Raw genomic sequence first — 288,358 nt, forward strand, 5'->3', positions numbered from 1 at the left:
AGATCACAAAAAAATAAAAAATCTCTGAAACAAATTAAACCAAAAAGTCAGGTTTTGTTTGTTTGTTCTAGGAAGAGCAAATAGACCAGATTTTAAAATTTTGTTCGTGGGTTTTGTTTTTTCTTGTCTTTGCTGTCTTTAAGCCCTACTTGCCTGTGCTATGAAGCAGAGTGACTTTCAGACTGTGGATTTGAGTGGTCATGTGCTTCAGGAGGCCCTACGTCATTTGGAAAGATTTCTAGTTCAACAATTTTATTCTGTGCATCACTGGACCTTGCCCCGCCCCCAGGTGTAGGTTGGGCCAGAATTGTTTGTGAAAATATTATTTTAGGATTCCTTCCACTCTTATCATCTGCTTATTTTCCTTCCTGCATATTTCATAGTGTAGATAGAGATTTCTGATTCAGCAGTTAAAATAGTCTGTGCATTCGTTTTCACTTCCTTGTGACCCATTTTATACACAATTTTTCATTCTGTCATTGAAAGTTTGGGTTTCAAAAAAAAAACCCTGAGACTAAAGTATGTGTCTGTAGAAAAAAAGGAGGGGAAGCAGTATTGACTGAATATCTGTGGGTAGCACTCAAAGGATCCCAACAGTGGGCACCCCAAATCAGCCCAGAGAGTTCCCATCTCATTTACTCACCTGCAAAAGCTCTCAAATTACACCCTCTTCAGTTATTCCACACCCATCACCCCACTTTTTCCACTTCTCCCACTCTCATTTCTTTCCTAAGAAATGCTTCTCTGCATTGTGTTCACCAAACGCTTATGTCTGCTGTGCATGGCAGTGCTAAGTGCACTGGGGAACACAAAGGACCCCTGCTCTTGAGAGGCCTATATGCCAGTGCTGTTTCTCTCCCACTTGAGTGTGCTTCAAGCACCACTAAACGTTTGCGAGACACAGATCCCTGGGCCTCCCCACGACAGAATCTGACTCAGTCAGTCTGCACTTTCAACAGCTCCCCAGAGAATTCTGATTGGGCTCCACAGAGAGGTTGCTTCAAAGCTCCGAGAGGACAGAGGCAGGAGAGACAAAATTGGTCTGAGATTGAGGGAAGGCTTCATGGAAAAGGAACTTTCAAAAAGAGTTGAAACTAGACAAATGGCAGGCACAGCAGGTATTGTCATTGCTGCCACCCAACCCTGAAGGGAAGGGCAAGACATTGGGTCATATTCCTCCCATCGAGGGTCTTTGGAGCATCTGGGGAGAACAGGAGACACTGGGACAAGGAGGTACACTCATCTCTTAGAGGATCCAGATGGATGATGCCTTTTCCTGGGGTACCCTCCTCACACTGAACCCCAGATCCAGACCAACCTGTGAGCAGACAGCCCTGGACAAAGTCCTTCACTTTTCCAGCCTCAGGTGAGGGGTATCGTATCATATGCTTCGTAGGCTTGGTGTAAGAATTTAATGATCCAATGTCTGTAGAACCCTTGGTATACAAGTCAAATTTAATACATGATAGCTAATGTTATTCTTGTCATTCGAGATCTTTCTTTAGGATAAATTCCTAAAAGTGGGGTTACTGGAACAAGGAGTGTGTTACTAAATGGGACACATAGAAACTGTGTGTGCAATTTTTGAGTTATATAAAAGTGCCTCAATTTGACTTCTAGATGTAAAGATGTTCATTCATAGCTATTTCAAGATATTAGCAGTGATCATTCCTGGATGGGAGGGAAAAAAGGTGTTCTCTACCTCCTTTTATTGCTGCATTGATCAATTTACTTTCTCCTCCTTCTCCTTTTTATCCTTCTTCTCTCTTCCTCACATTTTACACACACACATCAGCTTTTTCAATGCCCTTTAAACTAACACTCCTTCCCCCGCAAGAGTCTTCTGTTAAAATGCAAATATGTTACCTGGGAAGAGTACCACATTCAACTCCAGGACCTCATCAGCACATTCTTTCCCCAGGTTATTGATCCATCAGCTGGTCATTTAACACCTGGAGCAGAATAAGTACAGATGGAAGGTCTGGGATAGGACTACTTCCTAGAGGGGCAAGCCCACGATAAATGGTAGCAGTGGGTGTCCTGAGAGCTAGGAGGATATCAAGAACATCAGATGCTCAAGATAAGGAAACCAAAAACCAAAGACGTGGGCAGGTTTCCAGAGGAGTCCTTGAAAGGAAATGGCTGCCCTGCTGTCTGAGGTGGTTTATGTTCAAAGTCTGGAGGCAGAGGAATGAAGGGATAGACGTTTTAATGTCTCCTGGACAAGTCTATGAAAGTCTGATGATTGGGTGAAAAGGGAGAGCACGAGCTTATCTGCACATACCCATTCTTATTGGCGTATATTGTAGGCCAGAGGTTACAGTTTATACAAGTGAATTCCAAAGTACTGATAAGAAAATCACTCCGAAAGCAATGCTAAGCTCTCAGAGTAGAAGCCATGCAGTTTGGAATGATTCATTAAAAATGTTTTCATATGAAAACTTTCCTTTCTTGATTATCTTATTTCATAGCTGTATTACTTTTGACTATAGCATTGGTTTCAGGAAACCCAAATTCTCTCTCATTCCCACCAATACATTTTCATACCATAACTGAGATCTAGTTTTTTTGGAGAAATGCTTTAAGAGATTGATGTTTCTGAAATGCAACTTTGTTGTTTTGGCTCTTTCCAAATTGTCTTAATTTCAATTTGGAACAGAAACACTTTTTCCCTAGAGCTCAGAGCAGTCCCTGCCCAATTCAGTCTAAACTTCACATCAGAATTCACATTTTAAGAAAAAAAGATTTCCAGGGTCTGGGCAGAAGAGAGGCTGCCCAGGTTGTCATTAGGGACAAGCAAAGGCTGACACTGTCTCGTATTTATTATAATGAAAAAAGGTGGGGGGGGAGGGGAGGTGGAAGGTCAGGCAGGCTGTCATCCTCTTATATACATTTCCTCCAACCCTGCCGTCAACTAAAACTGTTCGATCAACTTCTGTATGTTCCTGCTATTGCCAATGAACCCATCTTGAAGGAAATAATATTATATTCCTTCTTCAAAAGAAGAAAGGGTGAAGGGGAGAAAAATACCAATCAAATGTCAGCTATTCAGGCCTGTGAGGTTTCCACAGAGCCCAGTGTTTAGAAATTCAAGTTGAAGGCTCTGTCACACTGCTCCAAGGATACCTAAAGGCTTGTCTGGAGGTGAAAGGAGGTGTGGGAGGAGATTAGCTAGGAAAGGCCTGGCACACACAGGAGGGTGAGCACCCAGTGTCGGGAAGCAAACAGAAACCAAGGCACCCAAAGGTCTCCAAGCTGCACCTTCGCAGCTCTGTCTCTCGCTCTCCTTATTCTCTACAGAACAAAGACTCTCCAGGAGAAAACTCTCCTCTGATCTGGGACACCATGGTCCATGCTTCTTAGCAGTCTTCCAGATCTGGGCTTTCACTGGGCTCTGTCTTTGCAGGGGTGAGGCGTGGGGATGGGGGCGTGGGGATGATACTGGGCCTTCTGTTTCCTGAGTAAGGACCTCAATCCAGATCTGGTTGTGGAGGGAAGCCTTTCTCTCTGTCCCTTTGAATATTTCTGGAGAGAAAGGAAAGCAAGGCCCAGGCGGGCAGGCAAACCTGGGAAGAAAATGGAGAATGGAATGTGTGGGAGAAGTGAGGGACAGGGCCACTACCTGGCCACGCTAGAAAGAGGAACTCACTGGACAGGGTGGTGGTGTGTGCAGGTTTTTCCTGCTTACCAGAGGAGACGGTGAGGGGGTATCTGCAGAGCTGGAAATGGCTGGAGCTTCCTTTTCTCCAACTAAGATGCTGGCCCCAGTCTGTCCTTGGTCCTCTTTTCTACTCTCCCTCAGAGTATCTCACCTCCTTCTACATCTCAATTTGCATCAATGCTGAGGTTTCCCAGATCTCTTCTTTGGGATCTAGGCTCATGTATCCACCCTCTAGCCAGTCATCTCCACCAGGACACCCCACAGTCACCTCAAACCCAGCCTACCTTACCTGAACTCTTTGCCTTTCCGTCTACATATACCCTTCACTTGGATTCTCCTATCTCAGTTAATACGAGGGGGCTCCCATCCACCTACTTACTCAAACCTAAGCCCTGCCCCATCTACCCCCACATCTTGTCAGTTACCAAGTCAGGTTGGTAAACTTCACTCCTAAGCCACTTGACCACCACCTGGGAGGTCAGACCGCCATCACCTCTCACGGGATTGGAGTGACAGTCTCCTCATTGGTCTCCATTTCTCTACTCTTGTCCTCCTCACACACAGTAAGGTCTATTTTTTCTAACAAGCAAATCTGACTCCTGTTTCAAGCCTCTTTCTATGTCCCCCCTCCCACACAATATGTTCAAGACCTAAACTTGGCATTGGGGGCTCACTTTTCTATTCAGAACTGTAGCTTTCTTTAAAGTTCTATTATGAACTATTTTTAAACCCACAAAAAGGCAGAAAGAACAACACACATACCCATCTCCTAACTTTAGAGATAAAACCCTATCTCTAAAACCAGCTGAAGCTCCGTAGGGACTCTCATTCCTCTCCTCTCTCACAAAGGTAACTGCTATCCCGCATGTGTCATTATTCCTATTACTTCTTTGTAATTTTACTTAACATGACCTCCTTATTTTGTTATGACTCATCTTTCTTCCTCATGAGCCTCTCTTGCTGGGTAATTTTAGTGAAGTCCAGGAAACGCTATGGAGAGAGACGATTTAAACAGTTGTCCCTTCAGGCACATTCGCAGGCTCTCCGGTTGTATCTCCTCCCCTTGCTGCTCTCCAAGACGAGTCTGAATAACTCATTGGGTGGGAGGGGTATTGTTCTTGTGACCTCTGAGTGAGGGTTGGGAGGGTGGAAGACCAGGTTCTGGAAGCCATGCCATGTCCTCCAGAACCTCACTTATTTCTGCTGCAGGGTGGCTCCTCCTCTGGACTCTCGGCTTAGTCAGGGCCTCGGTCCTTCTCCCAGGTACACTCAGCCTGCTCAGCTGCCCCTGCCACTCTGACTCCAGGGCTTCTCTGCCAGTCTCCCCTCCAGCTCGTGGCCTAAGAGGCCCACCGAGCCTCTGTTATGGGCTCATTTTGCCCTTCACTGCAGACCCCAGAGTAGGCTCTCTGCTCTCAACCTAACCATTTCCCATGACACTTGGGGACCTCTGAGTCCAGTCCATGTCACGAGGTAACTGAAGGGGGTTCTGGGAAGAAACCAAATTCCAGAACTTCCTCTGCGTAATCACACCACTCTGGCTGTTTTACTCTGATGGGTCAGGGCCGTCTGAGAGGCATTCTCCTTTCAGATCCCAAATATGGAGCAGGGCAGATCCCCTAGGTCTGGCGTTCACATCAACCTACCTGACAAGCAGACAAGGTTGTCCTTTATCTGCGCCCTTCTTACCTCTGTGATGGGTAGTCTGCAAAGATAACCACTGTTAATTCATCTCTCCATGATGATGTGCACACTGATCCTGCCATCAAGAAGTAGAAGCTACTTCCTCTCCCTGACTCAGGGCTGCCCTTGTGACTGGCTTTGATCAACAGAGTGCAGTGGAAGTGATGTTGTGATGTTTCTGAGCCCAGACCTTAAATGCACTGGCAGCTTCCTCTTCCTCTCAATTAGGAGCCATCCACCAGGTAAGGTGTCCAACACCCCTGAGATCACCATGCTAGGAGGAGGCCCTAGCTATCCACATGGAGAGGTGAGGGAAGGAAGGAGGGAAAGGGAGGAGAGAGAGAGAGAGAGAGAGAGAGAGGCACAACCAGCCCCAGCCATCCCATTTATCCCAAACACTCGGGAACTAAGATTTTTCTTGGATGGTCCAACCCCAAGATACCCCATGAACAGAAGAACCATCCAGCTGAATTCAGCTCACACTGCAGAATTCTGAGAACTGCTACAATATAGTTTTAATCCACTGAGGTATGAGGGTAGCTTATCATGCAGCAATAGCTAAATGAAACACCTCTCCAGCTGCATTTCTCACCACTGTCTGCCTTATACTTTAGGCTCCAACAACTCACACCAGCTTGTGGATCTCTGCATATGCTATGCTGTGTCTCCCTTCCACAGCTTTATTCAAACTATAATCCCTTTATCCCACCTCTCCTTTGCCTGGTTAATTTCGGTTCCACTTTTATCTCATTTCCTTTCCCCCCACCCCCAGGCACCCATGATAGCCTATGCAAATCACTCTCATTGCACTAATGACACTATAATTGTTTCTTTGTGTATCTGCCTCCTAAACTGGGCCTGAATTCTTTAAGGGTGGGTAATATGTCTTATTCAGCTTTGAGGCATCACTTTTTTTGGAAATGAGAGCAAGCCCCTTAAACTCCTTCAGCTCACTTCTCCTGTGTCAGTCAATTGTCTGTAACAGAAACCCAACCCCACTGGATTAAATACATAACGGTTTCTTTTTTTCACACAACGAATTTCAAGGTAGCCCTTCCAGGGCAGAATCAGTGGCTTGACAATGTCAGGACTGTCCCAGTTTCCTTCTGTCTTCCTTCTCTACCACCCTTAGAATATGGCTACTCTGCCAACACCTTCATATCCACGTTCCAAGCAGGGAAAAGGAAGGAGCCAGGAGTAAGAGACAATGTCCATATCCGGAAAGCAACACTTGCCCAGAAACCCCTCAGAGGACTTCTACTCAAGCCTCACTGGCCAGAACCAAATCACATGGCCATCGATAGCTGCAGGAGAGGCCAGAGTAATTGCTCAGACAACCCAAACTTTGAACTAGAAGCAATAACTGCTTGGGGTTGTCTCTGTAGGGAACAAGGAAAAAATGGAAGTCACATAGCAACTGGCAGTATTTGCCTCATTCTTCACCTGTGAAACAGGATTAGGTTTAGAGCCTACCTTGTACAGTTGATGAAATTAAGAGAATTGCTATTGTTCTTAGTACCAAGGACGCTTAAGCACTCAGTAAAAGCAATTATCTTCCCACATTTCCAGATGTAACATTTAATTCAAACATCCAAGAGTTTTCCCTGAAGGGACGGAAAATTAGTTGGCTCGAGGCACTTGTCCCACTCTGTTTGCAATTCTTCCGAAGTGAATTTGCTTCTGGTGATTAACCCTTCTTTTCTCAATTGTCTACTCAACTATTAATAAATCCAAACTGGATTATCATTATGACTCCTCACTTACAAGTGTGACCCAGAAAAAAACAAAGCTTGGAGAGACACAAAAGGCAAATGAGCTGTTTTCATTGCATTGTGGCTACAGTGCTGCATAGTTTATTTCTGATTCATGGAAAAACATCCAGCTCACAAGAGTCAGCAAGATTGGTGAGAGGCCTCAGACCAGGAGGTTGAAGAATAAAGTCTCCAGTGTCTAAGTCACTGGGGCCTAGGAAGCAGACCTGGAAAATGTTAGCAACAGGAAAACTCTTTTCTGCTCGCAACCGGCTCTGTGCATCTGCTAACCAATTATCCCCACAATATTTTGTGTTCTTTTGTTTTGGTTTGTATTATTATTATTATTATTATTATTATATTATTATTACTACTATTATTTGTTTATTTTAGCAAACTATTTAAAATTTCTATATTGGCTAGGGCTTTTTTTGTTTACAAGGGAAAAGCCCAAAATGACTTGTTAAAAAGTGAACTTATTGGCTTGAGTGACTAAAAAGCCCAACAATAGTTTCAGGCGTGACTAAATCTAGGTGCTCAGGAAATCATTCCATCTCGTAGGTTCTCCCTCTGTGGTAACAAAATAGGGCCCTTGAAGTTCCCAAATAACAACCCACCGGCTCAGCAAACCGAGCAGAATGAGGATGTCTTTTTCCCAGTGGTTCCAGAAAAAAGGCTCAGGACTGGCCCTACTTAGGTCACATGCCCACCCTTGAACCAATCACTGTGCTAGGGGAATATGGTTCTTTTATTGGCTAGTCTGGGTCACATGCCTAAGCCCAGAGCCAAGGGCAGGGTCAGCGCCATTTAAACCACTGACATTGGGAGTGAGAAAAAGATGGTCCTGCAAAAGATAGTTGGGGTGTCCCTGCCAGCACAGCGGTGTGCTGAGGCCAGGCCTCACAAAAGCGCCAAGTATCCTGCACAGATTCAGATTCATTTAGATATTATTGAATGTTAATACCATAATAATACCAGGGACAATTTTCCATCTGTCAAAATCCTACTCATTTTTGAGGCTCATTTCAAATGTACTACAAACAAATCTCTCTAATGAGATTAATTTTCCATCAGCGCTCTATTTACTTTTTTCTCACGGAATGTGTCATATCTTGCCACGGATTCTGGTGAGTTATACCCATTTTTCTCCACTTTGGTTTGGAAGAAACTTCTGACAGAGCTAGAGCAGGGCACGCCTCCCATTCCCGAAAAGCCCCAGGATGAGGGCTTCTGTCCTAATGTGACCAGTCCTCGGTATGAAAAGAATGCAGCATGGCAAAAAGGGAGCAAGCACATGGTTCCCTCCAGGAAGTAAACGCATCCGTGGTGCAAAATTGCATTTTAGAAACCAGGCTGGCTTTCCTTTTTTAAGTCAGACTGGAACCGTCTTTCTTTACTATGTGTAGTGAAACGTGGAGTGAAGCTGAAAACAGATTCAAACCTTAAGATGGCAGTAGTTTTGGAAATTTCTTGTCCAGAATGAATTAAAGAGAGAGGGAGGGAGGAGGACGACAGGGAGGGAGGAAGGGAGGGAGGGAGGGAGGGAGGGAGGGAGGGAGGGAGGGAGAGAGAGAGAGAGAGAGAGTTTGAGAGAGAGTTGTGAGAAGCCTTCCTCCCTTCAATAAACAAAAATGCAAATACTCCAGATGTCTTTTACGCTCTCCCCAGGGTTCGTAGCTTATTAATAAGTTCGGAACCTTTCCACACTGCTCGTATTTTTCACAAGCCCTCTGTTTCCTCTCCTGTTGTTGGTGGCTTCATTCCAGGGACACACCCTGGAGGAGAGGGAGCCAACATACCAAGATTCTTCTAGTGTCACCCTTGCTTGCAGGCACCTGCAGATTTCCCTTGAATATTTCCTGTTTCATCTCAACAGGTTTTAATTATGTGAACTAATATTTGCTCACTATTAAGGCATGTTTAGCTTCATAACAGGCAACCGTCAAAGGACTGGGATTAGGCAAGCCCAGAAAAATCTCAGTGTTTATGCAAACGTGCTCATGTTTCCTGCCACCTAGCATTTCTGTACTGCTCTATTATTCTGTATTCTGCTTTTTGGACATCTAACTCCTTGGTCATCTCATTTAAAGCAAATGACCACAAGTTCTCTTTTCAATTTCCAACTACCCCTCGTGGAAGCAAGACTAAGTTCTCCTATTGATACCTCACCTTTCTGTGCAAAAATATTCTCTGATGGCTCCTTAGTAAAGACTGAGTGTTGATAACCCTAATGGAACTGTAAGAGTGCTTCCCTTTTTGTGGCTTGTGTGTCATATTTCTGAACAAAAAATTGAAGACTGTCTCAGAAAATCTTCGATATATTGTTTCTCAGTTATTGTCAAGCATATCTCATAGTTTGTTCCATTGCCAAGTTTCTCCCTCATAATTCTGACATGTTTGTCCCAATACACACTCACTTTCCAAAACCAAAAGAGCCTGATGAGGTAGAGCGGACAGACTTTAGAACTCAGGAGATATAAAAACGGAAGCTAGTTACGTGAGACTTCAGTTATTATAATAGCTAACACAAGAGTTCCTAGTGTATCGTCAACCTTGTTAGAGTCCAGTGTCCTCATTTTGAGCTTAGACATAATGAAAGTTCCTTCCCCTCCCCACCCCAAACCAGGCTGCTCACATCATGGGGCATCTTGGAAAAGGAAGCAAGAATCAAGTCGCACATCTATCAAACAATCAGAAGTAAGCTATTTTATCCACAAAGTAGGCTGAAGGAAGAGTATGTAAGTACCCTTTCATCAACAATGGACCCTGGGTACAGATTGCCAGAAATCTGAACCACACCAGAAGCTCTTGGTGTGGCAGATATTTAATAAGGCAAAATGCACTCCCTTCTTCTTCTCTAAACTATTTCCGTGCCAGTGGTAGAGTAAAAGTTTTCAGCTTTCAATACCCATCATCCTGATATAAATAACTGCCTCTGATGGCCTAAACTTGACTTCCTCAAAGCTTAAGTCTTCACTTCCTCCAATGTGTGGTCAAATACACCTGATCTTCTAAAAAATGGTGAATTATTTTCAGATAGTTCTGAGGCAAAGTCCTGTACCTAGTGGATCAGCTGCATTCATGTGCAAGATGCTCCATCGCATTTCTCCAAAGACACTAACCTACAAATCCAGATGTGTGATTCTTGAAATCAAAGAAAATCTGCCATATATGTGTTCTTTAATCACTGCCTCCCTGTAGATATAAACAGGTCAGCTGTAAAACATGCCTGTGCAGACAAGCCCAAGCCCACGTACACTGCACATGCTCACGCGCACACGCACACACACGCGCACACACGCGCACACACACGCACACACATACACACACACGTTCAACGTCATGTATTGCAAACAGTAGAAAATTCCATGCTTTCAGGACAGGCACCAGCCAAATCCCTAAATTGTGAAACTAAGAATGCAAGCAGTAAAATTTGTGATTTCAGGCCACTTTTGATTACATTTCTGGAACTTGGCCAGCAAAGCAATTTCCAAAAAAACCAGCTCAGACAGTTCATAGTTGTACATCAGCTCATCAGCCCTGTCAGTCTAAGGGGAACGTTTCTTCTCCTCACCCCAGTTCAAGCTCCAGTTCTAGAACATGGTAACTAAATCTCAAATGACCGACCGTCCCAAAAATGTGTAAGGAAAAAGGAAAGGAGAGGGGTGAGCAGAACAACACTGCCTCACAGAATGAGCAACTGGAGATTATGCGCATGCGCACAGCAAACAATCCACACTGAGCGCTGCTCACTGCTCGATAGCAGGCAGGACAAGCCAGTGCTCCGTTTCAGACAAAAAGGGAAAATGGACTGAATTCAAACACACTTCTCCCATATGTGACCCAACACCCATCACCTAGCCAGCCAAGAAAATAGTTTCCCTCAAGTGAGCAGCCTTGCCTGTGGAAGTCATGTCTATAACCAAAAGCTGACACTGGGGATTTGCAATAAAGTTTGCACTGGAACTCTGTCTGTACTGGGGATGAACTCCCGGCACATAATCCATTTCAGGGCATCTACTCAGATCGGGAGGAGCGAGGGCCTTAGGAGGAAAGAAGCAGCTGTGGTTTTCCTGACATTGAGCCAGTGTGTAACGAGACTACCTTCAGGATGCCAGAATGGAGTTTTCCTCCTCACTAGACACACAAGTCCGTGAGAACTGCACTTTGAAGTTGTATGCATACATAGTAAATGCATAAATCGTCACTGGCCACTTATATTCACGGCATTTTGGGTGTAACCACCGATTTAGAACATGTGCCCCATTTAGATTCTAACTCAGGCTCAACCTAGGGGAGACTATCCTAATGTAAAACAAACAAACAAACAAATAATATTTGATTGTTTCTTAGCTCTTTGATGTCATCATCTGTCTTGAGATTTTTGAAAAAATAAATATTTAAAAAATCTAGGCAGCAAATGGTATAAATTTTTCATCCCCTAAGCGTTAGATAATAAATTAGCCTCTGTCTCCCACTGTCACAAAATAAATTCCAGACTGATCAAAAAACCTAATGTGAAAATCAAAATAAAGTAAGTGTTAGAAAGGAAACATAAGAAAATATTTATAACCTTGAGATAGGGAAGCACTTTCTCAGCAACATATAAAACCCAGAAACTATAAAGAAAAAGATTTACAGAGTTGACTGCACAAAAAACTTTAAACTTGGGGAAATAAAAGGCAATATAAATAAAGACTAGGAAAAAATATTTACAAAGATATAACACAAATTAACATCCAGAATAAACAGAGTACATACAAATTAATAATAAAATACAAACCACCCAATATTTAATGTGCAAGGAATATTCATAGGAAATTCACAAATATAATTAGCCAGGTTGATAGAGCATTGCTCATAGCCCCCAAATTTTATTCCTAGATATATACCTAACAGAAATGTATACACATATGTACTAAAAGAAGTAAGAATGCTCATAGCAACATTATTTGTTAATAGCTATAAGTTAGAAACAACCTAAATATCCATCAAAAAATAAATTTCAGTATATTCACATAATGGAATATAATAAGCAATGTAAATGAATGTATTACAGCTCCAGGGAAGAACATGAATGACTTGTAAACATAATGTTGAATGAGGGAAGGCAGACCCAACAGTGCCTGTTGCATGATTTCATTTACATGAAGCTCAAAACCAGGCATGACTAATCTATAGGAGTTAGGTGTCAGGATAGTGATCACTTTGGGGGAGCAGGATTAATTCTGATAATATTCTATTTCTTGACCTGGGTGGTGATTACAAGAATTCACCTTGTATTAATTCATTAGGTAGTACACCTTTGTGCACCTGTTCTGTATTTTTATAATTAAAAAAAAAAATCCAAATGGTTAGTAGGCAAAGGAAAAGATGTACAACCTAAGTGGTAAATCGGAGAGATGCAATTTAAAATGACACAGTGTTTTCTGCACATGGTGCTGGTAATTAAAAAAAATTTTTTTTATAATGTCCAGTGTTGATGAGTATGATGGTGGCTATATAAATTAAAACAGAATTTTAGGAGAGAACTTTGGTATTATTTACCAAAAATTAAAGTGTGCATGGTCTTCTGGTCCAGAAATTCTATTTCTAGGAGTACATCCTTCAGATATACTTACACATACGCATACAAATTTGTGTACAAGAATGTTTGCTATAATGTTGTTTGTAAGGCTGAAAAATGGCAAACTACTTATGTGTCCTTCACTAGAAAAGTAGGTAAAGAAACTCTAATACAGCTATACAATCTGGAAGGAAAGTAGCTGTTAAATAAAATTGGGAAAGCCTGTACGGACTGACACAGAAAGCACCAGGGAATGTTGTTAAGTAAAAAGATAAGTCACAGTACAGAACATGTTGTGCAATCTTGTTATGTATAAATGACCAGATTGTAAACTTTAAAAACCACACACAAAAAAAATTAAAACAAGAAAAAACAAAACTAAAATGTGGTGTGGCCCGTTTATCTAAATATCTTACAAATCCTATCACAAAATAAACTTAACTTCTTTCTTGAATTCCCTGAGACTGTCTCTCTGCATCAAACCCCGCAAGGACTGCACCACAATAGGAACTGTTTCTTGTTCCACAGCCTTCTAGAAGAGCCTCAGCGTCTCAGAAATGCCAGCTCCCACACAGTCCTGAGCAACAGCACCGGCAATGTCCCCAGACCTTTGTGCTGCCGAAGCACTTTTCAATAATTAATCCGCCTAAAGGGCAGCTGGGGCGGGGCTCCCTCAGACTCCGAACTCCCTCCCTTCTGCCCCCTGCCCTCTTCTGGAATGCAAAGGCATCTCCTAGAAATGGCTGTTCTTCAACCCCTGATCTACGTCAGCCCCCAAACTGGGGCTTCAAGGTGAGGAGGGTCTTCAAGTCACGGCCCCAGGACAAGACAACTTCCTTTCTGTCTGTTCTCCAAGAGTTAGACTATTCTCTACCCTCCTGGCCCCACCACCACCTCACTCCTCCAGGCCTGAACTGCCTCTCCTGTTAAGGAAACTTTGCAACAGGCAGCAAGAGACATCACATCCCAATACTGTCAATTTCAAGTCTGCCATTTTTTTGCTCAAGGATCCTATGAATAACAGAAAAATGCATAGGTCCTTTCCATTCCTTATTGTGCAAATAAAATAAATAGCGGGAGCAGTCTCTATTACAATAGTTTCAAATGATTGGTGTCTGGAACAGTGTTTCCCAGACTTCGGAATTTAACGAACCATTTCATTTTCAAAAATTTAGGATTGCTCATTTTTGTTTTGCCAAGTACAAACATTTAAAAAATAACCTGAACTATTGTCATCATCATTTAAATTAGTGGGCACCTTAACACCAAACAATGTGGTCACAACAATCTCAGATTTAAAAACAGCACTTTAAATTTAATACACTTAGATCTATGAAAAATACACGCGTATTTCACATAGATTTGTGAACATTTCCTCACAGACTGGCACCAGTCCTCTTTGAAAGAACTGGCAGAGATTAAATCATAAGTTTTCAAACCTAGCTATGCCTGAGAAAGACAGGAAGGAATTAAAAAATAAAATAAAAATACAGGTTCCAGGTTCCCAACCCATTTTTACTGCATCAACCAATCAGCCTCTTCAAAACCAGGGCCCCGGGATGTGTACTTAAACAAATTTTTTTTTTTCACTATGGTAAAATATACATAACAGAAAATTTACCATTTTAACCATTTTTAAGTGTACAATTCAATAGCATTAAGTACATACACAATTTTGTGCCACCATCACCACTATCCATATCCAAACAGAAATTTTGTACCTGTTAAATAATAACTCCCCATTTCCTGCTCCCCAAGCTCCTGGTAACCTCTATTCTACTTTTTATATACCTCATATAAAATATTTTTCCTTTTGTGTTTGGCTTATTTCACATAACATGTTTCAAGGTTTATCTATGTCACAGCATGTATTAGAATTTATTCTTTTTTATGGCTAAATAATATTTCATTATTTGTATATACCACATATTGTTTATCCTTTACCAGTTGGTGGACTGTTGGGTTGTTTCTATCTCTTGACTATTGTGAATACCACTAGGAACACTGGTGTATAAGTATCTATTACAGTCTCTGCTTTCAGTTCATTTGGGAGAAATTGCTGGATCATCTGGTAATTCTATGTTCAATATTTTGAGGAACCACACAATTACACCATTTTACATTCCCACCAGCAATGTACGAGAGTTCCAGTTTCTTCACATCTTTGCCAACACTTCTTATTTTCTGTTTTGTTGTTATGTTGTGATTTTTTTTTTGTAACAGCCATCTAAGGGGTGCAAAGAAATATCTCATTATGGTTTTGATTTGTATTTCCCTAATGACTAATAGCGTTGAGCATCTCTTCATGTGCTTATTGGCCATATGTATATTCTTGGAGAAATATCTATTTAAGTCTTTTGCCCATTTTAAAATTTGTTTTGGTTTCTCGTTTTGGAGTTATAGGAGTTTTTTGTTTTTTTAAAATGAGGTGTACATTTTCTTTTCTTTTTTTTAATTGGGGAAGGGGAACAGGACTTTATTGGGGAACAATGTGTACTTCCAGGATTTCTTCCAAGTCAAGTTGTTGTCCTTTCAATCTTAGTTGTGGAGGGCGCAGCTCAGCTCCAGGTCCAGTTGCCGTTGCTAGTTGCAGGGGGCGCAGCCCACCATCCCTTGTGGGACTCGAGGAATTGAACTGGCAACCTTGTTCTTGAGAGTCCACTGGACCATGTGGGAATCGAACTGGCAGCCTTTGGAGTTAGGAACATGGAGCTCTAACCGCCTGAGCCACCGGGCCAACCCAAGGAGTTTTTAATGTATTCTGGATATTAATCCCAGTCAGATATATGATTTGCAAATATTTTTTCCATTCTGTGGGTTGTATTTTCACTCTCTTGATAGTGACCATGATATACTAAAGCTTTTTATTTTATTGAAGCCCAATTTGTCTATTTTTTCTTTTCTTGCCTGTGCTTTTAATGTTATATCCAAGAAATCAATACCAAATCCAATGTCATGAAAATTTTGTTTTCTGCTAAGAGTTTTATAGTTTAGCTCTTAATTTTAGGTCTTTGTTCCATATTGTGTTGATTTTTGTATATGGTATAAGGTAAGGGTCCAATTTCATTCTTTTGAATATGGATATCCAGGTTTTCCAGTGTTAGCAAAAATCATTTGACCATATATGCAAAGGTTTTCTTCCAGACTCTCTATTGTATCCATTGGTCTATATGTCTGTCCTTATGCCACTATTATTCTGCTTTGATTACTGCAGCTTTATAGAAAATTTTAAAATCAGGAAGTGTGAGGCCAACTTTGTTCTTCTTTAGCAATATTGTTTTTGACTATTCAGAGTCCTTTGAGATTCCATATAAATTTTAGAATGGGCTTTTCTATTCTGCAAAAATAGTGCTGTTGGAATTTTGATAGTGATTACATTGAATATGTAGAGCAATTTGGGTAGTATTGTCATCTTAACCATATGAAGTCTTCCAACATATGAACACAGTATGTCCTTCTGTTTATTTGTTTTCTTTCAGCAGTGTTTTCAGTGTACAAATCTTTAGCCTCCTTGGTTAAAATCTGTTCTTAAGCATTTATTATTTTTGATACCATGGTGAATGGAATTATTTTATTTATTTCCATTTCAGATTTTTCATTGCTAGTGTATAGAAATGTAACTAATTTTGTATCTTGCAACTACTGAATCTGTTTATTAGCTCTAGTTGGGGTGTGCATGTGCATGTGTGGGTGTAATCCTTAGGACTTTCTACATGTAAGATCATGTCATTTGTGAACAGAGATAATTTTACTCATTCCTTTCTAATTTGGATGCCTTTTATTTCTTTTTATTGCTTAACCATGCTGGCTAGAACTTCCAATACTATGTTGAACAGAAGTGGGCTTTTTTGTTTTGTTCCTGATCTTAGGAGAAAAGCTTTCAGTCTTTCATCACTAAGTGTGATGTTAGCTATGGATTCTTCATACATGGCCTTTGTCATGCTGAGGAATTTTCCTTCTATCCCTAGTTTATTGAATGTTGAATTTTGTCAGATGCTTTTTCTGTAGCAATTGAGATGATCATGTGGTTTTTTTTCCCCTTCATTCTATTAATGTGGTGTGTTACATTGATTTTCATGTGTTGAACCATCCTTGCATTGCAGGGATAAATCCCATTTGGTCATGGTATCTAATCCTTTTAATATATTGCTGAATTTTATTTAGTAGTATTGAGGATTTTTAAAAATCTATTCATAATCAACCCTGTCCGTAGTTTTCTTTTCTTATGGTGTCTTTTTCTTTGGTATCAGGGTAATGCTGGCCTCATAGAATGAGTTAGGAAGTGCTCCCTGCCTTGCAATTTTTAAGAAGACTTTAAGGAGACAGATTGGTGTTAATTCTCCTTTAAATTTTTGGTAGAATGCACTAGTAAAGACATCTGGTCCTGGAATGTGTATTTCTAAGTCAACTTGTCTCTCTCCCCCTGCTGCTGTGATTTTGATATACATTTGGGTTTGGGATTATTTACCCAAAATACCCAATTTGCATGGCCTTGGGTATAACTCTTGATAAACTAGTAACATTAACTTTTTTAAAAGATTTAAAAACCTTTGGGTAAGAAATGTAGCCTACCTACCTCGCTCCAGAAGTGCCTACAGGAGGGAAACAGAAGGACACAGAGTTGAGTGAGCCTCTGAGAACGAGGAGAGTGTTGTCAGCTGTGGGAGTGTCAACATAAGAACATTCAAACCTGTAGAAAATCTTTATAAGAATTTATTTGAGCCAAATATAGGATATGCCTGGAAGCAAGAGCTCAACAGACTGAGAGCAATGCTTCTCAGAATGGCAGTTTGCAGCTTCTTGTATGTATTTGGAATTAAGGAGGGACTGTGAGGAAGATTACACAAAGGTGGGAGAGAAGAAGATGGAAATTGGATTGCAGGATATTAACAAGATTATGTGCTCTCTTGAGGGTGGTTACTCTAAAAAGGAGGCATTTCACAAGTATGTTAACCTAGATAGATGCACAGAAACAATGGACAAAGCTTGCTTAAGGCAAAGATAAATCTTTGACTAGAGACGTTATACGCCTGGTATATGATTACCCACTATGACCTGCCCAGTTAAGAATTTATGATCAGATCACCCCGTGAGGTTACTTTCCATAGAACCCCTTTTTCGTCCACAGGAGGACGCAGGGTGCCCTGGTGTGCAGCTTCCACCCTTCACCTGACTGCAGCAGTTTCCATTCAACTAGCTTCTTCTCACAGTCATACCAGGTCTGTGCCAGGAGAGTTTTGTATAAGCCCTTAGTTTGAAAGAGGGTGAAGGGAGGAAGTGTTATGTGCAAAATGTAACTCAGAGGGGCCAGATGATCAGGGGTCAGGTCCCTCTCTGAGCTCTAATGGGCCAACCAGATGGTGCTGCTACGGGAAAGAGGAAGCTTCTTGGCACAAATTAATGTGAGGTTATTCTCACTAAAATATTGTCTTAGTCTATTTATGCACAAAGATCACAGACAATGAAAAAGGGTCATAAAACTGGTAATTAGACAGAAAAGCGATTTCCCGCAGGTTCCTTTGCCTTTAAACTCTGTCCCTCTTCTCCCCACCCCCATCTTTCCTCAGACACTAGTCTATGTTTCCAGTAAAAAACTTGTTTGGCCACTTGTACAGAAAGAGGAATTAATTTAATATTTGAATACTCAACTGACTGGTTCTTCTTGGGAGCAAGTAGCCAAGTAAATCTCCAAGAGAGAACAAAGGAAGGAACAAAATGGCACCAAGCCTGAATGAGAAGTTCCTTAATCATCCTGCAACACCCTGAATATGCACACAGAATGATACCCTCTCTCCTGGTGAGTCACATCTCCCACACCCAGCAGGGTGTAGAAACAATGAGTGAAACCTGAATAAAATAGTAAGAACAAGTCAAGCAGGTAAAACATTCCCCTCCTGTCAATTTGATAAAACGCTCAACCCTGCTTCAAGATAGAAGGAAGACAGGGGAGTGTTTTCAGCCATAGAAAGTTTTATAGAATCCCATAGAAACTAGGGATCTGCAATAAGGCTTGAAGAGTTTTAGTTCCACAGATATTTCCATCTATAAACACAAAAGTGCATGGAAGCTCTGAACACAGAGTTTGTGTTTGTTTTGCATTAAGGGGAGAGGCATTTCTATGGATAGCTAGACCTTAGGTCGATGATAAAAGACAAGGTGAAGCTCTGAGTTTCCTTTTCAAAATCCAAGATATAGGTAAATAAACAAACACATATACTGTTCCTATTTCTACTCCCCCCACCTTCTATCTCATATCCATGAAATGGAGAAGAGGCAGTGATAACAGCCTCCCACCCATTCAGAACTGGCTCAGAGACCAAAGGGCTACTAGAGATTCTAACATTAGCAAGAAATGCTGTGAATAAAAATCCAAAGCTTAAGACCCAGTGCTCAAATAAGCTCCGCTACTGTTACATCAGAAACATTATTTCTCAAGACAGAGAAGGACTCGAAAGAACCTCATGGGCCTGCCAAGGTACACACTTACCTACAAGGCTGCTGTTGCCCAAACTCTGATCTTAATGAACGCAGAGCTTCCTCTGCCTCTTCATATAAATAGAAAATGTCCCAAATAAATGTGCACTAGGTCGCTTCATCATTATCAATGATGGTTATTGTCAATAAACATTTATTAGGCATCCACTTGGCCAGCACTGACCTGACCAGACCTATTTCAGTTTCCCTGCACCATCACTTGGGTGGCGTACATATTCAAGAGGATTGTTTCATCACTGTCTGGAATTATATCCTTTGAAATTTCTACATAGGTATGCGCTGCTTTTGACACAAGCTTCCATTGTAAGTAGACCCTAAAATAGAGGCTTATAATTAGCTCTCTGGGGAGGCAAATGTGTGGTAGAGCAGAGCTCAGCAGGAGGAAAGTCAAGGCAGGTGTGGAAGAAACACTGCATGGGAGCTGTGTGGTACGAAGGTTATTTGAAGTATAGGCAATATCACTGAAGTAGGGGGAAAAAGGGAGTCCTATCACGGCAGACCTCTGTAGTTATGATTTCCATGTGTCAGCATGTGGTTCTGAAGGAGTGCTTGCAATTTATAAAACACCATTCCATCTTGGAAACCTGCAGTGTGCTGGACCGTGAGACACAATCCAGACAGATCACAGCTTCCTGAGGACAGCAGTATGTCCAGTCACGTCTTTGTCTCCAGCCCCATGGCCTCAGCACCTGGCCTCATGATACGGGCTCTCAATTCATGTTTCTTGAGTCACATCTTTCCAGACCTCCCCATCTGTTACTTTCTTAACCTTCTGACATCTAAATCTAAGACTAGACATCACCTTTAAACCGTCATGTCTCTAATTTTCAGCACCCTGCAATGATACACAGAACTGGCCTTGATACAGAAGGAGTAGAAGGATGTTTGCTGACTTCTGCCGTGCCCTGGCTTGAGCCTGGCTTACCTCAGATGACATTCTGGCTGCCTTATTTTCACAATGCTCCTGCCATCCCTGAGAACTCAGACAGGTAACATACAGCACCGGGACTTCGGCACCGGGCCCTGCCACTGGCCACTCTTTGCAACTTTTTTACTCACTTTGTACTGCCTCTTCTTGGTACTCTCCATATATTATTTGGAGACTCTCTCGCCAGTTTACTGTAACTCATAATCTACGAAACTATTTTCTCTGCTCAGGTTATTAAAATTGAAGTTGCAATGGATCTGAGTGTTGGTTAAGCTTTAAGGGTTTTGCCACCCGTTTAGTCTACGGTGATCTAGGTGATCAGTAGAGGTGTTCCCTGGAGTTGCCATCAGCTGCACCAAGAAAATAATATGCTCTATAGGAATGTTTCTTCCCCCCACCAACCCAGATTCATGAGATTGTGTTTGCACTTAGGAATGCAGCAGGGTTTTCAGCCCACAAATCTGATGAGAAGGATGACAAATCTGTCTTTAGAGCAAACTCACAATTCTATTCAGTTCTCCTTGTACCTCATTTCTTCATAGTGAGACAAACCTTAGGCAAATTGTAATAGCTGTGGAGTTTTGGTAATTACACGATGCTTCATACTGCATCAGATAACAGTACGATTTCCAAGTTAGTCTGAGTACAGTATTTTATTCCCTGCAGAACCCAGAAGCAAAGGAAGCATTGATGTGATCCCCAAATTTCTAGCAGGTGATAGTTTGCCTGGCTCTATTCTGTAAAGGCTCTTTTGTAAAATGAGTAAATAAACTAGGAAATATACAATACTCAGAAATAAAATTCAAGAAAACTAAAACCTGCCCAGAGGACTTTATCATATAGATAACAGGTCAAAGTGATTTGTATATTTCTTAATCCAGCTCAGGAGTGGATTGGCAAGAAGGGTGTAAGACCCTTTGACAATGACAGTGCCAGGCAGACGTCACCTGCTGTGGCTGCTCCCTGGAGCCACACATCTCCTGTATTTTGTCATCAGGACGCCCATGCTGAGGAGAGCTCTAAATGGGTTTTATGTAATGCACCCTGAAGAAACCCTGCATTCATCATTGATCCCACCTCCAAAAAAGCCACATTTCTAGTAGCTTGGTGGCAGGAGAGAAAATACTCACCCATTCTTGTCATTCCCAGAAGTAGTGCTGGAGAAGATATGACAATCTGGCGTGACATCACCACACTGAGATGGGCACACCCACAGGTGAAGATTGCACAGCGGGTGTAGGAGGTGAAGGCAGGTTTGTAGGGAAGCATAAATCACAGAACTGTTATACCTTCAGAAACTACCGCATTGTCACTAAAGAGCTGACAATTATGTCAATGAACAGTCTACATTCTTTTTACTACACCCATCTGTTCGCTTACAAAACTAAAACATCTAGGTTTTCTTCTCAAAGGCCAGATATTTCAAATAAAAGCAAAAAATGTTTCACTAAAAAGAAAACACTGGGTTGAAGAAAACATCTTATTTTCATGTTTTTATTAACGTGTCCATTCATCATCTTTATATGAGAGAGATTATCCAGTTAACTATTTTTATAAAACTGAAATGCAATATATAAGAAATTGCAGTAAAGAAAGCAAAACTCCAAATTGTGGTGACAGTAGCTGGTGGAGATGGCAGATTTCAGCCCACAAGAGAAGTCTCTTTTGATTCCTTTTCAGCCAACTTTTATCAAGCACCCTTATGTGCCAAACAAATACCATGCTAGATGCTTTGGGAATACAAGACGGCCGTATAATACATGATGTATGCCCTCAAAGCATTTTTAGTTTAATTGGAAAGAGCAGTGATATGTAGCTACAGACACAAAAATCAGCGATTCTAGGGCATGAGTAGTATAATGGTCTGGAGCAGACGGAGCCAGATGGCCTTGGTTTGAATCCCAGCGCTACCATTCAAGGCCAGGATTAGAGCAAGGCACTCACCTCCAGCACAGAACTCAAGAGGTTGCCAAAAACAACGCAGTAATCAAGATAAATAATATTTTAGTGCAATATTTAAAAGAATTGAATTCATGCAAAAACTCTATGATGCATAAAATAATAAAAGTTGAAGTAAAGACAGGCTCCAACAATACTGGGCCAAGTCATATTGGAATCCAAGGCCAAAGGAAAGATGTGCGCCCCTGTATACATTCAGTGTATGTTTTAATGGTTAATTTTTCCCAGGACACTCATATAGTCGAGAAAATAGTGCAAACTGAAAAGTAAGTACATTAAAACATGAAGGTTAAATATTTTATTTTTATCCAAAAAAACAATTCGTTATAATGTTATTTTTCTGACTTCCATGGACGCAAACTCATCATTTACTAGCTTTGTCACCCTAGGTGAGTCTCTTAACCTCTCTCTGTCTTAGTTTCCTCTTCCATACAAAGGGCGGGGGAAACAGTGCTATCTCACAAGGTCGTTGTGAAGATTAAATGAGTTATTGAATGTTAAGCATTTATCATAGCACTCAGCCCATAGCAAATTCTCTTCAAAGTAAGCCATTTTTATTGCTGTATCTTTATTATATAGACAATGACAGTTTTAGAAAATCAGAGAGACGAGAGAGAGCAATCAGTTTTAGCAGAGATGATTGTCGCTCATTATCTGACACTTCACCCCACAGGAATAACGAGCGCTCTGTGGTCACTAGGACTCTGCTGCCTGCTCACCACTGTATACTCTGCTCTATAATATTAATAGATCAAGTCTCCTAAAAGGCACTTGACACATGTGCCTGTTATGGGACTTGACCTATTATAGAGAAGATAGGATTTGAATTGGTTGTCCTTGAACAAATAAATATTAGGAATAGAAATGGCGATGATGAAGGAAGGCATGATGACATTTTGTGTACTGAGTTTGAATTACTAGCAATATACCTGGTTGGAAATATCTATGAGTCACATGGAAATGTGAGATTAGCACTTGGAGGAGAGACAGAACCAAAGTGTAAATCTAGGCATAATGCATATGAGTGTGATAAAAGCATTACATAAGCAGATGCCCTCTCCAGGGCAGAGGGTGTGTACAGAGAATAGCAAAGAGCAAAGGACCAAGATGTGGAGACAATGACTAGATGAGTGTGAAGAGGAGCTGGGAAAACTATCTAGGAATTCAGGGTGATTCTCAAGAAGTAGGCGCCTCCAAATCATATCACATTTCCCGAGTCTCTGAAATAAGTGAAAATGATCTTGAGTAACAGAGACTCGGATCATTAAGGGACTTCTTCTAAAATATTTTGTTTCTTCTGAAACATGATGAAAATTCAAAAGAAACATTAATCAGTTAGTAGAATATATTTTAATGTCATATATTTACTTCTAATTAAACTCCAGAAAAGAGATGTCTCTAATAAGATTAATAAAAGACAAAGTCACCAACTGCTTTGAAAAGCTGGAGAATCTAACACCCCCACACATGCTTTCCTCTTAATATGGAACACTTTATATGGCCTCTAATTTGTAAATTTATTATTCTTCAAAGATTCATTTTTTAAGCCAGTAATTCAGAAGCATCAGCAATGTGGCTTGGTTCTCAGTCCACCTTTTATTTTATTCTTTTAAATTTTTACTGGGGAATATTGGGGAACAGTGTGTTTTTCTAGGACCCATCAGCTCCAAGTCAAGTCGTTGTTTTCAATCTAGTCGTGGAGGGTACAGCTCACTGGCCCGTGTGGGAATCGAACTGGCAACCTGGGTGTTATGAGCACTGCGCTCTAACCAACTCAGCTTACCAGCCACCCCAAGTCCACCTTTTAAATACTTATTTTCCTCACAGTATCCCTGAACCACATTATCAATAGTTTTCTAACCCCCTACTTATAATGTGGTTTCTATAACAACCATCATACTGGATGGTTTGCGTATTTATTTATTTCCTCTATGAGTTCCTTCAGGGCAGAAGCTGTACTTTAATTACATTTGTATCCTCAACACCTAGCAGCCTGCCAACCTGACATATAGTAAACACTCAATAAATATATATTAAGTGAGTGAATGAATGAATGAATGAATGAATAGAAGAAAAGGTTTCTGAGCTCTCTTCCAGTCTTGTCAGGGGAAGAGGAAATTCTCTCCACTTTCTTAAATAGGGAATTAGAAGGCTGCTCGGGACATGTAGTGGGGATCTGTGATGGGGTGTGGGTTGGATAGAGAAGACACCAGTTAGGATGGTGGCAGTTGGGGTAAACCCCATCCCAGGATAGAGATTCAAGAAACACAGGAGCAGAACTGTATAAAAGACATTTGCAAGCCACTTATAAGCTCGGGGGGTATAAGTAGGCATGATATACCCTGCTGGTTGTCTGTCTAAATCCCTTCCTGCCTTGGGAAAGCAGAGCATTGGTCCCCATGGCCATGAGCTGTGGACAGGGCACCCTGGTTCAAGCCCTGAGGGAGTGGTCTTGACTCAGTTCTAGCCAATGAGACCTGAGAAGAAATCTGCTGGGGTGGAGGCATAGTTCTGGGAGAAATTCTCTTGTTATTAAGAAGAGACAAGCAAGAAGAAACCATTCCTTTCTTCTAACTCTGGAAATCTTGATGCTTGGAAGTGCCTCAGCTGACTTGGGACCATAAAGGGAGGAACCAATGCATAGAGGGTGGCAGAGGGGAACGAAGGATAGAATCTGGGTCTTCTATGTCACTGAGCCTCTGGATTAACCAATCCTAGACCCAACTTACCTCTGGTCTTGTTAAATGGAACATAAATCCCGCTATTGTTTAAGCCCATTTGAATCAGAGTTTCTGTAACTTGAAGTCAATAGTGGTTATGGTTTTATGAGCATCTAACCTTCCCTCTTCTAGTGATTCATCAATTTTACCAGGATCCAGGCTTCATATGTGTAGAATGAACTAGACATGTAAATCCCCAAACTGTGGGTTCTTTGCTTCTTAGAATCAGTATCTATAATGAATAAAAAAATTTAGCATATGCTGCTCGGGGCGGCCGGATGGCTCAGTTGGTTAGAGCGCGAGCTCTCAACAACAAGGTTGCCGGTTCAATTCCCACATGGGATGGTGGGCTGTGCCCCCTGCAACTAAGATTGAAAATGGTGAGTGGACTTGGAGCTGAGCTGCACCCTCCACAACTAGATTGAAGAACAATGACTTGGAGCTGATGGGCCCTGGAGAAACACACTGTTCCCCGATATTCCCCAATTAAAAAAAACCGTTAGCATATGCTCATTATAAATGTATCAGTAAATAACTAGGCTACGTGCTGGCAGAGATACCTCACCTGAGCTACCTTGCTACCCAAGATTGGAAAGTCTATAGTAAGTGGCTTCTATTCAAAGAAGCAGCTGGAACATGGGACTTGGTAAGAAACTTGATTGTGGATTATATGCTATTTCGTTGGTAACACAAATATTTGTTTCTAGCTGGAGTAGAAGTCCCATATTAATTAGAGACAGAAATGCTGACTTGGTTTATAAGAATGTAGACAAGAAACACTCCTCATTCCTGACTCCAAAAAGTTAGGGTGCGAGAGGAGGGAGTGACGTTATTCATACCGAAACAGACTGCATTTCTTGTGACACTTTAAGAAATCACAGAAAATAGTGACATCAAATACAATTAATCTTTCTATCTGGCAGCCAATAGCCTTTCAGCACTTCTATTTTATTTCCCCCCTCATTAATTTTAAATATTATTGACAAGACTTTTTAAAATCTCTTAATTTGTTTTTATTCCCCTCCCACCCCATGTAGTGACCCCTCTCCCTTCTCCCATTTGAGCAGAAAATAGGTTCTGTGTTTCCTTATCTCAAAGGAGTTTTGTGGCAGAGCAGAGAACACAAGTTGCCTGCAAGATACTTTCCTTCTTTACTTTTGTTTTCGGAAGCTAACGCCATTAGTTTATTGGTGTATGTGGTGGGGGAGGGATTGTAAGGGAAACATGAAGAAAATGGAAGGTTCATCAGACTAAAAGATTCCTGGAGATAGGAGGGAGAGACAGAGGTCTACATGTCTGTCAAGCCTTAGAGATGAAGCCTCCATAATAGTATGCTAAGGAGGTGACCAAGTCTTCAAAAGTTTATCTTTGTGGTACACCTAGGGAGGTAAGACTCTAGGCAACAGCTTTGTCAAAGAGCCCCATGCTTAAAGTGCCCTGGGGAATAAAACGAGCCAACAGGTTTGAAGGGATTGCAATGGCCAGGACAATGGGTGTCTCAGTGGTCACCAATACAGTCCAATGACTGGTAACCAGAAGACCTCCCTCGTATATTGGCACTATGAGACCCTAGGCTTCCAAATGACTCTTGGGGTGAGGAGGCTTGGGGGCCCATCAAATATGCCTGGGAATCCATTTCCTTCTTACTATGTAAGAAAAGATGAAGTTGAAATTAAGTGATTTAAATACATTAAAAAAACTCAGTATCTCTTGCCACATAGGTCTGTGACCTGGGAATCATACCTGCAAATATTGACTATTTAGAGCCCATGCTGAATGAAATTTCTCTCTGCATGACTGGTTATGTCCACTTTGGTAACATGCCAGAAACCCTTGACTTTAGATTTGTCTTAAAATCTCTAAGTACAGCTGCTCTCATGTGGAGGGCCATACCATGCTTGCTTCCAGAGCATTCTAAATAGAGACCAACCAGCAAACACCTCTTTAGATTTGAGAACAGGAACATCAGGTGGCCCAATCTAATTCTTGGTTGCAAGCAACAGAAGCCAACCCTAGCTAGCTTTATTTAAGCTGGAATGTATTAGAAGGATATTGAATAGTTCACAGAATGGATGGGAGGGTGGAGAACAAACCTCAGAAAATGGGCTGGAAACCAAGAGAGAATGAATGGGCAATCAGGCTCACAGTCAAGGTCGTGCCACGGGACAATCTGCCCCTGCTTGTACCTCACTGCTGCCCACAGGATGACATCATCTACACAAGTGGCTTCTGAACTGTCCTTGAAACTTTGCTTTACTTCCTTGATAGTCAAAGTCCTAGAGAGATGGGACTGAGTTTGGGACCTGTACCCATCCCTGGGTGTCTGGTGTAGGGAGAGTGTAGAGCCCTGCGCCTCCCCAACACCATGCAATGGAGAAGTCCCTCCAGATGAAAGGGGATGCTGAGCAGAACACAAACAAACTAGACAAATATCTACCATGTTCCCAACCACTTAGGGAGAACAAAAGGGTGTTAAAGTTCTGATAGCTCCAGCTTTAAATGAACTACCTTGGAAATGTATTTGCCTTGCTTCTTGGAATCAAGCCCTGTAAAAGCTTTATGCAAGCTCATAATTTCACTCCCAGATCGATTTGTAAGCCGTGACCCTGATTCCTGCTGTGTACTTTGCCCTGCTCCCCGGCCCTGGGTTGCTTCTTCTGTTGATTTTAGATTGCTACAGCAGTTCCCTGAGCTCAGGGACTGAAACGCTTGCGAGGCACCTAAGTTCAGAACAACCTTCTCTCTCCGTTTCTCACCTCTTCCCTCCACCCTGGTGCACATGCGTCCTGCTGACTTCCTGGTCAAGTCAGGAGGGAAGATAAACTTAAGGACCATAGATTGAGAAGGCCATTTTTGTCTCCTTACTTACAGGCAGAACGAAATCCTCAGAAAAACAGGAATATGGCCTGTTTTTTAAGCTCTTCAGAAGCGGGAAAACACTATCCTTGATATATCCAACAGTAAATAAGACACAAAGTGTGTTGGAAGATTCAGTAGAAAACAAAGAACACTTGATAAAAACAGGAAAAAGGATACCTGTAGACTGTCTCCAAATCCAGTCACGTGCACAGGAGGAAGATGTCCAAGGGGTCATGACAATGGCCAGGGACATATCATTCCCACACCTGTGATAGCTCCTTGCTGCTTCTGCAGCTTTGAGCGATGGGCATAGCAAGGAGACAAAGCGTGTGCTCCTTTTGAGGCAGGAAAGGAGCCCTCTTACCTCTGGCAACATTGAATGGAAAAAGCCTCAGGATCTGTATCTGACAAAAGAATCTCCATTTTTTTCTAGCAGTTCATCAGGATCCAGGACATGATAGAGACATATGCTTTGGAAAAGGAAAAACGAGGTGGGTTCTAAGGTCACCTACAGCTATGCAACAGTGAGGGCTACCAACTCTTAGAAATTATTTATAAGCTACAAATGACCAATGCTTAATAAATGTTTATTAGCTCATGTTCTTTTAAAAAGAAAAGTTTGAGAAATTTTGTGTAAAGGCAAAATCTTTCCAATGCTTCTGGTTCTAATTTTCCTTAACTTAAATACAGAGCAAAATATAGTTTGCTCTGTATTTAAGGGTCTTGTGTTGTTAGTTTAGCAAAAGGAAGGGCAAAGTCCCTCCAAGGCTGTCTGTCCACTGTCCTCAACACGTGTGTGACTAAATGTGCCAAACATCAGGACCTTGAAAGCCACAGCACTAGTGGCCTCAAAATTGGCCACGGGCCAAGCAAACAGGTTCTGGCCAGCCACACCTGAGGTTTTGAAAGCTACTTTGTACCCAACCCTGAGGTTCAGTGTGAAGCCTGGGCAAGCACAGGCAAGCTTCTGCTGAGTTCCGTAGATGTGTGGAGTATGCCTCCTCTGGGCTTGCTTCAAGTTAGGCTCTGAAATGGGAAACCTGGGGCAAAGGGAAGAAGTCCCAAAGGAAAACAGAGCAACTCTTAAGTTTCTAAGGGCTCCACTAAGATGCAGAATCCTGTATCTCCTCCCTTTGTTCCTTCTCTCATAGCTGGTCAATCTGGTAAAGAAGGACTTTCTGCCTCACGTAGCAGCAAGCATGTTAAAAGAGAGGAAGAAAGTTAAACTTCATATTTGTCTCATTTTTCACCAGAAGTGAAACTAAAGTATACCGTATTTATAAGCATTCTGTAAAATATAAATAAACTATACAATATTGAAGTTCCTCACATTTTTCTAAATGTGATTGACAACGACTAAAGGTCATGGAATGAGGACTTTGTATGACTCACATTTCTTAGCTGTCACACTTACCCCATAATAAAAGGCTTTCCAGACTATTATTACTTCAGGAACACTAGCATTTCTCAGGGGACCTCCCTACCCCAAGGAGTTTTTATTCTGTCTCTAAAGAAGATATTCTCAAAGAGTGAGTCAATTTATCATGTTAGTTAAGGCATACATTACTCAGCCATCAATCTTTACACCTATCAGATCTGCTTAGATTTGCTGTATTAGATAAAGTTACACATCTGAAGGCAAGCATTCAGCTGGTCAGAAATTGCCAGGGTGAGTTTTACAAGCAGTGGTGGAGGCCCTCCTACTTCCACGGCTTTTAGTATACATTGTTGGCTCTTGAGCGTGATGTTTTAAGGTTCAGAAGGAAGTAACAAATGACTTAGATTCCAAAATGAAAGTGTTATCTATGAGTTCCACAAAATTCAGGTGCGTTATATATTTTAATTTATATAATTTAATTTAAAGACACGCCCAAACTCCACCAATGCTCCTTTCATACCCAGCAGATGACCTAGCCTCCTGCTTCATTGAGCAGGGAAAAGGCCTCAGGACTGATCATTTCTCTCCTTCCTACTTCTTCACTTATAGTTGCACTCACCTCCTTCCTTCCAGCTGAAGGAATGTGTGCCCTCCTCCAAGACTCACCATGGGGTTCCCGATACTTCCCCCTCACCACCCTGAAACCTCAAGCCATCAATAGGCCCCATTCTTTTCTTTCTGCTATTTCTCCCTTGCTACTAATCCCCCCTTTTCATCTTCTCCCTAAGAAACACGGTCACCACTCCCCTGAAACCTCTCGGTTCTACTCCCCTTCTCACTTGCCAGTCTCCTTGAAAGCACTGTCCTTCTCTCGCTTCCCTGGGCATGCAGGCCTCACCTGACAGCCTTTAACCTAACCTTTTTTCAACGTATGCTTTCTCCTTTGGCTGTTTACATCGATTCTCATGGTTTCACATATTACTTATGAACTGATAATTACAAAGACCAATCTTTAGCCCTGAATTATCTTCTACGTGCATATTGGCCGTATCCACCTGGCTGTACCAGAAGCACCTAAATGAACAAGTCTAAATCCAAATTGATTCACTGGCTCATCTCTTCTCAAACCCACACCCTCAGAAAATGCCTGCATTTATCCACCTCAAAGTTATTTTCAAATATCAGAAATTCTATAAACAAAAAAAGACTGCATTTACATTAAGTAACCCCAAAGATACATACAGAGGAATATGGGGGAAATCTGTGACACTCATAAAAACAAACAAGCAAAAATACCAAAGAATAACCTAAAAGATTATTGAGTTAGAGAAACTCCAAAGGAGTATAGAAAAATATATTAAAATAGTGAATTAAAGTAGTGTCTTAGAGACCCTGGTGAAGATCAGACATGTCTAACAATTAAGAAGTCATTAACTGGTGGTACTTGCTTGGATTTAATTTGCTTAGACCTACCATTTCCAACTGAAAGGATCAAAGGACATCCTTACCTGGACTGTGGAGTTACTGTGGGCCCGGTGGATTTGCCTGTTGGATCTGCCCAACACAGCAGGAAAGGCTGCTTCCAGAAGAAGAGCAAATGTGATTTGCAGCTTCCCATATTCAGTTGTGGTAAGAGCAGACGCCACAGTAATCAAGCCTTAGAAATACCAAGGGAAAAAGCCAGGAGGAAAGATGGATGTTAAAAATTTTCACTTATTCCACGTGCTGAACAAAATTATACACATCACAAATTAAAGTTACAAGTGACTCTGAGATCTAAGAGAACTGTATTTCATCAATATTTGTCAGTTCCCATCTCTAATGTGTGTATTATTCAGTGACCTTAGACGAATGACTTAAATTTTCTGAGACAACTTCCAGATCTAAAAAAAAAGACTGTCTCACAATTAAATATCACTTGACAAAATCAAGCTCAAGCCCAAGAGAGACAGTTAAATGTTCGAAATTCCCAGTCTTGCCAAGTGACTTGTAGAATGTTCAAATATAACTTTCTAGTTGCCAAAAAATGGAATAATGTTAGCTTACATTTCTAGGAAATGTTATATGAGGCAATTTGGAAAATCCACCTGCTGTGCCTAAGCCTGAATCTAAAACAGTAAATGGTCCATTTTTCTCCGGAAGTTGAGTTCTACTGAATTAATCTTGTTACAAGACGAAAGCCTGAAAGTAAATATGATGAATCACTCCTCCTACCATGCGTGCTTATTGCAGGGCTAGCAGCCGTTCTCCGCTTTCTTTGCAACACAGCTCTAGTAAGGAGCCAAACATCTGAAGCAAATTGTGATCAACAGATGCTTGTTTCCATAATTGGCATGCTTCCAATAGCCAACTCCACATTTAATTAGCCACTTATCTGAAGCTGAAAAGGATTTCTAAGCATTCTAGTAATCTGTGCTCATTCTTTCCACTGGTCCATGCTCCAGCCCCACGTGCCTCCTCACCCAGAAGTCTTTGAAGCATGCATATTGAACACAGGATGTGTGCTAATTCTTACTGGAAATGAACAGTTCTGTAAAAATGTTCATAAGATTTTTCTGCTAGGGATAAAGAGTAGTATTCCATTGAACTGAAGGCCACATATGGTACGTGGGAATGGCACTGGAAATGAAGCCGCACATGTGACTCAGGACTAGCGGGTCTGTGTTTTCCCTGGGTTAACTCACAACTCTTCTGCTGTGACCTATCCAGCCCTGGGCTCCAACCTGCAGCCAGATCACAGCTGGTCCCAGGGGCTGCATTAATTTAATCCTGCTTGAGCAATACCCCCACTCCACTCTTTGCTCTGCTGACTGTGTATTCAATGAATTCTGTCATAGCTCCAAAATCCTTGGAACAAAGGAACGGTCTACATTTAGTCCTCTTGACAACTATCTGCTATAAGATGGGGTTTCTAGGAACTGACGTGATCACATGACTCTGCAATCACCTCAGGGGGGTTTGTTGGCTCAGGGGGCCGGTGTCAAGCTGAAACAGAAGCTACATATGCCCATGGGTTATTGGCAGATGGTGTGGGAGGTCAGGCAGAGCACTCTCTGCTGTGGACGTGTTCCTTTTGCCTGCCCAGCGTCCTCTGCCCTGTGTGCTGGGACCAGAACTCCTCTGGTGGTGCTGAACCCATCCACATGGTTAAGTCAGCTGACCCTCCCCAGCGCACCCCAATTCCTCCAAGGTCAGTGACTGGGAGAAAGTTGGATGTACGATCCAGATTCAGACCTCTTTGAAATTTGGTTTTTCAGAAAAGCCTGTCTCCATGGTCACTGAACTAAAACATGTGAGTCTTGCTCACCACTTGGCAAGAATCTGTCTACCAGGTGGAGGAGGGGCCTTCCCATGCCACCCCGTTTGAGCCCTGGATCCAGCCCTGTTGGAGCCAAGACTAGCCTGGATCTCACTTCCATGAGCTAATCAAGTCCCATTTTTACTTAAGCTACACAGGATGCAGTTCTTTCCCAGAAAGCTTCCTTACTAATAAACACCTAACCTCATCCTCTCCCTAGCTTCTGTCTAATTTATTTAGATGATTATCTTCCTACTTTTTGTTGTCTTTGCCTAAAATTCTCCATATCCTCCCCTCTGACCCTTTAAATTCCGGTCAAGGACCCAGTAACCCCACTTCTGGATATTTATCCAAAGAAATCCAAAACACTAGTTCAAAGGGACATGTGGATCAATATGTTCAATGCAACATTATTCACAATGGCCGAGATATGGAGGCAGCCTGGGTGTTCATTAGTGGATGAATGGATAAAGAAGAGGTGGTACATATATACAATGGAATATTACTCTGCCATAAAAAAAAATGAAATCTTGTCATCTGCAACAACATGGGTGGACCTAGAGGGTATTGTGCTGAGTGGAGTAAGTCAGACAGAAATGGACAAATATCATATGATATCACTTACATGTGGAATCTAGAGAACAGAATAAACAAACAAACAAAACAGAAAGAAGCTCAGAGATACAGATAGCATTTTGATGGTTGCCTGATTGGGAGGGCTGGAGGGATGGGTGAAGTGGGGAAGGGGATTAAGAGGTACAAATTGGTAGTTACAAAATAGTCATGGGGATGTAGAGTATAATATGGGGAATACGATCAGTAGTATTATAATAACTATGTGTGGTGTCAGATGGGTGGTGACAACTTTGTAAGTTATATAAATGTCTAATCACGAATATAATACTGTGTGTCAACTGTAATTGAAAATATATTTTTAAAAAATAAAAGAAAAAGCTTGAAAAACTGTTAAAGGAAGACACAGGAACTCTAAATGTGCCCAGAGTCCACCTTCCCAATGCCCTTCCTTTCCTGACACAGAGAGCCCTCAAGGCAAGGAGCCCTCCTCTGTGGGCTCTGAAGGACAGCATCATCCATGAAGTGAGTCCTCCAGGGCACTGGGGCAGCACAGAGTCCTGTAGAGTTGACATATGTGTGAACCTCCTAAAAAGCTTACACAGGGATTAAGTAGGTATTCTTTTTGTGAATACACAATCATGAAACTGTCTTCACAAATATCTAAATTCATCTTGGCTCTTCACTAGGTGGTAGTTTTGAGGCCAGAAATCACATCCAATAAGTCTAACTTCATAATGTGTCATATTAGCTCTTGATGCTCAAATGTCTTTAGTACATAGATAATAAATTGTATTTTTCGATCCTTATTTTAAACACTGTCCAATTTGTAAATGTTTTTAGACATCATTCCCGAGAAAGCATTCCCTGAAACTTAAATGTTTTACTCAGAGAAGGACGCCTCAGTTCCCTCATCAGCACCCTGTACTTTTATTTGCCCACAAATTCAGGTAGACTAGAATGTGAATAAGAAGAGTGGGGAGAGCATTTTAGAAACAGACACACTGACAGGGATAAGCAGTGAGAAAAAGTGGAGAAGAGAGAAAATTTATATCAAAAGTAAGCATAACAAAAGAATCGGCTAAAAGTTGAAAATGTTTATCTCAGGAGAGGAAGAAATCTCCTCACATATTCTCCTAGCCCCATCTCTACTCCACAGTGTAAAAGAGTGATTTTTTTTTCTTTTTTAAAGATTGTATTGGGGAAGAGGAACAGGACTTTATTGTGGAACAGTATGTACTTTCAGGACTTTTTCCAAGTCAAGTTGTTGTCCTTTCAATCTTAGTTGTGGAGGGTGCAGCTCAGCTCCAGCCCAGTGGCTGTTGTTAGTTGTAGGGGACGCAGACCACCATCCCTTGTGGGAGTCGAACATGGCAACCTTGTGGTTGAGAGCCCACTGTCCATGTGGGAATCGAACTGGCAGCCTTCGGAGTTAGGATCATGGAGCTCCAACTGCCTGAGCCACCGTGCGGGCCCCTTTTTTTCTTTTTCTTAAAGTTTATTGAAGTGACAATTGTTAGTAAAGTTACATAGTTTTCAAGTGTACAATTCTATAATACATCATCTATATATCATGCTGTGTGTTCACCACCCAGAGTCAGTTCTCCTTCCATCACCATATATTTGATCCCCTTTACCCTCATCTACCATCCCCTTACCCCCTTACCGTCTGGTAACCACTAAAGTATTATCTGTGTCTATGAGTTTTTGTTTCTTCATTTGTTTGTCTTGTTCCTTTGTTGTTTTCAGTTTTATATACCACATATCAGATTTTTTTTTTTTGTATCAAGCCTTGTAGAATTCCGGTAGTCAGTTTTCAAGGTAACCCTGATGATCCTTGGCTGGTGGTATTCACACTCCTGTATAGTCCCCTCCCACAATGAATAGAGCTGACTCGTATAACCAATAGGATGTTGTGGAAATGATGGAATGTGACTTCTGAGGCTAGGTCATAAAAGACATTGTAGCTTCCTTTTCTCTTTTGGATCAGTTGATCTGAGGGAGGGCAGCTAGCATGCCATGAAGACACACAAGCAGCCCTGTGGAGAAGCCCACATGGTGAGAAACTGAGGCCTCCTGCCAACACACAGGACCCACTTACCAACCATGAGAATGATCCACTTTGGAAGTGGATCCTCCACCCCAACTCAAGCTTTCAGATGTCTGCAGCCCCAGCCAACGTCTTGACTGCAATCTCATGAAAGACATGGGAAAGCCCAGAACTACCCAGCTAAGCTTGTCCCAAATTCTTGGTCCACAAACTATGAGATAATAAATATTTATTATTGTTTTAAGTCATTGAATCTTAGAGTAATTTGTTAGGCAACAATAGATAACCAATACAAAAACTATTTAACTCTATACTATATGCTCATGTAACTTTGATTTTAAAAATTATAATCTATTGTATGATATTTATACATATTTTCTGGGATCCTTAACCAATACCAAAATTCAAGATTATGGACAAAATGATGGGTTGTAAGGCCAGCTTGTATATATAAGAACCAATCCTCCTTAGACCTTTTTCTGACATATCAGTACTTAAATTTCAAGAGAACAATGAAACGAGGACCCTTTCTTTCAGTCCTACAGTCCTATATTTAATGTTTTAGTTTAGCTTAAACCTAGCCAAGAATGCATCTGTAAAAGGGTGTATGTATATTGGGGTGGTGGGGGGAGACACATACATACTTGTACTTCCATGATTGGAGGGAAAAGATCAGGGTTTAAAAGTATAAAAGTAATAAGTTCATTAAAGAAAATTAAAACATATGTAGGTAGAAAAAAAATTACTTGAAGTACAGGTGCTACTAGAACTGCAGTTCACATTGTTGCTTACTTCCTTCACACTTTTTTTGCTTACTTGTTTGCTTGCTCATTTTGTATGGCACTAGTTGTTGACAAAGGGTGAATCAATGTTGAAGCCTAGCCTTGACAATCCTAGCAAAAGCTTTGCTTGATTACATTTTTTCAAGATTCATTCTCAAAAGTACAGAAATGAGTAATAAAAATGTATGTGTGTATAAAGTGCACTTTAGTAAAATACTTAACAAGCATTTTTCAGCACTTCCTGTGTACGCCACACCAGAGCAGCTGTTTCCGGAAATCCTAAAGAAGACAGTTTCCGCCCTTAAAGTCTAAATCTTACTTTATACCACTACTCAGCTAGCTCCAAAACTCATTTGTTTCATTGTGAGCTGTATTGTTCTGATCATTTGATACAATAGAATTTTTGTAAAAATTTAGATCCTTCATTATTCTATAATGCCTAGAGACCTTGAATAGAATCTTTTTGTATAAAAGAAACAAAACAAAACAAAACAAAACAAACAAAAAATCGTATTTCTAGTTTTCACCTCACTGCTGGAGACAGGAAGTACCAAGCTGGCTTCAGTAGAATCAGGTCAGATGCTTCTGTCTTCAGTTAATATAGAGGAAAAACACTATTAGTTAAAGGCCTACTTTGTACCTAGCATTTTACATAGACTATCTTTAGTCCTTACAACAGCATCAGAAGGTAAGTAAACTGCCTAAAATCATCCAGTTTGTCAGTCCTGGAGCCTGGATTGGAAGTTCGGTCTGGAACTCCAGAGCCTTTGCTCTTTTCATAGCACCACCGACCTATTAAATGGGGCTCTTATTTTCCATCTGATCCCCAGTCCTCCTACTACTTGTACCAACATAGCTTTACAGGTCTTTGTCCTCCTGTAAGAAACTGAAGTGTCTCATGAGGAATAATGAGCTGAGTTCTGTGGGAGACGTGGGGGATATGGAGAGGGTCTACATGCAAGACTGCCATTCCTCAGCCTTTTCCCCACAGACAGAAGTGGGAGTGAAACACCTTGCCCAGAACCCTTCATTGTTAAAAATGTGTAAGTCCTTTCTGAACAAGAAGGGGAAAGTTTTACTGACAAGAGTTAAAATATTCACAGAACAGACCAGATACGGTAACTTAATCTTATCATTTAATCTCTTTCATTTTTTCTGATGCTTATTTCCTGGGCCAGCAATTTTCATTTGCTTGAAGAGTTACAAGCTGATTTCTTTCTATTAGAAACGATCCCTTCCTTGGTGTTGGAAGGAAGGGTTTAAACATTCCCACCTTGAAATAATGCCATTAACTATTCAGATTCCACTGACAGCTACAGAACACCCATGTGCCAGACACTGTTCTTGGAGATTTTAGGTGCTTTAGCTCGTGAATGCAACTTCCTGTCTGGAAATGTTGAGGCGAGGGTATCCCTTCCTGCACATACAACTTCTCTACTCAATGACTTATTTCAACAGTGATTTCTGAACACCTACTAATCACTTGGCTAGTAATTATCTGTAGATAGTCAGTAGCTGCTCTCTGCTGCTTTGGCTGCAGGTCCAGAGAGTAAATGAAGAAAATAAGTAATGCTTGTCATGAGAGCTAACGCTCATGCAGGGCTTACGGTGGGCCACGCACAGTTCAAAGTGCTTTACACGCATTAACCCATTTCATCCAACCCCAACTCTCATTTTACGGATGAAGAAACTGAGGTGCAGAAGGGTTAAGAAACTTGCCCGAGCTCACACAGCCTGTAGAGCCAAGATCTGAACCCAGGCAACTGGGCTCCAAGTCCATATTCATAGACTGTGCAACATCGGTTCTCACATGATTAGCTTAATGGTAGCTCGGGAAAGTTGTTATTCAAAATGCAGACAAATGTTTTCCCCAAATGCCAACCCTGGCAAAAATCATTTATGTGACAATATTGTACCTCTTATAGTCCTGAGCAAAGAAATGGTTAAAATGAGCTTTTTCATGTGTCCTGAGCAGTTCTGCATGTTGAGTGTATCCTCTACTTAGCCGCATGCAATTGCTGACTCTGCCGTTCAGAAGAATCACATTGAAGCTGAAGTGGTAATAATTCAAAATTGACAAGCTTAGAAAGACTTGAAAAGTCAGGCCTGTCATTAGCATTTAATGGAATCAAGTATTTAGTAGACTATAGTAGAAAGTATTACAAGAATAAGTCTCAATAAATCAGCAGATTCCAGGAATATTTTGAGATAAAGAATTTTTAAAGTATTCTATGTATAAGAAGTGGTGGTTATTCCTGGAAATGAACCCCTTAAGCTGACAGAACAATTTTAGATTAAAATATTTAGAAAGGTTCAACTAGAGCAAAAATAACTGAAACCTTAAAAAAAATTTTCAACAGTACATGGTTCTAAAGATACAACACATTACAAAATAGTCACGGGGATGTAAAGAACAGCATAGGGAATATAGTCAATAATATTGTAATAACTACGAATGGTGCCAGGTGGGTACTAGACTTACTGGGGGGATCACTTCATAAACTATATAAATGTGTAACAACTATGCTGTACACATGAAACTAATATAAAATAATATTGAATGTCAACTGTAATTGAAAAAAATAAACATTTTTCTCATACTGATTTTTCCTCTTCTTTTTCAAATGTGACATGAACATAATTGAACAAAATACATCATAAAGACAATTTCCTAATTCTTTAATGACATATTTTCAAATTCTAAGTTCAATATCATTATACATTGTTCATTTAAAGTCACTTTTGATAGTAATAGAAGCTACCTATGAATGTAAACTATGAATGTAAAGACCAGAATACTGTGTACAAGTTATTTTATCTGAAAGAAAATCTTATATTTAAAGCCAAAAGCTATGCATGCTGTACTGTATTTTAGTGTTGATCTCGCTTGCTTTTTCCTCATCAAATATTTTTGTCTTTAAAAATATATATACAACAGACTTGTTAATACTGAGAAAAAAATATTGACTTCCTAGCTGTCATACAATTAAAGTATGACCCTGTTATATAAAAGTAAAACATAATCACAATTGCATACAAGCTCAATATAACCCTTATAAAAGATTTTTAAGTCTTGATATAAGTAAATTCTATTAGTTCCTACCTATGACATGTTAATCTGAGACTTAGATACTAGAAGATTATTTTATTGAATTAAGCACTAAACGTAGTGTAAATTCCTTTCTTGTTCAGTTCAGTGTGTCAGTGACCCCTGAAGAATGAGTGAGACCCAAGTAATTTTAGTTTGAAGAAGTCACATAAAATTGGCATTTCCATCATTTCTCAGAAACCACCCAACAACAACAACAAAAGGAAATGAGACAGGAATAAAAATCCCATCTTCAACAAAAAATTTAAGACTGGTGAGGTTCCTAACCACAAAATAGGTGGAAGGGGTGTCAAAAGCAGTGGCGTTTGAGCATGAAAGGCGCTGAGAGAGGGCACCCAAGGCTACATATCTCACAAAGAGTTTAATAGTTCAGCCAATGAGATGTGTATACTGAGGTGAAAAATCAATAGCTCCATTTGTACAACAATGGAATATGAGTTGAGTTGTTTCCCCCACAGAAGACATGTTGAAGTCCTAACTCCTGGTAACTGTGAATGTGACTTTATTTGGAAATTGAGTTTCCAGATACAATCAAAGTAAGATAATATCATAATGGATTAGGGTGGGCCCTAATCCAATGACTGGTGTCTTTATAAGAAGACAGAAATTTAGACACAGAGGAGTATGCCATGTGAAGATGGGGACAGAGATTTAAGTGATGCATTTACTGGCCAAACCAGGGTTGTCACCAGGAGCTAGGGGTCAAAAATTAAGACAAATGTACAAAATGAAATGTAAATAAAAACAAAAATGTTCAGAGAGAAACTTATAAATATGAAAACAGGAGTAAGAAATTAAGCATTCACAAAATAAGAGGACCTGAAGAAGATAACATGAATAATGGAAGAGAGTAAACATTTAAAAATATATTTCAAGAAAACTTTCCTGGAATCAAAGAAGACTTGAACTTACAAATTGAAATGGCATACCATGTCCCACAAAAATCTTGACCTAGAATAGTCATAAGTTTACTAAACTTTGAATAAGAGCTTATTTTAAAATAAAGGATTCTCTGAGCAGCCAAGGTGGAAGGAGGTGAGGGAAGGGAGGAAGCAAGATATTTATAAGGGAGAGAAATCAGATTAGCCTCAGATTTCTCCATGATAACATTCAATATTAGAGAGTGTAGCAATATCTAGAAAATTCTCCCAGAAAGAAAGTATATATTTCAATCTGTCAAAGAAATAAACAATTTTGAACATGCAAACACTCAGGAAATAATTGTTCCTGTGAACTCGTTCTGAAGAAATTATCAGAGGACAAATTTCAATCCTCAAGACATAAATATCAGAGAACTGTGAGCACTGAATCTATTTAATTGTGAGACTAGAACTAAAACAAAAGTGAGAATTGTGGTTACAGAACTAAATGAAAATGCTATAAACAATGAGAAAGTGAAAACAATTTGAATTAGAAAGTTCAAAGGGAGATGAGGAAATGGTAGGCTACTGATTTCTCTGTTCTTTATTTTATTTTTTATTTTTTATAGCTGGGGGCCAAAATATTTCTTTAAACTGAAAAATCAATTAATGAGAATATAGGCATAATTGCCACTTACTAAAAAAGATTAATTTTAAAAAAAATGATATATAGAGATAATAGATAATATAACTAAAATTAGGTGGTAAAAGAAAGGCAAGGGAGGTAAAGAGGAAATATGATCTCATTATTGTTCATAGTAGAGAATTTATAGGTATTGGCTAAAGAAATAGAAGATTGAAGATAGTATCAACTATCCTTAATAGATGACTCTTGGATTAGAGGAAATAAACATTGACATTTCAGAATATCTAAAATATATAATAGCAACAATGAAAACACTACAAATCAGACCTTAGGGATACAACAAAAAGAGTGGTCCCAGGGTATCTTGTAGCCGTAGATAAGAGTTATGTCTAAACAGGAAAGAAAAAAATGAAAACTTTAAGCTCTGATCACTCAATATGTTAGGCTTATTTTTCTTGTTTCTTTGCTAAGGAAAACAGAATAAAGTAATGAAGATAAAAATAGAGATCAATGAATTAAGAAACAGAGAAAGGGTATAAATAAATTCCAACAGATGATGCTTTAAAAACAAAAACAAAAAAAGGCAAATGAAATCTTATCTAACAAATCAAGGGAGGAAAAAGAAATCTTGAATACACAAAATAAATATAACAGGGAAACAGTCACAGATACAGAAGAAATTAAAACATTCATAAAAGTTGACTTTGCTCAACCTCTCAAATATATTTGCAAATCTTGATGATATGAATACTTATCTAAAAAAGCATAATTTAGCTCCACTTCCTAAGAAGAGACAGAAAATCTGAACAGACCAACTACAGAGAAGAAACAGAGAAGTGGTCAAACAGCTCTCCATTCAAGCACATGACCCAGATGCTTTTACACGGGGAGTTCTCCTACACTGATGGTTCTCAGCTTGGTCTACACTTTGCTTACAAGCACCTGGGGAGCCTCTGAAAAATCAAGGAGCCCAGGCTGAGCCCCAGACCAATTAAATCAGCACCTCTGGGAGGTATCAGTAGTTTTTAAGCTCCCCAGGTGAGTTAGTATGCAGCCAAGGCTGAGAACCACATTATCAAACTGCTAAAGACATTTACAATGCTATTTAAGCTGCTCTCTTGCATACAAAAAAAAAAAAAAGAAATTATTAATAATTTACAAACTAAATTCTTACTTTGTAATATATTAATAGTATTACTTTGCATATTAATTTATAATAGAATTATATTACATATAATTAATAATTAATTTATAATAATGTTTTTAGTAATAGTGTTACTTTGTAATATCAATGAATAGAACAGGCACTAAAATATGACAAGGTAGCACACACACAGAAAAAAAAAACTACAGACAAGTATCACTAATGATTATTAATGCTAACTAGCCTAAATTGAGTGTCAGCAGAATCCAGCAGCACATTAAAATAATAACACAACAGGTTTCCTTCTAGGAAAGCAGGTTTAATTTAATATTAGAAAGTCTATTAATATAACTTACTATATTAATAAATTTAGGGAGAAAAATCATCTCTATGTATGCTATAAAAGGATTTGATAAAATGTAATATCACCTCTAGATTTAAAATTCACTAAAATAAAAATATTAGGTGGATACTTCTTTAATGTGACCAAAATTCTCTCTCTCGCAATCCCAAAGCTGGACTCCTGCATAATGGCCCATGCTGGCTCTTCTCCCCTCTCAGGGTCTTCACACTAGCTGTGTCCTCATTAAATACTTTACTCCCAGATCTCCCCAAGACTGATTCCTTCTCCATGACGTTTGGGTCTCAGTTCAAATGGTACCTTCTCTGAAAGGCCTCCCATGATCATTCAATGGAAGCATCTCACTGCTCCAAAATATCCATTTATTCATTTCCTTGTTTACTGTCTTCCCTCATTAGATTACAAAATCCAGATGAGCAGGATTTTGTCTGTTTTGGCACCACCACATTCCCAGCTCCTTGATCAGTGTCTGGCTTATAGGAGGCACTCAGTAGAGGAGAGAGAGAGAGAGAGAGGGAGGGAGGGAGGGAGGGAGGGAGGGAGAGAGAGAGAATATGAGAATGAGAATCCTTCTGGAATACTTTTGGAATAAACCTAAAGCACAGGCAGGTTAGTGGTGAGCAATACAAAGACCTATTTATGAAAAATAAAATACTTGTGGTTTGTGAGGTTTTTTTAAAAAAAAGTACTTAGAACCAGACAATGCGATATCTGCAACTTAAAGCATTTCTTTATTACACATTACATCTCCATCACTCAGGGGTTTCTTTTTGTGGCTAAGTCCACCTGCTTTGAACCATATGATTTTTATCAGCTACTTTTCTTTTTCTTGGAAGTAGCCATAAGAGGAGTTTAAATTTGATACAGAGAAGAATCTGCTTTACACCATCTTATCAGCTGGTTTCTCCACCCTCCATTTCCTCCAAGACCCAATCAGTAGACACCTCAGCCATCCCAACTGACTGACCTTCCTCTGCCGACTTTGGCAGTCATCATGTGCTCAATCAACACAAAACCTTGGATAGGGACCAACTAGAATAGTCCTGCCATAACTTGGCCTTTTCTGGGATAAAGATGTCCCACAACCCACTCTCTTGGTCTATTAGGCTATTGAGTTCCAAACTAGCTAAATGAAAAGAGGGCAAGCTAGATGGTGAGATGTGTTTTGACACCTCTCAAAGTATTATTGATGCATCAAGTCTTCTGCTAACATAACAGGAACTTTTATCAAGCTTTTTAAAAAGCTGCTAAGGCTGAGTTCCTTTCAAGATCATAAGAGATATGGAAAATCCTGAATCCTGGGAAGGGCACACATCTGGCTCCATTGGCGATATCCCTGGGAATATCCCACCATGAACACAGTATAGCAAGGCAAAAATGTACCAAAATATGTCACCATTTGCCTAACATTCAAAGTGAGTTATATCGAGATTAAGGCCCACTAAACCTGTGAAATAGTTTAAATTAGACATTCTATAAATAGAGATGTGTGATACAAGTTCCCCATGAGAGAAAACAATTGAACATTTATGTGAGATATTAACAGTAAAGGATACATCCAGCCAAAGCAAATTAAAGAAAGTTTAAGGGCATTTCCCACAATATCTTGTGAAAAATACAGCCAAGTTGATAGAATTTTGTGATGAATATGTATGCACCAACTGCTTCCACTCAACCAATTCCATTTTATTATACTTGCTTTATTACTCTAGCCATCCTTCTATCAATTCATTTTAATTTTTGATACATTTTAAAGAAAATGCCAGACATCAGTACACTTTCCCTTACATACTTCCTGGCTATTATTAACTAGAATTCAATATTCATTTATATGTTTTATGTAAAATTTATATACAATGAATACATACTTTAAAGTTTGTGGAGTTTGGGCAAATGCAAATATTTACTGTTTTAACAAATGCATATACATGTGTAACCCAAACCCCAATCAAAATATAGAACATTATCATTTCTATAAAGTTCACTTATGCCCCTTCCCAGTTGATGCACTTTCAGGCCCTTAGAAGCTGTCATGCTTCTGATTCTTTTCTACTATAGATTAGTTTTACTTGTTCTAGAATTTCATATACATGGAACAGTAAACTATGTACTCTCTTGTGTTAGGTTTCTCTTTTTTTGTTTGTTTTATTTTATTATTATTATTTTTTAAGATTTGATTGGGGAAGGGGAACAGGACTTTATTAGGGAACACTGTGTACTTCCAGGACTTTTTTTCCAAGTCAAGTCCTTTTTTTTTTTTTAATTAAATTTATTGGGGTGACAATTGTTAGTAAAATTACATAGATTTCAGGTGTACAATTCTGTATTACATCAAGGTCCTTTCAATCTTAGTTGTGGAGGGTGCTGTTCAGCTTCAAGTTGTTGTCCTTTCAGTCTTAGTTGTGGTGGGCGCAGCTCTGCTCCAAGTCCAGTTGCCGTTGCTAGTTGCAGGGGTCACAGCCCACCATCCCTTGCGGGAGTCGAACCAGCAACCTTGTGGTTGAGAGGACACGCTCCAACCAACTGAGCTCAGCGGCAGCTCAGCGGCAGCTCAGCTCAAGGTGCTGTGTTCAATCTTAGTTGCAGGGGGCAGAGACCACCATCCCTTGAGGGACTCGAGGAATCGAACTGGCAACCTTGTGATTGAGAGCCCACTGGCCCATGTGGGAATCGAAATAGCAGCCTTCGGAGGTAGGAGCATGGAGCTCTATCCGCCTGAGCCACCGGGTTGGCGTCTCTGTAAGGTTTCTCTTGCTCAGCATAATGTTTTTGAGATTGATCCATGTCGTTTTATTGTATCAGTAATTTGTTAATTTTTATTACCCAGTTGGATTCTGCTATACCACATATTTATCCATTTCATATTGATGGATGCATAGGCTATTTCAGCTTTTGTGATTAACGGTGCTGATAATAACAGATGTTGGTAGTAAGCTAGGTAGAAAGGAGAAGCAGTTTGGTGAGGCTCTGACTTGAAAATTGGGTTAGGAAATAATTGAACATATATGGCACAAACCCAAAAGGAATAGAGTTTATAGAGTCCTCGGAGTCAAGGCCAGTAGGAAATAAAAAATGAAACAGAACAGAATATATGAGCACAGTGATCACCTAAATAACAGGGGGATGAAAAGACTAATGTAAACACTCTATGCAGGTTGTGGTGTAGTATGCATGTTTGGGTCAGTCGATAGGCCACAAAATCATACACACACAAAAATCAAGGATTTTCTTTTTACATATAGTGGAGTGTAAGCATTTGATTATAAACAATTGGAAATTAATATTTAGAGCATAATTGTTGGTAGTTTTGCCTCTGGTTAGATTTTATATGATAATGTCACTTCTCAGGTCGCTGATCGTAAGAAGGGAGTGGTACTCACTTTCACTTTCTGGGAGCTGAGTGTAGTCAAGCAACCAACCAATGGTGACCGTGGGCAATAACATCTCCTGAAAGTGTGTGTGATTTCAAAACATGACGAAGGAGCTTTGTCAGCTTGATGAGGGCCTAGGAAGGAACTTACCCCTAGGATGTTTAGATTCAGACATTTTCTGTCTGTATGTCTCCTCACCAAATTAAAATTAATTTGTACTTCAGTACAAAAACCTATACATTGAGTTCCTTTAAGAAAATATGACAGTACTTATAAGAATTGTTTTGAAAGCAAAGAATTGTTTACAAAGCCAAGTAAGGTATGTGGACTGGCTGTAACCTGGAGACAAAGCTAAGCCAAACAAACATATCATTATCAGCAGACTTCCTTACACCCAGTACAGTACACTGTAACATGGTAAATGAACGATTCTTGCCTAAGCTCATTGATTGATCCTCTGTTGTTTTTTTCTCCATCCTCTAAGTATTCCCTTTGGATCACTCTTTGCTCCCCTGTCCTAGTCTTTCTTCTGGAGACAACTTAACCACATTCATGGCAATGCGTGTAACAAATATGGGCCCCAGCTATGAAGCAGGCAGTATACTAGACACCAGGGCACACCAAGGACACATTGTCCATGAGCCAGAGAAAAACACTTGAGTAGCAACAATAGAATGAGATGAATGCTCTTTAAAGGAGAATGTGAATTACCATGGGAGCAGAAACAAGGGTGGGATTGACATCTGAAAAGTCTTCACAGAAGGAGCTATTGCTAAAAGACAACCAAAATGTTCAAACGTGCACATGACAATTTCAGGCTAAGGGAGCAATAAGTGCAAAAACATGAAATTAGGACAGCATCACATGTTTGGAAAAGGACGAGAAGATGATGTGGAGGAAGTTACGGGAGCTCAAGGAGGCATAAGGAAGTGAGGCTGGAGATAAAGTGAGTGCTGTGGAGAGCTCTTCTAAGCCCTGGCAGTAAGTTTTGACTTTATTCATTATGCATTAAAAGCCATTAAAGGGACTAAGCAAGAAAGAGACAAGGTCATATTTATATTTTAAAATGATCCCTTTAGTAGCAGTTTGGATGTTTCCCTGCTAAGACCTAAGCAAGTAAAGGCAATTCAGTCACCCAGGTGAGACGTGATGGGAGCCCAAACTAAGAGAGTGGCAGTGAGAGGAAGGATGGAGTCAAGAGGCAGAATAGATCAGCCCTATGAGCAAAAGGATGCAGGGAGTAAGGAGAGGGCGCAAGACGAGTTCAAAGTGTTTAGCATAGTCAGCTAGTTGGATGTTCGTATCCCTACACGAGACAAACACTATGAGGCAAGTATGAGAGAGACGATGCAAAGGGAAAAAAGAAAAATGACATCCTCTTTGACATGACGAGTTGGAAGAATCTACGGGCATATCTGAGGGTAGATGTCCTGTGAGCCATTGAATATGAATGTGGAATTCAGAAATAAATGTGGGGGTTAAACCATCAGCAAGTGACAGATTCAGCGTAGAAAGAAAATGAAATCATCCAGGAAATATAGGATGAAAAGTATCTACTTTTATGTAGACATTCAAATTTTTCTCTAATACTATATTCTCAGAAAGTCTGTATCCTTTGTCTTCCTTTACTTACCTGACTTTTTCACTGAACATCCTACCATCGCCTCAAACACGAAGGAATCTAATGATATTATAGGTCAAAAATGGTTGAATATTGGAATTACATGTGGTTTAACCTTTATTGGCATTTCATAACTGCATTATCATAGTAGTTTCCTGGTTTCCTTAACTCTCAGCTCAGCTCCTTGCACTTAATATTGCCACGTATTTCTCATCCCTTTCTTCGTATATTATTCCCCTGCTCCAAACCCTTTAGGGGTGCCCTATTAATGACTAAGCCAAGCTAAGCCCCACACTCAATTTCCATCACTTGTCAACATTATTCTCCACCTAATAGGGCTCGGCTCCTCCAGGTCTTGTGAACCAACCCAGTGTTCGTTCCCTCCTTGGTTCATGTTGTACTCCTAACCTTTAATTTCCTCCTCTCAGTTTATCCAAATCCTGTTGAATGTTTAAAGTAGTATTTCTCAACTTTTTGACCATGATTCCTTGTAATAAAGCTAACTCTAAACCCATTCTCAACGCCTTTCATCCTTGTTCTCTTCCACCAGAGACTGGAAAAGGTCAGTGCTTGTTTTCTGAGCCCCCTTTGGCACTAGGAGAGGCCACGTGACACAGTTCTGGCCAGTGGTGCTGCTCCCCTCTCCTTCCTGCCTTACAAGTGGGTACAGGTACCGAGAACTGCAGCAGCCATCACGGGATCATAAAGTCACAAGTCAGCACACTACGGATTGCAGTGCATAAAACAGATTGCTGGGTCCTTGATGACATCCGAGGCCCCACCAGGCCAGGACTGCCTACCTCTGGACTTATACTATGGGAGAAAAGAAGCCCCTCATTGTTTAGGCTCCAGTTGACTGTCTCTTTGTTTGTTTGTTGTTTTTTGCTGAAGAAAAAAATTCCAAATTGATATACTTGGCATGCTCGCATTACATATTTTTCAAACAATCACATACCCTTTAGTCAATAAAGTCACATAAGTCTTAACATTCACTTGATAATTCAAACACATATCTAATAAAAAGCCAGTGAAGATTATATATATATATATATATATATATATATATATATATATATATATATCACCAATTATGGCTTTTTGTAGCAGCTACTCTCTCGGAAGGACACAGAGCCTAGGAGAGCCAACAATTAAAATGCTTAGCTTGTATCAAAGGGAGAGTTTCAGTTCTTCAGTAGCAATATGTTTACGTTATTCTATAAGCATTTAGTCCTCCTTTACTGCAACAAAAAGGAGAGTTCTAAGTTGTCAGTGTTTATAAAATAACCTTTTGCTTTTCCTCTCAAGAGAGATAGCAACCCCTCCGAGCAGAGTACTGAAGTATCCTCCATCCTGATTTGGTCGGATGCCATCCCATGCTATGACAGCCATCCTAAGATGGCCCCCAGTGGTCCCCTCCTCTCTGTATTTACAGCCCTGTTTAATCTGCTCCTAGAGTGTGGGCCGGATTTAGTTGCCCAGTCATATGATATAAGAACTCTATGTTGACCATTTTGAGGAACTGCCAAACTGTTGTTTTTTTTAAGTAGCTGCAGCATTTTACAATCTGGATAAACTACTTTTTATCTATGGAACAAGATGCAAATTATTTAACCTGAGTTTTCCATTATTTATAAAACGGGATAATTTCAAAAATAAAGACTCATATTTATTGAGCATGTACATGCACCAGCACTGTCCTAGGGAATTTCTAAGCTTTTACTAACTTAATTCTGTGGTAGGGTTGTCAGATAAAATAAAGGACACTCAGTTAAATTTAAATTTCACATTTAAAAAAACGAATACTTTTTAGTATAATTATGTCCTCTGAAATCCTTGCCCAAGGTCTCGTAGTCGTATATGTTATTATGTGCCGGGATGGGAACCTAGGTGGTCCGACTCTGGAACAACTGCTGTTCATTTCAAGTACCTTCAAATAGTTCTTTCAAGACAAATACAGTGCATAAAAGGACTTGGTACCCACAATAGTTCCCTTCCAGGTATCTTCCTTCCCTGTGCTCTTTCTTTCCTCACCATACCCCAACCTCATTAGAAGTAAAACAACCCTTTGGGTGCTCACAGCTCTTTTCTTATACCTCTTTTATAGTAATATTCTACAGGTGGGTGTCATTGTTGAATGACCATAATTCTTGAATGAAGACTTCAATGAAAAGTTACTTAAATATCAGTTTACTATACCAGGTAATGGTAAGATACCAACATCCTCAGAGAAAGCTTTAAGAAATAAATAATTACTTTATAAATGTAGAGCAGGAAAGTAAAAATCCCTGTTCTTGCTAACTTGACACTTGACTTCTAATTTTGTTCTTTAAAAATAACTCTTTAATTAATGATCAGAAACATCGACCTCGATTGAAATACTAAGTACATTAATAATATTCGTATGGGGTACTATAAATGCCAATTGTTTAAATATATCAACAGCAGTTTTTTTCCCCAGGAACGTTTCTCAAATACATTAGTCTCTAGTATGCACCCCAACAAGATTTGCAAGGATTTTTAAAAAGTAGATCTTTCGCTTTTTACAGTGATCAATGTGTCTTTAATCAATCATTAAACACAAGAAAGTCATACTTTTTTCCTTCTACATATCAACGCTGTATAGAACAGCCATATCCCTATGGGGAAGTGATCCACATTTCGTTGCTTTCTGGAATTTTTTCAGTTATGTTGCAACTTAGTATACATTCATTCTTAGACAATTAACATAGTTCAGAAGAGGAAACACTGGTACCTCTCCATTATTATCCTGAGATAACAGAGAAAGTGTCTGTATATAAAGCTGGTTCCAGTGTCACAGTAGTCATTTTGGTTACTGTGTTTCTTGGCCCAATTGCTCTCTTTTTCCAGCTGAAAATTATGTTGGCTGGGAGCCATGCCACAGAACCTCCACCCTGAGGAGTGACTCAGATAATTAGACAAACGCATTTAAACCTCTTCAGGATTTTTTCAGGCTTCCCTCTTGACATTCCTTCCTCTTAGTCAAAGAACTAGTGACTACACATTTTGTGTGGTTGAAGGGGAAAAACTACCACCATTCATAAATCAATAATGACTGTTCTCAATCATCATGTTTAAAAAGGTACAGCACATAGTTGGTTCCTCATTTCCTTGAGAAAGTATTTGTTCACTGGATATTTGTGTGTGTGTGGAGGGCATGATTTTTAAACTTTTTATTATGGATAATTTCAAACATACAAATGATGAACACCCACGCAACTTCAACAATTACCAACTCATGGTCAATATTGTTTCATCTATAAGCCTACTCCCCACTCCCAGATTATTTTAATACAAATCTAGTCATATAATTTCTTTTCTCTTTTTTTTTTTTTTTTAATTTTTAAGAGTTTATTTGAGCCAAACTAACAACATATGCCAGGAAGCAAGATTTCAAATGCTCCCTATAATTTCATCTTTAAATATTTCAATGATACTAACCACAAATATTGAGTTTTATTTCTGCTTTCTTTTTTTTTTTCTTTTTTTAAATTATTAAGCTACAGGGGAGACGGAAAATAAAACTAACTTTTATTGAGTGCTTATCATGCCAGATGTTATGTTAGAGACTTTCTCCTAAGTTACTACTTTTAGTGATAAAACCATGCTTGGGTGTACATTACCATTCCCATTTTTAGAAAGAGAAACAGATGATGAGACAAATTTTCCAATATCACTTAACTATTGAGTTCGCAGGGCTGGGATTCAAACCTAGGTCTATCTGACTCAAAACCCTACGTTCTTTCCCCAAATCAATACTGGTAGGCAGGGAACTAAAAATGCCTGTGAAAAGGTAGGAGGTATCTTATATGACCTATTCAAAGAAAAGGGGATCTCTTCCATCTTCAGGCCTCCCTCCATGCTATGAATGACATTCACAACATCATACAAGATGTTTCCAGATCCTAATTTCATTAGTATTTCTGACACTGTAATCCAGAGTCCAAAAGTCATACAGTTTCCTAAGTCACAGTTTTGATGCTCAGCAAAACAACTGTGGACTCTGAGATGTACCAGTAGGCGACATACTTTAGGTTTCATTAGGGTAGAAAATGCAGCAAGAAACAAAACAAAACAAAACAAAAAAAACAGCCTGAAACTCACCAAAGGAGAAAAATTAACATGTCTAAGCTTATGGAAACAATAGCCTTGCCAACCATACTAACCAGAAGGTTAGTTACCTAGGAAATAATTTCAAAAATTTGTCATGCAAGTCTAAAATATAGCTTCTATTAAATGAGATATCCAACAAATAATAAGAGTACCTATTAGCATTTATTTAAAATATTTCTCCAAGATACCACTACCATATTATTATACTAAGTAAAAAAAATAAAATAAACATTTAATGTTTTGTTCTATAATTCAAGTTTGTCTCTGAGTATAGGACATAAGATTCCTCAAGTCAGTTTCCAAATATTCAGTTCTTGTGTGAAATGCACTCACTATCTTAAATCAAGTATTACTCATGAATTGGAGAGAATAAAAAATGCTATCCAATCTGATAAAAAGAGTTAAAATCATAAAGATAAGCAATCAGCCACAAAAGGCTGAGAATTTTCCATATAATGTGCTAGTGTTTACTTTGAGATACCTGCCTATTTTTACCCTCAAACCTGATAGTTACAGTTCAGATTTTTAAAGTTTTAAAAATAAGTCATAATGCAAGGTATTCATTTCAGTTAAGGGTTCAAGGTTCCTAAGAAACTATTCATGGCTTAGGAAAAAACTCAAGTATATCACATAGAAATATGATTTGTCATTAGCTACCAGCACTTCAGGTTTGTCCTAAGTACATAAACAGTCATCAGTTATTAATCTCAAAGGTCTTACTTTACAAGCTGATTAAGAATCACTATGGGTTACTTAAAGCTAAATACATACATACAAAGATACATGCCTTATTACCAAATCATCACATATATTTTTAGTTTGAAGTATATAACTACTATTTTAATATCCCTGTATTTCTACTAAATATTTGTTGAAAGAATGAATTACTATTAAAAGATTTCTAAAAACATAACTCTAGTTTTAACTTACTGATAGCAAACAAGAAGATTTTTTAAATAATTCAACATTAAGCTCTCAAAGTCAAAGCCTCAGAAAAAGGAAAGTTTTGGTTCATAGCCACTGACTCATTTCCTTAGATGATTCAACCGCCTGGCTTTAATGCTGCCTTGCCTTCCCCTCCCCCTTCCAATTTTAATTCAGTTCAAGGGGAAAATAAACCGCTGATACTGTAGAGCTAGCTTTCCTGTGCTACCACATCATAATCTTTTAAATAAACTAAGTCTTTCTTCAAGCTTGTATACACTTTTGATATTAAAATCCTATTATATAATTCAGTTAGCAGGAGATCAAACTCCAACATGCTACATGGATTTTTCTAAAAGTTATTGAGAAAATTCAGGGATGTTTTTCCCATCTCTTTATAAATGAATAGTCAAATTGTCACTGCCACAAAGATGATTTCATTAAAATGTGTATTTTTCTGCCACCCTGCACCAACCTTTGAAAATGTCTGTGCTTCATCTTGTTTTTCCATGAATTCTTTAAATATTTATATTGTCTCAACTGTTGAATTCCTGATGAATAAGTTCATGAGCTTTCCTAACACAAAGTCCAGACCCACAAAAATAGATGAAGAGAATTAAACACGAATACACTGAGGGCACGTCTACACAAGCCCAGAACTCCTGGCCAAATGCAGAACAGACACAGAATACTTCTGGCTCTTCCTCGCCCAGCAAAGGCAAGAAGGGATCTAGCAGCTAAAAAGAGTTCAGAAATCATGTGTACTGACTCTGCTGTGGAAAAAGAGCAACTTGCAAACCATAACCTAATCAAAGACATAACAGAATTATAGTTCTAACTAAGTTGATGTCATCTTACCTACCGTGAAATGGGAGAGGAATGCCCGTTCCTCCTCACTGTCTGTTACACCCACCACCAAAGCCTTTCTCTTCAACCAGGCCCTCAGGTGCTAGTGGATGTATAAAGAATGTTTGGGAGTTACTTAAAATTGCCAACACTTTCACTCACTGGAGGAAAGCGCCTTCCTCACATACATCAAATAAGTCCTTGGCCCTCCAAATTGTTGCTTTGCCTCCAGGAGCACAAGCACCTGGTAAACTGGATTGATGACAGACAGAGCTGCTGGATCACAGCCACCATGTCTTACTGGATTTGATGTTAAAAAAAAATACACTGCAGTTTGTTAGAACCACCCCCTTCTTAAAGTTATTGCTTTGGGGTCAACAAGACTTGGGTTTGAATATAGGCTATCCCATTTATTAGCTGTGGTATCATGGACAAATTATTTAAATTTTAGCGCATTAAGTTTCCTATCTGTAAAATGGGAGATAATACCACCTATTTTGCTAGTCTGTTGTGAGGATTACATTTAAAGCCTATAGCACATTGGCAGGCACACAATAATTATTCAATAGCATGGACTGTTATTTAATTCTATATTCCATTTTATATCCTATAGATTTTTTCCCTTTAACTCCTAAATCATTGTGGAAGAAAATATAGTTGAACAATATAGGTTTGAATGGCACAGTTCCACTTATATGAGGATTTTTTATAACTTACGGAATCAATAAATACATACAGTACTGTAAATGTATTTTCTCTTTATTACAATTTTAATAACATTTTTTCTCTAGCTTACTTTATTATAAGAATACTTTATTGTAAGAATACATAGAAAATACCGGTATGTGTTAATCGACTGTTTATGTTATTAGTAAGGCTTCTGGTCAACAGGAGGCTATTAGTAAAGGCTTGGGGGAGTCAAAGTTATACACGGATTTTCCACTGTGCCGTGGTAGGCAGGGGTGCATCCCTAACACTCCATTGTTCAAGGGTCAACTGTATCCTAAAATTCAGAACTGATGCTGACAGAAAGTATTAAACCTCAGTCTGCAAATCTTAAGAGAATTTTCATAGTAAATTGGTAAGTCCATGTTTTAGTTAAATAGGAATTCAGTTAATCAGCATGATGCCTACTACATATTAGAAATCCTTTTAAATTCCACTCCAGGGCTATATGAGTGATAAATACAAATAAATTTTGAGTCTAGTCTCTGCTATATTATTAACTGTTGTGATTTACTGAACAAGTGATAGCCACGATGTAATTATAGTGGGACTAGAATTTACTTAGGGATGGTCATTATAGGCATTTCCTATAGTAGAGCACTAACAAAGGGGGAAAAAGCATCTTAAAGGAATTGAGATTAACATTTTTTTATTAGTATTTTATTTGTATTTTTGGAGAAGATTTGCAGTTTCACAAGAAACACTGATTTTTTTTTTCTCAAACAATATAAAAAAGGTTAAAAAAAAAGAACACTCTCTTAAAAGAATAAAACAAGTCTCTTCATCAAGCATTGGGCCAATTCTTTTTTATTTGTTTTTAAAGATTTTTTTTTTATTGGGGAAGGGGAACAGGACTTTATTGGGGAACAGTGTGTACTTCCAGGACTTTTTTCCAAGTCAAGTTGTCCTTTCAATCTTAGTTGTGGAGGGTTCCATTCAGCTTCAAGTTGTCCTTTCAGTTAGTTGTGGAGGGTGCAGCTCAGTTCCAGGTCCAGTTGCCATTGTTAGTTGCAGGGGGCGCAGCTCACCATCCCTTGCGGGAGTTGAGTCGAACCGGCAACCTTGTGGTTGAGAGGATGCGCTCCAACTAACTGAGCCATCCAAGAAGAGCACAGTGGCAGCTCAGCTCATGGTGTGTGTTCAATCTTAGTTGCAGGGGACGGAGCCCACTATCCCTTGCGGGACTTGAGGAATTGAACTGGCAACCTTGTGGTTGAGAGCACACTGGCCCATGTGGGAATCGAACCGGCAGCCTTCGGAGTTAGGAGCTTGGAGCTCTAACCGCCTGAGCCACTGGGCCGGCCCCAAGGGCCAATTCTGATTGGAAGAACCAGTGAACCAAAAGTTACATACAGGAAGTTCAGATGTATCCAGTTTTAGGAATAACACAAATGTCTTCTTGTTTAGTTCTGTAAGGCTCCAAATGGGCCATCTCAGCTTAAAACTGGTAGCTCACAGACAAAGCCTCCAGGGTCCAGCTCCTTTGAACACTCGGCTCACTCACCAGGAGGCTGCATCTGTTTACAGAACTCATCAAACTGCTGCTGCTCTAATTCAGTCATGACTCGGTTGAGGGCATAGATCTCTGCCCTTTGTCTTTGCTTCAGCTCCTGCCGGGCTGATTTCTGTTGGCCTTCTCAACTCTGCTGACAGGTTCTTTAACTTTGGATTTTTCTTTACGTGCAGGTGGATCCATGACTTGGCTTCTGAATACTTCTTAGTCAACTCTGACCTCCTGGCCTGCAGTCCCGAGCCGTTGCCTAACATTTTTAAAATAGATTCTTTCCATTTTCCTTTACCTCTAGGACTGGCGATGAGGAGCACATATTCCTCATTCCCCACTCCACCCTCAACAATCAATACCTACAGCACTTATGTGAACAATGTTTTGAAAATTAAATGATGCTCGTATATTACAGTGTTTTTTATAAACTTTCACATGCACCTCCCTCTATCACACCCTTAACATCTATTATCATTCCTTCATCGCCGGCTCTTTGGAACACTTCTGTTAGCAGCTTCTCTATTGCCTCCTGTCTCTCTCATTTCAAACTAGTTTCTGGTCACTTCACTCAAACTTATCTAAAGAAGGTCCAAATGTGAATTCCATAGAATTCATTTTGAAATTCAACCTTCTTGATCTCCCTGTAGGATATGCTATTCTTTCCCATTTCTTCTGTTTTCCCTGTTAATACCCTCTTCTTCTACCTACCCACGAAACATCGGGTTTCCATCCTCTGCCCTTAATTCTTCTCACTCCCAGGAAATCTCATGAGCATCTATGATTTCAAAAGCCATTTACAAACTAACTCCTAAACGTCTGTCTGTAGACTAGATGTCTCCTGATCTACCTACGGGATAACTCCCTGTAGATGTCCTAGGCGCATAAAACCCACTGTCAAAACTGGGCATGTAATCTCCTTCTGCCTCTTAAACTTGCTCTGTTCCCTCTAATTTATATCTTTAGAATTGTAACCTTCATTAGCAGTTACTCATGTAGACTTTTCCCCATGTTTTGTCTCATTCCGTTGGCCAAAACTTCTCGACTCTGCCTCTAAAATAGGTCTTCCCAAACTATAGTCCTTAGACCCCTTGTTCCATAGGATGGTGATGGGTGTTTAAAAAAATAAAAATAAAAATTAGGGTTCTGTGATCAAGTTTGGGAAATGCTGGATTAAAGTAGGACTTCTAAGAACATTCAAATACTGCTAAAGTGCTTTTGAATCCCAAGTGCAGGTTAAATATGGAGCGTTGGCCAAAAAGCACGGAAGCCTCTTGTGGGGACAGAGCCCCAGAGAGTAGTTTCCAGGCTCTCAGCCTCACATAGAAAGGTGCTGGCTCGGGTAGTAGATGGTCATCAGCTGTGACTAGTTGGCCATCAGCTGTTACTGGTTAGCCATTAGCCACTGATGTAACTGCCATGGCTAAGCTAGCAAAGCGGGGGTGTAGTGGCGTGGCGTGGTGGAGTGTGGACTACAGATTGCAGAGAGGCGGTTTGCAGCTAGCAAGTGAGGTTGGTTGGCAGAGACAAGTAGACGGCAGGTTACGGATCGTGCGGCTCCTGCCTCCTGTGTCTCCAATCCAGCTGCCAGTGAGACTATAGTGGTATGACTCCCCCATCTATGGCTCCGTGGGTGTTCCTTTTTGGCCTCACCATATCCTGCGTTCTTATGTGGGGAGCGGGACTAGTGACCCTGCCTGCAACCCTGCATGACACCTCTCTTCCAAGGATTATCTTTTGTGATCAGTGTTCTCCAGAACACACTTTGCAAAACGCCATTCAAGTATTTTTCAAATGTGTTCTCCCCTCTGCACCGCCATAGCCGTTGCTTCAATTAGGGAATTCTCCCTCACCTAGTCTACAATAGGTTTCCTGCCTAGGACCTTTACTCATGATTTACACAGCAGTCTGTAAGCGCCCTAAAATGTAAACCTCATGCAGTTTCATGCTTAAAAATTCCAGTTTTCCTAGTGCCCAAATTATAAACTCCAAAGTTCCTTAAAACACCAAAGGCAGCCCCTGACCATCTTTCCTTCATCTCACACCAGTCCCCCTATGCTCCAGGCATAAGAGAGCTGTCAATCCCTGATGTTGTTATGCAAACACCTGGCTTTTACTCTTAAGGGTACACCGCCTAAAATGTCATCTACTTCTCGTTTATCTGAGTAATTCCTACTCATGCTTTAAACTTCACCACAGATAGACCCCTTCTCCTGAAGCCCTTGTGTTATTCTATCTCCCATCCCCCAGTCAGAGGAAGGTGCTTGACTGGTGTGCATCAATGCATCATTGTATCTTTGTAATTACCTGTGTATACATCTCTATTTTTCAACTAGACTGTCAACTTCTTGAAGATTAAGGACATTTATTTAGTCCTGCTTTTGGGGCCTAGTACAGTGCCTGAAACCTGGTAAATAAATGCTTAGTGAATAAATGAATTAATATATGCATTATCTTTTAACCATTTCATTATGATTTCTTTCTGAAAACTCATTTAAATGTATAAAGTGTTTTACTCCTGAAACTTTAGTTTGGGTCCTTGAATGGTGTCGGCAAACTTCTATAAAGGGCCAGATAGTAAATGTGTTAGGCTTTGTGGGCCATGTGATCTCTATCATAATTACTTAACTCTGCTTTTGCTGTACAAAAGCAGCCATAGACACACAAATAAATGACCATGGTTAGATTCCAATAATACTTTATTAATAAAAGCAGGCAGTGAGCCAGATTTGGCCCATAGATCATAGTTTTCCAAGCCCTGGCCTAGAAAGTTCATCATATTTCAATGATTTTAACTGGTACCTTTAGTACAGTTACGGAAAGTGTAGGCATGCTGTTAGGAAGAAATAATCACCCTCTAAAAATGAACTGTCCAATATAATAGCCTCTAACCACATGTGGCTGTTGAGTGCTGGAATGTGGCTAGTCCGAATTGAAATGTGCTTTCAGTATAAAATATACACTTGGATTTTGAAGATTTTTTTATGAAATAAAAAATGTAAAATATCTCAATAATTATATTCTGGTGACATTGAAAAATGTACTTTATACATTGGGTTAAATAAAACATTAAATTGATTTCATCTGTTTTCACTTTTTAAAACGTTACTACTAAAATATCTAAAATTACATATGTGGCTTGCATTATATTTATATTGGACAGCACTGCTCTGAGACAGAATAGTTATAGAAGACAATATGCCTAACAGATTCAACCTCTTTACAAGATTGCAAATGAGAGACTTTACTCAGTTATCAAAGTGTCTCTATTCAAATCTGCTGTGTATTCTGGTTTCTTTGTATCAATGGTGCTATCACTATCTTTTACATAAGAATTAAGGATCAAAATCTTTCATCTTTCTCCCTCCAGCAAATAATTCATGTCCACCAATTAATTTTATCTCACTTCTCATTTTCTCTATGTTATACTTAGTCATTTTCTCACCTAAATTATTACCAGTTTTTTGAAAGGACTTCTTTTTTCTAGACTTGATCCATGACCCTGATACATGGATTCTATACAAAGTTTCTAGATTAATATTCCTAAACAGTGTGACTCTCCCTTGCTATATAAATATTTTTAAAATTCATTGGCTCCCATTACATACAAAACAATATCCAAAATACTTGGTTTGGCTCTTAAGGCCTTCTAAAAGTCTCATTTTCAACTTACATTTTGAACCTTACCTTCTCTCCTACCACTCAAGTCAGATATAGGATTGCAGATAAAATATAAGACACCCGGTATTTGAAATTTGAATTTCAGATAAACTATTTTTAGTATATAATTTCGGTATATTGCTTGGGATATACTTGTACTCAAAATTACTGTTTACATGAAATTGAAATTGATCTGGGCACCCTGTATATTTATTTGCTAAATCTGGCAAGCCTAGTCAGACAAGTCTTTTCTCTATTTCCCAAATACTATGTGTAGATTTCCATCCCTGTACCTTTGCACACATATTTTAAATGACATAACACATGTAATGCAGTTAAGACAGTGGCTAGTACACAATGAGCATGCAATTGACAGTAATACTATAATTCCTCTGACTGTGGATCCAACTCAGTCCCCACTGGTCTCCCAGCCAACTGCAGCCCACAACATAATCTCTCTCCTCTTTCTATTTAATAGAGCACTTGATTACTTACTTTGAACATGTCAAGTGTACGTTTTACCTAACCTTAAATTTCTATGTCATATAGAAATTACTAACAAATAATAGATTCTTTAAGGCATTCTGCATTTTTACCAAAATGATCAACTTTTACTCCTAAATTCCAGCTTAAACTCCGAAGTACAAGTTTAAAGCACTCTAGCTTACCCTAGACGCTAGGCTCTTGCTGACAGGATATAGTATTAAGTAAACCTTACTATCATGAGCTATCATGGGATCTAAAAAGCAAGAAATTCACTTTTTAAATAATACCTAAAATGTCTGTAGTTATGAATTTATCAGGTAGAGATGCAATATAAATTGCGCACTGTAAATTTTCTAAAATAGTTTTCTTGAATCAAAAGAAGCCTATATATAAATAAGCATGCAAAGACTCAGATCAGTTAAAACTTTAACTTTTCCTATTTTTCATAATGATCTGTAAAATTCAATCTATCAGTCACATGTGATTTTTACAGACAAAAGTTTCTCAAGCAGAATCTAATACCATGTTCTCCATTATACAGATGACTCAAATTATACAAGGACTCAAATCTGTCAATGATCAAATAAGAAAATTATGGATTATTCAAAGTAAGCTTTTTATATGCAAACACACACACACACACACACAATTAAGTACATTATTAACCACAGTTCTCCTCAGTCACATTCATAGTATAGTCCAAAGTTTGGCTCTGCTACTTATTAACGTATACCTCTCTGAGCCTCAGTGTTCTCAACTATAAAATGGGAACCCTTTCCCCAAGGTTGTGAGGATTAATTACTACACATGAAATGCTTAGGACAATGCCTGGCACATGGCAAACAAAAAATGCTTTTACTATTCTTAGAATGTTTTCCAATTTGATCTCTTTAGGCCTAGCTCCAACTTAGGACTTATTCACAAAACTGACTTTTAGAAATAAAAAGATACAGAGAAAGCACTTTGATTTGCCACATTAGAGTGAACTTTAAAGATCCAAATCCCTGCTTCTGTAACTCCCATAACAAATTTGATTTTTTTCCCCTCTCATGACCTTGTATGCTATGACCTTCTCAGGCCATTCTACTCAGCTGTAATGCGAAACAGCTTTTATGATCATGAATAACCAATTTCACATAGGCCTTTCTATGTATGAACTATGTGTTTTTATTTGTTAAAGCCCATTTGTAAACGTCCTCTATGAAACTTGCTTCCATAACTCTTGTAAATTATTTTGTTTAGTTTCTCTTTTAAGATAGATTCCTACATCCTACTATGTAAGTGGTACACAACTCTAGGCGAGAAATAATTCATGTCTGAAGTAAATTATTTTTCCTAGTTTATATAGGTTAGAGGAATACTAGAAGAAACCAAATATCATGCAACATATTAGTTTCCAAGTCAATAAACATTTCCTTACAAAGTTTCATAATATAAAATACTGGACTCAGGACTTGATTACAGTAATACCAAGTGAATAAAAGCCACAGTTCAATGATGTTATCTGAACCTATTTCAAACTAATCTAGGTTATCTGGAGGAAAGGGCACTTTAACAGAGAAGCACATTTAAATTATACTCATAGACCAGTAAAATCACTATAAAAGAAAAAAAATTTTAATGAAATGATTCATATTTTAGAGAATGTTAAAATTGAAACTGAAAAACTACTGATTTCACATTTAAACTTATTTAGGGGAAAAATAATCCAGGTTAGACTACTCAGTAATAAGTCGTAAGGATCACTAAAATGTTTAAATGTGGTACATTATATGTGCCACTGTTTCCTAAACTTTTGATTAGATTCATTCATTGAACAATGGACTTTTAAATTGTTGGATGTCCTATGTTTCCTATTAATTTCCTATATATATGTTTAAAAATTGGGCTTTAGATCTTGTATCAACCAATGTTTTTCATAAAGGGCCAGATAGTGAATATTTCAGGCTTTCAGGCTAAATACTGTCTGCTGCATACCACGTTTTTGTAGTCTTTAAAAATCCTTTAAACATGTAAAAAACATTCTTAGCTCAGTCCCTATAAAAATAGGCTGCAGCCAGATTTGCCCTTGGCCAGTTTCCCCATCCCTGCTTTACAACTATATATATTATCTTTTTGTTATTATGTCAATTCCACTGGTATTTTTTCTTCCTTCAAATATTTGTTCAAATGTCATCTTCTCAATGAAGCCTTATCTGAACACATTCCCACCTGTCCCCCTATATATGTAACATAGTATATAATACAGTGTATCACCTAATGTATTTTTATTTATCATCTGATTTTATCTCCCCACCCCCACCCCTGCCCACCGCCACCAAGATCAGTCCCATGAAGGCAATTTTTTTCACTGATGTGTCTGTCTCCTGTCCCTAGAACAGTGTCAGGCATATCAGTAGGTGCTTAATAAATAAATTTACCCTCATGCTCATAAATACTATGAAAGAAATATATAGTATCCAAATGAAATAATTTAACAAGTGAAAAGATATTCAAGGACCAAATTGACTTTCATTTTAAATTAGTGTCAAGTAGTCATAAAACATTTTAAAGGGAAAAAAGTTTCAAAATTAAAAGCACATGCATACTGTCCCACAAAGTGAAGTTATATATTAATTCCCTGGAAGTTATCATTCTTAGTTTAATAACAAATTTCAATTGTCATTCCTAAACTCCTCCACAGACCTGTTCTGCCTCTTTGATCTCATCTGTATGTATTCTCTGCCCATTCAACTCACTAATCCAGTCTGGCAACTTTGAAGTTTAGCAAAGCAGGTAAAATTTACCTGGCCTCTTCTGTGGCTCCATCTCCCAATATACCCTTTTAATAAACTTCCTAATATCGCAAACTTTCCTACTTTGTCTTTAACATTCAATATAAACAAAGCAAAAAGCTAGTTTCTATTGAATGTTACACTCCAAATACATTATGCTCAGTGATTAGTTAGACTTAAAAAGTTATTTTTAATTGCTACATGTGAGTTTACAATTTTTATCTATAAACAGAGACAAGATTTGCCTTACCATAACCTTGATATACACTTGGCCAGGTATTGAGCAAATAACTGGGAATTTTGTAAGTGCCACCTCCATTCAGATTATGGCTACTGTATTTCTAAATTTATATTAAAACATAAAAACCCACTAACGATTAAAAGTTTCTACTGCTATCACTGATAAATTGATATTTGATAGCCATTAGTAAATCACAATACTAAATATATTAACATTAACGTGGGGGTTAAATCATACTAGTGATCACACTAAGACATTTTAAAATCAAACTACAAAAACTACTAATACAAGAGGAAATGCTCACAAAAAAGGAAATGTGTTTAAAAATCCCTTTTATCCAACAAGTTATTCATCTACTATTTTACTTTCTAAATGTCTACAATTCTGCCATTTTTATCAGATAAGCAACTTTGGCTTCTAAAAGTCTAACTTGAACATCCAAGTCAATTGCCAAGGGGCAAGATGATTCTATAGGCCAATTCTTTATAGACAAAATTCTGAACTGAAAATTCTGAGGTTGTGATTTTGCACACACACACACACACACACAAAACTAGAATAAAAACTGCTATAGAACCTTAATTTTTAAAAATTATTTTCAACTGTCTTAATGTACTAGATTATCATATTGTCTGGTGGAACTAAATCAGGGCAAAACCTTTTAGAGCCAGCATTACAAGAACCAAACTGATTCTTTTTATCCTTATAAAAGGTAGGTGACGTTCAAATTATGCCACTTTATACAATACATCCCTGGAGAATATGGCCCAACACACCACATGTCCCACTTAATCTAGTTCAAACGAGTAATATAACGTGAGAAACTGCACTGTGTAATTCCTTTATTTTCTTCATATTAGTTCTTTACCAACACTACAACCATTAAGAGCACAATTCCAAGTACTGTACTTTTTAGTTTGGGGCAATCACAGTCTACAGACTCATTTACTTATATTAGACAAGATTAACCTCATTCAAAACTTACTGCAGTTTATAAATTCACATAAATACAGAAATTGATGCAATTAAACAAAAACTTCAGGATCTCACGTTTAAAATTCTTAGACTGTAACTTTTTCAGCAGGCTGTAATTACCTGCCCCATGATCATCAACGGCTGTGGTTCAATTTAACTACATCAATTATCAGCTTTTTATATCCTTGAAGAGAACGTTAAGTGAAAATTACAATTTCTTACCAAAAGTTTTAGGGTATTCCAAATTTCAATGTTTCCCCCCGTCTCCCCCTTTCAGTCAAGACATTTCAAACCAACTAATAACCACATCTCACCTGCAACATTCAATAGCAATCACTTGATGTATAAAATTTTAATTATGCCCCGTTATTAAGACACAAAAAAAGGCTGCCTATCAATCTGTCACAAGTTAGAAATACTACATTTAAGAATTAACACGAGGGTTTCAAGTTTCCTCCAGTTTAGGCATTTATACCTTTGTGCTTGTCTTGTTTCAGGATGTTATTATAGCATTGATAATATTTGTATTACCCATGTATGTACCTTAAAATGTAAAACACTAAAAATTTATAATGGAACTATGGGAATTTTAAAAGCAACTAAAATGTTCTTAAGATGTGTCTGTCAACTTCATTTCTAGAGATACATCTACTAAAGTGAAACAGAGACCTTTATACTTTAGTTGCATTTTTAATTCAAAAATCTCTCTATACCATCAGGAGCCTATATCATAGCACCTTTGCTCATCTGCTTTAAGTAAAATGTCGAATTTTACTTTGAATAGTTAATTTTTTTTATCACCTTGTTTCCCACACATCTTTGGTAAAAGCTCCATTACACAATATGGCCAAAGCATGAAGGACCAATACTGTCCAACTATATACCATGATTTCCCGCTCAATTTTAGTTGTCAGACACCCTCATAAAACCCACATCTTTTCCTGTATACTGCCTTTACATTTCTGAAATTCCCTAAGTTTAATTCCTTGAGGATCTCTAAAATTAATCCTTAAGGCTACATAAGAACCAGATGCTGCTTCACAATTTTCTATCAGGCATTAACATTTGGTTCAAAGTATTATTTATCATAGTGGTCTCAATAATCTAGTTACTGGTCCTAACCAGTTAAGCAAGTAATCTTGTTCGGATCTGGTATCAGTGAGCACACTGCTTATCCTTGAAGAAAAATAAGTTTACATTCACTGTCATCTGTAGGTTCTTTTTCTTCATCCAATGTCCCCTTTGTCATTCCTCAAGTCTACACACATTCATTCATCACATTTCCTTCCTTAAAGGAGATAGTATATTACTGAACCAACAGGATATCTGACTTACTATTTGCATGAGTTAATTCTACAATCAAACAGAATTAAATACTTTTATAAAACTTTTCCAGTGTTCTAATTCATGGAGGTGTGGATCACTAAACTATAAAAAGAAAGATTTTATCTTCAATCAGTTGCTGTAATGTGAAAACAGGAATGTATATTTTTCCTAGTAGGTAAAAGGTGCATATAAAATTTGAATTGTTAAATGTTTTATTAATGAACTAAACATTCTAGTAATTTAAAAACTATTGGTCTTAGACATTGAAACATGGTAAAAGTATATATTCCAGTTTTGCCCAAGTCACTTAAAGTATCTACAAATATTTTGACTGCGTGTGGGTGGATACACCATTATTGCTCCATTTTCTGGAAAGTCTTTTTAAAGTTAAAAAAGAGGGAAAACACAGCAAAATTGCTAACTCTGCAGTGACAAAAATCTGTGTCCTTAGACGGGTTACAATTGTATATTTTTATGCAGTGTTAAGTTAGCTATGTAATGGGGAACTTGAGTTTTATCCCTACTCATGCATGATGTATGTTTCAGAATTTAATAGCTGACATTTCAAAGAACTTCTTATATTACCTGTTTAACACACTGATGTGCAACTGGAACATATTACAATATTACTCACTTGCCACTGTGGGCTAAGTTTACCATACTGGTCTTAGATTTAAAAGGTCACATTTGAAATTACTAAGTTAAAGTTAGAACTCATAAGGGAGGGGGAAAAGGCCTTCAATATAAAAGACAAACGGCAGTTTGATTAAGCAATAATTTTCAGTTTACTAGATGAAACAGACTTGCAACATAGTCTGCATGAATGCAAAATAAGCCATCTACAGCAAGTGATAAGGAAACTGGGCAAAAAGGAAAAAAGCATACATTGGAAGGAAAGATTCTGTCAAAATAAAAAAATCATACCATTATTATAAAGGACTTTACCAAGAACTGCTATATTTCCCCCATCCCATTTGCTGGAAGTCAACAACAGCATCTAGCACTTTGTATTCATGTCAAATATCAGATCAGAGCATCCTAAACCAAAGCAAAACAAAGGAAAAAGAAACAAACAAAAAGGAAATCCCTAATCCCCCCCAAACCATAGAACAGCAACTCCAGAGTTCAAATTCAAAAGAAGAGAAAGTGGCAATTGAAAGAGGTGATGGTGGCGATAATCCTATGAATGGGTTTTTGATTTCTCTCCTTCCGGGGGATGGGTGGAGAATACTCATTAAGATTTGTAGTTAGAGGTTAACCATGTGAGCCCCTCATAGAGTCCATCCCCTGAGGTGGCACAGGAGGGCTGCACATACCAGTTCCTGTCCCGAATCCGGGTCAGGCCCAGTTTCTCCTGGATCTCGTGGGGTTTCATGGCATCAGGCAGGTCCTGCTTGTTGGCGAAGATGAGGATTATGGCGTCCCTCATCTCCCGGTCATTGATAATGCGGTGCAGCTCCTGGCGGGCCTCGTCGATGCGGTCGCGGTCGGCGCAGTCCACCACGAAGATCAGACCCTGGGTCCCGGTGTAGTAATGCCGCCAGAGCGGCCGGATCTTGTCCTGGCCGCCCACATCCCACACGTTGAACTTGACGTTTTTGTAAGTCACCGTCTCCACGTTGAAACCCACGGTGGGGATGGTGGTCACTGACTGGCCCAGCTTCAACTTGTACAGGATTGTTGTCTTGCCGGCCGCGTCCAGGCCCAACATGAGGATCCGCATTTCCTTGTTCCCGAAGATCTTGGATAGCACCTTCCCCATCGCGTCGGAGGAGCCGGGGCCGGGGGCATTCAGGTGTCCCAAGTCCCCTCTGCCAACAACGCCGCCGCCGCCGCGAAACCGAAACGAAGCCTCCCAGCCGCGAGGGCGCCCGTGAGGCCTGCGTGGGAGTTGCCTCCTCGGGACAGAGGCCCGGGCCCACCGCTCACTCGGGCATCACCGACCACACAACTTGATTCCTCCAGTCGCCGCTGCCGCCGGAGCCCTGAGTCTACGCGGGGAGAGCCGCCGCCCTGCTGAGGCGAGGCGCGGCCCGGCCCGGAACTGCCCTTCCCCCCGCGAGCGCCGCGCGAGCGCCGCTGCGATTCCCGCTCCTCCGCCTTCTCCTCACTCAGCCGCGGGAGACTGCGACCCTCTGGCCCGCCCGCCGGTCCGCGAACGCCGGGCTCACCACCGACCCAGGCCACCCAGGCAGCGAGGCTCCGGCGCCTCGTCAGGTCATTGATCCTCGCGGGAACTCGGTGCGCTGCCTGCAGAGACACAGAGAGGGAAAAGGGAATTACAGCCGGAGCTCCGGAGGGGAGCGGTGGTCGACGTGGCCTGCCTTTCCAGCTCGGCCCGGGAGGTTACCTCCAGCCGCCGCCCCGAGCGCGGGCTCCCTCCGGCCTCCACCGCCTCCTCCCAGCTCTGCCGCCGCCGCCACCGGAAAAGGCGCCGAGGAAACCGCCTCACTTCCCCTCCCGACCACGCAGGCGCAGCACAGGCCGACCGTTCGGACAAGAGCGACCTCTGTAAGGAGAGCGGCCCGCGCGCCAAGCGTCATTGGCGCCACGAACAGAGGGGCGGGGCTACGGCGGCTCGGGAGGGCCTGCAGGTGCGGCCGGGCCCCCCCGACCCGCGAATCTCGCTCGGACTCTGACTCCTGTCCGCTAGTTGCTATTCTGGCGTCTCCTCCCATTTTTGCTGTCTTCCGCGCTTTCTCCTCCAACACCTCTCGAACGAGGGAAGCAAAAACACCAGGGAGCTGCACAGGGCGCGGCCCGCGGGCATCCCGCTCGCACGACGAACGCCTCCCTCATGCTGCTTCCAGGTGTCTTCCCAGAACTCGTTGCCCGCCAGATCCGCTGAGAATTCCCTCCATCCCGTCCCAAACTTCGCGCTCACTCGGGCTACCAGGGAAGCCCTCTCCGCTGCTTTTACCTTCCCCCACCTCTCCTTGGCTTCCTTTATTCCTCGTGCTCTGGGGGTTTCCTGAAAGACACGTGGGAGACAACTGTTTCGTATGGAATCTGCCAGTCAATGCGGTGCTTTTACTGGTTTGGTTTTGCTCTGAAGCCCTTCTTTGAGTATTTGAGCCCTTATACATCTCGTCAGGACGAGCCCACATTTCTTAAAAATTATAGTATCATCAAGAGTTCCTGTACCTTGCCGCACTTTAAACTTTGTAGAAGGTGATAACTTTTCGTATGTAAATATCTCCTCCTTTTAGTGTATTAGTAGCTCCTCATCCACCCACCCATTCTTTAACATGCATAGACGATATAATCTTAGCATACGATTTAGAATCAGGTAGAGAATACTTCTATGGCCTGGATCTAGGCATTTAACCTTGCTAAGTTTGTTATGTGTAAACAGTGTAATACTGGCTTTGCTCTCTGCACCCCATTTGAGGGTTAAATAATATTTGTGGAAGACTTTAGGAAACCTTTTTATATCATAGTGATAAAGAGGCTTAAAATGAGGTGAAAGCTTAAAATAAATGAACCAAGGGGAGGAAAAACAGGAAATTTTTTTAAAGGATGATGGTAAAACGGCATATGGTAACATACTTTTTATTTAAGAAAATATTTATAATTTAAGTATTTAACATAATTTAATAAAATTTGATAATGGGAGATCATGCCTGAAATAAACTTAGTGTGTTTATTTCCGGCAGTTATTACCACGTTTCCCCTAAAATAAGACCTAACCAGACAATTAGCTCTAATGAGTCTTTTGGAGCAAAAATTAATATAAGACCCAGTCTGATTTTACTTAAAAGACCGGGTCTATATAATATAATACCATACCCGATTTTATGATAAGACCGGGTCTTATATTAATTTTCGCTCCAAAAGATGCATTAGAGCTGATTGTCGGGCTAGATCTTATTTTCGGGGAAACAGTAATATTCAGACAATGATTTAATATACTTTCTCTGTTAATATGGTCGCTTTACTCTTGAGTAAACTGGGCTTTCCAAGAGACTAAATGGCTTTCCCAAGGCCTTACAGCAACTGACTGATTGTGAGGCAGCTAGATTCAGAGTCCTGTGCTATAGAGCCCAAGCCACAGAGCTATACTTCTCTGGGAAGAGAACCCCTAGCAAGGAGCCTCCCATTCCCGCCATATCCTTGTGGATGGTCCTCCTGGACGTTTGCCCTGGGGATTTTGCTCTCCGCTGAGGCAAACAGGAAGACCAAACCCTGCCTTTCTCCTGTGTCCTAGCATCCAGAATGGTCAAATGGACGCTTGCTTGGGGATGGAAATATTACCTATGTGTCTGTCGCCCCCACCTGCCCCAAAGGAGAACTTCACAGGACCACAGCCCTTGGAGAGCACCCCAACCCTAGTGCCTGCAGGAAAAGAGGATCAGGAGCAGTACTTCCCAAAGCATCCACGAACAAAGAACAGAGTGTCATTATTTGTTTTAACTTCCAATCTGTGGGGGACTAATTCTTTTCGTAAAATGCAATAAAAATGAATTAGTAAAAAAAAATGAAATGCTGCTCTAATGATGTGACCATGTCAAATTGCCATAAAAGCTTACTCTCAATCTCTCAGTAAGTACTTCCTGTACCCATCTTCATATGGACAGGCAACCAATACATGGGTCCAGGGACTGCACTTGGAATGGCACTGGTCCAAACGGCCACTGGGCAAAAGACTGGCCTGAGGTCACATTCCCTGGGGCATGGCCTCAGGAGAGGGCAAGGACTTCTATGCCATTCTGAGACTTGGGTCCTGCTGCTGACTTGGGGTGCAGCTCTGGGCGTCCAGCTGGAGCAGGGGGTAAATTAGGCCGCAGAGACAGTGTCCAGAAGTCAGGCTCTGGCCTCTGCCCTCCCAGTCTGTGAGACAGAGCAGCAGGAAGGCTGATGCTATCCAAGCCAAGGAGGCCTCTGGATACACAGCTTCTTCCCCTGACAAGCTGGGAAGTAGGGGGCAGGGGCTTGTAACCTGATGTGGAGGCAAGGATGAAGGACACCCTGGGTGTGATTCCAAAATTGGACAGCCACATCTCCTCCCCACTCTGAGTTTCCTCTTCCACAAATGTAAAAAAGGAGAGTGTTGTATGCTCTCTGAGTCCCTTGTAAATATAACACGCTGGGCTTGTCCAGGAAGATAGATCCACTGCCTGCCCTTACGGGGGGGAAGCAAGGCTAATGCACTGCCAAGAGGACAAATCAGACTGAGAACAATGGAAATGGGCATTAGTTGTGCATTGTAGGCTGCCCTCAGGGCTTCTTCAGGGATAAGGAAAATCCAGGGCTAGAGAGACTGGAAAAGGAGGAGAGAGCAAATATCCATTTGGGTCAATTTAATTGCTGAGATTGGACATCAAGCCTAGCACTGTTTCTCAGCAACTAAGGCAGAGAAGCAAGTGTGTTAAGTCACAGAGAACCTGTTATTATAAAAGAGGCATGGCTACCAATTCCCCAGAGGATATAAACTTTCTCCTGGCCCTAAATTTTAAGAGTTTTTCACAGGCCACCTTATTTAGGGGACAGTAAGGACATAGCAGTAAGGACAAAGCACAAGTAGTTTTTATGTGGCTGTTTCTTCCAACAACCTTGGAGGAAAGCCAAGGGCACACCAGATATAGCACAGTGGCTCAGCAACGTTCTTCTTAGTTTTTAGACAAGAAGTGAACTTGAGCATATCAGAAGTCAAATGTGCTAAGTAAATTACACAGAAGACAAGACTATATTAAAGTGCACTTGGTTTCCTCTTGGCTGGGTTCCTGGTGAACACAAAAACATGCCTTGCCTTTCCCGGGTGTGGACTGACTCGCTTACCTCTGGGCTAACAGTGGATACCCACGCCTGCCTGATTCCCCCACCCTGGTTCAGGGGCACTCTTATATGAAAAAGCCAATTTAGCCATTCCTATGATTAGCCACTGTAGGGCAGCACCAAACAAGAATCCGGAACACTTAAAAATTCCCTTTGTAAGCAAAGCCATCCGCACGTATATGCAATTCTACCAATCTACTAATTCTAAAATTCAATATCCAGCTGCTTCCACAAGTATTTAAAAGGTGTAAAAATAAAAATGCTACTTCAATAATAGGAATTATTTCTCAGATTCTGTTTAATTTTTTTAAGTGTCAATCTTATGAGAGAAAAGAAATGCTAACAGTTTTTGAAAAGAAACTGTGCTAAATGTTTTACATGTACCATTTCATTTAATCTTACAAGAACTCTGTAAGGTAGCGTCATTATCCCCACCATGCATATAAAGAAACACGCAACTCAAGTGCTTTGCCTAAGGTCACACAGCCCTATTTAGTGGCAGAGTGGGATTTGAATGAACCCAGGCATTCTGACACAGAGCACTTAACCTTGCATCCCAAAAGACATTTAGGGTCTCACGGCTGCAAGAGGTCTCTGGTTCACACTCTTTCTGAAGCAGACATTATCTTCCCCATCCTAGCCTCAGCCCGATGCCCAGCAAAGCTTTCCCTTGCTTTCCTTACTTTGAGCTACAACTGTCTCAAAGTTGACCAGAGTTCTTCCCTCCAGAGCTACGTGGAATAAGTTGAGTTTCTCTTCCATATAAAGCCCCTCCAATTTTTGAAAAATTAACAATAGTGTTAATTGTTGCTCTCCACCCCTATTGCAGGAACGGGGTCATTATTCCAATTTACAAATATGTTCCATCCCTTTCCTACTGGTTAATGAAAATGCTAGAATCTTCTGACATAGAAGTTTCACAACAGATCAGTGACCTTAATCCACTAACCAGCACCTGAGACCACGATGCCATTACTAAACCAGACTTAAGAGCTATTGAAAGTAATATGTGATCATGGTTTTTAAAAATCCAAGCAATATGGAAAAGGATACATTGAAATGGAAAAAAATCTCTCTCCCATCCTGACTAACCCCTCGCCTCAGAGGTAATCACTGTTGCTACTGTTGCATCCTTCCTGAATTTTTCTTTACACAGATAAACATATGCAGGTGAATCTTTTAGGATCATATTATGTATACTAGTCTGCAACTTGCCTTTTGCACTTAGCAAGTTATCCCAGATATCTTTCAGTAGTAGCATTCCTGTTAATGGCTACATGAAAGCCTTCTCTCATGCTCATTTTTTTGCCTCTTACAAATAATGCTTCAGTAAAATCGTACATATATTTTCGGATGGAATCCTATAAGTGAAATTTCAGGGTGGAAAGTAAGAGCATTTAACATTCTAAGATAGAACCCAATTACACTTCTTAAAAAGTTGTAGTAATTTACACTCACAGCAACAGTCCATTTTCCAAGTGTTGTCAACGTGGCTTATTATCCAATCGTTAAATCTTCCTTCAGTACTTGAAGACAGTTCTTCAGTCATTCAATGTTTAGTATGCACCTTCTACTTGTCAAGCACTGTGGGAAGAGCTAGGTTTGCTCAAATCCAGTAATTCCCAGCCCTAACCATCACACTCTTCAGGAGTTTGTTAAATTGCAGATTGCCAGCCAGCCACCTCCCGGGAGGTGCTGGTTCAGTGGCCTGTGGAGGAGCCCAGGAAGTTGTTTTGTTACAGTTTGTGTCATTCCTTTTTTTTCTCTCTATCAGATTCGTAGGTGACTGAGCTAGATGATAAGCAGCCAAAAGTACAGAAAATATTTTCACTTCTTCCTCTGGGCAAAAATGCTTTCTGGAAATGAAGGTCTTAGGAACAGTCTGGATCCACTTCTCCTGTTGTCACACAGCAGCCTAGCAGACTTGTCCCCCCATGTCTTCTTTCCTTAAGGAAAGAATAGTCTGTGAGACTGAATCTCTGGGACTGTATATTTCTCTCTATTTAGTCTCCAAAAGAAGGTTTGAGGCCAATGATGAGTAAGATTCCCCACCGGGGCGGCGGGTGGGGGGGGACAACTCAAGCCAGGCAGAACCCCATGGAGACCCCCGATGAGCTCCCTTAAACAGATTTGGGAAGGGGCCTTGTCTCCCCTTCCCCCTGCCTGGGAAAAGCGGCTGCTGGCTCTGACTTTTCCCTCTTACCTAATTGGGAGAAAAGTCTTGAGAGTGATAAGATTAAGCTCTCTGCTCAGCTCTGTGAAACAATTTCAACATATGATATATGTCCCTTAAAAGAGTTGCATACCTCACCTCAGGACTTTCTGCTTCGGCTGTTTGAAGATCAACATAATTGGTTTGGGTTGTTTCTATAACGTGATAAGTGACTTTTACAGACCATGCCAAAAACACAGCTACTCCCTTGTATACTTATCAATAAAAACCTCCAGTCGGCTTTATTCTGGGTTCCAGTCTTTCAGAACTGTGAGACCCCTGGCCTTCTGAGATTTAACTGCATTAAGTCTCTGTATGTTTCTTTCTTAAAACTTAAACCTAAGCTGCCCCTTCTGGTACCCTCACTGCCCGTGTTGCGCTGGATGCGACATTCTCCAAAGCAAAATATAAGGGAACTAATTGGCGTGACCTTAACTACTAATATCCCCACCCTCTCAAAAAAATAGTGCTGTGGCGGGAACGGATCATTATTCCCAATTTACAAATATGCCCCATCCCATTTCTGCTGGTTAACGAAAGTGCTGGAATCTCCTGATATAGAGGTTTCACAAGAGATTAGTTGCCTTAATCCACTAACCTGCACCCACCTCGCCGCCTCTAAACCTGGCTTGAAAAGCTACTACTAGCCGGACAGATACTAATGGGCATGCGCAAAGAAGCCCAAAGGGCCCTCGAAAGCCCCCAGTGGTCTCAGTGCAGTTGAGAAGTTCGGCGTCCCTCAGCCACTCCACTTCTAGCCCCGCCTCTCGTCCCGCCCCTTCCTCTCAGCGCGACCGTTGATTGGCGAGTGGCGGGCTAGAAGAATTTAAGCGCGGGCTCACGAGTCATGCACCTGTGCTAGTTGAAATGCTTGGTTATTCGTGAATGAAGGGCTGAGGTGGGCTGAGAACCCTTCATGCAGCCACCTGGCCTCGGTCTCCGAGCTTTCCTGCATCATCTCCCTCATCCTAGGCGATGTGGACGTGACGGGGGAAGTGACAGGTCACTGTGTCCAGAAGGAAATTTGTGGGCTAGGGCACCGCGCCTAGGTTCTACTATCCTACATGCTGAGAATTCCTCGTTCATCAATAAGGCTTGGTTCTGGCATCACTTAAGGGAATCCCCCCACACGACACCCTCGCCTTACGTCTGCGGAGCCAGGTCCTGCGGGTTTAGGATTAAGGAACGTGTAAGGCCAGAACCTGTAGCAGCGTTTTGGCTTTCCGTCCTCATCTGGGTCCCTGAGTTTCCATCTGAGGACCTGAACACCCACATCTGTACCTGGCAACCTGGAAAATGCGTACTAAATGCGAATTAGATGAATGAATGAGGCCTGCGGTGGTGGGCAGGGCAGGTTTTATGCTGCTGTGCGGTGTACTACAGCGTAAAGAGCATTTGCTGGTCTGGGTACCTGGGTTCCAGTTCTGGTCCTGCTAATCATCGCTGCTGAACAAGTTCCTCTTCTTGTCCGGGCCATGATTTCCTTACAGGTAAAGGAGAAGCTGCACTCTGATTAAGTATATATTAAATGCCAAGAATGAGTCAGGCATTGTGATAAGTACTGGGGATACAGGTGAGCAAAACAGACAGCCTCGATTCCCAAACTTACTGTGTGGAGAGGGAGTAAGATATTGAACAATCTATCGTAGACACATAATTACAAATCTACTTTTAAGAAGCAGCAGTACAAGGAACTTAAGAGCAGAGATTTAATATAGCCCGGTGGGCTTCCTAAGGCTGGAAAGAGTAGAATTAACTGGGGTAAGCCATGTTAACATTTAAGTCTTGCTACAGTGAACATTTGCAATTGCATTGTTTGGATAACTGTATTTAGTATTTATAATATACCAATTTGCTGCTTAATTTTCAGCTGTTCTAGATGCTGTGCTTTCCTTTATCTTAACTTTCTCTAACCCATTCAAAATATTCCCTCTGTAAAGTGAAGTGTTAGTATTTCCTCCTTCTGACACTTGAGTGCTAAGTGTAGAGAATTCCTGTTATCTCAGAACTAAAGTAGCTACAATCACAGATTAGGGAGGGGAGAAAGGAGCAAGAGCACGGCGAGTGATGCTGTTTAGAGAACTAGCTTTGGAGGCAGAGCCTGCTTTTAACCCTTCCATCCACTAGTCTGTAACCTCAAGTATGCTAAACTCTGAGCTTCCACTTAGCCATCTGTGACATGGGGTCTCAGCATGGGATTGCTGTGCAGAATGACATGGCACACTTGGGTTAGCAGTGCTGGCCCTCAGTAAGTTAGCTGATGGATGAGGAAGGGAAGGAGGAAAGGTGATCAGGGTGGGTGTGGATCAGTGATCTTTGTTACACTACATACATTCCTCATTGCTTCACAATAGCTCTTTTCTAATGCCTGAAAACTCCAAAATTTGAACAGTAATATCTATGTACTTCTCTTTATTGTACCCTGCCCCTTACTCAAGGCCCTAAATTGTTTACCATGTCTTTTTTATACCATCAGATATATGATGATATATCTGACAATTTTGGGAACTTGTTGCAACAATGTTGCTTTTTTGGTATCAGAGGGATTATTCATTATGAATATGTACCAACTGGACAGTTAACAAGTTTACTATTTGGAAATGCTGAAACGGCTGTGTGAAAAAGACAAAAACAACCTGAACTTTTCGCCAACAACTTATGGCTGTTTCACAATGCACCAGCTCACTCAGCACTGTCTGTGAGGGGGTTTTTAGCCAGTAAACAAATAACTGTATTGGAACACCCTCCCTACTTATCTCATCTGGCCCCCAATGACTTCTTTACCCGAAGATAAAGGAAATAGTGAAAGGAAGACATTTAGGTGACATTCAGGTCATGAGGGTAATACAACAGCTCTGATGGCCATTCCAGAAAGTTCCAAAATGGCTTTGAAGGGTGGACTAGGCGCTGGCGTTGGTGCATCGCTTCCCAAGGGGTGTACTTCGAAGGTGACCATAGTGATGTTCAGCAGAGGTATACACTTTTTCTAGGATGAGTTCGCGAACTTATTTGTCAAACCTTGTTTATCTACTCCCTTATTTTGGAACTTTATGGAAAGGGTGATGTTCTGTAATTTACAGGGTGGTTTTTAATGTAACCTATTAGTAAGAATTCCTTTTTTCACTGCTGACAATTTAAAACCATGTTTTCATTGACGAGCCTGTGAGTTTTGCTATTTTTAAGTGCTGCTTTGGACAGTCCCAGAGATGCATCTTGATGTCCCTATGTAGTTTATTTTTGGTAATACCTAGAAATGGATGTGCGGGTTTTGTTCAGTTTTACAAGATACACCAGCCATTTGTCCAAGTGGTTGCAGTAACTTACACAAGTGATCCTCTACAGCGGAGTGAGTAGGGCTGGAAAAGTTGTACTTTTCAATTCTGGACTCTTTTGCCTCATTAGAGATAGAAAGGGCAAGATGTTCCAAGTGCCAGGATCACAGGTACTCCGAATATACCATAATCATGTTTTATATATCCAAGCCCTATAGTGCCTTAGCATTTTAAAAGTGAACCAATTTCCACTTCACATCATTGTTCAGTTGCATCCCCTCAAAAGCTAGTTCATTAGTTTTTCAAACAGGTTTGGATTCTAATTTTATCCACTTTGTGTAACTGGGGACTTAAACGGAATGTTCTCTACTTCTTCAGTATTATTGATGAAACCCAGGGATGTAGTATTAATATTCTACCTCAGATGGTTCATCATAGCTCAAATTTTTACCCCGTTTTGTTTGGGGAATGTGACATCTGGGTCACCCCTCGCCCCATTACTCTTATGCCTAGGGGACAAATCCTGTAACCATTAAATTACATAGGTAATCTGGACAAGGCATCTGCTCTGATCCCCTCTCCACCCCACATTCATTTCTCAGTGCTGCAAAATTAGGTGCATTCTCAGCACAGTGTCTAGCTTGTGTATTACTTCCCACCACAAGATGGCGGCAGAGGAAAAAACCCCATCTTGTGTTATAGCAGAAAAGACTCAAATCCAGCGTTATAAAAGTGAGATCATCTTCACGTAGCACACCTCTAGGCAATCAGCAAGACCAACAGCAGCAGAGTTCAGCTTTTTATTGAACATGTTACAAGAGGTTTAGTCAAAAAGACCAAAGCCCATGTCATCATCAGACTCCTCAGATTCTTCTTTCTTTGCTTCCACTTTCTTCTCCTCAGCTTAAAAAAAAAAAAAAGTCAATTACACATCTCAATATTTTAAACTTCAAAGAGCTCCAGAACCTTCAACTTACATAATCAAAATACCCTAAGGTGCCCCTTATCAAACAAAGCCTCTGGTTTTAGGATTTCTATACACCTACTCTTAGCACATCAAGGGCAATTCTGCCTATAATAAATTTTAATCTCCACTCCTCCCTCCAATACAAAGTTTCCTACCTGGCGCAGCAGTGGTGGAGGGGGCAGGACCTCCTGCTGGTGCAGCACCAGCTGCTGGGGCAGGTCCACCAGCCCCTACATTGCAGATGAGGCTCCCGATGTTGACATTGGCCAGAGCCTACAACACAAGTACATACATATGTAAACTCTCAGTTGTGTCCTTTTATAGGACGCTCCCAGAAAAAAGTTCCTTTTTTAACTTAATGATCAATTCCCATCACTATACATATATATATTAACATCTTCCTTCTCCTTTGCTGGAGTCTGCCATCGACAGTTTGTCTGCAACTTAGATTCCCTAAAATTTAAACTAAGGTGACCCACACAGCTGTATTAAAAACAAGCAATCACAAAAAAACCCTCAAGCTTTAAATCTCATACTCGCATTGCTATATTTTAGTAAGATACAACTAACTGAATTCATTTTACATGACAAAACTGGCCCCAAAATGCTAGCTTAGCTTGTTAAAAAAGTTTCCTTAAGTACTTAGACCCAGGATTCTTCCCACAGTTCCACCTCCTTTTAACAGTGAATTCAATTTTTCAGACTGCTAATTCTAGGCCTTTTCCCGAGGGAATTCATTCTATTATATATGTACAATGTTTTCGATCTTTCAAAGCTCTTTGCAAGACACAAGGTTAAGTTGAGGCTATGAGCTTCACTTGCCAGAGACTAAGTAACCTGTACAATGAGAGGTAACCATGACCCTTTTTAAGGAATGACCTGCTTAATTCAGTTAACCATGGTTTCAGAACAGAAGAAAAACCAGAGTGAGATCAATAAAAGACACAACGATGAGACAAACTGAAGCCTTAATTAGCTACTACAGATGTGAGGAAATATCACTTGGAGTCGGTCCAGTGGACTATTGGGCCTTCTGGCACTTCTGGATGTTGGCATGAACCCCTGACTTCTTAATTAGGTCTTCCCAAATTTACTTCTCCAATACCACCATTACCTTACCTTTGCAAACAAGCCTGGCCAGAAAGGTTCAACATTTACACCGGCTGCTTTAATGAGGGCATTGATCTTATCCTCCTAGAACAAATAAAATGCCAATTCATCAGAGATCAAAGTGTAGTTTTCTTAAATTTTGTCTCCAAAATACTGCAAATGAAAGTAAACCACTCAAAACGTATACAAAACCACGTTTATCTAGTTCAAATACTTTACCTGTATTTTACGTATGTTTATTTAAGACGACCATTTCTTATTACTCTATCTTTTCAGCTGTCACGAGCAAACTAAACGCATCTGCTCCTTTGTGCCTGGCACCTTACAAGGCGGTGAGTTCATCGCTGCCATTTCACAGGCTTGGGATTTGCCCAAGTCATGTAACTATTTTAAGTTAGAAGTCAAGTCCGAGAGGTAGAGCAGGGTTTATGTGCTCTACTAAGAGGACCAAAGGAATTCAAGAACATCATACCAAAAAGACATAAAGTGCCCCGGAACACAACTAAGCGTGGATTAGTATGCTCATGCGCTGCACAAGTTTCTGTAAATAAATTTCTCAAAGGCAGAGCGCGCAGCCGCAAATGTAATCCAGTCCCTCTCGGGGCCAGCACGTGGCCTAGGCCCCTGGCCAACCCGCACAGGGGTCCACCTTTATGGTCGCTCAGCCCGAAGACCCCGCGGGGGTGTCGGTGGCCCGGGCTGCGAACGGAAGGGCCTGACTGGGAGGAGGGAGAAAATGCCGCCCGCAGGCCTCCCCAACGCCGGCCCGGGCTCGCACTCACCGTGACTGTCACCTCATCGTCGTGCAGGATGAGGGCCGAGTAGATGCAGGCTAGCTCTGAGACGGAGGCCATGCTTCAGGCGAGTGCTGCCGGGCGCGGTGCTAGTCGCCGGATGAAGTGAGGGCCTCACCCCAACGCGGCCTTAGCTTCCTCGGAAGGACCGAGCACCTTACCGGCAGCTGAGGAAAAGGACTGGCGAGCCTGCGCAGCATCTTATACCAGCCGCACGGACCAATCCGTGCCCACGCCTGGCGGAAGAGGCGGAGCCAGAGGCGCCTGCGCACAAGGCTTGACTCGCTCGTTTGCGAGTTCAGTTGCTAGGCACCCTTAAGTGCTAATTAATTATCTTGGTTTGGATGAAGCTTAGGGCTTACAGTAAAAATATTTTTAGGAAAGTTAGCTAGGTAAATGGACGTCATCCTATGTACTGTAGCTTGTATGACACTATTTATACAATCATTTAATGACGTCCCAGCTTCCCCTTCCCCCCAAGCAGGTGACCACATGGAGGCAGGAGCTACTTTACAGCCTGGAGGCCCACTTGCTTAGTACGACGTCTCAGGTAAAGTAAGTGAATATAGGAGTAAACGAGAAACTTGCGTTACGACAGTAGCAGCATTTGAGCGCCCACTATGTCCCAGGCACTGAGCCACATGGATACATTTAATGCTCACACAGTATAAGAGGTAAGTACTAGTATCTCCATTTCATAGATGGCAAAACTAAAGTAGACCGGGTAACTAGCCCAGGGTGACACAGCCCACGGTGGAGCCTGGACTTGGAATCTGGAATCCTAAGTGCCTCCTGCTTGTGTGTGGAGAGGGATGGGGATTATGAGTAAATTTTGTTTTTTCCTGCCCCTCCCAAAGTAAAAACAATATACTAAGAATGTTGGGGATCTTTTCCACTTCAACTTGTTTTTATAACTGAGGCACCTGGTGATTTGAATGGAAATGGCTTATCGAGTTACTCCCTCTCCTCTGCCTCCAAACTGGTCTCTATCCCATCGGATGGCATGCCTGGTTCTCCCACCACGTTGGCTGGTCGCGGGCGCGGTGCTAGTCCACAAATTCTCCATCTCCCTTGTGTTTCCACCGTTTTGCACTCTCCCATTTCATTTCCCCCCCATCACTGCAAGTGGGGGTGGGGCAGGCTCACTGACTCCCTTGGATCCAAAAGCGTCCTCTGAGTTCCAATGTACCCACTTTCTGAAGCACATGTGGGTAGAAATCTTAGATGTTCTAGTGTAATGTGCACAGACACTTTTGTTCAGTTATGAATGACCAATTAATTTTAAGTAAAAGGGGAGAGAAAAAATAAAAAAGGATTTATGCTGCCAGGATGTTGACCTCACTTTTTATATATGGATTTAAGTTAGGTATAATATCAAGAATTAAAAGTTTTCATACCTGGAAATTTATGAATGCTGCTCTTGAAACCCTGCAAAGTCAATTGAATTAAGTAAAAAAAAAAAAGGGAAGATTCCAAGTCAAACACTGTATTAAGGTTTATTCACTGGTCCATGGTACTCCAGCAGGTTATACATGTGGGGTGGGGTAAGATTCCTGGTTCTCAGCAGGGGAAATACCTTTTCGAAGTTATTCCTGTGTGCTAAAACAAGGAGCCCCAATGTGAGAGAAACCTCTAGTACTTTCTTTTAATTTATTCCACAAATGAGTGCCAGCTAAATGCAAGGCACAATGCTAGCTACCCGTAATATGTTTTGACTACCACAAAACTTTATATTTCTTAGTGCTTTTTATTTCAATTCTTTTGGCAGAAAATGAATATGTACATACAAAATTCAAAACAATTTCCTAAAATGGTTTTAGTATTCGCCAGTCATTGACATCTTTATTTTGAAAGTTTGAATTGTCGAATATGTCTAAAGTGCATTCTTGCAGCTAATCAATAGCAGCATTTGTTTTGTTTATAAAATCTTAAGAAACATTCAGACAAGAGTTGGAAATGTCACGATAAAAAATAAAGCGTGATCAGATATATTCTTCCTTAATCACCCAAGACAAACACTTGCATGAATTAGTTTATAAGTATACAAGAAATATACAAAAAATAGCATTAAAAAAGTTCACACGGCAATGAAAAAAGGGGGGTGTCTTTCTCTGCTATTCATATTAAATATGGCAAGTCATATAATGTAAAAAGGTTGCTGAATCCTAGCTGTCTTTGGAACCATAGAGAAATCTTTGATCTAGGCTAGTGTTATGACGTAGCTGAGGTCTGTGATAGTCAACAAGTTGGACTTCTAAAAGATGACTCAGACGACTCCTGGCATGGTTTTGGGAAAATCACCAACAAAATGAAAATGTTCTTTCATTAGTGAGACTGTTCATGGCTTCTTGCGCCTAAAATGTGAAAACCAGCAGTTAGTGTTGAATTTTGCAATCAGTAACACATCCAGAGTAATTTAATCTCTAGGAAGGCTTTAAGAGAATTCCTGGTTTTATTATGGGAAAAAGTTTAAGTCCTTGAGAGAGAAAGCAAATAATTTACAAAATATGCTTATCCAATATTAAACTTTAAAAAAGGACTTCTCATCTTTATTTATCGTGTTGCAATGATTTTCCAAATTGCCTAAGGAATACATATGTTAAAAATGGACACATGGACTTGTGTACGTAGATATTTGAAAAGTTTTTACTAATTATGGAAAAAGAATTGGCCAGACTCTTGGGTATGTGTTTAATAGAAGAGGGAAAGTCTGATTCCTTTCCCAACCATAAATCCCACCATTGTTTTACTTCACTGAATACTTAATTGCTGTAACAAGACCGAGAGGCAAGTTAGGAAAGGATGAATTACAGGAAGAGCTGCCATCCCTGACGAAAGCCTTTAGCCTCCCCTCCTTATAGGGGATAGAGCCCAATAGTGATCTCAATTCAGCCTCTGAAAGCTATGAACATTGGCAAAGTATGAACAAGAGCGAGCCAAATCTTTCATCACCTCCTGTTCTTGCAGCTCTAATTGCTCTTATCAAACTTTCCAAGGTTCTCAGAATTGCTGCTGCCCTACTGCAGTCGGCCAGTAGGGCCCAGATGTTCTAAGCGGTAAACAAAAACCACATTTGTTCTCTTAAAAGAAAGTGGATGGTAGGGAGAAGGGAAGGTAGTGGAAGTACTAGAGGAGGGGAAATATATACAGAAAGGCCCCAATTGGGCAGTACTCACTTGGGTTGTGCGTGATGCTGATATCCAGGTCCCAGTTGAGATCCTGCTCTCATCTCTACAGCCACAGAACACTGATAAGAAAATTACAGAAAAGCTCAGTTCCTCTCAGCAGTCTATAAAACACAATTCTGCCAGATTCAACCAAGGCAAAAATCCATTATTGCTTTCTAGTTCAGCACAAGCACCTATGTTAAAATACCGGTCAGCTACTTTACAGATCATCCAGGTAAACTTCCTCATTTTAGATAAGGAAGAGTTCTTGAGAAAGTGGCCATGGCCAGCACCAGCTGGGCCTCTCAGGCCCCACCTTCCCATGCTCTTTCCACAAGAGGCTCTTATCAGGAATAAGTTCCACAGGGAGGTTCTGAGAGAGTCCCATCAATTTGATGTGAATTCTTGCCTAAGGTGATGCTCTCTGACTTGATTCTTGGGCTCTATCCTTCCATGCTGAAAACGGGCTTTGAGCCAAAGAGCTCCAGTAAGACCAGACCTAAAGAAATACAAATACCCTCACAGGTTTGCTAGGGCAGGTCTACAGGCTGCACTGGCAATGTGAGATCAGACCTCGGCTACTTCAAAGAGCATGAAAAGCTACAACTGTGGGGCTTGTTGAAATATGACATCTCTAATTTTTATTAAGCAGACAGATATTTAATTTTCACCCCTACCCTTGTTTCTACATCGGTCCATTCAGACTCTGCACCTTCTGGTTGGGCAGGTGCTACTGTGGAAGATCTTCGTTTTCGGCTACGGAAAAAGGGGAAACATGATGTAACAATTATTTTTGCATCTAACAACAGGAAAAATATTAGAAATAGGGAAATATTACTACACTTCTTCAGAGAATTAATGATACATTTTACAGGCTATTCTGTTCCTCAGGAATGAGCAGGTGAGAAAATGATAGTTCTCTTAAAGAGATACTTACCCAGTTGGTGATTCTTGTTTCAAAGTCTCAATGTCAGTAAACTGAACAGATTGTCCACCACCCCTTGTTTTAAAAACATCACCCTAGAGCCAAAAGAAAAGGTCGCCATTACACTTTGATACATCCAAATAATAAACATACATATATATATTCCAAATTGAACCTCAGACTACTGTTTTAAGGCAACTCCTATCCACAAAACCAGGTGGTGCTTGGGAGTGCTGGGTCTGTGCTATTAAAATACTGTAGACAGTTGAGTACACATCTCTCACTAAACAAAAGAAGTCCAATGCAATATAATCAGTAACATTTTTAATTGCAGGAAATAATATTCATTTTTGTCTAACCTTTAATATAAAAACTATGCTTAGGAACTTGACATCTACTGTAAATTTCTTAATGTTCTAAGGCATTATACTTTCCTCTCTGGATGTGCCACTCTCCTCGTATTCAAAAGACAGTACAGTCTTATTTGAAACTATAGTTATAAGAACTGTCCTCTAAATTAAATTTGAAATGAAAAACTTCCCCTCTCCCCTGCCCCAAGTCTTGTCTTTTACTTCCCTGATTATTCACTGACTCTATGATCAGGAGAAAACTCTTCTACAGATAGAAGGGAAAGGGCTTTGGGTAGCTCAATACTTAGTAATTTTGATAGGTCAAATTTTAATGTGGGCTTTTTATCTTGAACTGACAGAGAGCAAAGACAATTCTTTAAGTTTACTTTTTTAAAAGTAGGAGCTAAAATTAAATATACATTAATTAAAAGTACGAAATAGATCTGTAGTTCCTCTAACAAACCTGAGAATCTAAACGTCATTCAATAGAAAGCAAATTTAGTCCCAGTTTAATAGATTCACAACCTAAGCAGTTACTTTAGTTTTCCAACAAAGAGGATATATACAATATCCATTGATGTTCCAGTTGACACTGCCTGTGTGTCATCAAAGAAATAGACAAGGAAATGGATTTTTGTTAAGTTTTGTATATTTTTTTCTCCTTTGTAAATTTGTTTTTACCTTAATTAGTTTAGTTTCAATCTCCCCATCCGAGGCTAGTTCCTGGTGGGTCAGCATGTACTTCTCACACTTAGCTAGTGCCTTTTCATTTGCAACAGATACTGTGATGGCATGAGGGACATGTGGCTGCATGACTGTTTCAGTTTGCACATTAGAGGCAGGCTTATGATCTACCCATCTGTCTCCTGCAGAGCGTGATCGTCTGTGTCGGAGACGAAGTGGTGGCACATTCTGATCAGGTTGAAAGGAATCGAGAAACAAGCATAACCCAGAATTAATTTAAGGGTATTATTAGAAGTGCAGCAGGTTTGGCTACAGTAGTTGGTGCCAATATCAAAACAAACACATGAACCTTTTCAAAAGCTAAATGTTATTCAAGTAATTTAAATGTTCTCTTTGTATTTAAACACAAAACCAACAACATCTTTTAACACCAGCTTGTATATTATATAATCTACCAGGGAGCTTCCCTTTCAACAAAAAACAAGGACAAATTCTGGTAATGCTGCTAGTCTTTCCTATATAAGTGTTATTTAAGACAAATGATGCACTTTGCATTCTTGATCCAAAACCATTATTTGTGCCTGCTATTTTGAGGTAATCTGTTAGGCCCACAACCATGTTAAAAGCTTCAATAAGATCAGTAAAAGCCTAAACATGTCATAGGCTTCTAAACAAGAGAAAAGTACACTTTACTCAAAGACAGGAAAATAAAAATAAAAGCTGAAGGGGCTGGATAGTACAAAATACTAAAGAACATAAGGTATAATAAAAACTCTATGTATAAAATGATTAAAAGAATGTAAATAAAGTACTTCTGAAATTTTAAAATCTCTAAACAACATCATGGAAAATTCAAACACAACAATGGGTTTACCAACTATTTTTTTCACCAAACAGTTCATAAAGCTTCCAAGAACTAGATAAAGAATATAGTGTCAAATTAATCTATATCATACAATAAAAAACTAGTTGCTTACACTCAAATGTCATGTAAATTTGGGAAAGTTAAATTTAGCACATTTAACCTAATAAAAAATATTTCATATACAGGGCATAGTTAACTTTGAAGCAATTCCAAAATCTTTAGAATTTTTCAAACATTTCTGTATGAAACAGTTTGTCACAGGCCAAAGCCTTTGAAGATCCCAATTTCAAATGCATATCTGGAGATCTAAAGCATTTTCCCTATATAATTATACGAAACAAATGAAGCACCAGTGACAAATCAGGATAGTATAAAACATGGGCAATATAGTTTGCCCCTAAAGATGCCCAAGCTTCACAGCAAGCAGGAAACGTTCCATTCTTAAAATAGCTTAATAAATATTGAACAAAAGTCTGGCTGTCATGATCTACCATTTAGCAAAAGTGATCGTTTTCTTGAACACATTATATTAGTAATAAACAGATTCTAAAACAAGCTTCAGAAAGATAGACCTTACAACCTACTACCATTTATTAAATACGTGAGACTTAAAATTTCTTCACTGAAGTATTATTTCTTCACTTGACATAATTTTTGACCAACAAACCTAGATGTATAGATACTAGCCTAAACTTTTCTGCTGCACTTCTAAGAGATTTTGATTTTAAGTGAGAAGATCTCTAGTAAATCCTCTTAAATCTCATAGCCAAATTAGGTATTACATTAATGTTGAAGGCAGGCCTTGAATAGTTTTGTCTATAAAGCTTTCATGAAATCAAGAGACTTATTAGAGTTGATCAGAAAGACCAGTCACCATAGTTTGCTCCCTAAAAAGGTTTAAAGTGATATCTGCAAAGTAAAGAACTTAAGAGACTTTAAGATTTCTATTGCCTTTGTAAATACATTGGAATTCATCACCATTCCTTAATAATCAGGAATGTAGGCCACTTGAGTGAAATTTTTCTGCACCCTAAATTATACAAGAAATCTAAAGCAAATATTTACCATAAAATTAATTTGTTTAGAAGAAAAGTTCTAAGAGCTATATTAAGATTTTACTAAATGTTAAGTTCACAATAATAACTTGGTTCATTTATTCAGATTCAAGGAGAAACTTTAATCCTTAAAAAGAAAATATAAATGTAAATTTGTTTAAACACCCTTGAATGAGGCAGAGCCCTTGTTAATTGAAATAAAGGTTTTGAGATTAAAAGCAATTTATTGGGCATGTAAACTTTCAGTAGTTACAAAACAACTGGCCTGGATTCTTCAAAACACAGTTTCATGAAAATCAAAAAGAGGGGGGGATCGTTTTGTATTAAAAGAGATTTAAAGAAACAAAATATCCACACCCAAAGCATTCACCTTGATAGCATCATGGATTGAAAAAAGATGTTACTGGGGAAATGTAAATATGAACTATATATTAGAGGATATTTATTCAGAATTAATGTTAACTTTTGTAGGTGTTATAAAGATTGTGGTTATATAAGATAATATCCTTATTCTTAGAGGTGAAGTGCCATGAAGTCTGACTTACTTTCAAAGGTTCAAGGAAAAAATGTTTACATATCTATATAAAGTTAACAATTGGTAAATCTAGAAAAGGGGAAAAAGCCAATACTGTACCATTCTTTCAACTTTTCTTTGGGTTTGACATTTTTCAAAATAAAAGTTTGAGAAAACAGTTTTCAAAGGTTCAAATACAACAAAAAAATCTAATTTGGGGAAGAAAAACCAAAAGAAAAAATTGGAAAATGTGCTGTAAGACACTCATATTCACATGCTCATTAGCTATGCAACTGAAAAGCAGATTACTGGGGTGTGTGCCACACTGACCTGTGTTCACTGAACACGAGGCTTCATTTCTGTTGCCAAATATGTGTACATTTTTTCAGCTGAAGAGCTAGGCCTCAATTTTGGGGTGATTTGATCTTTGAAATTAATAACATAAAAATTAGACTTTGTTTATATTGGAGCTCACCCATCTTTGTTTTGAACTTTCTGAACCAAGTTATAAAAACACAAGATTAAAATCTATTGCTATAATGCTTTATAAAATAATACTGGCACTGACCCTGCAGCAACGATCCTCTTCTATTTCTATCTCATTTCTGAATGTAGGAACCACCTCCCTGCCTTCAGTCCAGTACATCCCTTGCCTTCTGTCTGACACGACACAAGTTTTACTTTGTCCTGGCTCCTGCTGCCTACGCCTTGCAATGGATGTGACATTGAGAGGTGTGTTGTACGATGGAATTTTCTGCTCCCATTCCGAAATACAGGAAGCTACAGAAATGCTGCTGCAAGAGTTAGAGCGCCTATGTAGCTGTGGCTGGCTCATGAGTTGCTGGCCGTTGGAAATCTGAGCAATATAGTTACTAGGAAGCTAAAAAAATTGAAGAGAAATTAATGAACAAGATGGGAAAACTAAGAAACAATTCATCACTTTTCTATAATTTTAACACATGAACATAATTATACTAAATTTTTCTACTAAATTTGTACTAAACTTGTGTTTATACAAAATTAAAAAAATTTATAAATAGAAGTTTGAGAAATATAAAATAAAACAAAAACCTGATTTTTTATATAAACGGTCCCTAATCTGAACAAATTTTCTCTAGTCCTGAATTACTACACAACAACAAATAACTTACAGGCACTGGTGGTGGAGAAACAGTTCTTTGAGGAGCTTTTTCTCGATCCCGCTCCCGAGAGGGTCTTTCTGGCTTTTCAGTTTTGGGTTCAGTAACAATAGCCTTCAGTTGTTTCAGTTTTTCATCTTTCACCCAGAGTTTATTTTGCATTTCCAGCTGTTTAGCTGCCACTCGACGCTCCTACAGATTATCAATGGCAGCATGTATTCTAATTGAGTTATACCAAACAAGTACACCAAGTTACTGAAACACTTTATTTCCTAAAAGTAACAGTTCTCCAATTCTTCCTGAGTTAACTAGGCTTCATAATGCTAATTAATTTGTCATGAATTTTCAGGGCAGAGAAAGGAAACAGAATGAACTGAACAGGCAACTATTATTGCCACCACCCCCAAATCCTACCCCAAGTGCGGCAATTCAGCAGTACATCTGAAACAAACCACTGGTCTCTGCGATAAACACTATAGGACTAACACTCACGCATTCTTTCTCCCACTTCATTGTTGTTTCTGTCACCATGCCTTGCAACCTGGCTTCGAGTCTGCGTTTGTCAGAAAACTGTCGCTGAAGTTTCTGATTCTGGGTTTCAAGTTCCTGTTGCAGATTGCGCTTATCTTCTTCATAGATAGAAGTTGTTTTCTCTAAAATTTCAATCTGGAAGGCAGACCATTATGTTTAGTATTTGGTATGTAAATATTTCATGTATCTCTAAAATAATAGGGCCTGCTGGGTAGCTCGAGCTCTGTGCTCCTGGCGCCGGTTCGATTCCCATGTGGACCAGTGAGCTGTACCCTCTGCAGCCAAGACTGTGAATGACAGCTTTCCCTGGAGCTGGGCTGCCATGAGCGGTCGGAGGTCGGCGTGAGCTGCCTTGGGCTACACTGTGCTGCTGTGAGTGGCTGGCAGCCAACCTGAGCGGCCGGCAGCTGGCGAGAGTTGCTGTGAACTGCTGACTGACCAGCGACTGACTGCCTCAGCCTGGGGGAGTGTAAGGCTTATAATACCAGCATCGGCCTGGGAGCTGTGTCCTACACAACTAGACTGGGAAACAACGGCTTCAACTGGAGTTGGGGTGGGGGGCAGGTGGAAGAAGAGGGGGAAAAATAGAATAAAATAATCCCTTTCATAATTTGTTTATATAAGCCGAACTGTGAAAGAAAAATCATGGAGAAAGGATTTTCCTCTAACATTTCATCTGAATTCCTACCTCCATTCCTAGAAATGAGAACTTTTAAACAAGTTCCTCAGTGAAAAGACTAAGTTATAATTGACTTCAGGTGAAAAATTACCAAAATTCAGGCCTAAAATGTCATTCTTAAGGCTATTTTTGGAATAGAGAACACTCACTATATTGGTTGAGACTAGCTTCTGTCTAGAATGAATGTGTACCCCTCAAATGATCCTTTGTAAAGGAGAAAACAAACATATATTACCCAGTAATAAGTTAAAAAACCAAGCTATGAATATCACCAAAGCTAAACTCGAGAGAGCTCACTTGTTTAGGCCAGAGAATATTCTCTTCAACTGCTAAAATCTAACTCAAAGTTAAAGAGTATAACATCCCTTTTATGTTTTTCATTCACATGTCCCTTTTGGGGGTGGGATGAATATTAGTAAATGGCGATGGGATAACTCCCGGGAAGCAGCGGGTACAGGCTTGTCCAGCACAATGGCTCAGTCAGAGACCAGGGGTAAACAGCCAGCACATCCTTTATACTAACGCCCAAACCAACCTTATATTCTAAAGTTTTGTTTTTCTTCTCCAGTCGTTCTATTTCCAATTTCTGTCCTGAGATCATCTTTTCTTTTTCATTTAGTTTTCCTTGAATGTAGTTTTCTTTATTTAAAACGCCATTGTCAAATTCTTGCAACATAGCTTTAAAAGTAATAGCTGAAACAAAACATGCAGGTTTTTGTTTACTCCAATTCCAAAATAACCAATGAAATCAACTTTAATTAGCCGATACTATATAAAAAATATAACTATTCAGCAAATAAATCTCTCTTAAAGAATTAGTCTATAATCAGAAAACAAGGAAATCAAGAGTTTGATTCTCAAATCTACAAAAGACATTCATAGAAGCTTTCTATTATTGAAAAATATTAAGTCTTTCATTTTGCACTATGGCATCTCCTTACCAACCTTTATGGGTAAATAATATGCTTCAGGACAACAAATGCAAAAACAGAAATAACACTAGATTAATTTTAGGAACAGTTAGATTCAAGTTGAAATCCCTAGTATACCACTGACCATACCAGTTATATATGACTTAGGCAAGTTATTTTTCCAAGCATGCTTCCTCATTTCAAAATGGAATTTAAATACCACTTTCTTGTGAACATTAAAAGGAATTGATGATGATAAAAATAGTAGAGACATTTACTGAGCACTGACCATGTACCAGGCTGTTCACTCTTCTACATGGTTTTCATACATTATCTCATTTATCCTCACAACACCCTCTGAGGTAGGAATAATTATAATCCCCATTTTGCAGACTTGGAAACTAAGAAATAGAGGATCAAGTAATTTGCTCAAAGGCACAGTTATTAAGATGTAATTATGTCAAGTGCCTTGTAAATAAGTAACTAGTAGAAACTACAAACAAATCAGCTATTATTTCTTTGTGTCCATCACTATTAATTTTAAAAAGGGAGAGACTATACATCAACTTTTTTCTTTTGCTTTCATTTTCTTGGAATATAAAAAAGAGCTGTGGGAAAAGTTCCTTGTTAGTCTAACTCAACAATGCCCCGAGCACTACAAAGTGCAGAGACAAAATAACTCTATTCCACCATAGAACTCAGATTAATTGCAAATTTCTGGAGTTAAAAAATGATCACAGCTTTTGCCCTTACCTTGTTTGTTAAATTCATCAGTCATCATTTGTCGTAGCTGATGGCGTTTCTCTAATGCTTCAATCAGCCTGGGGAGAGTCTGCTCATCATTGATATCCAAAATTTCACAAGATGGCAAAGGTGGAAAACTCTGTAAAACCATTTCTGTAACCAGCAGTTCTGTATGGAATTATACAAAATTATAAAGTTACACATAAGAGAGAAAGAACTTATTTAAATAAGTTTAACACTGTCATTATAGCCCCAATCCAATTAACTGTGTACTTCTTGAGTTATCATAATCATACTTCCTTAAAAAATTAGCTATATAAAAGGAAAAGTTAAAAAAAAGTTATAGTATGTAACAAAAGAAATCTCATTTATACATGGGTTCAGATTTTTTTTGCACTTGGTTCTTGAGAAGTAAACAGTTCTCTTGTGTGAAATAGATTGGGGGGGGGAGGGAAGAGAGAGACAGACACACACTAATCAATGGGCAAATGACCAAACACCAAATCATACCTTCTCCAACTAGACCTGCCCGAGGGTGGTGTCTGTACCGCCGTCCAGGCGTTAAGCCACATATTGCCTTGTCTACTGGTCTTGCGACTTCAACTTCTTGGGTCATTTCCGCAAATCTCATGACTTGCTAAGATACAAAACAAACAAATGGAGTTTTGGGGTTTCTTTGTTTTACAAATAAACATACCCAAACCCTTCAGAAATTACTAAATGAAATAATAAATTGTTCATCAGTTCATTTCTGTAACTGATGGTTCTGTAGCACTTTAAAAAAATGTTCAAAATATCATTCTTCACACCCAAATAGTTGTTTCCTCTGCAGAAACTCTACGACTGTATTATGTAGGATAAATACATTAAAATTACCAAGCTTTCTTCATAATCTTCAGCTTTTGGGTTCACACATACGATCATGCGTACTTTTCCTTCCCCGTCGAAGTAGTTCTTGAACAGATGGGTTAACTTTGAATCTCGATATGGAACCATCTATAAATACATTCAAATCCAAATAAATACATAAGGTAAAAAGGTACCCAAAACTATACAAATGATGAAAGGCTGTTGCTTACCTTGTTAGTTCCATACATTTGGTTCTCTCTCAGGACTTCCATACATGTTCTTAGTGTCATTAGTGACTGGTTAATGTTACCTGACAGAAAATGTACACAGAAGACATTTAAAAATAATACATAGCTAGAGTGTGGTCTGTTTGCCTATAAAATCCTTACTTTATAGAAGGTAGATGGAAATTACAAATAACAGATTTTAGTGGCTCATTTAAAGAGCTGTCCATGCATGGTCTGGCAGTATTTCAGGAGTATTCTAACAGCAGTGTTTCATGACAGCTTAAATACTATGCTTCAGGGATTCTATCAAAAGGGCTCTACTGAATGCAACACTGTACTTCATGACGCACAAAGTTTCTTCCCAATCTTAAATTCTTTTAAAGCATATATTAGATGCAGATGTTTAATTTCCTCATATTAAAATATTATCTCTAAAGCATGACCCATTTTAGGCTATAGTTGGCTTCATCGACATGAAGTCTCCCCTGCACCCAGAGGGGCTCCAGTCAAGTGTATTAGGATCCAGCTAACTCTCCCCTGTACATCTACACAAGGATTTCTTAGGTGGCACACTTCCGTGTTTCCCTGAAAATAAGACCTAGCCGGACCATCAGCTCTAATGCTTCTTTTGGAGCAAAAATGAATATAAAACCCGGTCTTATTTTATATTATTACATTATATTATATTAAAGACCCAGTCTTATAGTAAAATAAGAGCGGGTCTTATATTCATTTTTGCTCCAAAAGACGCATTCGACCTGATAGTCCGGCCAGGTCTTATTTTCAGGGAAACACAGTTTGAACATGTCCAACACAAAACTCATTAACTGCCCACACCTACGCCTCAAACCGCTTCTCCTCAATCAGGATCATCATCTTTACTCTCCACATCCAGGTAGGCGGAGCTACTTCCTAATTAGCTCTCAGTTTTGTCTGATCTTTGCTTCCAGGTCACATGACTTTTCATGTGAATTACTGTAAAATGCTCCTAACTGCTTTTCATCTCTAGACTTGTCCCTGGTAAATTAATTCTCTACACTGGAAAAATGATCTTTCTAAAAGACTAATCCTTCACTGACTTTAAGGGGAGGCTGTATAACAGTAGAAAGACAAGTTTTGAGAGTCTAACTAACCTGAGTTTGAACCCAGGCTCCAATCTGGGAAAAATTACTTCTCCCAACCCATTTCCTCATCTGAAAGATGGGTATGATACAATCCTGAAAAGTCAGAATCAAAAATCAAGCCCATGTATAGTAGAAACTACGAGACACCAGTCTCTTAATAACAGGTAGCCACCATTATTCCCTCAAGATAAAATTCAGATTTCTTCATATGCCTCAGGTGTCACGGTTCACCACCCATATCCTCCATTGCAGCTACCCTGACCCTGCCATATTCTCTCAAGACTGGTCTGTTTATAGGTGGCTGCCTCCTCTGTCAGGGATGATGCCTTTAATCCTATCTTAGTCATAGAGCCCACTCCCCAATTGAAGTGTCAACTCCATGAATTCTTCCCCACCCCCAGAACCCGCCTTTCACCCCAGGCTGGATGGAGCAGCTGTACTCTACTCCCACAGTACCTTGTGTCACTTCCATCATACTCTACTGAAACGGCCTTGTTAACTGCCTATCACCTGCACCAGGCTGGACACTCTAGGGGGCAGGGCCCTATCCTTTATATCTGTGTTCCATTGGCACACAGTAGGTACTCCATAAATGTTATTAACATAAAACAACTTGAATGGCTATACAAAATGAAACATTGAAAAAAAAATATAGATTTCCTTTCACTTGGCTCTTGTGTTCAAAGAGCTTTGCCACCTCCAGAAGCTGATTTTTTACCACGACGAATGTTGGAGTAACTGTTAATTTCACTTTAAGGACCCAGTCCCAACAATACCAGCAATAATATAACAGGCACTTTCACTATGAATGTAACTTATATTTATGTTAGCTATTTTTCCACGTTTTTAAAGAAATAAGTATATTATAATAGAGTGATACCAAACCAGCAAAACTGAAGGAACAACATTGATCATTAAACTTAGCCTCTAAATTATGAAATTGACAATTATGCTTAAACCTCATCAATAAGCAGATGATAAACTGGCATTGCAAGTTTCTGAAAGTTGTAGCAATAAATAAGTACTGTGCTTCACTCACCAGCTTCTCGTAATCTGTTCCCTTCTGCTTTTGTCCGGTTAGTTCTTTCACTTCCAGCAAGATCTACCAAGGACAGCTGGCTTATAGTGATTTGTTCTTTTTCCTGATCATAATGCCAATAACATAACATGAGCTACTGGTATAACTAGTTTACAATGTTCTTTAAATATTTAGATCAACAAATTACTGTATTATGAATAGAATATTTGCACAATACAAAATGTACCAGTTGGAGCAAAGGGTACATGATTTGGGAGAAGAGTTTGCTAAAAGCATATGATAAATATACTCATGACATTAACGATTACTTGCACACTGGTCTTCTACATTATACTGTTAAGTTCCATAGAGCTGAAAGTCTGCCTTTTAATGATTTTATCTCCAGCACCTTACGCAAGGCCTAACACTCAGCAGGAGCTCAATAAATAGCTGCTAAATAGTCTAGAACAGGGCTATCCTAAATTTTCCTAGAATCAGATATTTAATAATTTCATAATATGCTAATAATGTTATTAAGAAATAAAAATCAAGAGGTATGATATTGTAATAGTAAATGTGATTCAAAGGAAATCAAGTGTATGTGGAAGCCTGACTTACAAGCATTTCCTAGCTAACAGTTATCAAGTGCTGACTAAATATAAGCCAAACACTGGACTCAACTTGACAGGTACTACCTCCATTAATCTTCTCTGCATTATGAGGAGTTTAGTAGTTAGGTCAGATAGTAAATTAATCAGAATTTGATTGCTGGTGGTCTTCAATACCATGATGTACCCTATCTTTCTGCCATCTGGAAACCTTCATGATACCACACTTCATAATACGGTTTGAATGAATTACACTTTAATAGCTTCAAGTTATTAAATGATTCATATTTGGGCTCAAATGCTGTCACTAATTGATGTAAGCCTTATAGCGCGACAGGCCCAATAGTAAATGGTGATCAACAGGGGGCCCTACTGGCCTATCAGCCAAGAGAAGAACAATTTAGAATTGGCCATCTCCTGAACTGTACCCACCCTGGAAAGTTAATTACTGACATTTAAAAACCATTAACTGAATTCCCACACACAAAATGAGTCCTCAGAGATAAAACAATGAATCACACATTCTTCTATTTTATCTCCTCTATTAAAGAGATTTATAAAGATTTGTAAATCTTTTTCACAGCAAAATTCCAGGTTCTAAGATTCAACAGCCAGTTTCCCAAAACTACACCATCTAATGGAACAATTAAAGTCATTACCTACACATATATTAATCTAGAGCAATCTTCATTGCAATGAAACCTTCCTTATTTAACTCTAATTCCAAGAATTAGGGATTCAGTTAGAACAAGAAAAATTCCACACACAACAACTTTACCTGTAAGACACTGTCTCCATCTGCATCCAGTGGAGCTTGAACTAATTTAATGTTGAACACACTGTGGGAACGGCTGGACTCACGATTCAAATGTGTGTTAGCAATACGTCTCTTTTTCTGGCCTATGATGACAGAAAAATCATTGATCAAATTTGAACTCAGTTATTTCAATGTATATGCTTTCTACTAAACCAAAAAGTACTGCTGTCAAATATATTTATCGTTTTACAGTTTTCCGATTTTAACTCTAACCTCTCCAGAAAACTTCAAAAGCCTCCTCAGTAGATTTCACTTCTACTTCTGTACATCCTGCAACATACATGTTATGGTTCTTATCTTCACGAAGCAATTTAGATTGTGGAGGTCTATGGGAAAGAAAAAAAACCCATTAGTTTCCTAAATTACGAGTTACTAATATCTCAAGACTAGGACTAAAATTCCAGGCAACATGACATCCATTCTTATAAATGGAACAAGCTTAAGCAAGATCTCAGAAAAACACTAAACAGACAACTGTAAGGATATATAGTCAATATTAGTTACATAATAAGATAACAGGAACCTGTTTTGTTTTAAAACTTTTGCTCTAATTTGTTTTGGCAAAGCATACGAAACAACACTTACTAAACAATTAGAGATCAAAGTAGTATAGCAACATCACATGCACAGGTTAAGCATCAAAAGCTAGCATTTTCCTAATTTTAAAAGATCACCAGATAGAGCTGGTTCTGACCTCAGTGTCACCAAAAAAAAAAAAAATTCAGAAAGAGTTTGGTATATATTAGGATTGGCAATCCTTCCAACGTGGCTGGTCAAGTTTTAGTCTATATGGTAAGGTAAGGATGGGAAAGGGTGCTTGCCTGTTTGGCCTCAGTCCTGTAAATGGTGGGGGCAGAAACATTTACCATGCACCATCAGTCAGTAAATGACAGATTTTTCAGGAAGCAAGGAGGGGCTCATAGGCAGCAGTCAGCCCAGTACCAATGAAAAATCACCTACATGCAAACATGCCACAGATGCCAAATACTAGTATAACTACACCCCTCTCCTTAAGAAAAGAGCCCCATCACATACACAAAGTCTGTGTTCCTCATGGGCGTGCTGCAACTGTTCCACCTACCAAAGGAATAAGGTATAAGTTACGAGTTACTGTTTCTACAGCAGCCATCTCTCAGCAACATGCTCAGGCCAGAGTATGTGACAGTCACAATGAGTCTTATCTTAAAAACCCTCCACTTGTAATATTTCTTCATTGTATTAAAAAAACATGTTAATCATAAATGTTAATCAGCTCAAAAAAGGCAGGCTATACACCACTGTAACAAATGAAACCTGAACTCCGTGCCAAATAAACACCCTGTGAGTTCAAACTTACCAGAAAGGTTACAAGGCACACAAGTCAGTCCTTTTGTGCGACTAAATAAATCAAAATAATAGGCTCCTCTGAAAATAATCTCATTTAGAACAAACCAAACAGAAAATTGGTACATGTGCAGACATGAAACTGACTGGTGGCAGTGAATGACATCACACAAGTTTAGGAAAATGGGTACACAGAACGGACACTTTGAAACAAATGGGAAAGTAGTCCATACACTTTAATGTAAATAAAACTGGATATACTGACATCTGTTCAGTCTAATGGTTTCCTAAATCCAGCTGTTTCTCCAATAATGTTGGATTAGACATATACACGAAAGTTTAACGTAAATTACAGGTCTTTATAGCATTTATGTCCTGAGAGGCCCTAACGAAGAGGGCACTGCAGATGAGCATTTAGCTTAAGAAGAAAACCATCAACTCAGGAACAAGACATTAACATTAGACATGAGATTACAGAGTAAGTTCTGGCAAAAATGCAGGTTTATTGTTTGTGATGCCAGGTTGTAATTGGTTTTCATTCTCAGCAGGGCAAGACCCAAAGAAATCTAAGGAGTAGGCTTTTAACTCTGGCAGAATGACAATATACCACTTCATATTAACTAATGAGGGAAGGTCTGTGAGTATTAGTTGTACAGACAGCAGCTTTAGGCTCCATTCTGTAGAGATCACTAAGACACAGATGGTTAAAATGGCTACAAATTCCCAACATTAAAGGTCAGGTTCTTGAAAGGTAGCCCCAAGGCACATCCTTATACAATTAAGGTTTTCTTAAAATATAGCCCAGGGTCAAGAGTTATCAACAGTAATGTCTAAGATGAATATTCAGGTCTTTCTTCTCCTTTGATGTCTTAACCCACGATGTCCCTAATATACCTGCATATCTAGTTAATAATAAAACGACTCATTGAGTACCAACTGCATTAATACACAAGTTATATTTCATTTTGAGTGCAAAAGAAAGCATTATCACCATTTATAGATGAAGAAACTAAGGCTCACTGAGGTGAAGTGCCTTCCCCAAGATTAAGCAGCTAAGGGCTCTCTTCACTACTTACTTGGGCTTTATGGGATCAAACGGCACCTCTTCCAGTAGATCATATATGTAATTATTATATATTTCAATATAAGAGACAAATACACCATAGACACTATCTTCATCAACCTGTTCTGCTTTGCAAAATTCTTGTACAGTTATCATATCTGCAAACTCTGGATCTACTTGTCGTCTGAAAAAAAGAGGGAAAAAAAGCCAAAAAGTCTGATCTTATACATTGTGAGTCATTATCAACAGTAAATGATCCCGAGGGAAAACTAAAAGATATAACATAGATGACCTGCCATTACAAGCAGAAATGCACAAAGCAACTTTATTCACACTCACAGTTGGCCAACAATACTCCCATGTCCTCCCAGATACACAGCACAGGCTTTTATACCCTCTCCCACCCAGAGTGGCACCATCTGTAAGCAGTGATTCAAAAGCAGTGTGCTCAAAAAACAAAAACGAAAAACAAAACATCAAAACACAAAACATCTGAGCAAAAAAAACTTACTCAAGAACATTCCTCATCTTGGGTCTCACTAAAGTCAACTGTCAGATCACCTTCTCCACTTGTGTTCACCATTTCTTATGCCTGAGGAAACTCTGGGACCGGATTTCCCTTAGGCTAGTGTTGCATACATATGTAACCACTTACTTGCCAGAGGGGGTCTTTGGATTGGGCATGGCTTCTCTTTTCTGCCGTTCTAATAAGGCATCAACTTCACACTGTATATCCATGCTATTCCTATCATTAGATTTAAAAACCTGAATTGGGGGCAAAAATCAGACCATGATTTTGAGAATTTGACTTAAATAGTAAGACACACATATTTAACAAATAAGAAATATTTATTATTTAAATATATTTAAGGTTTCAAAATGTATACAATGCTAATATTTCCAATTCGTTCTCCCTTAATGCTACTGTATCCACAGGTATCTTGGTCCCTATGTCCTCAAGTGAAACAGTTACAACACAAAAAGAATTACACTTACATATCGTTTAGCTTGAAATGACCCTATACTGTTAAAGATCATGTCCAAACAACGAGGAAGCAGCCCTCCTTCCCCTGGAGAACCAGTCATGGTGTGGGTTTTTCCACTTCCTGTCACACCATATGTAAAAAGGAGACCTACAACAGAGCAAGTCACACTGGATTATATCTTAAGTCCTCCACTTATGATATTTCTTCACACACTTAAAATTAACCAGCTCAAAAAAGTAGGTTTAACATCACCCTAACAAATCTGAATTCAAGGATGACTATAAACCAAATATATAAGTATCAAAAAAGTTTATGAGGAGAAAAAGAAAAATCCAACAAAACTGCAAGAATCATACCATTTTTGCCACGAATAAGGTCATCTACCAAGGGATTAGCCACAACATCAAAGAGTTCCTTCTGGGTGGTATGAGTACCAAATACTTGTTTAAATGAATACTGAGTCTGTGGGGAAGAATAAAAAGTGCATAAATGGATTCCACTATAGGCTAGAAACACAGTTGTTTAAACTTATTCAGATGTTCCTTTATGAACATTTAAGATCTAGATGCACACAGAAAAAAGTACAAATGCTCTTTAAACTTGGAACCCTTAAAAAAGTCATGACATACTTAATAATACCAATTATATATTGGTAAATATTTATAGTTATAACTACTGAAGAGAATGTAGAAAAATCTTAAGTCCACTAATACTTCATAAACTAAGGCTGATTGTTTTAATTAAATGACTAAGAAGATCAAAAGGTATCATGATTCAGACTTGTGAAAATCCTCCAGTAATACTCCATTTACTGCTTTCTATTTTTTCTTATAAAGTTGTCATTTAAAATGGCATAGCAGCATAAAACCAAGTATTTTGATGTACTAGTTTTTTAAAACCAGCAATGAATTGTAAATATAAACTCATCTGAGTTCTTATATGAAATAAATTTTAAATAAATTGTGACCTTTAAGAAAGCAATACTTCAATTATCAAATCACTTTCAAAATATAAAGTATAACCATATTATCAAAAATATTTCCAAACTCTTACTTTAAAAATTAGATTGGAGATCAGGGTATAAATTACGTAAATTACAATGTCCTAATTGTCCATGGGCTTGAGTTCTATTATTTCTACTTTTGCTATTTTCTAGTTTTATTGGATTGCAGACATTGCAATTGTTTCTTCAGGTTTCCTGAATTTCTTGCTGTTTTTGCGTCATGAATGTCAGTGCTAAGTTATTTGGTACCTGAGTTATTTGGTACCTAAGTTATTTGGTAGAATTTATTATGGATTATAGCCTTTATCAAATGGCTCCCTTTTTTCTGTTTTACACCCTTTACCTTAAATTCAACCTGCTCATATATCAATATCATGACCCTTATGTTTTTAAAATGAGCAATTTTGTCCCCCAAAAGGAGACATGTATAGATTAGTACACAACAGTAGACACTTAGCACTGACCATGTCCCAAGCACTGCCTTATCTTGGTAGTAAATCGTTTCACTCTTACAACCTCCAATGGAGGTACTATTAATTATTCTGCTCATTTTATAATTTGTTAAAGCTCACACACCAACTTCAGCTAGGCCAACTCTCACCCTTGTGGAAGTTTTATTTCCTAATCCAGTGAAAAAGCTTTAGAATTGACAAAAAGAACAAAGAATCTTAGAACTGAAAGGATATACACAAGATAGTGCTGACAGGTTAGTCAGACGACCTCCAAGTCCTCATGAACAAATCCCTCCTTTCCAGGTAAAGAAAACTGAGGCAAAGGAGGAACTGCCCCAAGCGTACGGAGCTAACTAGTGTCAAAACCATTTCCAGCCCAACACTGTTTCTATTATTCAGTGTGGCCTTCTGTCACAAGGCAGAACTTTTAATCCCCACCAAACCTCTTTGTAGTGTTCACATATACTTAAAATGAACTCTAATAAGTAAAACTCAGTCAGTCATTTTTCAACTATTTGACATTCTCAAAGGCCTACTCCTCCATGAAGCCTTCCTAGACCACTCATTCATGCTTAATCCACATTTATTGAGTGTTTGGCAGACACTAAAAAAAAAGAGAAGGTACTTATCCCTTGAAGCTGATATTATTACAGGAAAAAGAGACAATACACAAGTAAATAAATCTATAGATTGTGGTAAGTTCTATCGAGGAAGTTTATAGAGTGCAGATCACGTGAGAAGGTGGGAAAGGTGCTACTTCTGGATATACTCTGAGTAGGTGACATTTAAGATAAAACATAAGGATGAAGAGCCATCCATACTAAGAGCCAAGGAAAAAGAGATCTAGGCCAAGGGAATAGCCCTGAGCAGAATTCTGGCTTATCTAAGGAATCCAGGATTGGATGAGTACTAAGAGATAAGGTGGCCAGACAGACAGGAAGCAGATTAAGCAGGATTTTGCCTTTTTAAAAACTACTGTGGGCCGTGGGCCCGCCTGGTGGCTCAGGTGGTTGGAGCGGCGTGCTCTTAACACCGAGGTCGCTGGTTTGATTCCCACATGGGCCAGTGAGCTACGTGCTCTATGGCTAAGATTGTGAACAACAACTCTCCCTGGAGCTCGGCTACCGTGAGCAGCCGGAGGTGTGAGCTGCCGAGGGCTGCTATGTGCTGCTGTGAGTTACTGTGTGCTGCCATGAGTGGCCGGTGGCCAGTGTGAGCTGCTGTGAGCGGCTGACTGACTGCCTCAGCCAGGGGGAGCACAAGGCTCATAATACCAGCATGGGCCAGGGAGCTGTGTCCTACACAGCTAGACTGGGAAATCAACAGCTTGAACCGGAGTGGCGGGGGAGAGAGGCAGAAGGAGGAAAAAACCCCAAAACTACCGTGTTAACACAAAAATAAGACCTAGCCGGACCATCAGCTCTAATGTGTCTTTTGGAGCAAAGATTAATATGACCCGGTATTATATTTATATATTATATTATATTTTATTAGATTATGTTATATTATACCTGGTCTTATACTATAGTAAAATAAGACCGGGTCTTACATTAATTTTTGCTCCAAAAACTGCATTAGAACTGATGGTCCGGCTAGGTCTTATTTTCGGGGAAACATGGCATATTCCTTGGAAGCTTTTAAACAGGAAAATGGTGAGATCTGCTTTATGCTTTAAAAGATCACTCTGGCTGCTCTGTGGAAAATGGATTAGAGAAGATTTGGAGTGGAAGCAGGCAGTCCAGTTAGGCCTCAACGTGGTTTTATCACTGCTACTCAGAGTGAGGTCAGTAAACCAGTGCCTTCTGAGAACTGTTTGTTTCCAGTCTAACAGAAGATTAACTGCAGAAATTGACAGTAAATGTTTAGAAACTTTTGTAGCCATTTGACATGGCTGCAACATCCCAGGATGCGATCAATGGGTTTATCTCACTAAACAGATTATAAACCCGTTCTAGTGTCTAACTGACATGGTTAGTTCCATGTGGCAAAGCTGCACAAAAGTATCAGTCACAATGCATTGAAAAAAGCTGTTCCTTCACCAGAGTTTGAGAACCACTGGTCTCTGTGACAGGGCTCACATGAAGGTGGTGGCAGTGGAGACAGAAATGAAAGGACAATTTCAAGATATACATTGGAGGAGAAGTGGTAGGACCTACTGATGAACCGGATATGAGAGGCACCAGGGAAAAGTAGGAACTAAGTTTCTGGCTTGAGCAAAACGGCACATGGTGGTAAAGGGGAAGCTAAAGGAGGAAGTGATTTAGAGGGGGGAAAAACCGAGAGTTCCTTTGGAGATGTAAAATCTGAGGTGCTTGTGTGACATCCACACAGTGGATGTTTGAGTTTAGAGCTCGGGAAAAGATTTAAGCTGGAGATAAAAATTTCAGTATTATTACCTATAATCAACATTTAAAGCCATGGAAAAGTATAGATAGATAAGAGAGCTGTGGATGTAGCCGAACTTGGTATTTAGAGGTTAGAAAAGGAGGAGGAGCCTGCAGAGTGGCCAATGAAAGACAAAACATGGAGAGTTGGAGGTGGGACAGGAGAGTGCGTCAGGAAGGAGGGTGCTCCTGAGAAGGTTATAATGACAACAAAGAGGCGTCCAACAAGTTTAGCAGCAAAGAAGCCACTGGTGGGCTTTTGATGAGCAATTTCACTGGAGTAATGTGCATAAAAGAATAAATGGGTTCTGCCCTTCTGCGGCCATCGCTGAAGGGCCAGTGGCCAAAATGAAGTTCAACCCCTTTGTGACTTCTGACCGGAACAAGAACCGTACAAGACATTTCAGTGCACCTTCCCACATTCGCAGGAAGATTATGTCTTCTTCTCTTTCCAAAGAGCTGAGACAGAAGTACAATGTTCGATCCATGCCCATCCGAAAGGATGATGAGGTTCAGGTTGTCCAAAGACACTACAAAGGGCAGCAAATTGGCAAAGTGGTCCAGGTTTACAGGAAGAAATGTGTCGTCTACATTGAACGAGTGCAGTGGGAGAAGGCGAAGGGCACGGCAGTTCATGTGGCCGTTCACCCCAGCAAGGTGGTTATCACTAGACTGAAGCTGGACAAAGACCACAAAAAGATCCTTGAACGGAAAGCCAACTCTCGCCAAGTAGGAAAGGAAAAGGGCAAATATAAGGAAGAAACAATTGAGAAGATGCAGGAATAAGCTAATCTTATATACAGCTTTCATTAAAAACTGTTAAAATGAAAGAAAAAAAAAGAGTAAATGGCAGCTTGAAAGTAGACACCACTGCCTGAATTAATCCTTTCTTTTGCATTCTAATAGTCATCTCTTTTAGCACGCCGGTGTTTCTATCTTACCTGTATGAGGGTTATTTACTTCCATCTATAGTTACTTCCCCAACTATAATCTCCATAAAGGCAAGAACTGTGTCTCACTCATTTTTAAATATCTCCTTCCACCCTCCAGCTTAGCACGTTTGTTGAACTCAATTGAATTCACTTTGCTCAACATTTTAGTAAAAATAAAAATACTTCATAAGAGGTAGATACAAGTATACAATGCCTATTAAATGTTATTTTAATCTCCACACTTGAAATTCTGTGTGTGTATATAAAAACTTCGTAGCACGATCATATACATCATTCCACATTAAACTATCCCTGACATACGTTCTAAGAAGCAGTAGATACCCAGCATTAAGAAATTATCCTCTAAAAGTAATCTTCTAATTCCAGAATACCACAGGTATGTCTGTGTATCCCAGGGATTAAAAACACTTTAGATTTAGATATGGTGGTTACAGTAAAGAAATGTCTTTCAAAAAAGTGGAAACACATAAATTTTGTTAAATTTGAAAAATGGAAAAGCCATTCAGGAAAGAACATATCAAGGAAAAACAGCTTGGTTCAGATAAGAAGTACCTCCTTATAGTCTCCATTTCGGTTGAGTCTGTAACCCTCAGGAGTATGAAGCTGAACGGTTGTATTATTGATCACTTCTATGCAACACTCTTGATCAAGAAAGCTCAGTGGGCGCACCCTACAGTATACCTGAAAGCACAGGAAAGTGTGACTTTTTACCTGACTTACCATTTAAGCTTTCCATTTATTCATTCAACAAATATTTGGTCTCTTAATTTAAGAGATCAATATAAACTTAGAGCTATGAAAACCAAAGCCTGCTACCTGATACTGTCAAATACAAACAGATTTTAGAGATAATACGAGATGTTAAATGCACATAAAATGAAAATAAATTTTGATAACAAAAGCATCAAATCCACAGCTTCTCTTCACTATTTTATCAGCACTGGTTTAATAAAGTTATACTACTACTAACATAAAAATCTCTCGAAAAATCAATAACATATCACACAATGAGAATTATTTGAAAATCTGTTAGAATTTTCTGGAACTGGATGTCAGTTAAAACTTGTCAGCTTAACACAATATACGAATAAATAGGTACAAAAACTGAAATGTGGTTTTCTTGGTCAGTGACAGGATTGATGAAAAAACTGTTCAGCTGTATGTGCAAAGCATCTGGTTCCCTCAACTCAGACCAAGAGACTCACTCCAGTGCCAGTGAAAGGGAGATTTAAAATACCCCAGAGCAAACCAACCTTCTTGTGTTTGCCATTTCCTTTTAAAGCAAATTCCCAAGCCTGAACCTAGTGAGGTACAAGCAATTATGAGTAGTCATTAGACTGAAGTAACAGTTCTACATCAAAGTCTTAATGAAACTTGGTCCCCAAAAGCATGGAGTTTGGGGCTTTCCTCATGAAGTATGCCATCAGGTAGGGCTTAATAGTCCTAAAGATGGGAGAGGATGCTCATCCAAGCAGAAAGTTTTCCCCTGTCTCAGAGAGTACGAAGAATTCTCTGGGACAGTTGAAGATTTTTCATTATCTCACTTTTCAAATTATAATTAATTATAGGAAGTATGCAATCAACAACCAAAAACTTCATTTTACTGGACTAATGAATCCTACATAGAAACAAAATTTCAAAGCTCGAAGTAGCCTTAAGCAATTTAGTACAATCTTTTTAACTAAATGTTCTTTGACTTCACTTCCACATCTCCATCCCTTCTGAGCATACACATAAGACATAAAAGGAATGAAGAGAAAATACACACACATAGATTTACAGGGAGACCTTACCCCAACTGGATCTTTAAGGCTCGTTTGGGATCCTTTTTTCACTACAAGTTTCCTGGGCGTCTTAGTCCTCCTAGACATAGATTAAAAACAAAAAAATTTCACTTCAACACTAACATACAAAAACTTCACCTATAATTTACACAGAGACAAATTCCTGGGCTTTATAAAATTATTCCTTAGCAGTTCCAAAACACTAAACCCTAAATAACTAACACGAATAAGACTAAATTGCATTAGTATAAGAGTGTCTGTGGCATGTATAATCCAAAAGTAATTAAAATTTGGTTTAGGAGACCTTTATGGTACTCACTTACTCTAAATTTGCTCTTTTTAGATTTTTTTTTGGGGGGGCGGGGGAAGGGGAACAGGACTTTATTGGGGAACAGTGTGTACTTCCAGGGCTTTTTCCAAGTTAACTTGTGGTCCTTTCAATCTTAGTTGTGGAGGGCGCAGCTCAGCTCCAGGTCCAGTTGCCACTGTTAATTGCAGGGGGCAGAGCCCACCATCCCTTGCTGGAGTTGAACCTGCAACTTTGTGGTTGAGAGCCCACTGGCCCATGTGGGAATGAACTGGCAGCCTTCGGAGTTAGGAGCACAGAGCTCCAATTCCCAAGCCACCAGGCCGCCCTGGTACCCACTTATTCTATATTAAAATAGCTTGGATATTTTCTTGAGCAACAATTTTACACAGGCACTACAAGTTTGAAAAATCTACAGATAATCGACCACATTTATCTTGGAAGACATTTACGTGTGTGTACAAATACACACACTGCACCAACAGCCATTGCCAAGGTAGACTGACAAGTGATTAACTTCAATAAATTATAAAGAATGCAGATGGATGAGTCCATTCTTTTATCAAGATTTACATCTATTCTTTCAAGGAACTGGTTATTGAATTCTCAAAACCTACCATCCTACCCCAAACAAAATGTGGTCCCTAAACTGCAATTTCTTGCTCTCTTAAGTAGTGTTAAAAAAATAAAAAGGGAACAGGCCCCAAATGGAGTCACTGTCTAAGCCCACATCACCAAAACAAGGTTTAATACCTAATCTAATTGCAGTTTCAGTCTCTCCCAGCAATGTAATCTCAGTCAGTCGGTATGGAATTTCCTGGTTAGCACCAATGAGGTAATCCACCTCATAGACCCCTGTGGTCCGCCATAGGAAGGTACCCTTGCCTGAAACAATGGGCTCTTTTCTTGTTCCTGCCCCCTTCTGCCTATAAAAGTCTCCCCTTTTGTACAGCAACTCAGATCTTTCTAGTTGCTAAATAGGATGCTGCCCGATTTATGAATTGTTGAATAAAGGCAATAAGATTTTTAAAATTTACTCAGTTGAATTTTATTTTTTATCAGTAGGTACAGTAGAAGATTGTTGTGATTTATTTCCCCATTTCTCTAGCATGCTTCCCCACCCCGACCCCAATTTACCTATAGGCTGGATGAACATTTAACACTAAAATTAAGTGAAATTATTGGCTTGGACGATAGATTATTAAAATAGTTTCTCAACATTTTCCCATGAAACAGAAGCAAATTAGTGTTTTAAGTGCAAAATATTATGATAGGTTTATTTCAATTCAACACTTTAAAAAAAAAGAAAGATTTTGACTTTGGCCTCTTAAGAAAACAAGTAGCCTTTGGAAACGAGTAGCTACAAGATGATTATAATTACAGTCAACCCTCTTCTGTGCAATACTATTTCTTTACGCAGTAGCGGTCAAGGAATTATGCTTCGCGGAAAATGTACTGTATTTAGTAAGGAATTAGTAAGGAATGTGGGCGGCCAAAGAATAGGGCAAAAGTAATCAGCCTATACAATGGGATGGTCTCGGCCTCCAGGCCACGGAGTGAACTAAAAAACACACGCAATGCTCACGACTGCCAGGGCTCTCCAGGGCCTGAGACCACCTAACCAACCCCAATACCAGACCCCAACACTCCGCCCCGCCTGCGACACGACCTCGCACTAACTCGGCAAAGCGCAACCAGGAGCGCGGGCGGCCAACAGGGAAAGGGAGAACTTAAGAAAAGGTTGCCGGAGGCGCCAAGAAGCCAGCTGAATGGCGAGCGAGCCGAATGGCAACCCAGCTAACGGGAACCGGGGTGTGGCACAAACCTCCCCCGACTTCGGGCCAACCTCTCCAGGCCGCGCGAGAGCCCAGAGCGGAGCGGCAGGCGCCGGGCTCGGGGGCGGGGATCGACCCGGATGGGTCTCGGCGCCGTGGCTCCCCCTGAGCGGTCCACGTGGGGACTCCTACTTTGGGGGCTGCGGCCGGGGCAGCGCCGGGCTCCGCGCAGACAGCTCGGCCCCCTGCGGGGGGCGGCTAGAAGAGACGCCCGCCCCAGCACCGAGGCCCGGCGGGGCTCCGCCGCCCCGTACTCACGCTGGCTTCATGGCAGCAGGCTCTGCGCTGCTCAGACACGCGCGCGGGACGCCGGGCTAGTTGAGGAGGGCTGGCGAGGACGGCGGGTCGCAGAGAGGAGCAGTGGGAACCGGCACACTGAGGGACGGCGCTCAAACACTGCGGTGCGGAGACAAGACCAGGTGCGCTCGCGCCCGGCGCATTTCAAACAGGCCAATCAGCGCACGCCCGGGGAAGGGGCGGGGCCTCCGAAGAAGTGACTGTTCTGCCGGAAGTGGCGTTCGTCTCCTAGGCGACCGACGCGGAAAAGGCGCGGAGAGTCTGGGTGTCGTTGCTGCCGGGCTGTAACCCAGACTTCAATATGAAATACAACGCTTTCCATTTCCGATGAGGAAATGGAGGGTTAATTTCCCCACAACACAAGAAGTCCAATGGAGTACCAGGTCCAGAATTGATTCATAAGTCAACGCTATCGTTCTAGCCCATGCGTGTCCTATTCTTGTGCTGTGTGATGCTCAGTCTCAGATTCCCTCTCTGGCTTCCAAATCATATCATCTTGGCTTCCTTTCTCTCGCTCTTCTTCACATTTCCCGGGTTTTCCCTTTCTGGTTTCTTCAGCTCTTGCCCGTAGATTCATTGTTTTATCAGATTCTTAGCAATGTTTAATCCTGGGCATACAGACACGAATAAAATTTGGTCTTTGCCTTGGTCATCACTCTTTTCTAAGATGAACTGATTCTGTCTCACATTGAACTTTGCCCCTAAATTGATGATTATCAAATAATGCATCTGCATCTGTGGTCTCATGGAACTCTAGTCACAGCTCCTCAACTTCCTCTGGACCAAACACCAGTAAGCATAGACATACTTTATTTATTTATTTATTTATTTATTTATTTATTTATTTATTTATTTTAAAGATTTTATTGGGGCAGGGGAAACAGGACTTTATTGGGGAACAGTGTGTACTTCCAGGATATTTTTCCAAGTAAAGTTGTTGTCCTTTCAATCTTAGTTGTGGAGGGCACAGTTCAGCTCCAGGTCCAGTTGCCACTGTTAATTGCAGAGGGCGCAACCCACTATCCCTTGCAGGACTCGAGGAGTTGAACCGGCAACCTTGTGGTTGAGAGCCCACTGGCGCATGTGGGAATTGAACCGGCAGCCTTCCCCCACTGGGCCGGCCCTCGACATACTTTAATATCCTTAGTTTGACATAAAGATGGTTCCAATATTTGCTATTATATAGTTACAGTGAATAAGCTTGGAATTAATCATTTTGTACAATGCAAGTAAATCTGGATGATGAATTCCTAGAAGCATAATTGCTGAGTCAGAGTATTTGCATTCATGTTTCACAGATATTGCCAAATTGTCCTCTATACAGGTTGTCCAAATGTAAAATCCCACCAGCCATGTGTGAGAGTACCTGTTTCGCCGCAATTCTCAGACAACAAAGTTGATCTAATAGGTGAAAAAAAATCACAATGTGGTTTAAATAATCTTTTATAATGAATGAAGTTGGGTGTCTGTTCATATATTAAAGAGCCATTTGTGTTTCCTTCTCTATGAACTATGCCTTTGCCTTCTTGTTCTATTGAGTTGTTCATTTTTCTTATTGATTTATAAAAGCTCTTCATATATTAAGAAAATTGGTCCTCATCCAATATGAGTTCAAATATTTTTATAGCTCATAATTTGGTTTTTACTTTATGTTGTTTTGTGACAGCTTAACCAAATTTATGTCTTTTATGTTTTGTTTTGTATCACACTAAGAAGTCTTCCCCACTCTGAGATAATTTTTAAAAAATATCTCATATTTTATAGTGCTCTTATTCCTTTGTTTTTATGTTTAAGTCTTTGAACCATTAGAATTTTATTTGTTAAGTAGGTGGGATCTGTATCACTTAGGAATTGGGCTTGGCTGCTCGCTACTTAATACTTAACTCTTAGTTACTCTTCAGTCTGGCTTTGGCCTCAGTCTCTCCATTGGAGCTCTTCTCACCAAGATCACCACCTTCTTGATGCCAAATCTAATTGACCCTTGCACACCCTTATTATCCAACTGCCTTCTGGAGTCTCCACTTGGGTGTCCCACAGGCACCTCACACCTAACACATCTTAATCTCTTCCCCTGAGCCTGCTCCCTGCCAGTGGATGGCATCACCATCTACCCAGCCACCCAAACCAGAGTCCAAGGTACCATGTTTGACTTTTGCCGCCCCTTCTCCTCCAACATTCAATCACCAAATCTTGACAGTACTATAGCCTTCAAACCTCTCCACTTCTCTCCATCCCCTTGGTCACTACTATTTCTCATCTGGATGACTGCAACAGTATCCTAACAAGCCTCTCTGCTGCTACCCTCCAATCCAGGCTCCATTTTGCAGTCAGCTCACCTCTAAATCACATATCTGATAATGTCACACCCCTGCTTATAACACTGCAGTAGCTTTCCATTGCTGGAAACCCTCACAAGGTCCCAAGTTTCTTCCTCTCCAAGCTCATCACCTATCATTAACTCCTGCAGCTCCCCTTTCCCCCAGCCAAATTGACCTTCAGTGCCCTGCACACAGTGGGCTGACACTCACACACCATTCCCTCTGCTGTCAAGCTCTCCTCCCTCCGTCAGACAATGCCTCCTTATCCTCAGTTCTTAGCAGCTCTTCTGCCACCAACCCTGCTCTGGATGCTGGTCCCCTGCTCTATATCCACAGTCCCCTGCACTCCCCCAGTCACTGCACCTGTTGATTTGCTGTAAAGCTCACATCTCAATTTGCAGTGTCCTCTCCAGCTTGTGCCCACAACCTCACTAGATGGCACTATTGCATCCCCAGTGCCCAACAGTGGAAGTACTATATAAATGTTTAGAAGGAATGAATGAATCCATCCCTTCAGAGAACACCCCAGTCAAGGACCCAGTTACATCGCAACAACCCCAGCGTTTGTTCAGGCCCGTTTCTTCTTTCTCCCTCACTTCTGTGCATATTAAGCTCCCTGGCTTATTAATTTTCTTTAAAATGCCAATTCATTATATCATTTTTCTGGCTGCCTCACAGGCACTTCACACCTAATACATTCTAAACTCTCCCCCCACCCCAAAGGCTCCCCACAACCAGTAAAAGATTGCTTTTCCCATTAAAAGTAGAGACCCAGACTAGAGGTAAGAGTAGGAGAGAGAAAGAGTAGAACTGGGAGGCTTGTTTAAAAAACAACAAAAAAATAGCTTTATTGAGGTATAATTTTATTGAGTAAAATTAACCATTTAGTTGTACCGTCTATGTATTTGACAAACATACACCATCCTGTAACCACCGCCACAATCAAATGCATAATATTCCCATCACACAAAAATTCTTGTGTGCTGCCCCCTTTGTAGTCAACCACCGTCCTCTACTCCCAGCCCTTGGCAACCACTTTTCTGACTTCTTTTGAGTTTTGTCTTTTCCAGAACGTCTCTTATTTGACTCAGCATAATAGTTTTGAGATTTATCCATGTGTTGCGTGAACCAGTAATGTGTTCCCTTTTTTATTGCTTAGTAGTTTTCTATTGTATGACTGACTGCATGACAATTTATCCATTCATTAGTTGATGGAGTTTAGGTTGTTTCCACTTTTTGGTGATTATGCGTGAAACTGGTATAATTATTTGTATAAAGGTCTTTATGTAAAGACCTTTTGAAAGGTTTTTGTTTCTCTTGGGTGGGATTGCTGGTATTGTGCTAAGTGTAAGTTCAGCTTTATAAGAAAATGCCAAACTGGACTGTGAAGGTCTTATGTAAATCACTGAGAAGTTGCTAACACTACATAGATTTGAAACCATTATTAATTCAAGCACCTAACTAAGCAAGTCCAGCTATGGAAACCAAAATAAACACCAATGACCAGAACTTACCGAAGCCCAGAATGTTTGAGGGAAGGTGGTAAATTGGAGACAGGACTGCTATGGGAGCTGGGACACCCAACACACTCAACACCCAGGGAGAGAGGTCTCTCCCTGGCCCTGCTGTTCACTCAGTGGCCTTGGAAACATCATCTCACGTTCCCAGGCTATTTGTAAAATGAATGATTGGATGTTAATGTTTTATATTAAAAAATGAATAAAATCAACAAGCTTGGGGGCAAACTGTAAAATTGATACAAAAAGAAACAAACGATCTGAACCTTATTTCAAATGAATAACATACTGACACAGAAAGGAGGCTATAACTAACCCAAGTAATTAAAACTATTTAGATAGACTATGTGCCCTCAAGCTCAAGACAAAAAGAACGGAAACATATATTGAATTCTAATTAGTAGGCCTTTTTCAGACATGGGTTAGTGATTTTGAAATAACATTGTATACATCCTAGGATTGAGCAAATAAGTAAATACATTGTGGATAATGAAGCCAAGTTTTTCCCTGTTAGAGAACAGGTATATAAATATTGAAATGGGGAAGGATAAAAAGTATCTGAGGATTCCTTGTACTATTTAGGGCAACATTTTTGTAAGTTTGAAATTACATTTTAAAAAAAGGTTGGACTATATCAGCACTTCTTAAATTCCTGTATATTAAAAATCACCTAGGCTTTTGATAGAAATTCAAAATTCCAAGGAATGCTCCCGCCTCCATATTCTGCATCTTTTCATTTGTGAAGTCCTGAGAATGTGGATTTTACATCATCAAACACATTTTTTTTTTAAGTGTGTTTTTCCAAGACCCATCAAGTAGTTGTTTCAATCTAGTTGTGGAGGGCTCAGCTCACAGTGGCCCATGTGGGGATCAAACCGGCAACCTTGTTAAGAGCACTGCGCTCTAACCAACTGAGCTAACTGGCTGCCCCCATCAAGCACATTTTTGAAAGGCTAGATTAAATTAACTTTGAGGTCCCTTGTTCTGTAACCTGGAGGAGGCAAAAATTAAGCCAGTTTTAGAAATCTGTTGTTGAGATGAAGAGAATGGATGTGACCACTCTCTATTTGTCTGAATTACGTTTATTACAGAGTTGAAGCATTCATACAGGTACCAAGGGGGCATAGGAAAGCCCCTTGACAATCTCCTGGGAAGAACATTCAGGAGAAACTCCATAATTCTCCAAAAGTTAAGTCATCAGGGGTGGATGGGTGGCTTAGTTGGTTAGAGCATAATCCTCATAACTTCAAGGTTGCCGGTTCGATTTCCACATGGGCCAGTGAGCTGCACCCTCCACAACTAGATTGAAAAACAACAACAACAACAACAACCCCTAGACTTGGAGTTGATGGGGCCTGGAAAAATACACCATTCCCCAATATTCCCCAATAAAAATTTAAAAAAAAGTCAAGTCATGTGGCCAGATTTCTGTACTTCCAACAGGACAGGACAAGTACCTACTGTTGGGACCTTTGCACTTACTGCTACCTTGACCTGAAACACTTCCCCCTACATGCTGGCACAGCTAGCTCCTTTCTGCCCATCCAGTCTCTCCTCAAATGTCAGTTTATCACAGTGGCCATCCACTCTCACCTGCCCTACCCCACCCTTCCCTGTTCCTTCACCAGGCTTATTTTCTTTATAGCACTTACCATTATCTGAATTTATCTATATATCTTGCCTGACTGACCGATTAGAACATCAGCTCCATGAGGGAAGGAAAGCATAGGTTTTATTCACTTCTGGATCCCTAGTTCCTAGGACAATGTTTGTTCTATATACACCAGGCACTAAGTAAATAGTCATCAAATTATTTAGCAATGCACACACATCCAGGAATCGATTTCTCATGATGAATGAACATGTTTACAGTGTGGTAGGTGAAATATGACCAAACCAAGTGAGTGAGAAACAAGACTACTGTATTATAATAAATACATTTTATTTATTTCTCCCACACAGTTTAAGAAAACCAGGCATTGAAAGAACATCTCTGCGTTTGGAAATGGATCTTTGCGTTTTCATCCATAATGGGTTATTGACTAGAAAAGCAGAGGCTGGCATTCAACTAATATGTCATAAATTGTTATACAGGATTAATAGGTGTTTCATATAAGAAGGGTATCATGGCCAAAACAAATTTGGGACACAGTCGATACAGATGAAGTATTTCTCCAACATATCTGACAATACCATTCTACTCCACCTGCCTTCCTCAGAACCTCTCAGATGAGCAGCGTTCTACAAAAAACACTTTGAGAAAGATTGCAGGAGACCAAATATTTAAATCACTTTGTACTCAAAAGGCTTAGAAACTTCCCACTTCTAATTCTAATCAACAATGACAAATTCATATCTTTAGAAAGGTGGAGAGTTAGTCTCTGAAAACTGAGCAATGGAAAACTCTACAATGAGTAAAGGGAGATACAGTTGACTAAATGGCCTCACTCAAACACATTCAAATTTTATCACAACTATAATATCAAACTTCCCACTTCTAATTCTAATCAACAATGACAAATTCGTATCTTTAGAAAGGTGGAGAGTTAGTCTCTGAAAACTGAGCAATGGAAAACTCTACAATGAGTAAAGGGAGATACAGTTGACTAAATGGCCTCACTCAAACACATTCAAATTTTATCACAACTATAATATCTGGTAAATTTTAGAGTAGTGTTTCTCAAGCAGGCGGAGTGATATTTCATTAGGAGTCTACTGTCCCTACATAGTCCCATTTGAGACAGTGCCAGGGTGACCAATTGCCACCAATAGGAATATGGCACATCTCTAAAGTGTATTGAGACATTGACATTTTTTTGAGAACTACATTGAAAATCTTCAACTGACTCCCTGCCAACCTTTTTGACTTTCTGGAATGACTTAGGCAAAACTATCTCCACATCAGACTTAATATTTAATGATAATCGATATATTAGAACCTATTTTCACTCCACATTAGAAGTTTCCCAATCAGTGTACTGCACACTCTTATAAAATTTTAATTTGTAATACTGTCCAAAAGCATACAATGGGACTAAGTTTACCAACCTTATAAAAACACTATGAAACACTTGGTCTTATTTTGTTGGCTCAACATTTTATTTTCCTCATTAAGCATGATGAATAAGCAACATAACCAAAGATTAAATAATCTAAAAGTCTTTCAAATTAATCACCCATTATCTTCCAATTATTTCTGAGCTGATCGAAGAATACAATTTTGTTATAAACAAGAGTATTTATTTGAAAGGCTTCATGCCTTTGGCGTTACTAAAATAGTGTATTTAAACATTGTACCTTTTTTCACTATAAAATTGAAGTTACAGTAAGATAAAATGGAAGCTCACAGACCCTGCTGGAGTACAATTCCACTAATGACATCAGATTGTTGCTAAAGAACAAATTTTGTCATGTAGCTTAATTTGGTAATTAATGTACTACTGTGTCCTACATTTGGTAATTAATATACCAAACATTTATGAACCCACATAATTTTATCAGTCTACCTTCCCCAGAGGAAGTAAACAGATAACAAAACGAATGAAATCTTATTTCTTGATCACTCTCATCCAATATAAATTGTTACTTGTCCTCAGAGGATTGGACGATGAGCTATGTGTAAGGCCATTCAAGAGGGTGGGCCAGTTAACCACAGAAGCAGTATTCTAAGATATGGGAGTATTCCTGAGTCAGCAAAGAGGATACTGCCTCGTGAATGGCCCCTTAAGTCATTAGCAAGTACAGATCAGGGGTTGACGGGCCTCTGTTAAAAACTGTTTTGCATCAGTGTTTCTGTACGCTCTGAAAACACCATGAAACACTAAACTTTCATTAGTAATGCAACAGATAGAAAACGCTCAGTGTTTTAGTACTATGCAGAATGGAAAGCCAGGGACACATCCTTAGGTGGTGAGTTGCTGAAAATTACATCAATGAAAACAAAGCTGGGAAGCCCAGTGCCTTCTGGAATTCCTGACACCAGCGTTTCTTCAAGTTTGGCCTGTGGCGCTTCTGCATTCGAGGCACCTGGGGCCTTGCTGCAGTGCAGATTTCCTCTAGGAAACCTACATTTTTATACTAGTAAAGCACAATGTCCTGGTTTCTCTGGGAATCTGTCACAAGCTCACCAAGTGTTTCTGATTCACAGTAAAGCTGGAAAAACCACTACATTTGACCAATCCTTTGGCAAAGTCTTTAACATCCTCGGCACTTGAATACTCAAATTCGCAGCATATTTGCAATGCTGAAGCAACAGCAAAAGTATGACATCCCTAAAAGCAGTGCTGTCATTGATTTAAAGGTAACAACTTAGCACAACCAACAGGGATTAATTAAGCAAACTCCCACAGTGTAACACATTTTTCCTGCCCTGAATAATACTTCCCATCATCACACTGGCAACAAGAAGAGAAAGCAAAATAGAACAAATTGTACCCAGCCATAGGCTGTGGACGTTTAAGAAAATCCAAATCCAAATCCCAAAGACGTGGCAATTTGCACTTTGAAGCAGAATGGACTTGTGGAAAAAGAGGACTCTTTATATTCATTTCCTTTACTAGGTGGTAAAAGAAACACAACCTCTGCCCAAACCAGGTCTCTTCATTCTGGAGAGCGTTCCCAGTCCCCAGGGCTCCCAGAGACCCAACTTCCTCTTTCTCAGGTCCCCCCACTGACCTTTCTGGCTCATTCTCCTTCCACTGTGGGAACTCTTGGAAGAAGCTTTGCTACATGAAACTCACTGAATGAAGCAAATTCCATTTTTAAAGAGTAATACTACAAGGGTAGTAAAGCTTAATCCAACTCTTTAAATAGAATTAAAAACCTCATTTTAAATAAATTTAAAACTTAATAGTAATGATTTACCTGAACGAGGACATACTTGAACCCACGCTCCCCTTTTAAAATCACACGTACAGAATCAGTGCACATCTAGAGAATTTTCCCCAGTTAAATACCTTATTGATATGAACCCACTCAAAAATGTCAGGCACTAATCATTCTGAACATTTTAGGCCACTCTGCACGAGTCCCACGCCACCCGCTTACGATGAGGAGGATGTTACAGCTTCATGTTGACGTCTGGCACAAAAAGCTTATGGTCTGAATCATGTTTCTTTTTTATGTAATTCTGGCTCGGGAATCCGATACAGAGCAGCTGAGAAATAAATTATGTTGCTGAGGCTGAAGATGAGACACAGAAGGATGGCTCCGGCTATCTGAGGGAAAGACAGGGTCCTGGAGTTGGCCAGGATCCATTCCTTCCTCAGATTCTTGTCCAGAAGTATGGCTTCCATCTGCAAGTGCGTGGCCAGGATCACACACACATGGAACAGCTGGTGACTGTGACCTACAGCAAGCACACAAAAGGCCACCAAGATCAGCAAGAAGAAAGGGATAACCATTGACACAGGCTACGGCATGTGTGCTGTAAACATCATGCTGAGTGAAAGACGCCAGACACAAGAGACACATGCTGTATAATTTCATTCATCTCGTACGTCCAGAAGAGGCAAAGCTATAGAGGCAAAACGTAGATTAGCGGTTGCCTTGGGCAGGGGGTGAGAAAGGAGATGAATAGTACATGGGCACGAGGGATCTTACTGAGGTGATAAAAATGTTCTACACCTCATTTATGATGAACGTTGTACAACTTGGTAAACCTACTAAAAATACCATTAAATTATATCATTGAAATTAGGGAATTATGTGATATGTAAAATATGCTTCAATAAATTTATTTTTAAAATATAATGTGCGAAAAATTAAAAGACCATCAGAGCAAACCAAATCCACCAGTCCTGTTTTTCCCGTGAAAAAGTTAGGCGTCATGTGCGACCAAAGGTCATCTCTTAAGAGCCAGCGCTGATGAGCTCAGATTCTGACTTCAGTGCCAAAGGAGAAGCCAGACAAAGTCTCTGTTGGCCACTTACAAGGGGGTCCTCTCTCTACTGCTAGTTAATTCCAGACATGACCAGGAGCTCTTCCTCCCTACGACGGGCAGGATGCTAGCTCATGGGTACACATCCACAGAGGGTGGGGGCTCAGAGGAGGGTGCTGGAACTGGGCAGGTATATTCTCATTTGCTGGTTGGAGAGAAAAGGAGGCCGTTGCCCAGGGCCAGGGACTGGTTTGGGGGGCAACCCTCAGAAACCAGGAGTAAGATGAGAAAACCACATGTGTCATGGGCTGAACTGTGTCTCCTCTTCCAAATTTATATGCTGAAGTCCTAATCCCTATACCTCAGAATGTGACCATATTTGGCGATGGGGTCTTTGAGGGACGATTAAATTAAAATGAGGTCACTACGGTGGGGCCCATATGATCGGTGTCCTTATAAGAAGAGTAGATCAGGACGCGGACATGTACATACACAGAGGGAAGACCACGTGATAAGAGACGGGGAAGACGTCTGTCTGCAAGCCAAGGAGAGAGGACTCAGACGAAACCAACCCTACTGGCACCTGGATTTCAGACCTCCAGCCTCCAGAACTGTGAGAAAATACATTTCTGTTGTTTAAGCCATCCAGTCTGTGGTTCTTTGTTATGGCAGCCCTAGCAGACTAATACAACACAAGAGTTAAATAAGGATTCTCCTTCAGTAAAAAACAAAACAAACAAAAAAGAGTTCAGTGTTGTACCCGAGGACTTATCCCAGTAAGTATTCAGTAAATGTATCCCAGAAAGGAACCAGCCTGGCCACCTGCACAGCCGGGCATGAGCAGAGTAGGGGATGAGAGTGTAGGAATGGTGGGGCTTCTCGAATGGGTGGCCGATGAGTTCCTGAGGGCAGGGAACGGCCGGCACCCCAGTCTGGGTCCTCCCAGGAAGAAGGCGTCCTTCAAGCTGTCACCTCTGCCTCAGACCATACTAATGGGCTGTGTACTATTTCCAAATCTGTGTGTGATGCAGCGAAGGGGCATCTGACCCAGCAGAGAGCTGCGCTCTCCAAGGACACAGGGCCAAACAGAGAGAGATGACTACGCTCTCACCAAAGGAGGCTCAAACCTGTCTCCATTAGGACAGGAGATAAAAAGACATTAGAGCATGAGTACTGGACATGTGCTCTGAAATGTGGCTGCAGCAGGAAGCGTGGTTTCCACAATCCCGCCTGACAGGAACAGGGAGGAGCTTCCTGTGGGCCAACGTTAACCAAATCCGTCCAGCACTTCCCACTCAGGCTGCTGGGGAGGGAGTCCTACATCTGGCAGACTCCGTGATTTAAGGACAGAGAACTCTCCCAACCTCTTCTTAATGGCCTGTCATTAACTGCTGTCTGGCAAATTTCCACTCAGAGGGGTGTGTTTCTGCTCTGTATCTCCAGGCCCAAGAGGATAGGATAGAGGTCAAAAAATAAAATGTTATCATTAAGAAGCCAGGGAGTTGGTATTTTTCCTGTAGCCCTCAGACTTCATCCACAATCACCTCTGTTTCATCTGTCTGGGGCTGGGGAGATGGATGTGGTCGGCGGGTTCCTGTAGGCAGGTACCATTTCCCTGGCCCTCTTGTCTCTCTCCTCTGCCCTCTAAGCATTTTGCTTGTAATCCCTCCAGCAGGAGACAATAAGTAAAGGAGACGAAACTGTAATCAGAATGAACAAAGCAAATCGCCACACAACGTAGGCGGGAGGAGATAGAAAAGCATGAACAAAATGGGCATGAGGAGAACCAAGGCTCTGCCCACCACGTGGGGGCTGGATGGCCCCTTGAACCACTATGATAGCTTATCTGAGGGGCTCTCATCCCAAGCACATACCAGCCTCACCAGAAGTGACCCACGGGTCCCTCCTCCAGCCAGTCCCAGAGCCAGCGTGGGGGAGACACATTTTGCAGGGCCTGCCCCACTTCCTTAGACTAAAAGGGAAGGTGCCCTCTCTACCAGCAGGTGTAAACCCTGAGGCTCTGACACCAACTCTACACATCACTTCTCTAACCTTAGTGATCTCAGGCTCACCTGTTGAATCACACAGCCTCTAAGTGAGTGCTGGGCCCCACCCCGCAAGTTTCTGGTCTGGGATGTCTGAGGTGGGGCCCAAGAATCTGCCTATTCCCAGGTAATGCTGAAGCTGCTGGTCTGAAGACCATACATGAAAACCACTGCTGTCCCATGGCTCCCGGCCCCACTACACCCACCTGAACAAGACAAAGGCAGACACGGTCCCCTGCTCTGCTCATCCCTGCCACGGGGTACCCTCAGAGCCATGTGCACCCTCTCCAGGGCTGCCCTCAAAGGTCATTTAGTAATGGGATTTCATGTTCCAGGTAATAATGGCACTCCCCTGGTCCCACACCTCATACCCCACGGTAATGCTTTAGAATCCTAGGCCTCCTGCTCTCCATCGTCCCCCACCCTCCCTGGCTACATCCATCTGCTGTGTGAACTCACTCACCTTGGCCTGCTCTGGAGAACTTCCTGAAAAACTGCTTCTCCCCCTGCCACTGCCTCTCCTCTCCAACTGCATCTCTGGCATCAGGGATGGGAGCCCTCCCCAGGTGGGCAGCCAAGGGCAGCAGGGCCGCTGCACACTCACCAATGTAGTCGAAGCATCCAGGGGCCAGGCGCTCCGGCAGGTGCGCAGAGTAGAAGAAAGAGGCCAGGAGAGTCATGAGCATGTGCTTCTGGTGGTACAAGGAGGCTTCGTTCTGTGCACTCTCCCCTGGGAACAGGAAGAGCTGTGGGTGTTTAAAAGAAACATCAGGTGTTGAGAGGAGGCCTTCTTCCTTGTCATTACCTGCAGACGTCTTGGCACACATGTGGAGTCTCCGCCAGCCAAGGCCCCCACCTCCTCAGGGCTGTGGCTTGGAAAGGGGAGATTCGGGGACCGTGTGAGCAGAATTCCTACTTTGAGTGGAATCAATTGAGACCAAAAGCAATTGTATTTTAATCCCCCAGATGCTCATGAGAGGCTTTTGGGTTATTTAATTACAAAAAAAAAAAAAAAAAAAGAAGAAGAAAAAGGAGGAGGAAAGGAAGGAAGGAAGGAAGGAAGGAAGGAAGGAAGGAAGGAAGGAAGGAAGGAAAGAAAGGAAGGGAAGGAAAACAAAAGAAGTGAAGAGGAAAGGAAAAGAAAAATCCTATTAGATACATTCCTACTCTTTTTTCTGGAGGTAAAGTGTAAGGATAGTGAAAAGTGATCCTTTCATACTTGAACTCATTTCTAACCAGCACATCTCCTGAATTGATGCTCCTAATTAAGGTTTTAAGGCCCAGAAATCCCTCGAAGGCCTTCTGAATCATCAAAAAGTATTAATTACGGCCATGATACAGTCTGCTTCAGAGGTAATAGTTTTTGTGTTATTGTTATAAATAATACCTGCAAAATTTCCCCATTTTGCAGGTATTGATATAAATACCATCTTGAGAGGGCACAAGGCCAAGCCTTTTATTTGCATCATTTCATAGGCACCTTTATAATTTCCCCATTTTGCAGATGAGAGAGCTGGGCCGGAAGGTGACCTGCAAACCACTAATTAGAAGTGAACTCAGAATCTGGGTCCAGGCCGGCTGATTACAGAACGTGTGCACTCATCACCACTCCATTTAGGGTTAGCTCTCCCTCCCCACTGCCCACTGCCCTCATTATAACACAGAACCTGTGCTGTATGGTTTCGTAGCACGTGGGACTAGTTTGTCCTCTCTGCTCTGTGTCCTTGAGGAAGGAGTGGTGAGAATGGGCTGCACCCCCATCTTTGGGTCTCCCTCTGGGCCCCCACAAGGGCAGAGCACAGAGCATGTGCTCAGTGCCCCACTGGGGAAGCCAGCTCCGCCTCTCCCTATCTCTGCTTTCTGCATCAGACCCATAGGCTGCCTCTGGGGGGAGATGCCACTCGCTGGGCACTGGCCATGTGCCAGGCATCGCTGAGCCTGGCAGATGTGTTGTTTTGATTAATCCCCTCTTCTCTGAAGGAAGGGACGTTAGTCGCATTTACAGATGAGGAAACCGAGACTCAGAGAGGTTATGTGTATTGCCTAAGGCCACACAGCCAGTGAGCAGTGGTACTAGGATTTGAACTCAGGCCTATCAGATTTGGGAGTACATGGACTTTCCTGCTTCCTGTCTTTCCTCCTACATCCTCTTCCTTCATGTATTCCATCTAATTCCCATCACTCTTTTAAGAACTTCAGTCATACTTTTTCCTTCCCTACTAATAAAATGTTAATTGATGGTAATATTTAATAATGCATTTTTTGGACTCTTGCCACCAGTACTTTACACATTATCTCATGTGAAATACTCCCAGAGCCTGATGAAAGGAGGTGTTATTATCATGCCCATTTTACACATGAGGAAAATCAAGGCACCGTGATGATAGATAACTTGCCCAAAGGCTTGTAGTGAGTAAATATTAGAGTCTGCTTCAGAGCCTGCTCTCCTAGTCACTCTACTAAACCCCAGGCTGCCTCCCCTGCTCAGTCCTCTATGATTGCTCCTGAGCCCCCAGTCAGCACTGGCAGCTGGCACATCTCCAATGGCTTGTCAAGGCCTCTGTGTCATGCTATCTCCTATCTACTCTGCAAATGTCAGTAAGGGGGCACCTGGGTCTCTACTTCCATATGTCCTGTGGTGACCAGTGTGGTGCTCTGGCCCCCAGGAGCTCAGGAAACAGCTGACTACCTGGTGTTGCCAACAGGCAGAGGAGATGGAGCTGGGCCCTTACCCTGTAGAAGATGGGGAGGGAGTCCCAGGTGTAGGGATAAGCAAACGCGAGGACCCGGAGAGTCTTACAGAGTCTGGGCCTCTGGAGTTCCAGAAACCTGAAACAGGAAGGGAAGAGGGGTGGTAGAAATGGGAATGAAAGATGTGTCAGTAAAGTACACACACACATATACAAATTAAAAATAACTGAGGTCAAGCAGTCAACAGCAGGCAAGTATTTTTGCACAACCTCCTCCAGCAGTTTCTCCATCAGACTTTTCCATCCTACCCCCGCCCATGGGGGAGTGGCTCAACCTCAGATGTGAAAACATCTCGGGGGAAAACCATCTCCTGGTTTCCAGATGAAGCCAGGAGGAGCTCTGGGCAGAAGTCCTTCAAGCACCACGTAACCTATCTGCCAAAGAGCCTTTTAGAAGTACAGTGACCACCAGGACAGGGGCACAGGCCCCTGGGGTGAGCACATCTGCAAAGGCTGAGATGCCTAACTAGTCAGATCCACCCCAGTGATGTCTGTGCGAAAGCCCTAGTTCAAGGAGGTGTTTAATTACTCTGAGGGATTTCTAGATTTTTAATAGGACACATGGAGATGTTGGCCTGGGGAAACTAAATAAACATGGTCTTTCCTTCTCTGCTTGTCACCATCCCCACCTGCCTCCAATCCAAAGACAAGTGAGGCCAACATTAACACAAGTGGTACTATCACAGACAGGCAGGTCCTCCAGGATGGGACACGAAGGGGCCTCCAGTGGCTTGGTCCCAGCCTGGGGAGCGGGCAGAGCGGAGGGTGTGGGGAGGGGCCAAGCAGAATGTCTACACAAAACCAGTCCTGAATCGCGACTCTGGTAAAGGAATGCTCACGCAGGTGGTGAGGCAGGGGCTTGCTTCCACACCGCAGTGTGCCACAGTGGGCTGGGTCCTTCTTTGGTGCCCACAGGGATGCATGGGTGGTGTGCAGAGCCAGGGTGCCGAGGCTTGTGGGGTGGCTGTCCTGGTGTGGTCTGTAGGACAATGGAGGCACTCAGGCCCTCTCAGCCTTCCCCACAGTTCTGCCCTCACCGTGCTCTCCTGCAGGGGTGGGGTCTGTGTCCCACCACCACTCCTCACCCCTGCTCCCTGACTCCCTAGCCCAGCCCACAAGCCTGCCCCTTCTCCCCAAAATGTATCTGCTGCTCCCCCCAACACAGGCCCATTTTCCCTGGCAGGGTGTGCATGTCCCCTGTGAGCCAGTGCAGTCGCCTGACCACAGACCCCACTATTGCCTGTATCCTGGGGCATGGGACATGGCAGAGACTTGCACATCTGCCTCCTGGGTGGTCGGGAACCTTCTCGAGGGCTGGAGCTATGTCCGTTCAGGTCTGGGTCCCCTGCATCTAGCTCAGAAGCACATCTAAGGACATGAACATCCCGAGGTTATGTGTTCTGCCAGTCCTCAGGGCTGCTGAGCACGGGGAGCCCTGTTTGGGGGTAGGAGGCCGCCCTATGTGCCCCGAGAAGTCCCAGGCCCTCCAAGGACAAGCTCCAAACTTCACTCAAGCTCACAGGCACGTCTCTCCTTCTTTCTCAAGCCTGCCCGTAAATCAGAGCAGTATGAGGTGGGCATAGGGTGGAGAAGGAAAGGGAGCTCAAGGGGAAGGAGGAAGAGAATTAAGGGACCTCATTTCATCATCCCCCCAAACAAGAACCCCAGCCTTGGAGTAAAGCACAAACCCCGGGATAGGTGAGGCAGCACTGAGCCGTGATGGCACATGCAGTGTTTGACCTGAGCACCCGGGGTTTGAACCTGCCTCTGCCTTTTGTGACTGTGTGACCCTGCAGGTCACATAACCTGTGCGCAGCTCAGAAGCCTGGCCTGTAACACTGCAACAACGGTGTCCCTTCATGGACCTGCTGCAAGGGTTTGATGAAATGATGCTCACGAGGAACTTATAACTATGCACAGCACAGACTAACACTCACTAAACAGCAGCTTTTACAAAAACGTGTGTCATAGGACACATTCTACCCTCCCGCCTCCCCATCTTGTAGCCACATTGTACCAGAAAATAGAAACAGGAGGGAACAGACAGGTTCTGGGTGATTTGTCTAAAGCCAGATGCCGAATAAGAGGCAAAGCTAGGATTTAAACCCAGGGCTGTGTGGCTCCCGTTTCACACGCCCACCCTCCAGCAGGCTGAGCAGGCCTCAGACCACTACCCAGCCTTTGTCTGTATCTACGTCCCTCTGCTCCAGGGGGCAAACTGAACACACTCCCACTGCCCCAGGAACCAGGGTGTCTCAACAGCTTCCAGTCTCCCCTGGCAGATCCAGTCGGACCATGGCAAGTCTGCTCCCTCCTGCCCCATGCACTGCCACTGCCTAACATTTCTGGGTTAAAAGAGGCTCGCTGTGAAAGCATGCTCTTTCTGTGACCACTTACACAGGAAGAAAGCTGGATCAGGCTGGTGAGGGCCATCACCCAAACCATGGATTTCCTGTGACTTGAGACAACATTTCGACCGGCCTGATAAAGTGCTTCCCCAGGGGCAAACGAATCAGCCTCTCCAGCTGCAAAGCCGAGTCTACGGGGGAAAAAAAAGGAGAAAAAGCAGAGCAGAAGAGAGACAGCAACAGAGAATAAAAGGCAGAAGGGCCAGCAGGCACTAAGAAGGGCCTTCTACTACCAAAGTGCAATTCCAGATTACGCCACAGGGCGTCGCCACAGTCAGAGATTCTGAGAGGGAGGGGCGGGAGCCTCAGAATTCTGCGAAGTACATCAGACCTCAAAGCTCGGCCTGATATGGCAATCCCTGTACCCCAGAGGTGAGGGGCCAATTTACAGGGAGGCACGCCTCCTTTGTCTAGAACCAGGTTGGCAGGAAACACCGGATTTTGGGAGAAGCCTCCATCAATACCAGTCTGTTCTAAAAATTGATCAATCTGGTTGCAACAAAGCTGGAAGGATTTGCAAGGGAATTCTGGAACTAGTGCTTGAAACTATTGGGCCTTTGCAAACATGATTCTATTGCAGAGGGGTGCGTGTATGTGTGTGTGTCTATGGGGGGGGAGGGTTATGGCTGTTTTGTTTTTGCCTGGGTGACATTGCAGGGATGTGGACATTTGCATGTGCTGGCCCCTGGCCCTAGCAGCATTTTGCTATCTGGCTGAGCCCTCTGAGCTCCAGATGTGTCTGAGAACCACTGTCTGCTGAGCCTCCTGTCTCCAGCTCTGACCTCCAAACCCCCTTCTAGGCCTGCTCCATGCTGCTCTGCCCTGCCACAGCACCAGCCACAGCGTGGCTCTCATAGCACAGCTCACGTTCCCCCAGTGATGACAATTCTTTTCTCTCCCTCACAGCACTGACCACAAGGCATTTCACTGAGCAAGTATTTGGGTGCTGTGGATGGATGAACAAAAAAGTCCCTACAGTGACTCGTGATGCATACCAAACACCATGTAATTAATTAAACTAAGGGAGTGATGTCTTCTTGGGCTTTTGGGTGGTTGGCAGGTATGAGTGGGACAGGTCTCCATCATCTCACCTGGCTCTAAGAGCCACAGAGAGGTCACACAGTCTCTCATTACCCCTCTCAAGTGCTACAGAAGGAAGCCATTTTCTGGAATATTATTCTGCCATAAGAAAAGATGAAATAGTGCCATTTGCAGCAACATGAATGGATCATGAGATTATTATGCTGAATGAAATAAGTCAGACAGAAAGAAAAAGGCGAGAACCATATGATTTCATTGATATGTGGTATATAAAACTGTAAACAACAAGATAACAAGACAAACAAATGAAGAAACAAAAACTCATAGACACAGACAATATTTTAGTGGTTACCAGAAGGTAAGGGGGCAAAGGGGTGGTAGATGAGGGTAAAGGTGATCCAATATATGGTGACGGAAGAACTGACTCTAGGTGGTGAACACACAATGTGATATATAGATGATGTAATACAGAATTGTACACCTGAAATCTAACTTTACTAACAATTGTCACCCCAATGAACATTAATTAAAAACAAACAAACATAAAACCCACAGCTAATAGATACATGTTTACATGTGTGTTAAGCACTTCAGAGTTATTTAAAGGTAAATTAAAAGCCTAGACTAGCTTCTGTTATATCAGGTATCTCTTTCTGTCAGTGTGGTCAAGGAATTCAGCATTACTATTGGTCTGAAGAAACCTATCGAGAAAGTAACTAGAGCAAAGATACCACTATGCCAGGGCCGATTACAAATGAAATGTGGACTTTCTGTGCCATTGTTCCTTTCTTATTAGCTAAATACATTATTGTCCACACATAAATATTATTTATTGGCTTGCTAATTGTTTAGTAAGAGAATCTATGTCTGCCTTTCTCTACCTGGACTCAATGTCATGCCTGTGAAGAAAAATGTCTGAGTATGAAAGCACGAGCTCATCTCTATCTTCAGAACAATTTTTATCTTGGAAATAATAATCAGCTGTTAGAAGATGATGTTCCCTGGGCCTTTGTTCTTACCAGGCAGCTAGAAGCTCAGAAAGACAACTGCTAACAACAATGAAGCCAACTTTTTAATAGACAAGTCAGCATCATTGGTTTTATTAGCTCCTGAATTTTTCTCCTGCATGTGTGCAAACTGAAATAAATTGTGTGTTCAACTCCACCCCACCCCCAAAAAAGTAAGCAGTTTTCTCGACCATGTTCTGAACTAAATTCCATGATAATAAGGACTAAAAACAAGGCAGGGGAGTCTACAGTTCGCGATGTGGGATTTACCTTGAGGACGTGTACTGTAATGGAGTGAATGCCATTTAGATCATGATAGTCTGGCGAGCATGGGAATAAGGAGAAAGCTGCTAATGAGGTTCCTGGTCTCCTGCCGAGCCCAGAGAAGGAGAAGGTGGTTCTCTGCCACTCCTGGCCATACCGTGGACTCACGGAACAGGAGGGAGAAACAGGAGAGAAATCTTAGAACAGACACTGGAATTGTAGAATGTCCAAACCAGAAAGAACTCACAGGACATCTCCTCAGATGCCCTTGTTTACGGTGTGGACACTGAAGCCCAGAGGGGCAGTGACTGGCCCGAGGCCACACCACAGATCTGTGAAATGCGGGACTCCAGAGGGCCCTGGCCTCCTGTCCACCTGCTTCTCCTCTTTGCCCAGGAGTCATCTCCCTCACTCCTCAGACACTGGAGACAATGAAGATAGGGCATGATGACATGGCCTTGTCCTCATGGAAAGGCTAGAGAACAAGGTGAGGAGAAAACGTCAGGGCCCTCAGAATAGGACGTGCTTCTCCACCTCTGGCTCTGAGAACGTGGTGTTTGCCGCCTTCCTTCCCTTCTGTTCCAGCACAGCACCCATGCCAGTGGTTGTTAACACACCTGGAAGCCCCTTCGGGCATGGAGGCTGAGTCCACGGAATTGTCTCCTGGGGACGATCCCTGTTTGTCACGAGCACCAGGCCAGTGCTCAGCAGGACACAAGGGGCTGCAAATCCCCAGCGGCCTGGCCTTCGGAGCCCCTCTCAGCTGCTCTCCCCCTTGCAGCTGGGCTCCCCTTCTGGAAACCCTGAAGCTCCTTGCTGCCTCCCAACAGTCTCATTTTCTCCGGCCCCCTCAGCTTTGTCCAGGCTATTTGCTCTGTCCAAAGTGCCTTCTCTCCTTTCCAGCTAAAGTATTCAACCTCGCTCAATACTCACTCCTAATGCCACTTTGCAGAACCCTGGGGATCTAGGCAGCTGTCATTTTGTATTATCATTATTTGTTTCCATTCCCTTCCATAATGCTACACGCTAAAGGCCATTTGCCCTGGCCTTCTGAGGAAATGATGACCCCCCCACCTGGACTTTTGGGGGGTCTGCAATCTCTCTCTCTCCTAGTGCTGGGTGCTCTCTGAGGGCAAGGACTGTGCCTCACTCCTCCTGGCATTCCCATATCTTAACATGATGCCTGGAGCATGGCAGGCATTTAAGGACTACTGAGTGGTTGGTTGGATGGATGGGTGAACAGATGGACAGACAGACGGATGGATGGACAGACGGATGGGTGGACAGATGGATGGATGGAATAGACACAGATGTGCCCCATAAATAAACAGAAATCATCCATTTCACTGACAAGAGAAAAGCGCCCAAACACAGGCATTCAAGACATTTCTGGCCAACCTGCCCTGCCAAACAAGTTTGTCCAAAGGTACTAGGTGGGCGTGCCACATGCAAAAGACCTATTCATTGTGCCTGAACAATGGGGGGGGGGGGACTCCTGGCTAGAAGGAAATAATCTACCCTGGTGGCTTATAGGTAACTCGGGAAGCTGGAAAAAAAAACAAAAAACTCAGCAAATGTTCCAAGAATTTGCATTGGGAATTCATGAGAAAGCAGTCCTGGATCCTGAACCCTGGGATTGCTTCTTCCACACCCACGAAGCCTTCCCAGCCCTCTCAGCCCAGAGTGCTCACCTCCCTCTGATCCTAAATCCCAGCCACCAGAGCTATATAGCCCTTCAGGAGCTGACCAGACAGGACAGTGACTCGTCCAATGACCAGACACAGGTGTGTTCGGGTCCCTGGACCATGCCACCATCCGTGAGCCCACACATCCAGGCACAGTGACTCCCAGGCACGCTTCACCTCTCTCGGGCAGTTTTTAGCATCCTTGTTCCTTTCCTATGTGTTACTCCTTGTCTCACCCAAAGCAGGGACTTAACTCTCCATCATCGGTGCAGCCCTCCCAGGCAGCCCTCTGTGCTGGCCTGGGACGGCTGCGCTTCAGAAAGGGCTTTTCATCCCCCAGAGTCCTTGAGGAATTGGGGGAGAAGGGAATAATCACCCTATGACATCTGATTTTATTTTCTACCCTGTGGGCAGATCCTATCTCCTCACAGATTTAGGGGAGCTCTGTGATTTCCAGGAATAGGGAAGAGAGACTTCACTGCCCCCACCCCATGCCCAGGCTTTTCCACGGGACAAAGTAACACAAAACCCGGGTTTGACACTGTGCCTAGAAAAGAGCCTCAAGTCCACGAAAGCAACTGCACGCTCCAACCTGTCCCAGGACAGGTGAGTGGAGGGCAAATTGGGGCAAGCACTTCTGATGCTGCTTAAAAATCTATCCTTCCATTCTTACAGAAAACCAGTTTGTCAAGTTTGTGAAACTTGCCTACCTCTCTGTCCCATAAAACCTGTCACCCAAAGAAAGCTGGAAGTTACAGAAGCATGCCTCTCCCTCCCTCGTTTTCTCCTGGGCAGAGGGAGAGTGGACGGCTGCAGGTAATAGTAATTCTTTGAAGCCTGCAGCCATTTACTAGGAAGACTCAAACTGGCTCACTGGAATTGTGGTTGAGAGGAGGGATGGTTGGGTGCCAACTGCCAGCCTACCTTGGAGCCACCAAAGGCCCCCAGCCTGGGAAGAACCCAGCACCCTGGCACCATCTAGAAATGCTGTTGCCCTGACACCACCATTTGAGAGGTTTCCTAAGTAATTTAGGGAACTGGAACTTTGGGCAGTCACTTTTACAAAGAGCTGAATAAACTACTGTAGTTATCCTCAAAACAATGTCTCTTGCACTCACTCCAATAAGCTTTCTTGAGTGAAAGGAAAAAAAATAGAGGGACTTAGAGCCGGTGAGCTGGGCGTGACTCATGGCCATGGGCTTCCCCTGGAGGGAAGTGTCCAACATGGGAATCTCATCCGTCACCCATCACTCGTATCTAGAGGCAGGCCCAGTCATGAGTAGCAGACTTCCCGTTTACGGGGTGCTCCCGCTGACAGGATCATATCATATGGGGACCAGGCTTGTGCTAGGCATTCTGGGTACATATGTTACTTGTAATCCTTACATCGATTTCAGAAGGTAGATGTGTTGGTCCCATTTTACAGGTGAGCAAACTGAAGGTTAAGGAGGATAAGTGATTGTCTAGTAACAGGACCAGCTACATAAATTGCAGGGCCCAGTGCAAAGTGAAAGTGTAGGACCCTCTTTTCAAAAATCGTTAAGAATGTCAGGACAGTAATAGCAGAGCCTTAAACCAAGTATGGAGTCCTTCTGATCCCGGGGCCCTGAGCAATTGCACAGGCTATGTGTGCCCGTGAAACTGGTCCCACTCAGCCACAGGAAGTCTATGTGGAACTGAATGCCAGGCTCCTGAGTGCCTCTTCTGCTGTCCCTTCCCACAGTCCACGGAGCTGCATGCGAGGTTCCCGTCCCCATGAGGGAATCCCCCCTGAGACACAGTGGCCATGTACCTGGAGTAGCAGGAGAGGCCGGTGCTGACGATGGTGTTCAGCACAGCCAGGGTCACGTAGAAGTCACGGAAGGTGGTACACACCAGCACATCAGGGAACGCATAGGCAGAGTAGGCGATGGCTGAACCTGGGGAAGAAAAACCAGCCTTGCGCAAGAAGCCACGACTTGACTTGGCACTGTCTGGACTCCTTGGGAAGCCCAATCCCTGCGTCTGGCTGAGCCTCACTGTCCCCACAGACCACGAGCAGTTCTGCCACTACACCCTTGCTGGGGCCACCACCCCTGCCCAGATGTCCTCCTTTCTCTTCTCTGCCTACCCAGATCCTATCCTGAGAACTTACATTGCTCCACAAGCTTTACATATATTAACTTACATAATCTTTACAACCATCATCCTGCACTAATCCTCCTTTTACAGATGCCGAGACGGAGGTGCAGAGCGGTTGAATAACTCACCCAGGGGCACACAGTGAGAAAGCAGCGAAGCCAAGCTGCAAGCGCAGGCAGTTCAGCGACAACCCCTGCTTTTAATTACATGCCGTGGTCCATGATGACACCCCAGCGTGCTCAGCTTTGCTCTGCGTGTGACATTTTGCCTGTCCGATGGCATGGGGTGTTCCTTGTGGAAAAGTCAAGGTTGTAGGAGGGAGGACCCTTGCTGAGGTGAGGTGAATCATATCAGCGGGCCCCCAGACTGGCCTCCTGAAAGGCTAGGTGTAAGAGGCTAGCTCAGTGATTTGCTTTGTTTTAGGTTTTGGTTCGTGAGAGAAGGGTTAACGAAGGACTTTCACAAGGCCTGTCTGCTGCAGCTTTCATTTGAAAGTACAGGGGAGACCACTGTCCTTTTCAAAGTGGCCGGGGGTGTCCGGGGGCCTGGACTAATGGCCTCTTCAGGTCCCCTCACCTGCTGAGGTCTGTTCTGGGAGAGCCGCTGCAGGCCATTCAGCCCAGGGTCTATGTGTTTGTTATTCCAAACACATAGAAACTTGGCATTCTAGCTTAAGGTTGAAACATGACTCAGGCCACACAACCTTTGCTTCTGACCCATTTGACAGATGGAGTCTAATGAAGCCAGGTAATGTTCCTAGGGTCACACAGGCCTAGAATTGCCACCTCCCAGATACAGTGCTTCCCCCATTCCAGCAGTCCGCCTGTGAGATTTTAGCTGGGAACTGCCTCCAGGCGGACAAACTCTTCCCTCAGCCTGATACCATGGGGAAGTTCCCATCTGGAGCAGGATATATTTGCTCTGTGTATGTTGACTAGGGCCTAGGTGCCAAGCTCCGTGGGCGATACAAGAGTGAGGCACCTCAGAGCCTGCCAGAAACTGCAGTGGGAAGCAAAACTGATCAGCGCCTCCAGAGAGGTTGCAGAGTGAGACAGGCATTCAGGATGGGCGGGCATCCAGCAAACAGGCTGACCTGGGAAGCCTCCTTAGGAGGTGGGGGGGTATCTGAAAGAGGCCTGAGGGCAGGAAAGGCTTTCCAGGGAGCAGAATGGGAGATGGCATTGGATACCAGACTAAGGAAAATGAACTTCCTCTTTCAGGCAATAGGAACCAACTGGAAGGTTTCTGAGTGGGGGATTATGGTGACTCAAACCTACAGGGTGACCTAGAAAGAGGAACAGCTGGATATCAGGGGGTAGCTGGAGCAAAGCCACCCTCCAAGAATTGAGGGTTTCTGCAGGGTCGGAGGAATGAGAGGGGAGCAGAGGGGTTGCAGACAGAAGCTAGGCGTCCCGGTGGAATCCAGGGGTTCTCGCAACCACTAGACCTTCCTTCCCTGTTTACTGAATACCCCACATCAGGCACTGGGCTATGGGCTGGGAAGCCAAATGTGAAAGATACATGTCTGTATTCAGGGAGGTGCAGAGATGAAGGGACCACTGACAAGGCTGGGAACCAGAGCCACATGGAAATGGATCCACGCCTGGGGGTTTGGAGGAAGCCATAGGCAGGGGCCCCTCAGACTCCTGGGGCCCTGGCTCTGCCATTGACAAGCTGTGTGACCTGAGTCACTGCCCTTCACTGTGCCTCATTATTCTCACCTATGGCGTGGGTATAATGATGGTCCTTACCTGAGGGCACTGCTCTCAGGGTAACTACCTCATCGTGGTGCTGGCTGCCCTCCCACGCTTACTAAGCGCCAGGCACTGCCGGATGTGCTTCACTTACAAAACACATGTAATCTTCATAATGAGAAAGGTATTACTCCTATGAGAAAGGTATTACGCCAATTTTGTGGATAATAGGATTGAGGCTTGACGAGGTTAAGAACCTTGCTCAATAGCATATAACTATGAGGGGTGGTGGCAGCCAGGCCACCAATACCATGTTACACTACCCCTTGCTGACGTGTGTCAGTGCCCAGCGTAGAGCCTCCAACAGGCTTGCTCTTGTCATCATGAGTCTGGGCAGAGGACTGAGGGCTGTGGATGCTGCCAGGCTAAGGAGTTTGGATTTCCTCCCAAGAAACTGGGAACCCTGAAAGGTTTAAGTGGGAAGGGTGCCATGGTCAGAAGGTGTACAAACCTCCCAGCACAGCTGGAAATGGGAGTTTGGGGGAAGTGCAGGGAAGAAGCATTGGGGTCTGAGCCAAGCCGGGGGGCAGAGCCGATTTGAAACATACAGAGAAGAGACGCAACTGAACGTGCTGATTAGAGAGGATGGTGGAGGTGGGATGAGTGGGAGTGAGAGGGAGAGGGATTACTTATAGATTTCTTATAGGATTGAGGATTACAGGATTACTTATAGATTTCTGACTTGAAGGGCAGGGGCAGGGTAATGTGGAACGTCTGTCACAAGGCTTGATGTGGTGTGGACCTCAGGTAAGCAGTTGAACCTAGAGATGGGGGTTTGGGAGCGCCTCCCCCAGAGGTGTTAGTGGATAGGTGAGCACAGAGATCACCCAGGGAGCTGGGCCATATCCGAGCAGGGCCCAGGGACTGGTTCTGAGCTCAGCCATACACAGAGGAGAGCAGAGGAAGGGGACCCATCAAAGGAGACGGAGAAAGGAAGGGAGTGAGGCGACAGGGGCCAGAGAAAGACAGGGGGTTTGAGGAGCACAGAGGGGCCCCTGCATCAAAGGCTGGCGAGAAAGCCTGTGCAGCTGCACGGATCCCGAGAGTCAGGAGGAGGCTGGGGCCTTGGCAACCAGCTTCAGTGAATGGTGGGACTGAATAGCAGAGCATTGAGGAGTGGGAGGTGAGGCAGTAAAGCATGCGTGTGCGTGCGTGCGTGCGTGTGTGTGTGTGTGTGTGTGTGCATGTGTGTGTGTAACATGAAGGAAGAAAGAAGGGCAAATGGGACGGAGGTGGAGGTGGGTTCCTCTTGGACACCCTCCTGGGCAAGGGAAAATGATGCCTTTGCTTTCACACCTAGAGCAGGATCAGGAGGAAGAAGAGGCGAGAACTGGGATACCAGGGGACAGACGGACGCCCACGGGTGGGGAGAGGAGAGGAGACAGGAGGGGACATCACAGTTAAAGGACAAAAGGAGGTGGCAGTGTCCACACCCACTCTCACCAGCTCTGGGTGAGCCCCTGTTCCTGTGGTATTGGGAGCAGATCGCGAACTCTGCGAACTCCCCTGGACCAATGGGGTGTGTGACCCCCTCCCTTCTCTGCCAAGCATGACAGAGACCAGCGCTGATGGGTATACCTGCCTCTCCCTGGCCTGTGGGAGCAGATTGTTCGTTTCAAAGAACTTACGAACTGATTGTTAAACATAGCCATCATTACAAATTAAATGACATAAACTTACAATTAAAATGAATCATAATAACAAAAATAATAACTATTCAATTAACATATCTACTGTATCCATATGGAGGAATTACTATGTACTGTGTGCCTCTCCCCATGCCTGGGCTCAGTGAGGTCATGGTGGGAGCTTGAAGTTGGCCACAGCGGAAGTATTGACACCACACGCCAACGACCACCACAGGTCAGGGCTGTTGTCCTCAGAGAACCAGCTGTTAAGTCCTGCCAGCACACCTTTGCACAAGTCGCTTAGAAAACACTCACTGGGAACCTGGACAGGGCACTGCATCCCCATGACTCTTCTGCAAACCCATCAAAGCCTTATGGTGACACTAGGTCTCAGGGGAAGGGGCAGGTAACTCAGTCCCAGGGGAGGGCAGCGGAGAGCAGGGCCTCACATACCCAGGCTGAAGAGGTTGACGGCACCATAGTCCAGGAAGTAGCAGATGTGCCGGACGTTTTTGGACATGGAGCTGAAGGTGTGTGCACAGCTGGACACAAGGGGATACACGCAGCTGGTGCTCATGTACACGAGTAGAGGCCAGGAGTAGTTGTCATTCTCAACATCTGTCACATACAGAGTGGTCACAAACCTCCACGTGAAGAACCTGGAACACAGTGTGACCCACTCAATGACGGGGGCTGGGGCTCCTTGTATACTCTCCACTTGACTATCTTCTGTCTTCTGTTCCCCGCAGATGGCCCATCCCTACGTGTTCTCACTTTGGTGAAATGCCACGGGAGGGTGAGTGGGGTCCTTTTTTGGTTGGGAATAGGCAAGAGGGGCAAAAAGACAGCTTTTTGCCCAGTCCCCTCCTCCTGCTTATGGTGACATCCCTCTTACAGCATCTTGCCCAAGTGATTCTCCAGCCTCAACTTGCACGCTTTCAGGGATGGGAAGCTCACCGGCTCACAAGGCAGCTCTGAGTATTGGAAAGTTCTTCACTGAGCTGCCATCTGTCTCCCTGGAATCTATCTTCATTTGATCAGCCCTAGTTCTCCCTGACAGGACCATAGAAACAAACCCATCAAACATCTTCAAGCAGTCTTTATAACCCCTCCCTACCCCTTCGAACTTCACACTAAATAATTCCAGTGCATTGAACCATTCCTCATAAGACCCAAATTTGGCCTGGTCACCATCCCTGTGGTTTATCTATGTCCCCTTACAGAAGGCTCCTCAAACAGAAGCCAGCCCCCAGGTGGGGCCTTGAAAGTCTGGAAGAGAACAGGATGTTTTTCTCCCTCTTCTTTAACACTAGTCCTCCACTGACCTCACAATCACGTTTCTGAGTGGCTGAGGCCCACACTGACCCTCAGCTGAGCCTGGGTCTCTGGGCTCCATCTCTACACAGAGATATTGCACAGTTCTGTGTCAGACCTACCTAACCTATAACCCAGTCAAGGGGCTCCTGCTTCCAGGGCTGCCCACTTCCACATACTGCTTGAGAGCCAGCCCCCTTCCCTGGAGCTCTCCCAGGGAAGGAAACGACAAAGCTTTTCACGCAGGAACCCCTGGAGCACCACTAAATCCTCTGGCTGTACTTGTGATCTTTTCCCTCATGTCCCAGCAGAAACAAAGCATAAGCTATTTGCTGTTTCTCAAAAAATATCCTTTGATCATCTGGAGATTATTCCCTAGTCCCATTTCCTTAGGGCATTTCACTCCTGGCTCTCCCCAGCCCTCCTGATACTCTGCGTTGCTCAGTTGGGCCTGGCAGGGTAGCGGGTATGTATGCAATGGGGCGCCTCAGCCAGCGCGGTTCAGCTGTCAAAGAGCTAAGAAGTCATCACACAGGATCTGCGCATGCGGCTCAGGCCCCACAAACAAGGATGTTTGGCCAGCACTCTTTGTAGCGGTACTAACTTCAAAACTGCCTAAGTCACCTGTGGTTCATCTATAAAATGGACACCACGCAGCTGTTCCAAAGCCTGAGAGGCTGTGGGCCAGACAGAGCTCACTGAGGGGGCAGGGGAAGAGCAGTGCGGGAAAGACCTAGGTGCCGGACACACACACACACACACACACACACACACACACACACACACACGTCACAGATGTTCTGACTGTAGAAGAGCTCTGGGAGCAGGTCACCTGGAGGCTCGAGGGAGAAGAAGGGCCAGGGGAGATGCCGACTCTATTCCCTTCTGCAAGTTCCTATTTGTTAGCATTTAGATTTTTAAAGTTCACTCAGGCTTACTTGCATTTAAAATGACAAACAGCCTCCTTGGGCAGGATTTTGCTGCCACCCTGACCAGTTGGCGGGCCGTAGGCTTCTTTACAGGGCCTAGTCCACCACAAGCCTAAACGCTGTCTCTTCCCCTGTGGAGATTTCTGGCACCTTCCTCTGAGTTGTGGCTCTGGGTCTGTCTCTGGCTTCTGATGGAGCACACTGCCTTCCTTGGGCCCATCTCCACCTGCATACACTTTCGGTCCCTCCTACTCTCTTGACTTGACATGACTGAGTCCAGAGACCAGCCTGTGACAGAACTTGCTGTGTAATGTAAGCAAGTCAGCCCCTTCTCAGGGCCACAACTTTGTCTGTCAGTGGTGGTCTGAGTGAGATGGTGGCCACGATGACCACTGAGGGCCTTCCAGCTCTGATATCCTATGACTCGGCCTCTGACTCATCTCCTCTTGTCATACACAGGCATGAGGTGTGTCAAGGTACTGTTAGCCCCTCCCCACTCTCCCTTTCTCAGTAAGGTCTCTCTTCACCTTCCTGGCAACTCCAATGTGTGCATACACATTCATGCTAGAGCTTTGCTCTCAGCTGCTCCATTAAACTGCTGCCTGAGCAAGTGCCTACAGCTGCTGTGTGGCTCTGGAACGATGATGGGGCACCCACAGCTCTGTGCCCAATGCCTTTTCCAATGTCTTCTCCCATAATGCTCACAGCAACCCTGGGGGAGGTGCAGACTACCCTCCTGCTTTGCAGATGGGAAAGTGTGAGGCTCAGATAGGCTGGTTAAGTGACTTGCTCAAGCTCATGACTTTTTAACCAGGGCTTCTGGAAGACTGAAGATCAAATCAGGCCCTGGAGCAGGGAAGACTGGGGAGCCCCAAAAATCCTACCACAATCCATGCCCTAAAGCTCACCTCAACTCCACACCCATACACCATGGGGAGTCCCCCAAATCCCAGCGTGGCATCTCAGCCCTCCCATTCCCAGCCAGGTTTTAAAGAAGCCCCAGTTCCTAGGGATCCCGAATGAGACGGCTGGTCAAAGGGGCTGGAAGGTACCAGAAGGGCAGCAAATGAGTCCAGATGTTGAGGGTCTCATTAGTCATTTGGAAAAGGCTGAGGATACAGGCAGTGGCAGAACTCTGTGGATGTCGGTAGCCAAAGAGGATGCCCTGTTCATGGAAAACCTGTAGGGGAAGAAAACAGGCACTGAGGTGAGACAAGAGGGTAACAGGAAGGTCTCGGGAGGAACATCTCCAGTAGTAAACGGTTTCCTCCCAAGCTGTGCACCTGAACACTTGAGCCTGGAACACTTGACCCCAAGCCCCTTGCCTGTCAAGCTGCTCCCTTCCCTCCACTCCCTCTATAGCTTCTAAAATCCCATGTCCTTCAAGAAGCCTGCAGCCAGCTGGAGGAGAGAATTCAAGGCCATGGCTCCCTTTGGGAATCTAGCCTGTCTTCCATTCTCAGACACACTTACTCATGTCATGAGCATGGCCTTGGAATTGGCTTTGGCACCCTCTGCCTGGGGCCTACAGCCCGGTCCTTAGCCATCTTCGTGGATGACTGACATATATGCTGTCGTACAAGCTGACATGTCCCAGATGTCGGGGGCTGGTGGAAAGATCTCTGCAGAAGATCCCTCCACTGTCAGGGTATATTCACCAAGGCACTTCATAAAGGCCTTTTGATGATAAAGACTATGACGACGTCAGCCTGGGCTTAGGGAGAGGAAGAGGCCAAAAGCACTCCCACCCCACGCAGCCCAGGGGGCAAGTCTCTCAGCAACCACCTCCATGAGAGACTTGGACGGGTGAGGTAAAATATGGGCTATCAACCCACCTGGACGACTGCATGACCTCCGTTAAAAGTGATCATTGTGAAGATGACACAACAAGAGGGACAAAAGCTCAGGAGGCAATATTAAGTGAAAAAAAGCAGAATGTAAACTGTGTCCCAGCCCTGATTATAAGGGCTATAGAAATGTCAGTACATGTGGCGGGGCAGAAGCTGGGAGGAAACAGGAAAGTGAAGAGTTTCATTTGTTGAGGTGGGAGGATTTGCAGGAGATTTTTTCTCCCTTTGTGTTGATTTAGACTAGGGTTTCTCAATCTTCACACTATTGACATTTTTGGCCAGCTAATTCTTTGTTGTATGGGGTGGGGGCTGTCCTAGGCATTACTTAGCAGTATCTATGCCTCTCCCTGATGGATGCCAGTAGCCCACACGGTGCCCCCCTCCCAAGTTGTGACAACCAAAAATGTCTCCAGATATTGCCAATGTCCCCTGGGGGGTAAAATCTTCCCCATGAAGAACCACTGATTTAGATGAATGATGTTATAACCTTTGTAAGGTAAAATTTAAATGTGTAGATTAATTGAGGCAACTAATAATAACATCAGTAGTCATAATACAAATTAAGTCACCATTTCCAATCTTTTCCTTTGGTTTTCCAGGGCTGTGGGAGGAAAGGAAGGCTGAGAGAATTCCAACTTAGACCCTGTCTCTCACTTGGGTTGCCAACTTCTTAGTTTAAGAAAGGATCCTGATTCAAAGACACACACTGCAGAACATAACTGTACTATCTCCTGAGGTTCTGAGTCAAGAGGTCATATGAAATAGTGGAGAATGTAAGGGGTTATCAGAGTAAAGAGTCAAATGTGGGCCACTGATGTGCCATGTGACCTCGTGCTGGGTCACCCCTCTCAGGGCCTCAGAGTCCTCACCTATGAAACAGGAAGCATTAGCTAGCTGGATGGTCAGTACGTTCCCTTCTTAGTTCAATTCTGGGTTAAACTGGTCAACTGGGGGAGGAGGATAATGAAGTTGGTTCATGGTCCAGTGAAGAAATACTATTTGAATTAGATTCGGGTCTTAACTAATTAAAACAATTTGTTCCAGTTTTAGATTCACCATTCAATTCTGCTGACGCCCCGGCTTACAGTGGACAGGCTTCCCTAATGGGCAGCAGGAATCTTGGCTCGCAGCTGCCCACCCCACCAGGGCTGCCGGCAAGGAGGCAAGTGGGCCAACGGCCTTCAGCCATCTACCCACGTGAGGAGGGTCCACACACGTGAGGAGGGCGTGGGTTTGGCGCACACTCAGGAGACTCTCCAGCAAAACTATGGGTCTCTCATTCTACCTCTTACTTTTCTTTTTCTTCCTTTTTATTTTTCATTAAAACATTGGCTGCTTGTTAAAATGCAAAGAGTCCAGAAAGGAGCAATTGTTACTATTCACTCCTTCCCATGAATGAGTTTAGCAGATCCTGTGTTGCAGGAGACCTCATAACAAGGGTCCGGCAGAGCACTGGGCATGCAGGCGTGGTGGCCAGAGGGAGCAAGCAGGGTGGGGCTGCAGGACATCTCGGACATAGTGGACCACAAGTAGGCAGTGGACGGACAGGAGCCAGAGAGGAAGACCACCTACATTTTGCCCAGGGTGAGTCAGGATGTGACAACTGTCCTTCTCTTTGAGTCCCGCATTTTGGGAGTCAAGAGCGGATGCTGATAGTCAAAAGCCAGAAAACAGAGGGACTGAGAAATCCACAGACTGGACGTCTTGACCACACTTAAAAATCTGGCCCAGACCTGGGGAGGATAACTTACCACTAACGCCAGTGTTGGGTCCAGATTGGAAGAGCCTGCTTCCCTCTGAGCTGCTCTCCGGACGCCAGACATGAGAGGGAAGCCAGCTTGAACCATGCCACAGGGGGAGAATTTAAAACACCCCTCCCCCAAGAAGGACAGATGGATAAAGGATGGACGAAAGACAGGGAGTCCCTCTGTCCCAGTACAGTGATGTTCTGACCTGTCCCTCCCCTGCCGCACTTGAACCTCGGTTTATTTAGGCCACATTGCCAGGCTGAGCCCCTCTGAGTACAGGAAGACTCGTTCTCCCGTCTTCTTGCTCTAGCCTTAGCAAAGAACTTTGCATTGAGTTGATCTCAACAGCGCGCATGCTACATAAATCTAAACAAACGAAACATTTGAAAACAATTTCTATTCACACCCAGTTTGACCCCAAAAGGAAAATTGCAATCATTGCCGTAATGCTCTGTAGCTGGGCCTCACTCCTGAGCACCCCCAGGTTAGTAAGCACTGGCTTATTTGCACAGCGGAATTGATTTGTAGGCTTCCGCCTTGCATCCCTGCTTGCAGGCTGGGCAATTTAGAGTGAAATGAAATCAAATTGTGCACAGCCTATTATGTATAAGTGAGAACCCCCAGGCACCGGGGTAGAAGGGCACGTCAGCAGGTTTTCCTTTTAGTGCCTGCCATGGGCTTAGCTTCCATGAAAGACCCTGTGCACCTGCCAGCTGATGCCTGAAATTCCACCGCAACTATTTTAAACCCTTGGTTTTCCTAGCTATTAAACTGCAAATCACCTGGGGAAAATAATCGGGCATTCTGCTTGGTGACAAATAAGTGGATTTTGAATGAAGACGAAAGGGAGAGACAGAGTGAGGTAAGGAGGCCACAAGCACCCTCAGTATGGAAATCTGCATTTCCTGTCCAAATCTCATGGCATCCTCACAACCTTGTGAGGGAGAGCCTTCTATTGTCCCCATTTCATGGAAAAGGAAACTAAGGCCTGAGGAGGTTAAGGCATGTCTCCAAGATCCCAGAAATAGTGGGAGCAAAGCTAAAATCTAAGTGCAAACATCAGACTCGATTGCCCTAGCCTCTTGCATTATCATTGCCATCATTCAGAAGAGCTCTGCTGGAGATGAAACTCTCATCTCTTGGCCTGCAGGGTGATTTGGGATTGTCACATACTTCTCTGAGCCTCAGTTTCTTCTTTAAATTGGTGTTATGGGCTGAACTGTGTACCCCACAAAATTCACATGTTGAAGCCCTAATCTCCAGCACATCAGAATGTAACCATATTTGGAGATGGGGTCTTTAAAGTGGTGATTAAGTTAAAATGAAGCCACTAGGTGGGTCATGATCTAATCTGAATGGTGTCTCTCATAAGAAGAGGGAATTTGGATATTCAAGACACCAGGGCACGTGTGCCCAGACAGATGACCACATGAAGAAGCAAGAATGCAGCTGTCTGCAAGCCAAGGAGGTGACTTCATGAGAACCAACCTTGTCCGCACCTTGACCTTGAACTTCCAGATTCCAGAATGAGAGAAAATAAAGTCTGTTATTTAAGCCAGCCAGTATGAGGAATTTCGTTATGGCCGCCAGAGCTGACTAACGCACAAGTGGTGAGGTGAGGTTGGGTGACAAAGTTTCTAAGCCAGTACCTCTCAGACTTTCGCCTATAGATCACCTGGGGGTCTTACTGCAGTTGGGTGGGGCTGGGGTGAGAGCCTGCATTTCTGACAAGCTCCCAGGGCGTGTGGATGCTGCAGCCGTCTCTGGCTTCACAACTGAGGCTCCTGCCTCAGCATCGTGCCGCCCCCTCCCTAGAATCCAGTTCATCACAGAAGAGGAGGTTCCCTTTAGAAAAGAGGAACAAGATGAATCCAAAGACATGGGCATGGAAAGCCAGCACCGGAGCTAGAGACCAGCAAGGAGTCTAGTGAAACGCTGGGGGCGGAAGGCACGGAGAGAATGGGGAGGGAAGAGTGCAGTTCATGAACTGCTACATCGAGTTTTTTGTTTTTGTTTTTGTTTTTAGCAATAGAAAGTAAGCATATTTAATCTATGTGGGAACCCTGCCATACATGAGAGAGAGACCCCACATGCACGAGAGGTTCAGAGATAGAAAGGGGCATTGAGGCATATAAGACATCCTGAGCTAGGGATCGCTGCATCAATTTTAACCTGTCACTTAGTGAGTGTCTGCAGTGTGCCTGGCATTGGGTTGGATACTACGCCACTATCTCATGCAGGACCACGCTTAGTCCTGCTTAGTAGGAGAAAACACGTAGGTCCTCAGTTAAAAGAACATAACACATCACTTGCACACAACCTCCATGCAATTACTAGAACTGTAAATACACTGAATTAATAGCCAACCAGTCTTGGTATTAAGCAATTATAGGTAAATGCTAACTTAGAACATTGGTGTGATACTCTTTTAAAAATGACTGTCCACTATTCAGTCAAACATAAGGCTCCTTTTTGTACACGCAGCACAATATTTATAGAAAATGATGATAAATTTCTTCTGGCAAAACATATAAGATGGATAAAAAGTAATGAAACAAATTATCACTATCTAGGATGGAGGACTCCAAGCGTAGTCATCATTTAATGAACAATAAAGTGGGAAAAAAGATGTGAAGTGTCTTTAAAAAGTAAAGGTAGGGGGTACCAGAGTGAAAAGTCCCACTGAATGACCAGCACCATCCAGAGTGATGACCTACAGAAGAAGAAAGTGAGGAAGGTGAAACCATGGAGCATTCCATTAGTTTTACATTTGTTGTAAAAATGCAGTCTTTGATTTAAGGACTAGGAAAATGATTTCCCATTATAGGCACTGATTTAAAAATCTGTTGTGGGCAAGCATGTGGTAATAGTATCTATAACATGATTAGAAAGTCTGTGGTAGGCAGAATAATGGCCCCTAAAAATGTCCCCGTCCTAATTGCCAGAACCTGTGACTACATTAGGTTACACAGCACAAGGGAATTAGGGTCACATGTGAAATTAAAGTTGCTAATCAGCTAACCTTAAAATAGGGAGATTGTCTGTATTATCCAGATGGGCTCAATTAATCACAAGGGTCCTTACAAGTGGGAGGGGGAGGCAGAAGTAGAGAGGCAAAGGGAGATGTGACTATGGAAGAATGGTCAAGAGATGCAACATTGCTGGTTTTGAAGATGGATGCAGGGGCCAGGAGCCAAGGAATGCAGGTGGTCTCTGGAAGCCCGAAAAGGCAAAGAAACATCCACCCCTAGAGCCTCCACCAAGTTGATTTTAGCCTAGTGAGACCCATGTCAGACTCCTAACCTACAGAGTTGTAGGATAATAAACTTATCTTCTTTTGTAAGGCACCAAGTTTGTAGTAATTTGTTAAGGTAACAATGGAAAACTACTACAAGGTCAGGATGTGACAAAAACCCAAAAGCAGTCTTCAAGCTGGAAATGGCAGCACAGGATTTCAATTTCTTACTAGAGAAATCGATGACTTCCTTTTGGAACAATTCAAAGATTATGCAGGATAGTCTCTGAATCTTCTCCAATATGGGACATCTTGTTAAAATGCATAACAAATCTGACCATAAACTGTTCTTATTCACACAATGGGAATATCAAACAAACATTAAACACTTAGGTTTAATTTAGACAAGAGACAAGATGACTGGCAGAAATCAGTCAAACAAAGAGAAGGTCCTCGAATAGAGAGCAAATCCCATCTTTAGTGAAAAATGACATTGATTTTGAATCTGTTATGGGATGTTGTAAGCAAAAGCCTACAAAAAAAATCTAGGTTTGGCTATTTCACTTTTAAAGGGATTAAAAATACATATTACTTTAAGTGTGTGCAGGATTTCTAAACCAAAGGAGCCACATGTGAAATATGCAACAAAAATGACATTTGGATAAAATAAAATTAAAAAAAAAGTCTATGGACAATGAAAGAAAACATTCATGTACAAATAATCCTGAAGTTAATTTCTGTACAGATTATTGTTCTGGACATTGTAGAGACTGAGGTATAATTTTGACTAAGCAAAATACCACTATTTTCAATTTTCTTTATAATATCTTTTTTCCCTAAAGAAAAATAAATAAAACCAGTACTGTATGGATCTATTATTGTTTTGAGAGAGTGAAAACAGCTATATAAAAGATGGTGATTCATATGAAATTAAAATATTTTAATTTTCTTCTAAATTATAATTCTCATGCAACTTCATTACAATGTTTGAACTTGATATGTAAAATTTATAGTTCATTTCTCATTCTAAATGTAGCTTTAAGAATAGTTTTGATAATTCCACTTGCTGTGCCTCAGCAGAACTGAAAAGAAGCTCAGCAAAAGTTTTTTGCAATGAAATTCGTGAAAAAAAACAAGACTCAATGACTCAAGAATAGTGGTATAATCTGGCATCACTGTTAATAGAACACAAATTATGTGATAATGTTCATTACAACAATATAACTCATGATTTTGCTGAAATGAAGGCAAGAAAAATAAACTTTATGGAATAAACATGTAATAATTTATAAATGGTTTTTATTTTGCTACTTATCCAAACATCACTAATCCATCAACATTACATCCAGACATGTGCAATAATAATGAAATTTAGTTGTCTTTGATATTTTGCCAACTCTAGCCATATAAAATCAGAGCTTGACATATTGTTTTTGTTATTATGAAGGGATATTGTCAGTGTAAAATACCCATTTTATATAACTGTTTGCTAGCTTCATTTGTAACTTTTACATATTTAGTCATATGGTCTGTGGCCTCTATTTATTCTCCTGATTGAGACCCAACACATGTTAGGGGCAGACCTTGTTTCTCTTGATCATCAGGAGAGTTCTGCAACATAGGAACTGTCAAGCCCATTTTACAGATGAAGAAATTGAAACTCAGTGAGATGATGTTTCCAAGGCCATAATTAACAGCTGAACCAAGACGCAGCCCTGAGTCTGTGGGCTTGCAAAGCCATGCATGCCTCACTGCACCTGGCCTAGTGGAACTAGGGATTGCTACAAACATTTTATGAAAATGTTAAGTGTTATCAAAGTTGTCAGAATGAAGAGATCACTGGACTCAGTGATCAAGGAAGGACCTGGAAGAATAGCTAAGGGACTTCTGGACCTGGCAAAATGATGGTCTATTAGATGTCATACAGGAGGCTTCTGACTAAAACAATTAAAATGCTAGAAGTCTGCATCATATACTGGATAAATGTGTCAGCAAGATAGCACAAAAGCAAGGAAGTCACAAAGCCTCCAAACATAGGAAAGCCAGAAACCCTGTGAGGTAAGTTGCTTTCATCATCAGAGTTTCTGCTGGCAGACTTTGTAAATAAGAGATGAAACCCAAGGCCCATCAAAGGCAGAGAATCTAACAGGAGACCAATTAGAAGACCTAGCCTCACCAATAAGGCTAGGATTCTAAAGATAAGTGAATGTGGAAAAAATCCCACCAGGTAGAAGCAGACAATGAGGAAAGTTGTCTCTCTGAAAAAAATCTCTCCCAAGAATCCAGAATCAACAGCTCATTTTCATATAGGTTTATGATCCAAATCTACACTGTCTATGTGGTCCAAGAAATCTCAAGTGGAAAAATAAAGTGGTTACAAATAGAGGTCAAAGTTTTGTAGCGTCCTTATGTAAGTAACAAAAACAAATGCATATCCTCTCTGAAGGATTTCTACTTCAATACAAGCATGCATACACCTGGAAACAAAACACCATGAATAAGAAACAGCAAAAACAGTACATGGCAGAAAGCGAGCTCAAAGAACAGATAATGAAATATAAAATAAGTTGCACAATATGTTTAAAGAAAAAGCTTAAAAATATTAACAAGAGACACAGATTTGAAAAGAACCTAATATAACTTTGAGAAATTAAAATAATTGAAATAAAAAGTAATTGAAAGGATAAATAGCAAACTAGACCTAGCTAAAGAGAAAATTAGTCAACTAAAAGAAAATCCCCCCAAAAGTATCCAGAATGCAGTCCAGGGAGATTAAGAGATAGAAAACATAAAAATCAAGTAAGAGACACGGAGAACATTTCTCCAGAAGGAGAAAACACAATGGTCTTCACGTGATATTTGAAGTGATAACTGATAAGCTTCCAGAATTGTTGAAAGTCACCAGTTCTCAGATCCAAAAAGTTAAGTTGGATAGTGTAGAGGCAGTTGGTGCTCACTAAATATTCCATGTGCTTTCCTGAATTTCTCAGACGTTCTTGCAGTTAGGTTGGGGCCATGTGTCTCTTTCTGGTTAATGTTCCTCCTAGGTCAGGGGAGTTAAAAGCAGTATGCCTTTTTGTAGTAGATATCACAATGCACTTAGGAGGGAAATCTTCCCTCCTTCAGAACTAAGCCACTCATCCCTCTATGGGAATTGCTTTTTGGTCACAGGCTACTACCTTGACCACGTTATACTCTCTGCCCAGGGGCAGCACACATCCACTGATGATGGATACAAACTCCTGGCCTTCTTTTCTCATTCAGGACAACTCTGATGGGCTAGTCCCATTCCAGAGCACTCTGTGTGATTGGTTGAGGCCTCTGATGCAACTTCTCCTTCTACCCAATCCTGCTTCCCTCATTTCCTTACAGGTGTTGTTCCTGAGAATTCACCCTGATAAACTTCCTGCAAACAAATCTTTGGTTCAGACTCTGTTTCTGGGGAACCCAATCTAAGACATGGCTCTTTCTTCCCCTTCTGTGGCAAACCAGGAGGCCATATATTTCCCTTGGTGCAGCTACAAGATGGTAGATCTTCCATTTGCCTGGGTGCCTCACAGTTTCCCACTGAGCATTTAGCTATGTAATGTGAGTGTGAAATAAACCGTTTCTATGTTAAGTCATTGAGCTATCCGGAGGAATTTTAAAGCCTAACGTTTTTTGCCTAGTACAGTTATTCATGTTAAAATAGCTGGAATAGCCACTAAACTAATAACTATAGGTCACATTTCTATATATTAAATATAGGTCATAATTATAAAATAAATGGAGGGTAAAATAAAATATTAAAAGAAAAATAGAAAACAAGAATGTAAAACTCAATCCAATGAAAGCAAGAAAGGACAGCACAACTAAACAGAGAAAACAGGACAAATGGAAAGCATATAAGATGATCAAAATAAATGCAAACATATCAATAATCATTATAAATATAAACAGTTGAAACTGTCCAGTTAAATAACAAATATTGTTAAACTAGATAAAATCCAACTGTGTGCCATTTACATGAGACACAGTTAAAATATAAAGACAGGGAGGGATTAAAAGTCAAAGAAAGGAAATAAACAAACCAGATAAATAAGAAAAACAGCAAAGCTGGAGTGCCTATATGACTAATAGACATAGTCTAAGACAAAAAGAATTCCTAAATATAAATAGAATCACTACAATATCACAATAAGTTTACTTCACCGGGAAGATATAACAATTATAAACTTGAATATACCTAAAAAAAACATACGCTCTAATACACAAAGCAAAAATTTATTTATTTATAAGGAGTAATCACAAATCTGCCATCATGGTGGGAGATTTTTACATCTCAATTATGGTAGATTAAGCAGAACAAAATTAGTAATAATATAAAAATATTTGTTTTTATGGGACATATATGGAATACTGCCACCAATAATTGGAGATTATACATCATTTTCAGGTACACTCAGAAGATTTATCAAAATTGATCATGAGCTACGTCACAAAGCTAGTCTGAACGAATTTCAAGGATTGAAATAATACAGAGGACATTCTCAGATCACAGTCAATTAACTTAAGTCAATAACATAAAATAGTACAGTGGTTCCTCAAACACTTAAAAATAGAAATACCAAATGATCCAGCAATTCCACTTGTGGATATATACCCAAAAGAATTGAAAGAAGGGTCTCAAAGATATATTTGCACACCATGTTCATAGCAGTATTAGTCACGATAGCTAAAACACAGAGGCAACCCAGTGTCCATCGATAGAGGAACAGATAAACAAAATGTGGTCTATACATATAATGGAATATCATTCAGCCTCAAAAAGGGAGTAAATTCTGACATATGCTACAACATGAATGAAACTTGAGGACATTATGCTAAGTGAAATAAATAAGCCAATCACAAAAGGACAAATACTGTTTGATTCCACTTATATGAGGTACTAGAGTAGTCAAAAATCATAAACACAGAAGTATCATGGTGGTGGTCAGAGACTGAGGAGAAGGGGAAATGGGGAGTTATTGTTTAATGGAGAGTTTCAGTTTTTCAAAACAAAAAGAATTATAGAGATGAATGGTGGTGATGGTTGCAGAACAATGTGAATATATTTAATACCACTGAACTGTGTACTTAAAAATGATTTAGATGGTAAATTTTACATTAAGTATGTTTTACCACAATTAAAAAAAAAAAGTTAAGCATAGAGTTACCACATGACCCAACAATTCCGCTCCTAGGTGTGTACCTAAGTGAACTGAAAATATGTCCACATAAAAACTTGTACACATATGTATATAGAAGCATCATTCATAATATCCAAAAAATTGAATCAACTCATGTGTCCATCAACTGATGAATGAATAAACAAACTATGATATATCTATACAACGCAATATTATTCAACCATAAAAAATGCAGCAGTAATACATGCTATAGAATAGATGAACCTTGAAAACATTTTGCTAAGCAAAAGAAGGCATTCACAAAGGCCACCTATTGTATGATCTGGTTAGTATAAAATATCCCAAATAGGCAAATATATAGAGACAGAAAGTAAATTAGTGGTTGCTATAGGCCTGGGAGCACAGGGAGTGGGAAATGTCTGCCAATTGGTACCGTTTCTTTCTAAGATTGTAAAAATGTTCTAAAACTGATTGTGGGGATAGTTTCGTGCAATGTACTTTGTGTATGTAAACATATTAAAACCTACTGAACTGTATACTTCTAAAGGGTGGATTTTATGGTATGTGAATTATATCTCAACAAAGCTGTTATAAAAAAATTTTCCACAAAGAAAATTCAGCTGTAGGATTGAGTGATTCCCTGCACAATTTCACATGTGCCATTCATGTAGACGAAAGGGTAAATGGTGCTCCGTGAGAGTGGGCAATGTGGTGGCCCTGCTCAGACATTTTACAGGTAAATTCTACCAAACGTTCAGTACCAAATATACTTCTAATTGTATACAAATTTTTCCGTAGAATAAATAGGCAACACTCTCCAACTCATTTGTGGTTGGCATAATCTTAATCCCAAATCCAGGCAAGGGCAGTATAAGAAGGAAAAATTAGAGGCCAACTCATTAAATAGATTTAAGGACCTAAACAAATATTAGCTAATGGATTCCAGGAATAGATTAAAAAGATATTACATCATGACCAAGTTGTACTAAAATGTAAGGTTGGTATAACATTTGTAATCCATCAATGTAATTCACCACATTAATAATTTAAATGAATCCTGTACGACCACCTCAAAGATATATTGATAGAAAAAAAAAGTTCTGTACAATTCATTCCTAATTAAAGCAAAAAAAAAAAAAAAAAATCCTAGGAAACTAGGGATAGAGAAAATATCCTTAACCTGATAAAGATTATTTACAAATACACACACACACACACACACACACACACACACACACATTTTCTCTCTGTCTCTCTGTCTCTGCCTCTCTCTGCTCACACCCATACACACAGGGAGAGCTAATATTATACTAAATGATGAAATGTTGCAAGTATTCCTTTTGATTAAAATCTAGAACAATACCAGTATCACCACTGCTATTGCATGTTAATAAGCTTCCAGTTGATTCTGATGGTGGGGATCTAAGCACCCGCTTTGAGAAATCCTGGGCTGGAGAAACCATTTTCCTGTTGAGATGGCTCCTGGTTCCCTAGCACCCAAACCCACCTACTCAACACCACTCCCAGCCATTTATCAGGTTATGCTTCTTTTCCTTCATAATAATCCCACTATTCTATTTCATTTTTCTTGAATCTTCACAATAGCCCTGTGAGACTGGTCTACCAGATATCATATACATTTTACAGGTAAGGAAACTGAGGCTTAGAGAGTTACGAGTGCTGTCTGAATTCCCCCAGTAAGTGGCACAGCTGCAGTGCAAGGCGGGGAAATGCACCTCGGGGATCCTCCTGCCAGTACCCCTGAACTAAGGTGGCCAGGACAATGTCATATGTTTACCTGTGGGCCAAGGCTGTGGTTAATAAAAGATTCTCAGTTTGACACAAAATGCCTTTGTTTCCTGGCAAAGTGTCATGCCATGTTCCACACAAACTTGTTGTCTAGACATCTCTTTTGTTGCTAAACTGGGTCTGTGTAGGAATCAACACCTAGATATTTATTCCATTCCTCGAGTTGTTTGTTCAAATTTTGAATAACTCGCTAACATTCCCAGCCAGGCCTATTTTTAGGCCCAAAGGAGACTAGAAATTACGAGGCATATACCCAAGTCCCACCTTCTAAGGGAAGGGAGAAACTACCCTTTCCTGTGAGTAATCTATCAGCTAGGAATGTGCCAGAACCGTAACCCTGACAATGCCAGGAGGAAGTGCTCCCCCGCCTCCTGCCCCATTGGGTGAGACTCAGACAGGGTGGGGAAGTGGCCCAGGCCACACAGCTGGTTGATATAAAAGGGAGAGGCAGCTGTACAGGGCAGCCTGCAGAAGCTCTAACCAACAGCTGAAGGGGCTCAGGGAAGGGAGAGGACACCTGCAGCATGATAAAGAAGGAAGCTGGAGAGGGAACGGGGTGGAGGGTGGGTGGGAAAGCCTTCTGCAAAGAGAGATCGAGAAGTGAATGTCCAAGCTGGCAGGGAGACTAAAGAGATCACCCATGGTGTGGCTAGAGAAGAGGATCTATGGATGAGAAATGGTGGAGGAGGAGGTAGAAGTCAGGCCTGCAAATACCAGGCTAGAGAGTTCCCAGGCCCAGGAGTCCATGAAACAGAAGGGCTAAGGCCCACTCAACAACCCTCCTCATGGCCTGGACCTCCACCTGGCCTGGGCCTCCCGAAAGTGATGGGGACAACTGCAAAGCAAGACCTGAGGTGACTTCACTTCTGGCCAGCTTTCAAGCACCCATGGGAGGGTCCTAAAAAAATTCTACCCAGTTAGGTGCTGCTGGCTTCATCTCCTCAGCTTGAGTCTGTATTCTTGGTAATGTCTTTGCTTCAGGATAAAATACAGATGTCACAGGGAAGGGCTACATAAACGGTTTTGGGAGCACTTCCGTTTCCAGGTTCGGTGTCGGTGGGGGAAAAGGAGGCTCTTATCCCCAGGAGTCTGGGGGGGACTCCTTGAAGAGAGTAAGCCTGCACAGAGCAGACTGGTTGAAGACAGAGCAGTCACGCTGTTGCAGAGGCCACACCCTTGTCATGGCTGGATGTCAACCACTGGAGTGAAAGCACATACCTGTGGCATCTGGTCTATGCTGAACAGCCTGGGGAGCTTCACGCTCAGCATCTTGAAGGTGAGTTGGGAAGGCCAGTGGGTGGCAGCTGCTTCCTGACACCAGGCCCCACTCAAAGTTCTGACATGGTCTGGGGTACCTGTGGCCAGTTGGTGCCCGGGCTGCTTCCCTGAAAGAGGACGGCATGAAGAAATCCAGTCAGTCTCAGCCAAACTCCAGCTGAATCAAGACTGTCAGATTGTTTATGGAACATACACTTACTTGTGATGGCAAAATAACAGCCAAATTATCAGACAGCTGAGTCACTCCAAAAGTGCTGGCGGGAGGTAATTAAATCAGAATATGCACAATCATAAAGTTGTAGAGCTGGAAAGAGCCATAGAAGTCACCCAGGTCCCTCCTGTTGCACCTGAGGGTCAGAGGGCTAGAGTAACTTCCCCAAGGTTGCACAGCTAGCGGGGAGCTGGGGCTGCTCACTGTCCCTGGCTCCATATGCTGGGTCTGGGCAGATGGTGTGATTCCAAATCTGCATCCTGGCGGGCAGAAGAGCACTGAGAGCCATGCTTCAGATCACCCAAAGAGAAGCAGCTCTTCCAGAAGGCTGACCGGAGTGTGGCTGCCCTGAGACACACAAAAGAACCAGACTAGGCAAATCCATCGCGCTTGTTGGAGACAGAACAACTCGCAGTAACAAGGTTGTTTAAATGCAGGCTCAAGACTGCTTAACAGTTGTGATTAATGTGTACTAGAGAAAACAGGCCCAAGAAACAGAAAAATACATGCTAGGTTTAGCGAAGAAAGAGCAGAGCTTGGAAAGTACCATAGTTGACGCCTCTTTTACACCCATTATCGCCAGGCCAAAATCTGCTGCCTCTTAGAGCACCCACAGAGGGTTCTGTCCCTGCCTCTGAGGCTCGAAGCCCCTGCCTGTACCTCTCCTGTAGCATCAGTCACAATTACCTGTGGGCAAAGGCAGCTGCCTAGGCTTCATTCCCTGATCATTGTGGGGGACCCTCTGGGATGCTTGGAAACTCAGGGTGTGTGCCGGGCTCATCCTGGGCCTTCATCAAATACTTATTTAATCCTGTTTATTAAAGCAATAATGTTCATCCTCGGAACTTAAAGTATGTTTTGGTTTTGTGGTTTGTTTATATTATACTTTTGCTTCTTATTACAGTTCTTCACGTTCTATATGTTATTACTTGGAATGATGTAGAAAAATCCGATGTATTTATGTGTCATTGTCATAAATTTGCTTCTTTCTTTTCTTTCTTAAAAAACACTGAGGTAAGCATTATTCACAACATCAAAAGGTGGAAACAACCCACGTGTCCATCAGCCGATGAATGAATACACAAAAGAACAAATAAAATGTGGTCTACACATACAATGGAATATTATTCAGTCTTCAGAAGGAATGACAGCATAGCTGAAACTTGAAAACGTTATACTCAGGGAAATAAGCCAGCCACAAAAGGACAAATGTTGTATGATTCCATTTATAAGAGGTATCTAGAACAGGCAAATTCACCGCAAGTAGAATAGAGGCGGGGTGGAGGGAAGAATGGGGAGTTGTTGTTTGATTGGTACAGAGTTTCTGTTTGGGATGATGGAAAGTTCTGGAAATGGGAAGTAGTGATGATTGTACAACATTGTGAATATGTCAATGAATTGCACACTTAACATGGGAAAAATGGTAAATTTGATGTTGTGCCTATTTTACCACAATTTAAAAGATAGGTATACTTCTAAATTACAGAATAATAAAGAGAAAAATTTAAAGCACATGTACATTTTACACAGGTTAACAAATAAAAGTTAATACTTTGCAAACAAACAACACTGATGTGAGTGGGCCATGGCACACCTTGGTTTTCCAGGTCTAAATTACCAAGCTGGAAGCACCACGAAATCACCCAGTGCAGGACACAGGGTGAAGGTGCTGGAAGAATCACAAGCACAGCAGGAAAACCTCAAACGGTAACGGGATCACGGCTAGGTCTTTACAGACATGCCCACTTTGGTCCTCTGGTTCTCCCTGGAGTCGACTCAGTGTCGTGGGCAGAATAAAAAGAAAGAAACAGTCCCTACTCTCAGAGCACCTACCATCCAGGTAGGCTGACCAGATTAAACATCAAAAGTGAGGAGTAATAAAAGTAATATGTGATCCATTCCTTCATTCAGTCACTGTTCACTGCATTTTTATCATGTGGTGAGTAGGGGTGAGGGCTAATGTATAGTTGCTTATTCTTGATGGGCTGCTGCAGCTTGAAGGAAAAAGCGAGAATTCAATGGATATCAAAACTGTAGAGGTTTGAGACACACAGAATAGAGGGAAGTGGACATCTTCCATACCATTCTATTCCTTCCTTGCACAGGAAAAAATGATTAATAAGACAATTACTGTCCCCAAGAAATGTATGTATAAAGAAAGAGATGAGACAGATGTGCATCAAGTAACTAGCACAAGTCACCCTGAGAAGAAGGCAGACTCTCATCCACTTTGCACCAAGCCTGTGTGGGTCACCCTGCCACTTGCCTTATCTCATTTACCCATAGCACGCTATCTCAGGAAGCTGGCAGAGCAGTCAAGAACCTGGGTGTTGGATTCAAGACATGTGGATTCAAGGAACTTAACTCCCCAGGCCTCAGTTTCTCCATCTGTAAAATGGGAATAACAGTAGTACTTTCTTCATAGGGTTGTTATGATTAAAGACAGAGAACCCACATAAATAGCCTGCCATAAAGTAAGTGTCCAACAAACATTTGTTATTATTATTTTCAGATAGAAAATTAATTTTATCTTTTATAGGCAGGAAAACTGAGGTATCAAAAGGTTAGGAGGCTTGTCCAAGATTACACCGCTAATAGGTGGTAGAGCTAGGATTTTATTTCTGGTTTCATAAGTTTCCCTTTAAAAGAGAATTGACTTTGATTAAAAGGAATTAAGACCTAGCATACAGCAGTAGGACTTATTTCTCTTTGCTACTGAAAGAAGATGGGAAATACAGAGTATTTACAATGATATTTATATTCTAGATGCTAAACAATGACGCTCTTTGCCAATTAATCAAGTTGAAACAAACTTAGGTAAGACCAAACTTGACCTTGCTGTTTCAAAAATGGGAGATTTCTTATGTCATGTTTTCCCCCACTATTCAAAGAAATAAGGACACTCACATTAATACATTGTTACTTTGCATCTAAAATGCAAAGCTTTTATCTTTGTCAAAACTGTGAAACACCCATGGATGATCATGGGAAGTCATAAGCATGGCCGATGATATATGTGCGGTGCCTACTGTTAATCATTTCAGATAGATATTCACCCCTCAGTATGTGCGGGAGATTTGGTACAGCACAGACCCCAAAATCGGGGGAGGCTTAAGTCCCTCAGATAAAGTGACCTGGTATTTGCATATAAACTATGCACATCCTCTCGTATACTTTAAATCATCTCTGGATTACTTACAACATTTAATACAATGTAAATAGTTGTTATACTGTATTGTTTAGGGAATAATGACAAGAAAGAAATGTCTGTACACGCTCAGTACAGATGCAAACATTGGACTGTGTACTATGAACTAGGCCTAACTATACACTAGTGGAATTAGCAACAATGTAACTCCCCCCCCCCCAATATTTTCGATTATGCAGAACCCAACAACATGGAGGACCAACTGTAATTGAACATAAAATGAACTCACCGAAAGTAAAATTAAAACCACAATAAGATAGCACCTCACACTTGTCAGATGGCTATCATCAATAAATCAACTGACAATAACTGTTGGCCAGAATCGGGAGAAAAGGGAACCCTCGTGCACTGTTGGTGAGATTGCAAATTGGTGTACCCATTATGGAAAACAGTATGGTGGCTCCTCAAAAAATTAAAAATAGAACTACCTTATGACCCAACAATTCCACTTGTGGGTATTTATCCAAAGAAATCCAAAACACTAATTCAAAAAGATATATGTATCCTTATGTTCCTGCAGCTCTATTTACAATAGCCAAGATAAGGAAGCAACCTAAATGTCGATCAATAGACAACTGGATAAAGAAGATGTCATACCTATATACAATGGAATATTACTCGGCCATAAAAAATGAAATCTTACCATTTGCGATAACGTGGATGGACCTAGAGTGTTTTATGTTAAACGAAATAAATCAGACTGAGAAAAACAAATATCATATGATCTCACTTATATGTGAAATCTAAAGAACAAAATAAATGAACAAACAAAACAGAAACAGACTCATAGATACAGAGAACAAACTTGTATTTGCCAGAGGGGAAGTGGGTTAGGGAGCTGGATGGAAAAAGTGAAGAGATTATGAAATACAAATTGGTAGCTAAAAAATAGTCACAGGATGTAAAGTACAGCATAGAGAATATACTCAATATGTTGCAACAACTATGTATAGTGCCAGGTGGGTACTAGACTAACCAGGGGATCACTTTGTAAGTTATATAAATGTCTAACCACTATGTTGTACACCTGAAACTAATATAAAATAATATTCAATGTCAATTGTAATTGAAACATAAAAAAAATGACAAATGAACTCACTGGTCTTTTTACCCTCTTTCCATCACAAGCCAAGCTCTTAATTTCACCAAGACCATAAAAAACCAGAGTGTAATTTCCAGTATTTCAAACAGCAGTTTGGTTTGTTGTCTCTTTTTGCAGAGATCTAGAGATAAGATCGAATAAAACGAAAACGCTTTTGTGTGTCCTGAAATCAAAACACAATGTGAACCTTTGCTAATATTTCAATAGTATATTGGTGCTCCATAAAAGGTTTCATTTAAAAGAGGGTTCCACAGCTTAAACATATGTATTAAAATAGCTAAAAAGGGGAAATGGGCTGTAATACATTCTCAAGGACCTGCTGAGTCCTCCTGAAATAGTCCTTAAAAAAAAAGGCAAATCATAACAACAAAACCACCATCAGGAGGTTTCAGGCTAGTCCTTTCAGGTCTAAAACCATGAATGAAGAAGAGGTGCATTTTGCACCTGACTACCTCACTCCTGGAGGGCCCTCCCAGTAAACTTTAGCCTACACACTGTGTATCCTAGGCCTTGAAGGACGCAACCAGCAAACCTTATACCCTCCTAATACGTTTCCATATAAGGTGGCTGAATATAAGCTCATGGGCTACTTTCCCAACAAGAGGGGCCAAAAAACGTGTAACTTCTAGGAATGCAAATGAACTAGCACACAGTCTTTTTATAACATTAATCTATTCATTTAGTTAGACATATTTAGAATCCCTTGCCATATCCAACACATTAATTTTAAACCATTGTTTTCCCACTCATATTTCATAGAAATAAGTGTATTTGAAAGCATTATATGCATCTTCAGCAACAGTATCTTTCTTCATAACTACAGCCACTTTTTGGAGTCACCTAACACAGTTTAAGTAAAAACTATTCTCAATTTAATCTAAGTTATTTGAAAGCTGCACTTTTTGAAGCTGTGTTCAATGCTGTTGCTAAAAAATGTATCCCAAGTCCTAAGTATTCATTTGCTATTATTTTACTATACTGTTTGCAATTTGCTTTCAAACACTCCACACAGTGTGATATGAAAATGTTAGTTTTAACCCACGCCCCTGGGGTGGTGGCTAATTAACACTGGAAAGACTGACCATAAACTCACACTCCAGAGGCCACAACTTTGGTTCAGTTGGGGTTATTTTTGATCAACACAAGAGGGTTTGCTAACTAGCACAGTGGATGCTGTTACATTGGAGAAATGAATGGAAGCAGAAATATATGAACTGGTGAGAAGTGGTGCCAGGTGTGCTCCTTTTGCATGAGCAGGGACAGTGACGGGATGTCCAGAGTGGTTGGCCCTCTGAATGAGCCTAGATGAGCCCTTTAGGGAGTATCTGGGGACTGAACCAATGAGAAGTTCAGCTAACGCTCACCACTACAACTGTTGCATCAGTCTCAGGTAAACTTTCAAGAAAGGTGTGCGTAAGAGTCCCTAAAAGGGCAGCTTGCTGGGCCTTCACCTGTCTACAGAACAGATCATCAAACCACCTTTGTGCCTGATTGCTGAAAAATATTTGTACAGCAGAACTCAGCCTGAGCTTCTCACTGTGCTGTGTCAGTTGGTGGTGAAGTTCTGGGGGTTCTCTAGCTCTCACGACCTCTAAATACTGATAGAGCCTAAGACTGTATTTCAATGAACTTCCCTCTCAGCTGGAAGTCACACCACTATTTTGAGAAGCACTAAGACCAAAAAAAGTTGCCAATTATAATCAGGAGACTTTACTGATTGGAAATGAATCCTGATTGCAGAGCTGTTAAAATGTTTTTTGTTTTTTTAAGTACACGTAGGAATTGACGAAATACAGTAATTGTAAATGAGTGATTGGCTTAGATCTCGCCATACTACTCTGCTTCTTGCAGGAATTATTAAAAGCTCCTTTACAACAAAACTAGTACTTGCAACTGGGAGACCAGTACTTGCATTTGCAAAACCATATTTCTAGGAATAAATCTCAATCTGTATTGCATTTTTTGCCCCTCTCTCTTTAAATTGATTTTGTGCTTCAGGTGCCTTCCAAAAGGACCTGATGAGGAGAGTTTCAGCTTCCCGCGTCTTCCCCAAACAGCACATACAGCCCATTGTTCAAAACAAAGGCACAGAGTGACCCTGACTATGAAAAGATCTGGATGGACCCAACTACAATGCCACTTCCTGTTTTCTGAAAAATATTACATTGGGAAACAAACACCTCATGGTCAGGCATATAGAGCAAAGGCAAACAACGCTGTTTGGTAGGGTATCTCTCCATTGCCAGCTTTTGGAATGCTAGAAACATGACATCATGGAGCTCCTGAGGTCACCTAGTCCAAATGACCACTGGGGTCGTGAATGTTACCGACGGCATTTCAGATGAGAGGTCAGACGTTTGCCCCAAAGAAGCAAGGTTAACAGAGGGAGGTGAGGTTCCGTGAGAAGCCAGTGGCGAGATGACTGGAGAAGGAACCACCTCATCTCTCTGCCCATACTTGTCGGCCAGTCACAGGGGGCTGGATGCTGACGGGTCCCGATCAGGCCTCCTGAGGGCGGCAGAAGGCTACTGGCTACCGAGCAGCTTCTGGTGAGGCTCGGGGTGTGAGCTGGCAGAGAACAGAGCTGTGCTCCTCTCCCTCCGCTGCAGCTCCTGTCTAGATCTCCTTCACATGAAGCAGAAAACAGCACAGAGCCCAGGTGGCGACTGGGGCTGAGTTTCCATTTCATCACTGTACCAGAAGGTCCCTCCCAGATGATCACCAAGGGATCCACCGTAGAGGGCTGACCTTGTACTTGGTAGGGGAGGTACAGTCTAGGAGCAGCCCCAAGCCACCTTTAGACTCCTGTTTTACTTTAAAATACATGTGACTATTAACATCTGTGCATCAAAGGATACTGTCAAGAGAGTGTAAGGCAGCCCACAGCATGGAAGAAAATATTGCAAATATTTTCTCGACTATATAAAGAACTACAACTCAACAACAAAACCAAACAACCCAATTCAAAATTGGGCAAAGGACTTGAACAGACATTTCTCCAAAGAAAACATACAAATGGCCAATAAGCACATGAAAAGGTGCTCAGCATCACTAGTCACTAAAGAAATGCAAGTCACAAGCACAGTGAGATGCCACTTCATACCCACTAGGATGGGTATTAGAGCATTGCTGGTAGGATTGTAAAATGGTGTGACCGCTGTGGGAGACAGTATGGTGGTCCCTCAAAAAGTCAAACATAGAATTACCATATGGTCTAACAATTCCACTTCTGGATATACCCACCAAATTGGGACAAAACTGACACTTGTACCACGATGTTCAGAGTAGCATTACTCACAATAGCCAAAAGGGGTAAACAACCCAAATGCCAATCAGCAGATGAACGGATAAACAAAACATGGTCTACACGTACAATGGAATATTTTTCACCCTTAAAAAAGAAGTTCTGATACATGTTATACCATGGATGTACCTTGCAAACATTATGCTAAGTTAAATAAGCCAGACACAACAGGAAAAATATTGTATGATTCCATTTATAGGAAAATGCAGAGAGACAGAAAGTGGAACCCAGGTTACCTGGGGCTGGAAGGTGTGGGGAATGGGGAGTAATTGTTGTAATGGGTACAGAATTTCTGTTTGAATGATAAGAAAAAGTTTTAGAAATGGATCGTGATGATGGGTGCACAACATTACGAATGTACATGATACTACCGAATTGTATGGTTAAAATGGGAAATTTTATGTTATGTGTATTTACTACAATTAGAAAGTATCTTTAAAAAAGTATCTGAGTTTTGTGGGCTGCTCCATAACTTAGCTATTTTGTATTAATATAAAACTTTATTTCCTCCAAATCTTCCAGGAAAACACACACACACACACACACACACACACACACACACACACACAGATTTAGTCCATTCAGGCTGCTATAACAAAATATCACAGACTGGGCAGCTTATAAACAACAAACATTTATTTCTCACTATTGGAGGCTGGGAAGTCCAAGATCAGGGTGCCAGCATGGCTGGGTTCTGGGGAGGCCTCTTCCGGGTGGCACACTGCTGACTTCTTGCAGTCCTCACAGGGTGGAGGGGCTAGGGAGTTCTCTCGGGCCTCTTTGATAAGGGCACTTTCCCATTCACGAGGGTTCTACCCTGATGACCTAATCCCCTCCTAAATGCCCCACCTCCTAATCCCATCACCTTGAGCATTAGGATTTCCACACATGAATTTGGGGGATGCAAACATTCAGACCATAACACGCATATACACACATACATACAGTACACAGAAATCATGTACAATTTATTGCTGTAAAACCCCTTTTGTGAGAGGCACAGACTAGTTCAACCCACCCTTCTTCTTCTGTAGGTGAGAACCCCAGGTAAGAGATGACTTGTCTGAGGTCACTCAGTGGGGGTCTGGCTTAAGGTCAGGATTAAATGAGGTCTGTAATGAACGGTGGGAACATGTGCACAGATGTGTAACAGGACTTGAAAGACCAGCAGCCCCACCCTGCCAGGGCGGTTCCTAAATCCACCACAGGGAGAGAGGAACCAAAGCCCAGGAGAGTGAGCTGAGGTGGCTACAGTCACTCCGTGACCGGATGACTTGCGTCTGAACTCCAGCCTGGCCGCGCCGCCGGAGTCAAATGCCCACCTCAGCAAAATTACAAACAACTTCCAAATAGCTCACTATTAATTAAAACCGCAATTATTGTGCCTGTTAATGCAGTGTTTTCAAACTACAGGTCACAACCTGTCAGTAGATCATAAAATCGATTTAGTGGGTCATGACTAGCATTTAAAAATAGAACAGTATGGAAAATAATAGAACAAAATATCTGTGTATTGCATAAAGATAAGCATTGCTCTGTGATATTGCTGTTTTTTTATGTATGTTTATATATATATATATGTTTGTTTGTTATGTTATATAAGAAAATATGTATGTACTGGGATATGACATAAAAGGTATTTCTTACTGAAAGTCAGTTAAAAAGTTTGAAAAGGTGGACTAATGTTACAGATCACCTGTACTGATTTTGGGGAGCTATGGCTTTTTTTTTTCATCGAGAGTCACATACACCATGATGCGTCTATGGAGTTTGGGGGACCAAGGCTTCCATGTATCTAGAAAGAAGAGTGGCGGGGCAAGAAGATTCTCCTAATATTCCTTGGTATTGTTGTAACAGCACCCTGACCACCTGAGCTTGGGGCATGTTCTAAGGGTGGGACCCCAGCTCCTCAGGAACCTTCTGATGAAGTGTAACAGGAGGGAGGTACTGGGGTTTGGGACTTAAGGTAACCAAGGTCAGGTCTCCCCTCTGCCATCTCCTAGATATGGCCTCGGCTGGGCTGAGTAATTCTCCCCGACTCATTGCTGTCATCTGTGAAATAAGGATATTAATATCTATCTGGCCAGAGCTGTGGGGAGCTAAGATGAGATAATGGATGTGAACATACTTCTTACTACAAGTTCTAAATAAATACCAGTAGTGTTACTACCCCTATTAGCAGTAGTGCTGCGACTATTATTATGAATAACAACACACTCAGGAATGTGGACCATCAGCTAAAACAACTCCTAGGATGGGGGTTTGTGACCTGAGGCACATGGAAATTTAACCTGAGGTTAATAAAATTATAGGTAAAATGGCGTGCTTGCGTGTAGGGGCGCATGTGTGTACATGAACATAACATGTATGTATATGCACCTGGGGACGGGGACCATAGCTTTCAGTGGAGTTTCAGTGAGCTAGGAAAGTTTAGAACCACCAGCTCCACACAGTGCCTGGTGATCAGAAGTAAAGCCACACCCCAGATAACTTGGAGCCCAGACAAAATCCCCCTTGTAGGCCAGGAGTTGCTAGGCTGAGTGGTGGGAAACATTGGACCCTCTGGGTCGTGTCTACCAGTCTATGAATGAGGGCAGTGTTCCTTTGCAGAAACCTGTTCTTGCCCCTGCAGCCCTACCCTGGAAGCTGGCTCCCCTGCGTGGAAGAGGCGTACCCTCAGCAGGTGTGCTCTAGAGAGAATCAAACCTGCAGGCTGCACTGGCCTTGCCTCTGACACTGGAATGTCCTCACCCACAGCGACCATACCAGCCTCGTCCCACCCCACAGGGGCAATGGAGCGTGAAAATAAAGTTGTATGGAAGCCTGTGGGTGGGGGTACAGTCAGATTTGGGGGGAAGCAAGGGAGGGTTACAGCTTTACAGAAGAGAGGTGACATTTGTGTGGAGGGTAAGAGAGCAGAAAGAATCTGTCAGTTTGGAGAGGGCACAGCTGGCAGAAGGCACAAAGGCATGTTACGGAAACAGTAAGTCACCCCTTTGGGCTCCTGTAGCAGAGTGGAAGGTATTAGATCCTCTGGCTAATTGGGGGCAGAGTTGGGGAGTGTGTGCTTGTGGTGGTAGGAGGCAACCGAGGGCCCAGGGTTGCCACGAGGCGGGGCTGGGAGGCGGGGGTCAGCCCCACCAGGGAGGAGCTTTTATTTTCCTTCTCAAATGTTTTCCCATGCTTGCTTGATCGCCCACTTTCCTACAGGAAGCTGTCGCCCAGACTGGAGGGAAGAGAAAGGTGGCGCATAGGGACATTTTATCAGGGTAGCTCCTTCCCTTTGCCCTGGAGACCTCCACTGGCTCCAAAGCTTTGTCCTCCACTCTGCCCGCTCTAAAACTGTACTTGCTGGGATGCCTGCTCACTCCTCTCTGCAGCCACTGAAACTTGAGATTTGCCCAGGTCTCTGGTCCTTGCCACAGGTTCTCTCCTGGTTGTCAGCTGCACCCAGCAGCCGTGCAGGCATTTACTCAATACACAGTGAATCCTCAAAGCACTCAAGCCCTAGGCACTGGGGAGACCTAGCTTCTAGATTTCTCTGAGCGTCTCCAGGAGCTCACGTCTGGTAGAGACATGAGATCAGAAACTATCCATGTGCAGGCACCAGAAACTCCAAGAAGCACAGAGAGGTGAGGAGCACCAAAGACCGAGTGCAGTACAGACAACAAAAAAGAGAGGCAGCGTGGGATGAAAGAGTGTGCAAAGCACAGAGTTTGGGCTTCTAAAGTGTTTTAAAAATAATAGGATGATACTGTCACGGTGGCTACATGACCTTGTTATGCTTTTGTCAAAGCCCATCCAATGTGCAACACAAAGGGTGAACCCTAATGCAAACTATGGACATTGGTTAACGATAGTGTATGAGCATTGGTTCATCAATAGTAACACAATGCACCGCACTAATGCAAGATTATTAATAATAAAGGAAACTTTGGGGATGGGGGAAGGGGACATATGGGAGCTCTCTGTACCTGCTGCAAAATTTTTCTATAAACCTAAAACTGCTCTAAAAAATAAAGTCGATTAAGAAAAAAAAATCTAGGCCATCATGAAAAAAATCAAGGGACCTCACATAAAAACCTGGATTCCAGATTTGTCCTGTTTCTCTTGACAAATCTGAAGACCTACAGCCCTGGGCTGAATTCACACATGGAGACAAGTGGCTGCTCCTTGCCTTTGAGCAGCCCCCACACTCCTGCCAGGATCAGCTGGGAGCTCTGCATTTGGGACCCCAGTGGTAAAGGAGAGAGCTGGGGTCTCTGAGCGCCATCTCCCAGGGGCGGGGAAATGATGACACCCATGAAAGAAGGGAGGAAGACCGGGGCAGTTTTCAGACAAGTTGAATTTGATTTGCACAGATTTTGATTTTAAAAATATGTGACCACATCTTGGAGGTGAAGTAGAGGCTACAGATCGATTTAGGAGTCAGACAGAGGTGACTTTCCGAGCACTGAGCGTTCCCTCAGGGAAAGGAGCAAGACAGAGGACCCAAAGGATGAGAACGATTCTGGTTCCTGGGACAGACAGGGCAAAACTGACAAAGGTGAGGCAGGGGAAGAGGGGTGATATAAAGGATCTGCCCAGTACCTCGGTTTCCCTAGTAGGGAAAGAATAGGAATTGTGGTGAGAGGCAGGGAAGCAGGCAGTGGCTGCTGGTGGGCAGCGCGCTCATGCAACCTGCTTGGGCTGAAGCAGTCCCTGTGTCTCCAGGCCCTGGGGATGGGAGCAGGCAGGAAGTGTGGACAGCAACATGCTCTGTCATTTACTCATTCACAGCATACCTTCCTGAATACCTACTATGTGTCCATGGCTACGGCAGGATTTGGGGATGGAGAAGTGGATAGAGAGTCCTATCCCATAAGAGAGCACCCTCTTCTAGGGTAGGAGATTGGCACTAATAATGGATGACAAGCACATCTGGTTAGTAGTTAGAACCAGATGCTTCTAAGGGAACACTGAGGCAGGACATCACACTAAGGAGTCAAGGAAGACTTCTTGAAGAAATGAAACTTGAGCTGAGTCTTGAAGAATACACAGAAGCACAGCAGCCGGAGGAGAGAGGGTATTCTAAGCGGAGGGTGCAGCAGGAGCCAGGGCATGGGGGTAGGAAGAATACACAACCTGGGGAGCTGTCTGCAGTTTAGCACGGAGGTGATGGAGGGTGTAGATTGGCAGGTAGCTAGGGTGGTCCTGGAGAAGTGCCCAGGTGAAGACTCGGTATGCACCCCATTTGAATGTAGTGGGAATTCATGCACTAGGGGGCTGGGGAGTCCGGACTGGAGGTCTCAGGGATAGTGATGGGACAGAGGGTGGTGACCCTACCTCGGATAAGGAGAATTCTGAGGAGTGGATGCTGTTCAATTTCAAATCCTGGCTCCATCATTTACTGTGTACCTCTGGCAAATTACCTGTCTCTTAAACTTGAATGTTCTTATCAGTTAAATGAGGATAATGAAAGTATCGATAGCTCTTGTGAGGATGAAAAACCATGGGATCTATCAGATAACAAGCACTCAGTAAATGATGGCTATTATCACCACTGCACCCCAAACCGTCTGAATTCTACATTAATGCTCCCTCATGCTCCTTCTGCCCTTGGTTTATAACTCTGCATGAAAACAGACTGTTTCCCTTTGGCTCTGACCCACCTCCCTGGCTGGAGCTGTGACTAATGGGTGCTCCACGTGCTGCGGAGAGGAGTTGCCATAGCGACCTTCCAACTTGGCTTTTGGACTCAGTGAGTGACCTGAACTTTTCTTTGTTCCAGCTATCCCAGCTATTCCAGATATTTACTGCCAGGCGATTTTCGCTCATCTGAAAAAGGCTGCACAATATTCTTGAGCACGTTGTACAGAAAAATTGGAAACAATCCAAATTTCTGGCAATAGCGAGCTGGCTGGGTAAGTTATGGTACATCCATGCAAAATCGTACTGTGTGGTTATTAAAAATGTTACCGATCTGTGGTTACTGACAGGAAATGGTGTCATGATATGTTGTTAAATGAAACAAGCAGGTTATGGAATAGCATAAGTCTTGTAACACCATCTATATAAAAACGTGTTACATTTAACAGCTTGCATTTATGGACAGAAAAGTGTTTGGAAAGATGTTCCCCAAAGTTGTGTGCAATGGCTTTCTCGAGATGGTAGTGGTTCGCTCTAGGGATTTGCTTTACTTTCTTCTTTCTACTTTTCTATAATACTAGAGTTTTTCCACAACGAGCATGTGTTGTTCTTGTTATTATTTAGCAAAGCAGCAATACTATTAAAAGGAAATGAATGAATGAGTCCCTCAACCCTTGGCTAATCTTAAAGAAATTAGCTATGTGGGCCAAACAATGGCAAATTTGTACTGCAAATATTTGCAAAGCCATTGCAAACAGTGGCATTTCCTTACACACCTACTACAAAATCTTACATCTGAACCTCCCTCCATGTGTCCCTGTCCTGCCTGCTGGCCCAGGGGCAACCCTGGCCTTGACGGCCTCCATTCAGTGTAAGTGGTGTCCAGGTCCTCAAGTCAAATAACTGACGTATTTTGGAAAAGCCACCACCTTTCCAAGCCGAAGGCCTAAGAGGGCTCCCTCTTTCATAACCACGGTGAAGGTGGAGATGGGTAATAGATGTCAACAGATACATTTTGAGCACTTTCTGTGTGCCAGGCACCATGCTAGCCCTGGAGATATATGGAAATGGAGGCAGACAGAGGCCTGCCTTCACAGGACTCGTGGTCTAGTAGATGTAGGGCTCCAGGAAGAGCTTGGAAATCCAAACAACTCAGAGTTCCTGCAAGGTTCTGCTCTCCTGAGTCATGGTCTGTACTTTATGCTCCTACTACAAAATCGTGGGGTTCCCTCCAGAAGGTCCTAGAAGACCCCACTCCTTAGCATATCCTCAAGGCCCCCACAGCCTACCCGACCCCAGCCGCACCTCCCCCCCTACCCCACCGCAATATGCCCTATGCACCTCGCTGGTCTCTGTCCTCAAACACATCAGGGGTTTTCACACCTTCATGCTTTTGCACTTGCTGTTTCTTTGGGTGAGACACCTCTTCTACCACTTCCTCTTCTTGACAAAATTCTACCCATTCTTCAAGTCAAAACTCAAGTATCACTTGAAAGGGTCTATATCATCCCACCTGAGAACTTCACTGTGAAATACCAGTGCCCTGGCTTCCCTCAGGTCAAGACTGGCAGAGGCTGTCTGGTTTGCTGCTGTGGGCACGGTGTTACTGTTGAATGAATGCATGTCTGCTGAACAACTGAATGACTTCTGCTGCCCGTTGCACTCTGAATGCTAGAGGCAGGGTCTGGTCCATTTCTCTAGAACCTTCCACACAGTGGTTGCCATGCTGTATTCATGAATCCTGCACTTCAGTGCCAAAATCAGGTATTCTGCTTGGTCCTAAATGTTTATTTCAGAATTTTTAAGATCTGAAATCTCAAACCAACTATAAAAACCAACTATGAGACAATTGGGGAAATCTGAACACTGGATATTTTAAGATAATAAGAAGTGACCAGTTCTTAAGGTACAAGAGTACTATGGTTATGTTTTTAAAGTGCCTTTTCATTTAGAGGTGTGAACTGAAGTAATTACAGATGAAATGATATGAGGTCTTGGACCTGCTTCAATAGAATCCGGTTGGGAGTAAGGGTGGTGGTGGGTAAGGATAGAGATGAAAGAAAATTGGCCATAAATAGATGATTGTTAAAGCCAGGCATGGAATTTCATTATAGTAATCTCTCCATTTTTGGATATGATTGGAAAAAGAGACAATCACAATTGTCAAAAGAAACAACCAACACTGAAATGTGAAATATGCCTTGAGTTCTTCTTAGGCGTTGCATGGCAGTAGACAAAGCAAAAGTCTGTTGCATGAATAATTATTACTATAGTCACAGACTTTCCTAACATATGGAAAATCAACATGACAGTTTGAAACTGATACAGGAAACATTGCATCAGAATCGCCATCTGAACAAGATAAAACTAAAGAACTCAAGGACAAACCAGAAATGCTTCAGAAACAAAAGCTATGACTCCTGATAAATAAAAGACTCCAGTTCCAAAAAAAAAAAAAAAAAAGCCAAAAGTCCTTGTCAGCAGAAAATATTTGAAGATATCTCACAAATATATCTTCTCACCGTTCCACAGCTAGGCTAGAGTCAGGAAAAGCTTTTTCTAGAAAATTTATAGGAAAAAACATACTTATGACATAATGATACTGCCAACATCCTTTGAATTTAAGATTCCGCTTTAAAAGGGATCAAATAATATTTCACCTTCAATTTTTCATGATTAGATTTGTTTTGGAAGTGTGTAGATTTAATGTTTTGAATATTTCATTTTTGTTTATCTGCTAATATAGACCAGAATTATCATCTATTTTTATAAATTTACATTTACTTGATAGCCTAAACGGTTATACATTTTCGTACTTAAAATGATTAAATATTTGGCTTCAAATTTTTATTAAATACTTGATTTAAATTTTTAAATACCTTTTTATAAAATGCAAAGATTTACTCTGGTACCCTATGATATGCAGAGTAAAACGGCCCTGGTTATTTTACGCCAACAGAACTATTTCTACACGTTGTCAGCACTGGACAGGTGGGTGCTGGGCATCTAGCCCAGGGTTCTCAACTCCTGAAACTCAGTATCACCCGGGAGCTTTAAAAGACAACTGATTCCCCAGGCCGACTACCTGTCAGGTAAGCTAGGCTCCCCAAAGGCCAGAGAGGGAGGAGGAGCCCAGGGGACTGTAAATCACAGCCAGAGTTGACATTGCTGGGCGCCTCTGGCAAAGGTGAGAGCAGAGCCGGCCCAGAGGTGCTCTGCCACTGAGCCCTGCAGTGGGGGGCCTGTGCTATGGCTGGCTGCCCCCCCGGGGTGGCTGCAGGTCCCTCCCCTCGGGCTGGGCAGAATGGGAGTCCAGGGATAGGTACCAAAGGAGGTGAGTTTTAGATGCAATTCCACACCTCCTCAGTGACCACGTGCTCCATGCTCAGGCCCTTGATCAATATAAGAAACCACTGCCTCCCCGAAGGGGAAGCCTTGATTTCTGAGGAGACAGATACATTTAGCAAGAAAATCGTGAACGAGCAAGAGGAGAGAAGGAGACAGACTTCTCTGAGAGGCCACCTGCCTCCTGGACACCCCCACTTGGGCACGTCATGGGTGCCTCACATGCTGCACACCCACAGCTGAATCCTTATCTCATCCCTGAATCACGCCTTTGCACACGCTGCTCCCTCTGCTTCCAGATGCCCTGACCCTCATTCCTTGTATGCCTGGAAAATTCCACCTCATCCTGCAGGGTTCCACCTCATCAGACTCCAGTGCCCCTCGCCTTCCATCAGCCCTCGGGTGACTGGGGCCTCCTGTGCTGACCCAAAGGAGCACGCCTATCCCCCTCCTGGACTGCAGGCTGGGATCCCGCTTACGACCAAGCACAGCACCCGATGTGCTGGGGAGGCTCAGAAAATCCTGCCCAATGATCCTAGAGAAGTTCAGAGAAGGGCCCCGGAGCAAAGATGTTGGAGCAGTTAGAGAAGACCCCTGGAGGAAGCCGCACTTGAGGTGCGTCACAAAAGGTGAGGAGGACTTGCTTTGGCAGAGGGAATGGTGTCCCCAGGGAGAGGAACGTTAGTGCAAAAGCCCAGAGCAGGGAAGTGGGCTGGCAGAGGGTGAGCAGGGAGGCGTGCTGGTGCTGAGTTCAGAGAGACAAGAGATGGGAGGACAGCAAGGCAACGGGGTCACAGGGAGCAGGCGGAGAAAGGCGCCTCCAGATGTACCCGTCCTTCCGGCCAGGGGGTTCAGAGCAACCTGCCTCCTCAGAGAAGCCACATTCCTGAGAAGCTTTCCTTGGCAATCATTAACCCTGAGCTTCGTCCACCAGGACTGGGGGGCTTGTTAACTGATGGAACTGCTGGGTGAGCCATTTCACATAATGATTACCCAAGCACACACCCCGCAGGTGATGGGGAAGTGGTCAGGGCAGCCATAGCCCCAGGACAGTGTGAACTCGCAGAAGGAAGACGGTCACGTGGACGGGGCATGGGACCAGCATGGGCCCAAACTCTCAGCAGAGACTAGAGGACATTAGGGGTCGGAGAAGGACATAGGGCCCAGTTGGGAAAGGATGAGACTTGCAAATGGCCCCACAGCCCCTGAGGACCTCTGACAGGCGGGACCTCCATAAATGCAATTATTCCCGTTAGTGATGTGTGACTCTGGGCCTTGGAGTCAGGTCTCTTCAGGCCTCACTTTCCTCCGCTGTAACATGGGGACGATAGTGTTGATTTGAAATCCCATTTATTGAGGACTTAGTCTATTCCACGCCCCACACAGGCATTTTACACTCCACTGAATTTTCACAAGATGCTTCTGGGTGGGCATGTTTATAATCCCCAGCGTGACTACCTCTCTGGTCTGTTTCAAGCATTAACAAGAGCCTGTGTGTGAGGGCTGGGGGCACAGCAGGTGTCCAGCGGGTCACCTGCCTTTATTATGATGTTGCTAAGATGGGGGACCCTTCTTTTGGGGCTTGCCACAGGCTACAAGGTAGACGACAAACTAATTGTGCTTCTTCCTCGCTAGGATGGTATTTTTCCTGCTAACCTAATGTCACAAGCAACACATTTCACATCTGAACTCAGTGGTGGGTTAAGAGCCCCAGTGGCTGAAACGTGACACAAAGTCATTATTAAGCACAGGCTTTTGAAAAGGGCTGAGGCAAACGCATTATTCAAAAACCCATGAAGAATGGGAACAATGGGTCCTTCCGAATCAGTTCCCAAGAACGTGCAGCCAGAGCTCAGGAAGGAGGACATGGTAACCCCTGCCTTCCCTGAGCCTCAGCTACCAGACCGCCCCTCAGCCTCCAGGCTGGCCTTGCACCCCTGCTCTGAGGTCCGCCCAGAACCCAAGAGTGCCCCCAGAGGCAGCAGCGTGGGAGCAGCTGTCCTAGTCACCCCTGCCTGCCCCTCAAAGCCCCAACAGCCACTGGTTATTGTGGAAAATGATTAACCTTGCCCAGGGAAGGAAAGGCAGGCTTCCATGTGAAAAGAGAAGGAAAAACTCATTTTCATGCTTAAAACGCCTGTCCTCGCAGCGTCCCACAGAGCACTGTGAAGCAGAAGTACTATGGAGGTGGAAGCACTCCTGGATACACGTCTCTGTGTCTCTTGGCCCAGGAATGTCAGACTGGGCTTGGCATCTGTGTAAGGAAGTGGAACAGTGGTGACCTTAGCAGTATAAATCAGGGGCCACCCCCCCACTCTGAGGCTGGAAATTTCACCATTATAGATGCATTTCTTTGGGCCTTCAAGGAAGGGCCTCAGGAACATACTGACACTTCGGTGAGAAGGGAGGTGTCTTGGTGATTAGCTGAATTAGAGGAAATTTTTTCCCCTCTCCCTTTTCATACAGAGACCAAGATCCTTCTCCCTGAGCAAAGTGAATTCATTTCCACCATAACTGGAGCAGTTGGCACTTCAGGGGGTAAATCAGAGCAGGAGGGGTGGAGCAGAAGGGCAGGAACCCAGCTGTGTTAGGGCCCATCATAAACCGTTTGAGGGAGGAGAGCACTGGGCAAGGAGTCCAGAGACCTGGTTCAGGTCTTACTGAGCTGTCCCTGAGAGGCCCAAGTGACTGCACAAACTGCATGACCGTCCCGTGCCTCAGTTTCCCCACCCCAACATCAGAAAATGGAGATGGCAATACCTGCCTGGCACCCCCCAGGTGCTCAGTGAGCAATGCTGAAGGCATGACTGGGCACAACCAGATGCGTGAAACCCTTTGGCTCACCCAGAGCAGGACTCATTTAACCTCCCAGAGCCGGGGTCAGCCTCCATCCTCCTCACACCAATACAACACTGGAACTAAAACTGGGAGTCTAGACAAAGCCATCTTTAATGGAACAAAGCCCACTTTATCAGGAGAGTCGCTTTCTCTTTGAAAGTGAAAGCTGAGGCGTTGAGACATTGAGGCATGCTCAGAGCACCCAGGCAGGGGGCAGAGGCCCCACCGGAGGCTTTGCCCCTCCTCAGCCCCGGCCAGTGAGAGCTCGACCACTGGAACTGACTTCCTCAGACTCCTCTTCTGCTCTTTCCAGACTCTCAAGGAAATCTTGAGGATGACAAGCAAAGACTTGATCATGAGAAGGAAACTAGGCAACTAAATGACAAAAGCGATGCTTCCAGAACAGAAGCCAGGTGTGAAACCCATTCCAGAGACGTTGGGAGGCTTGCTCAGGATCACAGGGTAAGCCCTGAAGCCTCCAGTCTTGAAAAGCAACATTCCATTAGCTGGACAGCTGTGGGGCTTAAAGGAACCATCCCTGGGAGGATGGTGAACATGGAACCAAACCAGACGAGGAAGGAAGGAGGTGGGAGGAGGGCAGGAGACCAAGCCACTTTCCTTTCTTCCCACCTCATATCCTCAGCCTAGCGGTTAAGCCATATGTTTCATCCTCCTTCACACAATTCCTTCTTTTTTTTTTTATCACTTACAATTTGTTTAAATCATCAGTCAGGTTCCAGAGAGGATGTGTACCAAAAACATTCAAGAAATAAACTACCTACGTCCCATATTTCAGAAATGGACGCCGTCCCCTCTTGGTGGCCTTCCTGTACCTGCTGTTCCCACCTCCACCTTTCATAAGAAGGACTTCCTGAGAGAAGCATTACTGAGCCCTGATCTGGAGAAACACTTGTTTCCTGCCCTGGGGGCAACAGAAGGATCCTTCAGGAGGCAACAAACCCCCACTGGAAGTTTTCAAAGCCTCACAGTCTCTCAGAGAAATGCAAGGTCATTGAGTCCAACCTCTCCCATCTAGCTCACGGTCCCCGTAGGGCTCTCCTAGCCAGCATAGAGGCTTCATCAGATAACAGCTACCCCACTGTGACAGAGCTGGCAGGGACCCTTGCCTCCTGTCCCTTCCCATCCTAGCAGCTAACCTGTTGCCCCAGGGTGGCCATTACCATCCTCCTGCCACCTGGAGGCCTGATCCTCAACCTCCCCAAGGGACACATGGCCAGTGGAATGCCAGAAACAAGGGCATTCGTTTCCCCTTCCTTCCTCTTAGCCACCCTTTCCAGACCCACTGTCTGCTCGAGCTCTTCCTCTTTGAAGAAGTCTTTCTTGCCAACCACAGCCCAGCTGGCTTTCCTTTATTCTCTGGACTGGCAACGGGCTGTAGAGCATATTGGGGAATCACTACATGGTGTCTTTCCTGTCACAAACCTGTGAGACCTATAGCACCCAGACCAGTTCAGAGTTCAAAGAATAGGTAAGCAATGGCTAAATGTGAGATTATTTTCCAAAAAATTCCACTCTCAAGAGGTAAATAACTCTCTAGGTAACAATAAAGGAGAAATCACAAGATGGCATGAGTCACCGCCAATCGTGTGCATACATTTATGAACTTCTGGTGGATTTATTGACTTATAACACACAGGCCTGGGATCTGGGCCAACATTATTAGAACAGGCAAATTCTCACCCACCCCCCACAAAGATTCTGTGTGAGCTGTGGCAGTGTGGACCAGAGCCCCCAGCTCCGATACAGCCATGCCTCTGCCAACCATTCCATCATGATTGCTCTCTTCTCCATGTCTTGAAGACTTTTTGGTCTTCAAGAACTCTTTTCTCAATTCAAAGGCTACTGGAAGGTCAGGGCAAGTCAACAGTTATGGGCCTCTAACCCCAGGGCAGGGAGGCTTTGGGAGAAAGGAGGGGGTTTGGGTGAGGAGGTAGGAGGCACCAAGATGGCAGAGACAAGAGGGGCATGGCCTCTGCTGTGTAACAGGCAGACGTAAGGGCAGAAGTGGGTGCCAGGGCCAGGGGTTGGTGGTAGCAAGTTGAGGGAGCGAAGGCAGGTAGTTGAGTTCATCCAGGGATGGGTTTATGTTCAAGTGATATCAAAACAGTGTGTGTGTGGGGAGGGGGAGGGGTGGAGGGAAGGGAGTTTATTGTCTTAGCCAGAGTTGAGTTGGACCTCACGCAGTGTTGGACCACAAGTTATTGCTTAGGTCTTTCATCAAAAGCAGCTTCACTTCCCCACCCTGAACCCCCAGAGGGAGTTAACACAAAGCAAATTATTCCTGGGAATTAAAAAACTGTTTCAAAAAGCATCCACAGGACCCAGCCTTCATCTTGGACTATTGCCCCCTCCTTCCTCATACACAGTCAGATTTACCTTCTCATTGTATATTTTTCTCCAGTCTCTCAGTTCTGATCACTGCCTCCACACACACACACACACACACACACACACACACACACACACACGCACACACACACTGGGCCTCCCAGTCTGTGCTCCTGTATTCCCACCAGGAGGCCTCGCTTCATCTCCAGCCCACTTCCTCCAGGAAGTCTGCCTTGAGAGCTTGCTTATTCAACCACTCACACTGTGATAGTACTGCAGCCTTGTTGGGACCTGCGGTTTACTGACCCTCATACTCTGTCCCTGTCCAAGGATCCCTGATGTCTCAATTGTACCTGTAGGATTTTAATTCACGGAGGTGACTGAATGGCTCCTGGGGAGGTCAATGCCATCGAAAGAAAAACTTCTTACTTACATTTTCCAAGAGAAGGGGGTACATGAAACCACAAGGGGAACACTAGGTTTTGGTCAAGAAGCAGGAGTGAGGGGAAGGCCTCGGCCAGAGCCATTATTGGAGTTGCCATGAGAAAGGCAGGGCAAGGCAGGTAAACAGCTTAGGGTTGGCTTGTTTGAATAATTCCAGTGGGCTTTGGAGCATAGGGGCTGTCCCTTGTTGTCTGGTACCTATGCTGATTTAGGGCAGGAGAAATATTGGCTTGGCATGTGAGAATGAGATAAGGAGGTGCTTCAGGGTACAGACTCTGGATAGCAGGGGAGACGTAAACAACTTTGGCCGTTAGCTTGGCCCTTAGTGATTCATGGGTGCCAGACAGACATATAGAACGGAAGCAAACACAGAGCACACATCCACTCACTTCCCCTCACCTAGCTCAGCTTCCAGGGTTCATGAAGACAATCACTCTCTTGCTAATATAGTAATTCTCCTGCCCCCTCAAACTTTCTGGTACCTCCTTAACACAACCCTGTCCCCGGATGAACTCAACTATCTGCCTTCACTCCCTCGACCGGTGGCCACTAAACCCTGGCACCAGCACCTTGCTCCCTCAGCCCTACCTGTGACAAGAGCAGAGGTGTCTCCCAGCCTTCCCAATCTGGAATGCACCCCAATGCCTCCTCGGCGACCCTTGTGCCAGGGACCACCCCTCGCTAGGGAATCTCTCCCCTCAGCATTCATAATTCCTAAAAAATAGTAGCAACAGCAAAAATCTCCTTGATCAACTGGGGGAAAAAACAGTTATAATTTATATTCTAAACAAAAGACAAGTTTTCCAAATACATGAAGATCACCTCCCATGTCATAAGAAAAAGGCCAACAACCTGATAGAAAATGGGCAAAACATAGGCATAGATAATTCATAGAAAAGGAAATAGACATGGCCCATATGTATGTGAAAACATGTTCAACTTGATTCCCAGCAAGAAAAATGCAAATTAAAACTCTATGGAGAAACTATTTTTGTCTTTCAGTGTGGCAAATATCAGTAAGTCTGGTAATTCTGTATGTTGTCGGATGGTGTGGAAAAACGAGCATCCCCATGCATTGCTGGTAGGAGTATAGACTCTTGTCAATTCTGTGGGCAGCGATCTGCTGATATCTTTCAAAATACAAACTCACATACCTTCTACCCATCAACTCTACTTCCGGGGCCTTATCCCATATGCACCTGCCTACACTGCAAAATAACTAAAGCACAAGGTGATGGGACATTGTTTGTAATGTCCAAAAAATAGAAGATTAGCTCAATTATATGACATCTATGTAGTAGTAGAATATTATAAAGCTGTAAACAAGAATGAAGACTATATACCAATCTGGAAGCATCTCACAATAGCTAACTGGGAAAAGAATGAGTCAGGGGCAGAAGACTGCGTACAGTGTGCTACCATTTTGGGGGAAAGACGCTACATATGTGTTAACTGATTCATGCACTGGGCATCTCTGGCAGAATTTGTAAGAAATTGGGGAAGTTGCCTCGGAGGAGGGGAGGAAACTGGGAAGCCAAGAAAGATGGGGGTGAAGACTTTTTGTGAAATCTTCAGTTTTTGAATTCTGAACTATGTACATTTATTTTCTAAGGGGGGGAAAATGTGTGTATGTGGGAGGGGGCAAAACACACAAGATTAAATAAACAAAACAAAACCCTTCCTAATCCACTTCCCTTTCGGCATCTACACTTTGTCTCCTCACCTCTGCTGACACATTTTTGGAAAAGCTGTATGCTGCTGTCTCCCTTCCCTCCTGCCCCATTCCTCAGCTACCTCACTCTGACCTCCCCCAGGGCGTTTATGGGTCTCTAAGCCCAGTGGCTGTTTCTCTGGCGCCACAGACTTCCCAGCAGGCCAGGCCCCTCCGTGAACACACGTCCAGGGCGCCACACAACCCACGGTTCCTCTGCTCCCTCTCTGGGAACTCCTACAGTCTCTGCAGGCTCTTCCTCACTCTCTAAATGCTGGCGCTGCCAGAGCTCACATCTAGGCCTTCTCTTTGCTCTTCTCTTCTTGGTCCACACATGTTCCCTGGCTCATTCACCTCAGGGCTTCACTCACCTTCTATATGCATGTAACTCCCAAATCCATAGCTCCAGCCAGACCTAGCTTTTGAGCTCAGCACCCCACCTGGGTGTCTCCCAGGGATCTCCAACCCAACAAGCTGAAAATGTAACTCAGCAGCATCCAGTGACTTTCGTCCTCCACCTCCAGGGAGTGTCCCTAGTCCATCCCGTCCCCCACTGCCCACTGACTGGGCGGCTCTTCATTGGCTCCACCAGCCTCCTGTTGGTCTGTTTTATGCTCTTTCCTCTCTCAGGGCCTTTGCACACACCTGTGCCCTGAACACTCTCCTCCACTCTCCACACCTGCTTTATCTTGATTCATTCTTATCTGTCCTCTAGAACTCAGATTACCATCATTTCCTCAAGAAGCTTTCCTGACCCCTAGACCAATGGATCTCAGTTGAGGATGACTGTGCCCCCAGGGGACATTTGGCAATATCTGGAGGCATTTTTGGTTGTCACAGTTGGGGTGGGGGTGTGTGTGGCATAGGGGCAGCAGCCAGGGATGCTGCTAAACACCCTACAATGCACAGGACAGCCCCTTGGCAAAGAATTTTGTGGCTAAAAATGTCCATAGTGCAGAGGTGAGAAACCCTGCCTTAGACTAAATCATGTCCCCACAACACGTGCCATTTCTCTTGCATATCACTTCTCACAATCGTGATTAAATATTTAACTGTACAAAGGTATTAGCCAAGTTCCATTTTCTAAGCTCTATGGAGTGCATAAATGAATTAAAATCACTGTCTTATGTTTAGCTCTCTATGTTCACCCCCAGTGGCCAGCCTCAAACACAGAACTTTGAGCTTGGCAGTGAACGTGTGTGGATGTGAAATGCTCAGGGCCGAGACTGACCTGCACTGAGCAGAGGCTACACTCTGTCTTGGCCTCCAACTCCACGGGGTCCTCTGTGCCGCACAACAGCAGTCCTTCCCCTGCCCTTGCCCAGCTCCCGTCCCCAACTGCAGCACCTACCTCTGCGCGGCTCTGGACACCCCTCAAGCCCTTGTCTCCACCCATGTGGTTCCAGGGGCTCCTCCAAGCCAAGTAGGCCCAAGCTTATCGCCTCATCATCTTGTCAAACCGGCTGCTCCTCCTGTAAGCTTACCCACCATTCACCAAGTTGCCAAACCAGAAAGCTGGGCACCCCCGTGCAGTACATGCACCCTTCAGACCTGCTCCCTCCACCCACTCCAATGATGTGCCTTTAGTGTTACCCAGTTTTCTTCCACTTGGTTCTTGCCTTAACCTTCTCTCTCTCCCAGTCTATCTGTGACATCACTCCCAGCTATGTCCTTCTAAGGTGACAATTGGCCTGTATCACTTCCTGATTAGAAACCCCTTCAATGCTTCTCACGGCCTCCAGTGTGGAGGCCAAGTTCCCTGGCCTGGCCCAAGGCCCTTCACGCTACCCCTCCAAGGCCTCAGCACCAGCCACACCTGCTTCAGTGCCACGCACAAACGCCACTGTGCCACTAGTTTCATGCCACATTTTAGGCTCTCTGCTTCCTTCCTCTCCCTTAATCTCCCCTCTCCTTTCTCTTCCCTTCCTCTTCCTCTACTTTGATGCCTGGAGATTTCATGTTCATCCTTAACGTCTAGTTCAAATACTTCTTCCTCAAAAGCATGGCAGTTCCTCAAAAAAAATAAACATAAATTACCATAGGATCTAGAGTTTCTATTTCTGAGTATATGCCTAAAAGAAGTAAAAGCAGGGACTCAAATAGATACCTGTACACCCATGTTCACGGCAGCACTACTCACAATAGCCAAAAGGAGGCAGCAACCCAAGTGTCTGTGGACCGAAGAATGGATAAACAAAGTATGGTCTACCCATGGAAGGGAATATTATTCAGCCGTCAAAAGGATGGACGTTCTGGAGCACACTACAACACAGATGAAACGTAAAATATGACGCTAAGTGAAAGAAGTCAGACACAAAAGGTCCCAGGCTGTATGAGGCTACTTACACGAGGTACCTAAAATAGTCAAATTCATGGAGACAGAAACAAGCATGGTGGTTACAGGGGCTGTGGGGAGAGGGGAATGAGGAGTTAGTGTCTAACGGGTACAGAGTGTCAGTTTTGTAAAGTGAAGAGTTCCAAGGTTAGATGGTGGTGATCGTTGTACAACAATGTGACTAGATTTAATGACACTGAAATACATACTTTAAAATAATAAAAACAGTAAATTTTATGTATATTTTACCACAATAAAAAAGGCGAAAAGAAAACCCAAACCCACTTCTTTGTGTTGAAACCCTCTGTACACTACCACCACCTCCCCAAACCCCATCCACGCACCCCCAATTCCCTACAACATGCCCTGGGTGAGGTGGACCAGACCTTCTGCTGCGTAGGCTTGCACATAGTCAGAGCACACTGCAATTACAGACTGATAGCTTGTCCTCCCTGACTGAAAGCTTCTGCACGCAGGGACTAAGTCTAACTCACTGCTCCTTCCCCAGCATCTAGCCTGCAGTCTAGAGCAATCTACAGTCCTTTAATGAGGACTGTGAGAATAAATAACCCAAACCAATTATTTTAGGTTAATACTACCCCAAATCTCGTAGCCTGTTGTCCCCAGAACAGTGATTTCCTTCCAAGATTCATCGATAAATCCTTCTCACCTCTGGAGAAGATAAATCTTCGCCCTTCCATTAAGCAACAAGGTCAGAAGGGACTTGCGTGGACAAAGATAATAAACAGCAAACTGAGAGGAATAAACAAAATAAAACTAGGGCTGGTCGGGGGCAGGCATGCGTAGCCTTGTGTCTGATACCATCATGCTCTGTGCTCTCCCTCCTCTGTGCAGGAGGCAGGCTGATCTACTTCCTGTGTCCTCTCCCAGGGCAGCAAGAGAGGGGACCATGGAGAAGCCAAGTCCTTAGAGCACGTAGAGCCGATTAGTCACTGGCTAGAAGCCTGTTGACCTTAGTGCGTGGGCCGACCACAGGCCTGCCTCCCCTGCCCCCCACCTTTTTATGTAACTCAAGGTCTAGAAGACAAAAAGAACTTGGCCTTGGCTCTCAGCAAGGGGCCCAGCAGACTGAGAGCCTTCCCTTTTCTCATAGCTCACATTGTACCCTATAAGCCCTTGGAGCCCCCACCCACGGACTCCTGGTTCACACACAGTCCACATTTACAAAATAGGGGCTGGAAAGAGAAAACTTTCTCCTAGGTTCTGAGGGTAATCCTTGGGAGGGTCTTCAGAGATAATATAACCCAGTGGTTCTCAACCAGAGACAGTGTTGTCTCAGGGGCCACTTGGCAATGTCTGGAGACAATTTTGGTTGTAAAGATGGAAGTGAGAGTGGTGCTGACATCTGGTGGGTGGAGGCCAGGGATGCCGCTGAATACCCTACAGTGCACAGGGCGGCCACGCAACAAAGTATCTAGTCCAGTACGTCAAGAGTCCCTGATCTAAGCTGAGCTATCTCTTCTACAGATGGGGAAACCGAGACCCAGAAAGGGACAGGGCCAAAGTCAACAGGGAGTTAGTGTCAGAATTAGAATCCAGGGCTCCCCACCAGCACACCAGGCACACCAGCCTTCAGTGCCCTAGAGCGCCGTGACCAACTCAAAGGCCAGTGACAAGCTAGTAGACTGGCTGACTCTGGGACCATGGGATCTAGAAGCCCGTGATGCCTGGGCTGTGTGCCCCTGGCAGGCTCCAGATGAACCCCAGCAAGGTCAGCCTGGCCATGGTCTTAAAGGGCTATGGTGTCCAGGCAAAATGCCTGTTTGAATTTTAGGCAAAATTTGCCACTTAAGTCCCCACAGAGCTTGCTGGGGGTGGCCCCGATCTGGTGACAAGGCCAGAAGTGAGCACAACTCACCAAGATAGACCCTGGCTTAGAGAACAGGTGGGAATTACACTTTGGACCACTGCCTTGGGAGACACTGTCTTTTTTCCTAGATGCCAAAAATGACTGTATCCCTTGTGCCTATTGGCTCCTCACTGCCATCCTGCATAATTTCAAAATAACACCTAGGTACCTTGTCTTTCTCCAGCAGGAGCCAACACCATGTCTCCAACCACGGGCCAGACACAGGGTGCAGGACCAAGCATCAGAGCTGATGGTGCAACACCATTATTAATGAAGGGCTGACTCACATCATGTCAGAGCAGGAGTACTTTTCCATCCACTGTTGCTGAAAGCCACCAAACTTGTAGTGATGGTGGCGATAAAGAGGCCAGGGGACAGAAATGCCTGACTTGTGCCTCAGGTCAAGGCCTCATTCTCTTTAGAGGAAGGGAGACCATAGGGAGTGGTTGGGGGACCAGGACTTGGGGGGAACCTACAGTGGCTTCAGACACAGGAGGGGTCACCATTATGAATTCATTTCTTCAGGCAGGCAAAGCATTATCATTGTTCCCTCCACCTGCCCTGTCCCAGTTCCTCTCCAATTTTTCCAACAAGCTGGTAAACTCCTACACATCCTGTAAGGCCCAACTTCTAGAATCCCTCCCCCAACACCAAGGCTCAGGTGCATTTCAGATCTTAACTGAGCAAACCACAATAACAATAGGAAAGGATTTGGGGTTCAATAGCAGGGCTTGGGGGGAAAGCCAAAGCTCCCCATGGATCTAATGTTTGCACAGGAGCTGCTTCCTATGTGAGGGGTACGCCGACCCCCTTGTCCTCCAGGCTCTCTGTCCCACCTGTGTGGCCTCCTTGGTTGATCAAGGCAGCATGGCATGGGGGCTAAGGCTGCAGGGTCTGCAGCCAGACTGTCCAGGCTAATTCTGGGGCCCCCTCTCCCTACAAGTGTCATCTTGAGCAAAGTTGTGCTACCTTTCTGAAGCTCAGTTTCCCCATCAGTAAAAATGGAGATGATATAGTTTCAACCTCATGAGGTTATTGTAATACATGTAAAGTACTTAGAACAGGGCCTGGCATCCAGCTAACAGTTACTGAATGTTTATTACTACTATTAAAAACACAGCCCTCCTCCCTCCAAGCAATCAGGAAAGAAGGCAGGGTTCTATACTTCCCGGATGTGAGGAGAAGGGATGCTTCCAGGGACCCCGTCTCCCATCTAAGTTCCTGCAATAGCTTCCTCAGGAGGTCTCCTTACCACCCATCTCTTCCCTTCCAATCAACTCCACAGGGCCCCAGAGTTTTGCCTAAGAACACAGATCATATTCCTTTGCTGAAATAATGGTGGCTGGCAGAATGATGAGGGAAGGGAGGCTGAAGTTGCTTGGTGGGTGTGGATGCGTCTCCCATATTTCCTATCCCATAGAAAGTTCCAGCTTCTACTGAGACATAGTTCTTGGATTTCAACCCCCACACTCCACACTTGAGCTTCTGCATCCTGCTTGTCCCTACACACAGTGTCTCAGAAATTCAAGCTCCTGGGTCCCCCAAGGGAACCACCCTTATCAGATTCCTAAGTGAGGCCTCGGAGCCCCAAGCCCTCCCCTGGCCTTGGGCAGAATAATGTCCTCCCTCTTCCTGGCCCACACGTCTGGTTGCACCTTCTCAGACCGGTTTGTTATCCTTGGCCAAGGTGACCTGAAGCTCCACCCCTCTCCCCAGGGTTGCTGGGACCTGGCTTTGGTCCTCGGTTCTCCGGTTCTCCGGTGCCCTGAGGAACTTGAAAAGGCTGCACAGTTCTCACCTCTAACAGAGGAACTGCCCACCTTTGGAGGGCAGCATTGGGAGGGTTCTTTTCAGGATGGGGATCTGAAGGGGGGCCCTCCTCCCCGGCTCTCTCAGATCTGTCTGTGTGGCCATCTGTTCAGCCTAGTAGCTGGCCCTCTGGGTGACTGGAGGCAGCTGGCCTGAAGCAGCCCTAGCAACCTGGTGCAGGGGACAGAGACTCAGCTTTGAAGTAGCTTGAGTCCAATCAGGGAAAGCTCCAGTTCTGCCTCCAACAGGTCACTCTTCTCTGGGCCTCAGTCTCCCTATCTGTACTATGAGGAAGGGCGGGCTGGACGTACCAGTTCTGCAACTCTTCTTAACCCAGCGCCCACTACACACTAGGCACTGCTCTGATCCCTGGTGATAAAGCAGCAAATAAAACAGACAGGTAGCCCTGCCCTCAAGTAGCTGATAGTCTAACAGGGACAACAGATAGATGATAAACAAGATGAAAAAAGCAAAATGTACAGGATGTTAGATAGTGATAAGTGTTATGGAAAATTAGGCTGAGAAGGGGTACAGAGATATGATCTCTAAGGCTGATTTCAGCTGAGAAATTCTGGGTCTAAAGCTCTGGTTAAGACGCAGGAACTGGCAGTAGGGAGCTGGGCAGGGCCCTAAGTGTGCAGGGAGAAGTGGGGGCGGCGTGTTGGTGCAGGGCCTTAAATCCCAGCTATGCTCTCAGGGAGCAGAACTGACCACCTCTGGGTGTCCTGGTTTGTCCTTGGGCCAAAGCAGATGCTGGGGTCTGCTGAAGAGTCCAGCGGTTATGGGTCCCTGGCAGGACCTCAGTCTTTAGGGTACTGCCTTGGAAAGTCTTCTAGGGCCCTCGCTATGCCTTCCCACTTGACTCTGGCCTTGGATGAACAAGAGACTGATCACTTCCACCTCCAGGGGCTCTCACACCACTTCCGTCCTTCCTCCTGGACCCTCCCCTGTATGGGAGCATGTCCCCTCTCCTTACATAGGGAGAAGGAAGAGGGATTAAAAACTCTCCCTTTTCCCACCAATTTTAACAATTTCTCTTCCTGTAGAGATTGCTTTTAAATAATAAATACTTCCTGTGAACCTCCTGTGTACTCAGGATGAGATCAGGTCTCTGAGGGATTCCAAGACGCATGGTTACTTCCCAGAGAAATTTACAGCCCACCTGGGCAGGTGAGGTTGACATACGAGGTGTGACAATTAAGTTTGCGAACTTGTTGCAACGATGTTACTAACCTTTTTTGATATCAGAGGGATTATTCATTATGAATTCGTATCAACTGGACAAACAGTTAACCAAGTTTACTATTTGGAAGTGCTAAAGAGGCTGCATGAAAAAGTTAGATGATCTGAACTTTTCACCAACAATTGATGGCTCTTGTATCACGACAATGCACCAGCTCACACAGCACTGTCTGTGAGGGAGTTTTTAGCCAGTAAACAAATAACTATATTCCAACACCCTGATCTGGCTCCCAATGACTTCTTTTTTTACCCTAAGATATAGGAAACACTGAAAGGAAGACATTTTGTTGACATTCAGGACATCAGGGATAATAATGACAGCTCTGATGACCATTCCAGAGAAAGAGTTCCACAACTGCTTTGAAGGGTGGAATAGGCGCTGGCGTCGGTGCATAGCTTCCCAAGGGGAGTATTTCGAAGGTGACCGTAGTGATTGATATTCAGCAATGAGGTAGGTAGCACTTTTTCTAGGCTGAGTTCGCGAGCGCAATTGTCTGATCTCGTACACACATACACATGAGAAAATAACTACAGTTTGCTCTGAAGCTTACAAAGACCTTTGGGCCAATCACTCTCTCTGTGGTCCCCATTTTATAATGAAATTGAGGCCCAGAAAAGCAAGTTCTCTTTCCTCTGTCTACAGTTGCCCCATGAAGTGGTAAGGAGAGGGAGGGGGAAAAGAAAAGTAACGTTTCCAAATAAAATGTTCTGGAGGTATGGGCAAGACTTCGGCGTAGGTGAGACAAAGGGCCTCTGCCTCCAACCCAGGGCAGGTGGAGCTGGGCATATAACCCATCCCTCTGCTTCTCCTGGGCCTGACAAGAAGTGGACTGAGGGTAAAACGAAAGCACGTTTTGGGATTGTGGATGTGCTCACTGGTTTAAAAAATGCTAAATTGCCCCAAGTGGGCAAGAATGGCAAAAGCCCTTGGTGGTGGTGGTGGTGGTGGTGGTGGTGGGCACCTTTCTGGTCCAGCTTTTCAGAGCGCCCTTTCTTTGCTCACCAAAGACAGAGAGCCATCAGCTGGAAAAGGTTCTCTGCTGTTTCAGGTTAATTCATTCAATTCTTATTCCAGGTACTCTGGCTACAGCTGTGAACAAAACAGGCCCTGCCCTCCCGCAGTTCTTACTTAGCCAGGAGCAGGCTCTCTTTTGGAGTAGCTTCCTGACCAGATTTTATTTCTTCTTGGAGGTGCCTTCTCCTGGCCTACCCCTTTCAGGGGAGGAACCTCAGGGATGGGGGGAAGAAACAAAGCCCTGCCCAGTCAGGGCCCCAGCAAAAATGGAGAAGCAACCATCTGGCTCTAGGAGACTGTGGTTTGAGGTCCAGGCCCACACTGTTCACAAGCAAATGACCTAACATCTTTGAGCCTTTTTTTCCCCCTCATGTGCCAATGGAATAAGACCTAGGAGGGCCCTGGTTTATTATGGGGCTAAAAGAAAATCAGATATGTCCATGTTATCGCCTCTCTGATCCACTGACCTCCCCCAGCCTGTTCTCTCTAGTTCTGCGTGGGAAATTCCCATCCCCACCCCAAGCTGAGCCCTCCTCACAGCCTAGGCTGGAGGAAGCCCGTTCTGCTCAAATCAGCAAGGGTTATTGCTGTGCTGCCGGCCAGCCTCTCTCCTGCGCTCATCTTAACTGGGGTTTGGGAAGTGCTGGGGAGCCAAGGATGGCCAGCCTGGGCTGTGGCCTGTCGTGAGACAGGACAGAAGCCAGGACTCGCCCATGGCTGGGCACCCACTTCAACAGCACCCAGACGTAACCCCTGGGCCAAGGGCTGCCGCCTCACCCGCACCCCGTCTCGCTCAACCCGGGGGCCTAGCGTGTATGTGGCCCGAAGAGGCGGGAAGCACAAGTGTAAACATCCCTCAAGAAATCGCCAACTCTGCAATACCCATCCAAGGATTTTTTTTTTTTAAGGGATTAGGGGGCGGGGTACGGGGGAGGGACGCAAAGGCTCAGAAGAGTGAGAGATGGGAAAAGTGAGCAGGCAAAACTCAACCGATTTCAGCGGAGACCCTGTGCACACGCGGCTGCCGCCCCACTGTGGTCCGAGCTCCCCGCGGCAGGAGGCGGGAGGAGGGGATGCGGAGAACCGGGCTATGTTTTATCGCCGCCCACTGCCTGGCGCGAACTTTCCAAGACCCGCCCTCGGAGCGGCCGGCGGGCCCCAGGGGAGCTTGCGGGCGGCCGCCGAGCAGGGTGCGCACCGACTAGGAGGCGGAGAGGGCGTGCACGCTGGGACCCCTGGCGGCACCGGAGAGAAGTCCCGCCCTCGGTTACCTGGGTTCAGAGGGTCGCGGACGTCCAGCTGAGAGGGCGCGGGGACGCAGTCCAGGCAGTCCAGAGACCTGGACGCTCCTCGGGGCGCAGCGGTCCACAGACACGCGGGCGCTGCACCTGGCCAGGCTGGTAGGCGCGCCTACCCTGCCGGTCCCGCCCGCGATCCCCCTCCCGCGCGGGGCGGGGCGGGAGGGGCGGGGAGGCCGGAGGAGGAGCCGCGGACAGGGGGCCCCCTCCCCTCTGGGGGCCCGCACCTAACAACTGACCAGCCACCAACACTGGACTCCGTGACCTCCAAAGGATCGCCCACCACCGCTCTCCAGGCTGCGGTACGACCAAAACCAAGCGCCCAAGTGGAGTCGTGGGGGGACGCAGAGGCACCCTCACCCCATAGCCCTCCATGCCGTTCACGCCACCCCCACTCCCAGGTGCTGAGGGCTGGGAGCCCGAGGCCTTCCTGAGGGCCGTGCCCCTGAGCATGCCCTTCAGAAGAATGCATGGGGTGGAGCACAGGGAGGGAAAAAAACAACTGGGTACCCGCAGCCGCACCCCACACGTCGTCTTCCCGGGTGGTAGAGACTCGTGGCTGTTGTGGCCCTGTTGTCAGTTCTACCTGGCTCTCCCAAGTGGGGGAAAAGTCGGGTGGATGTGGGGCGGGGGTGAGAGGGGTGTTGCTTTGCCACCCCTCACCCTTTCCCCCAGGTTTCCATTTCCCAGGTCTGGAAGGTGCTGGTCCTGGACCTGTGCCACTCAGTGGACAGTGATAAGAGCTGAAGGGACAAAGACACATTTGGTCCCTGGAACCCAGACTTTGTGTCTACTCCCAGGTGCTGAAGGAATAGGTTGCAGCTACTTCCTGCTCCCACCCTTCACCCTCCCAGAGGAACTCTGGAAAATCCACCCCTTGGACAAAACTCCCAGACGGAACTGGATGGTCGTCCCTCTTTGCAGCCTCAGACTCCCTGAGCTCCTTCTGTTCCCTGCTTGGCCTTGTTTGCTAAGGGCACCAACCGTGGAAGGAGCACTGGACCCAGAGTCCAGAGGCCTCCGTTTAGCTCTGTGACTTTGGACAAGTCTCTGTGCCTCTCTGGGCCTCATTTTCTCCATCATTTGCAGTGAGTGGGTTGCAGCTGATTATCTTTAAGACCCTTCTTACAGATCCTGAATTGTGCAATTGGGCATCTTGCTTTATAAGGTTTTCTGTGACTACACATCTTGAGAAGGGGGGGTGTATGTGTCTCTCTCAGTCTAGATTAGCTTGTCCTCCCAGATTTAAGTTCTTGAAGGAAAAATGACTGAGGGCGTACAAACAGGTAGGCAGTCTCCCTGAACAAAGCAGACCTTGACAAGAATGGCTGGCAAAGGGGAATGGATCCTGCTCCCAGCTTATGCTGAACTCAGAGTGGACTCAGACAAGTCCCTCATTACTAATCCTTACTTTGCCTTCCCAGGGGCGTTGGGAGGCTAAATGAGATATTAGACATGAAGCCCTTTGAATGGGGAAGGCAAGAGGTGTGCTTTCTGATGCCATCTTTTGATGCCCCTGACATTGATGGATGTTGGAGGCAGAATAGGGCTTGAAATGTTCAAAGCCGAGCGCTGGCCTCGTTTCCACCCTACAGAAGCTGCAGCATTCACAGCCAGGCATGGACCCCCCCATCACCCCCAGCAAAGTGAACAGAGATGCACAATACCCCACCAGACTCTGGCCCACGGCAAGTCATTTGTGTGCACCGTGGGAAACTAAAGCAGGAAGATGAAGAGGCTCCCAACCTAAAGGGAGGTGGTCCGTGGATAAGCAGTGAACAGATCAGCATGTCTTAGCTGAACACCTGGTTGGCAGGTGCCACAGATATCCACCTCTGATCTCAGGGAGATTAACATCTAGCTGAATGGTTAAACAGGAACACTTTGGAGAAAGATGTGGAGTGAGGAAAGGCTGTTGTGGATGGTGCGCACCCAGAGAGGGCAGAGCAGGGGAACCGGGTTGGGGCTTCCCATGCAGCCCAAGAAACTTGAAGCACAGGATGAACTGGGAGGAGCATTCTCATGGGAGAAGGAGCTGAGCCAAGGTGCAAGGGGGGGACAGAGCGGAGTGGAGGGTGCGGGAGTCCCAGGGAGGGTCTGGAAAGCCAGGCTGAGAACTATAGGCCTCAGAGGATTTTTGAGACCACACCAGTTGGGGAGATATGGGCACCGGATGCTCCTGGAGAGGCCCAGGCCCCAAATTACCCAACGAGGCAGCAGATGACATGTCAAGAAGGCAGGGAGGTGACAGGGCAAGAGCAGCAGGACTCAGGCAACCTGTATTCAAAGGGCTTTGAGCAGTTGCTTCTCTTCTCTGTCGGTTTCTTTATCTCTAAGTAGGCATCCTAGCCTCTTTCCTTTTAGGGTTATCATGAGGACCACAGCACGCATTTGGAAGTGCTCTGTAAACGGCACAATGCTGAGTGCATTTAACATTTGGGGTTTTGTTGTTTTTTTCTAGGGCCTCTGTAAACATTTGTGGAAATGACCCACATTAGGTTGGTCCCTGCATGTCTCTTCGTGGCAATGGGTGGGTGGACCACACAAGGGGAGCGGGGTGCAAGCAGTCAGAGGGAGCCAAGGAGGGTAGGAACAAAGGAGAGTGGCAGTCATAAATGTCACATCTACTTTGGACACCTTTACAACATAACAATACCCTTTGGGGGAGAATAGTCCGGCCCCATCTATATGACTGGGAATCTCCCATCTCTGCCTCTGCCTCTCGTGGCACCTGGGCGTTTAGGGTGCACAGTATCAGAAGTTACTTTCCCATCCGGGTGCTTATTCCTCAGGAGGCTCACCAGCTCCTCCCTGGTGGGCCCAGACTGTCTGTCCTCTTTGTTCAAAATACCTTGTGTGACAGCAGAAACAGTGCAAAAGGGACAGTCATCCCCACTTAACAGCAGGATTCAGGGCGCTCACACATTCTCAGCCTTCTAGCACCCAATCCTAACTTAACCCATAAGTCCGCTCCCTCTTTTTATCTCCTCTGTAATGGAATCACTAGGGCAGGGTTTACTGCTCCACTTTGCAGATGAGAAAACTGAGGCCGGGAGAGGTGCCAGGACTTGCTTGCAGTGCCAGATCTAAAACAGCCACCTCCCTCACACCGTTGGAGCTGCCCTGCTGCAAGGCCCTATTTCCAGCCATCTTTTCATCAGGGCTGGGACTATTATCCTCGTTGTACAGAGGAGGACGTGGCTGCTCAGAAACAGTACATGGTTGACAGGAACTTCTCAAAGAGCTTTCTTTTCAGCCACTGTGTTCAGACAAGCGGTCAGTGCTGTAATTAGTTTTCTAGGGCTGCCGTAACAAATTACCACAAATGGAATGGTTTAAAACAACAGAAACTTCCTCTCTCACAATCCTGGAGAAAGTCCCAAATCCAGGTGTCAGCAGGGCCAGACTCCCTCTAAAGTTTCCGTAGGAGAATGTGTTCTTGTCTCTTCCAGCTTCTGGTGGCCCCACGAGTTTCCTAGATTGTGGCAGCATGACTCCAATCTCTGCCTGTCTTCCCGTGGCCTTCTCCTCTGTGTCTCTGTGTCCTCTCCTGTTTGTATAAGGACGCCAGTCATTGGGTTCAGGATGATCTCATTTTGAGATCCTTAATTACATCTGCAAAGACCTTTTTCCCAAATAAAGTCACAGTCACAGGGACTGGAGGTTAGGACGTGAACTTATCTTTTGGGGGGCTACTGTTCCACCCAAAGTGGTGTCTTTCCTCCTACTGGCAGCCACTGGTGATATCTGGAAGTCAGTCTCCTCTTCTTCTTCCTTCCATTTCTCACCTCATCTCAGCTACAGCATCTTCTTCCATCTGGTGGTGTTATGGAGGAGAAAGGAGACAAGCCATATCAGGACCTTGCTGGGGGCATTGAGTTGGGGGAATCACCTCCCTTCTACTTCCTCTCTCACTGCCTCACAGTCTGACCATGGCCCTTTCAATAGCATGCTTTGCACCTCTTCCTCTAACCTCTTTCCATCATGGAGTACCTATGGGAGATATCTTGCCCCTTTTGGAGAATGTGCTTACCCCACCCTGTGTCCCAGCCCCTCCTCTGATGCCCAGGTGCTGACAACCCTTTGCCAGGAAGAATAAAGCTTTGCCTTCCATGAAGAGAGCACAGACTCCCGGGCAAACCCCCTGGGGTGGAGAGCATAGTCCCTCCCCAGGTGGAGATCCTGTCCTCAGAGCAGGATTGAGGGAGGCAGAGCATGAAATGCTGGCCCTTGAAGAATGTGTGCAGGGAAGGAAGATGCTAGAAGGGAAGGAGAGTGACTTACCTTGTCTGGGACTCCCCTTGGCCAGGGCCGGGCCAAATGGCTGAACTTAGGCTTGGGCCCCTGCCTCCCCAGGAAGAGACAACGAGGACCCGACATCTCGGGTGTCTGAGGGAAGACCCAGGCCTGCCCCTTGCCAGGCAGGTTCCTCAGGGTCAATATCCATCAAGAACCAGAGAATCCAAAGGGTCATTTGACCTCAGCAGTAAAGACGCTCAGAAAGAAGCAGAGATACCATGAGAGCAACCAGCAGACCTGTGGTGTCAGGGCTGCTTCTGTCTCAGATCCCAGCTTCCCAGGCCCAAGGCAGTAATTTTACAGCAGCCAAAGGCCCACAACCCTCTATACAACGGGTTTGGGCAGCTGCCTGCTTGCAAGGGGAGAACTAGGAGACTGGTCTTGAAGCTCCATGAGCAAAGAAGCGCACTGCTTTATTTGGGTGGAGGGTTTATTTGGGTGGCTAGGGAAAAGGCCCACATAGAGATTATGAAGGAGGTTTAGCCCACCTTCCCCTACAAGTACCATCGTTACCCGACTATAACCGCCGTTTTCTCCTACTAGCCTCAGAGGGTCTCTGTGCCTGATCCCAAAATGCTGTAGCAAGAAAACGTAATAATCAGTCCAGTGGTTCTCAGTCCTGGCGGATGTCAGTATCAGCCACCAATTCAATCCGAATCTCTGGGGGTGGGACCAGGTCTTCCCCAGGTGATTCTCATGTGCAGCCAGTGTGCAGACCCCCAGGTAGTCCAACCCCCTCAGCTGCCGGACTCTTGGGGCGCCTAGAGCCAAGGTCCCATCTGGGTCCTCATCATCCAGCTCCATCTACAGTGCCCTGGGTTAGACTCACCACACAGCAAACATACTATTTATACAAAGAGAAGCGTGCAGAACATGGGGTGCCTGCCATGACCACTCCAGCTTACACATAGCGATGGTGGTGGATTTCCCGAGCAGCAAGAACAATTGCACTTCCTGCCTGAATTCTTGACCGTCCAGGGCATGGGGTTCCCCACTTCCCTGAGTCTCTCCCTCTGCCAGCCAGCTGAGCCCTCACGGCACTGGCGCGGACACGGCACATGCTGGAGGAGTGGCAAGGTGGGCAGCCTCTGGCATCTGCTCTCAGCCTAAGGCTGCTGCGTCGCCTCCAGGGCTAACAGCCTCTCAGGATTGCCCCACAAATGCGTGACTGCTCCGGTGAACCCAGAGACGCCCTCCCTGACCCCAGCTCTCTCTCGGTCCCTAGGTACCAGCTGTCTGCAAGCCGGAAGCAAAACCTGGACTCCGCTTTCCTTCAAGAACCACACAAATATTCATCACCTTTAACCCAGCATTCCCACACCTAAGAATGTATCCTAAGGGAATAATCCTCACACAATGAAAAAGCTCTTTGAACAAAATTCCAGCATTATATCTAACAGCGGGGGAACTTGAAGCAACCTAAATTCAGCTCTAGAGCACTGGTAAGCAGCAGCCCGCCCACTTTAAAGCAAATTGTGAAGACTGTTGCAGCGTGAGAACACGCTGATGATATGGTGTAGAATACAAAACTGCGTTGGGCACAAGTCCAGCTGTGAAAAGTTGTATATGTGCCTGTCCAAGGGCTGGAGGGGAATTGGGGAAAGAAGAAAACCCGTATTCCCGTTTACTAGCTTTAGGATTATGAGTCTTTTTCTGATTTCTGGTATTGTGGCAATAGTGTGTGTGCAATAAATGCATAGTTGTCGGAGTATATGAAAGTAATTATTAGTAGTCTTGCATTAAGGGATGTCTCTTGAACACACCTATTCAAGCTCAGGTGTAAATGAGCACAGGTCCTCTGTGGGCTGTCTCTGTGGAATATTTGCATTTGAAAGAAGCTAGCGTTTCAGACAAACTGGCATTTAGGCCAGCGTGGCAGAGCTATCTTACAGGTGGGTAAGGCCCCAAAGTCCCCACCTGTAGATGAGCCCCCTTCTCCATGCTCCCACCTACTCGGACCTCCGCCCTCTGTGTACCCAGTTTGTGGAGCAGCAGCGGGAGAAGTTACAGGTAACAGCCTCTGAGCATCACCTGCTCTGCACATTATTTTATTCATTAACAAGACAATCTGTGGGGTCAGACAGGAACACTGACCAAGTAAGAAAGGTGCAGAGGGTCCACAGACAGCACAGGGCAAGGTTGAAATCTGAACCCTGGTGGGGTTCAGTGAGGATAAGGGCTTCTACTGTCTGTTTTTGGGTCCTCCCCCCGGAGGTGGAGGGGCGACCTCCTCAGCGGCAGCCTGGATGGGCAAGGACACTTCTAGAAATAGGGCTGGGACAGAGCGCTGACCCTAGGAAGGAGAGGGGCTGGCGCTGGGCCCCAGGCTTTCTTAAAGTCTGGGAGTGGACCTTTTGAAGTTGTGTTCTCAGGAAAGGCCAGAGGAAGCTTTGCTGTGCTCTGGCCACACCCAGCTCAGGAGCTGTGGGAGACAGAAGTACTGCCTTTCTGCTCTCCTGGGGCCAGGCTGGCTGGGCAGGGCAGCTCTGGACCCAGATAAATCCTAAGACAGAGCCAGTCTACTTAAGGCGTGGAAGTCCCGAGTCACACAAAACATTTAGCCAAGCAGAACGCTTTGCTTTGACAAGAGGATTTAAAGTGATCATTGTAACCAGTGTTTACCAAGCTCTTAACAGACCAGACATGATATCTCATTTGATGCTCCCTAAATCCCACGTCTAATATTATGCCTGTTCCCTAGATTGGAAAGTTGAGGTCATGACTTGTATAAGGTCACACAGCTAGGGCTTAACTCAGGACTGGTTCAAACTTTGTGCTCTCAATTGCTGAACAATTCTGCCTTTCTTGGTAATCAGAGGGTATATTTCAATGTCTAAAAATTAAATATATATACAATTTTTCCTGGAACATGTCTACTCTGAGGTTCACGAAAACATACATCCTACAGCTAATGTTCAAAATATGACTCCTGTGCACATTAACCAGCCAATCTTGAGGCTTTCACAAGATCAAGCCTTTGAGAAATCGTCCACTTATGGGAAATATGGAGTACTTGTAGTCAATTTCGTACATTAGCATACACGGAGGTAGAGATATCTATTAGCTATTCCAGGAACAGTAAGATCCTGAAAGGGCAAGTGACTTGCCTGAGGTCACCATGAATTAAAGGCTGAATTTGCATTAGGTTGCCATCTGGGCTTTCTTTCTCCTCAAAGGTTGTTGTGCAGCTATTTTCAGGGTGGTTTCTGATATGTATACTAGAAAGTCCCTTTGGATCCAGCCTGTGTCACATCAGCCTACATGGTTTATTTAGTTTTCCTTTTAAAGATCTAAGGGTGATGTCTTCCTTCCAACATGCAGATCTGAGCGAGCCCAGCGGGTTGTCCTGGCCTCCGAGGAAAGCCACAGTGGCTGGGAATCTGCTAAGAGCCGCGATCACAGTGCCCCTCATTATCGAGTCACATTCTGACCAGAGCCGGCTTTGAGAGTACTCCTGAAATCCCTGCTAAATGTTTTAGCGTGGGCAGGGAGTTGCTAAAGAGAGGCAGAAGATAGTAGAAGGCTGCGTAAATATTTAATGTAGCCCCAAGTTGGTCTCCTGAATCACAAAACACTAATGTCTTTATCACAGTCTAACAAACAGCCCTTTCTCGGGCTCACATCAAACCCCGGGTCAGAAGACTCCAGATAGGGACTCTTTCTATTACTCAAACGCTCTGTTCCCACCATCCTTCCAGCCCACACCCATGTTACCCTTCACCTCCCTAGCATGTCCTCATTACCAAGGGCCAAGGGAGAGGTGGGACAGATTGCATCATCCCTGCTTACAGAGAAGGAAACTAAAGCTTAAAGGGTCAGGGAAGCTGGTAAGTGCTGAGCTCAGGTTTCATCACCTAGATCCTGAACATTTCCTGCCCTACCTTGGGGTCAACACAGGGAGGCCCCCAGGACCATGGGACCCCTGTGATTTCTCCCTTCCCAGACTTCAGTTCTCCTGTAATAAAGGACGAAAGGGAGTCAGCAAATTACACAGAGACAAAGGGCCATGTAAGACCTAAAGCCGAATTCACTCCCAGGACTGTCAGCGCTGGGGGCCAGGGGGCTCAGGGCAGGGGCTAGTCCCCGAGTCAGGTCAGCCCCTGCCCCACGCTGCCAGCCCAGGCCCTGGCTCCAACCCCCCATTTCACCTCTTCATCAGTAGTAGCAGCATCCCTGCCCTCATCCACCACCTCAGAGTCAGGTATTTCATGACTTCTCTGTAGTTCTCCTGACAACCTGGTGAGGCAGATGTGGTCCCTGAGTTGGCACAGAATGGTTAAGTGGCTTGGACAAGCTCATGCACTTGGCAAATGGCTGAGTCAGGACTTGAACCCAAGGGCATGTTTTCTTGGTGACTCTAGACACCAAGCTCGCCATCTGGCACCCCAGTATTCCCCTCACAGCTGACCTTCGGATCACTGGTTTGACAGCCCCAGCTCTGTCCTGGCTGGTACAGCTTCAATTTTAAGGCTCACCCTCCCAACGCACAAGGCATCTGTCCACTTGAATTGCAGGACCAGTGCGCCAAGGAGCACGGTGGGGTCTCATCACCCCGGGACCAGGTCAGAAGCTCACAGGTGGGCCAGGGCTCACAGGGTGCAGGGAGGAGGCTTCATTTGGGCCATGATTTCTGTGACAGATGCTGTGGCAGGCTGAAGAACGTCCCCTTAAAGATGTCCACGTCCTGATCCCAGATCCCATGAATATATTACCTTACATGGTGAACGGGATTTTGCAGATGTGATAAAGTTAAGGATCTTGAGATGGGACAATTATGCTGGATTATCAGAGCGGGACCCTTGTAGTCATAAGAGCTCTTGTAAGAGAAAGGCAGGAGGGTTAGAGGCCAGAGAAGAAGTGCGATGATAGAAGCAGAGGTCAGAGTGATGCAGCCAGGAGCCAATGATTGTGAGCAGCCTCTCGAAGCTGGAAAAGGCAGGAAATGGATTCTCCCCGAGAGCCTCCAGAACGAAACACGGCTATGTCAACACCAACACCTTGATTTTAGCCCACTGAAGACTGATGTTGGAGTTCTGATCTCCGGAACTGTAAAATAAAAGATGTGTGCTGTTTTAAGCCACAGTGTTTGTGGTAATTTGTTAGAGCCATAGGAAACTAAAACTAATAGAGGTAACCAAGATAAAAGGGATGTGGTCCCTCATCTGGAGGAGCCTTTAAGGGGCCATGCAGGATCCCCCAGAGGGCTTGTTAAACACAGATCCTGGGCTCCACCCACAGACTTTCCGATTCAGTAGGTCTGGGCTGAGAATTTGCTTTGTAACAAGCTCCCCAGAGACACTGGCTAGGGATCACACTTTGAGAACTGCTGGTGTAGAGCAGAGGTTTTCAAATTTTAATATGCATTCAATGTCCCGGGGATCTTATTCACAGGCAGGTTCTGCAGTTAATTTGTTCATTTATTTGTTGCTGTGCTTATTGCCAGAACCCTCTGCTAGAATGTCAGGGCTGTGAAAGCATCACCTTTGCTGTCGCTGCCAGAGCAGCACCTGGCAATAGATTCCCAGTGAACATCTGCTGAATGGACGGGTGAATGAGCAAGGCTTTGGAGCTTGCAGGAGCTGTTTATGCCTGACATGGTGATGTGGGTGCCCTTGCTGATGCCATGGAGTGAATGAAATCCCACAGGGACAGCATGACGCTCAGGAACGAAAAGGGAATGGAGAGGGGCAGCAGGAGCAGCCACAAAACAGGAGGAGAGGGGAGAGTGAGGAGACTGCCAGGGGAGGGGGCTTCCCGGAAGGAAGGGAAGACAGCAGCGCCAGGAGCAGAGCGCCAAAGGGGTCTCAGAGGGAGGGACACCTTAAACCTCCAACTCCCGTTGTTGGGAGCTGGGTGGCATCACCTGTGAAGGACTGAACAAGTAGGGAGGGCTGAGGGGCTCAGACATGCATCCATTCTTTTCTCTCTTAATTAGACAATTTATGAAAGCAATACATATATGTTGGGAAATATTTTGGAGAATTCTGAAAAATATAAGGAAGAAAAATGAAATCTCCTATAACTGCCATACCCAGAAATGAGCCCTATTTATATTTTTACGTACTTTAGTCTTTAATACATGTATCTAACATGCACAATTTTCCTTCAAGTTGGGGTAATACTGTTTATATCTTTAAATCCTGTTTCTTTTACTTAAATATTTTTTATGTTAATTTTGAAGAACAAAATATAATTTTTGAAGGGTGAATAATATACTTTTGCACAAATGTACCATAATTTCACTATACCTTTACAGTAGTCCCCCCTTATCTGCTCTTTTGCTCTCCGCAGTTTCAGTTACTTATGATCAGCCTCAGTCCAAAAATATTAAAAGGTAGATTCCAGAAATAAACAATTCATAAGTTTTAAATTACATGCCTTTAAGTACATGATGAAATCTAGTTATGTGAATCCTCCCTTTGTCCAGCACGTCCACTCTGTGTGTGGACAGCATGTCCACCTGTCACTTAGTAGCCATCTTGGTTATTATGTATTTATTTGCCTTATTTCTTCTTTGGTGAAGTGTCTATTGAAATCCTCTGCTTATTTTATTTTTTTTTTTAAGGAGGGCACAGCTTATTGGCCCATGTGGGAATCGAACCGGCAACCTTGGTATTATGAGCACTGCGCTCTAACCAACTGAGCAAACCGGCCACCCCTGCAGACTCCTTTACATAATCTGAAGGTAATCCTTTGTCGGAGATATAATTTGTAAAACTTTTCTCCCAGTCTGTTTTCATTTTCAGTGTATTTTGCAGAGCAAGTTTTTAATGCTGATGACATCCATTTATTATTACTTTTTTCTTTTACCGATTATGCTTTTGGTATCTAAGAACTCTTTGCCTAACCCAAAGTGACAAATATTTTCTCCTGTGGAAGTTTTATAGGTTTGCATTTTACATTTAGGACTATGATTCATTTTTTAGTTAATTTTTGTATAAGATGTGGGGTACGTGAGATGTTTAGTTTTGTTTGTCTTGCAAATACTCATAGATGTCCAATTGTCCCGGTCATTCATGCATTTGTGCAAAGCACATGTGTGTGCACCCGGGGGCTGGATGCTCATGTGGGCACAACTCCATTTACTCTCCAAATGGACACAGGAATTTGACTTTGCACCACACTCCTTTCCCACAAGGGGAGACAGTGCTTGGTGAGAAGTGCCCTAGGCTTGGGATCATATTTCTGCTGTTTCCAGCCTGTCCCTGACTCTCTAGAAGAAGTCATGCCATCTGCTCAGGCCACAGTTTCATTATCTGAAAAAACAGCAACAACAACCCTGATCTCACTGGGTTGTTGTGAGAGCTGTGGAGATGTAATCTGGTAGCTGGATTCTAGACACACACACCTACAAACTGGGGAGCTTTTCCAAGGCAAGGAGATGGGCCTGAGCAAGAGCTGTGGGTGAAGGGACCCACAGCTTGACTGGCACAGGAACTCCTGATGCATTTCCACGGAGCTATATTTCTGGAAACTCTAGCAAGCAGCTTCAAAGACTGCTCTAGTCTCTGTTTCTTTTCAGTGAAAGGGCTTCCATTGCAGTTTGAGGGATTGAAGTTAGACATTAGGAAGAACTTTCCCTTTGCCAGAGGAAGAAGTGAAAAGGGATAACCGAGTTGATGGTAGGGAGAGTAGCGTGGGTATTTCCTGGTTGCACTAGTCCAGACTTCCTTCCTTCCCGCGCGATCCTCCCTGGGCCTAAACCAGCCGGCCTCATTAGGGTCGTTCTCGCTCTGATACAAGCGGGCTTGCTTGGTAAGGGCCCTTGCAGCCCTGCAGGTGGCGCCCTCGTGCTGGTTCAGGAGGCAGCGCAGACTTGGTCTGCAGCAGCTGTGACCTGTGGCCAAGGCCCGGTCCCCACCGTAGGCCACAGAGAGCCTCAAGCTATGGGCTGCAGGACCCCAGGCCTCAGGCCTGCAGGAGCCAGAGTTAGCTGCTGTGGCACCTGTGTGAGACAGAAAAAACCCTGGCTTTGTGGACCGCCCACCTGTCCCAAACCGTTCAAGGGCCTTGTCCTGTGGGCTTTTCCTAGGGTGCCACTCAGTGTGTGGTGAGTCAAAAAAACCCGGTTCAAAACCTGGTGCTGCCCCTCACTGCCTGAGGACACCAGACAAGTCCTTAATTTCTCTGTTTTCCTACCTGAAAAGTGTGAACAATCCTTCCTGTCTTATAGGGCTGTCAAAACACACAATAAGCACTTAAAAATGTCAATCAGGAAAGGTTATATTGCCAACTAGATGGATAGTGAAGGCTAGAATCACAAGTGGTTTTATTTTTATAAACTAATTAAGGTAATTATAATTTCAAAAAATTAAATAGAAAATTCCAGGTTTAAGTAATTTTGGTTTTACATTTTGATATACATTACTTATAATTTGTATTTGGCCTTTCCAATTTAATAGATACTTTTTTAATATTTTAGAAAAAATAAAATTATTTTTCACATACCTTTTCAAAAGTTAATTTTTACAGTTGATTTAATTTACATTGCTACCGTGTTTCCCTGAAAATATGACCTAGCCAGACAATCAGCTCTAATGTGTCTTTTGGAGCAAAAATTAATATAAGACCCAGTCTTATTTTACTATAATATAAGACTGGGTCTTTATAATATAATATAATTAATATAATATAATATAATATAATATAATATAATATAATATAATATAATGCCGGGTCTTACATTAATTTTTGCTCCAAAAGATGCATTAGAGCTGATTGTCCGGCTAGGTCTTATTTTCGGGGAAACATGGTATGATGAAAATATATTAAAATTTTATAGTCTTGATGTAATTCATTTTATTTTTCATCCCATGGATCATTGAGAATGAGTGCAAATAAAAATAATGATAGAAAGAGCAATTATGAAAGTGGGGCTCCAACAAAAAGAGGCAAAAAGAAACAGAAAATCATGAAAGTGACAGTCTGCTTAACACTTTTAAAACTGCCAACAACAAAAGTGAGCAGATTTTATTTACCTGTACCGCTAAAAAACTCTCCTACAATCACTAAAAATGGAAAAAGGAGCTGAATAAACAGCTAACTGTGGACGGTCTTAAATAAAAATTAGTAAACACCAACAGGGAACATCGATGGGATGTTTTTAAAGAACACAAGGATATGCCCACTATTCAGCCGGACAGAATGCTGTGTTTGGGGAGGGGAGAGGCACTAATGACACGGTATATATACAGAAAATAAGAAAACCTAGATTAGAAATGACTTTAAATTTTGATGCTAAAATATGCAAATACATAAGACAGAGTTTTAAAAAATGAAACAAATAATTATCTAGGGTGTAGAATTCAAAATGAGATTATTAGTTTGGAGGGTAAACAGTGACAGAAGAAATTAAACAATATAATTTTTAAAAAACAAATATTATTCAGATCAATTAGATTGCATCCGAGACAGAAGCAACATCGGATGACTAATATTTATTGTACAAGATTTGGACTACAGAAAAAGAAAACAAATTAAGGAGTATTTCATTCGTTTTATGCCTTTTATAAAGAGTATAACTTTCGATTAAAGTGACAAACAAAATAACAGCTTTCAATTATAGGCATTGCTTTTAAAACCTTGTCAAGGGTAAATCTCTGATGATACCACCAATATGATCACGAAGGAAAAAGCATATGAGCCAGAATTTTGACAAAAAATGCGGAAGCATTCTCTGTGCTGTGTACTGCTCATGGTTTCAGTTCATACTAGAAGATGTGGTTTCAACTGTGCCAATTCAATGGCATTATTTGGACAATTCAGTGATTATATATGATATTTTCTGGATCTGTTCCAAGATAGAACATCTTGATGAAACGCATATCAAATTTGACCTTAGAACCACTCACAGATACTTGATGGGAAGGGCAGCAAAACGCTCTTAAAGGAATCAGAAGTAATTTGGACAAGATACAATATGATTTGAGGAGTTCAGTGAAACAACAAAAGGTCCTCAAATAAAGTGCAAATCATGGTGCTTGACAGAAAGTGAAATATTTTTAAAAATTGTGCGACCCATAATTATTTGGTATGAACTCTTGCTTGTCATAAATAATGTTAGCAAAAGGTTGTTTTAAAAAACAGATCTAAATTGTCTGTGTCATTTTTTAGAGAACTGAAAATACTTTTAAATCTTTTTAAAGGTTATTTTTTATAAATAGATCAAAACTTCATGTATAATATATAATAAAACTGATACACGGTATGACAATTAAGTTCGCGAACTTGTAATGATGTTGCTAACCTTTTTTAAAAAAAATATATCAGAGGGATTATTCATTATGAATTTGCACCAACTGGACAAACAGTTAACCAAGTTTACTATTTAGAAAGGCTGAAAAGGCTGCATGAAAAAGTTAGATGACCTGAACTTTTCACCAACAATTGATGGCTCTTGCATCACGAAAATGCAACAGCTCACACGGCACTGTCTGTGAGGGAGTTTTCAGCCAGTAAACAAATAACTGTATTGGAACACCCTCCCTACTCACCTGATCTGCCCCCCAATGACTTCTTTCTTTACCCGAAGATAAAGGAAATATTGAAAGGAAGACATTTTGATGACATTCAGGACATCAAGGGTAATACGATGACAGCTCTGATGGCCATCCAAAAAAAAAGCGTTCCAAAATTGCTTTAAAGGGTGGGCTGGGTACTGGCTTCAGTGCATAGCTTCCCAAGGGGAGTATTTCGAAGGTGACCATAGTGATGTTCAGCAATAAGGTATGTAGTACTTTTTCTACGATGAGTTTGCAAACTTAATTGTCCGACCTCGTATATCAATAAAATATAAGGAAATTAGAAAATAGAAATAAAATGCTCAGATGACTATAAAGGAGAAGATTCACATTCAAATAGTCAAATAGAGACTATATTCTGGCCTTTGTAGACTAAAGCAGAGTCTAACTGAGGAGAGATTTGAACAAATGAGCAAAGTACTGGTATTTTTGGTTTTCTTTAGAATATCCCACTGTTGAAAAATGTGAAAGAACTTAAGAAATGCCACATGGATTCTTGACGCTAATTAAGGAATGTAAATCAACACACTGCTTCCTTCATCAAGAAAGTCTTGCTATGAAACAACACCAGCTGAATTAAAGCGTGTGCCTAGGGACACAATCTTTCACAACCTCCCCGTCGTCTCATCACAGACCAGCAACCAATATTTCATGGCCTGGCATTCTGAGTAGTACCAAGCTAGATACTGCTTCGGGAGATGTGGAAATCTATAAATGATAGCAATTTATATGGGAAAATTAGCATATTATGTAATGTTTCCTGTAATAATAAGTTACCACAGATAACTTCACTACAGTGTTTGAACCTGATATGTAAAATGTATGGTTCACTTCTGAATCTAAGTACTGCTTTATGGGATATGTTTATAATTCTAGTTGCTATTGTCTCAGAAAACTGAAGTTTCTCCCTCTCGAACTTAAAGCAAAACTGTCTAAGAACTCAAGAATGGTTGTCTAATTTGGCATTTCTGCCAACGGAACAAAAACTTTTGTAAAAATCCTTGTTATAACAACATACATAGTAATTTTGTTGAAATAAAAAGAGAAAAATTTTATGGACTAAAGAAATAATATATAACTTACATGTGTTTTTATTTTATTATTCTTTCAAACCTCACTGGCTTATCGACAGAACACTACCGAGGAATCATTTACCTACTAATGATTAAATGCTGTCATCTTTGATATTTCACATTCAGCCATAGAAAAACCAGTTTTCAGTCATATGAAAAACACTATTTTTCAGTTTTGTCATTATTAAGGTATATTTGTCAAGGTAGCAGGAGAAAGAATGTTCTTTTCAGGGCTCGTGAGCCTGATTAATAACTTTTAAGTATTTAGTCACATGGTTGGGGGGAGGCCTCCGTTTGTACTCCTGCTCCAGGCCTCAGGAATATTGGGATCCGGCATGAAGACCTCTGCCAACTGGAACATGACGGGCACGTGCCTCGTGCGCCTTCTTTTGAGAGGCTGTGAGGCATAATGGGGAAAACCTGGGTCTGAAACAAGAGGACCCACCTCACTCGCCTTATTTTCCTTTGTCATCTATAAATCAAAGGTGATACTGCCTGCCTCACAGTGATGTTTAGAACTCATGTGAAATAGTATACGTGGAAGTGCTTCATCACATGGATAGAACTGTCCAGATGGAAACTATTCTGCCCATGGTTCCATGCCTTATCTCCTTCCAAAGGAATAATGGCTTGCCCCAGGTGTTGACTCAGTGGCCACTGTCATATTTTATACCACACGCTTCCTCTCACTCTGTGGGCCCAAGAATAGTCAAGTGACCTATGAAATAAAAGTAGACAAAGATAAACTAGAACAGGGAAAAATATTTTGATCCTCCCACTGATTCCCCATCCCCCCCAGGACATCCTGACCTCCGGCCTGCACTTCTCTCTTCTTTACTCTGCCTCCACTCCTGCATCACCCTTTCTCTCCATCTCATAAATGTAGTCACAGTTTTCTTGTGGCTTAAGCGAAGAAATATTAGTCACGAACTCAAGTCTTTTATCCAATGCATAGAAATCTGAGATGGCTCAATTAGGTTGTTATCTAACTAGAATTCATGAAAGAATCAAATGTTCTTGACTACATTTAGAATGAAAATTGAGCCCAGAAAATGGATTTGGTAGAAATAAAGGTCACAAAATAAAACCTGCCGTGACAGAAGCTATCATCAGTGAAATTTGATATTGACAAAAATTTGATCTATGAACCAAATTTCTGATATAAAAAGTGCAAAAGAATTAGTCCCAATGAAAATACTTTTCAGTCAACTGAAAATGAAAAAGCGAAAAAATTGGAAATAGCTTATCTGAGGTTTATAGAAAATTGATCAAGGAATTAAATTGACTTAATGGAGTCTATTCCGGAAAACCCTTTCCTAAGGAAAATTCATTAAAGTCAGCATACTTCCTAGTTACATGTTTGTATTCAAAATGTTGCCAGTGGATTCTCTGTGGAATTTTCATTAAGAAACAAGGGACAGTGGTCACGGTGGGAGTTGCAGCTGAGAGGTCACAGTGCAGAAGGGCTGGGAGGGTGTGACGGGCAGTACTTTTGGGGGGGGGGCTCTCCATAAAAATATATAGTACTAAATGTAATACAACTGAGTTGGTATAAAGATGAATATAATCCAGACTAGATTCATTATTTTATATTCATTATTATTCTTTTGTTCTTCTGATTTTAAAAGAAATTAAAGTTAAAACATTTTCATGGGCCCTAGGCACTTTGGCTAACATAATTTGGCCCTGTTAGGAGCTTAGGTCAAGGGTAAAAAGGAAAGTCTAGATGGACCTGGTGGTGGGATGGTGCAGGATGGAGAGAAGAGACATGGCTTTTTCTGCATCTTCTTAATGGAAGGTGCCAGAGTGATGGCTCCCAACCTAGACTCCCCTTGGCTGCTCTGCTTTTCCCAAGGCCTGGGTTTCCCTTTACTCTCTCTTCACCATGAGATGTTCTACCTCTCAGGGAGCCCTGGGTGTATTCTGTCCTTGCCACCTAAAGAGCCCAACTGAAAAAACCATTCTAATGCCCCCTCCCCAAACTCATGAAGCCCCCCTCAGCAAATTCACTTCATGGTTGTCAGCCTTGGTGAAGTTGTCTGTGTGGAGGAGAGCCAATGTAGACGGGGGCGAGGCCGCCACCTTCCTGACTCAACTGTGTGCTATTTGGGGCTGAGATGGGATCTTTCTATTTAGACCCACTCCTAGCCATTCCACCTCCTCAACAGGCCCAAGCTGAGTGCCTACTGTGTGCCGGACCCTGTGTCACAGGCCTTGGGAGCATAGCATCATCCACGACACTGCCCTGCCCTCAAGGAGCTCATTCAGGGCCCACTCACAACAGTGTTTCTCACCCTGGGTACTACCGACATGTGGGCAGGATAACTGTTTGTTGTGGGGGCTGTCCTGCGCATTGTAGGACGTTTGACAACGTCCTTAGCTTCTACCCACTAGATACCAGATGTACCCCTCCCCCAAAGTGTGGCCATCCATAAAAGATGTCTCCAGATGTTACCAAATGTCCCCTGTGGAGCAGTCGCCCGTGGCTGCTAACTGGCTTAGGGAATGGGTGGTGACAACTGAGTCACAGAGGGCTCAGGAAGCTCTGTACTCTGGCTGTCAGGATGCTTCTGGCTGAGGTGCTGTTTAACTTGGGCTTTGGAGCTGAGCAGAGCTCTGGAAGAACTGGCAACAGCATGGAGGAAAAGAATTGAGAGATCTCTTACCAGATAAGACTTAGGAGAAATAAGCTTAAGCTCTAGAGGGAATGCTTAGGGCTAGATCATGGATAGGTCTCATTATCAGTTGGGGGGGGGGGGGGAGCAGGTATAAATACCTAGAAAATCCTAAGACAATATATAGGTTACCCAGGAGTTAAATCTAGTCTTAAGATCATTTTGTTTGGTCCATCTAGTAATAGTTTAATTTTTGAATATTTTTCCTTTCTTTTTTCTTTTTTTAAAGAGGGCGTAGTTCACAGTGGCCAATGTAGGGATCGAACCAGCAACCTTGGTGTTATCAGCACCACGCTCTAACCAACTGAGCTAACCAGCCACACCTAATGATTAATTTTAGCCACAATCCCCACCATTCCTTATCATCCACTGACCCAGTTATTCATTTATAATGTTTTGTTTCTGAAGGCTTGTGAATTATTATATTTTTAAAGATAAACAAATATAGAGATTTTTCACTTGGGGATTCATGGACCATCTGCAGATCTTTGGATAAAACTCAGGGCACTGGGAAGCTCCACAGTTGTGAGCAGGGACCATGAGGTCTGAAATGTATCTAAGATTTTCTGAGCATTTTTTCTGATGAGACAGACCCTGGCTTTCATCGAGTTCTCCAAAAGGTCTCCCTCTCTCTCCTGAAAGAGGCCTAGCTAGGTGGGGAGGGGTCTCTGCTGGTCCCTGGAGAAATTTTGTGCAATTAGCAAAGGAGAGATCCAGGGCTGAGTTCCGCTCACCTTTTCCTCTCAGTCTATTTTAATTCGGTTGGTAATTAAGAATATTAATGTGCTGTGAGATCTGCTTAGAGCACAGGCAGGTACTGTGGCTGTCACCAGAGGGCTAGGCGCATTGATTTAAGGCAGCCGGGCAAAGTGAGTGACTTTGTGAACCAGAGAGAAAGCCTTCACTTAACGATTTCCTCCACCCATTAAGAGGCCGCTTTGATGGAGACAGGGAGCCAGAGAGGGAGACAAGTACTGCAGCTTGGAGGGGGCAGTCAGCCATGGGGGACACGGCCTGGGTGGGGAGCGCCTCACCACATCTCCCTCACCCTCCTGGCTGTGCTGCCGTCTCAGCAACCCTCTCTCAGAAAAGGATCTGCTTACTCCATTTACACCAATGTCTAAATGATGAAAACAGCTTACAGTTTATTCTGCATTTTGACTGGAATCATAGTTCAGCCCCAGGGCTGGGTCTGATTTCCAGGGTGGCTTTCTGGGGTGAGGTAAGTGTGGAGGGCAGCTTTGTGGGGGCGCCTGTGAGGTGGGCTTGGGGTTGGGGCAGGAGGCAGGTTCTCAGACCTAACTTCCCTTTTCTTCGTCCGAGAATTGGAATTGTTGAGACCCAGGGGCATCCTGGCATTTCCTCTGGGTGGGTCCAGCATGGGCACAGTTTCTCCTCTCCACCCAAAAGACTGCAGCTGGCTGATTTTCCTGACTTCTCTTGGTTTTTTGTTCATCCTGCCTCCTTGCAGCTTTTGCCCAGAGGATCTACTGGGCAGAACTCTGGATTCCCTGAGGTGGTGGGCAGGCTGCCCACTGTGTGTGTGTGTGTGTGTGTGTGCGCGCGCGCGCGCGCGTGCGTGCACGGGTACATGTATTCACACATGGGTCTGGGGTTGCCTTGTCCCTGACCCACCTCCCCAGCTGAGCACCCTCCAGAGAGCTCTGTGCTGAGAATTCTGGAGAACGGGCTTGTTTGGGGGAATAGAGAAAATGAGAAGCTTCAGGGAGGTCCCTGTCTGACCAGGGTTCAGCCCCACCTTGGTGATGCCCCAGTCTGACAGGGGAGTCACAGTCCTCCCTTCAGAAAGCTCCTTGAAGAGGAGGAAAGTAAGGCCCAGAGCACCTTAGGAACTAAGAGAAGGACACCTGGCTATAACCGAGAAGGCAAACGCGCGCCTTGCGGATGGCTGAGCCTGACGGGGAGGCAGTCACACATCTCCCTTCTTCATCCACCCATCCAGCCTTACCCTGACCATTCCTGCAGCTTTGCTCTCTGCTTCCCAACAGGGAAGAACACTGAACACCATCTCGTTCTCCACCTTAGCTGCACATTACAATCAGCTGCGTAGTCCCGGCCACACCAAGACATAGGAGATCAGATTCTCTGCAGGGACGGGCCCAGGCATCAGTGTTTTATGTAACTCCCCAGGTAATTCTAATGTGCAGGAAGCCTGACAATCAGCGCACGAGGAAGTGCACCCCAGTTACTTGGGGATACGGGTACAGCACTGACTGATTCAGTAGGTTTGGGATGGATCCTGAGATTCATTTCCAGGAAGTTTCTGGCTGAGGCTCATGCTCACCCTGCAGGTGTGAAGCACTCTGACAGAGTGCTGTGAGGAGAAAGCTAGGTCCCAGGCCCCCTCTCTTTGGAAGGAAGCATTCATTCATTCATTCATTCATTCATTCATTCATTCATTCATTCACACACCCCCACACCCACCCACACACCATCTATTGAGCTCATTCTACGGACCGAGCTCTGTCTAGGTGCCAGGAATAAAGCAGAGATGAGAGTCAAGCTCCTGCTCTCAGGGAGGTTGCATTCTGTGGGGCAAGCGGGGCTATGCACACGTAAACCGACACGTGAACAAGTCCATTTCTGTTGGGAAGAAAGGCTATGAAAACATGTAAAGCAAGGTACTGTGATCAGGGGCCCCGTGGCTGCTGCCTGAGTGGTCAAGGAGCTGACACGAGCTGAGGACTGAGCGAGGAGAAGCCAGCCTCAGGAAGAATCAGGAAACGAGAGTCTCAGGCAGAGGGAATGGCAGCCAAAGGCCCGAAGCTGGCCGTTCAAGAAGACTTCAGTGTGTGACAGGCTGAAAATGAGGCCCAGGCAGGGTGGACATAGGGGCAGCTCGCTGTGGGCTTCCCAGACCTGGTGAGGAATCGGGATCTGTTTTTGCGCAGTCTGTTTTTGGGGAGCCACTGCAGTTTCAAGCATCTGATTTTTAATCTAAAACAGTTGTCTCTGCTGGCTATGTGGACACAGGATTAGAGGAAGGCTGGAGTGAAATCCCATTGGACACACACACACACACACACACACACCCTAAATCCTCTTCCCTCTTCATACTTTCAAATACCCTTGGAAGAGGCCCTGCCTTTAGGCCCAGGAGGAGACTCAGTCTTTAGAATACCGCTGTGAGAATATCCAGACTTCCCATCTCGGCCGGCGGTCCTTCTGCCATCAGTTCCTAGGAGTTGCCCCTTGATTCCTTCCCTGTTATCCCTCATCCTGCCGGCCCGCCCACCAGCTCTGCTATCTCTCCTTACTCCAATCACATCTCACCACCACCCCTCAGTCCCAGCCACCCTCCCTTTTCACTGGTGCTTCTGCAATGATCACTCTGCTTTCACTCCTGCCCCTGCAACTGTGTCCACACAGCCGGGGGAGTCGCTGAGGTGTGGAGAGGCGAAGTAACGAACTTGCTCCACCTCCCACAGCTCGTGAGCAGTGGGTCAGTCACCTCCGATGTGATGCAGCCCTTCTCATGGCCTCATGAAAATGAAAGGCTGGGGAGCGAGCTCCTCAGTGGTGTAAGATTCCCCTTGGGTTTTCCTTGGGAACAAAATAAAATTATTTCTGAAAGTTTATGAAGTAATTGGCACCTTAAGATAGAGTATGTTTTCTCTTTAAAATGTATTTTCTTTAGATAAAATCCCAACTTTAAACAAGGTGACGGGGCAACATGTAGGCAGACCTTTGGGTAGTTTTCTGGGTCACTCGCTTCTGTGCTGTCAGGACAGCTTAGATGTGATGAGACAGAGAACTGATAACCGATAACCAAAGGGAAAGAGAAACCAAGAGAGAAGTGCCCCCTCACCTTTCATGACGAGCTGAGGGCCAAGGTAGATCTGGGGAAACAGTGTTTCCCCAGGCCCTGCCCGGGTCCACAGCAGGCAATGCCCACTCTGGGGGCTCCTCTCTACACTCCCATCTAGGCTGCGAAGGCTTAAACTGCAAGTCCAGAGACCCAGGTTTCTATTCCGTGCTTGTCACCAGTACACTGACCTTGGAAAGTCACCACACACCCACGCCTCTGCTCCTCCACGAAAGGAGACACCCATTCTACTGGTTCCCTAGGACCACGCAGAGGACAAACTAATGAAAGGACTCTTTCACGTCATTCATTCAAACCCTAATTTGGACCTGGTAATATTTTAAACATGTTTTTTCACAGCCAAGAATACAAAATGTGTGCCTCCTAATCTGTTACTTCTCGGACTTACTGAGGGCAGGCGGTCTTACTCATCGTTGCATCCCCAGCAGGATGCCTGGTAACTGCTGTGAATACTTCCAGACATTTTCTGTGCATTTACATATGTATGTGCGCCTTTGCACATACACAAGCACACTCAACTTGCACCTTACTCAGTAATATATATATAGCTTTTGCAAGTCCATTAGGGGAGACAGTAAACAGCAGGAGGGTGTTGGACAGGCTACAGAGCAGCTGTGATGCTGGGTCGTCCAAAACCGAACGTAAACAGCGGGTCCAGGGATGCTGAAGCAATGGGGCACATGCCAAGGAGACTTGTTCGCTGATAAACCTCCTATTTCTAGGCTCCTCTAATCATTTAGTGGGGCAGGTACCAACGTGAGCAGATCCGATTCAGAGTCCGCAGATGAAACGAGCTCATTTTCTCATCTGGTGGATGAGGGAGGGTGCTGGGGCCGAGCCCTGCATCCCTGGTTCAGTGCACCATGTGGAACCCCTGGCGTGGAGTCAGGAGATTGTGGATCATGCTAGTATGTGGGGACGATGGTTCAGAACATGGAATTTGGGGGCAGATATACCTGGCTTCCAGATGTTGGCTTGTCAAACAACTGAACGACCTCTGGCAAGTTAACTTCTTCAAGTTTGTTCTTTCCTCTGTCAAGTTCACATCGTATTTCCAGAATTAGAAAGAATACATGTGGTGTCCTTTTGCAAGAGCTCGACTGGGGGCACTCAGCCACTTTAGCTGGATTAACACCATTGCTTGGTCCTTGATTTTGGAAAGGGAAGGCTACCCAACGCCTACCACAGGCTGTGACTCGGGGTATGAGAGGGATCCCCTCAACTTTTCTGTCTTGGCAGGTAGCACATGATTGGTAGAAAGGTGTTCAGTAAGTATTTAGTGAAAAGAGTTGCATGACCTGGAGCAAGTTAGTTAAACAGTGTTTCCTCATCTACCAGCAGAGCCGGGTTTGAAGTCCTGGTGAGTTGCAAATGGGGTTTAGCGTGGGGAGCTGCTACAATGGTGATTGTTCCCTCTCCCTGTTCCTAAACAGGTTATCAAAAAGCACCAATCCAGACCATAGTTTGCTGTGCCCAGACCCTAAGAACTCTGAATATTTATTCAAGCTCCTAAGAAGTTGCCCGGGGTAATATCTCATGGGGTGTATTTCCAGATGAAGCGAGTGCCTCTAGGTTGCCTGCAAGAGTTGCGAAGATACACTCTCCTCCTGATTACCTTGCCATGCCATTGATGGGATTTGAGAATTAGTCCGGGGCCTCCCACTCCATATTCAGTTGAATTGCACAGATTTAATTCCACCAGTGCTTAAAAGGAAAAACAGAATAACAGGCATTAACATAAGGTCATGCACTTTTGCCAAGACCCCCCATCCCCACCTCCACACTGGGATTTCCTTCCTTCTCTAGTCCTCAAATCGATTAACACTCTATACTAGGTTTTCCAAACTGAAACGGGGCAGCCATTTTTAGCTCAATGGTTTCACCAGGAGCTGAGAACAGCACAAAGTCCCGGGAAGGCATCAGCTCTTCCATATGCTGAGCTTGGATGCAGTGAGCTTGGGGTTGCCTAGTAAGATCAGATCTAATCTGCGTTTACCATCAGTGCGTGGGTTGCTCTATTTCTGATCCTTCACAGGGGCTTTGTTTCTTCCCCTTTTGCTGTTCTCTTCGCCACTGCTCCTCAGTGGTTTGTTTTGCAGTCCTGTCATTTCACAAAATCCTTCTACTCCTGGAAAAGGATGAGCAAAATTAGTGTTGCTGCTACTTAACACTCAGGAAATGCATCACACACACACACACGCGTCATCAATCACGCTTACCAGATGGTAAATGTATCTTGTTTCATCAGAAAGTGAGCAGCAAACATTCAAATTCATCACCAATACAACACTTAAATTCACATCCATTTTCAGTGTGACATCCTTAATGAGTTAGTATAATGAAAATCAATATTTTATCCTTATATTGTTAACTCTAACAGTTATAATAATGCAGACTTGAGTTTTAAAAGTTGTCATTAAACAAATCTCACCACCACTTGCTATTTTGATATAGTCTGTATCTCTAGTATGTATTTTTTCACTACCTCAGAGTTCTATATTCAGAAAGGGCCAATGGAAATGGCACATGGGAGGAAGAATAGAAATCTAGCAACTGATGTTGGTGTCTGTAATTTTTTAAACACCACTGCTTAATTATAGTGGTGACTTTTGTTTATTAAACCTTTAAGATCAATTAGTTCTCGCTTATTGGACTGTATGATGAGGCAACGGAGGCCAATGGGATGGAGAAAGCTCCTGATGCAACAGGGGGAGAGCCAGGGGGCCCTGTCTCCTGAGTCCTAAGTCTGGATTTCTGCACACCTAATGGTCCCCAAAGATCTCTGAGTTTTGCCCTTAACTGGTTATCAACAAATTGAATGGCAACCCTGGCCAGTTCAGCTTCTGTGCACTTAAGAGTGAAGAGTGGTCTGAATTGAGCCCCCATCCCAGCCAAACCCATGTTGAAGCTCTGACTCCTAGGATCTCAGGTCGTGACTGTATGTAGAGGTAGGACCTTTCAAGAGGTCATTAAAATGAGGGCATGCAAATAGGCCTGAATTCAGTATGACTGATGTCCTTAGAAGAAGAGATTAGGACACAGACAACCCTCAGAGGGCACAGGAAGAAGGCGGCCATCTGTAACCCAAGGGGAGGCCTTGGAAACCAACCCTGATGACACCTTGATTTCGGCCTTCAGCCTCTGGAATTATGAGAAAATAAATTTCTGTTGTTTAAGCCACTCAGTCTGTGGTATTTTGTTATGGCAGCCCTAGCAAATAGTGGTCCAGATTAGAGGAAAATGTAGAATTTACATTATATTTTTCTCTGCAATGGAGGCACTATGTTATAAATGAGGGCTCATTAGTTACAAGTACCAGAAATCAAATCCAGCCAACTTCACACACAGAGAAATTTATCTTAAGGGTACGGTGGTATCTCATGGAACCAGAACGGAGTGCAGCTGGCCTCAGAAATGCCTTGGATCCAGGATCTGGAGCAGTGTCAAGATTTTGTTTTCATCTCTGATTTTTTACTTTCTCTGCTTCAGTTTTTCTTTCTACTCTTCTTCTTTTTTTGTCCATCTGCATTTCGATTCCTGGGGAAGAGACTGATTGACCCAGCTTGACTGAGGGACTTACCTGGTTTAATAGTCACGGCCAGAGGAGGCAGGGTCACGTGGCACACAGTGGCTGTCAGAGACCTTGGATATGAAGAAGGCGTCCTCAGGAAAGGAGAGCTCAGCAGACTGTGGAGGAAGTCCTCTGTGGCATGGAGGGTCTGTCCCCTCTCAAGGGCAATGGGGAGACATATGTAATATTCAGTGTGCGACAGCAGAATAACTAATATATTAACAGTTCGGCTACAAACAGCAAAATCAAAGCAAGATCAGCATGAGACCTCATCCAGACCAAGAACTGCTTGCCCTCTCATGGCTGTTTTCCAACTGAGGATGACAGAGAAGGAAGAGTGTCCAAGAATGTTGATTAGCAGCCTGTCAAAATATGTGCCCCCATCAGCTGGAAAAAGCTGATTGGTGATCAATGGAAATTCCATTATACAAATGCTGCAGAATGTTTATAACCCCCAAAATAATGTGCAATGAAACATAATATGAAACCAGACTGGTCTCTGGTTTTCTGTGTATTTGGGAGCCTAAATTATTACTCTCTGAGAAGAAGCGGGGAAAAGATTAAATGATGCGTATTGTTCCGGAGAAGAGGCAAGTGTAGGATATACAGGAAGGACCAATTTTCAAATAAATCTAAATCAGATAAAAGTAGTTACATCCGAATCAGCATGGGAGGAGGTTATCACAGCTGGCATGACACAGTTTTTGCTCATGTCACCTCCTCTTCTTCCTTCCTCCTGGGACCCAGGCCTGAAGCCCCTGCTCACACCGTCTCCTCCATAGCACCTCAGCTGACTGGCCACACAATTCAGCATTTTATTTTTCTGAAACTGTTTTGTGGACATTGTGTTCTCCCCTACAGACTAAACCTCCTAGGGTTAAGGCCCATGGAACATACTCCGACGCTGTCTTAAAAGGGCCTGATATACCTTTTAATGAACATCTGTTGCCTGACTAGTTGTCACAGGCTGAACAGGAAATGATGGTCAGAAATCCGCTTGCTGGAGTCAAACGATGTCAGAATAATTAGAAAAGAAAGAGAAATATCCAGGTATATTCTTTTTAAGATAAAAACTTTATTTTACAATTTTATAAAGCAGCTTTACATTAAGCACAAACAACCCATTTACTTTGTATAGAAACAAAATACCTTTCCATCTGCAAAAAACCCAGTTTTGCTGTGTATAAAACTAACATGTGCACATTGTGCTTAAACTGCAAAGTCTGTACAGCTTTACAAAGGACTACCCTTCAGAAGGGCATCCAGTAAACATTTTATTGCATATTTAACACATGGTATATAACCCACATGTACAATGGAGGAAAAACAAGAAAAGCAATTACAAGAAGGATGAAAATAGCAGCTTTCAGTGAAAGTTTGCACATTGACAAAGAAAAAGGATTGCCACATCTGGAGTTGTGCTTGTGTGTCACTTTTGTATTTGCTCACAGACACTGGATGGTTTTTGGATGAAGCCTTTATGTACAGTAACTGCTAAAGGGTCAAACTCGACCTTTATCTGGAAACTTTTGGCTGGTTTTAAAACTGAAGTGGCAATAGACTTAATTTAACATCAAAGCTAACTCAAGCTAAGTGTAAAAAACTAATACCTATAATCTTGAAACAAAGAAAAATTTAAAGAAACAAAATAAAAACTTTCAAATACCTTCCCCATTCTCTCTAAGCTCAGCATAAGTAAACATTTTACATGATTTCAAACCCTAGAAAACTCCATAGGTGTTTAGGAACAAAAATGTAATGGATGGTCTTGGGCAGTGTTCCTCCACGCATGCGCCCAGCTCACCTGCGTCAGAATCACCTGAACGCTTGGGAACATGCAGATCACTGTGGTTCACAGGCAGATTTACTGAATACCTGGAATCTGTATTTCAATAAGCTCCCAGGAGGTTCTGAGTCATCCTAAAAATCTGAGAACCACTAGTTTGTACTGATGGTGCTGCTACAGGTTCAACTCACTGTCTTAGGAAATTCTGGGATCACAAGAAAAATCAAGTTGCTGTTGCAATGTGGAAGGCAGTGTGAAACCAACAGCAATGAAATAGCAATGCCATTTCTAGATCAAAATGTCTTTCCTTTTTCAGTGGAAAAGGACAGACACGTTGTTAAGGCACTGATATTTGTCACAGAAGCAGTACCCTACTGTTTTTATTGACTCCGTAATCTGAAGTACCAGTACGCAAACACAAGGCAGAAGTCTGGACCGTTCTAAAATAATAACAAACAATATGAAGTAAGAAGGGTTCCCAGATTGGAGAAAGTTTATTTTTGAGTGCTGAAAATAGAAATGAAGGCATCTAGATATTCTTGTTGGGACGTCTAATGTATAAGAATTATGAAGGTCAAAAGCTAGGGGGAACCTAATAATCCACGACTGTTTTGTTGTGGGCAAAAAAGAGTTTTGATGTGCATTTAATATAGGTCATAGACAAACTGCACTGTGGGGTCTCATATTTCCAATCTGTATCAGTTATAATATTAATTTAGTGTACGGTCATACACTAAAAGAAAAGAGCAAAATCAACCTCTCGGTTCTGACCTAATGCATGAAGCCCTACAGCAGACACTGCCCAGGTTATGTGGGCTAGGAAACCTATAGGTGTAGTGGGGTATAGTGAGGTATAAAAGCCAAATAAAGGTCTGATTACACATACATAGCAAATGCAGTAGCATCACTTCTGTCCAATAGCTGAAATAACTAAACATTAAAATTGCAAAGGAAAATATATAATGCGTGGAGTCAATGGTTTGGAGAGTTGAAGACCAAGAATGATCTAAGTAGGAAAAAAAACCTGGTATGATTCTAGTATGTAATATTTGATCTAATATTTTTCTTTAAGAGGGGGAAAAAATCTTGAAAAAGTAGTGGCGGTGGACTTATCAAAATTACTAGCTCCTTCCCAAATTTAGGTTTATAATCAAGTTTCCCAAAAATATCCTAAAAATGTTCCCCCCACATAGACAAAACTCTTGAGTGTCGTCTGAAATGAAATACAAAATTCTAGATAGTGACAAAAGAAACTATCACAATGGCGATAGGGGAGGGACAGACTGATTATCAAACCTTTAGTGATTGTAGATCAAGTTTCATAACAGATAACATTTTTGTAATTTCTTGTGCAGTCAACATGTTTCATTTTAGTTGTGCTTACATCACATAACTGTGAAGCCTGAACACTGACTGTGTTTTTAATTTACACATCAAGAAAACTATAAACTCAAAATATTCTCCATATAGAACAAATTGAACAAATGCAACAAATGCTCATTTGCCCCCAAGAAGTTAATCTATAGAACAAACAAACAAACATCATTTTAAAAAGTTGCACACAGTTCACTATTCAGGCTACAAGTAAATATTTACTGTATTACAGCACATTTTTTAAAAGTCTGCTTTCAACATAAACACAAATAATCACATTTTAAAAGCACCCCATACTAAGCTTTCAGGTATGTGCTCGACAGTTGGCCAGTACGTTACTTACCATTCGCTTTCCAAGCCGAGAGGGACTTGGCTACCTGCGGAGCTGTACAGGGAGATAAGCAAGGCAGAGCTAAACGTCGTTGTTCCGCCCACTGGCTAAACACTTTCCTGCTCTAAATGCCATCTACGTTTCTAAACAGCCAACCCGTGGAATGCAGTTATCTCTGAAGGCTGGTTTGAAGGATCATTTATCCTCTGATGACATCCGCAAAAGCCTGGTCTACGACCTTTGAACATGTGCCTATGTTATGCTGGGACGGGGCCCAGAGTTCTGGTGCACAGCAGAGGCTGAAATCTGGTTTTGGTTGTGAGCTCTAGTTGTGCTTTGCCCTGCTGCCTTTCAGGTAGCTTTTCCACCTCTTGACAAACTCTTTGAAGATTGGGGACTCATCAATGGTGCTGAGGAGTTGCAGCTGATTGATGTGGGTGGTGTGATAGTCCCAGCGGGCCAGGTTGGGGGCGATGCCCAGCATGAAGTGCCGGAGGTCATAGATGGTTCCCGAGCCCGTGTCGTACAAGGGCAGCATGGCTTTCAGGGATTCCATGCCACGCTCATACAGCAACCTCGCTTCTTTCCCGAGTTTTTCCCCTGCAGTTTCTTTTAAGTCATACAGCCCAATTAAAGAATACATAAAGCCATTTAAAACAAAAGAGCTAGGTGTGGTTGGATATTCTTCGTACCAGTCATGTTTGTTCATAAACACAGCTTTAACTCCATGCTGCTCTGATAGAAACTTGTAAGGGGCTGTTGCCCTTAAAGCTGAATTGAGGAATATGTGGTCTTTTGTTAACAGATAGGCCCTGACTAAGGTAGAGATGGCTTGCCCTTGGGCCATGGCAGAGTACCACCCTGGCTCTAAAGACTTGAACCCTTCCCCTAACTTACGGGTCACCATAATTGGCCAGCCACCTTTCTCGTCTTGGTTCCTTACCAGCCAATCACTGGCAGCGAAGAATGCGGCCATGTGGGCTGTGGTGGAGATGGTAACGTTGTCGAGGAATCCTTTCCCTTTTGCAATCAGCCTAACCACCTTCTTGGGCATTATTTTGGTTGGCTTGACAGCTTTTGTGTTGGAAAGGCCCACTCCTTTCCTGAGGTCAGTGACCAGGTCCCTGGTAACTGTGCTCCATGAAGTTCTGGGCCCGATGCCATAGTATATGTCTCTTTCTTTAAAAGCAATTAGCTGGGTATTGGAGACATAATGTACAGTGAAGAGCTGATTCTTTTCTGTGGTCTCTAGAACCACGGACACACTTCCATTTGTCAAGAACTTGAGGTCGAATGAAATAATAAAATCTTTTGTGTTCCCCAGTTGCAAAGATACACCATCACTGGTTTCTGTAGGGGATAAAATGTATCCACAAAGACTGGTTAGAATAAAAGCTCTTTGTATTTAAAAGTTAACTATAATTCATCCTTGACAAGAACTGGTCATACAACATTAACACTTCAATGTTTTGTGTCATATTATTAGTATTATGTTTACTACATCACCACACACCATAGAATTGGTAATTCCATGATGGGTTGTGAGCATCAGGCCAAAGCTCTTACCTTTAGGCCTGACTGGTTTACATTGGAGGGTGAAGAGCAAATGGCTAAGGGATTGTTTTCCAGATCAAATGCTGGTGATCAATAATCAATGACTATTCAACTATACTCATTCTGCAAAGAGAAAAAAATAGTCAAAAGCTGGCTCAGCACATAATTTTGCAAGGGAGAGACTAGAAGGAAAGAATGGCTACCCATGAATGTAAAATTTTAAATTTAATTAACATTTAATAAGTATTTACTATGTTCTAAGTGCTTTATACATATAACTCACTTAATCTTCATACAAATTACAAGAGTAAGTGCGATCATTACTCTCACTTTACAGATGAGGAACTTAGACACGGAGGTTACACAACTTGCCTCAGGTACCAAGAGTTGAACCCACGTTGTCTAATCTGGCTCCACAATACATACTCTTAATCATGACTTGACATGAGAAATGACAGGTTTGTTTTCAGATATTTGCTGAAATTGTGAATAAAATTTCTGGAAATTAAGGAATAGGCTCATGTAGTCAACAAAAAGTGAGGGATACTGGGGGACGTGGAGGAAGAAGCACAGGCTTTGGAGGTTAAAAGAAAAACACCACCTTGTTTGAATTCTTACGCTACCACTTACTAGCTTTGAGATGTTCAATAAATATAACTCTTTGCATCTCAATTTTTTCACATGTTAAATAGAGATAATATTATTCTGCAAGGTAATTGTGAGGATTTAAAAAAAAGATAGTGGCTGGCAACATATTAAAAAATTACAGTGATTATCACTATTTTCCTGAAGCCATTGGCTTCAGAGGCTGGTAAAATAGTGAAAGTTATTTATCCAGTAAATTGTCAAATAGGAAATTTCTCCTGGGTATCTACAGTGCAATGATGGCTGACTCTCAGGAAGATGACTTTCTGAATACTGCTGGGCTAGGACTACCGAGAAAAGAAACCGAGCACAGTAAACCAGACAGCAGCAGCAGCAGCAAGAACAAGAACAAAAAATATATGTCATACAAATTTTAAAGATAAATATGAATATCTCAATCTTTATAGAGCTTAAAATTTCAAAACACATGTACCGTGTTTCCCCAAAAATAAGACCTAGCTGGACAATTAGCTCTAATACGTCTTTTGGAGCAAAAATTAATATAAGACTGAGTCTTATATTATATAATTATGATTATATTACATAAGACCCAATCTTATATTGTATTACATTATATAAGACTGGGTTTATATATTATATTATTATGTTATATGATATATGATATGATATGATATGATATTATAGACCTGGTCTTATATTACAGTAAAATAAGACTAGGTCTTATATTAATTTTTGCTCCAAAAGACGCATTAGAGCTGATTGTCCGGTCTTATTTTTGGAGAAACATGGTATTATCTCACTTGACCCTTACAATAATCTGTTGAGGCTGGTGGAGCAGGAATTACCACTTCCCTTTTAGAGATGAAGATATGGAGGCTTTGCAAGGTTAAAAGGTTTACCCAAAGCCAAATGCTAATTATTGGTGGAGTAGGGACTAGAAACCAGGATTCCCAGACCCAGGTTCAAAGACAGTGAAAAAACAAATTATATTGGAAACAGCATCTCGTGAGAATAATCAGTGGAAGAGTTATGTCTCTTAAATACAGCCATAGAATCAGATCTGCTTTGAGGAGTCCTTGAGGAAATTTTCAGTGTGTCACCAGGAGCAAAGATTAGAAATGTGAACTGACAATAGCATATACAGTGTGACTAGTTTGGAGAGTATCCTCATGCTGAGTTGATCACTTAACTCTCCTAACATTGGACTTGACCAGTGTGGAGATAATTGACCCCAGGCTATTAATTACTTCATTTGATGGGACAATTATGGAAATTGTAGCAAGAATGAGAAAATCTTGATAGACTTATGCATAAAATGATGCTTTGAGAGGTTTTTTAAAAAAGTGATTTCAGAAGTATGGTTTTAACAGTAAAAATCCATTCAATCTGGAAAAACGTGAACATGCACTCTCCCTCTTCACTAGCATTTTTCTGCATCTATAGTCAAATGGAATCTGATGCTCAGTACAACATCCCTGAAACACTGCAAGATTCCACTGTCTTATGAATCACTCAAAATTAAATTATATTCAGCAGAGCAGACTATCTTGAGTGCTGCTTATTTTTTCATTCTTAGGGTAATGCCTCATTAATCAGACAATAGTATTAACTATGACATCCATTCTTACCAAACGGGGTAACAATGACCCATCTTTAGAAGTCCAAATGGGAGGAAGCTGAAAAAATACCCATCATTTTTCTTCCAGAATTCCATTCTGATTTTTACTTTATGTATATAAATCCAATGAAATGATATGGTTCAATCAATTACCTAATGTCTCAGTATAACAGATTCGATCAAAGAACTCAGTAATGAATGATGTCATAGGACGTAACCTTTTAAAAAACCACTATTAATTTCCCTAAAACCTACCACCACCAGAGGGGATTACTGAGCCACATAGGAGAAGTGACAGAGAAGTCACAATTCCCCATTTAAATCAATCTACCAACAATTATAATTTTCACAACGATTTTATGATAGTTCTTTTAGTTCGCATTTTATAATTGTCAACATCACTCAGAAGGATCTGAATGGCATCAAATGAAATGTGACTTTGGTTGTGGCAACCACTATGGAAGCACATTAGGCAAGGCTCTCAGCTCTATTGGCGGTCTTACGCTACCTGGAGACCCCTGCTTTAAATCTACCAATAGAAAATTGAATTTCCTAATTGTTTGAAATCCATGACCCCTCCTCTCTCTGAGTAGGTGTTTCCAGGAGTCACTACAAGTATCTATTTTTCCGATATGTGTACACGTACTTTAGGCAACAAAGAATGATAAACATGTAAGAGCAGTCTTTAATTCAATGTTTTCACATACAACACAAACTGTCATCACTCATTCATTTAATCAACAGGTTTACTATGTGCAATGAGAAGAGGCCCTGCTTAGAACCTCCAGGAACAGTGAGAAATAAGGGTCAGTAGAGGAAGAGAAGCTCACAAGGAGCCTGAGAAAGAATGGCTACAGCGAGAGGAGAAAATGAGGTCACGGAGATGAAGTGAAGAGAGTGCTCTGGAAAAGGGAGAGTTCATTTAATTTAATAGAGTAGGACACGTATAAGGTTTCAATTCATTGAAAATTCAGTTCCATTTTAAAATTAGGAAGAGGAACAAACCATTATTCAACAAATAAATAAAAAATATGCTGCAGACCCATGCTATGATTCTTTCCTCTAGATGATTTCGTCCCTTTGAGGGAAAAAAACAATTCAAGGCCAAGAAGGAAAGACTAGGAGGCCAGCGGCATTTAGGCCCCGGTCCTCCAGGGCCTCACCTCACTTAGGCCCATGCTTTTAGGTACAAGTCCTCATTTCTTCTCCACAGTGATTCTCTCAATGTCTCCCATGGGCTGACAGCCTCCAAAAAGCCTCATCTCCCATACCCAGGCCTTAACAAAACAGACTCACTCTGAGACTTCTTTCTCCTGCTCTGAGCAACAACTTCCATGTGACTCCAACGTACACCCCTCATACACCTGTATTGAATGCAATGCCAGGTACACCTGCTATCAAAACAAGCACCCCAGTCCCAGCTCGCACGCTCCCACCAACAGGGAGTTCCAACTGTGAGTAGTTTGTGTTTCACTGGCAGAGTGACTGACTGTCACAGACTTCTCTCCTCCATAGGCTAAAAACCACCTTAGGCAGTAGCCAGGGCATCCAAAAGTGCACCATGAAATCTATTGCTCTAAATAGGATAGGGTTCAAAAGATTGTTCTAGAAAACTTCCCAACACTTGAGGAGATCAAGATGAGGACTGCTGTTTTCTACCCTAACCCAGACATTATTAATTAGTGCAAACATAAGCGCCTTGGGTGCACCCCCAACCCAATGGCCTTTTGCTTAGTCTCATCGTTTCCTGCTGCAATAACCTCAGGTATTACAAGCTAAATATTCTTAAACATGTCCATGTACTTCCTCACCCGGCCACGTCTGTTGTTTCACAATAAGTAAAGATGCTCTATGCACTGGAATATCACAGAATGCCGTAGGAGAAAGGAAGTTCTAGTGACAGAATAAAAACGAAAGGTCACCCATTATTTGCACTGCATTAAGCACTCATAAATCCCTTACTTAAGGCCATCCAGAAGGAGTAGATTTGTATTGTGGCTTTCAAGGTCTGTGAATTATGCAGTCATCAATAAAGGACAAGGAGAGAATACAGAAGAGGTCTTATAACCTTTCTCTCTTTTTATTTACCGACTGCAAGGTTGGCGGGATGGGGGTGGGGATGAGTTCTGTTCTTGACAACATTTCCCGATAGAGAATTTAAGCCTGAGGTGCTAACCAAAATTATTTCATTGTCTTTTTAAATAATGGACTCATTCATTCTCACGGATATTGATTAGTGGAGAAAAATGCATTACATCCTAATTAATGAGACTGTCTTACTAAAAGGGGAAATGTTGCATAAAGTTAATTTGATTTTATAAATGATTTTATTAATGAAATGGTTGTATATGAAGTTTGAGACAATCTAGTACATTAACAAAATTTAATATGGGAAGCAGGCCTAGTTGGTTATGCTGTATTATCTTGAAAAAGTTATAAGCTACTGGTAAAAAATAGGCAAAGAAAAGGATGGTTCTTTCCATGAACAAAAATTTCTACCTTAATGCAAAATAAAGATAGAATTTAAAAATTAAAGAATACTGTACTGAAATAGTAAAATAAACCGAGGAACTTCATTCCTGTGGGCTACAGATCCCTGGAAGGAGATACACACGATGCGGTCACCTGGACCTTAGTATTCAATCTATGGCTTGGCTCTTCACAGAGTATAAATATGCCTTTTATAACCCTGACTTTTTAGCTGTTCCTTTTTTAGGGATTTCGCTTGGGTGACACCATTTGTTTATATACGTAATATAAAGTGTCTGCTAATGTGTTTTTTTAAAACCATAAAAACAATTTTAAGGGAGTGTCAGATGCCATAAATCAACATAAAATTACCAGACACATATAATACATCACATACCTGGGGCTATGAACTGTTTAACATTGGTAAATCTAGACTTATCAGCCACACTAGCCACAGAGCAGCCCTTTGGCACGGTCCAGTCACTGGGCTTGCTGAGTTTGTCCCTGTCTTCCGCTGTTTCATACACCTCTATGTGAGGGGGTTTCTCAGTGAGATTCTTGCTGTAATGACTTAACCCATACTGTGCGATTTGGATTGGGTAGAAATAGCCTTGAGGTCCCCACTGCGTAGATAAAGGTACACCTATAAAATAGAGAAACAAAATAAATAACCATGTCCAGATATTTACAAGCTTGTTCTGAACACCACTCTTCACTGCGTTACTTTTGGAGATATTATAAGGTTATCAGCAAATTTTAAGCTTCCTTATTATACGATTTTCATAATTATGAAAAATAATATTAAATTAACCAGATATGAAAAACAAAATTAAGTGTTCATTCACTTTCATTCACTATTTGTTTACAGATAGCAATGTAATATTGTAGATTATCTTTCAAGGACTGACTTTTTATGTGTTAATTTTGCCCACAGTTACAGAGGTCATATTTTATAATCGTTTCATACATTCAAGTTTTGCACAATTTAAATACATGTAGATAATGCTACCACAGCTTTATTCTCGAATGTCAATCCTGAAATTTTCTTAAATATTTGTACTTAACAATCAAGTTAACTAGTTACTCATCTTTCCCTCCAATGTCAAGATGTGGTCTAATAAGTGTATAACCTGAGAGTTAACGTATTTCTTTAAGAAGTCAGTTGTGACTAGACAACTTAAAGTATAAACATAGCTTATGACTCTTTTTCATATCCTTCATGTCAAAATGTAATTCTTGACAACAAGGAGGAGTTTTAAAAATGAATTAAAGTTGTATATTTAAACATAGATTCTTGAAATAATTCATTAATGGGTCACCTCTTGTAAAGTTCTAAGGAAAACCTTTAAACGTTTGGTGTCAGTGTTTATTTTAGTAATTGCCTACATGGGAAATACAACCCTATCACACTGCACAGAATGTTATATTGTTACATCATGGTGTATATGCTGAGAGATAAACTCCTATCTGTAGTTCTAGTCTCAGTAGAAACTGGGAACCTATAAAACCATTTGTGTTCTGATGTAGTTTCAACACAGGATAAGAAATTAGGGACCATATAGGCTAAGAAACCTAGGCTACAAATAAGCTTTTTAACTTCTGTATTCTTTCTCTGCCCAAAATTCAAATAGAATTATTTTCATTTAATAAAAGGAGGCTTAAACAATCTCATTAAAGATGGGTGATAACTATAATAATGTGCAACTGGTTTAAGAATTGATAGGCTGATCGATGGAATAGTAGGCCAGGAACATACTCTAGTATTCAAAATATTTTAGTATAATGATAGAGACTCCATCAAGAATCAATGGGGAAAAAACATTATTCAGTACATGTTGGGGAAAAAAATCTAAAGTAAGACCTTAACCCTGTACCATTTACCAAAACATAAATCAATTTAGCAGGACTAAAAAGATAAATGTAAAAAACCAAACATAAAATATTCAGAGAAAATACAGATGAACAGCTGATCATAGTGGGACAAATGACTTTCAAAGCATAAAAGAAAAAGGTTAAAAGTGGCTTTGTTTAGTAAATAGAACTGAAAACTTCTAAAATTAGCACATCATAAGTAAATGAAAAGCCAAATTCAATTTGGTTTTCTGATCAATGCTAGGTTTGAAATACAAATTCCAAATTGTACTAACATACTATAAGGAACGCTTACTGCTCCAAGTTTGAAAGACAACATGTAATAGACTATAGGAGTTCAGAATACGTTCAGAGAAAATGGTATCTACGTATTGTATTGTTCTAAGGACTTTAAACCTCCATCCAGAGATGATAGCTGGCTAATCCGGAAACAAGACTGTATTGGAATATTGATGGGTCCATTGAATGGTCTCTGTCTCTTTCCCCATCTCCTCTGATAGGATAATAACTGTATATTTTAACTCAAAATTTCTGGAGATGCGGTGCCTTGGCCTTACTGGTAAGAACTTAGATTCTGAGGCAGGTTAATGGGATAATCCTATTTAATCAGGTATGAGCTTATTGCAGCCCTTAAATCATACCAGCTTGAAGGTTGCCCTAGGTTCATCACTGCTAAGTCAGTGATGAAAGGTCTCTTGAAAGTAAGCTACTGTACGTATGTACTTGCTATATAATTAACACCTACAGTTTCCTATTCTTTAACATAGCCAAGATAAAAAGAAGTGCAGTGGAGCACACAGATACCAACCTTCAAGCCCACTTATGCACTTGACTCTGTCTCGGACTTCCACATTGTAGCCTTCGAAGGACATAAACACACCATCAGGGTGATAAGGGGCTCTCTGAGCATAGACTTTGGAATAGCTATGAGAGAACTCAAACCGGTCATAGCCATCATACTGAACCATCTTTCCATAAACGTCAAAATATTTCTCTACCCAAGTGAACGGAAGAAAGATTTCGTTCCCCTCTCGTCTCCCTTTAATCGTGTGTTCATCATTTATGAGGCAGTCAATTTCTTCATATTTGAGCCCTAACACCTTGCTTCCCCCATTGCTGTTGAAGCCACCAGCGACAGGGGGTGCTTTCTGCTGTTCCTGAGGGAAGGCCTCCTCAGACTGTTTGGCCAGGTGGTTCACATAGTTGTTACTCTCAGATGCTGCTGCTCTTTTTTCTAATCCATCCAGTCTGAAGCCACTACTCAAGTGCCGTGGAAACTGGATTGCTTTGTCGCTGGAACACTTATTCCACAGAAGCACTGTGACCAAAGTGAAGAGTGCGCAGATGATAATCAAAGTCTTATAGTTGACCCGAGCTGCCAAGCAACGCATATTCACACCATACCTGCAGAGGCAAGAAGAAACATTCATGCAAAGATGTACTACTGACATTTCATAGGATAAGGTTTTCTTTCTTTTTGGATGCTGAGCAACCACATTAGGGAAATTGTATTAATTGCATGTAATCTAATCAAATTTAAAATGACTAACTCAAACTTTTCAGGAGAGACAAAGAGAAGGCAAGAGGTACTTTCCCCTCTTAAAATGCTCATTACCATGATCCTCTAAAGCAGAGATTCCCACACTTTCTGTTTCTGGCTCCATCTGTTATTTTAGTAATTTTTTTTTCACAAAGCCCCTAATCCAAATAAATGTCTAATAGTTCCATTTATTAAGTAGCTGGGCCCAAAGAATTTAATACATATTTTTGTCCTGACAACTTACTAGCTGTTTAAAAAAAAGTAACAGGTCTTGTTAAGGTAAACACTGACATCAATGTTGCCAAATCCAACACTGAGTTTTCAGCACTCATCCTACTTGACCTCTCAGCAGTATGAAATAGTCAAGGACTCCTTATTGAAACACTTTCTTCCCATGCCTTCTGGGGCACCATTCTCTCCTGATTCTCCTTACACCCCACTGGCTGGTCCTCCTCAGCCATCTTTGATCACTCCTCTCATCTCCCTGAACCTTAAATATTGCAGTGCCTTTGGATCCCAGTCCTCAGAGCTCTTCTTTCTCTATTCACTCCAGGGTGATCTCACCCAATCTCATAGCTTTAAATACAATTTATATGCTGACTATTCCCCAAAATTCTATCTCCAGGCCAGACCTTTCTTCAGAACTGCAGAACATATATCTAAGTGCCAATCCAAGTAACTGACAGCTTTACGTGGAGGTCAAATGGATTTTTGAAATATAACATCTCAAACTTGACTTCTAATCTTTCCCCTCAAACTGTTCCTCCTTTCCACTGCTCAGACCAGAAATCGTGACTCCTTTCTTGCTTACCACGTAGACAACAATCGGTAAGGAAATCCTGTTGGCTCTGACTTCAGAGTCTACCCAGAATCTAACCTATTTTCTGTTACCACCATGTCAGAGCCACTGTCATCTTGCATTTGGAATGCAGCAGTGACGTCCAAACTGGTCTCCCTGCTCCTACTTTCTACTCCCAAGTCTATTCTCAATGTAGCTCGGCCGTCAGAACGATATTGTGAAATATAAGCCAGGCCATGTCATTCTAGTCATGATGCGAGAAGAATGTGATGTGTCCCTGTTGGTCACCTGCTGTACCAGCCAGCTGGGATTGCACGCAAGCAGTCCTGGGTTGCCTGGTGCTGGGGTCATTGAGAAAGACGAAAAATTATGGGTTAGTTATTATGTGTGCAACACATGGAATATTTCAGCCTGCTAAGAGTAAAGGGAGTCGTTCTCCTTGCTGATTGCTGCAGTAGCTCTGTAATTTATTGTATGGTTAAATCCACAACTACTTATTTTATTGTTTTTAATCCTCCTTCCCCTTTTCCTCTCAATAAACTCTTTTGGCACCAGTGAGATTAAAAAACAAACAAACACCAAACTCCAAAATGAAAATGTTTAATGAAAAATTATACAATAAATTTGTTTTTCTTGTGTAATTTGTAATCCACTCATTTCTTTTACAAGAGAGGGTAAAGCGCTGAGTCCTTGCCGCTGTGAAAACAACTTTATTCTCACCCTTCATGAGTAGTTTGGCAGGATACAGAATTCCTGGTTGCCTATTATTTTCTTTCAAAAGGTTGTAGGCAATATTTTACTGTCTTAAAGCGTTAAAGGATACTGATGGGAGGTTTGATTTCAGTCTGATGCTTGTCACTTTGTACACGACTTCCCTCTGGTGCTTCTGGTTAACCGAGGCATTCTGCAGTTCATCGAGGAGGCGTTACAGTACATGAGTCACTTTTCAGTATGGTGTGTCCTTTCACCTGAGAACCTGTGTTCTCTTATTCCTGTTTAATGGATGTAGTATCTTCTTGCACCTCTGAGTATATTAGAATTCCTTTTCTCTCTGATTAGCTCTATTTTCTCCAGTGGCAATTTTTCTGGTTATTTTCGTGTCTTTCATGCCGTTAGTTTTCCTCACATGCCTGGTGATCTCTGGTGACTCAGTCATATTTAGGCCTGAGTGACTCACCAGCCAACATAGATTTTCTCTGTTACTGTGACGATGGCCTGTGTTTTGGATAGATCGCTCTCCTGAGTGGGCTAGGTGTAGGTGGATTGGTAGTGTTCCTTTAGGGTGCACAGGTGGGGAGTCAGCGGCCCTCTAAATGCCAGAATGTAATACAGGCAAACTGATAATACTAGATGGTGTTTTACTTATTTTTTTTAAAGTCCTTCATTAAAAACACTTACCTCCCAACATTTGAATCATTTTGTCAGCTCTACCTAACATTTAGATCAAGTAAAATAGAAATATAAAGCATTTTGTCCCATCTTTGAGAAGTGACCAACCTCCACAACTCAAGTGAGAGTAATCCTGCTTATGGGAACTAAGCTACCATTATGATGAGGCTCACGAGGGGAAAGTATAGAAAAATCAAAATTAAAAACTTTTAATAACCTTTATGCTCAGATTTTGTTATCTGATACCATTCCATAGTAAAAGCAATCATAGTAAAAGCAATCCGGGCTTCTTAGGGAAATGGGTGGATGATTCCAGGTTTGGGGCCTTGCTGTGCCAGAAAACAAAGAAAACTTTTCAAATATCAATGGACCATAATCCAGGGGATCAAAAAAGTAGAGGAGGATAGATGAAACAAGATTGGGAATATACTGATAATTGCTGAAGCTGAAAGGAATGTTGGAGGTTCACTATATTTTTCTCTATACTTTTGTTTATGTTTAAACATTTCCATAATTTAAAAAATAGTATCACAGCAAAAAGACACAGGATAGGAATCAGCCTGAAAGGTCCCCTTCCCCCAGTCAAAGTTGTGAGAATTAGGACTGATGTTAACTGAAACACACTGGATTAATAACAATAAAAAAAAACCATGAGTTTATAGTGATATTAAAAAAGGTGAAAGCCAGAAAAACAAACTTATGTCATCTTCTGAACTGGTGAAAATTGGTAACTGAGTGAAAAAATTAATCTATCTGGCCTTTGCAGGAGAACATACCAATAACTCCAGATGTTAAAAAATTCCATTTTACAGAAAAACATGGCTAATAATGTAAACTTTTTAAAAAAAAAATCAGAAAATTAATATTATTGGATCCCTCATGAAATTACTAATTTAGGGAAGTATTATATTCAGGTACATGTTTGATAGGTACCTGGAGATTCATACTGTGCAAAGTAACACCAAATACATTATTTTCTAGTCAAAAGGAGAAAAACATGAAACTCTACAATGAAGGATTGGATGGTCATTACCCTAACTCTGTGGTCAAATTCAGTTTCATTAGTAGTGGCTCATCCAGATATGATGTGTTTTGATGAGTTACAATAAGACGTACATGACCTATCCTATATCCCAACCAAAAATGATTAACTTGGATCTCTCAGGCCTTAAGATTTAACTTCTAGTTAACAGAAAATAGAAGGGACAGAGGAACAAGTTAAATGTGGAAGCAACCAGACACATTTAGAAGGTGAGACATCCTGTACTCACTAGTGGTATGAAAAGAAAAAGGGAACTGGGTTAGTTTTTCTTAAAGAGATGTACGAGCTATAACAACCAGCTGCGAAAGTTGACATGGATTTAAAAAGAAGGAAAGCAGGAAGGACATATGGAGATTAATTTTAAAAAGGAGGTTAAAAAACAGCAATACAGTAAATTCTCACTTTAGAAAACAATACATATATGTCTTTATTTTCTAATTTTCCATGATTATATTTACAGTTTTTAACCATAAAATTTAAAAAGATCAAAGTCAATTTTGTTAAAATATTGAAAGAAATATAAATTTTAAGTTAAAAATGTCTATATTTAGTTTTCAAAATAGGCACTGAGATTTTTGGGGGGAAGGAGGAGAGACAGAGGAGATAGACAGATAGAGAGAGAAAACCTGGAGCATGATATGCAGTGTTAACTAGCTTATTAAAGGTAAAAGTGATCATTTTATGATAATGTTCCTCAAACTGTAGAAAACTGACAGAAACTTTCAAATTTCAAGGGGACTGCATTGACATTTTGCTAAGTATAAACGATAGTAACTTTAAAAGCGAAAACGAGGGTTTTCTGCTGAGTGGTGATAAGCTTCCTACTCACTTTAAAGCTTTTGCCACCTCCATGAACTAGATTAGATTAACCTTTCAAGTTAAAAAAAAAAAAGTTACTAACCCCTTAAATTCAAAAACCTTGAAACCTCATCTATTGCTGACCCTAAAGATTTATTTTATTAGAAACATAATGCAATAGAAATTGGTTTTAGTAACTTTGGAGACCTAAAACAAAATAACATTCAGTAAGCATCATAAATAAACCGTGGAAAAACTTCTTAGCAGAAATAGTTACAAATTAGAGAAAGCAAAATATAACTTAGTTTTCCTTTGGGAGAGCAAACTGTTCTCTTTTAAAATGATTTGCAATTCAAAGAACATTTATACCTTACTTTCTAAATTCATTTTCCTGAGTATTTCAAGTAACTATTAGAGTAATTCAGTAAACATTAAACCTGTGGATATCACGTTTTTAAAATATGAAGATTATATTTCAGTTAAAAACAACCTTTAAATAAACTTGTAAAAGATTTCATTGAAAAAAATTATTGGCTTTTTCTTTTCTCTGAATAATGTAGACTAAAGGCTTGCTTGCTCATTCTTTTCTCTTATTTATATACCTAACAATTTACATTTGCTATAATTCTTTGGTACCAAGTAAACGGAAGGAGTTGCTCAATAGATAATCAAACTGACCGGTTCAATCAGCATCAGTTCAGCAGCTGCTGTGTAGCAGGTAAGGCTCTACCCCTAAAGGCCAGGTTAGTGGGAAACATCTATGTTAAAAAGAAAAAATGTTAGGAGACAAGAACTGTAAACCTCTATGGTGTGAAACAGAGAAGGAAACCTGTAACTCTGCCTTAACTTTCTAAGGTGTTAAGGAAAGCTTCAAGGTGGAATGAGTCAAAGATTGACTGCCAAGCATGCTCCCAGATCACGGTATTTACGATAGCCATTCCCTCTGCCTGGCACTGTTTCTTCAAATATCCACTGGCTTGCTCCTTTACTTCTTCAGGCCCCTGCTTAAGGGTCAATTTATCAAAGAGGCTTCCTCTGACCACCCTATCTAAAATCACAGCTCTCACCCCATCATTCGCTATGTTCTTATTTAGCTTTATTTTCCTTCAAAGTGTTTATCACCACCTGATATTAAGTGTACACATTCAGATTATTAGCCATCTTCAATCCACTAGAATCTAAATTCCATGAGGCCTGGAATTTGTTTCTCCTGGATCCCCAGTGGCTAGAAATGTATCTGGTTTACAGCAGGCATTCAATAAAGATTTGTTAAATGAACAAACATTGTTAAGTATACAATTTTAGAAATAACAGACATTTGAAATAGACAATTTTTGTTTTCTTTCCCATATTTGGGTATTCTAAAGTCATAATCCATATAAAAATGAACATAACGGACACAATTGAATATGGATTGTGATGTTGTGTATTTGCCAATTCTTTAAAATAGATTTACAATTTAATTACTGCTGTTAGTAATGTTCCATCTGTTTACTGCTTGATAGACCAAGATTTAAATTATAGGCAAATGGTGAAGCATTCTGTGATAGCGCTAACTCAACTGTCTAATATTTCTGGTGGTTAGGCCTCTCCCAGTAATGAAAACAAGCAGTATTCTCTGTCAATTACAATAAAGTTCAAACTGAGAAGGTAATTTTGCTAGTCCATTTTTTTTTTTTTAATAACAAAGTTAAAATAATCTTTGATACAAGCGGCTCACAATGCTTCACATAAGATTATATTTCTGGGCAAACATCCCCCCAAAATTGAGCTGGAGTATATGGTATATTACATTATTTGCATTCCATAGATGAAAAGACTAAGGTACAACAGCCCACAAGAGCTTCACTAAGGAAGAGGACAGGGACAAAACCAATATAAATGAGAACTTAGTGCTCGCTTCGGCAGCACATATACTAAAATAAACGAGAACTTAAACATGATAAAAAATTGTTTCTCCAACTCATAGACACAGACAATAGTTTAGTGGTTACCAGAGGGTAAGGGGGGTGGGGGTGGGAGATGAGGGTAAGGGGGATCAAATATATGGTGATGGAAGGAGAACTGACTCTGGGTGGTGAACACACAATGGGATTTATAGATGATGTAATACAGAATTGTACACTTGAAATCTATGTAATTTTACTAACAAATGTCACCCCAATAAATTTAAAAAAAAAATTGTTTCTCCGTATTTTATGGATGACGAAACTGAGGCTTTGTGATGTTAAGTAATTTACCCTAGGTCATTTGATTATTTGACAGTTCACTTGAGATTTGAACTTAAGTTTGTTTGATTCCAAACCTTGTGTACTAATGGACATGTCATAGGGTATCTTTGAACAGATATATATTGTACTTCAGAAGCTGATTATTACCCTTCCTCAGGAGATATTCTGATTTATTACAGGTTAACAGTTATGAATTGAATTCAAACACTGACAGGTCTTATTCTAGACAAAGTTGAATTTTAATCTTGAATCAATAGTTTGCAAAGGTAAAACATAGTTTTAGGAAAAGTTATCTAGTTATTCTAAAAATTTATTTGCATATTTGAATGGAATTTTTAAACTTTCTTCAAATCCAACAGTATAATTACATGCCATATTAACATAAGAGTAGAAGTGAGAGTCATAATTATGAATATTTATGCATATATAGTCTAATAAAGATATCTTGTCTCCAGGTGGATTAAAATAATTAAGCCCTTGAAAACAGGATTTCCACTGGCCTCACAAATCCAGCAACAGCTTACAAATGCGTTACAGAGCTGCATTTTTGCAAATAATTATGATGATGATCTGGGTAACTTGGGGAAGCAAAACCTTTCTCCAGAGATAGAAATGGAGCATAATAACAGTATCACCAACCCACGCTAATTTGAAGCTTTGAAAATAATGTATGTGTCGGTGTTCTAAAAATCCTAAGGTGGCAGTATATAGAAGGAGAGTAGCATTAGTATAAAAAGTTAAGAGTGTAAAAAGGTATAAATCTTAAAATAAAAATATTTTCATTTCAAGATTGTCTCATTAGCCATACCAAAAAAAACAAACAACAAAAAAACCACAACCTGGAATATACGTGCTTTTAACTTTTTTTTCTACTTGGTTTAATTTCTGGAAAGAACGTATACTCTTGGACATAGAATGTATATAATTACTCTCAGAAACTACCAGTGACATCAAAGCTCAAATTTATCTGCTCAGTTACTCAACAGAAATCTGCTTTGAAGCAACTTAAACCAATACTTTTGCTTTATCTGCTATTCTCCTGTAAACATACCCATTGCCATGAAGGAAAAAAACACAAAACAAAAATGAAAATATGAAAAATGGGGAATATAATCAATAACGATGTAAAGACTATGTAGGGTGTCAGATGGGTACTGGACTTATCCGGGGGATCACTTCGTAATTTATATAAATGCCTAACCACTACGCTATATACTTGAAACTAATATAAAATACATTGAATGTCAACTAAAATTACACAAACACACAAACACACAGTCACGGGATATAAAGTACAACATAGGGAATACAGTCAATGGTATTGTAATAGCTACGTACGATGTCAGAGGGGTACTAGACTTGGGGGGTTATCACTTTGGAAGGGGTGTAAATGTCTAATCATTATTTTGTACACCTAAAACTAACAAAAACAAGAAAACAAAAAATGAAAAGCTTCAAACTGCAGCAATAAAGGATAACCTTCCAATAAAGAATATATTAATTGTATAAATGAACACTCAAAATAGAACTTGGGAGTTGGGGGAAGGCGCATTTGTACTGTGCGCTATTTGCAAGAAGAGCTGCGACTATCTGGTTGGTGTCTTCTATTAGCCCACAATGTGGAAGCTCACATTCTTTTTTCTTTTCCAATTAAAAAAAAAATCATAGTAAAATACACATAACATAAAATTTACCATCTTAACCATTTTTAAGTGTACAGTTAAGTGGTATTAAATACATTCATACTGTTGTACTACTATCACTACTATTCACTATTCACCTCCATAACTCTCATCTTGTAAAACTGAAACTCATTAAGGATTAAACAACAACTCCCTATTCCTCTCTCCCCACCAGACCCTGGCAACCACCAATCTACTTTCTGTGTCTATGATTCTGACTACTCTAAGTATCTCGTATAAGTGAAATCATACGTGTACAGTATTCGTCTTTTTGTGACTGGCCTATTTCACTTAGCATAATGACCTCAAGTTTCATCCATGTTGTAGCACGTCAGAATTGCCTTCCTTTATAAGGCTGAATAACATTGCATTGTATCTATATACCACATTTGCTTATCTATTCATCAATTGATGGATACTTGGGCTCTTCTACTTCTTGGAGATTGTGAACAATGCTGCTATAAATATGGGTGTACAAATATCTTTTCAAGACCCTGTTTTCAATTCTTTTGGATATACACCCAGAAGTAGAATTGCTGGATCACATGGTAATTCTATTTTTAAGTTTTTGAGGAACCACCATTTTGTTTTTCAGAGCAGCTTTAACTTATTATTTACATACCAACCAACAGCGCACAGGGTTCCAATTTCTCCACATCCTCACCAACACTTGTTATTTTGGTTTTTGCTTTTTAAAAGCAGCCATCCTAATGTATGTGAGGTAGCATCCAATTGTGGTTCTGATACACGTTTCTCTAATGATTAGTGATGTTGGGCATCTTTTTATTGTTCTTATTGGTCATTTGTACATCTACTTTGGAGAAACGTCTATTCAAGTCCTTTGCCCATTTTTGAATTCGGTTGTTTTTTTGTTACTGAGTTTTAGGAGTTCGCTATATATTCTGGATTTTAATCCCTCCTTAGATATATGATTTGCAAATATTTTTTCCCATTCTGTGGGTTGCCCTTCTACTTTGTTGATAGTGTTTACTGATGAATAAAATGTAATTTTCATGTAGTCCAATTTGTCTATTTTGTCTTTTGTTGCCGATGCCTTTGGTGTCATAGTCAAGAAACCACTGCCAAATCTAATGTTGTGAAGCTTTTGTCCAATGTTTTCCTCTAAGAATTTTATAGTTTTAGGTCTTACATTTAGTTCTTTGATACATTTTTGAGTTAACTTTTGCATGTGGTGTGTGATAGGCGTCCAACTTCATTCTTTTGCATGTGGATGTCCAGTTTTCCAGCAACATTTACTGAAGAAGACTGTCCTTTCTCCATTAGATGGTCTTGGCACTCCTGTCAAAAATCATTTGGCCATATACGCCAGGATTTATTTCTGGGCGCTCTACTCTGTTTCATTGGTCTATATGTCTGTCATTATGACAGAGAGTATGTTTTGATTGCTGTTGCTTTGTAGTAGTAAGTTTTAAAATTAGGAAGTGTGAGCCTTCCAGTTTTGTTCTTCTTTCTGAAGACTGCTTAGGCTATCTGGGGTCCCTTAAGATCACAGAACCCCTCATTGTTATTTTGTTCTCTGCATACCATCTCTATGTGCTGTAAATATTAATTATTAACTATCTTGTACCCACTAATGTAAACGAAGTGTCTTTTAGTTTTACTTTTTATCCAATCCCAGAGATTTTCCCACTTTGCTTTCTCCCACCCCCTGAATCTACCACTAACGGATTTCATGTAACTCTCCTTATGTCTCCTCCTTTTATTCTAATGTATAAAATAAGCTGCAAAATGGCCATTTTCTGGAGTATTTTCTCAATCCATTGAGATTTGCTTTCTGGCAATTGTCATCAGTTTGGCTCAAATAAGCTCATAAAAATTCCCCACAGGTATGGACATTCCTTATGTCGACAGTATCAAGAGTGTGCTGTTGCCTTGTACTGAGCGCCACATTCCTCTTTTTAGTGGTTGCAGAGTCTTATCTCAGATTCTGTCCTGGGTTATTTCCTATAAACCAGTACCTGGATCTACAACTTGATAAACGTAGGGTTTGATTTTTCAGCAAGAAGACTTTATGGTAGAAGTATGAACTTTCACTAGGAAGCGTGTAATATCTGATAGTCTCTCTTTTTGTTACATTAGGATTAATCTGTATGTTGAGGTGTTGTCAGTCTGATCCAGCCATTATAAAGTTCTCCATTAGCAGTCCATCTAATAGTTTTAGCAATCACTGATGACTGTTTCACTAGGGATAAAAAAATGGTGCTATTCTAATCCTATCAGCCCTTCTTAATGTATGAGCTGAAATACTTCTGCAAAGAAAATCTCGCCCTTGCCATCTATTTGGTTATCCTGAGGTATATAGTTTGTATAGGAAAGGCAGAATTAATGCTTGAATCTTTCCTTTTATTTACCAATTTTAGAAATAATGAATTGGCTTCCCAATAACCTCCAAAAATAAACAGTTTTTCAGTAATATATGAACTCACAAATTTTAGACATATCCATTATCCATTGCAGTTATTACTTTTTGATGCTCAAATTATCCTATCTTTCGTCAGTGCAAATCTCTTCAAGCTCGCATCTTTTGACACAACCCAAGTAGTTTCTGATAGCTTTCCTGCTTTCTTGTAGGACAAAATATCCTGAGGTCATCATGTATACTTCCTGCTAAAGATCTGAAACAGCCATTCTTCAAAGAGTTCTAGTTGCTTTCAGTGGGAATATCTACATTATTTCTAATAGAAATTTCTTGACATTTCTATATTTCAGGTATATGAACACTGCTTTTCCAAGTTTCAGTGCTGGTGTACTATTTTTGATATATTTAATCATTTCAGTGGTGACTGGAGGTGTGTGGTTAGAGGGAGTCAGATACCTGTACCCAGACTGCTCTCTGAATCTGTTGGGATCGGGTTTTGTTGCTAGTAGCAGACACCAGAAACAAATCCTTTTATGTTCCAGCCATTGGTATTTTTCACTCATGTAAAAGGAACCGTTGACCCCAAGAAGAATACACCTGCCAAAAAGGACTCCTTGTGGTTAACTGGGCTCAAATTCATAACTAGAGCCTAGCAGCCATTGTTTGCAGAGGTCTGTCACGCATGCTGCATTTCAAGGAAAAGCCAGACTGGGCTCCAAGCCTCCTGCACTGTGCTCCTGCTGCCTAGCGGACCCTTGTAAGAGAGCTCCTACCGTATTTCAACCAATAGGACTGAGACTCTCCCTGTCCAATTGGAGCTGTGCAGCTATATCCTTATTTGCATCTTTACCAACCAATATGAGTGGTTCCGTTCAGATCAATCAGGACAGTGCTTTTTGGGCCAATCAAACTGAGGATTTGGAGGCCTCACCTGCATGAGAATGAACCAATCAGGGACCTCAGGTGGTCACTACTGTCTATATAAGCCACCTTCACTTCTGCCTCATGGGAGCCCACTTTAAGTTTCCATCAAAGACTGCGTTTCCCATCTAGAGCTGTAACAGTGGAACTGGAACTGTCAGCTGATGTGGAACTGTCAGCTGACGTGGAACTGTCTTGTCAGAGTGGAGCAGAGCTGTAATACAGGGGCCCCCTTGCCTAGGCTGCCTCAGCCGGGCGCCTTGCCTGAGCCGTTCCACAGCTGTGCTTATCATAATTGAGTGGTATCACTATTGAGCTGTCTTACAACTGTGCTGTTCCACAGCCACGCTGTGGCACAACTGAACTGTTTGCACTGAATAAAGTCTCTCCCCCTTCACCACACCCCATATTGGGGACTCCTGCGGGTGACTTGACAACGAGGCTTTCGTTGGACAAAACCCAGAAGGAGGCAGTCTGGAGCTAACACGAACCTGCAGCATCAGGGACCTAGGCACTGTCTATCTTTCTACATCACACGGTGCCCAAGAAAGCTACCAAAGCCTCAGCCACAGTGTCTGTGTCATAGCCCAGAAAGAAGAGGAAAGACAGAAGGGCAAAAGAGCACTTCTCTCAGCAGAATATCTTATCCATGTGGGTACTCCATAAGTATTAAACTGGAATCTGCCTTCTTCAGTCATACTGAAGGTATGTATCTTAGTCACTGTTTATAATCATGTACATTTTCAAACTATTGGCTTGTGTTACCTAATATGGCCACCTAGTCTTCCCATAGTCCAGAGCTTGCGCTACAAATCACCCCCAGTACTCCATGGACAGGTCAACCTGCTACCCTCATCTATCTTCAAATCTGCATGAGACACATTTAGGTTTTTTTTAAAAACCACCAAATCACATTTGAATGATAAAGGAAATTGTTACTTATTTTTTTGAGGGGGTAGGGGGCAAGGTTACAGGGAAAGGAAATATTTAATGGGTAGATTTACCACATGCCAGGTGCTATACATACTTTCAGTTACTGAAATCAAACCTGAACAAGGAGTTCTTGTTATCACCAGCATAGTTGAGCAAACTGAGTAGTTTTAACTCTACTGAAGGAAAAATACTAGCAAGCACATAGTGGGGTTTAAACCTAGATTTATCTGGCTTCAAAGTACAGGTTCTTTATATCAGACCACAATAAAATCTGATCTGGCTCCAAGTCACTGCTTTCTCACCAACGACATCAAAGCAGAATGATCTGCCCTTGGTTTGTGCCGACATCTTAAACTGCTAGTATTATGTGCAGCTGTTTCTGAAACTAAACTTTGTTTTTGAAAAGAGCTTCTAAAGGTATTCAGCTTAATTCTCTCTCACGTTGAAAGCAATAATATAAAGAACTAGGACAGGAATGTTTTTTAAAGAGCAAACAGCAGCTTTGTATCCAGAAAAGCTAAACAATTATAGTGTGGCTAAAATGTTCTTTGAAGTATTGTATAGTATTTAACTAAAAAAGGTCTCTGCTTCTTCTAAGCAATGTGTCAAACTAAGCATATGCTACATAAATAAATCAGTTCAGAAAGGAGTTTCGGCTGCCCAGCTGTGTAAGATTTCTCCCCTCATTAGGAAAGCCAGGCGAACGAAAACCCAATGATGTGTTTACGCTGCACGGCTCATACATGGGGGGCTTTACAATACAAATTGGTAGAACTATCTTAAGAAGTTCTTCAATGGTTAGCTGCTGATAAGTTTTCATGAAGTTTGGTGCAACCCCACAAAACAGCAATGACAGAAGGGGAAAGGTTCATCAAGTTGCTTGCTTACAATAATTTAAAACAATCATAAGGCATAAAGGTATAGTCTTGGCTATGCAAAAGCTGTACATGGAAGAAATCAGTGCCCAAGCTGATTTTTAAATGTGAGAAATTATTGGGCTAGTTGTTGACACAGAAATAGAATGCAGTTCTGAGCTACTTCACAAAGCAATGCAGAAAGCATCACATTGGAAAAAATGACGGAGAGAATGTGCTAACAGGAATCATGTGAGAACAATCTGTCAGGTTGTTAGATTATACTGTAAACTCTAATTGTTGGTTGACTTAGTGTTTTTCTAATGTTTATGATAAAAAGAAACATCTACTATACCAGCCTTCAGACACTGTATAAATTTTTGCAATTAAAAAAACATGGTAAGGTTAGCACCTATAGTTTAGATTTCTCTTAATAATAGTTAACAGAATAGCACAGCAAGGAGACAGAGAAAGAAGGACCTTTATAAAAAGGGAAGGACACGAAGAGACTAGCAATTCTGAATGATGTAATCACATAATTCTCTTAATTCTCAAAGTGGGTATTCTCTCCATTTTCTAGATAGGAAACTGATCGGGAGTCAACTGTTGCCTCAAGCATCTACTTACTGGCTTTGCTACCACGGCCAGTTACTTCACTTCTGTGAAGCACAGTTTCCTCATCAGTGAAACAGCACTAGTACTATCTACGTCTTAGGTACTTCACATGGTGGTCTTGAGGGTTAAATGAGATAATGTATATATATATATATATCTAAAAAAATCTGGAAATGTTAGTTTCATTTTTCTTTTTGCAGAGGATATTAATCTGTCCAAAGTCTATAGCTAGAAACCAGATTAAAGGACTAGAACTCAATTTTTGAACACTTAGTTCAGTGTTTGCCATTGCACTACATTTTCACTGTACTTCATTTCTTACCATTTATCTTCCTACTACTACAGCATGCTAATTAAAAAAAAAAAGTATGTCCCACAAGCCATGTAGTACCCTCCAAATTTTGAAAACCGTTAACACGTTTTTCATCCCCAATTTCTAATAGCGGGCTCAGAATTCTCAGTGAGATGTCTCATTTTAGATTATCTAAGACTAAGGGATCTATGAACTAGTCCCTCAAGAGAATGCCATACTAACCCAGAAATTCTAAACCTAAATAAATTATGAACATAAATGTTTACAAGTTTATTCATAATAATCCAAAACTGGAAAAAACCCAAATGTCCATCAAACTGGTAATTAGATAAACTGTGGTTCACTCATACAATGAACACAAGCCCTCAATAAACAGATACCTGGTATCTGCAACAACATGGATGAATCCTAAAAGTATTTTGGTAAGTGAAAGAAGTCAGACACATAGGATTCCATTTATATGACATTCTGGAAAAAGCAAAACTACAAGGATAAAAGTTAAATCAGTAGTGGCAGGGAGGGATTGACTATAAAAGGGGCACGAGGGACTTGTGGGGTGGTAATGGAAATGTTCCAGATTTTGATTGTTGTGGTGCAGGTTACATGACTGTATACGTCTGTCAAAACTCATCTAACTGTACACTTTTAAAGGAGTGCGTTTTATTGTATGTTAATTATACCTCAATAAATCTGATTTTTAAAACAACTTGTAAAATTAGTCAAGAATAAATGCATTTCTAGTTGCTTGAGTAATAAATACTATGAAAATATAGAAGAAACCAATCAAATAGGTCAAAAGGATAATATATTTTGGAAAAAACCTGAGTTTTTTTTGTTTTAAAGATTTTATTGGGGAAGGGGAACACGACTTTATTGGGGAACAGTGTGCACTTTCAGGATTTTTTTTTTCCAAGTCAAGTTGTTGTCCTTTCAATCTTAGTTGTGAAGGGTGCCATTCAGCTTCAAGTTGTTGTCCTTTCAGTCTTAGTTGTGGAGGGCGCCGCTCAGCTCCAGGTCCAGTTGCCATTGTTAGTTGCAGGGGGCGCTGCCCACCATCCCTTGCGGGACTCGAGGAATTGAACTGGCAACCTTGTGGTTGAGAGCCCACTGGCCCATGTGGGAATCGAACCGGCAGCCTTCAGAGTTAGGAGCACGGAGCTCCAACCGCCTGAGCCACCGGCTGGCCCCTGAGCTCTTGAGTCTGATAGATCTAAATTTGAATACCATACTGGTAAACTGGACAATCTTGGACAAGTTAGGTAACCTTTCCAAATCTCAATATTCTCATCTGTGAAGCTGAGATAATACTTTCTACTTTACAAAGTAGTTGTAAGATTAACTGAACAATTAATTTGGTTCCTACCACATAGTAGGCAAACAAAGGAAAATGTCTATGAACATTTAAGTCAATAAAGAAAGAGTAACTGGGGTGACCGGATGGCTCAGTTGGTTAGAGCGCAAGCTCTAAATAGCAGGATTGCCAGTTTCATTCCCACATGGACCAGTGAGCTGCGCCCTCCACAATTAGATTGAAGGACAGCAACTTGGAGCTGATGGGCTCTGGAGAAGCCCAATATTCCCCAAATTAAAAGGAAAAAAAAGGTATCCATCTATCTGTATCAGTTCATTCAATCAATACATTATTTGTTAAGCATCTATTATATGTATGTTAACATTTTCCAAACAAGCAATCTGAACAAAAGAGAAGTACATGTCCCCCTGAAAAGAACACCTTTCTCTAAGCTTCTGTAATTTTTATTATCTCATAAAAGTTGATAAGAACAGCAATCAAGAAGCAAATACAATCTGACTTTCCACAGAATGATATATTGGTACGGAGCATAAATTTTACCAACAGTAAGTGTGAATTAAGTAAGATTTAAGCTAAGATTTCCCAGATGTACAATTTTTCTAAACAAACAGGAAGATTACCAAATTGAATTAACTTCAGCACTGTAGGAACTTTCATTTAACTCCTATTTAAGACCTTACTGCATGCTGAGCAAGGGTATAGATACTTTTTATTGGTTTTTAAATTTGAGATGAATGTAAATTGCAACACAAATTCCATTCACCTGAATTAATAAGGTGGCTGAAGTAGAAATGAAATTTATCCAAAACAGTATTTCTTAATGTATAGAAATACATTTCTATACATTTTCTAATGGTTGAAACTAAGGTTTCACTGACATGTACAAAAACAGTCTCAGATCTTGGCACTGGGATTATTTATAAGGGTGAAACTTGAATTACAAATATTTGGCAAAGAGAAAATTATATTCTGTTTTTCTTCCCAAATCAAAATCCTTTTCTTCATAAATGTATGTATGTGTATGATATCTATTCCATATAGCTATATCTATATATACATATATTTTCTTCCTGCAACAAACCCCACCATATAGCCCACACACTGCTTCACGTTTTTTTAAAAATTGTTCCGTCAACATAGAATTTAGAATATCATTCCACCTCTCATAAGCTTTAGATTTCAAACTGTGGCAAATATTGATTAAGGAATAAGAAATTAAGATGATACACAAATCTTCTCGATTAAGCCAACCACAAAGCAGCTATGACCTCCAAACAATCCAATAGGAATCTAGGTTATAAACTGAGCTCCTCTTATGCCCTGTGACACATACTTGTAATAAGGATAGAGCTCATTCTTTTTCGTTAGTACCAAAATTCCACCTCTAGGAAGCAGAGTGAATTTAAAAAGAAACTTAATGTTATACATTGAATTTGAAGATGTGACACCAATGTTTTCTACCCCCTTACTAGAGTGGGGTTGGGAAGGCGAAAGGTGTTCAAGCATGTTATTGATGTCTGTCTCTTGACTGACAAATTCTTCTAGCACTTTCTTGGTGTAAATTTACATAGTCTAAATGCAGAAATGAAACAAGGAGATTTTATTTATAAGCTAAAAATAAACATAACATCAGTGAACTTTTCTCATTCTCCACTTTAATTACGTGACTGAGGTCATAAAAATTTGGTGGTTTCAAGACTTTTGGGGGGGATAATATGGAAAACATATGAAAAACATGTTTTTCATATACTTTAGACCTGAAACTCTTGGAGGTTACAGAGTACCTAACGTTAAATATGCCCAACCGGAACTACTTTTGTGTAAGGAACTCCTTAAGATGACTCATCAAAATTCTAAGCCAGTATACCTTCCTTCAGCCTTTCCAGGAAATGAGAAATTACCCTAAAATGCCCAAATATGGATATTCTACAATCTATAGTAATGTCAAGTAAGTTATGTCTTTACATTTCTTTACATTCTTAGAACAGCATTTCTCATTTGTATATTCTCTGGCTCATTCCTTCCGGTCTGCTGCTTCCTCCTCCCCAGACAGCACATCCTCCACTCAAACAGAAACACTCTCAATTAGTCCATGATTTTAGACTAATCTAAACCTTGTAACTCCAAGGATGAATATTTTTACATAACCTTGTTGTTGCATTTATATCAGAAAATAAACTCCTTGAGAAGAGAAACCACATATGAATGGATTTTCCCCCTCCCAAAGTGCCTAAGGCAATGCTGGTTTTATTTTTCTTCCATATAATGATCTAATTATTCTTGGAATATATTTGAATAAGTCCTATGAATATAATTCCTATCTCAAATTCTACTTTGCCATCCTACACACTGAGTTATATCTCCCCTGTAAAGAGAAGTAGCCAGTGAAACTCATTTTGGACTTCTGGTCTCCAGAACTGTAAGATAATAAGTTTGTGCTGTTTTAAGCCACTGTTTGTGGTAGTTTGTTACAACAGCAATAGGATACTAATACAGCTAGCAATTCGTAAACCTCAATATTTACAATTTTTACTGACCCCTGGTTATAGATACTTACATAGAATCTGCACCTTAATACTACTTCAATGATTAGGTTTGCAGGCGTAATCTTCTGGCTAGTGAGAAAGCAAATCCCAATTAGAAGGAAAACACTAAAGCTAAAAAAAAGGAGGGATAAATCATGCATCTTGTGATGGAATACATCTCAACAAACATCAGTTACTGAGGGACAATGCGGACGTGCCCAACCATAATTGTGTATTTGTCTATTTCTCCTTTCAGTTCTACTAGTTTTCCTTCATCTATTTTAAAGCTGTGTTATCAGATGCCTACGCATTTAGAATTTTTATATCCTTTTGATGACTTCACTCCATTTCCATTTTGGAATATCTCTTATTTCTTGCTCATAAATCTACATTATCTGATATTCATATAGGTACTCCAGTTTTCTTTTGATTAGTGTCTACATTGTATGTCATTTCTCATTTGTTTTCTTTTAACGTGTATCTTTATATTCAAAGTTTCTTGTAGATGGTATATAATTGAGTTTCGTTTTAAAAATCTAATCAATCTCTTTTAACTAGGGTGTTTAGACCATTTACATTTAATGTGATTATTGATAAGGTTGGATTTAAATCTCTATCTTGCTATTTGTCTATTTGTCTCATCTTTTGTTCTTTCCAATAGTCCTATCCTCTTTTAGTGAGTAATTTTTATGATTCCATTTTATCTCCACCATTGATTTATTAGCTAAACGTTTGGCTTTTTTTACTTCTATTTATGTTATAGACACACAAGAATAAAAATACCTTTTTATTCTTGTTTTAAGTAATTTTCTTTAAGGAAAAAATTCTTAAATGAGGGGAAAATGGAATGTATATTTCCCCACCTATTTACATTTCCAATGCTCTTCATTTCCTTCAGTAGATGCAAATTTCCACCTGATATCATTTTCTTTCTGCCTGAAGAACTACTTTTCACATTTATTATAGTGCAGATCTGTTGGTGACAAATTCTCTCTGCTTTGTTTATCCAAAAAAGTCTTTATTTTGCCTTCCTTTTGGAAAGATCTTTTTTGCCAGGTATAGAGTTCTAGGTTGAGTGTTTTTTCTTCTTCTTCTTCCAGTACTTTAAGGATGTCATTTCACTGTCTTCTGACATGCATAGTTTCTGACAAGGTCTACATTAATTTGTATGTATCTGTTCATCTGTTATTTAAGGTTATGTTTTTTTTCCTGTGGCTCCTTTTAAGATAATTTTAAAGATTTCTGTCATTTGGTTTCAATGATTTCATTATTGTGCCTGGTTCTTCTGCTTGGAGATTTGTGAACTTCTATAATCTGTGGGTTTATAGTTTTCAACAAACTTGGTAAATATTTACCCACTGTTTCTAAATGAAATATTTTTTGTCTCCACATCTCCTTCTGAAACTTGTTATACTTGTGTTAAACTGCTTGATATTGTCCCAGAGCTCACTGATACTGTGTTCTTTTCTCTCCCCCAAGTTTTTTCTTAGTGTTTCATTTTAGATAGTTGCTATTGCTGTGTCTTCAGGTTTTAACTCATCTTTTTCTCCTTCAATGTTTAATCTATTAATCTCATTTGCTGTATTTTCCATTTCAGATATTATACTTTTCATCTCTAAAAGTTCTACTTGGGTCTCTGTTTAAAAATAACTTCCATTTCTCTCCTTGGAATGTTCATGTTTTCCTCTATCCTTCTGAACATATGGAGTATATTTATAATTGCTGCTTTAATGTCCTTGTCTGCTAATTCAGTCATCTGTGTCATTTCTCCTTTCCTATTGCTTGATGTTTGTCCTAGTTATGGGTCATATTTTTCTGCTTCTTTGCATGTATGGTAATTTTTTATAGGATGCAAAACATTAAGAATTTTACATTGTTAGGTACTATTTTTTTCAGATTTGTTATGGATATTTCTCTTTCATGCTTAGTCTTCACTACACAAATATATTGCATATTTTTAAAAGCAGAAAATGCTATTTGTAGCAGATATGAGTGGACAAATGAGTTTACCTGCAACAAACTTTAAGTGTACAGTACAGTACTGTTAACTATAAACACAATGTTATACAGCAGATCTCTAGAACTTTTTCATCTTGCATAACCAAAACTTTATAGCCACTGAACAGCAACTCCCCATTCCCTCTAGCATCTAGCAACCACTATTCCTTCTGCTTCTATGAGATTGACAACTTTAGATACCTTATATAAGTGGAATCATGCAGCATTTGTTCCTTTTAGAACTGGCTTATTTCACTTAGCTAAGGTCCTCAAAGTTCATCCATGTTTTTGCATGAAAGAATTCCTTTGTTTTTAAAGGCTCAATAATATTCCATTGTATGTATATACCACACATTCTTTATCCATTCATCCACTGATGGACAGTTAGATTGCTTTCCATACCTTGGCTATTGTGAATAACACTTCAATGAACATAGAAGTGCAAATACCTCTTTCAGATCCTGATATTAATTATTTTGGAGAAATACCTAGATGTGGGACTGCTGGATCATATGGCATGGATTTTTGGTATTCCTTTAAACGTTTTAGAGCTTTGTTCTGGGTGTACTTAAGTTACTTGGAAACAGTTTGATTGTTTCAAGGCTTACCTTTACACTTTGTTAAGTGGGACCAGAGTAGCTTTTAATCTATGCCAATGCCCTTTTTAAGACTTTACCCAATGCCTGTCTATTAGGAGGTCTTTCCATTCTGGCTGCTGAGGCCACCTTACTCTCTGTAATCTCTGAGGGCTTTTCTTCCTACTCCTTCCAGTGGTTCTTTTCCTACTGCTGAGTAGTTACTTCACATGTATGTACAGATTGATACTGAGCCAAAGATTTGAAGGGGCCCTTTACAGGTCTCTGAGAGCCTCAGAGACTCTCCCGTTGTGTAGCCCTCTCCTTTCCAATATTTTGCCCTCAAAATTTTAGCTTCTCATCTCTGACTCCCAGACTCAATCCTGTGACATTCCTGGGCTATTTAGGTTTCCTCTCCCTGCAATGTGCCTTAGAAACACTGTGGGCTCACCTCATTTATTTCTCTTCTCTTAAAGACCATTTTCCTGGATTGACTTTTATCCAGGATCTGAAAAACCACAACTAAGAAAGGAGATGTACAGTTGAGAAGTCAATTCTTACCATTAATAAGTCTCACTTAATTATTATGCCATTGTTTTACTGAAACTTAAAAAGCCTTGCATAGTTGTAGCTGACTGCATAGGGTTAATTACTAAACTAGCTCATAAAATCTTCTTCTATAGAGCACATTCTAAATCAATCCTGACTCAGAAGGATACTCTTCTGTGGAAATGTAAACTTTTCTTTGTCTCTTCTAATCCTATAAACTGAACGTGAAAATTTTTGGCTAACTCTCCAAATATCCTTTAAATTTTTTAAATTAAAAATTTTAAATAAACTTTTTATCACAGTATAATATAGTGTACACCATGTTTAATTTTCAAAAAGTGAATGCACCTATGTAACCAGTACCCAGATCAAGAAATATACTACAAGAACACAAGGTTGGTTTAACATTCAAAATTCAAATTAACAGAAAAAGAGAAAAATCACATCATCCCAATAGGTTTTATCAAATAGAAGCTTCTTACAAAATTTATCCAGTCTTGATTTTATTAAATGCTTATAGCAAATTATCAGTAGAACAGAGCTGCCTTAACCAGCTACACAAGATTCATTCATGTTATTTCCCCGTTAAAACCCTTCCCCCAAAGGACCAACTCTCCTGACTTCTAACACAATTAATCAGTTTTGCCTGTTTTTAAACTTCATATAACTGGAATCATACAGTGTGTACTCTTTTGTGACTGGCTTTTCCCACCGAACATTATGTTCCTGAGATTCATCTACGTGGTTGTGTTCTGCAGTAGTTTATTTATTTTCATTGCTGTATAGTATTCCATTGTATACAACTACACTGCATTTAGTTATCCAATTTGCTGTTGGTCAACATTTTGGATTGTTTTCAGTTTTTGGCTATGTGAATGTTGCTCTCTGAACACTCTTACACGTGTTTTAGTGAACAAACGTTGCATTTTTGTTGGCTATATACTGAAGAGTAGAATTGTAAGGTCATATGGTGTAAGTTTAACTTTAGTGAAAAAAAGTATTAAAGCAATTTGTATTTTCACCAGCTGTGGAAAATGAGCTGCAAATGCAACACATCCTCACTAACATGTGGTATTGTCTGACTTTAAGTCTAGCCATTCTGTAGGTGAGGCAGTGGTATCTTACCATGAGTTTAATCTGTACTTTGCAGATAACTAATGAGATGCAGGATCATTTAATATGTCTCCTTGCTTTTTAAATATAGTCTGGGAAGTGACCATTTAAGTGTTTTGCTCATTTTTTTATTGGGTTGTCTGTCTTTCTTATCGATGAGCAGGACATTTTTACATATTCTGGCTGAGTTCTTTGTCAGATATACGTAATACAAATTGCAAATATCTTTTTCTCACTCTGTGGCTTGCCTTTTCATTCTTAATGATGTCTTTTAATGATCAGAATTTCTTAATTTTACTGTAGTCCAATTTATCCTTTTTTCCCCTTTTATTGTTAATACTTTACATACTCTTTAAAAATCTTTGCCCAGCTCGTGGTCATGAAAATATTATTTACTCCCAGAAGCTTTATTGTTTTATTTTTCTTATCTATAATTCACTTGTAATTAACTTCTTTATATGGTTTGAGGCTGAGATCAAGATTCGTCTTTTTCCCCACATGGATATCTAACTGACATAGCACAATTTATGGAAAAGAACGTCCTTTCTGCCCCGCACTCCAATGTTATCTTTGATATAAATCAGGTCACTAAATATGTGAGCATCTGTTGGCTCTATTTTGTTTCATTGGCTTGTCTTTTCTCGGCCTTTATTACTGTAGCTTTATAATAAGTCTTGATATCTTGTAGTATAAATCCTCCAGTTTTGTTATTCTTTAAGACTATCTTGGCTAACCTTGGCACTTTTCATTTCCATAATAAGTTAAGAATCAGCTTGCCAATTTCAAAAAACAAACAAATCTTGTGGAATTTTGTTTGAGATTACACTGAATCTGTATGGAAAGAACTGACATTTTTACAACACTGAGTCTTTCAATCCATGAGCTGGCATATTCCTCTATTTATTTGTCTTCTTAATTTCTCTCAATAATGTCTTAAATTGTTCAGTATAGAAGTCTCCTCGTTAAATTACTTTTGGGTATTTGATGTTTTTGATATACTGAAATATCATTTTAAAACTTTCACTTTTTGTTTGTTTTTTGCTGGTATAGAGGCCTAAAATAGATTTTTGTATATAAATCATGTACCTGGCAACCTTGCTAAATTCACCTTTTAATTATATTAGTTTACAGACTCTTTTGAATTTTCTTTGTGACAATCATGTCATCTGTAAAAACCTGCAGTTGTATTCCTCTCATTCTAATCAGCTTCTGCCCTTATTGCACTGTCTGGGCCAGCACTGCCCAATAGAACGTTCTGTGATAATGGAAATGTTCTGTGTTTGTGGTGTATGGTAGCCACTGGGCACACGTGCCTACTGAGTACCTTACATGTGGCGAGAGTGACTGATGATCTCTAATTTTAATTTTAACTAACTGAAATTTAAATGGCCACATGTGGGTTGGTGATGGTCTGAGATTTCACCGCCAAGTTGGGAACTGGGGAGATGGCCGAGACTGACCCCAAGACCTTGCAGGATCTCACCGCAGTGGTGCAGACACTCCTGTACCAAACAGATGCAAGATATGTTTCAGACCATGTCTGACCAGATCATGGGAACTGATGATATGAGCAGTCACATTCATGAGCTGGAGAAATACACTGCAGACCTCACGACACAGGCCAGTGAGAAGAACTTGAAGGTAAAAACAAGATACTTGCCACACACAAGAGTTGACTGAAATCCGGAACACTGTTTTTACAAGCCAAGAGAAGACCAAATACTTTTGCAAATAACTACTATGTGTAGACAGGTTTCGTATTATAAAGTGTGCATTCTTCTTATCACATACTATATAGTTAGTTTATAGAGTGATTCCCAACCTCCCCCCCCAAGTGTTTTTAACGTATGACAACTTCACATCTTGGACCTTGGTCAGTTGTACTGTTAAATATTAAACACTAAAACTTTGATGGTTCCTGCATAAAACTGTCAATTTTTTTAGTGCAAAAAAAAAATAAATTGCCACATGTGGTAAAGGACAGTTCAGGTCTAGGAGCTCCAAGATAATGGCAAATAACAAGTGGTTAAGCAGGCATCCTTGCTTTATTCCTTATCTCAAAATAAATGCTTTCACTATTTCATCACTAAATGTGATGTTTGCTGTAGGTTTTTTGAGGAGAGTGGAATGGGGGGTAGAACTCCCGATCAGATTAAGGAAGGTCTGTTTTGCTCACAGATTGCTAAAGGCACTTAATAAAATCAAGAACGGGTAAATTTTATCAAATACTTCTATTTGCTAGTGTATTGAGATAATGTTATTCTCTCTCTCTTTTTCTGTTAATCTGGTCAGTTAACACACTGACTGACTTCTGAATGTTAAACCAAACTTGCGCTCCTATAATAAAAGCAATTTGCTCATAACATCTGTATCTGTCTGTCTGTCTATCTAGATTTGATTTGCTAATATTTTTAGAATTTGTTTTCCTATATTCACGAATGAAAGGAATTTGTTCACCCATATTCACAAGTGAAATGGATTTAAAATTTTCCTTTCTTATAATGTCCTTACCAGGTGTTGATATTCAAGTTATATAAGTCTCAAAATGGACTGGGAAATATTTTCTCTCTTTTTATTGTCTGAAAAAGTTTTAGTAATATTGATGTCATGTCTTCTGAAAATTCTTGGAAGAATTTATTTGTGAAGCCATCTGGACCTGAAAACTTTTTTGTGGAAAAATTCCCAATTACAGACTCAATTTCATTAATATGGAACTACTCAGATTTTTAATTTTTTGTAAGTTTTAACTAGTTCTGCTTTTCTAGGAATTTGTCTATTTCATCTAAATTTTCAGATCTCAAATCTATTGACATAAACTAATTTTAAAATTCCTATTATCTTAAAAAAAAACATCTGTAGGCTCTAAGATGTTCCTTTTTCATTCCTGAAATTGGAAACGTATGCCTTTTCTTTTTTTTCTTCATGGGGTTTATTACTTTTATTAAATGTACTGATTTTGTTGAATATCTTCTGTTTTTTTCCTTCATTCACGTTGGCCCTAACTTTTATTTTCTGCCTTCTACATTCTTTGTAGAAGAATGCTTCTTGTAGGGCTTATGTTTGACCCCAAAGCCTTTGCTCATAAAAGATTATCCCCCCCTTTTTTTTTTTTACTGTCAAATAAAAAAATAAGTTGATGATTCCCCTTATTTAGTCATCTAACAGTTCATTCTATTGAATGCTGTGTTTTTAAAAGCTTCCTCTGATACACCTACTCTAGTTATCAGCTCTCTAATGAGAATATAATATTTAAGACTAGTGACTTGTGTTGTTACAGGACTTTACCAATACTGATGTTCTCCCTCCAAAGTGTCTTTTATATAAAAAGGGGTCATCATTAATGATTAATTGGATACCCTCACTGTAAAACACACAAATTAGTCTGGTCAGGATAATCAAGGCCTGGGGCAGTACCTAATATTCCCCACACTCTTAGTGACTTAGCAAAACAAATTTATTTCTTGTTCACACATGGTCCCACGGCCTCAAATTACACTTAAACAATTAATCACTATTGACTTAGTTAGGCAATATTTTTTTGGTGTATTGTTTTTCTTTTTCTACTGACATCTACTCAAGATTATACTAGCTAGCAGGCTTACTCTGGCTGAAGACATGAAATCTATATTAAAAGTCCTGATTTACAGATTAGAAATATACATGAACATGAAGTCCTCATAATGTTTCCATGCAGCCATGTTTTGATTTTTCACTAAGGAGTTGGAATTTATATTAGTATGAACTTTCCTGCTTGGCAATTTAGCATTACTCTGAAGACTCCATTATTTCTATGCTGTTTTGGAATAAACACTATGGACAATGCTACATGTAAGAAGTGACTATCTGGCACCATCCCTACCAGGTCTATCAGGGTGATAGATGGGAATGGGGTTGGGGGCAGGGTGAAAAAGATGAGGTAATAAGAAATACAAATTGGTAGTTAATACAGTATGGGGACTATAACCAACAAAGTTGTAAAAATCATGTAAGGTACCAGATGGGCACTGGACTTATCAGGGTGGTCACTTCATAGACTGTGTCCAATGTGCTATACACCTGAAGCTGAAGTAGAATAATATTGAATGTCAACTGGAACTAAATATATAGGTATATGTAGTCACAGGACGTGGAGTACAACATAGGGAAGACAGTCAATGGAATTGTAACAGCTGCAGAAGATGTCAGAGGGGTAGTAGCTTGGGGGGGTGGGTTATGACTTTATGAGGGGTTTAATGTCTAACTATTACATTGCTTTGTACGCCTGAAACTAAAAAAATACATAAAATTTAAAAAAAAAAGAAGTGACTAACTGGTTATATTATTATTATTATTGCCCCAGATTTTCCTATCTTCTGCATTTGTACATTTATGAGACAGGCAGGGTTTATACAGACCAGGAGGTTTATGAGAGCTTTATAAAAATATTTCATTTGCAATATCTATTTATCTTAATAAATAGAATTCTATCTAGTTTGACACTTCCAACAACAGCAGTGTTTGAAACTTTGCCTAAATCATGTTTATTAGCCATGAAATAGTTTTAAATTGGAACAAAAGTGATATTTGTGTCAAAGACCTGATTCTTTTCCAACTCACCTAATGATAAGCAACTGAGCAATAGAAAATGCCATGATCACAAGAAAGTCTGATCACTATATCTAATAACAAAGAATTGAAATAGGTGTGTGTGTGTGTGTGTGTGTGTGTGTGTGTATGTGTGTGTTTAGGAGGGTGAGTTTTGATCAATTTAGGGCTTCAGTCTGACAAAAAATTCTGAAATTTCACATATATGACATTAGGAAGCTATATAGCAAAGTAGGTAAGGATGTAGGCTTCTAAGTGTGCTTTTTGAGTGTGAATCCTGGCTCTATCACTTAGTAAGTCTGTGTCTTTTAAGACAGTTTTTAAACTTGTTTACATTTCAGTTTCCTCGTAAACCTATGGGCTTCAAGAATAACTACTTCATAGGGTAGGAGTAAATGAGTTAATGTATGTAAAGTGTCTAGATCAATGCCAGGCACACAGAAAGTATTTAATAAATGTCAGGAAATATCACCACCACCACCATCATATTGTTTTAAAAATGAGAGAAATAATTTTTAATAATTAAAAATGTAAGCCAAAGTTCAAAATTTTTCATTTAAATATGCCTTACAGAAAGTTGTATGCACTTCCAACCTAATGTCTATCCACGTTTGAAAACCTTTACTACTACACAAAACAATTACTCCTTATACATGATGACCTAATCAACAAGTGTTTAATGAACACCTACTAGGCACTAGCATGTAAAAATAAAAGGCATAGGGGCCGGCCCGGTGGCTCAGGCGGTTAGAGCTCTGTGCTCCTAACTCTGAAGGCTGCCGGTTCGATTCCCACACGGGCTAGCGGGCTCCCAACCACAAGGTTGCCAGTTCAATTCCTCGACTCCCGCAAGGGATGGTGGGCAGCGCCCCCTGCAACTAAAATTGAACACGGCACCTTGAGCTGAGCTGCCGCTGAGCTCCCGGATGGCTCAGTTGGTTGGAGTATGTCCTCTCAACCACAAGGTTGCCGGTTGGACTCCCGCGAGGGATGGTGGGCTGCGCCCCCTGCAACTAGCAATGGCAACTGGACCTGGAGCTGAGCTGCGCCCTCCACAACTAAGACTGAAAGAACAACAACTTGAAGCTGAACAGAACCCTCCACAACTAAGATTGAAAGGACAACAACTTGACTTGGAGAAAAGTCCTGAAAGTGCACACTGTTCCCCAATAAAGTCCTGTTCCCCTTCCCCAATAAAATCTTTAAAAAAATAAATAAATAAATAAAAGGCATAACAACTGCCTCTCAAAACCTTATAATCATTAACAAACCAATTATGTAGAATTAAAACCATATATGATTAAATGCTGATCTCTGTGGAAAAGAACATATTCTGACTATGACAACAGGGAATCCCACGAGAGTTGATGCGAGAATGCCTAGCATATTGCAGGCATTCCCAGAACTAAGGGCTAACTCTGCATCACACCAAGCCAAGAGAAGACCTAATAATCTGACCCTTCCTTACCTCCCACCTGCAAAAAGAGGGGGGAAAAAAGCTTTAAAAATATTTGGCTAATGTTACAGTCTCTTATTCCTAATGGCAAAAATCATACTTTTTTACATGTACTGTATTACTACAGGTATATACACTACTATACACACTTAAATTCACCAACATACTTTTGTTGAGCTGCCCATTGTAAAAACAAACAAAACAAAAATCCCTATTCATTAAGAACCAGAAAAGAACAGTAGACCAATTATAATTTTTTATGCTAGGTTTAGTACATAACTTCTGGCATAAGAATCATAGAGTCGGGAATAATCTTAGAAACCGTAGTCCAACTACTTTATTTACAGACAAAAAAATAAAAATTAAGATCTAGGGAAGTTTAATGACTTTCCCAAAGTCACAGAATTGGCATGGGCTGCACCAACATTAGAATTCAATTCTATGATTTCTAAGGCTGTGCTTTCCATGACAACTTACTGCCCTTATTGATCTCCCCGCAACACCAAAACAAATAAATAAGAAAATAGAGACTCAGGTAATGCTTTTATATCATCCTAGTTAGTACTGCAATATACTTTGCCTTGGAATGTGACAAAAGGAAATACTGAATTCTGGACGTTTTCCTTACCGAATGTCAACATTCAGCACTTTTTAAATAAAAAGTCTATAGTTCGACTGCTTATATATACTGAAACAATTTCCCATATGATTTTATCACACTTGAAATAGTTTCTATATTTAGTCATTTGAGAATTTTAATATGCTAGAAATAAAAACTAAATAACTAATGACTGGCCTATAGATAAATTAAGTGTACAATAAGATCACTACCATAACAAAAATATTAAGAAAAACTCTTACAACTGACAATTCTACATATAGTTGTTAATTTTGACAGTATAACATTATTACAGATAAAGATGGTTTAATCACTGTGTAAATGGAATTTATTGATCTACCGTAAAATGAGTTTATTGATAAAACAGTTTAAAGCATTACTTGAAGTTATATGAGTTTCTTTTGCAAATGTTATACCAACAATTATTTTTAAGAGTTTAATTAGGCCATTAAAAAGTTTCTGCAAATGTGCCCAATTTTTTTATATTTTTACTGCTAACAGCAATGTAGATGTGTATTATTTCTGAGAATAGATGATTTTTATTTTCAAGAAAGCTATTAGTTATCATTAATATCATTAGAGAACCATTTCTGAGCTATCAGTTGGAGACTCAGTCATATAATTAGCATTAATGAGCACTATGTTAGGGGTTCCCTCATAGAACATGTAGAAAAACAGCTTTTCCAAAAATGAAGCCCCTTATGAGAGAAGAAAACACTACATAAGGTAGAGATAATCTCAGTCTTATCTAATTATTAGTTTCCCTCCCAGAGGCTTAAAAGTTTAGAGAGATTTTCTAATAATTTTCAGACTTTTCTAATTTTAGGAGAAGCAGTGTAGTATAGTAGATGAGAGTATGGACTTTTAGGTAAGAAAACGAAGTTTCATACCCTACTTTGCCACTACGAGGTGTGTGACCTTGGATAAAATCTCTTTATTTGTAAAGTGTAGGTGATCACGCGCACCATGTAAGCTCATGGTGAGGATTTCACTTAAACAACATGCAAAACAAAGTCCCTGACTTGAAGTCATCCAAAAACCAGCTGCTGAAAAGAAGTTCAACTCCACCCTTCCTCAATTCTCCATTTCAGAAATGCTGATTTCAACATTGTAAGGTAAAATTGATACCGTCAACCGTCACACCAGCACAACTGTTTGTAGCTGCCACTTTATTAGTCTCGGGCTCTAAAGAATATTCAACCTAAGTCACAAACTTCACCTTGAGTCTTCTGTAAATAAGGAAGTAGGCTGCCATCAAGACCTTAACAAACAAAAACCCCCACTTTCCTTTCTTTTCCTGCTGTTCAGGAAAGGGAAGAAGGAAATAAAATATATATTTATAGGATAAAAATATATAGTACTTTTTATCCCTTTCACAAGGCTAGGAAAACAATGTCATATCTTATTTACAAAGAGAGCCTGAGAAAGGAGGACAATGTAAGTTATGTACAGTGACCACAGCAGCCACTACAGAACAGTTTGCACTTTCCAATTTAAAACTTGGTGGCTTAAATTCAAAGACTGTCATCATAATAACTACAACAAACCTGGGTTTAGCCACCAGAAATATCAGTGATGTAACCACATTATCAAATAAGATGTTTATAGAGTTCTAAAGGAGATAAGAAAGTCATCTTTCCATTTATAATGGCTTCTAATAATATTATGTTCAGAATGTGAATATGTAAAGCACTGTTTTGGCTTTCTCCTACTGAAATAGGGGATAACGCATCTAGTTAACTAGAATCTGTATCAATGGAATCAATCATAATTACCCAAATGACGTGACAGGAATGCTATCCTTTAAGGCATATAGTATTTTCCCCATTTAAGCATATATTTTATGTAATATATTAAGTTCTTAAAAGGACTTTATACAGTAAAAAGAAAAATCTATTTAAATAACATGGCATCCCTGCACATACTGTAGATCAAGTGTAGGTCTTTACAGAACAGAAATAGTAAATACTAAGCTCAAATATGCTAAGAATCACTCACTAAAACTTGATGTCTTTATTCCATTCTGATGAAAGCTAAATACAAACTGAGAATTCAATTAGTCATTGAATTACAGGTGTTTTTTTTTTTAGCAGTGGTCTTTAAAACGCAAGAAAATAGGTGATGAATATTCCACACATTTTTATTAATTCAGCCCGATGAAGCAACATTCAAGTATTTTTAACCTGTCAATTTAAATGTTTGTGTAAAGTGGCCTAAATATAAAAACATTCATTTCTAATCTCTTTCACCTAACATTAACTGATTAGTTATAAGAACATACAAAAGGTTACATATGTTGACAGACATCGCAGGAAATTATCAGGTTTTCTTTGTTCATTTGATTGTCAAAGGGGAAAAGATCTTGCCTAAGACCCCAAAATTTCTTTTTCTAAGGTAACACTTGTCAATCCAAATTCAACCTTTTCCACTGGCAGAATTTATTACATTTTACCTTGTCTTGCATGTCTTTTCAGTCAGAGAGATGTAATAATCTATGAATAAATTCTTACAAAACCATCTAGCTTTGGACAACAATGAAATTATCATTCAAACATCCAGCTATATAAAAAACGACATAGTCTTTCTATTGCAATAAGCACAGAAAACCAAAACTCATACATGGAAATGTCTATTTTCATTATAAAATATAGCCAAACATTCAAAGATGATGGCAACTAGTTCAATCAAAATATAGTGGGAAAGACTCTACCCACCTGGTTTATCATAAAAGGAGAAAAGCAAGAGCAATAGAAGGGACTAGCTGCCCCTTCACAGACACATGGATGGCATATCAACACCATTAGTCATTGGGGAAATACAAATGAAAACCACAAGATAACACGTATCAGAACAGCTAAAAGACAAAAACAAACTGGCAATACCCAGGTGCCAACGAGGATGCACAGCAACAGGAACTCATTCTCTGGTGGTCGGGATGCAAAACTGTAGTCACTTGGAAAAGGTTTGGCAGTTTCTTATAAAGTTAAATATACACTTACAATAAGGTCCACAATCCCACTCCTACATATTTACCCAAATGAAACAAAAACAAAAGGCAACTTTATGTAAATATTTGTAGTAGCTTATTCACAATTGCCCAAAGCTGGAAACAATCCAGATGTCCCCCAACAGGTGAAAACATAAACCAAATGTGGTAATACAATGGAATGTTATTAGGCAATAAAAAAGAACAAACTAATGATTTATGCAACAGATGGATGAATATTAAATGCATTTTATCAAGTGAAAGAAGCTAGTCCTAAGAGGCTACATATTATAGGATTCCATTTATACGAAATTCTGGAAATGGCTAACTAAAGGTATGGAAAACAAAACAGTGGTTGCCAGGGCTTGCTGTGGGAAGAGGGGTTGATGACAAAGGGGCAACTCAAGGGAATTTGGGGGGAGATGAAACTGTTGTTGGTAAATGCATGGCTATGCATTTCTTAAAACCCATACAACTGTGCAACACACAAAGTGAACTTTGCAGGATACAAATGAAATAAAACCACATAAACCAGGGTGTCAGGGAAACCAAAGATGGAATGCAAACTGTGACAAATGCCTCTAACTGTATTACAAATGAGTGACATAACAGAGTGAAGGAGATATGGAAGAAAAGAACTGACTTTACTGACTTTGGAAAAGAGCCTTTTGCTGGATACTGTGAGAATAAAATTTAAAAAGAACTATGCCAAACAGAAAGGTTCTCACAGGGGTATGGGTTAGCAGTTCTAAAACTACTACACATGTATAGCAAATATGTAAATGTAGTTACAAATAAGCAAAAGGGGAATGTTAGAATAATCCCTATGGTGCTAGACTGGATTTGGAGTTATCAGTATGAACTAATTTGTTTTATGCATATACAGATAGACAATACATACAGAAATAAACACTGATGTATGTATGTGTGTGTATATATTTATGTGTGTGTGTATATGTAATATATACACATCATACATACATACATTTCCTAACTCTGACCACGGAAAGACCTAGAAGCAGTAATATTTCAGTAGCAATGAGCACATCTAGCACCCAGAAGTTGGCTTCTAAATATTATTCTCCAATAAGATGGACCTTGGAGAAGTAGGTGATTCCAGGCCTGGGGCAGGGAACATACAAGATGAGGCTGTAGCATCTTGTAGAACCAGAAAGTAAGAAATTGCTTAAACACACACACACACACACACACACACACACACACACACACACCCCATGTTGAAAAGACACAGAAGCAAATTTCAAAGAGTTCCCAGTGGCCAAAGGTGGAACAATTTGAGCAACAAAATAAATGATAATAGCACTGATTCTAATCTAGAGAACAAAATAAGTATCCATGAGTGTGCGCTGACATAAAAAATGATTAAATAAAATAAATGTGGGGAGGGACACCTCTTTCTTACAAATTATAATAAATGAAGAAGAAAGGAGTGGAAGAGAAAATCACCCTTAGAAAATCAGAGTAATAATTGCTGCAGACAAGACCTACCAATTAATGCTAAAATGAATGCCCAAAACTTTAAGGAGAAACAGAATATTTGTGTAATCTCAAAGTATTTTCCCCCAACTATTTATTAATCAGGGGAAAAACAGTAACTTTACAGTGAAGAAATCTGGTAGAAATCACCAAAATCAAGTGATCACTAATAACATCACAGTAATGAGACATAGTGACATCATGTAACCCCTGATATCATGCACTGAGAAGGATACATCACCTCTCTGGTTTTCGTTCCCGAAATCTGTAAATTCAATCTAACTACGAGAAAAATCAGAGAAAACCAAATTGAATGACAATCTACAAAATACCTGACCTGTAGCCTTCCCAAGTGCAAAAGCAATGAAAGGAAAGACTGAGGAAATGTCAGAGACTGGAGGAGACAAAGGAAATATGATGAATAAATATAATGTGGGATCCGGGAAAAAGGACATTAGTGGAAAAATTGGTGAAATCTTATTCAAGTCTGTAGTTTAGTCGTCACTGTTGATTCTTTAGCTCTGATCACTGCATCACGGTTACTTAAAATATTAACATTAGGGGAAACCGATCTTTAAAACTTAGTTATGTCTAAAATTATTCCAAAATAAAATGTTATTTTTTAAAAAGGAAGCTTCAAAAAACTCCAGCCTTCATCCCTCACTTTCAAATGTGTGTATACCTTTCTTGATAGCAAATTTTGTGAATAAAATTGTTTTTCCTCTAAAAAAAAATTATTTGGCAGAAAATAAAATGTGTATAAAGAAAAGCTCTAAGAACTACATTACTTAAGGCTTTTTTGTGTTTTTTTATTTTTAAAAAGAAAATCCCATATTGTTCAATTAAAGAAAGATGTTTATATATTATCTCCTGTGAGGACAAACCCCGGAGGGTCATTTCCAAACTAGTTTTTTTCCTGCCCCTAAAGGCTATACAATGACATTGATCAGCGTCTACAAAATTAAAAAGTTGACTGCTGGAGTGAATGTTTGTGTCACCCCAAAATTCATGTTGAAATCCTAACCCCCAATGTCATGGTATTGAAGGCAGGGCCTCAGGGAGGTGATTAGGGCTCTGCCCTCATGAATGGAATTAGTGCCCTTTTAGTAGAGGCTCCAGAGAGCTCCCCACCTCTTCCGCCACGCGAGGACAGAGAGAAAAGACAGTCATTTATGAACCACAAAGCTGATCCTTACTAGACACCATATCTGCCAGCACCTTGATCTTGAACTTCCCAGCAGCCTCCAGAACTGTGAGAAGTAAATTTCCACTGTTTATAAGCCACCCAGTTATCTTATTTTGTTAGAGCAGCCTGAATGGACTAAGATATTGACATTCTTTTTAGTCTGAATGCCATCAAAGATATGAACAGAAAAAATTCCAAAACAAGTCTACCTAAGTCCTTTCTTATTCAGCCATATATGCTCTAAAAGACAAGTAGCATTATTTAATTTAAAGAAGAAATTCTGCCCTTTTAAACACACATATCTAATTTTAATGATACTGTCAAACTGGCAATGACTCAGTATTTAATTTTTAAAATAGTTTATGTTGGCCTAGAAAAATCTAACAAGTTTGTATGGAAAATTATATGGAAGGAAATTATCAAAGTGTGAACTTTTCTGTAAGTTTATCTCTCTTTCTTTTACTTTTAAATACAATATTGAAATATAAATCAGGGAAGATTTTTAAAAAGGTATCTTAAGATACGATTTTGATAGAGACAAAAAGCTTTAGCACTATCTTCTTATATTATCCATCATTTAAAAGAGAATTCGTATTCATAAGTCACAGTCTATGAATCAGACAGATACTTTACAAACACAATGCAGTTTAGACCACAGCTAAACATACATAGTACTAAGGTGGCCTCATTCACATATTTAAGTTATCAAGATTCCTATCAATTCTTTTCAGTTTTTTAATTAGTTTCAGGTGCACAATACAATGCAATAGCCAGACATTTCACCCCCCACAAAGTGACCACTCCCCTCCCCCAATCTACTGCCCCCCTGAAATCGTACATATCTATTACAATTCCATTGACTCTATTCCCTATGCTGAACTCCATACCCCGTGACTATGTATATATTAAATTATAGTTGGCATACAATGTTATTCAGCTTCAGGTGTACAGAGCCAACAGACATGAAAAAATGCTCAACCTCACTAATCATTAGAGAAATGCAAATAAAAACCACAATGAGATACCATCTCACTCCGGTCAGAATGGCTGTCATCAATAAATCAACAAACAAGTGTTGGCGAGGCTGTGGAAAAAAGGGAAACCTGGTGCACTGTTGCTGGGATTGCGCACTGGTACAGCCACTATGGAAATCGGTCTGGAGGTATCTCAAAAAACTGGAAATGGAACTACCTTATGACCCAGCAATTCCACTGTTAGGTATCTATCCAGAGAAATCCAAGATGCTAATTCAAAAAAATATATGCACCCCTATGTTTATTGCAGCGCTATACACAATAGCCAAGGTGTGGAAACACCCGAATGCCCATCGGTAGATGACTGGATTAAGAAACTGTGGTACATTTATACAATGGATTATTACTCGGCTATAAAAAAGAATGAAATCCTATCAATTTTTTCTGCAGCTTAATTTTATCCTCCTTAATTCAAATGTATAAGCATTCTAATTCTAAATCTATACTGAATTAAATATAAAATGTATAAAATGAAGCAGACATTCTCACAGATAAATTCCCACATTTCTCCCTTTAAAAAGTAAATTTTACAAAGTTTTCAATTGCATTTATAAGAACACAAGCAAAGATACCTCACAGAAATCTATTAAAATTCCAAATATATCTGATTATGCATGACATAAAAGACGCTGTTTTTCAAATCAAATAGTTCTTAAGAGATGAAGATTTCAGAAACTTATTTTGTTAAAATTACCTAGAAACTAGCAAAAAAACATTCTTTTAAAGATTTTGGTTTCTAAAACAAATTCAAAACAAAAGAGAAATTCTTTTATTTGATATTGCTTGGAAATTCTAATTTATATGTCATGTTTAAAAAAATATGTGTTTTTTTTTCAGTCAAGACATTCCTGAGAAGCCTAGCAAACATTTTATAAATTCTCTCGGCTCAAGTTTTAATTTCTCCTTCTGGCTTATGCTTTCTAAATCCTCAGGTATAAATGATTCAGTATAAACTTCAGAGAGAAACATAATTCAAACTTTAACCACTAAACATAGTTTCATATCAGGAGGTTTTCATTTAAAACTTCTTATACTCTAAACCACTGTTACTAGGATAGATATTAAAAACACATAATCATTTTTCTCAAAATATTACATTTCTGTTTAAATTTACCAAGAAAGACAAAATATAATTAAATACATTAGTGTGAATATTTTTTAGAGCAGAACAAGCTTCATCTTTATTATATAAACTTTTATTTTTGAAAATTTAGGCAAAATAAAGACCCCCTACTTAGAAATAAACATATGGCATTTAGCTGCTCATAACACTGTTTTATTTTAGAAATCAGTTATTTCAGAAAATTAATACCTCTTCCTAAGAAATAATACAGACGCTTCACTTCAAGAAGTTAGGCCTGGGGTTGGAGCACACATACTCATATGCATATTCAAATCTCTAATTAGTTTCATACACGACAACACTTACTGACAACTAAAATTGGTTAGCTATGACTTCACATAGTATAATTACACAGCATAGTAAGACACCCTGATTTAATCTTCTAGGCTAAGGGTCAGCAAAATTTTCTTAAAGGGCCAGATTTTAGGCTGGCAGGCCATCGAGACACTGTTACAACTAATAAACTGCCACTGGTTGTTTAATAAACTGCCACATGTTGGTTAAGGCAGCCATAGCCAACATGTAATGAATGGGTGGCCTATGTTCCAATAAGGCTTCATTTACCAACACAGGTGCTTGCCAACTCCCACACTAGGCAAACACACCTGATTATCAAAATGCAACACCTTCGGTAAACATAATTACATGTTCTCCTCATACCTGGAAGTTGTTATATGGAACATTAGCTATCATATCATAAAGGAACCATGAAAATATTTTCTGAGGTCAGACTCTCAGGTAGACTGAAAAGTTAAAATGTGTTAATAAAGCACACATTAAAATATAAGTTTGAAACTGTAAAGGGTATGATTACATTTTTATTAAACAAATGAAAGAATCTAAACTCTAGTACATGTCTGGTTTCAAACTCAACATATATTTGATCAAAACTTTAGTTTCCTGTCAAATTCCTGGAGAAACAAAATGAAAAGCCTGTAAGTCAGGCTCCAGCACTGGATAAAATGGGGTAATCACACTCCAACTGGTCTCTCTGAGTGAATGTAGCTGCAAGATCTGGACAGACTACACGAAATAGCTACTTGAGGACTAAGAAGTAAACAGTAGCAAGCAGATTGGGCCAGAAGACCAGAATTTGAAGAACCACCGAAAGAGCATTTTGTTTCCCACTGGTATCCTCCAGCCTGAATTTCACGCAGCCCCAAACCCAGAAGTAGCACAGAGAAAGCTTCAGGAGAAGCCGTCTAGTGCTGGCTCTAGGAGAGGGAAAGGGATCCTCTAACACAAGAAAGTGTCAAATCTGATAAAATATGTATAGGATCTACTATAGGCTAAAAACTACAAAATGCTGATGAAATAAGTCAAAGAAGACCTAAGTGCATAGAAAGGCATACTGTGTTCACAGACTGCAAAACCCAAAACAGTAAAGATGTCAATTCTCTCTCAAACTGGTCTTTAGATCCAATCAAAATCCCAGGATCCTTTGCAGTTAGTCAAGCTGATTCTAAAATTAATATGGAAAGGCAGAAGAACTAAAGTAGCCCAAACTATTAAAAACAAATTTTAAAAAAAGGAGAAAGTTGGAGGAATAACTCTATTCAATTTTAAGACTTTAAGCAATACTCATAGTTATCACAACAGTGGGATACTGGCGAAGGGACAGACACACAGATCAATGGGACAGAACAGCGTGTCCACAAACAGCTCTACTCAACACGGCCAACTGGTTTTTGACAAAGGTGCAAAGATAATACAATGAGAAAAGAATAGTCTTTCCGACAAACGGTGTTGGAACCACTGAGCATCCAATGCAAAGAAAAAAATGAACTTTGACCTAAACCTCTCGCTTTATATAAAAATTAACTCAAAATGGGTCATAAACCTAAATGTGAAATATAAAGCTTTACCAAAAAGAGGGGACAAAATCTTTCTCCTACGGTTAGGCAAAGAGGTCTTAAATATGACACCGAAATATAACCCACTAAGCAAAAAGTGATAAATTGGACTTTATCAAAATTAAAAACTCTTGCTCTGGGAAGATAGCTAAGATAATGTAAAGACAAGCTACAAACAGGGAGATAATATTTGCATATTACATGGCCAACAAAAGATTTGTATCCAAAACATACCTATAAAGAACTCTCAAAACTCAACAATAAGAAAACAACAATTTGTAGGTGAACAAAAGCACACCGATCAGAAAGGCTAAAATCCAAAAAACTTGTGCTGCCAAAGACGTAGGGCAATGGAACTCTTAATTCATTGCTGGTGGGAATGAAAAATGGCACAGCCACTTTGAAAAACAGGGTGGCAGTTTCTTATAAAGTTAAACCTATACTTATTCTACAATCCAGCAACAGAACTCCTAGATACTCAAGTGAATTGAAAACTTATATTCACACAAAAAATCTGTACACAATTGTTTAACAGAAGCTTTATTTATAATCACCAAAAACTGGAAGAAACCAAGCTGTCCTTCAACAGGTTGTTAAAAAAATGATTAAAGAAAACAATTTAGCTGATAAAAACTTTACTTAACACTTCAAGAAGTGGACAGTTTCCACTTGGGGATCTGCAAAACAGGGCAGAAGGCAGGAATTTTTTTTTTATAAGATGAAGAATAAAGAACAAGGAAGAGAAAAAGAGAAAGTATCTGATTGGCTGGGGCCGCATAGTCAACCGAGTTTGGGGTGAGGCCCGGAGTTGTGGGCTTGGCCCTCGGGGACTGGCTGATGAGAAAAATGTGTTTCTGGTAAGTGGACCATTTACAGGGACATGATACATAAGGTTTGGTTTGCTGACATGGCACCTGGGGGTAGAAGTGGCTCCATACTGGGCCTAGGAAGTTATTTCAACAAGGTGAATAGATAAACTGACTGCAGTAGCCCCTTAAAACAGACTACTCTGCAGGAATGAACTACTTAATTCAGTTCATGTGGCCACGTGGATAATCTTAAATGCATTTTGCTAAGTCTTGAAAGAAGTCAGATCCAAAAAGTTACATATTGTATGACGGCATTCGTATGACACACAGGAAAAGGCAAAACTATAGGAAGAGATGAGTGGCTGTCAGGATGGGAGGAGAGAGAAACAGCTGACGACAGAGCAGAGGCACAGGCGCAATATTGTGATTTACAAGAAATATGTACATTTGGTCATTCAAATGACCGAAATACATTTCTCACGTGTGTTTCGTGTTCATCCGTGGTTCCTGGCTCCCAGCTCCCAAACCCCTGGAATTTACTGACTGATAAGAGCAATGAGTGCATTCTTTGTTGTAATCTTTGGTCTCTTGCCCTCAGTTCTTGTACATAATTCAGAGCCATAAAGGGGAACAGGTGTATTATTATTCATAACAAGCCCCTTTCCACCACACTGGGTTTAATAAAGTGACTTTTGGAAAGCACCTAAGGATGGAGGCTGGTTGCCAGGACAATCAACCATGTGATTACAGGGTTGGCACTTTCAGTTCCACACCCCTCACTTCCAGGGAGGGGAGAGGCTGGAGGTTGAGTCAATCACCAATGGTCAATGACTGAATCACTCGTGCCTACACTGCAACCCAATAAGAGGGGATTCCAAGAGCTCCCCGGTTGTTAAACATGTGAAAATTTGGGAGAGTGCAGGCTTGGCGAGGGCATGGAAGCTCCACATCCCTTTCCCCTATACCTTGCTCTAGGCATCTCTTCCATCTGGCTGTTCTTGGGTTATATCTTTCTATAAACCAGTAATGTAATAAGTCAAATGTCGTTGAGTTCTGTGAGCTGCTCTTGCAAATTAATCAAACCCAAGCAGGGGCGGGCACTGGGATCTCCACTCTGCAGCTGGTGGGTCAGAGGCCCAGGTGAGAACCTGGGCTTGGGGTTGGCACTGAAGCAGGAGGGCGAGGCGAGAGCAGTCCTACGGGACTGAGCCCTTAACCTGAAGAATCTGATATCATCTCTGGACAGATAGTGCCGGACATGAGGACACCCAGCCTATGTCTGAGAATTGCTTGTTGGTGTGGGAAACCCACCCCTCTCCAATACCCACACTGTAATTGGGTCCAGAATCTTTAACAGGAGTATTTTTAGAGTGAGGAAATTGTACGGAACAGGGGTAGTGGACAGTGACCCTGTGCATTTGTCAAAACCCGTACAGAACTGTACATCACACAGAGTGAACTTTAATCTATACAAATTCAAAAAATCAACTAAGGTGCTGGGGGAATTTCAAGGTAAAGTGCAGTCTGTGACAAATGAATCTGACTGTATTGCAAATGAATAGCATAACCCCATAGAAGGGATTGGGGGGGACCTAAGGAACTTTGGAAAACAGTGCTTTGCATGGAGACTTAAAAGGACCTGTCCACAAACACTGTACTTTAATTGGTAAGTTTATTTCTCATTGTGGTACTGGTTGACAAGGCTGAACTTGCTTTACATGTATACTGGGGTGGAACAAATAAGTAAATGGATGATTGAAACCAGGTTTCTCCCTGTCAGAGAGAAGCTGCAGATGAGCAAAGGGGAGGAGACGAGAAGGAATATTGTGCTACTGCCTTCGGGTCACAGAAATCGATATGAACTTAACATACATGCTGCTTAACATGTAATACAGACAAATACAGAAACAATGATACATATGTATAGGTACATGGATGAGCAATTCATATATATAATTCCTCACTCTGTCCTCTGAGAAAGTGCAGAAACAGTGACATCCCAATAGCAAGAAGACAATGGTCTCTAAACACAATTACCCCAAACAAGAAACCAGACGTCCTTAGAGAAATGACCGATTCTAAGAGTAGGGAGGAGAAAAGACAAAATTGAGGCCGGAGCATCTCATAGTGCCAGAAATGAAGGAAGAACTCAGAAAAGGATGGGGGCATGTCAAAGGGACACAGGGTCAACAATGGGATAATTTTAGCAACAAAAATAAATAGCACAGTATTGGATTATAAGCCAACAGATAAAGTAAGTATACACATTGATATAAATGACTGAATGAAAGAATGGGTGAAGAATGAAAGAGAAGGGACAAACTTCCTTGCGGAAGAATTCCTAATAATATATAGATAGATATATACGAGTTGATACACCCCCACCATAAAAGGAAGCATAATCACCCCACCCCCTTGAGGTTAGCCTGGAATTAGTGAGTTATTTCCAAAGAACAGAGTTTAGAATAACAAAAATAATAACTTTACAGTGGAAAAACCTGCAAACATACCTTAACCAAGTGACGTTCTGTATTCCCTGATATACGATGCGACGGGTACTTTACTATCACCTTCAATATCACTGACATTCTTTCCTAAAACTCTTAACCTCAGTCTAATCCTAAAAATATCAGTCAAACACAAATCGAGGGACATTCTACAAAATACCTGACTAGTATTAATACTCGAAACTATCAAGGTCATGAGAAACAAGGAAAGACTGAGAAGCTACCACAGAACACAGGAGATAAGGAGACCTAACAAATGCAACGTGGAATCCTGGCTTGGATCCTGGAACAGAAAAGGAAAATTAGTGGAAAATCTGGCAAAATCTGAGTTTAGAATTTGGAGTTTGGTTAATGTAAGGTACCAATGTTGGTTTCTTGGTTTTGATAAATGCACTTGGTTTTGGTTTTGTAAGATGTTATCATTATGGGAAGCTGGGTGAGAGATATATAGGAACTCTGTATTATCTCTGCAACTTTTCTATACATCTACAATTATTCCAAAATAAAAGTTTCCATTATTTTTAAAAATGGACAAAAGACTTGAACAGACCCTTCACCAAAGAGGGTATGTGTATGGCAAAAAGCACATGACAAGATATTCAACATCATTAGCAATTAGGAAAATGCAAACTAAAACCACTGTCAGATATCATTGCAAACCTATTAGAATGGCTAAAATTAAAACAACTGAGCATACCAAGTGCTGACATGTAGGCAGCACAACCACAACTATCATACCTTGTACATGGGAATGCAAAGTAGTACAGCCACTTAGAAAACAGCTTGGCAACTTCTCATAAAGTTAAATTATACAATTACCATATGAATAAGCAATCCCACTACTATGTATTTACCCAAGAGAAATGAACTCACATAAAAGCCTGTAAGACAAAAGACTGCACACAAATGTTTTTAGTTTTTCTATTCAAAATAGCTACAAACTCGAAACAACTCAAAGTCCTTCTATGAATAAATGGATAAACTGTAGTACAGCCATACAATTGAATATCACTCAAATAAAAAGGAATGAAGTATATACAAAACAACTTAGATGAATCTTAAGGCATTATGCTGAGTAAATATTTGCATGTGTAACAGTCTCAGATGGCTACATACTGTATGATTCCATTTAATGGTCATTTTTGAAAAGACAAAACTAAAATGACAAGGTGATTGCCAGGAGTTACTGGTGGGGTGGGGAAGATACAACTACAGAAGGATAAAACGAAGAAGTTTTATGAATTAATTGAACTATTTGGACACGGACTGTGATGGTGGTTACATGAATCTACAGACATGTTAACATTCATCAAATATGCACAGAAAAAGTCAATTTTACTGCATGTTTATTTAAAAAAATAAACTTCTGATGCTGAAACAAGTAACCTTTAAAACATCAATGTTTTTCCAAGATATTTAGTTTGGATTTGATAGTGTGTAAAAATCCTCTTGTTTTTCTGGCTACTTTTAAGATAGAACAAGTGACAAATTTCTCAGCTCAGTCTAGACATGTAGAATCACTGGGGGATCAATAGTCTACAAAGTGTTTGTTCCTCCAGCCACCGCATCACCTAAAGTGATCTCATCTGCTAACAGTCACAACCCCACCTAACCGAAGAGTAACTCCTGACATCTACTGAGGCATCAGAAAAGAACTTCCATGAAAGTTGTCTTGTTTTTAGGGTTACTGGTGTACAGTCAGAGAATTCCAGCGAAGTTGGAAAAAACGTTTTGTGATTCATTCTACTTCAAATGCATAGAAAGCATTCTGAAAATAAAAAAAGTAAAACATAATCATTTGTTTCCACCTTTATTATGGGGGAAAAAAACAGTTGTTTTATTTGAACGATTAGGACAAGGTGAAGTGAGGATGTACATCAGGTGAACAATGCTTCAGAATGACTCTACCCTTTTGCAAGAGTTACCTTACGTCGGCTACACAGCCGTACTGTAGCCTGTTATGTACTATTGTGCAGAGGGCACAAAACATTCAGATCAATATACTATAGAATTAAATTAAAAAACCCAAGTACAAAGGTGATACCTGTCCTGAACACCTTTATCACATTATTTAATCCATTCAATTCCTAAGTTTATCTTAGGTGTTATTTTAAAAAATCATATTCAGCCAAATATTTGAATTTAAGTGAAACTCAATGATTAACTTGTTTTTAAGAATACAGTTGTTCTCAGTTGTGCTAGTAAATTTAGCAACAATTTCACAACGCCATTCTTTATTTTAAAGAATCAGAGATTTAAACACACACACTCACACACATACACACCAATCTACAATTGCACTAATTTCAAATGAAAAACAAAAAACAACTGTGAGAAATAGTTTTTGCCGTAAGGCCTTTTGTTTTCCTAATATTACATTCGATTAGAAGTGAAACGGTCTGCTTCAAGAATTTCAGTTTATTTTCCCCAGAGACACATTTGGAAAAATATATGACTTACATCTGGAAACGTATTCTTTCTAAATGAAGCCATTTGTGAGTAGTCACTCTAATAGTTCACTAAGGCCATTTTAGTTTTGACACCCATTAAAACACGCTTTTACCTCCATGTCATCTTTTCAGTAGATGTTCAATTTACTAAACAAAGGCTGCTTTAATCATTCAAATCTGACTTCTAAAGATGGAATACACCTATCAAAAGCTTTCCGTAAGTCAGTAAATTTCATCTCTCTCTATGGCTTTGTATGTATGTATTTAAGTCACTCCTTTATGTCCATAACCATGGAGGGTTTTTCCCTCTTTTTAAAAGAATCAAGAGAACCTCAGTCATTTCTATTATTGCACCATTCACTGATATACTTCCAACTTTCTTCAAAAGTTTCCATTTAGTAAGAATTTTTACATGTGAAGTAAATCCAACAGAATGCTACACTTTCCTAGACAATGAGACAGCAAAAACAGTTCACAGAAATCAACATTATCTAGCAGCAGTTTAAAGATTACAGAACATTAAGCCACCTTTGTAAAATAAAAGTAGCTATTACTTTTCTTCACCCAAGTTAGTATCATCCAAACTTAATATGACAACAGCCATCTCTACATAAGCAAATCAAATGAATTTTCCACTCGCTATTCCAAAAGTTATTTTTCAGAAAAGGTATTTTGCATAAACATATTTAGGCTATTGTTTGAAGACACAAAGAGTCTTACTGATAAGAAATTATCCATTAAAAAAATGAGAAATTGCCAAAGAATCTTGAAAGAATTTTAAATGGAGAATTTGGTATGTATTGAAATCAAGGTACCCCAAGACCCCATGTGACATTTACACTTTGTAGCCAAAACCTGTGTTGTAAGTATATTTAGCCACTCACTAAAAGTTCTTATAAAAAGTTCTGTAATGCCCAAGTTTGAAATTAATGCCTGCGTAGGTTATCTATAAATTTCACATACCTATGCTTACTCTAATTCATCGTTACTAAAGTTCCCCAATGCTGCTTTGGGAAACTCATAATACAGAATTGTAACCTTGACCATCACTGAAAAAATTAAGAATAGTTACCTTGTTTCCCCGAAAATGAGACCTAGGGTCTTACATTAATTTTTGCTCCAAAAGATACTTTAGAGCTGATTGTCCAGTAGGTCTTATTTTTGGGGAAACACAGCATCTTTAGAAAATCTTTGAACAACTGATTAAGAATCCTGTGGTTTTTCCCTAAGAGCGGACTGGCACTCAGCACACAGTGGGAGCACATTAGGGAATTCTGTATGAGGAAGACAGAAGCTCAATAGTAGTAAACAACAGTTAGTAAATCTTTTCATTATTTTAAAAGTCTATCCATTCACAGAAAAACCATAGTGAGAAGTTTATTTTAATGTATGTCTGGGTTGGCAATTCTTCACTATCTATTGATGAACATTGGTTTAAAGCAACTGCTGATTATTTTTTAATTGGACAAGTACTTTCTGGCTATTGAATGCAGGGGGAATATAGCAAAAGTTTGCCAATTTCTATGATGGCAGCATTTATAAAGCTGCCTTTAGCACTTTAAGGTTTTCACTAAGAAAAATAAAATGGAGTACATGATAATTTTTAAGGCCTTTAAAAAAATTCTTCAGCAGGTGTCTGATAAATCTTAAATTGTCATCTGAGTCTGGAGTACTTGCACTCAAAATTCCTCACTGTTTTTGGAGTAGAACATAGAAAAGAGAGCTAAGTCAAGTTCCTAATCACACAAAGGAAAAACAAAGTAAGCTTTGTTAACAATATCTGTGGAGCATCTAGCATGTAAAACACTGTTGTAGTGGGGTGAGGAAAGGGCAGAAACAAAGAACACTAAGTACCTGCTTTCAAAGAATTTACGTAAATATAGAAGACACGAAGAGTCCTTTATAAAGCATTGCTATATCTGTTTTGCTTGTTTTCATAAGTATACTGCTAGATACAGAAGGGCAGGGACCGTGCCTTGTTTTGTTCACAAAACCCCAGCCCAGAGCCTATTGCAACGCCTAGCACTGAGTGCTCAAGAATTATTTGTTGGATAAATGAATACAATACTGAATCTGGCTTCCTTGACTCCAGGAACCAAGCCTCCTTTGACAGGCAGAATAATGGCCCTCCAAAGAGATCCTTGCCCTCCCTCCCCAGCTTAGTTTTCCTTGCATGACAAAAGGTACTTTCAGTTATAATTAAGGTTAAGGACCTCGAGATGTGGAGATTATCCTAGATTATGCAAGTGGGCACAGTCTAATCACCTGAGTCTATTCAAGTGGAAGAGGAAAACAGAAGGTGGGTTGAGAGATGAAATGGAAGGAGGAGGAGGAGATATTGGAAGCTTAAGAAAGGACTTGCCCTGTTGTTGCTGGCTTTAAAATGGAGGCAGGCAGGCCACAGGGAAGGAATGAGGGTGGACTCTAGGAGCTGGGAAGGGCCCTCATCCGACAGCCAGCAAGACAACTGGGATTCAAGCTCTACAACTGGGAGGAAAAGAATTCTGCCCTACAGCCTCCAGAAAGGAATACGACCATGCAGAAATTTTTATTTTAGCCCTGTGGGACCCCCGGGTTATCCTACTGATCTACAGAACTTTAAGATAATAAATTTCTGTTGTTTAAGAAATTCACTAAATCTGTAGTGATTTGCTATGGTAGCAATAGAAAACTAATACACCGCCTTTAACTTCTACTCCAGCAGTCCGAATATACGAGTATAGCCTCTTGCCACCATCCTGCCACTACTTCAATAAAAGATCTAAAATTCTTAAATGCTTCAATTTGACCACAATCTCCTAATCTTAACTCTTCTACTTCACACTTCTCACGTTTGTCATTATGAAGGAAAGATCTTGTTTAAAAGAATGGATATTTTAAATCAAAACGAATTAGTCTTTTCCAGTTAGAATGTTTGGTCAACAATCTGCCAAAAAGTGCATGACAGCCCCACAGAATGGTTATAATCAAACTGCCAATTTCACATTCTTTGCCACATGTAGTACCAAGGACATACACAGAAATGCATTATTAAACAACCCAATGTGTCAAATCCGGATTAACTTACTTTCAAAGGATAAGCCTTTTTTTCCAAAACTTAGAACAATATCTTTGCCTCTTCATATTTTATACACTTGCTCTAAAATATTAAAAACAACCCCATAAACAATCTGTTTAACAGTAATTAGAATTTTATCTAGTTAAAACAACAGCAGAGCATGCCACAACACAGATGGCAGAAGACTCTCCTTTCCTGGTCAGTGTCAAGGAAGAGTTCTCCTATTTCACGATTAAGAAGAATTTTGTTGCAGGCTATCTCATTTACAAAACACACACTATGAGTGAAAGGACAGGTTAATTAAGAAAGCCTTTGTTCAGCAGAACTCTTGGCTATTTCTCAATGTAAAGATTTTCTTACTGCCCAGAAAAAACCTAGCCAAAAATATGATTAAGGAAGCAGAATGGATGGAAGGCTGTACTATTGATTTCACTCTGATTCCAAGTCCTTAAGCACACTAATTCCTTATGGAGCAGGTTCCCAAACTTAGAGCTTTTAAAAAAATCCCAATACTCAAGTTCTACCCTTGCCAATTAAATCAGAATGTCTGGGGATGGGACAGGCATCGGTATTTTTAAAGATCTCTAAGTGGTTCCGTTGTGGTTTATTACGAGCAATGTGGCGTGGTACTGGGCACCGAACGCAATCAGGAAGCCTAGACTCCGGCACTGGCTCTGCCACCAGCAAGCCTGGCCACATCACCGGGTAGCCATTTCCTCATTTATAAAACGATAAGGTTGGACACGTTGTTTCTAATATCTAACATGTTATGAATCTAGGATGAGATTCCTTAGTTCTCGTCTAAAGATGAAATTGCCTCAACATTTAAACTGTGCCAAATAAATAAACAAATAGATAAAAATTCATGATCTGATCTTTATTCCAGCTTGTTAAAAGCTTTTCGTAAGGAAAGATTATCTTCCAGTAGCTATCAAATTTAGCTACACTTCAATTGCGCAGATTTTCATATATCATTACGTCGATCTGGGCCATAAAATGGTACATGTGTTGGGAATGACTGGGAAGCTTGAATTATCTCAAAATATAGGTGGCTATTAGACTAGTTCTTGAGTTCCCATTAAATTATACATTGCATGTATTCTGGTTTTCTTAAATAGCATTCCTGGTTTCATCTAGGTCCTAAAGATATAACATGATTTTAACTTTTTACTAATGTTAACTTATTTCATGACAGCAAATCATCAATGACACCAGGAACCTGAGTAGTGAGTTATTGTTTGACAGTGTCACCCTGAGTTTGTTCCCTTGGCCAACCCTCTGACAAAGACATGTTACAGGTATGAGGGTGCACGGGAAACGTGAATGTCCTCAGCAAGCTAAGCCTTTGGTGGCAGCAGCATGTGAGGATGGGCTGGCAGGCTTCTAAGACACACAGCCGAAGATCCCATGTCCTGGCAGTCACATGCCTGTGTCATGTCCTGTTCCTGACTGTGGGCTGGGCCTGGTGACTTCCTTCTGAAGAACAGAATATGGGAAAAGTGATGGGTGTCACTTCTCAGATGAGGTTCTAAAAGATGGTGATGTCCTTCTCGCGTGCCCTTTTCCTTGCCCTCCTGCTTACGTGCGCTGATCTTGACTGCTTGCTCTGAGGGAGACTCTATGGAGAGATCCATGGGGCAAGGAAACAAGGGAGGCCTCTGGGCAAAGCCCAGCGAGGAAATGAGTCCTGCAAACAACCATGTGAGTGAGCTAGGAAGCCATTGGATGGGCTACAGGCCCTGGCAACTCACACTGTAGCCTTCTAAGCGACCCACCTATAAGCTGTTCCTGCATTCCTGATCCACTGTGAGATAATAAATGTTTTGAGCTGCTAACTTTTGAGATACTTTATTATGCAGCAATAGATAATTAGCACCTTCCTTGAAATACATGGCTCCCAGAATATCCCACTTTCCTGGTTTTCATCTTTCTCATTCTCTTTCGCTGGTTCATTTTTTTACTCTCTAAACATAGAATGTTCTAGATCTTAGTCTTTGGACTTCCTTGCTCTTCTGTGATACTGTGGTTTATAATAAGAAATATATATACATGGTCTTCATCCCCACTTCTGGAAAAGAGCTTCTCAAATCATTGGAATTTTAGAATTTCCTAAGAGATGCGAGTGATGAAAGTCTTTCGTGATGTTAATGAAGTAACTTTTGGAAAGCACCTAAGGATGGGGGCTGGTGACAAGGAGAACCAACCGTGTGCCTGGAGGATTGGAACTTTGAGTCCCATCCCCTGACCTCCAGAAAGAGAAGTGCCGGAGGTTGAATCAATCGATGGCCAGTGTTCAGTCAATCACGCCTCCATAATGAAGCCTCCATAAAAACCCAACAGGAGGGGGTTCAAAGCGCATCCAGGCTGATGAACACATGGAGAAGGAGGGAGAGTGCTGTGCTGGGAGAGGGCGTGGGAGCTCCACACCCTTTCCGCATACTTGGCCCTATCGCTCTCTTCCATCTGGCTCTTCCTGAGTTATATCCTTCTAGAACAAACCAGTCATCTACTAAGTGTTTCTCTGAGTTCTGTGAGCTGCTCTAGCAAATTAATCAAAGCTAAGGAGGTGGTGGTTGGAATCTCCAATTTATAAAGCCGGGGGGTCAGAAACACAGGCGAGAATCTGGACTTGTGGTTGGCACCTGAAGTGGGTGAGAAGAGGTGGAGGGTCTTGTAGGACTGAGCCGTTAACCTGTGGGATCTGATGCCGTCTCCAGGGACAGTCAGAATTGAGTTGAATTGTAAGACATCCAGCTGGTGTCCAAGAATTGCTTGGTCTGGGGAAAAAGCCACACACTAGAATCGGGCGCACAATAGTACGTTACCACTCCCTACGTGGTCTTCTCCAGTCTGAGGGCTTAAATACCATCTACAAACTGATGACCCCCAAAATTATTTTAAAAAAGGTAAATAGCCGGGTCCTCTCTCCGTAACTGTCCTCGAACACATCCAATTACCTACTCAACAGTTTTTACTTGGACATTTAATACGCATTTCTTAACATGTTCTAAACCCAATTCCTGATTAACCTCACTACCACCCCACGCACTGACACGCTCCTCTGCTGTAATGTTCCCCATCTTAATAAATGACAACTGTAAGCTTCCAGGAACTCAGGCCAAAAATCTAGTGTTAGGCCTGTTTCCTTTCTCCCTCTTATCTCTTATCCATTAGCAAAACCTGTGACTTTACTTTTAAGATAGAATCCAACCATTTTTCACCATCTCCACTGCTACATCCTCACGTGGATTGTTGCAATACACTCCTAAATGATCTATTTCTGTTCGAACTTCCATTTGCCCACCAATCATGATCCTTTTAAAGTCAGGCCATGTGATCATTCTGCTCAAAACTGTGCAATGGCTTCCTCTCTCAGATTAAAAGGCAATGTTTCCACAGTGTTCCTTTAACTAGCTGCCATTACCCTTCGTCCTCATCAACTACTCTCCCCTAAGCTCATTCCACTCCAGTCACTGGCCTCCTCATTGATCCTGGAACACAATAGGCACACACTTTCCTTAGGGCCAGTGAACTTGCTTTACCTTAAAATAGGGATACTCTTCCCTGATATCCATCTGTATAGATTGCACTTCCAGGTCTTTGCTCACATGTTCCCTTTTTTCTCTTTGCCCTCCTCCAATCCCCATGTCTCCCAACACACCCCATTCCCTTTCCCTCCTTTATTTTTCTATAGAGCATTTATTGCTATCTGACATACTATGTGTTTTATCTGTTATTTTCTGTCTCCCTTCATTAGCATGTAAGCTCCATAAGGGCAGAAATTTCTGCCTATTTGATTTACTGTTGTAGAACAGTGCCTGATAATAGTATTAATATTTGTTTAATGAATGACTGAACCAACCAAGAGGATTCTCTCACTGGTCCATTCTAATATAGGGGAGTAATCTGAATAATTTCAAAGGTACCAAAATACTACATTCATATTTCAATCACTGTGATTTATGTTCTGACAGATTTAACTCCCTGATTCACTCATACTGGGCTTATATTAAATTAGTTTGCATTTCCTCAATGCATCCTACTTAGGAGGGGAAGAGTAGTCCAGAACCACCCGAGACAGCAAGAAGCAACTGGATTGACTTTAAAAACTAATTTTTCATAGATAATCCAAAGTGGCAAATCTACATGCAACATTTCCTAGAATGTAACTGTTAAGGATTTGTAAATCTAGGGATCAAAGACAGGATTAAGTAAACATTTCAATCAAATTTTAGTACTAGTACAAAAACAAAACAAAAAAAGCCCAAAAGACTTTAAGGAGACTATACATTTTTTCATAGGTAATTTATAACCTTTGTCTAAGATAATATCATCTGTTTCCATCCATTTCCAATCTACATATACTTCATTTCCTTTTTTAAACTATCAGTGATAAAATAAACTATTAAAATAAAACAACATTTAAACAGTTTCTCAAATATAAGGACAGTACTTGATTGAACAGAGATAAAATAATTTTATAAATATTGTTTTATACACTTGTATTTGTAGAGTGTTTTACACATTTTCCACGATGCTATTACATCTTTATTATGATCTTCACACTGACACGTACAATAAGCAGGCAGATAATCACATCCTCCCCCACCTCCCACATACTTACAATTACATTACAGATGGAAAAAATTTCAAAAAGATTAACTGACTTGCTCAAGGTCAATAAGCCACAAGTGGTTCAACCTGGACTATAACTGGTTTCTTCCACATCTAAGTCCACTGTTTTCTATCCAACCTGTTACCTCACTCAGTGCTTAAAGAAAGGTACCACTGCATAAATCTACAAAGACTTGACTGTAAAGCAACTGCCTTCAGGATCGGGGTTTTCACATTCCAATATATTATAAAAGTGTTTTGCAGATGGTACAAATGTGCTAATATTCTTATAGAAAAAAAAAGCAAAAAAGCCCAAGAAGTCAATAAAAGTCTAGTAAAAACAACTTAGTATCCAAAGCAGAAGTAACATGAGCTTAATGGTTATTCTCTGCACACAAGATTAATGTTTTAGATCCTTTGAACTATTAAACAGATACCTAATACCACTGCAGCCAGAGGAAGATACTTAACAGAGGCCATTCCAGGTAAAATCACTAATTATCGCTAGAACTCAAACTAGATCCTTATCTGAATAACCCTGGAAATCTGGACTGAAAATAATAAGAATGAATTCTTTTTGCCCTTCTCCTCAGAGGCTTAGTTAAGGTTCAGATAAACAAATGGCTCCATGACTCATTTCATCTGGACCTCTTCCTGGTCTCCTCTAATATTCTCAGATTAGGAAAGTGAGAGGGGGGTTCCTTTGTCATGCCAGCCGCACCCTAAAGCAATCCAACAGTGAGTCAAGAGTTACTTGCCAGATTAAAAGCTTTGTTCCCCCCATCACCAGAGCCTGTGTGTCTCTGACCCACATTAAAATTTCTCCTAGTAAAAATCTAGACTCATTTCTAAAGCCATGTTAGGCTTACTGGGACTCTCAAACTGCAACTATGGCTGCAAGCCCAGTGGGCAATAGCACACATGGAATTAACAGAATCTGGCTTAGGTAGGGAGAGCCATGCATTTCTAGGGCCAGGACAGACTAATCTAAAAATAGGTATGGCTTCCATACACGTTTTGGCTTTGTAGAATAGTATTTGCTACCTCAGACACTTTTCTTTCTGCTGTTTTTCAGCCAATACCGAAGGACTGACATGTTACATCAGACTTTATCACAGTTCCTCCAAGAAAATAAGGGGTTGGAGAGAAGTTAAAATAATTTAACTATGAAGATAAAAAAAAAAAAAAAAAAAAAAAGACTTACACCTACTCTGATGGAAATATGTGATCTACTTAATAGTGGTTTGGCACCAACGCTCTAGGTAATGAAATGGTCTTTGTCTCCAGTGTCCCCTGCAAAGCCTGACCTAGAGTGAGATAAGCAAGTTACCTAGGGCAAAAAATTTAAGGAGGCACTGACTCTATAGGTAGTTCAAGTGCAGGGGTGGCACCTGAGAGTGAGTGCCTCCTTAAATTTTGTACCCTAGGTACCCCCACTTGCCTCCTCCTGTTCAGAGTACTGACCCACTGCGATAAATACATGTATCAAAGGCATAGTAGAAGATTTTTGTGGCTACAGTGAGTTCCTGAGCAGAATTTTAAATTTGAGATCCTGATCACCTTCATCATGGCTACAACAAGAAAAAAATATATATGAGAGGCTTGACATTTCTGCACATATTTTGAAATGAAGTTGCCTTACAAAAGGGAAAAATTCATAGTGTAAATAGAAAAGTTTAGTGTTTATAGAGAAATTTTCACTTTGAACATGAAGGCCAAAGAGGGTTTGGAATTACCCTTCTGCCTAAACAATTTGAAACTAGACAAAATACAGGAAACAACTATTTTCTGACACTGAATAAAGGTAGCACAAGACTGCAATCCCAGATGACTGCCCTAAAAGAGCAATAAGCAAGGAAACCCTCCAGCTCTCTACCATTTCCAGACAACGGTACAGAAAAGGGTAATCTCAAAAGATGAGCAAATTTGCTAAGTTGAAAAGACACACATCAGAGTTTGCAAAGGCCAAGGTGCTTAGAATTGGGGGTCAGGGGGAGATGAGGGTAGATTAGTTGAGGAGAGATCTCTGCAAAGAAAGCTTTAAAAAATGCATGGGGTCCTATTGGATCTTTGGCTGAACACAATTTGTATATGTGGAAGGTAAAACCCCAAGAGGCGAGGCAAAATCAAAATCAACCTCTAGGAAAAGAAAATTACAAGGAAGCTGTAAGATGAACAATTGTCGTCAGAGCTCAAACAGGGCCAGAAATTGTTAAAGTTCCCACTATCCAAAGTGGAGAAATCTCGCTGACTATGGAAGTCAATAGTGACTCCAGAAGGACCATGCCCTAGAAATGAGGTTAAATTAGTCCTAGAGTAAAGACTAGTCTAGGTTTGCCCTGAAACTGCTTAAAAATAAGCAACAGGATCAAACTTACCTGCAAGTAACTTAGCTTACCAGGAAAAGATGTCAACATTCTTTAAAGTAACATAACAAAACCCAGCAAACAACATAAAATTTACAGTGAGAATCATACAATAAAGAATTTTAAATCAATGAATAAGCAATAAAATGTGACCCATGAACTAGAAAAAACATAATGAATATTAACAGAACCAGAAAAGAGAGGATCGCATTAGATTGAAGATGTTAAAACAGCTATACTAAATATTTGCTCAGCAACATAACAGAAAATCTGAACATAATGAGACAAGGAAACATATAAAAAAAAAGAATCAAATAGAACTTCTAGAGATGAAAAATACAATATATGAACTAAAAATACAATTGGATGGAATTCATTGTAGATGAGCCCTGCAAAACAAAAATTAGTAAACCCAAAGATAAAGAAATAAAACTATTCAAAAAAGGGGGTAGAAATGGGGGGAAAAAAAGACCCCTTCCCAAATGCACAGTCTCCGTGACCTGTGGGACAAATATCAGCAGTCTAGCATATGTTTTACTGAAGCATGAAAACAGAGGTGGGGCAATGTTGGAAAAAATAATGGTTGAGAAAATTCCAATTTGTTGAAAACTCCACACTCACACAGGTCCAAGAAGTTCAAGGAATCCCAAACACACATTCACGTATACCGGGGTGCCAAAAAAAATGTACACAAGTGGGCACTTTGGTCAATGTTGCTCAAGCAGTAGTTCACCATAATCAGAAGTGTCTGGATGCTGAGGGTAACCACTTTGAGCACCTCTTGTAATTGCAGAAGTCAAACGTGACTTGTATTCATCTTTTGTTATCGGTATATATTGAGTACTACAATTTTAATACAGTTGTCCTTTCTTAAAATGTGTATACATTTTTTGGGCACCCTCTGTATACATAAGGCACATCATAAACAAATTACTTAAAAGAATGATAAAGGAAAACCTTAAAAGCAGCCAGAGGAAAAAAGGTACAGTTACATACAATGGAACAAAGATGAGAATCATCACAGATTTCACCTCAGAAGGTATGCAAGCCAGAAGACAACAAAATAAAATCTTTAAAGTGCAAAAAGGAAAAAACAAGACAACCTCGTATGCAGAAGAGTTAACATGAAAGGCTGGCTTGCGAGGACTACCCTTGGCGGGGTCTGTGAACTTGGGCTTCAGGAGGGTTTCTAACTAATAAGGATGGTTTACTGCCCCTAAAGTGTTTGGGCAAACAATACGGTTTATGCTAAACAGCTGCTTTAAATCCTTCCGGGAGTCTGGAAGTTTGGGATGTGTAAAGCACAGGGTGCCTCTGTGAAGAGCCCGCGGTAAGAACTTGGACGCTGAGGTCTCTAATGAGTTTCCCTGTTAGACAAAATTGGACAAGTGTTGTCACAATTGATTGCTGGAGGAATTAAACATGTCCTGTGTCCCTCCAGTGGGACTCCTGGACGTTTGTGCTTGGTTTCCTCCAGACTTCACCTACGCACCTTTCCCTCTGCTAACGTGGCTCTGCATCCTTGTGCTGTAATAAATCACGAGTATGACCATATGCCCGGGCCCGGGCATCCTCGGAATCCCCCAGACCTGAAGGCAAGTGCTGCAGACTCGCCGCACACTCACATTTAGCACCCAGCAAAAATATCTTTCTGAAATGTTGATAAAATTCTTTCCCACACAAATAATAGCTGAAAGAATTTGTCAACAACAGACTTGCACAATTAAAAATGTTAAAGATCGGGCCGGCCCGGTGGCTCAGGTGGTTAGAACTCCATGCTCCTAACTCCGAAGGCTGCCGGTTCCATTCCCACATGGGCCAGTGGGCTCTCAACCACAAGGTTCCTGGTTCGACTCCCGCAAGGGATGGTGGGCTGCGCCCCCTGCAACTAGAAAAACGGCAACTGGACCTAGAGCTGAGCTGCGCCCCCCACAACTAAGACTGAAAGGACAACAACTTGACTTGGAAAAAAGTCCTGGAAGTACACCCTGTTCCCCAATAAAGTCCTGTTCCCTTTCCCCAATAAAAAAAAACACGTTAAAGATCTTTTGCAGTAGAAAAATGATACTAGACAAAAACATGAATCTACACACAGGAATGAAGAGCACTAAAATAAAAAGTATGTGGATAAACATACTTGCAAAAGAGAATAACATCTTCCTCGAAGGGGAGCTATAATAATTAAATGAAAGCAGGTATGAAAAAATGTAATGAAGGTAGGAGTGAGACAGGGAGGAAGAGTGGGATTCCTCCATTAAAGTAATTTCGAGTTTATTTAATCTCTCAGTGTCAATGTTTTCTTTTGTAAAATGGCGACACTAATATTCTTTCTTCAGGTTGGAGGAAAAAAAGTAACATAAATGTTAGGTACTTTAGTATGCTTGTACATAGTAACAAAGTCAACATATATTAGTTCCCCTCTCCCTTCAATGCCTATATACAGTATCTTCAATATAACAAAGACATTCTGTAAGATTGATCTTCTTTCTCATTTAGAAAAGGGTAATGCCCCAAATCCAACATGACAGATAACAGCCACTAGCTCAAAACAAAAAGGTGAATGATATCAACTCAAGAAGCATATAAGAGTATGCTTTGTTTCACCAATAGTAATAAGGTACATAAAAAAGTATATTTAATCATCTATATTTAACATATTCAGATACAACATCTACATTGACTTAAGACATGATAAATATATTAAATAGTATTTTAAAAGTCAAATTCCTTAGTATCATTTTAATTTCATTCAACTCCAGATACGAAGTTTTGCTCTTCAAAGTTCTCAGCAATGAAATGTGACATCCCATTGAATAATAACAACCAAACTCTAGCCACATTTCTGTGTGAAATCTCAAGGTTCTTCAAAAGAATAATGTTCCAAGAAAGGAAAACAGCGTGCATACGAGAAAAGTCAATAACCAGAATAAATAAATAAAAGTATCCATCATAGCCTGCAAGCCACATAAAGCTTTATACAATTTTTTTTTTTACAATGTACTCCATAGTTGACATCTTCAAAACAGCTTTAACCAAAAAACCAGGGCAAAAATTTGAAGTAAAAAAGTTCTGGGGAATACTTGAAAAGTCCCTAATAGGTTACACTAACCAGAACCAAGCACTCAAACAGCTGTTCTACAAAACGTCTTTTATTCATTTTTCAAAAAAGCTGGACACACCACCTTCTACTGATATATCTTGAGTATTTAGAATCTAAGAGCTATTATTCATTTTTTAGGACCAGAATCTCTTGTGTTATTTAGGTTTCCTCTTTTTAACTGCTTACTCTTTAATTAGTATAATTATTAAGACAATTTAAAATTGTGTGCTACTCCATACTTTTCATATTTCTTTCACACCATTTTAACTCCCAGAAACACAATTTGCTGAGGAGATAGGTAGTATTACCTCAGCCTATAGAGAAGACACTTGACGGTCTGAGAGATGAAGTGATTTGCCCACGATCACACAGAGCTGAAAAGCACTGAAGCCAGAATTAATTAGAACCTTCATCATAACCCAGCTGACTACTTTATCACAATGCTTCAGGCACCTTTGGAGACAGAAAGGAGACACACATCAAATCACTAAAGTCTCCATGTAAATAGTAGCTAAGTCAATTATCTGGAGGTGAAAGAGGTTAAAAATGACTGGTTATAAGGAGATAGATTCCAATTTGCGAACTATTCCAATCTTCTCACTACTCCAACATTCTTTCTTTTTAAAGAAAGGAATGCTTAATAATTGCTGTATTGCTTTATATGACAGAAAGCTCTGAACAAGGGCAATTAAACCAATAAAATATGACTGAGTATATTTTGACTCATTATGGAAGTATCACAACAACAAAAAGGAATGGATAGAGAAACGCTCCGAGCAGCAGGACACAACCAGAGCAGACACTGACGATCTGCTCCACAGTCCATTCCACGACTGAGGGGCAGCAACTGGAGAACTGCCTTCAGCTCAAAGGCGGGCCTATCCTCACTGCCAGAAATTGATTTAGAAATGAGGAATCACGCCAGGGACACATGAAAAGAGGTTTTCTGGTGGCTTCTGGTTAAGTGTATCCTTTCTGCTAAAGGAAGCCAGACTTTTTCTTCCTTGTGGAACATATGGTGCCATCCTGGCAACCATCACACGACTACTAGGAAAATCCTGCCTTGGTGTAAAGCCAGCATTATGGATAACAGAGTGGAACAGCGCAAAGACTCGGAATCCTTGGTGTCTTCATTAAAGTACTGACCAACAAGTGCTTCTGGACTTCCAGCTATGCTAAGAAATGTCCTTATTATGTAAGGCTGTTTGAATTGGGCTTTCTGATACTTACAGCTGGAAGAGGTCTAACTGAAACGGACTGTTGATAATACATCTATCTGATGGACTACAAAACATGCCTAAGAACCAAAACGAGCTCTTGGATTTTTAAACAGATTTAAAAACACTGCTATTCTATCAGTAGGTAATTTAGATGTAGTAACGTAAGATAGATGAAACAAATTATAGAACAAACTTTGGAAAAGAAATGGAACAACTCTATGCTTATTTTTAATAATTAACATCTTTCTTTGATTTGGAGATTCCTGAAAGCCTCGGAGGGAGGACAGGTGTCATCTACTCTGCACCGCGTGCCCGGAGCTACGACTGAAACGAGGACGTGGTTGGGAAGGTGGAACAAAACTCGTGATTAAGGGCTCAGGATCAGTCCGGGAAATATTAAACCAAGGCCCTGATGATTTTAGTCTTGGGGCTGACATTCTTCTTTACAAAATATTTCTAGATGCTGAAATACAGAGAATGCTTATAAATTCTAAGTGCTGCCAAAAGGGATAAGGCTACGAACACATCAAACAGGGATGACACCTAATTTCCAACCTGTAGTACAATTTACAGGCTCTCCGACAGGAGTTCCTCCTATGGCTGTATCTGTGGCGTTCCCTCTATTTGGGATGCTCTTTACCAGCTCAGCTGGTTGGGTCATCCTGGCTCTACCCACCTGGCTCTATCCCACACGCTTCTCCCTGACCACTGCTTCCCTGGAAGCTTCCTCACGTGCTATGTATTTTCTCTCTCACCTCCTCATATAACTGGGCCTGGAGGTGGGCTAGGTATCCTTTTCACTACTCTTTGTCCCTTCCAGATCATTCTTCCTCACTCTTCCCTAAAAACATCCAACGTGGAGTCTCTTGTCATCAGACTACAACCCCGCAGTTCCTTTCCTGACTGGGGTTATGTACCAAGCCCTCCGTGTTGTTTCTTGAAGATTTTAGCTGCTTGCGTATTGCACCCTCTCCAGCATTCCTCCTGTGACAATGCTTGGGCATCTCAGCATCCACAAACACAATACATCCCCCACTGCCTCCCAGCCTACACTGCATGTTAGAGAACCTACCATGTTAGAGAACCTACCCTGGATGGTAGAGCCCTACGTGCCAAGTCACCCCCTGCTTCTCTGACACACTGAGGGTAGTCATGTGAACCAAATGAGCTACATCCTTTCTCCCTACAATTTGGAAAGTGACACAGAGACACTAAGTTAAGGACAGTGATCTTGGATGTAAGAGCAAATATATTTAGAGTTGGAGTAGTGCCATGGCAAATCAAACCATGTACAACCCAAAGTTAGAGGGTAACAGATACTAACGAATATGCAGAGTGACCTAGATTGCAGGCATGCAGAAAGAAGCAAAGACAAAGCGCATATGGCCCCCAGAGAAAGGAAGGGAGTTGGGGTCACTCACTTTACTTGAGTGTCCTCCCATGAATCACAGCTATATTTTATTTTCAGTCCTTGGTTAGTGGTAAGATTGCTGATCTAACAACAGGGAAATGGCTTATGTACTGCAAGTTAAGACTATGGAATACTACACAAACATTGAAAAAAATCTTGTTTTCAAAAATGTTATATTACATGTAAAAATATTCATGAACGCTGGTAAAAGAACAGGATAAAAAAACTATACATGCATTATGACACCTTTATTTAAGTGCACAGATAAAAATCACACTCAGGAACAATAATAGAAAAAAACAAACCCAATAGTAAATAATGGTTGGTTTTGGAGGTAGAAAATATGGTTGATTTTTATTTTCTACAAACATCTTCAAATTAACTTCTAATAAAATTAACATTGCAAAAAACAACTGGAGTTATAGTAGGCAAAATGTAAATACTTTAATTCAATTAGACACAGATGTTGTGTAGTTATTTAAATACTATATAGTATTCACACAAATGCTTCTATATTTTAAAAACTAGTTTTGAAAAAAAAATCTCCTTTCCATTAAGTGATGAAATTCTTTTATTTGTGTTCCTGGAATCTTTTTTCTTTTTCTTTTCCTTTCTATTTCCTTTCTTTTTTCCAGTATGTTCTGGCTGTTGTCACTAATAAATTATTACATTCCTTTCACAAGAAAAGCATATACTCTAGCCCAACATTCTTAAGAGAATTTAATTCTTCCTAATACCTCAAAAACTTCATGGCATGAGTATATCTATGCATCTAGTGACTATTCAATGTAATAGACCTACTAATCAGTACTAAAAAGTGAGAACTATACAGGTATAAAATGTTTTGAAGCAGTCCTTTCATTACAGAGATAGAGATCGTTCATCTCAAGTGTTTATGAAAGGCAGGAGCAAAAGAACCAACACCAAGAAAAAGATTCAAAGCTTCTACAAGATCAATGTTATTAAGAGCTAAAGACAGATTTCCAAAGTAGAGCAGTCACAGTAACATTCCCTCATGAATCAAATCAATTTACTTTAGCTGCATAGATTTATTCAATTAAGAAATTTATGGCCTCTCAATAAAATAAAATACACTAGTCTCAAAATCAGTCTTTTAACAAGTTCCTCAAAAGGAACACTTTTATTTCATTCACATTTATTGCAAATACAACATCATACAGGTTGTAAAATTCAGTCTTACAGATCTCCATAATTCACAGGCAAAAATAATCTTGTGTATTTATAAAAAGAATTTCACTGAGGCTTTTTAAAATAAAAGATAAAACTATTAGATTTTAATCACTGTTAAAACATGTTGGATTTTTAAGATAGAATAATCTAGCAGACCCACTCCTTTGATCAGGACATTCATTACTGAACACTATTATGGAACTAGCTTATAGTTTATTAGAAAAACAGTGAGATAATTTGGGGAAAACTGGGTTCTAGTTATAGTTATGTGATCTTGCGCAACTCAGTCTCTCTTTAGGTATTGTTTTCCTCACTTGCAAAATAAAAAGTTTAGTCTATATCATTGGTGGTCTGTAAACTGTTCTATGGAAGTGCTTCACGTGTTTTGCAAATATAGTTGACCCTTGAACAACGCAGGGGTTGGGGATACCCACCCCCACACAGTTGAAAATCTGCATATAACTTTTGACTCCCCCAAAACTTAATTACAGTCGTCCCTTGTCTCTTGGTATCCGCAGGAGATTGGTTCCAGGACCCCTGCAAAATCCATAGATGCTCAAGCCCCATATATAAAATGGCATATGACAATGCAAACACTTGGCCATCTGCATCCGCAGATTCCCAACTGCACATCGAAAATACTGTTTTCCATCCATCGTTGATTGAATCCATGGATGAAAAACCTGGGGATACAGAAGGCTGACTGTATATGTATTGCCTCTTGTCTGAGCACTGCTCCAGGCCCATCTAACAAATCATAAAAGTAAGACCCGAAAGGCTCACACTGTTTTCAAGTAACTTGACTACAAGGAACTTAAAACATGTTAACATGAAAATATCCAGCACCAAAAAAGAAAAATTCATACTTTCTGGCATCCAAACATTACTGGGCATGAAATGAGATAGAAAAACATGACCCATCATTAGAAACACAATCAACCAATCAAAACGGACTCAGAAGAAGCGATGTCATCGAGAATGGCAGAGTAGAGAGCTCCAAGGATTCATCTCTCCACTAAGGCAACAAGTAAGGGGACAAAACTCTCAGAATCAACTTTTTTGAACTCTGGAAATTAATCAAAAACTTACCACAACCATAGGAGTGCTCAATGTAGAAAAAGTTGATAAAATTCAGTATGACAGCATTGTGGGGTTTTTGCTTAGTGGTCGCCCATCCCCCATTCTTCAGCTCAGAGGTGACCTTATGGATGAAAGCTCACATTACAGGCGTGGCTTGCCACAGATCGCAATATAAACCTTGCTCTCAAAGAAGTATAATTGTGGGTTTTGACCTGTCCTGAAGGACTGGCTCAGGGGCTTGCTTGTGAATTGCACCCCTTTGGAACACTCTCAGAGCTGGGGTGACCTTCCAAGGGGTCCTTGTGAAAAACATTTAAAGGCATGTACTATCACAGTCACCTGGAGTAAGGGGCATTAAGTATCAGACAGACCAAAAAGCTTTGGAAGGAAGAGGGCAGAAAAGGAGCTAAGAGCTTTGAAAAGCTCCCCTATGAATCTAGAAGGCCACACACATGTCCAAGGCTAGATACAAGTCAGAAAACAGCTAAGAAGATCCCTAAGCTTTCATCTCTTGCTGATTTTTAGCCTCCATGTAAGCAGGAATTGAGGACTAAGGCAGAATTGTAAATAGCCTCGCTGAGCACTGAAGGAGTAGCCCTACTCAGAATCAATACGCAAAGACCAGAAGAGTAGTTCTTGTTCGTTTAGATGTTGTTTTGGTTTTCTTTTTAGCTCCAGGTGTTTAGAAAAATCTGTCAAATCACTACCAAACCACTAAGCTCATGGAACAGAGATGTCAATGACCATACATGACAAAGAATAGTCTTTGCAAAAATAGTTTAGAAAAGTAACTAAAAAACTAAAACTCCATGACAAGCAGCAACAATCAATCTCAGGGTGGTGGGAAAATCTGTTCTCTAGAATTACCATATGATAATATGAAAATGTCCAGTTTTTAATAAAAAAAAATTATGAGGCACGCAAAGTAACAAAAAAGCATGGTCCACTGCCAGGAAAAAAAGAAACAAATAGAAATTATGCCTGAGGAAGACCAACATTAGATATATTAGACTAGTTCACTTTTAATCAACTGCCCTCAATATGCTCAAAGAGCTAAAGGAAATCATGGAAAGGAACTAAAGGAAACCATGAGAATGAGGTCTCCCCAAATAGAGTACCAGTAAATACAAGTAATAAAAAGAAAACAGTAGAAATTCTAGAGCTGAAAAGTACAATAACTGAAATGAAAAATTCACTGGAGGGGTTCAACAGAAGATTTGAGCAGAAAATAAAATATTGGCAAACTTGAGGATAGGTCAATTATGTCTTTTTGTTGTTGAGTTGTAAGAGTTGTTTAGATAGTCTGGATACTAGATCCTTACCAGACATATGACTTGCAAATATTTTCTCCCATTCTGTAGGTTTTCTTTTTACCCTATTGAAAGTATCTTTGGACAAATTTTGAAATTTTTGGTAAAGTCCAATTGATCTATTTTTTCTTTTGTGGCACAAGGTCATGTACCTATAACTATGAACCTAGTTTTCCCAAATCCCATCTCACCTTTTTTCTGATAAACTATAAGAAAGTTCCATAACAGTTTTCAGTAATGAATATCCTGATCAAAGGAGTGGGTATGCCAGATTATTCTATCTTAAAAATGCAACATGTTTCAACGGTGATTAAAATTTAACAGTTTTATCTTTTATTAAAACAAAACAAAACAAAACACACCTCACTCTCATCACTGCTATTCAAACATTGTACTGGAAGTTCTACCCAGAGCAATTAGGTAAGACAAAAGAAATAAAAGGCATCTAAACTGGAAAGAAAAAAGTAAAACTAGCTCTATCTGCTGATGCCATGATCCTATACATAGAAAATGCTATTGACTCCACCAGAAAAATTATTAGAATTAATAAAGAAATTCAGCAAAGCCACAGAATATAAGATCAACACACAAAAATCAGTTGTATTTCTACATATTAGCAATAAACAATCTGAAAATAAAATTAAGAAAACAATTTCATTTACATTAGCTTCAAAAAGAGTAAAATACTTAGGAATAAATTTAAACTAGGAAGTGCAAGACTTGTACACTGAAAGTGAGAAAAGATTGTTGAAAGAAATTCAAGATCTAAATAAATGGAAAGACATCACAGGTTCATGGGTGGGAAGACTTCAAATTGTTAAAATGATAATATTACTCAAAGCGATACACTGACTCAATGCAATCCCTATCAAAATCTCAACAACTGTTTTTGCAAGAATGAAAAAGGTGATCCTAAAATTCATATGGAATTGCAAGGGATTCCAAAATCCGAAACAATTTTGAAAAAAATAAAGTTGGAGGACTCACATTTCTCTATTTCAAAATGTACTAAAAGCTACAGTAACCGTGTAGTTAGTACTGGCATACAGACAGACATACAGGTCAACGGGAGAGAATTGAGAGTCCAGAAATAAACCCATTCATATAGGATGAACTGATTTTTGACAAGACCATCAATAGGGAAAGAACAGACTT

The 288,358-nt window shown here is 41.4% G+C and overlaps 6 protein-coding genes, 2 long non-coding RNA genes, 1 other non-coding gene and 2 pseudogenes across 19 annotated transcripts in view; 4 read left to right on the forward strand and 7 right to left on the reverse strand.

Annotated features, from left to right (window-relative positions):
• Positions 1 to 1,227: 1,227 nt before the first annotated feature.
• LOC109444439 (uncharacterized) lies at positions 1,228 to 32,992 on the forward strand. The gene is made up of 4 exons (XR_002136856.2): positions 1,228 to 1,366; positions 19,988 to 20,145; positions 28,056 to 28,113; positions 30,468 to 32,992. It is a non-coding gene; the product is annotated as an uncharacterized LOC109444439 (long non-coding RNA).
• A 20,576-nt stretch (positions 32,993 to 53,568) lies between these two features.
• Positions 53,569 to 62,781, reverse strand: LOC141570561 (small vasohibin-binding protein pseudogene; annotated as a pseudogene).
• A 148-nt stretch (positions 62,782 to 62,929) lies between these two features.
• On the reverse strand, positions 62,930 to 66,400 carry ARF6 (ARF GTPase 6). The gene has a single exon (XM_019725648.2). It carries the CDS (start codon positions 66,165 to 66,167, stop codon positions 65,640 to 65,642), a length of 528 nt encoding a protein of 175 aa, XP_019581207.1. The 5' UTR covers positions 66,168 to 66,400; the 3' UTR covers positions 62,930 to 65,639.
• A 10,050-nt stretch (positions 66,401 to 76,450) lies between these two features.
• RPLP1 (ribosomal protein lateral stalk subunit P1) lies at positions 76,451 to 78,722 on the reverse strand. The gene is made up of 4 exons (XM_074327501.1): positions 78,524 to 78,722; positions 77,751 to 77,825; positions 76,787 to 76,904; positions 76,451 to 76,567 (listed from the first exon to the last, which is right to left on the reverse strand). The coding sequence occupies exons 1-4, from the start codon at positions 78,593 to 78,595 to the stop codon at positions 76,488 to 76,490; spliced, it is 345 nt and encodes a 114-aa protein (XP_074183602.1). The 5' UTR covers positions 78,596 to 78,722; the 3' UTR covers positions 76,451 to 76,487.
• Positions 78,723 to 80,012: 1,290 nt separating this feature from the next.
• Positions 80,013 to 107,282, reverse strand: KIF23 (kinesin family member 23). 3 transcript variants are annotated; one of them, XM_019725645.2, is made up of 24 exons: positions 107,091 to 107,282; positions 104,700 to 104,769; positions 103,459 to 103,587; positions 98,471 to 98,576; positions 98,125 to 98,261; positions 97,784 to 97,893; positions 97,142 to 97,312; positions 95,778 to 95,819; positions 94,956 to 95,068; positions 94,704 to 94,825; positions 93,339 to 93,441; positions 91,179 to 91,258; positions 90,976 to 91,095; positions 90,610 to 90,736; positions 90,109 to 90,267; positions 88,980 to 89,137; positions 87,727 to 87,900; positions 87,247 to 87,426; positions 86,664 to 86,975; positions 83,659 to 83,889; positions 82,640 to 82,722; positions 82,380 to 82,458; positions 81,712 to 81,782; positions 80,013 to 80,889 (listed from the first exon to the last, which is right to left on the reverse strand). In XM_019725645.2, exons 1-24 carry the CDS (start codon positions 107,099 to 107,101, stop codon positions 80,874 to 80,876), a joined length of 2,904 nt encoding a protein of 967 aa, XP_019581204.2. In that variant the 5' UTR covers positions 107,102 to 107,282; the 3' UTR covers positions 80,013 to 80,873. The 3 variants fall into 3 exon arrangements, with proteins under 3 accessions (XP_019581204.2, XP_019581205.2, XP_019581206.2); XM_019725646.2 differs by lacking the exon at positions 95,778 to 95,819; XM_019725647.2 differs by lacking the exon at positions 86,664 to 86,975 and having other exon boundaries at positions 107,091 to 107,281.
• Positions 101,126 to 103,452, forward strand: LOC141570562 (large ribosomal subunit protein uL24-like). The gene has a single exon (XM_074327500.1). It carries the CDS (start codon positions 102,302 to 102,304, stop codon positions 102,737 to 102,739), a length of 438 nt encoding a protein of 145 aa, XP_074183601.1. The 5' UTR covers positions 101,126 to 102,301; the 3' UTR covers positions 102,740 to 103,452.
• Positions 107,283 to 112,887: 5,605 nt separating the features above from the next.
• Positions 112,888 to 178,169, reverse strand: PAQR5 (progestin and adipoQ receptor family member 5). 5 transcript variants are annotated; one of them, XM_019725641.2, is made up of 8 exons: positions 178,022 to 178,159; positions 150,817 to 150,983; positions 136,841 to 136,968; positions 133,999 to 134,204; positions 129,835 to 129,961; positions 121,620 to 121,716; positions 119,492 to 119,633; positions 112,888 to 116,311 (listed from the first exon to the last, which is right to left on the reverse strand). In XM_019725641.2, exons 1-8 carry the CDS (start codon positions 178,050 to 178,052, stop codon positions 116,070 to 116,072), a joined length of 1,140 nt encoding a protein of 379 aa, XP_019581200.2. In that variant the 5' UTR covers positions 178,053 to 178,159; the 3' UTR covers positions 112,888 to 116,069. The 5 variants fall into 5 exon arrangements, 4 of the variants coding, with proteins under 4 accessions (XP_019581200.2, XP_074183605.1, XP_074183603.1 ...); XM_074327504.1 differs by lacking the exon at positions 178,022 to 178,159 and adding an exon at positions 159,348 to 159,510; XM_074327502.1 differs by lacking the exon at positions 178,022 to 178,159 and adding an exon at positions 151,076 to 151,094.
• A 6,584-nt stretch (positions 178,170 to 184,753) lies between these two features.
• Positions 184,754 to 200,521, forward strand: LOC141570563 (uncharacterized). 3 transcript variants are annotated; one of them, XR_012494686.1, is made up of 4 exons: positions 184,754 to 184,887; positions 190,110 to 190,326; positions 195,450 to 195,569; positions 199,154 to 200,521. It is a non-coding gene; the product is annotated as an uncharacterized LOC141570563 (long non-coding RNA). The 3 variants fall into 3 exon arrangements; XR_012494687.1 differs by having other exon boundaries at positions 199,848 to 200,513; XR_012494685.1 differs by lacking the exons at positions 195,450 to 195,569; positions 199,154 to 200,521 and having other exon boundaries at positions 190,110 to 190,592.
• A 2,876-nt stretch (positions 200,522 to 203,397) lies between these two features.
• On the reverse strand, positions 203,398 to 203,471 carry TRNAI-GAU (transfer RNA isoleucine (anticodon GAU)). The gene has a single exon. It is a non-coding gene; the product is annotated as a tRNA-Ile (tRNA).
• An 8,154-nt stretch (positions 203,472 to 211,625) lies between these two features.
• The window catches only part of GLCE (glucuronic acid epimerase), a 94,050-nt gene continuing 17,317 nt past the window's right edge, over positions 211,626 to 288,358 (reverse strand). Inside the window, exons 2-5 of one of the 3 annotated variants that reach the window (XM_074327505.1) lie at positions 285,903 to 286,014; positions 222,989 to 223,584; positions 220,706 to 220,951; positions 211,626 to 215,411 (exon numbers count right to left, since the gene is read on the reverse strand). In XM_074327505.1, coding sequence (XP_074183606.1) covers positions 214,387 to 215,411; positions 220,706 to 220,951; positions 222,989 to 223,571 — 1,854 coding nt within the window. In that variant the 5' untranslated portion in view covers positions 223,572 to 223,584; positions 285,903 to 286,014 and the 3' untranslated portion in view covers positions 211,626 to 214,386. Of the gene's footprint in view, positions 215,412 to 220,705; positions 220,952 to 222,988; positions 223,585 to 228,426; positions 228,507 to 285,902; positions 286,015 to 288,358 lie in introns of those variants that run through there. The other 2 variants (XM_074327506.1, XM_019725639.2) reach the window with 2 other exon arrangements.
• Positions 247,195 to 247,425, forward strand: LOC109444335 (heat shock factor-binding protein 1; annotated as a pseudogene).

Source organism: Rhinolophus sinicus, linkage group LG03 (assembly GCF_036562045.2).
Source record: "Rhinolophus sinicus isolate RSC01 linkage group LG03, ASM3656204v1, whole genome shotgun sequence".
Taxonomy (NCBI): domain Eukaryota; kingdom Metazoa; phylum Chordata; class Mammalia; order Chiroptera; family Rhinolophidae; genus Rhinolophus; species Rhinolophus sinicus.

What these genes read in the sequence shown, in the direction of transcription:
- ARF6 (XM_019725648.2), bottom strand. Translation starts at nt 66,167, where the DNA reads ATGGGGAAGGTGCTATCCAAGATCTTCGGGAACAAGGAAATGCGGATC.
- RPLP1 (XM_074327501.1), bottom strand. Translation starts at nt 78,595, where the DNA reads ATGGCCTCCGTCTCAGAGCTAGCCTGCATCTACTCGGCCCTCATCCTG. An exon ending in ACGATGAGGTGACAGTCACG is followed by an intron (nt 77,826 to 78,523) that starts GTGAGTGCGAGC and finishes TATTTGTTCTAG; the next exon opens with GAGGATAAGATCAATGCCCT. An exon ending in GGCCAGGCTTGTTTGCAAAG is followed by an intron (nt 76,905 to 77,750) that starts GTAAGGTAATGG and finishes CTTGTGTTGTAG; the next exon opens with GCTCTGGCCAATGTCAACAT.
- LOC141570562 (XM_074327500.1), top strand. Translation starts at nt 102,302, where the DNA reads ATGAAGTTCAACCCCTTTGTGACTTCTGACCGGAACAAGAACCGTACA.
- KIF23 (XM_019725645.2), bottom strand. An exon ending in GCCTTAAAGATCCAGTTGGG is followed by an intron (nt 103,588 to 104,699) that starts GTAAGGTCTCCC and finishes CTGTGCTTTCAG; the next exon opens with GTATACTGTAGGGTGCGCCC. An exon ending in CCTTATTCGTGGCAAAAATG is followed by an intron (nt 98,262 to 98,470) that starts GTATGATTCTTG and finishes GCTCTGTTGTAG; the next exon opens with GTCTCCTTTTTACATATGGT.
- PAQR5 (XM_019725641.2), bottom strand. Translation starts at nt 178,052, where the DNA reads ATGGAAGGGCGAAGATTTATCTTCTCCAGAG. An exon ending in AAGATTTATCTTCTCCAGAG is followed by an intron (nt 150,984 to 178,021) that starts GTGAGAAGGATT and finishes GTCCTCTTTCAG; the next exon opens with GGAAGCAGCCCGGGCACCAA. An exon ending in TGGATGCTTCGACTACATTG is followed by an intron (nt 116,312 to 119,491) that starts GTGAGTGTGCAG and finishes TGCTTGCTGTAG; the next exon opens with GTCACAGTCACCAGCTGTTC.